General features: G+C 36.6%; 2 protein-coding genes across 2 annotated transcripts; one reads left to right on the top strand and one right to left on the bottom strand.

Annotated features, from left to right (window-relative positions):
• The first annotated feature begins 8965 nt into the window (after positions 1-8965).
• On the top strand, positions 8966-40228 carry LOC150109707 (uncharacterized). Its single transcript, XM_090409816.1, has 5 exons — positions 8966-9011; positions 29885-29936; positions 31929-31957; positions 37899-38195; positions 38320-40228. The coding sequence occupies exons 2-5, from the start codon at positions 29903-29905 to the stop codon at positions 40033-40035; spliced, it is 2076 nt and encodes a 691-aa protein (XP_090265942.1). The 5' UTR covers positions 8966-9011; positions 29885-29902; the 3' UTR covers positions 40036-40228.
• Positions 40229-88872: 48644 nt separating this feature from the next.
• On the bottom strand, positions 88873-266766 carry elgi (E3 ubiquitin-protein ligase NRDP1 elgi). The gene is made up of 6 exons (XM_090414102.1): positions 266390-266766; positions 203140-203237; positions 195178-195477; positions 174632-174742; positions 150335-150414; positions 88873-89296 (listed from the first exon to the last, which is right to left on the bottom strand). The coding sequence occupies exons 2-6, from the start codon at positions 203227-203229 to the stop codon at positions 88951-88953; spliced, it is 927 nt and encodes a 308-aa protein (XP_090270228.1). The 5' UTR covers positions 203230-203237; positions 266390-266766; the 3' UTR covers positions 88873-88950.
• Between the last annotated feature and the right edge of the window lie 21592 nt (positions 266767-288358).

Genomic DNA, 288358 nt, shown 5'->3' with positions numbered 1-288358 from the left:
TTGTACCATGTTGCGATGTGAATACAAAATAACCTATGATACTATTTCATCATCATCATCAAATTCCTGATATGTACAAAATATTATGATACTACATGAAAAGCTTACACGATTACTAACTTCCTATCTACAATTTTCCTCCAAATCAGTCTGTTACTTGTCAAGACTCCAACATTATCAGATCTTATATTTCTTTCTTCTAAGGCACTTTTTATCATATCAACCGACCTATATCTTGGTCTTCCTCTGGGTCTTTTCATGCCCATCTGGCAGAGAACACTTGTTTTGCTAATCTTTCCTCTCCCATTCTGTTTAAGTGACCATCTATCTATCTCAATGGTTTTAACATTCCTTCAAGGCTCACAACCTTACACGCATGCTTGGATTTCGTAACCGAAATACGAGGATAGAATGGTCACCCCTATGCCTCGAAGTATTTCTGGTTGTATCCCTGTGTGTTCACGGGGCCGGTTTGTCTGCTTGCGGGATGAAAAACCCCAGATAAACTGCCGAAAAAAACCCTGTTGTCCACGCTCAAGACCAACTAACTTGGCTATGGCTGAGGAAGATCCTTCAGCTCCTCATGTCGCCTACGGGAATCGAACCTAGGACACTCCTTCCCCAGGCATATGGTTTCGAAGCGCACAGCCACTAGGCCAACCGCGCGGACTTTAAGTGACCATACCACCTGAGATTAGCTCTGCTAACACATTCCTGGATAATACTATTTCTATCATTCTAATCCTAGGATACCATACGCCAGTAATGATGACCTGTGTGCTAAGTCATTGCTATGCGACCCAAACCAATCGCCTTTACTCACTCCTTACAGTAGAAGGAATTTTCTAGATATACCGCCATGCTTTTCCACCACACCCTGATACAATTTTTCTTGAAGAAACACGTCATGAACAAGCCTTCTGAATAAACGACAACTTTCATCTATATTTGGCGATGTCACCTTTTGGTGTTTTCGGGGCCTTCATAAGGCGTAAACCATTTGGAAACAGCTGCTGAACTTTCAGTGATATTACAATAGATCATTTCTCGTATGGCTTAACATTCTCTTTATGATGTCCTATAAACTTTTATATTCGCAGAGAATCTGTCATTTAGACAATGGTATACAGATCAGCGAGAAGGTATCTCAAAATCTGAAATTGGTGAATGATTGCGCCATCAAGTTTCAAAATATTCAGCTAACCAGGAGTGGAAGAAAATTATTAATTGTAACGCATAAATGGTAAAAAAATCAGTATACCACCTTTTTGAAAGCGTTCGGGTATCTCTTTGCAAGAACGAATTCCAAAGTTCGATTCGCTAAATTTATACCATAAGCATTTGAGAGAAAAATTAATTTTAGAATTGGTCTTGCCATCGTGAATTGGAAAGATTTCCAGTTTTGATGGTGACAACAACACTAACTTTTTTTGTGTAATTTCATTAAAGAATTGGCCTTTCCACACCAGACTCCTGTTAGCGAATTTCACAAAAACATCTTTGAGACGAGCTAGAATCTGAGAGTCAGGTAAAACCAATTTCAATGGCTGCAAAGTTCGAAAGAGGAGAAACATAAAAATCCAGTGCCTGCTGTCGTCGACGTGGCCACTGTTCCACACAGGCAATACCCCTGCCTTTTATAGGCTTTATATTAAAAATTAGTCTTCACCCACATTAGTGGTGTGTCCGGATACTTGCAGTCACGCGTAGAACTCAACAGGACGTTAAGAATCCTTTTGTCGCACTTGCCACTCCTACTGAACTCATAAGAACTAAGTCCAGTATGACCTGGCTGGTATTGAACATACTGGACCTGCTGACTGCATCCTGATGGTAACTAGTGTAGTTAGCAAATACTCTAAGAAACAGATAATTCGAAGTTGCCATTGTATCGAATGAAATCCTGATTTCATTTTGCTCTTGTGATTAAAAATGTGGCACATACAGAGATAATGACCCCTTTGCATTTTCGGCTACATTTGCTCGTGGTTTTCGAACAGCCTACAAGCTGCTTTCATAAACTCATACGAGTGCTTCGTAAGTTAATTGGTTACGCACATTCAGTCATTCTACTAAGTGCTTTAAAGGCTGATTACTTCAGCTCTCCACCAGATCTTAGAGAATCAGTGTTTGGAGAGAGAGTGACAAGGACATGAAATCCCACGTGTTTCCATGACAAGCTTTTTCATGACTGAGGTGCAACACCTACAAGCTTTTGTTAATAACAACGAGTACACACATTGGCATGGACTAAAGAAACAAGAACTTAGATCATGCGAAAATAGAAATGGGTCATGGAAATTTCTCTGGGAATCACTTTACATTCTCTTCCCAAAGAAATATTTTATTACCTAAGTGTCTCATCCCTACAATAAAGTTTGGAGGAATCAATTTAATACCGTGTATCGACTTCTAGTTGAGATCAGTTGCGTCTATTGGCACCAGTGCACGGAATCAAGACGTTGGTCCTACAGCAATGTTCTGTACATACACTGCGACAGTTTTATGTCACTAGCTCTTTTACATCTCAGCACGATATTGCTGGTTTAAATAGTAAAGTTAGAAAATTGCAGTGGCCAACACGAATCGTGATCCGGATCACACAAAAGATATTGGAAGAAACTGGTATTGTAGAATTCGATGTAGCAAAGTACAGGGAACCTTCAGAGGAAATGTTCAACTGGAGATAAGATAGCCAGTCTCATAAGAAAGTAGTAAGATGTCTGTCCTCTTGGAAGGTCGTGTGTTTTTCACTTCTAATACAGGAAAATTGCCGTAGAACACAACTTTCCATTGAAGCAGTCATTGCGACCAAAGACGCAATTGCACCTTATTAATTTCTGTAAATAACTACAATATTTGGTTTATAATATATAATTGTGCGCTCTCTGACTTTTGGGAACAGAGTGTATAGCTTTGGTATTGTAATGAGGTACAGTGTAATCGAAATTGCATTTCCACGCCTTGATACCTTCTCTTCACAACCTTACTTACCTCAGCCGTAATTCTAAATGACTGAACCGGTCCTCGATACCTAGTTGCACTTCACAGTAACAACGTAGTGGTTACAACACACCTCGGCCACTGAATTAGACTCTTATGCAGATGTACGTAAACCTGACTTACGTAGCATATATGCAGAATATTTGGTCACGTGCGTCACCACGTGTTGTAGGCAACTAGTTAGGAACGCTGTTGCTCAGCATCGTCAGTACGGTTTATCACAATGGAAAAAACTAGTGATATTTTGGAGTTCTATAAAGGACTTGTTGTGGATGCCCATCTGGCTGGAGCCACCATTTTGATAACAGCAGAGTTGACTGGTTTCTCAAAAGATGAAATATCCCGGGTTTAAATCAGTGGAAAAATAAACCACATTGCTTGTCTGTGAGGCGCAAGTGTGGTCCTAAGACAGTCTGTCAAGAACGAGATCGCCTTCGTCTAAAAAGTCTTGATAAACAGACGTTCCTGTGTGCAGCAATTGACCTAAGCATTTATGCGTATTGGCAGTCGCAAGCCTGTGTGTGTGTGTGTGTCTCCTAAACTAGAGTAACAGTATGGTAAAACTCCACCTACTATTAACCAACAAGTAATGGTTGTACAAAAGAATACAGACTAGCTTTATATCGTTCAGATCTGTTTGCTCTGAACTATTCATGCATTTTAGTTTCAATATTGGAAATCATGCTTAAGTTATATTTTTGTGTATACACTCGTTTGCATAAATTAAGAAGCAAAGAGAAAAATCACGATAATTCAAAAACTGACGAATTTTTATGCAATTCGATGTAAAACAGTATGATATGAGATATGAAAGGACCACACACGCACAATAATTGTAAACAGATACACACACCAGCCACTGAATTAGACACTTTTATTTGATACCGCGTTGGGCCTCTTTAAAAGGTCCAACACGGTATCAGATATTACAGCACGTATGCGGTTTAACATAGATTCCACAAGGTGCTGGATTGCATTGCATCTACGTCTACACCATGCGAGGCGTTCATCAGACAGTCTTTAACTGGCTTAGATTTAACAGAGAATAACTTTGTTTCCGGATCTCCTTTTTTAACCTGTTCCATACATTCTCAATTGGGTTCAGATCCAGGCTTTGTGGTGGTCAGGGAAGATGGTGGAAGTCGCTGTCATGATCGCTGAATCACTGCTGAACAATTCTTGCGCGATGGACAGTAGCATTGTCGTCCATGAAACAACGCCACCTGCTGGATAAAATGTCAACATTGCAGGATGGACTTGATCCGCAACAATGTTTAGAAATTCCTTGCAGGACTCACGACCTTCCAGCAATATCGGGGACCCGTTCCATACCAACAGAACATTCCCTACACCACGACATCAACTCCAGAACCTTGAGTTGTATTTACAAGGCAAGCTGGGTTCATTACTTCATGGGACGTTTGCCAAACTCTGCCTACTGTGGGTACAGAACGGGGTGTACCGTGACTCGTCCGACCACATAACGTTGTTCCGGTCATTCAGTTTTCAATCACGGTGTTCCTGACACCACTGTAGACGAACTTTCCGGTTCTTCACAGAAATCAGTGGTTTCCATATATGCAAGCGACTGTTAATACTGATCATCTTCAATTCCCTCCGCATAGTTGTGAGATATGGGTCGGGAACAACTATTAAATGTTTCGGTCACTTGCTGCACATAGGAAGTTCTGTTATTCGTAAAAGCCTTCTGAGGCTACGGCGATCTCGTTTCTGACATTCTTTCTTAGGACCACAGTTCCTCCTCTTAGACAAACAAAGTGGGTTATTTTCCCACTAATTAAACACCTTGGATAGCTCACTTTTTAAGAAACTATCAGCTCTGTTGTTTTCAAAATCGTGGCTCCGCCAGACAGGCGTACACAATAAACTCTTTCTCGAACCTCGAAAGTTCCTTTCGAGGTTCGAGAAAGAGAGCCATCACCACGCGTTCTAGGCAGCTGTTTAGCTGCCTAGAACAGGTAGTGACGGACGTGACCAAATATTTTGCATATACGCTAAGTGACATTTACGTACATTTGCATAAAGGTTTCTAATTCAGTTTCCGGTATGTGTTCAGTAAAGAATGGGGGTCAACGAATTTTGATTAAAAATCACGAATGCATTACTGTTGCGTTCAACGTAGTCTCACCGACAGTGCTGTGGATGATATGGTCATCTCAGCTATGATATCAGTTTTTTTTTCTTTTTTAATTTATATAATGTGATGATTTTATCTTAATGTGATCTAAATATCGAAGGAAGTGTTATACACATCACATAGATGGACTAATTCTGTAATAGTGTTCGGAAGCAATGTACACTATTACAGAATTAGTCCATCTATGTGATGTGTATAACACTTCCTTCAGCATGGATGAAAGGAGAATCCTTGAGAATGCTGAAGGATTCTCTCTGGCATGATTTCACAAGATGGAGACAGATTTCCATAGTTCATTAAAATAGAGCCACATCTGCAGGTTAATGGAAAGGAGATGGAAGACCGATGGGAGCGTTTCACTTCACGTGATCACATACGTGTTGAAGAGTCAGAGAGAGAGAGAGCTCTGCCCTCTCCATATGACGCGGTAATTTTCTTTTAGCTGGTAAGCCCTTAAAGGTTCCCTGCGTCGTAGACAGGATTCCAGCCCAGGTTTTTCCAGCCGAAGGACAAATGTCGCGTTGTTCTTTCTACTGAGTAGCGAAATCCTGAGAGCGAGGTCACTCTGATATTCATGGAACCGTTCCAACAGGATGTTAGCTCCAGTTGTTCGGGATATTATTTTACTGAAATAGCCATAACAAGATAAACAGAGTCAATGCAGGGTTATGTAGTAAGTCTTGAACAATGTAAAATTGGGATTTCAGTCAACCATTGGTTGAATGATGTCAGAGGACCAAATGCTTTTCCAGAGGAAACACGCTCTAGACCATTGCATTGCTGCAGGCGATCTGAAATTTGATGGATTCAGAGAAGACAAGCTACTTTTCCCATGAACCAATTCTTTCATCAGCACCGAATAACAGGAATGTAGGAGATTCTCTGTAAAAGGCGAGATTTTTTTCAATTTCTGCGTAAACATTAGCATATATTTTCAAGCCTAATTCCATGTTATGTGCGAAATATTTCATTTCGACATCATTTTCTATTGTCAAGGGGGGGGGGGTGTACAAGATACTCTGGACTCTTAAAGCAGTTCTCAGTATTAGCTTTGCACTAAAGCTAATAAACTAATTTTGTTAGTTTGTTAGTAGTGTCTTTGGTGCGGTAAAGGGTAGACAAGAAGAGATCCCTCCTCTAGAGACCATGTGGTATTTTTCAAGCCAGCTCAGGCTTCCTGCAAGCCTGGCGCTGGTCTCGCACTGAGCGACAAAAATCGTTCTCCACATAAAGACTCTCATAAACGTTCCTGTAACAGTGGGATTAAAACGCACCACCTATTGATTCAAGAGCAGAGACAATACCCTCAGCCACTCAGGCAGGTAATTATATATATATATATATATATATATACAGGGTGTTCGGGATAAATTTGACAGTTTCGTAAGGAAAAAGAAAATCTTCTTTGTATCTATTAAATTTAATGAATTGACAAAAAACCATTACAGGCAGAGTTAATTACAATACTATCAACAAGATTTACTCAAAATAACCACCATTAGCATCGATCACAGCTTCAATTCTGCTTCGGAACCTCGAACAAGCTGATGCTACAGTCTCCCTAGGAAGGGCCGCAAAAACTGTTTTAATTTTATCCATTAACTGGGCTTTTGTATTACTGGAAGTGCGATTGGTGTCTTTTTCAACTGCGCCCCATACAAAATAATCCATGGGGTTAAGGTCTGGGGAGTTTGGAGGCCAAACATTTGGACTGGTGAAGTCGTAGAAATTTTCAGACAACCATTTTTGACTTTTCCCAGAGGTGTGGCAAGGGGCCGAATCCTGTTGCCATACATACGGCCTACCATTGGCTACCCTTGTTATCCAGGGCTTGACTACAGTTAGCAACTCCACGAACAAAGCCCGAATTCCAATGCCAGGGTTCTTCAACACCTGTTCCTGCAGATTTGCGAGGAATTCTGCTGTACGAACGCAATCAGATCGTCTGCTAGGGATCTTTCTTCTTGCTACATCCTCGTAGTCACCATTGCAAGTCTCTAGTTCATGCCTGATTGTTTTTACTGTATTCAGGGAGCATTGGGCAGCAGTCGTAATATCCTTATTTTGATGGCGGGCACGAATCATCATGATACAAGTTATTCTCTTCCATGATTCAGGTGGGTTCCAACTATCCATCCTTTCTGACATCTTGTATATGAATGAAGAAGGGTCCAAACTTTTAAATGAAGAGAAGTGTGTGTTAATACATGTAACTTACGGAAAAATATAATTAATTATAAATATGTCAAATTTATCCCGAACACCCTGTATATATATGACATTCTTTTTCATCTGTTCTGAATGAAAGGCCATATGTTACCTATGATTATTTCCGCTTCCACATTCTTAAATATAAATCATGTTGGATTCGTTTTTAATGTCTCAACTTTAAGATGGCTCTATCATTAATGCCATTCTTTCACCATTCTATATTTTGTTTCTTCAGAACCCTCACAACTGTCGTTTTTTATCAACCGCTCTGTTTGTAACTCACCCTCTCAGATCAGTGTGTCAAACTCGGACATCATCATCATCTATATACACTCAGTGGCCAAACAGTAGAACATATTTATGTTAAAAGGGATCAACTGGTTTGATTTTGGTTGATATTTCGTACAATACTGCTACGGCTATGAGGTCAACGTGTTATGTTTGGTAATTCAGTGCGTCCTTCCCCAGCAGATTGCGTGTTTTTAGAGATGAAAAATCCGAATTTCTCGGAGTAAACCCCCCACCCCCATCTCTCTCTGTATAAGATTGGTAGTTCAAGAAGAATCTTTCTATGGACTTTCCAGTCCATAGAAAGATTCTTCGTGTCCTAGACGACATTTGGATTTATATCTTTGCAATCAAAGGGTATCGCCCTTTCCTACTGAGCTATAGGTAGAGGAGCAAAAAATCAACCGGTAACAAGCGATTGAGCAAATGTGGCCAATGACATGTGAGATGTGACAGTATTCGCATTCAAGTGGATGTGATAATAGACAAAAGTGACTTCGACATAGATGTTAATAATCGGGGAATGATGAGTGAAAGCCAGAAGGGACATGGAATATTTCTGACAGCCATGTTCGAACGTGGTCGAGGACAGCTGATCTATGCTGAAAACAGAGGAAGGACCGACAAATTCGTAAAGTTCACTAATACTGTAATCGATGTAGCAAACAAGCTAAGTTGTTGAACGTTCATTTAATTAAGAAAAAGTTGTTTATTAACTGGCTTATATTTCGCTGTAATTCAATATATATATATATATATATATATATATATATATATATATATATATATATATATATATATATATATATATATATATATATATATATATATAAGTTCAACAAGATTTAATTAAACTCTCGAAGATCGCTTGTTCCAGTCGACCAGGAAGCAGCGTCGTGCATTCATGCGGATATAATAATGTGGAGTGAGTGGGTGAGAAGGAAGTGTGATGAGCACATCTTCGTAAACACACTATTATATGCATTTTTCTTTGAAAATGCAGTAAATCAACTTTACATAGCACTTACTCCATCATTTGGTGATTGAAATAGCAGTACTTTCTCTTTCTCCCTCTCCTACTTGTCGGATGTCATTTCTCTCGCCTTCGTCCCTGACCTTCAGGGATACCCCAGCATTAAGTGATCTGACCTGACTCCCTGCTAACTAACAGGGATTCGTTGCGATGTGATAGTCTACAAACGGTCTCATCCACCCCCTTGACTTGTTTCGAGAACCGGTTTGGAGCGATGTCGTCTTCTAATATAAAAGATGTGCAAACGGAGGAACACGTTCACTGTGTCTCGAGTTTTCTTATCCACTGACATTGGGGTATTACCAGGAAGGACATCGGGTATGTAACTTTTTCTTTCTTTCTTTTTCTTCTATTCTGACCTCCTGTCATAACTACAGAGGAGTTACCGATAATCGGCAAACTTCGCTTATGTTTAAGCTAAAGGTATTCTTAAGTTGAACATCGGGTAAGTATGTATGTATGTATGTATATAGATTTAAAAACACTCGATTTCACGTGGCTGTTATGCTACTATTGTCATACCTCTGTAGTGCAACTACAAAGACGTCGTAATACTGTCTTTCAGTTGTAAAGATTCAATTCCTTTTAGGATGCGAGGAATTTGAAAGGGAGCTGGCTGGCCTCATATGGAGGTGAAAGATTTATCATCTCACGAAACAAGCAAATTGACCACATGAAATACACGCAATGAACAAAAATAACACCCATACTACATGGGCTTAGTTATTTCAGCCAACTCTAAACCAGATACCAATTTGAGCTTACACCCAGCCCCAAATACGCGGTCGGTGACTTCATCTGGGGAGTGTGTTATGAGAGTGACTGACCAATCAATCTATGTGGGCTCCAAAAAAATTCCTACTCTCAAATTAAGAGTAATAAAACTAACTTGTGACATTTGGGTATGCAAGTAGCAGAAACTGATTATCTATACGAACGTAAAATTGTAATTATCAATCACCAATCTCTAGTACTTCAGAAATGGCATTCACATTTCCTTGGTTTTTAGATGAATTAGAAAAATAATTTATTGTAAAGTGGAATATTTAAGCTCTCATAACAACAGCTGCGAGAACCGATAGGTCAGTTGTAATCTTATGAATTTATCAGAAGATTTTCACATTTCATTATCATGAAGGAAGTGAAGGAGAGTTAGAAGAAATGTATGAAGTTCATTTCTGATACTGAATTTCAAGAAATGAGGCACAAACAGAAAGCCTCCGAAATCCATCGAAATTCCAACTGACGTCTGCTTCATTAATACTTGCCAAACTCATATTTGAGTATTTCGCATTGCTTATACTTAGTTCTATCGCTATTTCCAAAAGTATAAACCATAAAGTATAAATTTTGGAGACGTTATTTTCAAAAAGTATATTTGGAGAAATGAGTACTGTGTCCTGGAAAATATAATCCAGCAAACCAAGCAATCCCAAATTTAGCGTAGGTCCATGAATAAGGTTTAAGGAAGGAAAAGCTAAGAGGGGGGGAGGGATAATGTGAAAAATAGAAAGTAATTCTTTGTTGCTTAGTAAAGAGATGTCAGTGCACTGCACCGATGCGATATCTCTCAAGACTACATCACTGTACACAGAAGCGGCGCTAGGGTCTTTGGCGCCCGCATGCAATTTCTATCTAAGCGCCCCCTTCGTAGCGGCGCCGCATGCACCGCATGCTCTGAATGCCCGCTTCCGCCGGCTCTGACTGTACACCTCAATGAAATCGTCAGCATTTTGAAATATACCTGGAAAGGCATGTCAGCTTCACATGTACAGATGTGCACAAACGCTACTTATTCAGCGTAATGAAAAAGACTTGGTCACGTGCGTCACCACGTGTTCTTAACCAACTATTTAAGAATGCTACTGATCAGTAATCGTCAGTGTTGATCGCAATGGGAAAAACAAAGGATCTTTCGGATTTCGATCAAGGGTTTATTGTGACTGGAACCACGATTTTGAAAACAGCAGAGCTGATTGGTTTCTGAAAAGGTAAGATATCCGGGGTGTCGGGAGCAGTGAGCGATCTGAAAGAAAACTGCCGACTCATTTGCAATGAATGGACTTAAGGTAGCCTTGCAAGAAAAACTCTATGCTGGACTCGATCGAATACCCTGGAAACGTCAACTGTAAGCATATCACTTTCTGCACATCTTTCCATTGCTTGTGCTTATAGATGAATAAGGTTAGCTTAGAAGATCTATGATGGAAAGAGACTGGTGGAATCCATACGAGGGGGTCGTAATTAATTGACAGGCCTTCATGTAGTGAAGAAGTGGTCACAAAAACTTGAAATTTTTGAGAATCATTAGCGGAACCCTCCACCAGATTTTAATGACTAAATCGTCTTGAAATAACGAATGCTCGAGTTAAGACCATCTTAGAATATAAGTTCAGAACTATCCACGCTCTGAACATGTAGGATTCCAAAGAAATAGAGAGCATTGGTGTAAAAATTGATATAATCTTAGCTGTGTTGGATTATCATCGCATTCTTACTAGAACAGTAGTTTAATTGTCCTCAGTTTAATGTCACGTACAGTAATGCCCTTGCACGTGGGCTCAAAGGAGTATAAGCTTCATCTTGATGATGGCGATTATACTGAACTGTAAAATATTGAGTGTGCGCAATCGCTGATTGCGAATGACATCATCATGTAGGAATGCGATTGGATTAAAGTTCGGTGAACCAGGCAATGGGATTTGCGTATTTCAAGGCACGAAAAGCACAGTTTAATTTTCAGTTATTATTGAGCATTATTTAGTACGTTTTGCGAATGCATAGGCAACTATCACTCTCATCCAATCTGTTTGTGTAAGTATGAAAAGGATGTTGGAATGAAATCTCACTGAAATTTGGTTTCACAGATCTTTTACTAAAATCTGTCGTTTATTATTATTATTATAATTATTATTACGTGACACCTCCAGGGAGTCCAAAGACTCATCGAGGGAGGGCACCTACTCTACATCCACCAACTACAACAAACCACAACTACACCAACGCCATCTACCGGCCACCACAGACAATCACAAACATGCATGCCCACGGCGGGATTCAAACCCGTAACCTTTCGGCTGGAGAGCGGATAGGCTGATCACTCGGCCAACAGGCCGGCAATATAAATTTTAATATTTTATTTTAATGTTTTTAAAATCTTTTTTAAAAAATTCATTTCAACGAGTAACAGCTTATTAAATGAGCCTACTTATTTATATTTCATCCGATTCTATCTTCCTTGAAGTGTTATCCTTAATCACAATAACATGAATGCTTTTAATCCATCCTTCTTAAAAGGAATTTTTATATTACGATATATTATAATTTAATTATATTTCATTTCATATTTTATAATCTAACGTTTCAAGGGGTCTCTCCCCTGTAATTCTTGTGCGAAAACATCTTTTTTTTTATGTATATATTTTAGATGCTATCATCTAAAACGATTAAAGCATAATAAAGACCGCATAATAATAATAAATCAAACAAAATGACATCGGTTTTATCTTCTGCACGGAACTTATACCTCCTACTTTTACAAATCAGACTTTTCAACAGGATTAGTGGTTTTTCCTTCTCCGTGGCCTTGTCATTGGACAAGCAGCAAGATGTTGTTTTTCCTGCTACAGCTTGTGACGTATTAGAAATTGCTTGTCGTGTCATGGGCAATAAACAAACCAGATATCTTCACTGTTGTTGAAACGATGCCAGCTTTTGAAACATTGCACAAGATTTTAAATACCAGCAGGATGTCTTTGAATACAACGTGAAGAAATGCAGACCTTAGTTTCATTTTTAAAAATGTCGAAATCCATATAAGCATCACGAAGTGAAATAGTTTGTTGTTTCCCATTTAAGTTTAATATATCGCTCCAGCATTGGCTTCTCCTGTTTTAACAACATATTATATTTTTTCCTTATATGGTTAGCATGGACCTCCGATGATAAGTCTTTGGATTGTACAGAGATGCCCGGTTAATAATATAAAATAAATGTGATCATTTGCATATCATGCATAGTCTTCATCACCAAAATAACTTGCACTTATCCCAAGTCATCTTACGTCCGATATAGTTTTCCTATTACAATGATAAACAAAAATAATACCATCACTCAATTTTATACGAGACTATGAAATTCATCTATTATCTAAAGACATTCCCCAACATCTATGCCCAAAGTGAAATTCGAACCAATGACATACAAGTTGGAGAACAGAATATCTGTGAACTCGATCGGCTATGATATAAATCCTCACACAATCATACAGTATAAACACCCTTTTAAACATATTTTAGTCTATGCTTATTAACGAACTTTTCCGAGTAAATCATGCTTTATATGTTTCCCCTCTTGACATCACGAAGAAGGACATAAGCACAGCATTGAATGAATTTAATTCCATTAAACCGGTTATTTCATATAATGGAAATTATAAAATATTACATCAATCTTGTTTAAATTTTCTCTAAATGGTACTAACATTTAGTATATCAATTTAATATTATTTTAGAAATTGTGAATTATTTATAACTCGAAATATATTTGCTGTCCTCAACAAACAAGACAAAATTTCTTACTGCGAGAAGAGGTACCCCTTTGTCGCAGCAAAAAGTTGGTACGCCCACAGATTCAAAATCCTTCGACACTTCTGCGCATCTCACAAAAAGGAGAATCCATTCCAGTAATAGGGTAATGAATCCGTCTTCTGGGATGAGTTGCTTATTATTACACGTCGGAAAATTAACTTATCTTTTACGACCATTGTAGTTTTTAAAGTGGTAACTATTTGCTAGTATAACAGTTCGGAAATTTTATGTATAAAGCACGTGATTTCGCGCGCTGGTGACCAATTCACACGTTCTTCATTTCTTTCTCCTCTTCAGCAAGAATCGACTATTCTTGGCAACTCGCCAAGCAGAGATCTACAAACTGTGGGCGAACTTATAATAGTTCAAATTTGTATGTTTTGCAATCAGAGCCGTCGCCAGATTAGATCGCGCCCTGAGGCAAACAATTAAATATAGCCCTAAGACAAAAATATAAGAAAATCTCCAATTGCTATTTTGTTTTTATTACAACAGAAACATTAATGCAAAACAATTACATAATAATATTAATTAAATGTTTGCTCTACGAGGATATCGCACAATAAAACTGTTTATAAGCTCTTCTAAATTTAAATTATAAGCAATGTCAGCCTCTATCGATATAGTTGCTAGACCAGCCAATCTTTCTTAGGTCATTGCTGTTCGCAAATAATTTTTAATCAGTTTAAGCTTGGAATAACTTCTTTCCGCACTTGCTACGCTAACGGGAATTGTTAACAATATCCTTTGAACGGTGGTTACGTTGGGATAAATTTCTACAAGATTTTGGTTATATATATATATATATATATATATATATATATATATATATATATATATATATATATATATATATATATATATATATATATATATATATATATATATATATATGTGTGTGTGTGTGTGTTAAAGTTACCAAGCTATTTTAAACCTGGTTTTTACTCCATTTCCCAAGTAAGCAAACAGACAAGTAAGTTAAGTTTGCGTCTGCAAGTTTGGATAACCCCCACATTTAGTGCAACTCATGGTAAAGGTGAAATAAGCTCTGATGATCACTATTCTTAATATTTATCCTTAATGCAAAGCACATCTCCTGGAGGAGATGTATGATGCTATGTATTAAAGGCAAGGGGACACTACCCATACCGGTTTCGACCTTTATTGAGGTCTCATCAGTGGGGGCCAGGCTTCGAAATACCAAGATTTAAGTAATACAGAGCTCATAAGTATTTTACCAAAACAAGTTACCATAAGGTGCTTTGACCTTATTAAATAAAAATCTCAGGATGAGAGATAGATGTAGAAAGTATTTTACCTTGGGTATAATATATGTTAAAGAAGAAAGGTAAAATACTTTCTATATCTATCTCTCATCCTGAGAATTTTATTTAATAAGGTCAAAACACCTTATGGTAACTTGTTTCGGTAAAATACTTGTAAGCTCTGTATTACTTAAATCTTGGTATTTCTAAGCCTGGATCCCACTGATGAGACCTCAATAAATGTCGAAACCGGTATTATTATTATTTTTTTTTTATTATTACCCAAGACCCCATGGAGTCAAAGACTCATCTAGGAGGTCCTTTTATCTAACACACAGATCATCATACTGCTTTAAACACACTCAAATTCTATGCAGACACCACATTCTTAGGCAAGGCATTCCAATCATTCACAACTCTGCATGAAAAAAAACCTGCTTCTCACTCCCCTACTCACACCCTCCTTATACAGCTTCCAGGGATGACCTCTGGTTCTCCTCTAATCTCTCACTATTTTCTGTAGAACCTCTCCAGCATTGATCCTATAACAACCCCTCAATAACTTGTAGGTCTCTATCATATCTCCCCTCCTCCTCCAGTCTACCAGACTTTGCAAGTTGCATCTTCTCAATCTTGCCTCATACTTGATATTCCAGAGGTTAGAAACTACCTTAGTCAGTCGCCTCTGGACCCTTTCCAACATTTCTACATCCTTCTGAAAACCAGGTGACCAAATCTGGGAACAATAGTCCATTTGTGGCCTAATCAAAGCCTTATACAATGTAACAAGATTCTCCCTACTTCTACAAGTTAGTGTCATTTGCATCATTCCCAGAAGCCTTTGTGTTGTCTTCACAATTTTGACTATGTGTCCCCTAAATTTCAGATCATTATCCACTATCACCTCCAGATCTCTTATTTCCTCCACGTCCGACAATATATCCTCACCAAGCATAAATTCTGCATCCCATTTTTATTTTCCACATTTTGAAACCTTACATTTTGCAACGGGGTGCTAAAGGGTCAAAGCTGTATAACTGAGAGGAGACCTCCACATAGCCTTTAAAGGAATGCGGAGAACCGACAGGGCTTCTGACCTAATATCCAATCCTCACCTTCTCGTGGTGCACCCTGTTGGGTACTGAACGAACGAGGATGGGCTGGAAATTTGGGATTTAGCCGACCAAATTGTATTCTTATTGGTTAAACCAAAATAAAAAATGATGGTACGACATGACAAAATTTCATACCGGCTATGGCGTCGCCCGGTTAAACAAGGCCCCCGTTGTTTTTGCCAGGGAACCAGGGCGAACAGCGAAAAGTCAGCTACTGGAACAAATCTGAAAACAAACCTCAACTGAACATCACCAGAGTTAAAGATCGGTACTATCAACATAAGAAGCCTGAATGGCAAAGAAATGGAGCTAGCTGAGGAATTGGATAAGTACCAGATTGACATAATAGTTGACTGAAACAAAAAAGACAAAACCTGGTGAGAACTTTCTGAGCAATAAATACAAAATTTATTGCTCAGAAATAAATTTTGTATTTATTGCTCAGAAGGAGTAGCCATAGTATTCAACACAAAATATGACGCTAATCTTCTTGAAAGGCAGTCAATCTCAAGTAGAGTAATGTGGGCAAATATGAGAATGGGGAACTGGACAATGAGACTTATTTGTGCCTATGGTCCCACAGAAGGTTCTACTAAGGTAGAAGCGGAGGAATTTTTTGATGCTTTAGAAAAGGCAACTGACACAACTGACAAAAAAGGAAAAGTTGGTCCTTGTTGGGGATCTAAATAGCAGAGTAGGAAATGATTGTGAGACATACCGAAATATTTTGGGAAAATTTGGAGAAAAGAACAAAGCTAACAATAATGGCAAATATCTGTTGGATTTCTGCTCAGGACATGGACTGGTTATCACTAACATCATGTTCCAACATAAAATTGTGCACAAATTCACATGGAGAGAAGAGGCTAGGAATAAGAAAAGTCTCATTGACTATGTTATTGTTGATAGTGATGTTTTCTCCCTGGTGCAGGGAGAAAACAATGATCACTCCAATTTCAAATCCTCTGTACACCAGAGTGTACAGAGGATTTGAAATTGGAGTGATCACTATTTAGTCTTGAGCAGGATAAAATTGAATTTCATATTGAAAAGAATAACATGTAAGAAAGTTTTAAAGCGAATAAAAGTTGAGCAGCTCTCAGATGTGAACTGTAGGCTAAAATACACAAAGATTATTGAAGAAAAAATGAAAGAGTTTGAGAATAGGAATCAAACCTTGGAGATTCAGTGGCAAACTCTGAAGAAAACATTGATTGATTCTGCCAGAGAGGCATGTGGTGAGGTTGTGTGCAAGGATAAAAAAAATCAGAACTCCCTGGTGGACACAGGAAGTTAAAGAGGCAGTGAAGTAAAAGAAGAAAGCATACCAAAAGTTCCTGTCAAATAAGTCAGCTTGTGCTCTTAGAGAATATAGAGACAAATGCAAAAATGCTAAACACTGTGTAAAACTAGCTAAACAAAAGTCATGGGAAGATTTTGGCAAGAATACAGAAAATAAATATCAAGTAGGTGGCAAAATATTCTGGAGGTTGTTGATGAAGCTTAGGAATGGAGGAAAGAGTGCTTTAAAAGGAGTTAGAGATGATAAAGGTGACATGAAAACGGGAGAAAAAGATATCCTTAAAGTATGGAGTAATTACTTTCAAAAACTGCTAAATGAAACAAGCAGTGATGACAGCATAGTGGTAAAAAACACTGACCAGGCATGTAGTCAGGAATACATATCCATATTTGAAGTAGAAAAAGCCATCAAAGGCTTGAAATGTGGCAAGGCAGCAGGGAGTATTCGACCAGAAATGCTGAAGTATGATGGTATAAGAGTCTTACAGTGGCTGCACTGCATAGTTCAGAAAGCCTGGACAGAGAGACGAATTCCCGATGATTGGAGTAGAGCTCTCATAGTACCCATATACAAAAAGGGAAATAAAACTGAATGTGAGAATTACAGAGGTATTTCCCTACTGAGTGTTCTTGGCAAGATCTATGCAAGTATACTTGAGAAACGGTTGAGAAGAATTGTGGAAGAAAAGCTTGCCATTATTGCTTGATATAATGGGGCATTATATCAAGCAATACTTAGTCTTTATTTGAGTTGTAAGTCAGCAGTTATAATTGAAGGAAGTACAGGAAGATGGTTTAATGCTAAATCTGGTGTGAGACAAGGATGTACATTATCCCCTCTGTTATTCATTATCTATATGGATCACATTATGTAGGAAAGTGGTATTAAACATGATATCAAAATTGGAGATGTTAATGTCAGCTCTTTGCTTTATGCAAATGATGTTATACTTCTAAATAAATCCGCTGCAAGTCTGCAAGATTCTCTGACTGAATTGAATCGCTGTTGTAATAGATATGCTATTAAGGTCAGCAATAAAAAGACAAAGACAATGAAAATAGGCAGAATCATTGAAAATGTCAACTGCGTTGTGAATGGAGAACCTGTGGAACAAGTGAAACATTTCAGCTACTTAGGCACGATTTTTACCGAAGATGGTAAATTAAATATAGAAATAGACAACAGAATCAGCAAAGCTGGTATGGTGGGAAGTCAATTGAATAAATTCATATGGAATAAGAGAGAAATTAGTCGGAACACTAAATTAGCTGTATACAAGACAGTGTTCAAACCAGTTTTAACTTATGGATCTGAGAGCTGGGTCAGAAGTAAAACACTTGACTAAAGACTAGAGAACGCAGATATGAGAGTCCTGAGAAAGATTATAGGTGTGAACAGATGGCATCAATGGCAATATATTAAAAACGAGGATATTAGGAAAGAACTTGACATTGTCAGCATCCAGGAATGCGTTTGCAGAGCTAATATCAGGTGGTATGGTCACTTAAACAGATTGAGCAAGGAAAGATTAGCAAAACAAGTGTTCTCTGCCAGGTTGGCAGCAAAACGACCAGAGGAAGACCAAGATATAGATGGATTGATACGGTACAAAGTGCCTTAGACGATAGAAATATAAGATCTGATAATGTTGGAGTCTTGACAAGTAACAGACTGATTTGTAGGGAAATTGTAGATAGGAAGTTAGTAATGATGTAATTTTTTCATGTAGTACTGTCATATCCTGTACACCCCTTCAGGGTACATGGCAGGAATTTGATGATATGATGACATTTTGCAACGGATAGTGGCTCCTTGCCTTTAATACATAGCATCATACATCTCCCCCAGGATATGTGCTTTGCATTAAGGGTAAATATTAAGAATAGTCATTAGAGCTTATTCCACCTTTACCACGAGTTACCTGGACTTGCACTACGTGTGAGGTCACCCAGACTTGCAGGCGCAAACTTGGGAAATGGAGTAAAAACCAGGTTTAAAATAGGTTGGTATCTTTAACATATTATACTGGGTATCTTTAAATTATACCCAAGGTAAAATACTTTCTACAAAAAAAAAAAAAAAAAAAAAAATATATATATATATGATAAAATTTTGTGAGGAGCACTTTTCTCTTGTGTTATTTTTGAGAGAATTTTCATTCTTCAAATAAATCTATTGCATCTACATCCGATGCTGTAAAATATCTTGTTGCCCTACTACGGCGCCTACCACAATGTTGCTGAAAGAGCTCCCTTAATTAAGCGTGTCGTGAGACAGGCGGCCCTCACCCTGTCGACGGTACTGTTTGTGATGCGAATTTTCAAATAAAAAAATAATAATAAAAAAAATCGACCTGAAAAATCCTAAACCGTGAAACTATTAGTACTTTCGTTTTTCTAAATTCAAATAAGAATGATTTCAACATGTTTTGTATCCTAATTTGTAAAAAGAAACCTTTCTCCGAAAATAAAACAAAACAAACTATTAGAAGCATATTCCTTAACTTTTCGTTATATTCAATAATATAAAAGACCAAAACTTCGTTTACAAAATGTCAATAAATCTGCTTTTATTAACCTTTTGAATTATTATTAATTGTGTACTGTTTTTGTGATCCCTCAAAAACACTCTAAATAATAAGCCTGGCATTGTTGATTTTAATTTTCACTTATTACTTATATTCATCATTTTTTCATCGCTATTAATAAGGCATGTAAATAATTACGATATCGGTATATTAAAACCAGACAGGAAATGAAACGAAGAGATTATTTGTTCGTTTTCTTGTGACTAAATACTCCATTGCTCCCTTGGAAACCTGCTTGAAGTTACAAAACGTCATTAGGACGTCGTGCAAAGACCTAATCACGACAACCACACTTAAAGGTTGATGACTAAAATTATACTGCTTTGTGATAACAGCCACTCATTTATCACGAAGTGCTGTGCTGGCAATTATTCATTCTGTTGTGTACAAGGCTTGGTTCACAAGAGGGAATTTTCACTTTGTTTAATTCGCTTCGTTATTTCATTTATATAATTTATTAACTAGCAAATTGGACAGCTTTCATTGCTAGACTGCTAGTTAATGTAGTCCTGAAATTATTTTAAAACTAATAATAATAAACGGGTTTTAAATCTGCGAATATTACTTTTTCCCACTTTATTTCTTGAAGTTTGTCTCCAAACATGACTTACGGTGTTTTATGTATAAAGACCGTAATTTGATGTAAAACATGAATAAAAATATAAAATCGAGAAAAAGTACGCAGTTCGATTACTGTGTCATTTAACTTCTGAACAAATGTTATTACGCGACACCTCCACGGATTCATTATAAAAGGGCATACAACTCCATCATTGTCTCCCCTGTAGATTCCTCTCGTCAAGACGAGAGGTGGAACTGAGTTTTTTCCCAATCAAAGGGCGCGATGTCCCATTCTTCTTCTCCTCCTCCGTGGGGGTATAACGTGCACATCGCATCTTTATATTGAAATATGGTGTCATCAGGTGCTTACCATTATTAGCTTTGCTTTGCTCTTTTCTTCAAAATTTCCTAAAACATTTCTTTATGTCTGATATTCGTTTTCTACTCTGCTGTTTTGATCAACAAAAACCAACTTTCTTTTATATCATCTGCCATTTCTAGTCACTTGTAAAATCGCCGCACTTTTTTCTTACTCAATACTACGCACAAATAAGTCTCGCTATCCAATTCAATTTGACATTTGTCGAAAACGTCACTCCACTCGAAACTGCCTGCCATTTTCGAAGATTATGTTTAGTGCTGAGCAGGGGCGGCTCGTGCATAGGCACTACGGATCTGCAGCACCCCAAATTATTATTATTATTATTATTATTATTCGTTACGCCTCCAAGGAGTCCGAAGACTCATCGCGGGAGGACACCCACGATTTTTGTCGATATATAAATATTTTTATTAATTTATTTATATTTGCTTGTAATATTTAATTTTATCATCAACAATCCTATAAAATTCTCTTATTTTCTAAAAAAAAAGAATAATAAAAATCCATCTTGTAGCACTTAGGAGGACGAAGAACGCTAGCCGCACTGTGTTTTCCACAATGCCACATTGCTACGCGCGGAAGCATATGCAAGTTATAGTGAGATGCGAGCTATCGGCGTAATGCGGCACTGTCCATCGCGCAGTTCCACTGTTGTTTATATGCAGTTTTCGCCTTAGTGCTTAACTTTCAACACAATAAAAAAAAGTATTGTTTATTATCGATAAAATTATACAGTTTAGTATAATTCGAAATTACTTAAACATTACAATTAAATACGTAACATTTTTATAGTAATTTTTAAGTAATTTTGAATTATACTAAACTGTATAATTTTATCGATAATAAACAATATTGTTTCATGTTTATTATCATTTTTTTTAAATTTTTATTATAATTTTGATATTTTATCCAAACACGTATATACTGTACTTAAGTGTATATGTATATTTCGAAAATTGCAGCACCCCCACGATTTCACGCCACGAGCTGCTACTGGTGCTGAGTATTATAGTTACTCATTCATTTCCTTGATTATTATGGCTTGAATATGCTATTTTTTAACTGTTATTTAAAAGACTCTCACACGAGGTGGTGTTGTTATTATTATTATTATTATAGTTTTTCACTTTACTACTTATCATATACAGACAGATTATATTTAAACAGGATCTATGCAATTTTTACGACATGTACTTTCACAATTATTGTTCCTTTAAATCTATAATTTCAGAATATGTACCTAACTCTCTTATAACACGATGACTGGTCTTTTGATAATTCTTTTTAAAAAATGCTTCATGCATCCTAAAAAATGTAAATTACATATATTATCGAAATTACGATTAATATTTGTCGTTTAACCTTCAGCCTAAATGCAAATTATGCATTAGTGTGGTATTATAGGTTCTCTTTAGGAATTGAGGTTAACTTAAAAATAAGTAAATGACGTTATGTCATTGCGTTGGAATATTCCAGGTTTAACATAAAATTTTCCATACATCTTCCATTGTAATGATATTCCCAAAAAGTCAATGTAGAGAGATGTTCAAAGCACAAATTTCCATCTGATGATAATGCGATATTTCTTAAGGTTAAGCTAACACAACGCCAATCGACAGAAATGAAATAAATAACAATAAAATTAAAACATCCCTCTGCAGCTGCGCGGTAACTTTTTTTTTTAAGTTCGCGAAAGATAGACATTATAGGTTCGAAGGTAGTCATCCGACTCTCAGAAGTTTATTTAGGTTTTTTTTTTTTAGTTAATTTTAGAGTGTATGTTTAGTACAGGCGGACTTGTTTTTCCTGTAGAAATTCGTGTTTTAAATCCCACAATTCAGCAAAATGGAAAGTAGAATATCCACACATCTACATCCGCGAATACGTGCAAATAACTTCGAATAAAAAAATACAGCCTCTTATCTAACAAGCACGCATTCAATCTCAGCGATGTTGAGGGAATGGATTCAGGATGTCCACCGATTTTCATAATTCTCATATATATGGTTATTTGCATGGATGATTTTATACAAGAATCAGCGATGCAAACAACTACCAATGATGACTAGATAATAGCCAACCACAAGGCCACCTACTGTCTGTCAAGGAAACTATCCATTATGTAATATGGTTATAAATAGACAATCACAGTAAAACAATCGCGACGAAAACCAGGAAGCATCTGTTTAACCTTTCAATAACATTTCTAGTGCTTATATATGAACACTAATGAAAAAATAAATAAATAAAATAAAAGGAAAAAATAACCAAAACGATAATTTTGACAGAAATTTGTTCTCCGTGAAAGGAAGAGTCTATTACGTAAATGAATTCCCGTGGCCTCGCTCTTTCACTATTGCCCTTCTGCAGTGTGCTATAGAAGAGGCGATATTGAGATTCGAAGTTGGATTTATTTATTTACATGTACTCGTTTTAAATGCTTGCTTTTTTTTTTTTTCACATTCTAGCACTATGCAAGTAGATGTTTAAAATACATTTGTTGTTTTAAGGATACTTGCGACATAAGACTGAATGATATAATCACGTAATCACAAGAAAGATATTTATTTAACCAAATATTTCGGTCTGGAAATAGCAGACCATCGTCGGTTGTATATTACAACAGTTATATTTTATATAACTTAATTTTATATAAGTATATTTTAACAGTTGTATATTACAACTGTTCTTGTAATACCACCGACGATGGTCTGCTATTTCCAGACCGAAATATTTGGTTAAATAAATATCTTTCTTGTGATTACGTGATTATATCATTCAGTTTAAAATACATTTCACTTTGATTTCGTCCAAAAAACCAGTAGTGGTAAATGAATGAAAAATTAAGTTGTGTGTGTGAAATTTCAAGTTAGTGATATTTCAAGAAACGTGGGCGACTCCGCAGGACAGTAAAAGTAACGAGGCGCTCTGTGGATCAGTAGAGAGTTCTGATCTGAGTTCGAATTCTATCTATAACGCAAGGGGCAGCTACAAGGGATTGTTGTTTTTATCATTTTATCAGTTTTATTATTTTATTTTTTATTTATTATTTTATCCCCGAGACCTACTCGAAACGCCAAAATGGAGACAACAGCTGGATCATAGACTACAAACAAACCAAACTAGTGCAAAAACCAAGTGACGCCACTAGTAGACACCAAGAAGACCAGTATGCAGGATTGCATAGGGAACATGCAAGACCCTTGCGGTCAAAGCCATGCAACACAGCCCCTTGCAAATCACTGCACCAACATCCATGGTCTCAACTCCAACCTTAATAGCGTTCACTATCATTTACAATCAACCAAACCCCACCTACTCTTCTTAAGAGAAACTCAAATTTCACCTTCCCACGGCACCAACCATCTCAACCATCGAAACTATTCACTATTTAACTCCTTTCGACCAAAGGGTGGTGTGTGTGCGTGTGCGCGCGCATATATATCCTCTGATATACCCTGCCAGAGAGCACCTAACCTAGAATGGCCCAACTTTGACCTTCTTTGGTTAAAAATATCCCTCCCCCACTCAGTAAAATGCATCTGCTGTCTCTATCGCTCTCCCAATACCACCAACCACTCCGAGCTCTTAAATTTCCTCTCCTCAAAAGTTGATTTTCTCCAGTCCCACTATCCTAATAGTGAAATCATCCTCCTAGGTGATTTTAATGTCCATAACACCAACTGGCTTTCCTCTTCCAGTTGTACAGATCCTGCAGGCAGAGACGATGAAATATTAGCCATCACCAACGACCTTACACAAATAGTTCGCAAGCCGAACAGAATACCATATAATCCAAATCACTCCCTAAATACCCTAGATATCTTCCTTACCAACGACCCTTCCAAATATACAGTGAATGTAGTGAGCTCCCTGGGTAATTCTGACCACAATCTAGCCCCATGCAACAACGCTTACACAGTCACACCTGCACAAGAGTAGTCTGGCACTATAATTGTGCCAAATGGGACGACCTACGATACTACTATGCTTCATTCCCATGGTTGGACTATTGTTTGCAGTCTTCCATTCCAAACTTTCATATGCACCGAACACATCACCAAAGTAATCCTCACTGGCATGATAACATACATTCCCAACACCATTCTGAACTGCCGTTTCCTGTCCAAACCCTGGTTCTCCAAAAGATGTGCCAAGGCTTATGTACTTATGAAAAACCAGGCATACCACAACTGGCTCAAATGAAGAACTCCGTCCTCCTTCAGCGCCTATGCTGAAACCCTAAACAGATGCAAAAAATCATCAATGATTCCAAAACAGAATTTGAACAGGAAAAAAGCAGAAAACTTGCAGCCTGTCCTAGCGGCAGCCATGCCTTTTGGTCTCTCGCCAAAGCAATTGGTCGCAACTTTTGCCCTACACTACTCCCACACCTATCAAACCCAGATGGCTCAATTGCAACATCACCCACAGAAAAAGCTAATCTCCTGGCTTCAGACTTTGCCTGCAATGCACGCACAACAGAAAATGCAAATGCCTCAATCATTCCAACTGCCCAACATACAATGCCCCTGTATCTTTTTGGCAGAAAGAGATCATAAACCTATTGCAAAATTAGGCACAAAAAACAGCCCCTGGCCCTGATGGCATTCCTCCAATTGTCATGAAGGTCTGTGCAGTAGAACTGACTCCTATCCTATGCCGTCTGTAAACACTATCTTACTCCACTATATATCCCAAACCCTGGAAATTGGCCTATATTCAACCCATTCCCAAAAAGGGAGACAAATCGCTGCCATCTAACAACCGCCCTATCTCACTCACCTTAATCCTATCTAAAGTGATAGAGAAAACCATCAATTCTCAACTACTACTACTCTACTTGAAGGTACCCAGCTATTAAGCGACCACCAATATGAATTCCGCCGATGCCGATCAACAAGTGACCTGTTCTCAAATGTCACCCATCTCTAGACATATACCATGGAAAAATTTGGAGAATCCAAAGTAGTTGCACTCGCTATCTCTAAAGCCTTTGACCGGGTCTTGCATAAAGGCTTACTAAGCAAATCTCCATCATTTGGACTGTCTCAGGACTTCTGCAGATGGATTGCCAGCTTCCTATCTGGACGTACACTATGTGTAATGGTAGATGGCTCCCTATCCTCTCACTATCCAACTAATGCTGGGGTCCCACAAGGTTCAGTTTTCTCACTGACCCTCTTCCTTCTATACATCAATGACCTACTTCAGTTGACTTCCAACCCAATACACAGTTGCAGTTGACAACACATTTCACTCCTCCCTTTCATTTGAAAAACTTTACCCTACAAAACTCACTCCAACTCACAGAATATCAACCACAACTTCCTTTAACGAAGACCCCCAAAATACCCTCCGATGGGGCTCAGATAACCTTGTCAACTTCAATGATAGTAAAACCCAGTTCTGTCTTATTTCCCACAAAAAAAAAAACCATTTTCCCCAGTATTATTTTTAATAACCCTCAAATCCCCAGACAAGATGAAATTTCAACTTTTGTGTGTCTCGTCATTTGAGATATAACCCATCTCCCGGAATCCCCACCTTTCTCAACACCTCACGAAAATAAGGATTTCTCTTTCTCAGTATATAAGGAATGAAGTCCTACTATCTTGGCGAGAATACTCTTCATTAATCTAACTGATATTCCGAACATTTCTGTTAATCAATTTCCTGTGATTTGCTTCTGCTCAGAGAAGGAATGTCAGAATATTTAACGTTAAGAGGTTTCTTCAAGAAACATTAAGTGGCCTGACTCAGCGTCACTTCACAAAAATGCGATATTGGAAATTGAAATTTGAATATCACTGACTCACTTTTTTGAATTGCTGGCCTGGTTAGCGCAGTTAAAGTTATTTCATTTAAACCAACAGGCTGTAAATGTGCGTGAGTGTTTGCGAATGTAGCTAAATGATGGTAGATGAAAGATGTTAGCTGAATTTTGTCATCCAGAACGCGAGATAACTACCCCGCTAACAAGGGGCAGTGAAACTCGAAATGCTTCATGTTTTGTCTCTAGAGTAGGGTTTCTGAATTATGTTATCCATAATACAAAAATCCATTGTTACAGTAGTGCATTATAAGCTTACAGGCTTATAATTCACATAAAGCTTCACATAAAAATTCATTTCTTTAATTTAATTAAGAAATATATTTACGCAATGTCTGCCCATCATGAGATGAAAAAAATTAATAATGTTACAGAAACGCAAGCCACAGATTTAGTAAAAACAAAAAATGAATACCGTCTAAATAATGTGCTTTTATAAAATTGTTCTGAAGCAATAAAATAAAGGCTGTTTTCTTGAGACATAATTCTTAATATTTTTTCTTCTATAATACATAAAATTAAAAAAAAAAACGTTTGCCGCTCAAAATTTTAATTTAAAATTTACAAGTTTGTAATTTTTTAGTGTTTATATTCATATTTATTTTTTAAAAATTTTTTTATTTTTTTTTCGTTCGGACATAACATCTCAAGTTTTCAAGAGTCCAGGTTCAGCATTCAGTTCTTTTCATGGTTAAGGAAGGCAAAATTACAATTAATGTATTGTGCTGCCATCTCTTGGACATGATGTTTCACTGAATTAAAACAAATTATTTCATTTATGTCATAAATTTTATGCTCATATGGGAAAACATATCAGAGAGAGAGAGAGAGAGGGAAGCTAACTCCAGCTGAATCTTTTCGACTGCCTCCCTTGGGATTCAGGTGACCATCTTTTGCGCAGTAGTCCAAATGCAACCTTACTTCTTTCTTCTTCTTCTTCTTCTTGTTCTCTTCAACAATGCAGAGTTTTTTCACTTGGTTATACAATAAATTAAAGATGACAAGAAATTATATCCCTGGTTTAATCCTTTATCCAAGTGTAAACAAACAAAGTTTGCTCGTAAGGTATTTTCACGACTGGACTACTTGTTATGTAGAGGCTAATGATTTCACATCACTTGCCTTAGTATCCCACAATGCAAAACTCATATCATTACGGACCTCAATAAAGGTCGAAACCTGTCTGGGTAGGGGCCCTTCCAATAATGCAGAGCATTATACATGTCTGAAGGGACATGTGCGTTGCATTATTGAATACTAAGGCAATTGATGTGAAGTCATTAGCCTCTATACACGAGATGCCCAATCATGAAGTTACTTCACGCGCAAACTTGATTTTGATAAAGGATTTAACCAAAAATATAATTTCTTGGCATCTTTAATTTACTTAAACGGTGCAGTGAACAGAAATGAAGATTTTATCACATTAACGATATGTTTTCAAAGATGAATTAAAGATGATCTCTCTTCCTGTCCAAATCATAAGCAGATTTGGCAGATGAAACAAGAAACAGCAGGTCTCTCGTTTCATCACCAATTGAAGAAAATTCCTATCCATGCAATACTTTATCTATAACGTGAGTCTGTGACTCAGTCGATATCGATGATATTCTCCGGCTGGAAAAACGTGGGTCCAAAAGTCCATCTAGGACACAAATAACCCCTTCATAAAGGTTTCTCATCTGAAGGTGACTTATCTGGCGTCATAGGATTTTCCTACAGGAAACTCGGCTTTTTCATCTGACAAAACTAGCAAACCTTCCCGAAGACCACTTGCACTTTACAGTAGCTAACGCTATGGCCTCATAGCATTAGCTATTTCGAATGTCATTCCAGACAATCACAACTACTAGCCTGCAATGTCTTTATTTCAAAACTCAACCCGACACTTGGCACAGCTTTACTGTCATTTTCTTATAGAAATCAGTTCAATCAGACTTCAGGGATTCTGTATCAAATGCTTTCCTTAACACTCTCCCCAATTTTGTATCATGTCATCCCTTCTAGACCGCCCACGATATCATTAAAATACAAGTTGAATAGCAGTGATCCAAGGTGGGCGAACAGTGGAGGCCCACAGAACCCTGTTGATCCCCACTGGTCACTTTACTTCCCTTAGACTCAGTTCCACCATGCACCACTTTCGCCACTCTCGAATCCAAATTCCAAGTTAATTTTTCATAACCATCCTTTCGAGTTTGTATAACAATCTCTCATGTAGAATCCTGTCAAATTCCTCTAATCCATCTCTGCTATCACTCTAGTATAGAAATTATGAGAATCTGTCAGAAATAATTAAGCTAGATGAGAAATTAACCCAATCATTTCAGTGAAAATTATTCAAATATATTAAAATCTTTAAACAGATAATAAAGCCACCTGTGAATCGATCGAAAATTTGCAGTTTATAAAAAAAATCGAAGGGATACGTTTCAGAAAACATTTGGTGCAGCACAAAACACCTGAATCAGATAAGATTTATTTTGACAACACGACATTTCATCCTCAAAGCAACAAAGATGGCAACCATTTAGCTATAGAAGAGACTGATGTTATTTTAATATATTTCTAATTGTACCTTGAATTGTTCAGTAGGTTGTGGGTGTTTACGCATTCGCGTGCATGTGTTTGGCTAGGATGTATTCAGAGTTGATACTTGGGTTAATATTTAGATGTTTGGGATCTAATGTTATTTCCAAAGACTCCCAGATTTGTTTCTCCGTTGTATCATAGCAACGGTGTGATATTTCAATGTCTCATTGAAATATCACACCGATTTGCGAAGCATCTTGTGGAGGTCAGCTGAAGAGAGCACGTGTGATGAGAAAGCTGAGGCTTCACCCCTATGGTACACAATATCTCGAACGTGTTCTTCAATACGTTGATCAATTTATTTTTCTGTCTCTCCATAATAAGGTAACCAGCAATCATCCCATAGCCTATAAACACCCGGAGAGTGAAGTGGGCTATGCCGGTTTTCTGGATCGGAGAAATGATCTCATCTTGATAAAGGGAGTAAATATCACTTTGATTTTGCTATTCGTTAAATATTTTTGCCAGTTTTATTGAAACAGAGTTAATATATGGAAGCGTGGTGAAGCCTCTGTTTTCTTCTTCGTCGTTAGAAATTTTTTAGGTCTCATGTCTGTCGAGTAGAGTAGTCTGGAGATGGTGTGGTTGTAATAACCAGTTTGAAGGAAAGTGTTTTTTTTTTAATAATTAAGTTGGTAACAAGTCGGCGGGCTCTTGCTCCTGGTGTGAAAATAATATCCAGTTTTTGAGATATGTTGGGATAAGCCATGTAGATACCTGTCAGTGTGAGTGTAAGCTTTCGAAATATAGAAATGGAAGTGAGATATTACATTCCAGTTCATATGTGAATTTTATGTTAGGGTGTTGACGATCCCAGATATTATTTATATTTATTAAGATATAAACGCCATTCGAAACACCTTCTGATATTAACATAAAAAATTCACTGCGACATTAAAATTTTGCAAACATCTCAAGCAATTAATTAAGAAAAGTACTCACAGTTGTTTGCGTTCTTTTCTAGCAAAAGATATAAGCAACAATGCGACACGCCATCCAGTGGATAGTCGTCCTCGGTATGTATTAAATTATTTTTTTATTTAAAATTAATTTTTTTTTCATTTTATATTTTTGTTTTCATATCACCGTTTTTCCTTTGAACAAATGATCTCTTATTAATTATTAATTATTTTAATATAATGGATTTTAATCTTAATGTATTGCTTTTAAAAATATGCGGCTTGGTTGGTCGAGTATTTAGCGTACCCGCTCACCGACAACATAGTGGGCTCCAATCCGCTGTGGACATGGTTTTTTTTTTATTTTTTGTGATTGTCTTTAAAGGGAGATAAATGTCATCTCCCGGTGTGAGACCACCTCCACGCTTTATAGCAAAATTTCACGTTAATGAATTTTAATAAACAGTAAAATAAAAAAGTCAAAGACAGAAACCCCATAAAATGTATATTTTATATATTGTATCTCCTGCTGCTGTTCGAGCTAGCAGCAACATTTTGAAGTCTATTAGTAATGAAGGAAATATCCGTGAATAACTGAACAGTGAATTTCTGGGAATTCCTTGTCTTTACTAGGAACATCTTCACTTGAGTAATCTGGGTCACACACTGTGCTGCCAAATGCTGCAGAGTTCCTGGAATTTTTTTTATCAATTGCTCTACACATGCGTAGAATTTTAAAACAACTTTTGTGTTTATCTTTTTAATAGATGGACCTTGGAATACCGTTGTGACGCTATCTTCTCTAGACAAGTGACAAGCATTTATCTTTTTAACGTCTGAATGCGCGTCTTAGAGATTAGTTTCTGTTACTCACATAATGATCAGGTCAGCATTTCAATTAGATTCAGGAGCAGGTTGTAAGTAACTGCATTGGACGTGATATTTTCGAAACGCAGTCAGTAATACACATTTGTAGTCCTTGCCTTTGTCAGCATGAGTGAATGCAGAAAAAACAGAAATTCTAAAATAAAAAACCGAACTCTTTTTATTCCTAACGGGAGTATGTGGAATTCTTTTATCTCTAAATTTTTGTAGTTAAGGTCAATTCAGGGCTATCTACAATTTCAATACAACGGGAAGAGAGTGCAGGCCACAACTGCAACCTTCTTTTATTCCTAAATTCTAAGTGGTATCTTGTTGTCCGAAACTATGTGAATTCTAAGGCCGATTTTTTTTCTCCCCTTACTGGAATAAAAACCCCAGTTTTTCCAATAATCTTTAACATTTTCCCACACCGTTCGTTTCCCATCTTTTTCGCTTCAAAAGTTTGACGCATTTTAGATGCTCAGAAATATTGTCTCATTCAACTAATTTAATTACTAGATAAATGCACGAGCCAGTTTCCTAAATAGTTTGCCCACTCCAATTTTTTTTTTTTAATTTAGTGGATCCATTTTACTTACTCATAAACGCTGACTGAAGAAAATTACAAATAAAAAACCCGAAATACTTTAACAGGCTATCTATAAAAGAACGCTTGTTGGCATTACTTGCGTATTACAATCCTTCTATAGAGGGATTATACATTAGTTGTATATTAATATGCAAATTCAAGGATGCTGATACGGAGATAATTCGCTGTTTGACAGCAAACTTGCTTTAAATTAGTAGGTTCTTTTCTGAAGTAAAGTTATGTAAGTCTGTTTAGGAGAAATGAAAAAAAAACGATTAAGTTTTCTTGGGAAGTAGGAATTCGACGCTAGAAAAGGATGAGAAAATTAGAAGAAAAAAGTTGAACACACACACACACACACACAGGGAGGGGGAAGAGACCCTCTTCCTTAATAGTTTCAGCTAAATGAATAATTGTTTCTAAACCATAAAATCTTAGAATTTCAGATAAATATTTCTGAGCACTTTACCTCCTTCTGCCCTCTGAAGAAAAATATTTCTAAGGTAATCAGTTGGCAGTTTTGATTATAATCAAATTTTTGATTATAATCAATCATTTTAAAATAAATGAATAATTATTCATTTATTTTAAAATGATTTGCAAAAATTATTATTTTTCTGTTTCTGTTATGTGATGTATTGATTTTTATTTTTCAGGCTTGCTGCAAGGTTCGTTCACTTCTAGAGTAAGTCAAAAATCAATTCCTGATTTGAGAAAATAATTTTAATAACGAAATCATTTTAAAAAAATACAAATAAAAGAATGCATTTTTATTTATCGAAGAAATTTTGTTTTCTGTTCAGAAAATGAGTTTCGACCATCAAAGAGATTGCTCATTTTTAACATCCTGTTTTCCAAATAATTCACTGAACCAATATAATTTTAGTTACACATTGTAACAAAAATTTTAAAGAACAAAGCTTTATTCAAAAACTCCAATATATTTCATCCAACGTTACGTAGACGTCGTCAGGGAGAGACACCATTAGCTGCATTCAAAACATGTATATCGTAAGAATGAGTTAGAAATCACGCGCATATTAGCTGTTGTCTCGGTCGCAGCCGAAGTATGTGATGTTACACTATTAGAGTAGAAAGGAACAATTCTGGAAAGTGGCATAGATAAAAAATGATTTAAAATAATTATAGATTAAAAAAAAATTATTAACAATTAATAGCGATCACTTCCCTTTGGGTATTGGCACACAGTCTGATCGGTTCAGGTTCTGACGACTTCGTAGCGTTTCACATGTTTCAAGGAATAGATGGTGGAATTTGAACTTGCTGAATGAAGAAGTTTCGTCTGGTTCCAACGAACTCTGTGCCGTGTAAACAAAACTACCACTCAAAAAATTATCGATGATTATCCTTCTTCTACCAGCCTATAATCAGATGTGAAAAGAATTTTATTATCCTACTTTATAGGCAGGGGTGACTCGTGCATAGGCACTGCGGAACTGTAGCACCCCCAATTTTTCTCGATATATAAATATATTTATAGGCCTGTGTAGCTCAGTGGAAATGGCGCTTGCGTCTTCTGCGCTTGGTCACTCGAAGTCAGACTTTAGTTCAAGTCTAGTCGCCGACTGAAGGAACTTTTTCTAAGCCTTTCTTCGACCGATTCCCGAGTTAGTCGATCTCTGGTACGGGGAAGCGGGTTTTTCCTCCCGAAAACTCGGGTTTTTTATCCCGTAAACTCAAGAAAATCGACCGTAGTACACACATTATTACAGACAATAACATATCTTGTGAGAGTTAGACACCAAGAGATGGTAGCACTTGTTTGCCAGCCTCTTCATCGGTGGCTGCTATAATTAGTGATAGACATGGGCTAGCTATCTCTGATTGGCTACCGGTGGAGATTGACCTGCCCACTCCGTCTCCAAAAGCTAGATAGGGTATAAAGGCCTCGCCTACTCCCAAAAAAAAAGGCGTTAGCTGATTTTTTTTATTTTATTTATATTTGCTTGTAATATTTAATTTTATCATCAGCAATCCTATACAATTCTCTTATTTTGTATAAAAGATAATAAAAATCCATCTTGTAGCATTTAGGAGGGAGAAGGACGCTAGCAGCACTGTATTTACCACAGTGTCATATATTGCTACCGTGCAAACATATGCATGCCATAGTGAGATGCGAGTTATTAGTGTAATGCGACACTGTCCGTCGCGCAGTTCCACTGTTGTTTATATGCAGTTTGCGCCAGTAGTCGAGTGTTCGTAGTGCTTATCGTGTTTACTCCGTCTCTTTAAATATTTCGACATTATAATTAAAGACAAAACATTTGTTATAGTTTTTATTTTAGAACATTATTGGGGTTATGATAATGGATTTTATTTTTAAGTAATTTTGAATTATACTACACTGTATAATTTTATCCATAATAACAATAATTTTTTCATGAAACAAAACAAGAATATATTTTATTTTGAAGTAATTTTGAATTATATCAAACTGTATAATTTTATCGCTAATAAACAATATTTTTTCATGTTTAATTTTTTTTTAATTTTTACCATAATTTTGATATTTTATCCAAACACGTATACACTGCACTTACAGTGTGTATGTATATTTCGAAAGTTGCACAATTTCAACCCCACCCCCCCCCCCCCACGATTTCAATCCACGAGTCGCCACTGCTTATAGGAACCTCGGAACGAATAGCAAGGATCCTTTAAATTCAATCTATGCACTTCCTTCACAGCAGCTCGGGAGCTGTTTTCCTTCCTACCATCTACGAAGGGTATGTTACCACCTCTTTCCTTACCAGGTATCTATCAAGTATCCTGCTCATGTCATCTTTGCTATTTTGGACAGAATGACCGTTCTGCCGTCATTAAAACTAAAGAACATCAAGAATATATATTACATGTTTGAAATCCGACTGGCCTTGTTTCTCACGCTTTTGACACTAGGCACAGAGTTCTTTTAAAATAAATTTAAAAGAAGTGGGATACACCGGACTAAAAAACCGGACCTACAACGTTTTTTTTTTTTTTTTTTTTTTTTTCGTTTTAGCATTATTAGATCAAAAACCTTACTACAGATACACAGACACAAGGCTGTCGTATCCCATTAAGTAAGATGATACCCTAGGAGAGGTAAGTATGAAGGACAACAAAAAAATGGCAAAAGTGCATATCAGCCATAAAAACACCATTTTTATTTTTAATTTTACATATTTTCTTGCATTTAGTGGTAGCAAAATACCGCTTATATAGGAGCGGCATATGAACTCTCCATAGCTCAGCTAGTATGAACAATCACTTGAAAACATCAAGGTTTGAATCCTGTCTATGAACTTTTATCGGTTTTTTCAATCAAATGGTGCGTTAGTTTCAAAGGTAGCCCCCCCCCCCGGGAAGTCGGGTTTATCATCCCTCAAAACAAGCAAACTGTTCTACCCCCCTTCTAAGGGACAAATGAGTTGAAGAAGGGGAGTGGAATATAGCGGAAAAATAGTCCTGCAGAGGTATCTTCAACAGAGCATCATTAATTCCATTCTCGTATGATGTTCGTATTTGGAATTATTGGTAATCTCAGTAAAGACAGATTTCCGCTATCGAAATATTCACTCATATAATGGTAATTTCTAACAAAACTGGCTAACTACCACTCACAAGGAAAATGAGAGAAATCTTGATTTCTTCTTGGAGGTGGTTGGTGTTTGAGCGTGGCGTTGAAAAGATAGCAGCTTGGTGTGCTGTCGTTATCTATTTTGCCAGGTTGTTTATGAAGTGTTATTCATCTCTTTAGATTTAATAGTGGGACTTGGTCTATGAACTCGAGGCGCGTGCTAGTAGCTTTCCGCAGTTGATTATTGAGAGATGGAGTATTTCCCTGTTCTAAATGAAGTTATGTATTGTTAACATGCTGACTACATTTTCACTACATTCCTCTGTGGTCGCTACGAACAGCAAGTTCCAGTTTTCTTTTGAAAGTTTCTATTCATTCGTACCATTCTCAAACGGATTAGGTTGAGTTAAGTGAACTGCAATTAAGGATACAGTAATAAGGCTATGAGACGATGTTTATTATGTTTGCTTATTGTGAGATGAAAGACGGGAATTTTCAGCAGGTAAACCACTATATCTCTATATGAGACCCATTTACCTACCTTCGGTTAAAAATCCTTTATAAAAATTCTGATCGTAGAAAGGATGCGAAGAATTTTTACAACTTTAAAACCTGACTGGCAAATGTCGCAACTCATTCTCGTGACCGCACTGCTGGGAAACACATTTCATGAGAATGTGACGGATGTCTGTACGTATGAGAACAGACCAACCGACTAAAGAACATAACATTGCCAAACAGAACATCCTGGGCTAAATTAAGTTTTTAGGACGCCAAACTTACTTGGCCTTAACACGCCAGTGGGACTCATATGTAAGTGAAGACGGGGAAAGATATACTTACATCATAGCGTTCAATGTCTCGCTTTCAATATTAAAATAAAGCTGCGGATATTGCTTTTGGCATTCTTAGGAAGAATAATCAGAACTTTTGGTAAATTACCTTAGAATTATCTGAATAGATTCGACATCAACATTCCTCACATCTTAGGTTTTCGGTGTTCTATCCTTTTAATTTTTGTTCTATCTCTCGACGGAAGATTAGAAATATAATGCATATAAGGCAGGTTAACTATTATTACGTGAAACCTCAATAGGGTCCAAGGACTCAATGCTGGAGTGCACTCGATACCACCAACAGGTTAGAACCCTGCGCCCCATTTACTGTTCACTAATACATAATCCATCTTTATATTTACTTAAAGTAAAGACATATTTCAAGCCACTCCTGATACTAAAATATCTAAATGTAACTGAAGAAAATAGTGTCTTTTTTCAAATATCAAATAGTCTCACACTGGATGATCACGTTCGTATTGAACCCTAATGACATTTTCAAACATCCATCTAGGATTCGAATCGATCACCTAGTCTTTGATTAGCGGGAAAACTATCCACTGGGCAAATCGAAGTACGACAAGAACAGTATTATTACTATTTTTTCAGTGAAGTTAATATCGATATCTTCGAACCTCGCATTTAATTTCAAGGTTGAAAGAACAAGAACAATTCTATTCTTTCCTCAATTTTTCTCCATTCTTTATATTTCTGTATATATTAATGACTTTCACTGTCTGCAAAACAATCCATAATTTTTATAATGCACATCGGTATTGCTTATTCGTCAAAAAAGCGAAAGCCAAATGAAGAAATTTTCCAGATTGAAAGTATTGAAACTATATATACCGATCGTCAAACAATTTTTCAATGAAGATCTGATAATATCAATGCTATTTATTAATACCTTTTATTCCTGAAGGGAGTAGATGAGTCCGTTTAGGCCAAAATAACTTTTAAAGGCTGGCAGGTAGCCAGGCTACACCCTTTGCCAATCGCTGGCGGTTGGCCTAAGGCTGTCAGTGATTTTAATTGGCGTTTTGGGAAAAAGAGTACAAAAGCCAGTCACCGTGTGGTCCTAACCCTAGCACTACGTATATTATTTTCTGAAATAGCATGAGTTCTACTGTCGACTGCTAGCAAATTTAATTCTGTCGTTTTTATTTCTCACAATTTTTTCCCTTCGCTCTTACCTTGGATAATATCAAAATCTAAATCTCGAAAACAGATATGATTTCAAAGCTTTGAGATATTTTTAAGCTCGGCAACTGTATTGTTATTTGCATCATCTAAAACTGTCTTCCCTTTTGCTCTAGACATTACTTTACTCCCGATCAAATAAGAAGCATTTTCAAATTGCAAACCCACGCGCCAATGAATATTCCTCACATTCGGAGTTGTGTATCTGTGAGTGTGTATAAATATTCACTAGTGAAGAAGAGAACAGTTAGATTAACGATAGATTTCACCGATCCAATCCTATATCTTTACACTGGAGTTCAGTTTGTGCTTCTTCGGGCATTTTGTACAGATATTTCCTTGGTCACGAATCATTAGAATTGCCATCAACACTTCTTACTGTTCTCCATATTTGTGAACACACGTCTCCATCTATTTTCATTCAGCTTCAGGCAGAATACATTTCCTTTCCTCTTCGTTCATCGCTGCCGCTCATGTTTAGAACAACTTCGTCATTTCAAAAATTGTACATTCCGTAGTTATTCAAATTTACGTCTTTGGCTGAAGTTATTCTGGCTACATAAGTAGCCAGTGACACTAATCAAAAAGATCACAATCCACTTTTTTCCCTTTCAGTAAACATTTAACTAAAAATTCAGTTTCTTTATCTGTTAGATGAGTATTTGTCAGTGTTATTGAAACGATCGCTAAATTATATCATTTGATTCTTTTATCATATCTTTCACCAGTGGTTTAACTGCAATTGCAGATGCAAAATGTTTGAGAATGTAATTAAATTTAAATTAGCAAGGTATGTTACAAAAAAAAAAACAAAAAAAAAACATACTGTAATATCGTACACATCGTATTTTACTATATATGGTCTATCGACTCATGAGCTCGTAACGTAAAACTTGCTGCTAGGCATACTTTTATTACTCTATTAACATTTATTACTCATTTATAATTCGCCAAAGAGTCTCCATGGCGTTGAAAGTACCTTATCTCCAAGTGTTTTCTGTTTGCAGGTTAAAAGATGGAAAGATGATGGAAGCTATCCTGGAGATAAACACGACGATGGAAGCTATCGTGTGGGGGACCATGATGATGGAAGTTATCGTGTAGGACAACATGATGATGGGAGCTATAGAGGAGGTCATTCACATGGAGATCATGGTGGCGATCATGGAGGATGGCAAGCAGGTGCAATTAGAGGAACAGCAGGCGTTGATTATCCTAACTACCACGAAATTCCGACAACAGGATTTAAATGCACTGATCAACCATACTCAGGGTTGTATGCTGATGTTGACACAAGATGTCAGGTAAATATGCCTGTCATGTAAATATGTCAATTATTTTTTGTGGTTTGAATACGAAATGTTCAGCTATGCGAAGCTAATCCGTCTTGCATAAATCGTAATGATGGTTCTTCTTTATCTTCTACAGGTGTATCATGTTTGTCATCTTGGAAGAAAAGAAAGCTTCCTCTGTGGAGAAGGCACAATTTTTAATCAGCAGATCCTGGGCTGTGATTACTGGTACAGTGCAGACTGTGAATCTGCTCCTAATTATTATTATCTCAATGCTGAAATTGGAAATACTTTGGACCAACAGCCAGTTTCAGGTGCTTTTCAGCCTGGTCGAGGAATTGTTGGTGGACTGCATCCTCAGGGACAGTATAAAGGAGCACAAGGGCCAAGGCAACCTTATGTTAGACCTCAGATTCAAGGAACAGGACCACAACAGCCATATGGTCAGCCTCAGGGGCCCAGTGGACAAGGGCCAGGATTCCAGCCAGGTGGACCTCAGGGGTCAGGTTACCAACCTGGAGGGCCTCAAGGACCAGCTTACCAACCTAGTGGGCCTCAAGGACCAGGTCACCAAACTAGTGGACGACCAGGTTCCCAACCTAGTGGACCAGGGACACATGGAGGACCTCAAGGACCAGGTTCTCAACCTAGTGGGTCAGGCACACATGGAGGACCTCAAGGACCAGGTTACCAACCTAGTGGGCCTCAAGGACCAGGTTACCAGCCTAGTGGACTTCAAGGACCAGGAACACATGGAAGACCTCAAGGACCAGGTTCTCAACCTAGTGGACCAGGGACACATGGAGGACCTCAAGGACCAAATTACCAACCTAGTGGACCTCAAGGACCAGGTTACCAACCTAGTGGACCTCAAGGACCAGGAACACATGGAAGACCTCAAGGACCAGGTTCTCAACCTAGTGGACCAGGAACACCTGGAAGACCTCAAGGACCAAGTTACCAACCTAGTGGACCAGGTACACATGGAGGACCTCAAGGACCAGGATATCAACCTAGTGGACCTCAAGGACCAAGTTACCAACCTAGTGGACCTCAAGGACCAGGAACACATGGAAGACCTCAAGGACCAGGTTTTCAACCTAGTGGACCAGGTACACATGGAGGACCTCAAGGACCAAGTTACCAACCTAGTGGACCTCAAGGACCAGGAACACATGGAAGACCTCAAGGACCAGGTTCTCAACCTAGTGGACCAGGGACACATGGAGGACCTCAAGGACCAGGATACCAACCTAGTGGACCTCGAGGACCAAGTTACCAACCTAGTGGACCTCAAGGACCAGGTTACCAACCCAGTGGGTCAGGGATACATGGAGGACCAGGTAGACAAGGTCCAGGTGCACAGAGTGGTGGACCACATGGTCCTGGAATTCAGCCTGGTAGGCCACAAGGTCCAGGGACACATGGTGGACCACAAAGTCCTGGATTTCAGGTAGGTGGGCCACAAGGACCAAGTTCCCAACCTAGTGGAGGAGGACCTGGATTTCTTCCAGGTGGACAACAATCAGGTACACATGGGGGACCACAAGGACCTGGTTACCAGCCTAGCAGACCAGGAACACAAGGATCTGGTTATCAACCTAGTGGAAGAGGGCCTGGCTTTCAGCCTGGTGGACAAGCACCAGGGCAAGGCAGTCAGCCACATGCAGGATCCCCACAAACTTTTGGCCAACCTCAGGGAACAGGTACACAACCTCATGGTCAGCCTTCAGGATCTGGTCCACAACCACCATTTGGTCAGCCACAAGGACCTGGGTCTCAATCACAGCCAGGTGGTCCCTGGACACTACCAGGAGGTATGATGATGATGGGAGGTCCTGGAGATCGTTGATCATATTTGCATGTTTGGAGACAATTTTTAAACGTTCATTAACTGTTCGTGACAGACTAGTCGCCATGGACACTGAAGTGAATGAGAAGTGATGAGTTCCTTTCTCACAGGAAGTTTTCCTCATTCTAAAGACTTCAAATAAAATTTAACGCCTTCGTTCTCGAAATTTGAATAAATTCTTTGGTTATTGTTATGCCATGTTTCTGTTTTTTATTCTAGTCATTACTGTCTTCCCACTCCGATTCGTAAAAGCTGTTATTATAAATACTCATCTAAAAAGCATAAATATATAACTTATTATTTAAATAGTCCAAAAGTGGTTGCAGATTAATACAGTAGTATTCATTTTTATATGATAATATTTAAACACATCAGAAGCTGTAGAGCAGTAGTTCTTGCTTTTCTCTCAAGTTCATCCCACAAAACATAAAACTCCTAAAAATTACTGACATGAATTTCATCATTACTCAGTCCTTACAGGGTTGATATTTGTTAATATTATTAAGGTGATTGATGAATTCTGGAACCGTGTGCCCAGAGAACACCGACTTGCAAGTGTTTGGGTGATGTAAGAAGTATATCTGGATGGGATGTTTTTAAGATGTATTTATATATCTATATTTCCATTTTGAGGTCTTTTTACAGAAGGAAAATTCTCCACACAACCCTTCAAGTGAATGCACACAGAAAAAAAAACATTTTTATGTGTATTTGACACTATAATATCTATCTATAATATCACTATATCACTATAATATAGATCCCTATAATATCTTCCCAATTATTGCGTACAGATCAATATTTAGAGAGTTTGAAACATGTTAATTCTGGTCAGTATATCTTAAATTGGTTTGGAGTAATGCAGATCATACACACAGGACCATTCATCGAGTGCGCGTTTGCATTTTGTTTTACTTGATTTCCATTGCCTGAAAAGGAAATATACACTGAACACACTTGAGCTCCTGATAGTATTATTAATGGCACGAGAAATTTCTGGGAGTATGGGGATCTTCCTATTCGCAAAGTAAACGCCAGGGAATGTCATTAATAAATAGAAGATTACTCTAAAAATGGTACGAGGTAATTATCGAAAGAAATACTTTTGTAATCTCACATGAGTAAGTACCTAAGAAATCCTGCTGAACTCAGGATGAAAAGCTTAATATTGAAGAGAAATCCTGCAGATCACCATGAAAAATAGAAGTGACAGATATGCTACGCGTAAATTTCTTGGTTTATACGGAATCATGGATTCAAATTGTAAATATTCAATCGATCCCAAATTATATTTAATATATTGTACACACGCGGCGTATAATTTTCCACATCAGATCATTTTTCATAATTTGCAAGGACTGATAATACAGACATTGGTAATGCTCCAATTTGAAAAATCTGAACACTCGTTCTCAGACAGCTCAAAAACTAAAATAAATCCTCGCTATGTTTTAATGAAATAAATATCAACAATTTATCTCGTCATAATTTTCTTCCCTTTCATGTTGGGTTCAAAGGTCTATCAGGGCCAAGTAACTTGGCTTCTCAGAAGCTTCCTTATCGCTTCTAAGTTTTAAAAGTGGTACACCGTGAGTAGACATATCGATACAAAATTAATAACGGAAAAAACTCACGTACAAAGATTATTTAATAGTATAATTTTCGCCTGTGTGTCAGAGGCATCTTCAGCACATTAAGCTCAAATTAAAATTTGAGCTTAATGTATTTAATTTAAATCAAAATTTAATTAAAATCAAATTAAAAATTTAATTTGAGCATAATGTACTGAAGATGCCTTGTGACACACAGGCGAAAATTATACTATTAAATATAATAAATTTAGTTTAATCCTTTATCAAAGTGTGAACAAACAAAGTTTGTGCCTGAAAGTATCTTCAGGACTGGGGTAAGGTGGTACAACACCAGGGCACTCCTTGCAAAGGTGGAGCAAGCTACCAACATCCTATCTCAGCATCTCCCATAATGCAAAACACATCTCCTTGCGGATATGTCTAATGTTATGCATTAAGGGAAGGGCCACAACCCAGACTAGTTTCGACCTTTATTGAGGTCTCTTCAGTGGGAACCAGGCCCAAGTGGAGATACTTGGATAAAGCTCACACTTGGATAAAGGATTAAACTAAATTATTATACCCTAACCAAGTGAAAAATAAACTTTCAACATCTTTCTCTAAATCCAGAGTAATTTATTAAAAAAGGGTGGCATACCATTTGGCAACTCCTATAGGTAGAGATGACCTGCTATTGCTTCTTCCTGGTATCTCCACTTGGGCCTGACTCCCACTGAAGTGACCTCAATAAAGGTCGAAACTAGCCTGGGTAGTGGCCCTTCCCTTAATGCATAACATTATACATATCCGCAAGGAGATGTGTTTTGCATTATGGGAGATACTGAGATAGGGGTGTTGGTAGCTTGCTCCACCTTTGCAAGGAGTTCCCTGGTGTTGTACCACCTTACCCCAGTCCTGAAGATACTTTCAGGCGCAATCTTTGTTTGCTCACACTTGGATAAAGGATTAAACTAAATTTATTATACCCTAACCAAGTGAAAAATAAACTTTCAATACTATTAAATAATCTTTGTACGTGAGTTTTTTCCATTATTAATTCTTATCGCTTTTGACAGATCTTATTTGCGTTGTCTGCCATTGTTTGCATAATGTGTGTATGTTCATCTGGCCGGTTTTTCTGTTTGTGGAATTTAGAAAAACTCCATTTTTCAAGAGGAAAAAGCTTGCCACCTTTGCATGAGACCGGCTAATTCGCCTTCAGTGGAAAAGCCTGAAAATAAAAAAAAAAAATTAAAAAACTCTTTGTATTTCCTGAACCCAACTTTTCCATCCCCAAGTTCCCTTCAAATAATGTTCATTGTCTGCCATCTCGAGAATGATTTGCATAAATCATGACTGGAACACTCGGTAGAGAATCTGGTCTGTAATTATAGCAATTTTATATCTCTTTTTATGCAGGGGCGCTATGAGATATCTGCTTCAGTCATCTGTATTTCCACTCCTAATCAGATCTTCTGATGCTGGGTAACTATCTAACATCTTAATGCTTTCATATTTGAGCAATTCTTGCTGAACATCAGTTATTGCCTGTCTTTCTGCACTTCAGATTTCTGAAATGATTACACTCTCTCCTGGATATTTTCTACCACTGTTCGGTAACTGCTTATCTTATTTCAGTTAATAATGTTTAAGCAAACTTCGATTTTTATGTCATCATTATCATTTCCAATTATTTGTTATAATCTTTTCTTCGTTTCTGAATATTTTCAACAGTCTTTCAAGACTTTTCTACCTTGATGAATAGGACAAATGCGCCCATAGCGAGTAGATTTTGTTAGCTGGCAAGTAGCTGCAGAATGGACAAAATGGAATATATATATATATATATATATATATTGGTATTTCTAGCCTAGCTCCCACTGATGAGACCTCAATAAAGGTCGAAACCGGTCTGGGTAGTGGCCCCTTGCCTTTAATACAAAACATCATACACCCCCTTCTTGGAGATGTGTTTTGGCATTAAGGGTAAATATTAAGATTAGTGATCAGAGCTTATTCCACCTTTACCACGAGTTGCCTTGGTCTTGCACTACCTGTAGGATCAGCTAGTCTTGCATTACTTGCAGGCGCAAACTTGACTTGTTTGTCTGTTTGCTTACTTGGGAAATGGAGTAAAACCAGCTTTAAAATTGCTTGGTATTTTTAACATTTATTATACCCAAGGTAAAATACTTTCTACATTTATATCTCTTCCAGAGATTTTTATTTAATAAGTTTATAACACCTTATGGTAACTTGTTCTGGTAAAATACTTAATAAGCTCTGTATTACCAAATCTTAGTATTTCTAGCCTGGCTCCCACTGATGAGACCTCAATAAAGGTCGAAACCGATCAGGGTAGTGGCCCCTTGCCTTTAATACAAAACATCACTTATTCAACCACGCTACAGCCCTGTTAACGATTTGGTAGAACTCCTATTAAACTAGCATGTATTTTCATTCAAGAACCGAGCGATTTTTTCCTCGCAAAACAATCAGGCCGAGGCCTATAATATGTGGATGGCTCGAAGCCACCTAACCGCGACCGTGTCCTATGTCTATAGATGCGTGTACTCACTGGCCGATTTGCCGGTTCTGGGGGGACACGAAACATGAGTTTCCTCGTGGAAAAAAAAAATCCGTATTAGACCGGCTAACTCACCTTTAGTCGAAAGAGACCAGTTAAAGGTTCCTCACGTCACTTACAGGAATCAAACCCAGGTCTTTCCGACCAAACGGTTTCGTCTGTACTAACTGATCTAGGGAGGCTCTAGTTATGGCACTACATAGGGATACTAACTTGCAGTTTTAAATGTTGTTATAACAGGAATCACTTGATTTATTTACAATGAAGATGATCAGTAATTTCTTGGTTAGCATATTATAAATGACTTTCTTCATGTCACTTGCCTTGGCCTATATAGATACATTCACAAATTTCGTGCAAGCAGAACGCTAATAAATGACCTTTAGAACACATTCTACATTTAACTTGTCAAACTTGTGCATAGTTCTTTCAGAATATTCTACTCAGTAATAAAATCTACAAAACGAATACAAAAATAAGCAGTCGTATCTGCTGTGACTCGAGAAAGAACGGAGTGAGACTGATGTTTTTTTTTAAAACAACGCATGCGTTAAAAATTATACAAATTATCAACGTCCTTCTAAGAGGTACGGTATCAACAGCCACGTCCTTCGTTTTTTTTTTAAACAGCCAAGCTCATATTCGCATGAAGTTGTAAAGAATTGTTAAACTTTCTAAGAAATTATGTTCTCATAGCAAAAATAAACAATAACAAAAATGCGTTGAGACATTGGACCAGATGATTTATGAGGATTTCACCTAACACTTGGCATCACTCAATCAGTCTACAGGATTCAAAATCGTACTCGTAACGTCTCATTATGATGATTATCATTGTTATTTATTCAGACAATCGAAACACGGCCAAAAACAACAGATATTAATCACAACAATTTGATTGATGATGTAATTCACTTGAATTCAGATTCTATCCGAGAATCTCAGACTCGTCTGTTAGATACTGTCATGTAAAAAAATATTAAGTGTTTCAAGTAATACCTCCCACCTTCCCCCAACAAATGTCGTTATGAGTTTGATAGTTTCGTTGAAATTGCACCTAGTGCACCAGGATTAATTGAGAAGATATTGATCTATTTAAGCCACAACCACCAAATTTCGATGACTAAATCTCAGTATCCTGTAATTATTTCAAGTTATTTGTTGTTGATGTCAGTCATCCAAACTCGTCGATGTTAAATGATCGAAATTTTTTAACCTCTGATGGTAGATTTTATGCTACCATCAGAGGTTAAAAAAAGCATTTATTTGCATAAATATCGATGAATCATTTGGACTACTTGATCATGGCGGTATTTGTAATCAGTTTGAACAATTTTGCTGCGTGATTCACTCATCGGGGATATTCTACAGTTTCAACTTACTGATTGCACAATCTGCATTTACATCTGCATAACTGATATTCTCCAAAATCAGACCACAATTTATTACTATGTTCTCACTTTTTGCTTTAATTACATTATGAAGCCTATTCTTGAGTAGCTAGAATAAAACCTTTAGTTTCTTCCTCGATGAAAGTAGCGATATGATAGTGTATGCGAAGAGTGAACCGACGGACTGTAAGATAAAGAGCGTGATAGGCAGCAAAGATGAAAGTGCAACCGACCTGGTAGAGATGGCGAAGAGCAACGATGAAGTCATTCAGGATATGAATGCGGAGTTGGTGAGGATGAGGCGATTGTGGAGTGAAATGGAGAAATTAACATATGTGTATAAAGGGACATGAAGGCTGGAATAAAAGAGGCATTATGAAAAAGGTGTCCAATGATTCGAGAGTGACCATGTATGGGGATTCGATTATTACAGTGTGGTAAATGAGAAGGCACATAAAGTTTGCTTTCAAGCAGGGGGGAACAGATTGAACAGAGCGATTGAAGCATTAGATACGATGGGGGGGGGGTGGGGGGGGGGGGGGGTGGGGGGGGGGGGGGGTGGGGGGGGGGGGGGGTGGGGGGGGGGGGGGGTGGGGGGGGGGGGGGGTGGGGGGGGGGGGGGGTGGGGGGGGGGGGGGGTGGGGGGGGGGGGGGGTGGGGGGGGGGGGGGGTGGGGGGGGGGGGGGGTGGGGGGGGGGGGGGGTGGGGGGGGGGGGGGGTGGGGGGGGGGGGGGGTGGGGGGGGGGGGGGGTGGGGGGGGGGGGGGGTGGGGGGGGGGGGGGGTGGGGGGGGGGGGGGGTGGGGGGGGGGGGGGGTGGGGGGGGGGGGGGGTGGGGGGGGGGGGGGGTGGGGGGGGGGGGGGGTGGGGGGGGGGGGGGGTGGGGGGGGGGGGGGGTGGGGGGGGGGGGGGGTGGGGGGGGGGGGGGGTGGGGGGGGGGGGGGGTGGGGGGGGGGGGGGGTGGGGGGGGGGGGGGGTGGGGGGGGGGGGGGGTGGGGGGGGGGGGGGGTGGGGGGGGGAAATTAAATACATTAAGCTCAAATTTTAATTTGAGCTTAATGTGCTGAAGATGCCTCTGACACACAGGCGAAAATTATACTATTAAATAATCTTTGTACGTGAGTTTTTTCCGTTATTAATTTTGTATCGATATGTCTACTCACGGTGTACCACTTTTAAAACTTAGAAGCGATAAGGAAGCTTCTGAGAAGCCAAGTTACTTGGCCCTGATAGACCTTTGAACCCAACATGAAAGGGAAGAAAATTATGACGAGATAAATTGTTGATATTTATTTCATTAAAACATAGCGAGGATTTATTTTGGTTTTTGAGCTGTCTGAGAACGAGTGTTCAGATTTTTCAAATCGGAGCATTACCAATGTTCTGTATTATCAGTCCTTGCAAATTATGAAAAATGATCTGATGTGGAAAATTATACGCCGCGTGTGTACAATATATTAAATATAATTTGGGATCGATTGAATATTTACACTTTATGTGACCACTAATTCATAGGTAATATAGAAATAGAAGACTCGACGCAACATAGATTTTTCGAAAATTTTCTAGTGGTTTTCCCCTTTTTCTTTTGGCTGGGATAGGGCCCCCTTTGTCCTCCCCCCCCCCTGGGTGTGCCACTGATCTCAAAGACATTCTCTAAAATGTTTCAAACGTTGTTCTGTTTGACATTCAAATTGCAAACTATAAATTACCATCTATAGTAACTATTATTAACACATTATACAAAAAACGGAAAATTTGTATGAAATTCATTGTTAAAAAAAAACAAACTAGAACAACATGTTTTGAAATTAAAAAAAAAATATACTATTATTATTATTATTATTATTATTATTATATGTATGTAATTTTTAGAATTTTGTAATTTTGCAATTTCCATAATTTTACAATGTAATCGTTATATATGTATGCAAGATATAATAAAGTGTTTAAAAAAAAACTGACACCTCCAAGGAGTCTGGAGAGGTGCTCTCTTCAGACTCCCTGGAGGTGTCAATACAACTCTGTCTACACCACTCAATTCACCAACGCCATCTACCGCCGACCACCACTACCACTACTTTTTCCACAAACAGCCATGCCCACGGTGGGATTCGAACTAGCAGCCTTTTGTGTGGAGAGCGGATACGCTAACCACTCGGCCTGCCAGGCCGCCATCGATCTTTATTAATAGTGTTGTGCATTTGCAAAGTGTAAACAAGTTGACATTCGTAGTGTTTTGTTCGTTTTGTGTAGCTATAAAATGAATACATCTCCAAGAAAGCGTTCAAAAATATGTACTCTTTCTCGGTACACTTCCATGACTCAAAGACAAATTGCAAATGAATGTAGTGTTGGTTTAGGTGCGGACGTGTTAATGCGATTTCAAGTGGTTTAGAGAGATAGATAACTTTTCTCCTGAAAGAAAAGGAAAATGTGCGAGAAAAAGGAAAAAGCTACACTTACTCAAGATCGTTTACTAATTACGAAAAGAAAATGAATCCAAGATTGTCTGCTGTGTAAACAGAGCTAGTGGGATTAATGTTTCTGGCATAACAGTCCGTTGAAGATTCTTGGAAGCAGGAGATCTACCCACAGACCAAAAATAGAAACAACTGCTGATGAAGGCTATGCAAGAAAAGAGGTTCCAGTGGGGAAAAGTATAGAAATATTGGACTATTGAGAAATGGAAGAAGGTCATATTCTCAGATGAGAACCATTTCTTTGTCCAAGGAGAGAGTACTCTATGTTCGCAAATCAACGGCTGAGAAGATTTTCTCTCACCACTTTCAACGAGCTCCTAAATTCCCAGCAAAAAAGTTGTTCTGAGGTTGTTTTACATGACCGTCCAGGATCACCTGTGCCTATTGACGGTATGATGAAAAGACCAATATATAAAGAAATTGGAGAAAAGAGTGGTCCCAGAGATCCAGAAAGGCAATGAGCTCATCTTCTAATAGGATCTTCCTCCATGCCACACTTCTAAAAAAAAGTGAGAGTTCCTCAAAAATCACAACATCCATGGAATGGATTGAAAACAACCGGGTTTATATATGTCGATATATTTGAAACTAAGTAAGAATTACCAATAAGTTTCGCCAACGTAACTGTTTGGCTTCGTCAGGGTAAAAATTAAATACGAAACAACTTAAACACTAAAATTGTTCATAAACGAAGAACCGAATATAATTGTATTTTTTATAAAAAAAAAACACAGCAGAACGCGTACATCAGATGCATAGAGCGTGTATGAAGTAAACTGTTGTAATGTAGGAACGTTCTGAAATTAGCAGCGATATTTAGCTGTGGCATGCTTGAAGATCTTATGAGGGTCTTCCAAATATCAGGCAGAATTAATCCTTGGTTTCTATTTAGGTTATGTGTAGAACGGCTAACAATTATGACTTCTTTTATGATTCTGGAGCGGAAATCTTCTTTTAAATAAGGCATGGAGCTTTTATCCCATTTTATGGTATGGTTTGTCCTAGAGAAATGAAATGCCAACCCTGAATTGTCTTCTATGTTGTTGTTTACGTCTCCTACGTGTTCTTTTTTTCTGATTTCAAAACTTCTAGATGTCTGACCAATATAGTTTAATTTTCACGAACAGGGGATGTTGTAGACGCCAGCATATTTGAAGAAAGCATGAATGTCTTTCGGAGATCTTTAGAATTGGCGGATAGTCTTTAACGGTTTAAAATTCACTCGTATTTCATGTGGCTTGAGGAATGTAGCAAACCTTTTGGAGACTGTCCCAATATAAGGAATTGGGATAGTGGATTTATAACGTTTCTTCAGATAGTTGCTGTGGGCGGTCATAGAAAATTATATTATGGGTCAGTTTTTCTTAGTTTAAAATTAACATCGTACACATGCTTAAAAATAGGGCCTCTCGCATCAACTACAGAGGATAAAGATCTCGAAGATAAACTATCCTACATATCTAAAAACCTTATAGCCAACGGTTACCCAAAAAAACTGACCCATAAGTAGGGTTGCCACCTTTTGGTAAGTCCAAAGAGGGACACACTTATCGAATATGAAAGTCTTCCTCTCCTCTAAATGTATAAAATGAAAAAGCCAAATTTGAATATGAAATTCTAACCTTGTAAAAAATTAAAAGATTGAATACATTGGTACCGGTATTGGTGATTTAATAATATTTCTTCATCGTATGAGACAAGTTCAATTCCTCTAATTACTAGTCCTGTATATCTCCTTTCCCTTATATACAGGTACCACCACACTCTGTCTCCATTTCTCAGGAATTACCTGTTGACTATAGACCTCTTTCAACAGATTCCACACAAATTCAATGCCTTCGTCTTCTAATGCTTTCCGGACCTCCACTGGTATTCCATCTGGACCAGCAGTCTTTCTACTGTTCATTTTGGCCATCGCTTTCATCACTTTCCCCTAGTGATTCCTTCATTTGCTAGTCCCTCTTCCTCACTCATCAACTTCTCAAAATATTCCTTCCACCTGATCTGAATACATTGATTTTCTTATTATAATTTCATCTGCTCCTTTAATCTTCACTTTGGAGATGTCTTTCATTGTTTTACTCCGATAACCAGACAACCTGTATTCAGACATCCTTCCATCGCTTCTAATTCATCACAAATTTTTATATGCCTTTGCTTGTGCCACTACTTTTCTTGCTTCTTTCTTTTCTCTGATAGAGTTTACGAGCTTTATCCCTCTGGGAGGCATTCCAAACTTTCTTTGCTGCTTACTTCCTTTGTATCGCTGCTAGTGCATTTTCTTCCCACCACCACCACCACCAGCTTTCCTTGTTTTCTTTTATATTGCCTGATGTTTCTCCTAGTATGTCATTGCCACATTTCCTGATTGTGTCGCCACCATTGCTGGACATCACTGAAATCTCTTTTTATCTTCTTAAGTATCATCTCTTTAAATGTTCTTCACTGCTTCCTCCTTGAGTTTAAACCACTTTTTCCTGTGCACTCCTTGTTTTCACTCTTTTTTGATGCAAGTCCGTGCAAAGTAGTCGATGTCGTGAAGTGACGTGGTCTCCAGTAATTACCCCACAGTTCCTAACTTCCTTGAGAGTGTTCTTCTGTACAAATATAGTCAATTTGAGAAGTGATGCCTCCACTCTTATACATAATCAGATGTTCTGCCCTCTTTCTGAAGAAAGTATTCATTAGAGCCATTTCAAATGCAACTGTACAATCGATTATTCTTAAACCTTCCTGATTTGCTTCCCGTATCCCATGCCTCCATGTATTCTCTCACACTGTTCATTTTTTCTACCTACATATCCATTTAGATCGCCCCCAATAATCACGTTCCTCTTCCTTCAATCCTTGCATCACCCCATTCATTTGTGTCCAGAATGCCAATCAAATCAAAACACTAAACAAATTAACTATACTGTATAATCATAATAGTTTAATTTTACAAACACATAATTCTATCATTTCTAAGAATTACTTCCACCACAGTTTTTCATTTCTTTACACGATATAATTCCCACTCCATTTCTTCTCCATCTCTGATGCTTCACTATAGAATAGGTTGTAACCATCTTTCGCTGTTACCTCGCTACCTAGTTTCTTGCACACACACATAACAAGTCCACTCTTCTTCTTTTCATCAAATTTGCCGGCTCTCGTCCTCTAACAGTCATACTCTCCACATTCGGTGAGGCAACCTTCAGTCTCTTAAACAATCCTCAAACAAAAAAGGGAAATGTTACATTTATACTAAGCAGTGCCTACTATGATGCCAAAATCTGCTCAACATATTGACAGACTCTTTCACTTACTTGGAAACAGATTGTGATCATATTTGGTCTTCATTGCATGCAGTGGCATAGCTACGGGTGTTGGTCCGCCTCGGGTGGCACTTTGAACCTTACCCTATACGTCGTTTTGACTTTTTGTAGCATTTTTGGTGTGTATTGAGAGAGGCTTCAAAAGCTCTAGCAATGCCACTGATTGCATGACTTCATTCGTAGTCGTAAAGACAGCATCCCTTTTATAAATGAATAAATTAAAAAAAAATTAAAAAAAAACATCCTGGGGTAATTAATTTCATGTGGCAAAGAGTACATCACTCAAAACAGCCTCGCCTACTCCATTTGGATAGTAAAAGATGCCAGATTGAAAAAAAAATGCATCGTCAATTGAACTAGCTAGTTGCAACTGATTGGATTAAGCATCTTATTGAAAATAAATAATGAGATTAACGTTTTGTGTAGTTGGAAATTAATGATAATTAACCTCACTTTTGACTAGCAGCAAATCAGTACCAATCATTAAAAAAAAAAAGAAGAAAAAAAAGAATCAGCTAACGCCTTTTTATTCCCGTATAGGGAGTAGACGAGGCCGTGGTTTAGCCCTATCTAACTTTTGGAGACTGAGAGGAAAGTTTAATCTCTACTGGTACCCAATCAGAGATAGCTGGCCCAAGGCTATCACTAATTAAGCGACAAGCAGCAAAGAGCTGCTGGCCTGTGGTCCCTAACACAATATACTTAATGTTTGAAATAGTGTGGGTTCTACAGTCGATTTTTTTGAGAATACGGGACGAAAAACCCGAGTTTCCGGGATAAAAAAATCCGCTTGCCCGTTCCAGAGATCGACTAACTCGGAACTGGTCGAAAAAAGGCTTAGGAAAATTTCCTCTAGTCGCCGACTAGATTTGAAACCAAGTCTTTCTTTGTATGCAAACGCTATATCCACTGAGCTACACAGGAAATAAAAAAATCACTTTAGCAGGCAAATTCAAGTGTATGCTTCCTCTAGGCAAGCATTATTATGCCACAATTTTTTTTTTTTTTTTTTTTTTTAAAGGATGCTTTCATAGTTCAGATACAATTTTGCGCCCTCCAGTCTTGCTATTCCTGGACATTGCTTTAATTGCTTAGTGGGTCAGAATGACCCTGCATCTAAGTATATAAGATAACCTTAACTTTAAAAGACCATAGAATAGCTGACATTTATTTTACAGATAAATTATATAACACGCTTACTCTAGCTCCATTCATATAATCTAACCTACATTAAACCATTTTACCTCCTTTATCATGGAAATTTTAGTGCCAGCACATGTAGCAGAATATGTGTCTAAAGCATGGTCATGCAATGGAGCCTGCTTATAGAAACCTCCAACCAATAGCTAGCTATTATCTCTCACTTTATGACTATACTTATCTATCCTCTGATTTGCTGCTTCCAATCTGTAAGTTTCCTCCACTAAATCTGACAATTCACTAAATAATTCAGCTACTGTATCTTCCACACCAGGCACATTGTGCAGTTATTAGCTTCAATGAGGACATTAACTCGTACATTCAAACTTCAGCATTTTCTTTTATTCATGAAGGGAGTAGTTGAAGCTCCTTTGGTTGCTTACAACTCTTTACCAAAGTTGATAACAAGCTAAAGCCTATGTAATGCAAGTGGAACAACAACAGGACATTGCGCCCTTCGATTGGAAAAGACCTGAGTATAATTCGCAATGCGACGAGAGGAATCCTTAAGTTTTTTTTTTTCAATTGGAGGTGAGTTGGCCCATCTGATATGGCGGTTGCAGGGTTTTTATCCCAGACACTCAGATTTTTCATCTTGCATACAGGTAAATCGGTCATGAGAACACGCAATTTACAGACAAAAATATTATTGTTATGGTGGGTGAAAGGTGTGTGTGTCATAGAGTACAGCATCCTCTTGCAATGAATCACATAATAATAATCATGAATCAGTTTTCACAGGAAAGATTACAGAAGACAAATGCTGCCATCTCGTGCTCCTAAATCTAAGAGGTGTATAAGTTTTCTACAGTCTTTTTGTTTTTAATCTGCAGTATTAAATTAAAAGATCTGAGTTTCCAGAAAAATTCCTGACTGTGCCAAAGATCAACTCAGGCACCAGCCATAGAAAAAGTTCTTCAATCTGCAAATAGTATAGAACCTCTAAGTCATTAATTCATATTTTCACTTTCCAGTAAGTTTAAAAAATCACCCCGCCCCCAACACACACACACTCATTCTCTTCTGTTGTTCTGGATAGCGATTGTACCTTTCCAAATATGCCTAATATCCACTTTATGTGCGCTATAATTGTTCCTGCTGTTAGCAACAAGGAATACCCATTATACTAAGTTAATTATTTAAAATAAAGAGCCAATAGGCTTCATTTCGGCGATGTAAACATTATTTAAATTAAGGGGATATTAAATCACACATTTGTACTATGTAAGCTAAAGCACGTAGTACAAACTAGGGCAACTAGTAGCAAAGGTGGGTAAAGTTCTGATCGCTATTCTTATGGGAAATACATTTACTTAAAACACATCTCCTCCTAGATGTTTTACATTATGGGAAATACAAAGAATAGCGATCAGATCTTTATCCACCTTTGCTACGAGTTGTCATAGTTTGTACTACGTACTTGAACTACGCGCTTTAGCTTACGCTAGTAGTCGCCGATACTTTTATAGTTACTATATTCGGCATGAAACTCTTTGATTCCGATCTTTGAGTTTCTTATTCGGTTTTAAAACAATGTGGGATTTAATAGCCCCTTAATTTAAATAATACTAAGTTAATACTTTCCACATACTTCTACAGGGCTTTCTTAAATAATACTACTACAGTATTGGAAGTTAATTCCAGTGGTTGACTATTCTTCCTCTTTATAGTACTTTTATCCAGCTTGGTGCAGGGTCTGCTATGATTCTGCAACTGTGGGAAACACCAACCAGCTTGTCGCAGTCTGGCATTGGGGGAGGAGAGGGGTTAACTATTTTTGACTGTAGAAGTGTGTTCACAGGGTCGGTTAGCCTGTTCTGGGGAATGAAAAACACAAATTTCTAGGTAAAAAAATCCCCTACCTCCATATGCGACTGAGTAACTCACCTTTAGTTGAACAAGACCAGATAAAGGTTCCTCACGTATTGGACGAGAATCGTACCCAGGTCTTTCCGACTAAAGGGCTTCGTCTATAGTGACTGAGCTATGGAAGCTCTTCTTGTGGTTGACTCTTTCGCTAAATTAATTTTTTGTATGCAATTCACTGGAAAATTAGAAATATCTATAATTATAATCACCATATCATTTCCTTTAAGAGAAAATCTTATTTGTCCTGTCTCAAAGGTTTACAATCTATAAAATTAAATTCATTAGTCATAAGTGGCTACTCACTATAGATCAATTGGTCACTATCCTCATTTTTATTCAGCATGTCAATATCCCAAGTAGTGACAGCAAACCTAAATGCAGTACTTTAAATGAGGCTGAACCTTAGTTTGTATGGGGAAATTCTACTAGCAAAGTTACTGCAAATTAATGAAATCCCAGTGTTGTCCTTTTAGCTAACTATATTACTTTATTCAGAAATCATCAGGGGTGTAGTCCTAAAAGAAATAGTGCCAGGGCTCTAGCTTGGAAACAAAAATCCAAGAGCACGAAGTGTATTATTATTATTATTGCGAAGGCCATATGATAGAGAGATTGTCTTGTTTTCTGAAACGAAAATGACAAGAGCAGCAAGCTGCTATTTTTTGACCAAAAGCTGGAAATGCATGATAAGTCTCATTATTATAATTCTTATAATTTATTATAATGAATTTTAAAATTTTGATAGTTTTAAAAAAGTACCACTACACCCTTGGAAATCATCATAATGGAGTTCCGGTATTTTGAGTTTAACCTAGCTAGTTAGGTTTTCTGTGGATTTTTGGCAACCCGAAATGAAGGAAAGAATTTTAAGCTTAAATGTTCTATTTCTCAGACCACTTATATCTTATTTATATCCTATTTCGGTCTGCCTGAAGCAAATAGAACTTTGCAATTACTGCTCAAGATTAGTATTACTAATCATTATTATGTGATTTCCCTCAATGAGGGAATCGACACCAACTATTATACTGTTATACCTTTTCTTGAATTCATCTGCACTACCGGCATTCACCACCTCCAAAAGAAAGCCATTCCAATCAAGTGCTATTCTATGAGAGAAAAATCTAGCTCTCACCCTTTTCTTGACTGTATTCATCCTCAACTTCCATGGATGCCCTCTCAATCTCTTCCACCCTTCATAAAATATTCCATCTGCTGCTATCCTGTGACCCATTCATAAGTTTGTAGGTCTTTATCACATTACCACCTTTCATCTGTTTGCCAGTGGTGTACTGCTTACACATGTAGTGCACACCATGCTACATTGGATGAAATATATATTGGAATTGCTGAATATAATTTTATTCAGCAATTCCAACATATTTCATCCAATGTAACATGGATATCACCAGGGAGAAAATCATATAACCCATGCTTACTAACTTGTGTCTTGGCTGCAGCCAACTTGACAGGATTACATTATTAGAGTTCAAAGGGACACTTGAAAAAGCTTGTGCAGATTTAAAAAAAAAAAAAAAAACAGATAATAGTAATCATTTCCCCAAACTCTTGGAGATTGGCATACAGTCAGAGCAATTAAAGTTCAGACAATTTTGTAGCGTTTCATGTTTCAAAGAAAAGATGATCAAACCTAAACCAACAGGTTCAGGTTTGATCATCTTTGTCTGGTTCCAAAGAACTCTGTGCCTAGTGTCAATTGCATGAGAAGTAAGGCTAGGCTTGTCACATTCCATAAAAACGTTTATCTTCTGAATACTAGTGTTTATAATTCAGAAATATTGACCATAGTACTCACAATTGTAGACAAACTAATTAGGATTTTGGATCAGATGATTACAGCAGTTACCTTCCATACTCCAGTCCTGAAGTCTTCAAACCCATCAGTAGGTAGCCAATGAACTCAAGTATTGTTGACAAGGGTGCCAACAATACCGATTTCAGAAAGCTAGTAAGGACTAAAAAGTTCTGCATACTCATTTCACGGAATTAAAATAATTTATCAATATCACTGATAAAAATTAACATTGAACAATGGATTCAGTGCTGAAGGATTCTCACTAGTTAGTGGAGCTAAAAATTCAATACTACTCTGCACTGTTTCTCCCTTAACTACTTCTATGTGCTTTGAATCCTCAATCTGCAAATAAGACAGCATAGTATCTACCGAACACCTTAGTGAAATCCAAATACAGGACATAGAAACTATTTTTCACAGTATCTAAACCCTTAGAGTATAATGGTAACTAACTTACTCTTATAAAAACTATGTTGCAATACACTTACAATAATAATACTCTTTTATTCAGAAAGGGAGTTGGCAGAGTTACTTGAGTCCTAATTTTTGGAAGGTCAGTGAGAAGCCAGCTCCACTCTTAGTGTCAACGAAAGCCAAGTCTATCCCTGACATCAGGCATCAAGGAGAGAGGTGTACATTTTTTTTTTCTAGTTGTGGGGTTAAAATCTGTATTTCCAGGAAAAAAAACAAAACAAAAAAACTATCTGCTTATGCTAAAGATTGATTAATTGGAACCAGTAATAAAAAGGCTTAGAAAAAGTACCTCTAGCTAGCAACTCTTTCTTTGGTTTTCATTATCCTCTACCACAGCGCTTCCCAAACTGTGGGCCGCGGCCCCCTTGGGGGCCGTAGGTTTTGTTGAGGGGGGCCGTGAAATAATGAAAACAAATTTAAAACGTTTTAAGACTAAGTATATTTTTTATTTTAAAAGAAACGTATTTAACTTTTTTTTTAAAAAAAAAATCAGCTAACGCCTTTTTATTCCCGTATACGGGAGTAGGCGAGGCCATTTAGCCCTATCTTTTGGAGACTGAGTGGGCAGTTCAATCTCCACTGGTACCAATCGGAGATAGATGGCCCAAGGCTATCACTAATTAAGCGGTACACAGTGAAGAGAGACGGCTCAAATGTGCCGCCATCTCGTGGTCCCTAACCCTAACACAATATATTTAATGTCTGAAAATAATGTGGGTTCTACGGTCGATTTTCTTGAGTTTACGGGATGAAAAACCCGAGTTTCCGGGAGGAAAAACCCGCTTGCCCGTGCCAGAGATCGACTAACTCGGGAACCGGTCGAAAAAAGGCTTAGAAAAATTTCCTCTAGTCGGCGACTAGATTTGAACCACCAAACCCTTTCTTCGTGCGGTCAAGCACTGTAGAGTGCAAACGCCACTTCTACTGAGCTACACAGGCTCTCTTTTTAATTTTTATTATTTCTTTTTTGTTATTTTTTTATATTTTAATGGAAAAATTCACACATTGGTGTTGGTTCACAAACTTTGCTTCTTGCGTATTTCGGCGCTTAACGAATATTAGTAAATATTGCTTATTCATATGTTTCATTTCAAAGCAGTGGTTAATTGTATTTACTTTGAATGCTCTCCAGGGAAGTTCCAAATCTTTCTGTCCCTTTCGTTACGCGTTCGTAATCAGGGACTGTTGATATTGACTTTATATACATATCAAAACTCGTTTTATATTATCATTGTCATCCGAGCTAGTTTTCTGTTACCAATAAAAGTTTCGCATATACTTCACACATGAAAAAAAAGCTTAAACAAGCTCATGTAGGGATATAGTAACTCCTTGCAGTGGTAAACAACATGCCCTCCCTAAGAGCCACTATACTGCAGAGGCAATAAAAATAAGTACTTTTATTATGCCAGTGAATAAGGTATGAGGAGTCTGTGTAATACATTTCTCAACAAATAGTGCAATTAGAGACAACTGGGATAAAAACACGCTAATTAATGAATCACATGTCCCCTTATAAAGAAACTATGCTGTATAGACTGAAACAAAACCATATGTTGCATGGACACAGTATCTAACTAAAAACTATTGTTATTAATTAAATGTATGTGAGTTCGATTTCCCAAAGCAGCAATAAAATTCAACCGAACGCGTTAAAATTCGTAAAAGTGTTAAAACTAAGTAATATATATATATAATGAATGTTATGGCAGTTTCACATATGGAATTCGGTTGAAGAGAGTTAGCATTTCAGCTTTTTTATCTTTATCTTCTGTGGCTTGATGGATGTCAGTCCCGTGGACTTTACTCCCTACATCGCTCTGAAATTCTCTGTTTAATGGAAAAATTTTTGAGCACTTGGCTCGCCCTTATTAGGGCTGTGTTGAAAGGTTTCAATCTGTGATCAGGGCCGCCTTTGGGCGTTTATGTTTCCATCTGTCATTTTCATCACAATTGGATGACTCACGAATGAGTAGGTTGGGATGGAGTGATGCTTGAGTAAAGTACTTGGTTGCTATCTGGAGGAGAAATGTAGGTATGTCTTGCAGGTTTCCATCTTGATGGAGAATGGTGTTTCTTACAAACCATGGGGCATCAAAGATCATTCGGAGGCATTTGGTTTGGATTAATTGCAATCGTTTGATGTTGCTAGGAGAGGTGTGACTCCACGCCGGGGAACCATAAGACAGTATAGGTCTGATGATTGTTTTGCATATTCTTAATTTGTTTTCTGGACTGACTTTGCTTCTGCGGTTGAGTAGAGGGTAGAGCTGAGCTATTCTTGAATTTGCTTTATTGCAAGCATGAGAGATGTGGGAGTTGAAACTGAGATGGTTATCTAGTATGATTCCCAGGTATTTTACTTCTGTTTGCCATGGGATAACAGTGTTGAACATCGTGATTGCTCCATGATGGTCTGCTTTCTTCCTTGTAAATAGTATGGCCGTACTTTTATCTGCATTAACATCTATTCTCCATAATCGAAACCATTTTTCAAGATTTTTAGCTGCAGTCTGTAATCTTTGGGTGGCCAGGTATGGTTTGAGCGATCTGGTGAGTATTGCCATGTCGTCCGCATAAAATGCCATGATGGTTGATGTCGTACTTGGGACATCAGAGATAAAAATGTTAAAGAGTAGTGGTGATAACAGGGAGCCTTGTGGGACACCTGCTGTGATTCTTCTTGTAGTTGATTTGAGTCCACGAAGTTTCACTTGAAATTTTCGGTCTTAGGTAAGAGTCTATGATTTGAATGAGGTTTAGTGAGTATTTTGCAGTAATTAGTTTGTGGATGAGGCCTTTGTGCCACACATTATCGAAGGCCTTTGCCACATCTAGGAAGATTGCGCCTGTATGCTGTCTCCAGTTGTATCCAATAGTGATGTATTCTATGAGTCTGTGGATTTGTTGAGTTGTACTATGTCCAGTTTTAAATCCAAATTGTTCTTTTGGGATTACACCTAGATTCTCTGTTTCAGTTTGGAGGCGTTTAAGAATTACTTTTTCTGCTATTTTCCCCAGGCTCGACAGGAGGCTGATAGGTCTGTAATTCTGGGGGAACTGGGGCGCCTTCCCTGGTTTGTGTATAAGCATTACATCTGCTTGCTTCCATCGAGTGGGAAAATAATTGAGTCTTAGCATAGCATTAATGATTGCCACAAGATGCATTACTGTTTTATGAGGAAGTACTTTAATAATTTTGTTTGAAATCTGATCAAGACCTGGTGCTTTTCTGATATTGAGGTTCTTGATAATTTGGTGTATTTCATTTGGTGTAGTGTAGTTTGAGTTGTCACGGGTTGCTGGACGACGAAGTGCATAGCGTACTTGCTTGTGGATTTTTTCAATGTAGCGCAAGTCCGCATGAGTGTAATTTGGTTGAAATTGCAGCTCCAATGAGTCTGCAAGAGCTTCAGCTTTTTCATCGTCTCGGTAGACTATACCTTTTTCTCCATGTATTGGTTTTATGTTGAGGTGATCGCTGCGAAGGGCTTTAGTCATCATCCATAGCGAGTTATCTTCAATGCTTCAGGAGCTTAGTTTTCTCTCCCATTGCTGATTTTTATGGTCTTTGATTGCATATCGGACTAGGTTTGTTGCTCTGTTAAGCTCTTTTTTATCCTGGGGTGATAGTGTTGAATGGTACCGTCGCCTAATTTTGTTTTTGCTTCGGATAAGTTTTAGGATCTCTTCAGGGAGCAGGTTAGTTTGGGTTGGAACGGTGATGGTGGAGGCTGTTGTAAGGCCAGATTGGATTGTTCTTTCTAGTTTATTGATCGCTATGTCTACTTCTTTGGGTGAGGAGATAGTTGGAATAGGGCCTGTGGTGTTACTGAGAATTAAGTTGAGCTTCTTGAGGTTTATGTAGGATTGTTCGGGGATGGTTACTGCTTCTCTGCCAAGGATAAGCAGAACTGGATCGTGGTCGGAGCTAAGATCATTAATAACTTGCAACTTGAAATGATATGGGGTGTTTCTGAAAATGGCGATATCTAGCACATCAGGCCTGCCCATTGGTCCATAGTGAGTTGGTTCGACAGGACCTGCTATGGTGATGTTTCTTGACATAGCAAATTTGTGTAGGCTCTTCCCGTTGTTGTTGGTGTTTCTACTATTCCATGCAGGGTGTTTTGCGTTTAGATCTCCTGCCACTATTGTTGCTTCGTTTGTGTCAAGGAGTTGGGAGAGGTCTGAGGCTAGAAGTGATTTGCCTGGAGGGTTGTAGACTGAATATAGTTTTAAACTGCCTGTGTTTTTTGTTTGTATTTCAATTCCTGTTTCTTCCAGGTTTATGGTTGCTGATTTCTTGATCTCATTGTATCTAATGCTATTTTTAACAAATATAGCAGTTCTGCCCCTCTGGCATTAAGTCTATCTGATCTTAGTAGTGTGTAGTACTTTATTTTGGGGTTGTCACAAGGTCTAAGGTGCGTTTCATTGACCAGAAGGCTGCTATCTTGTATCTTTCAGTAAATTCTTTTAGTTCTAGGAGGTTGTTTTTTAGCCCATTAACATTCCAATAAGCAATCTGTAGTGAATTATTTAAATTGACCATGTTATCCATTAATCATAGAGAAGATGACTTGTGTGCTTTTGAGGAATTTATTGGTGTCAGCCTGACTGGGATTTGTTTTGCTAAAGGTTGTCAACATCTCTCCTAGCATGGCAGCTAGGATTGTTGCAGTGGCTTGGTTGCAAGATGCCGGTTTATTATTAGTATAGACGACAGAAGCATATGACTTTTCAGGAGTAACAACCCGCGTTTTGCTTTCTGGTGTAATTCTCTTCTGATTGGGCATGGGTAGAACTTCTCTAGTTTTCTGCAGGTTGAGTGGATAAAGTGAGCATCCCTTGTAATTTGCCGGGTGTGGGCCGCCACAGTTTGCACACTTAGCAGGTGTGGTTCGTGGCTTGACGCAAGTGTGTGAAGGGTGGTTGTTGCCGCATTTGACACATTTGAATTCTGCTTTGCATAGCTTTTGTGCATATCCATACTTTTGGCAGCGATGGCATTGACCAGCTGAAGCCTTTTTTCTGAGAGGCTCAATCTTGATGACCAAACTGCAAACTACTTTAAGATCGTAAATTTCTTTATGCTCTTTGCTGATCTCAACCAGGACCAGAGGCATAGGGCGCTTGTCTGATCGGTACATCCGTGAAATTTTAATCGGCTCTAGGCCTTGTGATTTCAGATCGGTAGCTATTTCTTCGGCTGGAATGGTCTCAGCCAGCCCTCTAATTACTACTTTTAAGTTCTTTTCGCTTTTAAGCTGAAATGTGTGATAAGGAGCATTGAGATCATCCAGCAATCTGGTGAGTTTGCGGTAGTCCGAAATACCTTCAGGTTGAATTCGGATTCCTTCATCTGTGCTCTTTGCTGATGTAAATTTGATGTTTACGTTCTTCATCTTGGTTGTTATTGATGACCATTTTTCTTTGGTTCTCAAGATTATAGGTGGGATCTTCTCTTTAGGTTGTGCCCTGGATTCGGTCTCTATTCTTGTCAGGTTGTGCTGTTAACTCCATTGGAGTTGTTTTTTCCAGGGATTGAAGGACTATTTCAGGCTTTGTTGCTGGCGAATCTTTACGTTTTTTCCTGCTGACAACCTGATAATCTAATGAGTTATCTGAGTCCACTAGGGTCTGATCATTAATCGGTGACATAATCTCTCTAATGTTATCTTGAGAAGTGCAGGGGAGAGGGTCAGGGGATTAGCAGTCCTCTGTTTCTACCTCCTCAACCTGGTGGATTGCCACCTTACCTGGCCATTTCCTTTGTAGTAGGCCTCCATGTTTAAAGATAGCCAATAGCTGTTTGAAATCAAGCTCGTCATATGGAGACTCCATAGTTGAGAGAAACTAACAGTTTCCCAGGTAATCCTGTAGACTGAGAGTCTACTAGCAAATCCCGTAGACACACTAAGGTGGTTCTCAATAACCAGCAATAAGATGTGGCGATATAAAATACAGCAATGGCGATACTAGCGGCAGTAGGCCTAGCGTATCGCCCTTGTAAATTCAATAGACTTACCTCGATAAACCAGTATAGTAAATAAAGTGCCTGTTTATGGCAGCAAGTAATTAACTGATATTATTAATGAATATGAGCATAAATCTCTAAAAAACATATCAGTCAAATTCACAATTCACCATCAAAAATACACGACACTAACACGCGAGACGCCATCTTTAGTGGATATCTAGCATTTCAGCTCAATTGTCAGCTATGCTTTTATCTTTCGGTTGCGCGATCTTTTGTTAATACCGCACCAATCATATGCACGTTTTAATAAACAGACTGCCTTTGCAGTCTGTTTCGCATTAGGCTTAATTACCGTAAAAGGAGAAAACTCACAAAAGTGAAAAATGTTCCTGGTCCGGGGGATTCCTTTAAAATTCACTAATTTCATGTTATCAGTCTGTGTCGTGCCAGTATTGGTAAGTGGTGATATTATTTGATCTATTCTACGTTAAAAAATTTAACCCCTGAGATGGATAAGTGGTTGATAAAAAAAAAAAAAATCCCGCAAATAATCAGAAGCAGAAACAGACTAAAAAAAAAAAAAAGGCAGTATTTCATATTTTACCAGAACAGCCCACATCGTCTTCAGAACCAAACGGTAGGAGGTAAAAAATGTAATATATGCATTTGATTTTTGCAATATTCGCTGTGTATGTTTTGTATTGAATATAAATACAATAAATATTATAATATATCTCTATTACGATTTTTTTTCGAGGGGGGGGGGCGTGAAATATTTTAATTTTTGCAAAGGGGGCCCCTGACATCCAGAAGTTTGGGAAGCACTGCTCTACCACATCTGTTTCTTAAAGCTACACAATTCATTGCTTCCTAATCCTTTGCTTATTTCAACTTGTAAAAATGAACTTGTACTTGTTCACTGTTTTTATTATTATTTTCTCTTGTACAGCTTGGTTCAGCAAAGTTCGACAAACTCCTATCCAATATATTGCCTAAAACAATTTCAATTAAGCATTTGGAGTAGTGCACCAAAAATCCCTTTAATACTGCTTGATGATACACAAAAAAGGGTATCATCACAGTCAACTCTGCACCCTCACTCTGTTATCTCAGATGTTAGCTTCTTTTTTTCTACAAGTATTTTCATGGTTGCTTTTCCACTGCACTGGCCATCTTCACCACTGCTTTAAACAAAAGCAGTTTGCTCATGCTCTTTCATTCCATCTACTTCAGTTATTTGGAACAGTTGTCTTTACAAGGAAAATAACCTCCAGCTCTTGGGAAACAGACTGTTGATTCTTAACCACCTGGTCACACATGGCACTGCTATGCAAAAGGTTTAAGCAACTTCTGTGTGAGATTTTTAAATATAAAGAAAAAATTACAAACTATTCTTCATAAATATGATCTCTCCTTACACACTTAATGAATCTATTGATATCTATTTAAATTAATGATTAACTAGTTTAAACTGAAATCAAATACTGGCCCAACCAGACATACAAGTATCATAATTTCATCTCTTACAAGCAAAGTTTTTAAATTAAATCTTACTAGAGTATGTCCATTCAAACTGTATTAATCTCATATCTTCTTACCAAATTGAAAATACTTGCATTTTTCCATATTAAATTTTTAATTTCACTTCCCAGCTTTATGTAATCAACAAAAAGATGTTTAAACCTATATCATTTATGAATATATTAAACAAAAAAGGCCCTAAAGACCAAACTCTGATGCAATCCACTCTTAAATACTTGGCTCTTACAAGACACCTCTCTAAATACCACATACCATCATCTACCAACTAATTTCCTATCTATCTTAGTATAGTAATCAATGGCCTGCTGAAATTCAAATAAATTCCATTATAACCATTATTATGATTATTTTCCCCCATGACATTATTATTAACACTCCATGGAGTTCAGAGACTCATTTTGTGGAAGGTGCACACAAAATGTGTGCACCTCCTACAATGTTCATCCAACTGCATAAGCACTTGTACAATGCTTATGTGTCTTGAAACTGGCAAAAACATTGCGTTTTTCTAGAGGCACTTTACTTGAAAACATCCCCATACAGAATAAATAGGTTTGTTATAACTGATATCTTCTTTGAAAAACAGACACTTTCCTCAGCCACCTAAACAAACAACACAAACAGTTCACAACTGAGATTGAAAAGCAGAACACACTTCTGTTTCTAGATACACTTGTCACACGTCTTCCTTCTGGCAGTCTTTCCTTCACTGTTTACTGGAAACTGACATATACTGGCCAATATATACACAGAAACTCCTACCACCACCCAACACAAAATCTAGGTGTAATTAATACTCTAAAAAAAAACAGGGCTTGCAAGATTTGCTCCAATGAACAATGGAATTAAAGATGAATTTAAAATTATCAGCAATACTTTCCTAAAAAATGGTTACAGTCAAAATACTATTAACAAAATTCTCTACAAGACCTCACTTAAAAACAGACTACAATAAAACTGTAACCATTCCATACATTAAAGGGACATCAGATAAAATAACAGAATACTACAGAAATATAGCTTTAAAGCCACCTTTAAACCTCCTGCAGAATTAAAGAGTTTACTCAACTCATCTAAAGATCCACTTCCTCCGCTGGCCCACCCGGCAGTATACCGTATTTATTGCACCTGTAACCTACCCTATATAGGGGAAACAGGACACACAATTCCTATCAGTCAAAAGAAACAAACGACACATTAAATATAATAACTATGGTGAAGCTGGCCTTTCTGATTATGCCCTGAACACTTTACATAGAATTGACTGAAAAAGCACCTGTTGTTTACAACATTACCAAAACATGGTATGAACGTAAATTTAAGGAAGCCTGTCAGATTTTATCAACCACCCTAATCTTTACAATAATAATGCCTCCGTAGCACAATTGGAAGCTATTGGATTGGATACATTGCGCCCTTCAATTGGAATAGGCCTAAGTTCGATTATCGTCGCGACGGGAGGAATCTTTATCTGGACGATTTTCAATCAAAGGTGAGTTAGCCGATCTCATACGGAGGTAGCAGGGTTTTTTCTCCCGGAAACTCAGGTTTTATATCCCGCATACAGACAAATTGGCTCTTCAGAACACACACAATTTACAGACATAGAATACCAGTTGTGGTGGAGGTAGATGGCGTTGATTCGTAGTAGAGGTTCGGTGTAGTGGTCGAGACAGTTGTAGGTGTCCTCCTGCAATGAGTCTTCAGACTCCTTGGAGGTGTCAGGAATAATAATAATAATAATGACGGCCTAAAAATCCCAAGAATATGGAAGGCGCATATTCTATCCACTTAACCTTTCTAAGTTAACTATAAATAGGACCATAGGTAATCTAGAATCTTAAATCTAATATAATAATTGTCATGTTAAATTAGGACATCACTGTTACTGTAATAAAACCATCTATATGAAAGAATGTTTCTCTGATGTTATCTTAAATAGAATATAGCTTTGATGTAGGTTTTTTTTTAAATTAATTAATTTCATTTTCACTAGAGGCTATGCTAGAAGAATAACCGTTGATCAAATCATTGTCTCTTCAGCTGTGCAAAATGTAATATAGTTTGTCTTTGTATATATGTGTATACTCCAGACCTTAATATGAAGGTCGAAATGTCGGGAAATTAAAATAGTTATTTATAATATGATTGTAGAGTCCATAATTTGTCTAAAATGAATGCTGATCACTGTGTAACACTACTAAAGGAAAGGATCCTTTAAAAAACCATGTTGCATCTTGTGTAACAAGTATTTGCTAGCAAAAGATATGTCGAATTTCATAGTCTACTTATACAATGAACCATTCTTATGAATTGGAATAATAGTCCTTGCCAGCTGCAACTCAAATGCTTACCACCTCAATCAGTCCACTTATAATTCCAATCAAATTGGGATTGAGAGGTTAAGTTTAGGAACAGATTAACATACATCAACTTACAAGGAAATCTGATGTAAGAAGTACTAGTGGAAAGGCTACTTATTTTTTGGAGAAAAAAAATATCTTATATAACAGTAATAGTTCACCTGCATTATCACGAAAGACTTGTTTCAGTCATAAGTTTAGACATGCTCACTTCTAAGAAGAGGAGGAGAAAAAAAATCAACTACAAAAATGTTTCAGGTAATTAAATTTTATGAAAATAATACAGTTTTTCATTATCATGTATACTGACAATGAGCAATACTAAAATTGTATATCAAACATAATTTTAAAGTAAAAATAAATGCTTTTTCCCCCCTTTTTTTTTTGTTTAACATAGCAGTTGGAGTTCCACAATCTAATAATTTCAGATTAAGTGACAAGTTAAAACCAGTTTATATTTTATTCAGCTTCCTGAAAATTCAAAACAATGATTTATGCAAACAGACAAAATGGATTAAAAGCTTGAATTTCCCAAACTTGAAACTTGATAGTTACAAATCTTTATGGTTTTCAGGCCACATGAGTAATTCAGCTACTTAAATTCAACTGTTCATTAGTGTGATGCACAACTTACAAATGATGATAATGCTTATTACATCATGATAATAAAAATGAGTCAAATAACAATAAACACAATTTGGCAAGTCTTAGGTTTGCAATGCTCACAGGAAGTCCATTGGCAGAACATAATGACCAATTTGCATAAAACGTTATGCATGACAAATGCTCAGTTTCAAACATAATTAATAAAAAATAAAATAAAATTCAGTTATTTCCTTCAAATGATATAATGATATTTACAGTGAAAGTCAACAACTTGATATATGCTGTCAACATTGGGTAACTTTAAAAATAGCAATCCTTGTTTGCCTGTACCAACAACTCCCCTCACAATTGTTGTAATGTCACTAAACATACTTATAGCAAACATAAACATGCTAACACATTTTCTTCATGACAATTTTTGACGATAACAAATTCTGTCCTACACAGAAGGCCTAGAACAAAAAATATATTCTGCCATGTAAATTTTCTTGTAACACTGATGTAAACAAAAATATTTATAAATTTATTTTTATTCTCTTCATTTTATTATTGTGTATTATTTCAATGAAGTTAGAATCTATCTTATATTTGAAATACAATAATGACATACTTAACTATTGTGATAAAATACTGTTTTATTAAATAAAAGTACTATATAATGTAATATAATGCAATTATTATATATAATATTAAAACTTTTAATGTTACTACATAACACTAATAAAATTATTTCTTTCAAGTGAATATTTGAACAGTAAGGATAGAATCAATCCAACCATAATAAAATTAATATCCAAATTCAAGAAATATTTTGCATCTATGCTGAAAATATTGAAAACACACATTTTATAATAAAAAAGGGATGGTTCAGTGCTCTTAAATTATTAAAAATTGAAACAGCTAATTATTAAACATAACACACACACACACAGTCAACAGTGGAAATTCTCAGAATGTAACACAGCATTTTTCATAACTTGCAAAGGAAAGTACTGGGATGGAATGCAAGGAGGGTATCAAGTAAACAAAAATAATTAAGTATAAAACAGTGTAATTTTTTTTAGTCTTTATAATTCTGTTGCATTTTTTTTTAAAATACTGATTATTGAAAAGCCATTGAATACTAATGTGCACGTAATAAACAAGACATATAGTCAAAAATTTGAGTATTTTTAAATGAACATGTAAGATGATACAGCAATGTTTTAATACCAAAAAAAGTCAATATAAATAATGACAAATGAGTTCATTCAACTAACACCATGAAAGGTACAGAAACAGATTTAAAAAAAACTGACAAAGGTTTGCTAAAGATAAGCGTTTGTTTTTAGCACTTTCTTCCATTATTACCTGAGTTTAGATTTCATTAGGATCCAACTATATCTGTACTAAGAGAAACCTTCTCGAAAATGAATCCTGTCTTAATTCAACTGCAGTGACAAAAACTACTTTGTGGGCTATTGCCTAAGAGGTTAAATAGGTTTAGTTAATGAACTGAATTTTATGACTAGCTGAAGTCAAACACAGTAATGCTAACAAAAGCCTGAAGTTCTCAAGTTCTGCTAACTTATGGTACAAGCAGAACTAAAGTATAATTAATCAGTATTTCTCAGTCATCTTGCCTCAACACACTGGATGACAAGTACTGCTGCTGAAAAAAAAAATTTTTTTTGACAAGAATCTCCTGAATGACAACTATCCCTTTCTAATGGAACTGAAAACTGCAACAAACCCTAAAAATACACAAAATTTGGCATGTGATCCTAACAAATTTCCAACTGAAAAGAGAAATTTGATCACATAATATAATCATCATAACTGGTTTAAAGCATGGGCCTCTCAATATTACAAGAAACTTCAATCTGTCTTCACTGAATTTGGTATGCTCAACAAAAATACAAAAAATACTGAGGGGAAAAAAAAAGATCCATGGACATATACTTAATTATATTTTACATTCTCCCTAATCAATAATTATTTTAAGGATGATTTGGCATATAAAACTGCAAGGGCTGGATGTTAATAGTGCATGGGAGGTGTTTAAGGAGAGTTTGCAGGAGGTAATGGCTGAATATATACCGCGCGGTTAGCCTACTGGCTTTGCGCTTCGCAACCATATGCCTGGGGAAGGAGTGTCCCAGGTTCGATTCCCGTTCGAAGAATTTGAGGATCTTCCTCAGGCATAGCCAAGTTAGCTGGTCTTGGGCGCGGTCAGTAGAGTTTTTTCCGCCAGTTTATCTGGCGTTTTTCATCCCGCAAGCAGGCAAACCGGCCCCGTGAACATACGCCTCTACAGTCAAAAAAAAAATATCCCCCCCAGCGGCAGACCAGGCGACGGGTCGGTTGGGAGTAGTACTAACAAGAAGTCGCATCTAAGTAACACGCGGACCCTGCATAAGAAGCGGGAATAACGCGTAGAAAAAGAAGAAGAATGGCTGAACATATACCTAGAGTCCGAATAGTAAATCAAGTAGGGGTTAAACAGATGAATAACCCCATTAAGCTTGATTTGCAAAAAAATAAACAACTGTGGAGGGAATTTAAGGAGAAAGGTGACCTGCAGGCACAAGAACAGTATAAAGCGCAGGCCAGAAGGGTAACGAGTGTGATAAGAAAAGCAAAAGCGGATTATGAAAGGGAATTAGTCATGCAAGCTAAAGAAAATCCCAAACAGTTTTTTCAATATGTTGCAAGTAAAAGAAAAAATGTATACGGCAGAATGATTTTAGGGAATGCCGATGATAGGGAGGTAACTGAATCAGTTGATATAGCGGAATTACTGAGGGAGTGCTTTGCAAGAGTATATCATCCAGGTGGTGATATTGCAGGAATAAAGGAACCAACAGCTTATATAGGAATTGTGGTGAATAGTCTATTACAAAACCTTAATGTGAATATATCTATGGGATTGGATGGTATACCAGCTCGTGTCATACTTGAAGCGGTTAAGAATTGTCAGCGCCATTTACCATTTTGTTTAATTTGAGTCTCGGGTCTGGGTTAGTCCCGAGGGGGTGGAAAGAGGGGAAAATAGTTCCACTGCATAAAGGAGGTTCCAAGACTGCTGTTGCAAACTACTGACCGATCAGCATATCAGGAGTTGTTGTCAAGATCTTGGAGAAAGTAGTCAAGAGGAAAATACAGGAATGGATAGATGAAAATGGGATACTGTATGGGGGACAGCATGGTTTTGTGAAGGGTAGATCATGCCTCACTAACATGCTCATGTTTGACAGCTGAACTGGATAAGGGTAATGGGTTTACAGTGATTCTACTGGACCTTGCTAAGGCTTTTGACAGGATATCACATGGAATTCTAATCAGTCAACTGCAGTCTATGGGGATGGATATAGGGATTAGTGAGATGGATAAGAGGGTGGTTGATAGAGTGATATCAGAGAGTAGTTTATTCAGGAGTAGAGTTCAAAAGACAGCCTGTGACTAGTAGTGTGCAGCAGGGTTCTGTTCTTGGACCACTGCTATTTAATTTGTTCATTAACGATATAGGAAAGGATTCAGAGAAGAACTGTTCATTTTTTGCTGATGATGCAAAGTTGGGTAGAGCGATACTGAATGCACATGATGTAAAAATTTTGCAGGATGACTTGGATAGATTGCAGTTCTGGGCTAAGGAGAATGGATGTCAATTTAATGTGGCAAAATGTAAGGTTATGCATTTTGGGGTGAAAAGATTAGCAGCAGTATACCACATTGGTGGAACTGTACTCCAGGAGATTGATGAGGCCAGGGATTTGGGAGTGTTGGTGGATAGGGAGTTGAAGTTTAGGGGACACATTGCTAAAGTGGCTAAATCAGCTCATCAAATCACTTGGTTACTGAAGAATACTTTGACGAGTAGAGACAAGCAAGTTATTGTTCCTCTGTATCGAGCCTTGATAAGCCCCATCTTGACTACTGTGCCCAGATTTGGGTACCAGGGTTTCTTCTTGATGTGGAGAGGATCGAGAGGTGAGTGACCGAGATGATAGCAGGTCTATGGAATGAATCTTATGAGAACAGGTTGAGGATTTGTGGGTTGTGGAAATTGGTTGATGGGTGGAAAAGGGGTGATATGACTGAGACATCAAATTTCTGAAGGGTTTCTATAAGATTAATTCAGAGGATATTTTTGAGAACAGGACTGGTGGTGGGAGGACTAGGGGCCATCGACGGAAACTGGGCAAGAGTGTGGTTAGCAAGGGTGTTAGAGCTAGGTTTTTTACTTGGAGAGTGGTGAATGAGTGGAATAAGCTGCCAGAGTCTATTGTGGATACCATGACTGTGAATGAGTTCAAGGCGAAGTATGATAGATACTGTGTGAATGTTGAATAGTTGTTCTTGACATGATGTTAGGGCCTCTCTCAATGAGGCTAAGGACTCCTTGGAGTTGCCCGTAATAATAATAATAATCATTGGTATCACTACTCTTCTATAACTAATAACATCTACATGTGTTTGGAATAAACTTCTCTGCATTCAACTCATTAATGATAATTACTAAAATATTAGTTATCATTAAATAATGATATTTAATGACAAATTTCATTATGAGGAGCAGTAATCATAACATATTATACCACAAGTATTTCAATCTCTTTGAACTTGTTTAACTTCCATGCCAGCTATGATGTGTGTATCTGTTTGACCAAAACCTGATGCAAAAGGTACCACTGAAATACCAGATAAGATGGAAAAAATATATTTCATCCATTGTGGCCTGCTGGTCAGTTAAAGGCCTGATTCAATAAATTACTTTATTAGTGATCTCTATAGACAAGTAATATCTAAAAGAAAAAAAAAAACTATTAGTTTTAAGTTGGATTCCTTGAAAAAAAAGTTAAATAATTGTTAAAACGCAGGTACCCTTCATCATTTCTTGAAAGAGAATTTGTTGCAAAACATTAGACATTAGTAATTATCATTAAAGTATGTATATGACCTCAGAGAATCACACCATACAAGGGTACATTTCATGCTTAACTCTGATTTAAATTACCAGTTTAAACCAAACTAAATGAAACTGTCTGATAAATTTTAAAGGAGCAGAAATACCAATAATAATAATAATAATAATAATAAAATAAATAAAAATAATCCATCCAACCCAAAGTCAATCTTTGATCTACTTAAAACTGTCTGATTGAAACAAAAATAAAATACTTAGCAACCTTTTGCTAATTTAACTTAACAAAGACTAATTTGCTTCTTAATGGAAAAAAATGTGGATTTAACATAAATAGTAACATTTAATTACTTTGCTTATGTAGTTTGTAGCCAGCCAAGGTATGATTAGCAAACCCTGAATATTTCTTTCTGGTGAAAGCGGATGAAGTTCGTATGTTCTCACCTAATTTCTGCAGAAAGGAAAGTTTATCCATAATTTATAATTACACAAACATGGAAACCCAGTACTTTTTTTTTTTTTTTTAGGGGGGGGGGGGGAACAGTTTACAATGGTAAGGCATACTGGCACCTTTATTGGTTAGTGATGTATGACATTTGGCTATGATGCATTTAGAAATTTGTAATATTCAGTAATTTTTTTAAGACATTCACCTAGTATGCAAATAAGAAAAATACAACAGAATAATACTCTTTGGCGGCAAGCATGGATTTACTAAAGACTGTGCTTTAGTAATCTGCTTACTTTTTAAAATAAAGTGACAAATGCGTTGGATAAGGGTGTTGCATATACAGTGGTATATTTAGATTTTGCAAAGGCTTTTGATAAATTGCCACATGACAAGCTGGTAATTAAACTGGAACAGATGGGACTGAACAATAGATTAGTTCGCTGGATTTGAGATTGGCTATCTGATAGGTATCAGTGATTATAAATTTAGTTTAATCCTTTATCCAAGTGTGAGCAAACAAAGTTTGCGCCTGAAAGTATCTTCAGGACTGGGTTAAGGTGGTATAACACCAGGGCAACTCGTTGCAAAGGTGGAGCAAGCTACCAACACTCCTATCTCAGTATCTCCTATAATGCAAAACACTAAAGATGTTAGGGTTCCTTTGTATAACACTTTGATCAGGCCACATATGGATTACTGTGCACAGATTTGGTCACCTGGTTTTCAAAAAGATGAAGATGTGTTGGAAAAAATTCAGAGACAATTGACTAAGGTGGTTTCTGGAATGTGGAGTACGAAGACAGATTGACAAAATGCAATTTGCAGAAATTGGTTCATAGAAGGAGAGGGAATATGATCGAGACATATAAGCTGCTGAGAGATTATTACCAGATTAATGTAGAGGTTTTGCACAGAATGGGTGAAGATAGGAAGATAACAAGAGGTAATACCTGGAAGCTGTATAAGGCGGGTGTGAGCAAGAGAGTGAGGAGCAGGTTTTTTGCATGGAGAGTCGTGAGTGATTGAAATGCATTGACCGAGAGTGTGGTGAGCGCAGAGACAGTGAATATATTTAAGGCACGGTATGATAAACCTCCCACGATGAGTCTGACCCCATGGAGGGTTTTTATAATAACAATAATAATAAGCTTTATTATTTAATGAAATTTGCTATCTATAAATTTATGCTTAATAAACTGTATATTATATTCATCAGCTGGTACTCATTCTTAGCTAGCAGGAAAAATTGAAAATTAAGGGATATGAGAATAAAATTTAAAAAATTATATTTACTAATAATTTTACTTCATAGTGTGACAATGTTTATGGAACAAGAGCAGTGTCACACTATTAAGTAAAAATATTAGTAAATGTGGTTTTTTTTTTTTTTTTTTAATTTATATTTTATTTTCATATTCTTTTAATTTTCAATTTTTCCTGCTAGCAAATAATGAGAACTGGGGAAACAAACCTATGAACTCCTTGAAGAAAGTGTGGGTGAGTAATGTCTTTAGCAAAACAGAAAGAAAGAAAAAACTAACTTTTGCACTACAAAGAAAGAAGAAGAATATTTACATTTTTTAAAATGCAATTGATCTTTTATGAATTGTACATACTGGATGGTAATATGATGGGCATTTTATGATGAAACTTGTCTGGTAGTATAATTAGTTAATATCATCTTGTTTGTAGAGACACTGTTTTAATGTGTTGATATTCTTTAGCTATAAGATTACTTTTTTAAATGGCAATCCAACTACAAATAGTTTTAAAGCTAAAATATATCAGTATACCACAATGGGCTACAGGTTAGATAATCTGGAAACCATGCTCTCTATAGAACAAATGTACCTTTTTTAGCCACTTTAGCCCCCAATAAACAGGGATATATTCTCACAGCAGGTGATGAAAATCCATATTAATAATCCACTTAAAATTCCCTCAACAGTGAGATTTAAACACAGCCTGTTAACTGGAGAGTAGAAAGACTACCCACTGTGACATCTTGGCTTGTATTAGCTAAGCAGATTATATTTGCTCTATGAGCCAGGATTTTTATAATGCCACGTATATAAATAATTATATGATGGGCATCATAATGAATATATTTTCCTTAAAATTGGCTTTTTGAAACAGAAAAGCTGAGGAAGCTGAATATTAAACAATATAAATGAAAATGAATTACTGAATTCATTTTCAATAATGAACTCGACATGACGATGTATATTACATTTTAATAAGGAATTTTCAAAGCTCCATTTCAGAAGATGACCAGAGGGGGGGGGGGGAAATCAAACATAAATCAAAGACAAGACTTAGACTAGAGAACAACTGTTTTTCAAATTGTATCATATAAAAAATTGACAGATTTCATAAATTTTAATACATATTTTAAGTTAAATTAATAATTAATGCAGAGAGGTGCATTTATTCCCTATGGTGCAAATTATCCATTTACACAAACATTTTAGAACAGCTCTGCACATAACTGTATTTTCATAACATAAACAGAGTGTGTAGGATTTATATACACTACTGATCAAAAATATCTGACTACCTCTTTGTAATAGTGGATATGGCTATATACATCGCAACCACGGCTCATACATGTATAAAAAGAAGCATATGATCTTGCAATCTTCATAAAAAAAAAACATTAACAGTAAAAATGGATACCGCATTTGCAACTACTCAGTTCAGGAAATTTCTGTTCTGCTGCAGCTACCCTGATCAACTGTAAATGATGCTGTTGTGAAGTGAAATACCTAGGATCAACAATAGCACAATTATGACCTCATAGGCCACATAAAATCACAGAAAGGAATCACTAAGTCTTGAAGTACATGCTGTGAAAAAGATTGCCTGTCCTCAGTTGAAACTCATTAGTGAGTTCCAAAATGCCACTGAAAGCAATGTCAGCACCACAGCTGTTCAACAAAAACTGAAGAACATGGGTTTCTATGACCACACAGCTGTACACAAGCCCAATATCAGAAAGGACAATGCCAGGAGTCAGGTGTAAAGCTCACTGCTGCTGGACTTTGGATCAATGGAAATGCATTCTCCAGAGTGATGAATCATATTTTATTATATGGCAATCTGGATGAGTCTAGGTTTGGTGGATGCTAGCAGAATGCACCTAAATGTGTTATGCCAACTATGAACTTTAGTAAAGAAGGCATCATGGTCTGGAGCTGTTTTTACATAATTAGGGCAGGCTCCCTAGTTCCAGTGATGGAGAATCTTCATGCTGTGGATTACAATGATGTACTAGACAATTCTCTGCTTACAACTTTATAGCAACAGTTTGGTGAAGGACCTTTCCTGTATCAGCATAGCAATGTCCCCATCCACATAGCATGGTCTATGTAGGAATGGTTTGATGAGATGGATGTTGAACTTGACTGGCCCACACAGAGCCCTGATCTCATCCCCATCAAACACCTGAGGGATAAATTGGAACAGTAACTGACAGCCAGACTGAATCATCGACATTAGTGACCAACCTCACTAATATTCTTCTGAAGGATTCAAATGGAATTAATTACTGCAGCAACAAACAAAATCTAGTGGAAAGCCTTCTCAGAAGATTGATGGCTGTTATAGCAGCAAAGAATGGAACAACTTCACATTAATGACTTTTACAGTAGAGTGAACCTTGAAGACAACTGATTGATTCAGCCAGAGAAGCATGTGGTGAGGTTGTCAGCAATGACAGAAAAATCAGAATTCCATGATGGACTTAGGAAGTTAAAGAGGCAGTCAAGGAAAGCATCAAAAGTACCAGGAAAGTAAATCAGCTTGTGCTCTAAAGGTAACATGAAAACTGAAGATAAAGATATTCTAGATGTCTAGAATAATTACTTTGGAAGATTGCGAAATAAAACATGCTGCCACAGGATGTGACAGCATGGCGATCAAAAACACTCAACAGGAATACATATCAATATTTGAAATACAAAAAATTATCAAAACCCTGAAATATGAAAAGGTGACTGGGGTAGATGATCTTTGACTAGAAATGCTCAAATATGAAGGTATTTATGGCTGCACTGCATAATTCAGAAGGTCAAATTCCAGATGATTGGAGTGGAGCTCTCATAGTACCCATCTATAAAAAGGGAAATAAAACTGAATGTGAGAATTACAGGGGAATTTTTCTACTAAGCATTCCTGGTAAGATTTATGCGAGTACAACTGAGAAAAAGTTAAGAAAAATTGTGGAAGGGAAGCTTGCAGAATTTCACTTTAAGACAAATAATTGAGAAATCATGGAAATATAACAAGGATCTGTATTTAAGTTTTGTAGATTTGGAAAAGGCATATGACATGGTGCCAGCAAAAGGCTTTCAGAACACTATAGTTATACGGTGTCAATGGAACATTATATCCAGCAATACATATTCTATATTCTATGGGATGTGGATAAGTACAGTAACTCTCACTGCTTATAGTTTGCATACAGTCAGAAAATAAGTGTTAAAGACTGAGTTTTGAGTGTCTAAGATTTAAATTGATTAGGTGAATTAGCAGCTAAGCCTAATTTCTGCCAAGGTCAAGCCTAACTAATTTCAGTAGGAGCATCATAGGTGTGTGTGCGTATGGAATTCTGTCATTTGTACTATGCTGCTCAATCTAGTTAAGGAATCCTAATATAAGTATTAAAATCCTAATATATTATGGTGCTTATGGTGTATATATTATGTTGATTATGGTGATATCAGTTTAAAAGTATTATGTATCTTTTGTGAAGGTTACTTTTGAGGAAACCATTAACTGAATTTAAACTAATAACATGGAATCTCAGTAAATTTATTTGAACTAATCATCAGCTGAATGTGTTTGCAGTATTGGCACAATTATTTTCTAGTGAAACTCTAGTGGATATAACTTCAGGACTACAGTTTAATATATAGTGGAGTACCCAACGATAAACGAGCAGCATCAAAATAAATAGAAAGACAAAATTGAATCATATAACTGGATCTCTGAAAGAATAATAATGGCTAGACTTTAATAAGAAATTTATAACAATCATAGGAATACATGCACCTGAAGAAGGGAAAAAAATCTGAAACAGAAGAATTCTATAAAAACCTCCAAAATGTAATTCAGAACACAAATAAACAAGATTGCTTAATCATTTAGGCGATTTCAGTGCTAGAATTGGATCGAATACATTTAAAGATTTAATAGGTAATCAAGGAGAAAACACCATAAATAATAATGGAAGAGAACTCAGGGGATTTGTGGCCTGTAATAGTTTGAAAATTACCAACAGCTTCTTTAAACATAAAGATATACATAAATATATATGGGAAGTCAGCGGATATAAAAACATCATTGACTATATAATAGTGGGTGAAAAATTAAAGATGGTAGGAAATTGCGGAGTATACAGAGGATGCAATATTGACTCAGACCATTATTTATTAATCAGTACTATTAAGATCCTAAACCAGAGAAATAGAAACAATACAAGAACACAAAAACAAAAGCAAGAGCAATTTAAGATAGAACTGTTACATTAGGATAGTATCAGAGAACTATATCAAAGACTTACAAACCATACAAAGAAAATCAATGAAGATACAGATATAGAAAATGAATGGCAAAACATCAAACAAATAGTAAAACAAGAAGCATATGAAGTCATAGGAACAAAAGTGCGAAGAGAAAGGAAAGGACTCAGAACCGGGAACCCAGATAATGAATCTTTAATAAGAAAGAAAAAAGAAACGTACCTTAAATGGTTAAACAACAGACTGATAGGAAATGAAATAGAATATAAAAGAATCAGAGCAATAACAAGAAGAGAAACCAGAAAATCAGAAGACAAGATTGGGAAAAATTTGTATCAAGATTAGAGCATGACATAAATGGACCTCAACTAAAGAGATATAAAATCATAAAAAAATGATTCAAGAAACAAAGAATAATCAACAATTAGAAGGCCCCCTCCCCCAAAAAATGGACCAATCACTGCAACCAGCTTCTAAACAATGATAATCAAATTGAAATAACACAAGTATTATATAAGTCAAGAAACAAATGAAGACCAACAGTTTAATGATCTAAAGAAAATATGGGAAAAACTAAAAAATAGAAAAGCTACAGGAGAAAATGGCATAAATTCAGAACTATACAAATACAGCTCTAAACCAATTATGATTAATTAAATTCCTAAACAGAATATGGGAAGAAGGAAACATCACACAAGAATGGAAGACAGCAATAGTCATATACATATTCAAAAAAGGAAATGGAAAGGATTGCAGAAACTACAGAGGAATATCCTTATTAAATATGTGCTATAAAATATACCTAGATATAATTAAAAGTAAATTAACACCATGGGCGAAGGAAATTATTGGAGAAGAAAATGTGGCTTTAGGAAAGGAAGATCCAGCACATCCTACATTTACACTCAAACAAATTATAGAAAAAATAGAATTTAACTTGCCAACATATGTAGCCTTCCTGGATTATGAGAAAGCATATGATCAAATTAACAGATCAAAATTAATTAATATATTTTGTGAATTGAAAGCTCCCTCTCAAACCACCAAAGCAATAGAAAATAATAATGGACGAAAGCTAAGCTATATTAAAATTACCAAAAAAATTAGAACCAATAGAGGTCTCATTCAAGGAAGTGGATTATTACCAATACTCTTCAATATATATATATTTGTATAAAGAGAATGGAATGACTGAAACCGAGAATAATTGTAAGAAGAATAATTGTAAGGTTTTAATATATATATATATAGGTGTGTGTGGAAAAAATTTCAAGAGTGGAGGAAAAACAAAATCATAAGAATTAAAATATGAAATAAAGAATTAATCAGCCTTTTGTATGCCAATAATCAAATTATTTTTGCTGAAAATGAAGACCAATTACAGAAAAATCTACACGTGTTGAATAAAACAATAGAACAGTATGACATGAAAATCTCAATAAATAAAACAAAATTAACAGCATTTCAAGGTAAAGAAATTAAAAGATGCAAACCAGTCATCCACAACAAAGTTCAAGTGAACAAATTTAAATATCTAGGAAATTACATAAACCCCAATGGAGAAATTAACATTGCACATAAAAAGCAAAAATTCCTAGCACTCATTGGAACTTTGAATGGACACTTCAGTAAACAGATGTCTAGAACAACCCAAATAAAACTATATAATACAATAACAGATAAAAGACAAGTGGAAGCTGCAGAAATGAAGTTCCTAAAACCACTCACAGGATATAAAATAGACAAGATAAGAAATGACAAAATAAGAAAACAATTATCCATAATTAACATAACAGAAGAAATCACAAACTACAGAAAGAACTTCCTAGCAGTCATTGGAACTTTGAATGGACACTTCAGTAAACAGATGTCTAGAACAACCCAAATAAAACTATATAATACAATAACAGATAAAAGACAAGTGGAAGCTGCAGAAATGAAGTTCCAAAAACCACTCACAGGATATAAAATAGACAAGATAAGAAATGACAAAATAAGAAAACAATTATCCATAATTAACATAACAGAAGAAATCACAAACTACAGAAAGAACTGGAAAAACCACGTAGAAGAATGAATGCGGACAGGTGGCCAAATATTGCCTGGAAATATAAACCAAAGGGACACGATCAAGAGGAAGACCCAGGAGGAGACTTTTTAAGCCCTTGAAAATGTTACAGGCAAACAATTGCCTAATATGGGAAGCCAAGAAAAAGAAGAGATTGCTTTAGCTGAAGTAACTAGATTAGGATTAGGTAAGAAAGAGAATTTGATGAATGAGGGAATAATGAAGAGAATGGAAGTGATGAGAAGTCAACAGAATTAAAGCACAAGTGGTCGAAAGGAAATGAGATCTTGTGAGAGTAAAGGAGTAAGAAAAAGAGTGATGAGGGAAAGTAATGAAATTGAGAGAGTGACATAAAAAAGAGTGTAGAAAAGGAAGGTGCGAGAGATGCTTGTTTGGGCGTGAATGAAGTTATGAGTGGTATAATATATGGTGATTCAATGATTAAGGGTATGGAGAGTAGGACACCTGAGGAGTGCTTGTCTGGAACAATAGAGAGAGTGACTTTAGGGATAAAGCGAGGGCAAGATGTAGAAGAGATGATAGTGATGGTGGGCACAAATGACCTGAGCAGTAGTATTAATCGGATAACAAAAGATTTAAGAACATTGTTAGATATTGTGAAGAATAAAAGTGTCAAAGGGAAGATAGTGTGTGTGTGTGCGCGCGCTGCCTCGTTTTGATAATTATGAGTTAAGTAGAACAGCGATAATAATACATGATATGATTGCAAGAATGTGCAGAAAAAGAGGTCTGGAATTTGTTGATATCTGGAGTGTGTTTGAAGGCAAAGAGAGCTGTATGCAAGATATGGGTTGCATCTGAACATGGAAGGCCATAAGTGTTTGAAGAAGTTGGTGTCCCTAGGGAGTGGAAGGAAGGTAAAAAACTTCCTTTGCATAAAGCAGGCTCTAAGACTGTGGTAGCAAATTACAGACCATCTCAGGAGCAGTGGTAAAAGTAAAGGACAGAATTCAAGAATGGGTGGATAAGAATATGATACTCTGTGGGGGCCAACATGGTTTTGTTAAAGGTCGGTCCTGCCTTAGAACTTTATTAACTTTTTATAATAGAGTGACAGCTGAGTTTGACAGGGAGAATGGCTGCATAGTGATATTTCTGGATTTTGTTAAGAATTTTGACCATGAAATACTGTCACACAAATTAGAACAAATGGGGATGGATATTAAACTGGTGATATGGATAAGAGAATGGCTCTTGGACAGATACCAAAAAGTAGTGTATGGAGGAGCAGAGTCAAGGATGAAGCAGGCAACCAGTGGTGTGGTTCAAGGCTCTGTGCTTGGATCATTATTGTTTAATTTGTACAAAATGATACAGGAAATGACTTGAAGGGAGATATTCAGTTGTTTGCTGATGATGCAAAGTTGAGTAGCATAATAATTAACCAAGCTAATGTAGAGAGTTTGCAGGATGATTTAAATAAGCTGCCATAATGAGCAGAAGGTAATGTATGTCAGTTCAATGTGGAAAAGTGTAAAGTTATGCATTTTGGAATTAAAAGATTATCAGTTGTGTACCAGAATGATGGAATAGTACTCCACGAGACTGATGAGACTTGGGGGTTTTAGTGGATAGGGAGTTGAAGTTCAGAGGGCACATTGCTAAGGTGTCCAAGGTAGCTCATAGGATTACTTGGTTATTGAAGAACACACTAACATGGAGAGATAAAGAAGTTATTATTCCTCTTTATAAGGCATCGATATGTTGATATCTGAATTACTGTGCTCAGATCTCGTCACCTGGATTCCTTGGAGAGGAAGAAGTAGCAGAAAAGATTCTGATGAGAATGACCAAGTAAGTGAGTGGTGTAAGGAATGCTCCCTACATTGATAGATTGAGAGTTTGTGGATTACATGGGTAAGTTGATAGACAGAGAAGAGGAGATATGACAGAATCATTTAAATTACTAAAAGGTTTTAATAAGACTGATGCAGGGGAAATATTTCAGCAGTGGGATAGTGATGGAAGAACAAGAGGTCATCCCTGGAAATTAAGGAAAAGTGTGGTTAACAAGGGTGAGAGGACTAGATTTTTCACTTGGAGAGAGGTGAATGAATGGAATGCGTTGCCTGACTCAGTTATGAGTGCTTCCTCTGTTAATTAGTTCAAGAAGAGGTATGATAGATATTGTGTGGATAGTTTGTGTCTCCTGCGACAAGTCTTCTGATTCCATTGGGATAACTGTATAATAATAATATCTGAGTTATAACTCAGCAGCCAGAATTCAAGAAAATATAAGAAGATGGTATGATGTTAAATCAGGTGTGAGACAAAAGTACACATTAACTCCACTGTTGATTCATATAGATCACAATCTATATGAATCACATTATAAAGGAAAGTAGCATTAAACCCGATATCAAAATTAGAGGTGTTAATCTCAGCTGTTTACTTTAGGCAGGCAATGTTATATCCATAAATAAATCCAGCACAAGTTTGCAGGTTTCACTGACTAAATTGAATAACTGCTGTATTAAATTTGCCACCATTAGGAAAAAGAAAACCAGGATGTCCTCTTAAAAGATTCAACAATGATTTCTAAGGCCAGAACAGGCCACTCTAGGCCTAAATCCTTGATAGGTATGATGATTAAATTTGGCTTACAAATACCTCTGTAGTGCAACTGGAAGAACAATGGTACACTGGGCCTATGATTGGAAAATGCCTGAGTTCATTTCTTGTTGTAATGAGAAAAATCTATAAAGATTCTTCATGGACTTTTTCAATTGAAGGTAAGTTAGCCCATCTCATGCTGTGGTAGCAGGAGTTTTTCATCCTGCATATAAGCAAATCAGCCCTTAGAACACATGCAATTTACAGCAACCAAGAAAACCACATCCTCTTAAGAGATTCAGTGACGACTTCTAAGTCCAGAACAGGCCACTCTAGGCTTAAATCCTTGACAAGCATGATAACGATGATGAAAATACTGTTGGTGATAGGTGGTAGATGGCAGTAATGGTAGTTAAGTGTAGTAGTAGAGGGGAGAGAGAGACGTGCATAACAGAGTGCCTTCCTGCAATGAGTCTTTGGACTCTATAGAGGTGTCACATAATAATGACAACATCAGCAATAAAAAGACAAAGACAATGAAAACAGATAGAAACATCAAAAACATCAATGTCATTCTGAATGGCGAACAAGTAAAACATTTTAGCTATTTAGGCACAATCTTTAGCAAAGGGGTGGAAATTAAATGTGGAAATAGACAACAGAATTGACTTTCTACCATACCAGCTTTTTTTCAACTGAATAAGTTTATATGGAATAAGAGAGAGAGAAAGAAATCAGCACAAACAGTGAATTAGAAATAAGATACTTGATCAAAGACTGGAGGTCAGAGATTTAAGAGTTCTGAAAAAGTACAGGAGTGAACAGATGGCATCAATGGCAGTATCATATTGAAATAAAGATATTAGGAAAGAACTTGATGTTGTTAGCAAAGCTAATATCAGGTGGTATGGTCACTTAAACAGAATGGGGGCAGAAAGGTCAGCAAGGTGTTTTTTCTTTTTTCTTTTTTTTTTTTTTGCTAGAATGGGAGGAAAAGGACCCAAAGAAAGACCAAGATCTAGGTGGATTGATACACTAAGATGTGACTTATAAGACAGAAATATAAGATCTGATAGATAACAGATTAATTTGGAGAAAAACTGTTTATAAGAAGTTAGTAATGATCCCACTTTTTTATGTTGTACTATCATAATATCCTATTCACTCCCTGAGGACAGAGGAAATACTATATTAGGAATTTGATGATGATATTAGAGTGTGAGCTGGGATGAGTGCACATCTGTATACTTTGATCAGATTTTTTGTGTTGCGTGTGTAAAAGCAACAAATTAATGAAATATTAATTTTCAACAAATTGAAAATAAACTATCCATAAATTCTGAAGGAAAGAAAATCTAATTCTAAATTAATATTTTCTTCTTAATTCTCATTAATTTTATAAATCTTTACAATAATTTTTTGTCATATTATAACTGATGGAATAAATGCTGTAATAAAAAATGTTATAACTGTCAATAACAAAGTAAAATATAACCAAGTCAGTTTAATAAATAAACATTTGATGTTCTTCTAGAGTTTAAACTGAAATTTTCAAAACATAGTACATTCTCAACTAAGTCACATAAGGAAATAGCCCACAGGTAAGAGGAGAGCATGTGCTTGGGAATGAAAAGTAAGGTGCAGTTGTTTTCCTCTGTACTAACTGAGGTAATGATATATTAAAGCTTATCTAGGATGAAACCATTACTTAGATGCAATAACTAGGGTTTTCAAGTATGCTGTGCTGCCGCTTCAAAAAAGGATCTTTGAAACCTTTTTTGAAAGCATCTTAGTTTATTACAAAATACCAAATGTACTTTTCAAGCTGCTTCAGATCTCCAATAAACAGGCTGGTGGCTTCACACCAGGCGACAACAATCACTTACAACCTAAAGACATTTACAGATATCTATACCTACAGTGGGATTTGAACCTATGACCTACTGGTTGGCATGTGAATATGCTATCCAGTCTACCAAATCAGTCTGGCTAAGATGTCTGTATAAAGTTACAAAGGTTTCTACAAGAATTTATGTTGTTTATTTAAAAAAGTATTGTTCAAAGACTATGTTTTATATTTAATCTTTTACTCTCATGAAATTGCAAAACCTATAGCATGTTGTGTTGTGTGAGCAAGTTTTAAGTGAAAGTTGCGATCTAAGTTGTAACTGAAAGTTTGATATAGCATGTTGTGTTGTGTGAGCAAGTTTTAAGTGAAAGTTGCGATCTAAGTTGTAACTGAAAGTTTGATATATAGTTAAGAAATAAGAATGAAGTATTTAATAAAAATTATGATCATTGTTTCTATTAAAAAACAAATGAAATGCACCATTAGTAAGCCCCCCCCCCCAACTTGTTGAATAACTGTCAAAGCAAATTTACTTTGCAATTTGAATAAGGTAATGGTATACAGTATGTATACCATTAACCTTAAATCCTGCCTTTCTTTTTTGTGTATAATTTTTTTATCTGGTTATGTTCATATTAATTATACTTGACTAAAACAAAGAACCTATATGCTGTATATGTATATTAGGGTGACCAGACATCCCTTTTTTTTTTTTAATGGGATTGTCCCCTTTTTTTAGACTCCAGTCCTGTTGTCCTGACAAAATCTTAACAGGATACTAATTGTCCCTTTTTTGGATTCATGCCATGACTTCATTCTTGTATGTTCGAATATGGAAAGGATATCTGATGGTGACGTGATAGTTTGAGATTGAAAACATGCATGTTATGACGATTATCAACCGTTATGAATGCACTCTCTCTGAGATAGGACAAAAATGCTGCAACCAGTGGTAGCACGGCTGCATCTGGGCAGTAACAAGGTTACTTTGTCTACCATAACATTGTTTTCTGCTTCTTATGCCGGTTTGTTAGTAATTGTGAAAGCTAAAGTGAGTATATATTGTGAGTGGTGATATTTCATCCAGATTTTATCATGCTGAAAAAAAAGGGATTTAAAAGAAGAATATCCCTTCTTAAAAGATGATGAAACAACAAACAAGTTGTAATGCACTGTGTGTCGTTTGGTTTTTTCAATTGAACATGAAGGCCGTTCTGATATAAAACAGCATTTGACAAAGCAAAAACATAAATTGGCAGCTGGTGCTTGCAGTTCAAGTCAAGATGTTACATCATTTTTCATGAAAAATTCAACAGAGAAATTAACCGATGAAAGTAAATGTCTTGCAGCTAAAGGTTTGTTTGTGTTTCATGCAGCGAAACATAATCTTTCTTTGAGGTCAATGGACTGCACCTCTGCAATAGTGAGAAATTTATATGTGGGAGAACAAAGTGCCAATCAATTTTAATAAATGTATTAGCACCCTACACAATGCAAGAAATAGCAACTGAATTGAAACAAGCCAAATATGTGTCATTTATGGTAGACATATCAAACCAAAGAGATTTAAAGTTGGTGCCTGTCCTTGTTAGGTACTTCATCCTGAATAAAGGTATTCTGGTTAAAGTGATAGATTTTCAGAACATAACAGGAGAAACAGCAGAACTGCTTGCAAATCATACATTGGATATTTTGCAGAAACAGCAGCTGACTGAGAAAATTACTGAATTTTCTGCAGATAACTGCAACACCAACTTCAATGGATATAAACGAGGTGATTCCAACAATGTATTTTCAAGACTCAACAAAGGATTAAAAATGAACATTCATGCTATTGGCTGTGCTGTTCGTGTTGTTCATGACGGTGCACAGACAAGTGCTGATATTTTGTCTATTGATATCGAAACAATTGCAAATAAAATATTTCAGTATTTTCATATTAACGCCGAGAGAGTAGAGGAATTGAAGAATTTCTGCGCATTTACTGAAATTGAATACAAGCGTGTTCTAGGTAGTGTACAAACAAGATGGTTATCATTACTACCAGTTGTGAATAGGATTACTGACATGTATGATGGATTCGAATCTTACTTTTTATTACAAGATAAATGCCCTACATTGTAGAAATAATTTTTCAGTAACTAACAATCAATACTTTGGCTCCATTTCATGCAAAGTCAGCTGAAAATATTCTCAGCAACAATAATGAAAAAAGAAAGGGAAAATATTTCAGCAACTGAAGTGGTAGAAGAATCGGAATTGCTCAGATAGAAAATTACAAATTGGAAAGCTGAGAACTTTCAAAAACATTTAAAATGTCATCAATTATTTCAGAGTTCACAGATGAGGGCGTCTTTGATGAAAAAGAATTTTTAGACACTACAATTTTATTTTATGTTACTTTCCTTGAATATTTAAGCAAATGGACTTATCATTTCCAGCCTTTGAAAGCATTTCACTGGATTAAGTTGCAAACCCCACTAACTTGGGCTGAAGCTGCAAGCAGCCTAAAAGCAATCAGTGATGCTCACAGCAAAATATTCAATATTGTTGATGAAGATGAATTATTTGATGAAGTCAGCCATATAAATAATGTTGTGAACTCTAAGATGGAAGGACACAAATGCTGAAGTGGACAAAAAGTGGTGTGACGTTTTTTAAGGTGCTGCAAGAAAAAAACATCCACTACAAAAACATACTGCCAGTTGTTGCATTTGTTATGGCAATCCCAGGAACAAATGCAGCTGTAGAGAGAATTTTCTCTCTCATGAGTTCTTTGTGGTCTGATGAAAAGAACAGCTTCAACACCAAGACTGTGAAAGAAACAAATGTGATCAAGACGCATTGACATTTTATGTATTGACTTATGAGTGCATCTTGAAAGAACAAACACTTTTGGAAGAAATAATGTCTTCATATAAATATAATAATAATGCTGATACTCCATAATTATAATGCACACTTCAGTCCTGTAATTATAATTATATGTTATTCCATTTTTATGTAGAGTGTACTAGAAGTGTCCCATTTTTGTCCCTTTTTTTTTAATTGCTGAAAAATTCAAAATGTCCCTTTTTTTGTTTTGAAAATCTGGTCACCCTAAGATATATATATATATATATATATATATATATATATATATATATTGATATGTGTGTAGGGGGGGGGGAGGGCTTTTGATAAGATAATTCTTTTCTTTCTCTGAGTTTTCTCAAGTGGTGTAACCAAGTGTGTGTGTGTGTGTGGAAAAGAACATTTTCAATGGCTCTAAATAGCCAGTTTATATTGTTTGTTGCAAATATTTTTGAATTATCAGTTAGTTTAGTACATAACAAACTGCTTTTGTTCTTTCGACTCTGAAATCATATCAATTTCTGAATATAAAACATTAAAAATTAATAAAGAGATAACTCAGTTAAAGAACTTGCTTTTTGACAATGAAAACAATTTCTCAATTTCATCAAAGGAATTTGACATTTCGATCATAAAATAGAATGCAGATTTATTCTGTTGAAACATCATGATTGAAAGTCAAAGCTCTTTGCTTGTTAAAAGGTCTAACCAAAAAACATACAAATTATTATAAAATAAGAAAAAATTTATAAATTTTGGGAGTTTCTCATATGGCAACTAAGATAATTTTTTCCCCAATTGCTAAATTAACATTTTTATCTCCTATAATAAAACTAAGCTTTACGATAAATATTAAAAAATGTTCAAATTCATATTAAAAAGAACTAAAAAGGAGCTAATAAAAATATTCAATCAAAATGCATGGAACTTATAAAAAAATTTTTTAAAGAACCCAATAAAAAGAAAATGACATTAGTGACAAAACATGCTGTAATCTTCATCTGATCGATATCAAACAAATTGTATAACTTTAATTTTGTATTAATATAGCTCTTGAATCAAAATGTGTATCATTAAGAATATATGAACAAAAATTACTTATCATAGCATATACTGAAACTTTCATTTCAAGGGACTGCTATTATGAAAATAAATAAAAGGACTATAAATAACTGTATAAAGGTCTGATAATTAACAAAAAGTTGTATATCCATCCAGATAAGGAAAAATGTAAAATCAGTGCATATATACACAACAATCAGCAGTAAGTTATGTTGCAAGGTAATTTACAGAAATATTAACACTGGGTAGAAAATATACATGATTTCTTACAAGGTTAATGAAATTTCTCAATTTTAAGAGCAAATACATTAAGTCTATATACAAAATATGTAAAACTTTGTTGGCAATAATTAAAACTCTGCAGTTCTGTTTAACTCCACAATAAAGTCTAAGTGTGGGAGGAGTTGTACACTGACAAACAAGGTAATCATTGTCATTCAATACCATGAGCAAATATCATTACTAAGCCAGGTTCTAAAAGCATATCTTCATTCATATGGTGGTTATCACAAGCCATGACTACAACTGCCTGTTTTCCAGGTATTCGCTTACATATATAGTTCTCATAATAGCGGCGATTCATTTGGCGGGTTTCTAAAGTGCTAAGTCCTGGAGGCCATCTACGTTCATGAGCATTTTCCATAAGCTCAGTGATAATATGTGGAGGACAGCCACTTTCACTTAATGCTCTCCTAACCATGGCCTGAAGAACAGAGTCAGGTGTAGAAATCATTCCTCCCCACCTTGTCACTCTAGCTCTCTGAAGGGAATTAGCCCACCTGGAAACAAAAACTCTTTCAAACATGATGTATAATTATATAGCAGATAATATATTATCTAATCAAAACTATTAACTACACCTATTTCTGAATTCGGAGAAATAAAACAGGAGCATTATATATACAAAGAGATTGGATTGTAAAGCACATCTGGGCTGTGTGTGGGCAAATGTTTATAATATTCTTAGTTTCCAAGAATATACCATGGTTTAAAAATTTCTGAAATAAATTCAAATTTAGAAGCATCACAAAAAGTAAATATCACCTATCAGTATTATGAGACCTAATGAAAATTAGATAATACTTTCCAAATATTCAAGATAAATACACGTATAGCATTATAGTTTGGTAATAATTAGAGTCAAAGCTTTCCTGCTGGACAAAACAATCTCAAAGTTTCCAGCAGGGAACACCCTGCTAATCACTGGCTAACTCACCTTCAGTTGAAAAGCCCTTATTAAAGGTTCCTTACATCCTGATGAAGTTGAACCTAGGTCATTCCAACCAAGAATACAAATGTTGTGTTGTGTTCACTGTGCAAATACATTATGGAGGTGCACTTGTGCATAGAAAGATGAGGATTTTGAAGTAGATCGAATTAGCAATTTTCATCCGTTTTTTTTCTTTTCTAAAAAAAATCTTAAAATGATCATCTAAACTCCAAAATGTTTCATTCACACAAAATTTGCTATATGCCTAAAATACTCCCAGAGAGCAACTTTGAATAATATTGATAAGCACACTTGTTGCTGTAATCTTATCAAATTAGGTCCAGTTTAGGTGATAACAGTTTGTATCGAAGTTAAACTTCTATTCATACCAGAGAGAGAACTTGACTAGACTGAGATTCAGGGTCATCATACTTCTCTGTTTTGCAACCAAAAATCAGTATGGTATAAATTTTCTACTGCGTGACTAGTTAGTATATAGACAACCACCTTCACTGCCCATTTCTTCAAGTAATATAAACTTTTAATATTTACTATCTTCAGTAAATGGTAGGATGAAATCTGATTTAGAGTGAGATGAATCTGATTGGAAATACTAAAAAGTAAACAATAATACAGAGATTTTAATTGGCTGGATATAATTTTAGCTGCTTCATGAAATAATAATTTTAATTCAGTTTTAGTTGGATAAGTTCTTATGATACTAAATCATAAACTAAACCATAAGTTTCGTGAATTTAAATCTTTTTATGGCAAGTAACTACTTCTAAAGACAAAAGCTGTTATGATTGTCATAAAATTTCATTTTTTTTTATTTTAAAAAATGCATATAAATACAAAATTATTGTGATTATGATCTGCAATGTTACAGAACTGGAACAAATGACAATGGATATGAAGATGATGATAGGTATAAGAGGATGGCTGATGGATAGACAGAGAGTAGGCTTATGATCAGTAGTATGCTGCAAAGCTATATACTTAGGCAATTACTATTTAATTTGTACCTTAATGATATAGTCTGCTGATGATGATGTGAATAATAGTTAATAAAGATTAAATTAAATGGCAAGAAATCATATTTTTATTTAATCCTTTATCTAAGTGTAAGCAAACAAAGTTTGCATGCAAAGCATCTTCACAACTCGGCTATTTGTATATTGAGGCTAATGACTTCACATTAATTGCCGTGGTATCCCACAATGCAAAGCACAGATCCTTTCAGGTGTATATAATGGTATGCATTATGGAAAGGGCTACTATCACTACCCAGACCAGTTTCAACCTTTATTGAGGTCTCATTAGTGGGTGCATTCTGATTTTCCCATTTGGATGTTCCCAGGTACACAATGATCCTTTTTGTTTGTTAAAAGAAGTATGACAGTTCATTTTGCTCGCAAAATTATATTAACTTTACTCCTCTGACATTCATATCACTAAGTCCAAAGTTACCAGTTACTTGGGACACTCCTCTCCCTGTGGATCTAACTTAACAAAATAATACAAATTGATAAAAAAAATAACAACTGGATCACATTTTATCCGAAATGGTAATTAACTTGAAACTTACTATATGCCAGTCATGCATCTATGAAAATTTGTGACTATTTCTTTAGGAAGTTCTGCTTTCAGAGATATTACTTCTCAATTTTATTTATTACAAAGATATTACTCCTCTATGAGTCTAAGGGCTCCTTGGAGTTGCCCGCAATAATAATAATAATTTATCACTACTAAATAATCTCTGGCAAATATGTTAATTAATCCAATTTGCTTTTCCACCTTCTGACATCACTGGCTGTTGCTGCTTTTAATATGTCTCTCACCACTCTTTTTAATATTTGATTTAGGTGCTCTGAACTATCCAAAAGCAACTGGTAATTATTATTATTATTATTATTATTATTACGGGTATCTCCATGGAGTCAGTAGACTCATCGCGGGAGACCCAAACTAGCAAAACAATATCTGTCATATCTCTTCTTGAATTCATTTACAGATGAAGAGCTCACAACAAAGTCAGGCAATGAATTCCACTCATTCACCACCCTCCAGGCAAAAAACCTTGTTCTGACACCTTTGTTAACCACACTCTTCTTTAATTTCCAGAGATGACCTCTTGTTCTTCCATCACTATCACACAGCTGAAACATTTCCCCTGCATCAATCCTATAAAAACCTTTTAGTAATTTGAATGTTTCTATCATATCCCCTCTTCTTCGCCTATCAACCAATCTCTGCAATCCACAAGCTCTCAATCTTCCAACGTAGGGAACATTTTTTATATCACTCACCAACTTGGTCACTCTTCTCTGAACCCTCTCCACAGCCTCCTCATCTCCAAGGAATCCAGGTGACCAGACCTGAGCACAGTAATCCAAATGTGGAAGTATCAATGCTTTATAAAGGGGAATAATAACCTCTTTATCTCTGGATGTCAGTGTGTTCCTCAACAACCAAGTAATCCTATGTGCAATCTTGGACACCTTAGCAATGTGTCCTCTGAACTTCATCTCCCTATCTACCAATACCCCTAAGTCCCTAGCCTCATCAATCTCTTGGAGTACCTTTCCATCTATGTAGTACACAGCTGGTAATCTTTTAATCCCAAAATGCAAGACTTTACACTTTTCCACATTGAACTGACATCCATTTTCTTTTGCCCATTTTACCAGCTTATTTAAATCCTCCTGCAAACTTTCAACATCAGCTTGATTTTTTTATTGCACTACATAACTTTGCATCATCAGCAAACAACTGAATATCTCCCTTTAAGCCGTTTCCTATATCATTTATATACAAATTAAACAACATTGGCCCAAGCACAGAGCCCTGAGGCACACCACTGGTCACCTGCCTCATTCTGGACTCGGCTCCTCCATACACCACCTTATGGTATCTCTCCCTGAGCCATTCTCCTATCCATATCACCAATTTAATATCCATTCCCATCTGCTCCAATTTGCGTAACAGTGTTCTATGGGGTATCCTGTCAAAAGCCTTCGCAAAATCCAGAAGTACCACTGTGTAGCCAGTTCCTTTGTCCAACTCTGATGTTATTCTATTATGGATAGTTAATAGATTGCTAAGGCAGGATCTACCTTTAACAAAACCATGTTGGCCTCTATAGAGTATCATATCCTGATCCACCCATTCTTGAATTTTGTCTTTAACCAACTTTTCCAATACTTTTACCACTACTCCTGAGATGGTGATTGGTCTGTAATTCAATACTGCAGTTTTAGAGCCACCCTTATGCAAAGGAACCACTTTGCCTAACTTCCACTCCCTAGGGACCATACCAGAGTTCAAACTTAAATTAAATATCCAGGTAAGAGGGGTTGACAATTCATTTGCACATTCACGCAACACCCGAGCTGATATTCCATCTAAGCCTACCGCAGTGTTTGCATTTAAGTTTCGCAATATATTTAATACCTCTGATTCTTTAGCTTCAATTCTCACATTAGGTATTGCTATAGGTATAGAGATATCCTCACTTGGGTGATAGACTTTTGAGAAGTGATCACTCAGTAACTCGACTATTACATCTGATTTTGTCACCTCAATACCATCAGCACCCACTAAGGTTATCCTTCCGAAGTCATTCTTCCTCTTACTTGCCACATAGCGGAAGAACTCTTTGGGATTACCCTTGATCTCTTTGGCTAAGGTCTTCTCATAATCTGATTTAGCTTTTCTTACTATGCTGGTAACCTTCCTAGCTTGAGCCTTGTACTGCTCATGGGTGTCCTGATCGCCCTTCTCCTTGTAAATTCTCCATAACATTTTCTTTTTTTGTAGTTCAAGCTTGATACTACTGCTCATCCATCTAATGCCTGCCTTGTTTGACCTCCTGACCATGGGGACACAATCTGATATTGCTTTCCTCAGATACCCGCTGATTTTATCCCAAGCACTGCTAACATCTTTCCCTTGCAATATGTTCTGCCATGGGATGGCTGCAAGCTCACTCCGAAGCTTGTTATAATTGCCTAACCTGTAGTTTCGTACATACCCCTTCTTAATAGAAAAATCCACAGATTTTGCAACCTCCCAAGTCAATACCACATGATCGCTTTCACCAACTGGAGGTAACGAGGTCACCTTACTTATGCATATAACCTCTGAACCAATAACCAGGTCCAACACTCTCACACCACGTGTCCCTTCAGTTACGTGCTGTTTCAAGTAATTATCTCGTAGCAGATGTATGAACTCCATTTCCTTTTTGCTACGTGATATTTCCTCCTTCCAATTGATATCACCATAATTAAAATCCCCCATAATAATCACTAAGCCTTCACTCATTGCACTAAGTTGCTGATGCATGAATTCAATATCTCCCCCTGTACTCCCTGGCCTATAGCAGCATCCAACTGTATATTTGGTTGCGTTGGTCACTATTTCGCACCAGACTGCCTCAAATGAACTCTCATTCACATGTCTATCATCATGATATACTACTTTCTTTGGCTGCAACACATCAGCTATCATCAACAGTACTCCTCCTCCTGTTCTATCTTCTCTATCCTCCCTGAAAATACTGTACCCATCACATTCAATTCCAGTGACCACATCTTCTGCTGACAGCCAAGTTTCACTAATGCCTACAACTTTTGGTGAGATTTCACTGACTAATGCCAAAAATTCTTCTCTCTTATTTCTAATGCTTCTAGCATTGGTATACAAAAATTGCAGATTCCCTCTAGATCTTGTACCGGCTTTAGAACTGGTATATAAGTCACTAACTACCGTAGTCCTATGCCGATTTTTTTCCCCTCTCTTCTGCAATTTATTCTGCCTATAAGGATCAATAAATACACAATCAGTGCTAAAGTTTCTCTCTCTTACACTCAACCTTTTCAATATTAGTTTCCCTGCCCAATAACTTCAACCTGTTCAGAAAACAATAACTTCTTCAATCTCTTATGTCCTTCCATGTTAAGATGCAGTCCATCTCTAGCATACAACTGCCTTTTTCCTTCAAACACACTCCAAACATCAACAAACTTCAGACCTCTTTTTCTGCACATTCTTGCAATCATATCATTCATTATCATTGCTCGTCTACTTAACTCGTAATTGTCAAAACGAGGCAGCACACACACTATTCTCCCATTGACACTTTTCCTCTTCACAATATCTAATAATGTTCTTAAATCTTTTCCTACCCGATTTATACTACCTCTCAAGTCATTCGTACCCACCATAACTATCATCTTGTCTGTTTCATGCCCTCTCTTTATTGCTAAAGCCACTCTTTCTATTGTACCATCAGCCAAGCACTCCTCATGCATACCACTCTCCATACCCTTAATCATAGAATCACCATATATTTTACCACTATTAACTTCATTCAAGTTCACACTCATGGACTCATTCTCTACACTATTCAGCATGACTCTCCCAGCTTCATTACTCAACTCTCTATTACTTACCCCCCCACTCTCACTACATCTCATTTCTTCTTGGCCACTTGTGGTTTTATTATGTTGACTCCCAATCACTCCCATACTATTTATTACTGAATCATTCACCAAGGACTCACCCATATGTAATCCTGTTCTAGTTACTTCAGCTAAAGTAATCTCTATAGTCCTAATTTCTCTGTTTAACACATTAAACTCAGCTTTAACTTCCAGTATCTCCTTACCGATCACTTCCACTTCCTCATGAAGAAGATGAAGGTCATTTTTCATTTTCATAAACTCCCGCCGAAGTTCTTCCGCTACGGTCCCGATGTCAGCTTCCATTCCTAAACGCTCCAACCTATCCCGACACTTCTCACATACGTCGACATTTTCTTTCTTTTCATTTTGCCAGACCGACCACAGATCCTTCACATTTTTCGGTGCATACATGTAGCAGTTTCCGCAACGCATCCATTGCGAAAAATCTAACGCTGAGCCAGCCTTTCGTGTAGTAGTAGAAGTCCTGCGCGCCGCTGACGTACGTTTCTTGTTGGACGCCATCTTTACACGTTGATATAGTGAAACAAACGGCAGTGAAAACACAATATATACAACACAGTTCTAAACAATAATACCACTGAAGGACACTTGTTTCTAACCGATGCACAATTTTAGCACAATTTGTGACAAAAAGCCACACTATATTTAACTTTAAAAACACGTTTTCTAGACTAGCTTAACTCGACCGCCACATTTACCAAGGACACTAGCGCCACATATCAATTTGTTCACACTTGCTTTAAAATTTTTGCATAAAAATATAAATTATTTGTTATTATCATCACCATCATTACCCAAGGCTTCCATATCCTACTGGAAGGTCCTTTCGCTCTACACTCAACAATACTTGGCCATGAACTATTAAGGTTGGCACACTCCCTGACAACACATTCCACTAGCTCACCAGCCTCCCTGCAAAGAATTACTTCTCATAATACGTTTATACAGATTCTAGAGATGAACTTTTGTTCTCCCATCACCCACTGCAGTATGCAACCAGCCTTCTACATCTATCAGATAAGTTCCTCTCATCAGTTTATACAGTAGTGCTCCAAAATACATGCAACATCAGCTTGTGAATGAAAGCAATGATTTTCTTTAAAAAGTACAACTTATCCAAAAAAGAAAACTTTCGGAAACACTAACATTCATGTAACCTTCATGAAATTACAAAAACTGAAGCAATACAACAAGTGGTCAAATGGCTTACACTTCCTGTACTACATGAGCATGTACAGCAACATTTAGGTATAAGAAAATAATAATTCTGCATGACTAAAGTGTGTTTGTTGTTTCCTCATTGTTTTGTTGAAACTGCCTTTTGTCTTTCTTACTGCAGTACATCTCTGTGCATGCTGAAAATTAGATTACATACCATGTCTGTACTGAGTTCGTAATAGGACACTCATTTTAAATAATTTCCTGCATTTTTCTTTTCATTTTTGGTGCTTTCTTCCCTACTCTCGTTACTTAGTAATTCCCAAAGCTTGACGAATTAAAATCTGGAATGTAATCAGTACCCAATAACAGATAATGGCAAAAGTATTGGAAATTACTGCTTAATAGTAGAAATGCAAAAATTGCCCATAAAAAACACTGAAAATGTCAATCTAAAACAATGCTTACATTTTTAAGTTTGCTAACATGATGCAGACAACTTTGCCTGCAGTATTTGATGAGTGGATTGAATAGCTCACTGATACTGTTGCAAGCCTGGGTAAAGGAGGAGGGTTCGGCAATGGAAAAAATGTTTTGTTGAGAAGGCTAAACAATATGAAACCAGACTGACTCTACAGAAACAATGTATGCAAAGCAAAAGGTTAATGAGAAATATTATGAAATTCAGAACATGGAATGTCAAGACGTTATTACAGGCTGATAAAATACAAAATGTAGCAGAAGAATTATTGAAATATGACATGGATATCACAGCCTTATAGAAAATAAGTTGGAAAGGACAAGGAGTAATTAATAAAAAAGATTATAAGTTATACTTTAGTGGTCCTATAAAACAAGGAAAAAAACACGGAGTTGGTTTTATTATAACAAAAAAGGTCTACAAATCAATATTAGGATTTACACCAATAAATGAGAGAAATATGTAAAATATGCATTAAAGGTAAATTTTATAACATTACATTTCTAAATATTTATGCTCCAAATGAGAATGCTGATGAAAACATTATCGAGCAATTTTATGATGATTTACAAAAAAGCATGTAAAGGCATACCAAAAAAGGATGATATGATTATATTAGGAGATTTTAATGCTAAATTAGGGAAGGAAGAAATATATAACGAGGTATTTGGAAGATATAGTCTACATGAAGAAACTAGTGATGATGGAAACAGAGTTGCTCAGTTTGAAACAACTAATAAATTAAGAGTAACGAGCACAAATTTTCCACATAAAAAGATACATTTAGGAACATGGATTATTCCAGCTACTTAAATGAGTGTAGTCAAATAGATCATGTTTTGATTTCTAAAAGATGGGCAATATCAATTATTGATGTAAGAGCATTTAGAGGTGCAAACTGTGACTCTGGCCAAATAGTGGTTGATGCAAAATTGAGACAAAGAATATCAATAATAAATAGAGGGAAAGCAGAAGGAATTAAGAAACGGAATACTGAAACTTTCACAAATAAAGAGACCATTAAATTATACAAAGAAGAAATAGAAGATATTAAAGAATTTGAAAATCAAAATAATATAGAAGATAAATGAAAGATAATTAAAAAAACAATTATAGATGCAGCGGAAGAAATAATAGGGAAATATAAAAGAATCAAAACGGAATGGTTCGATGATGAATGCAGGAAAGCAATAGAAATTAAATATAAAGCAAAAAAAATATATACAAAGAAATACAAGAGCTAATAGAGAAAAATATCAAGAAAAGAGAAGGAAGCAAATAAAATATGTAATCAAAAGAAAAAAAAAAGGATGATGAAGAGGAAAATAGAGTTAATCAGTGAATATAATAAAAACAAAGAAATAAGAAAATATTATAAAGAAATTAATTCACTAGTACAAAATTTTAATCCTCAAATAATAGTATGCAGAAATAAAAAAGGGAAAATAATAGCTGTCCATGTGGTTAGCCTAGTGGCTATGCACTTTGCAACCATGCTTGGGGAAAGAGTGTCCTAGGTTCGATTCCTGTCGATGACGCGAGGAGCTTAAGGATCTTCCTCAGTCATAGCTAGCCAAATTTGCTGGTCTTGGGCATGGACAGTAGGGTTTTTTCCCCAGTTTATCTGTAGATTTTCATCCCACAAGCAGGCAAACCAGGCCCCTGAACACACAAGGATGCAGTCATGAATATCGCCCTTAAGGGATGCAGCAGAGGAGTGGCAAACCGGCTGCATTAATACACCAGTAACCCCTCCATTAGGAGGGGACTCAACCCATCGACGGATAGGATAGGAATAATAACTGAAAAAGAAGTGATGAAGAGATGGAAAGAGTATTTTGAAGAATTGTTATCAGAAGAAGAAATTAACAATAACGAAGAAAAAATAAAAGAACCAACTTATGAAGAAGTAGTTAAAATTATAAAACAGATAAAAAACTGTACAGCAATGGGTATGGATGGAATAGCAGGGGAGCTTATCAAGAATGCTGGAAAACCATTATGGGGAAAAATCTGGCAATTAATAATTGAAATATGGAATGAAGAAAAATTACCAGAGGAATGGAAAAATAGGAGTGATCTACCAATATATAAAAAAGGGAGATAAACTGAATTGTAATAATTATAGAGGAATGCTAAATGAAACATACAAAATCTTATCAAGTTTAATAAATAGTAGATTAGAAACACAAACTGAAGAAATTTTAAGAGATTACCAATCCGATTTTAGACAAAAGAGATCTACCACTGATAATATATTTATTTTAAGGAATATACTTGAAAAATGTATGGAATATAATATAGAATTATATAATTTATATATATATATATATATATATATACAGTAAAACCCCGAAGTTACGCAATAGGTGGGACCAACAAAAAGTGCGTAAGTCAAATTTGTGTAACTTGGGGTATAATTTTGCATGTAATTTATATATACAAACATACAATTGGGACCAAAAGTTTACAAAAACACCAATATTTTTTAAGAAATATAATCATAATTGTAGTTTTTCATACATAAAAAAAAGAAAGTTATTTCGATGTCGATTGGTTTCATAAAATCTAATAGATTCGTCTGATGGCATAATGTCTTTTTCTTGTCATGCAAAATTTCTTCATGGCAAGCTAATGATTTTTTTATTCCTTGCCTTGTGGCTACAATTCGTTCCTCGTTAGAATCTATGTCCTCCAAAATCTGTAAACCTTTCTTTTATGATTGTTCTTACTGTGGATTCTTGTAGATCGAACTTCTTTGCTAGCTCACAAATTTTCATTCTGCCTTCAAAATTCTTAATAATGTTGAGTTTTGTTTCCAAAGTCAATGTTTTTCTTTTCTTGCTATCTGTAGAAGAATTGGACTTGCTTCTTTTGGATGACATTATTATTTTTTATGCGATAAAATTTTTATCAAGAACATAACATTAAACAATCGCAAAGTTTGTAGACTATAAAAATCATGTATGAATGGAGACCATGCAAAACATGTCAGTGCTTGTTCACAGCATGTGCGATACTGGCGAATGCAGCCGGAGCCTGAAAGATACGACTAGCGGTGAGGTGTGAAGCGGGACGGGAATACGTAAATATAAGAAACCACGTAACTCCGGATTCATGTAAGTTGGGGTATGACTGTATATATATATATATATAATGATTTTAAACATGCTTTTGATACAATAAATAGACAAAAAATGATTAATAGTCTTAAAAGATTGGGAATCCCACAAAAATTGGTTAGAATGATTGAAATAACACTAGAAGGATCTAAGGCAAGGGTTAAAATACAAGGTGAATTAACAGACGCATTCAAAATAAGTTCCGGAGTGAGAAAGGGAGATGAGCTTTTTGCAAGTCTGTTTAATTTGACACTTGAATATATAATAATAAGACTCAATATAAGAGGCTATATTAATAATAAATCTGTACAGATGTGTGCAGCAGATGATATTGCAATAATTAGTCGTACCAAAAAAGATTTAGAAAGTAAGTTTAAAGAATGCAAAAGAAGTTGGTTTACAAATTAATGAACAAAAAACTAAATATATGCAATATGGAAGAAACAGAAATAGAATAGCCTCTAAATGTAGTATAATTTTGAATCAGTAAATCATTTTAATTTCTAGGATACCTAATAACAATAACAAATAACATAGCAGAAGAAATAAATAATAGCTGGAAATATATGCTATCACATGCATAAAGGATTATTGGGTAGTAAAGTTGTAGATAAGAATTCTAAATTAAGAATTTATAAATCGATCATTAGACCAGTAATAACATATGGATGTGAATCATGGACTCTATCCCAAAAAGAAGAGAATAGGTTAAAGATTTCCGAAAGGAAAATAATGAGAAAAACTTACGGACCAATTAAAGAGAAGAATGACAATTGGAGAATAAGAACAAATAGCAAAATTAACGAATTAATAAATGGAGAAGATACTGTTAGATTTATGAAGGCACAAAGAATAGCATGGATAGGCCACTTAGAAAGGATAGAAGAAAGTACGGAAGTTAAAAAAAGATATAAATGGAAAATAATTGGACAAAGAAGAGGAAGACTTAAAAAAAGATGGTTAGATGAGGTTGAGAAAGACCTTGGAATTCTTAAAGTTAAGAATTGGAACAGTACTGAACCGAACAGAGTAGAATGGAAAAATATTGTGAAGCAAGCCAAAACCTATAAAGTGCTGTAAAGCTAAAAGAAGAAGAACATGATGCAGAGTCATTCTGAAATATACAGTTTTTAAATTAACAAAACTGTTTAATTAGGGATGACAGTGATCTTTTCAGGATGTTAAAAGGTTTCTATTTGGTTATGAAGTAAATTATAATAAATTATCATCATCCTTTCAGGAATTTAGGCCCAATGGCCTGTTCTGATCTCATGCCTTCTTTTCCTTGGTCATCCTCGACTTCTATATCCTCCAAATGGGTGATATCGGAGTATTTTTTGGTTACTTTGTCCGGTACTGAGTCTATTTTTAGTTCAAAGGTGATGGATGCACAAAATACGAACCTCTGAAGTAGGATCACCTAGCCTCTCCTCCAAAATCCAACTCTCACCTCCATGTAGTGAACCCTGGAACCTGAGCACCCAAGTGGAAGATTAGGTACTAGCCCCAGTGGGAAGCTTGGTCAGGTACAAACAAGAGAAAGGAGACTTAGGGCAAATTTGGAGGCCTTAAGGTGGCAGCCTCACCACCAAACTAGGCTGCAAATGGCCAGTTACCAGCCCAGCTGAATCTTTTCTTACTCAAATGTCTCAAAGAAAAGAAAGGAAATGGAACTAGCAGAAGAATTGGATAGGTATCAAATCGAAATAATAGGTGTGACTGAAACAAAGACAAAAACAGGTGAAATCTTTCTAAGTGACAAACAAAAAATGTTATATTCAGGCAATGACAATCAGAGAAAAGAGGGAGTAGCTATAGTATTCAACACTAAATATGAGGATAATCTTCTTGAATGGCAGGCAACATCAAGTTGAGTGATGTGAGCTAATATTAGAATGAGGTACTGGACAATGAGACCTATTTGTGTTTATGGTCCCACAGAAGAAATAGAGGAATTTTTTGAGGCAATAAAGAGGGCAGCTGGCTCAATGAAAAAGGAAAAGGTGGTCCTTGTTGGAGATCTAAACAGCAGAGCAGAAAATGATTACTAAACATATAGAAATGCTTTAGGAAAATTTGGAGAAAAGTGCTGAGCTAATAATAATGGTAAATGCCTGCTGGATTTCTGTTCAGGACATGGATTAGTTATTACTAACACCATGTTTCAACATAAAAAAGTGCACATTCACATGGAGAGAAGATGCAAGAAATAAGAAAGTCTCAGTGACTATGTTATAGTTTATAGCGATGTTTTCCCACTGATTCAGGACACAAGAGTATACAGAGGTTTTGAAATAGGAAGTGATCACTATTTAGTTTTGAGCAGGATAAAATTGAACTCTGAAAAAACAGTGAAAAGTTTCCAGTACAAAAAAGGCATCTGACAAGGTGATAATATATCTGCCAAACTATTTACAGCTGCATTAGAAGCCTTGATTAGGAAACAAAAGGAATAAACATAAATGGAGAAAGGCTGCATCATCTGAAATTTGCAGATAATCTTGAAGATCTGGAAGAAAGGCTAAATCAGCTATATGAAGCCTCCAGAGTAATTGGATTAAAAATAAATAGAGAAAAAAAATGATGAATAAATACATAAATCAAAGAACTGTCAAAGTTGAAAACCATGACATAGAACAAGTTATCTCATATGTATATTTGGGCAAATTGTTATCCTTTGAGGATTGCCAAAGAAAAGAGATTGAACTAAGAATTCACCTTGGATGGATGGCTCATGGAAAAATGAGAGACATATTCAGAAGTGACATCCCTAAAGCTTTTGGCCAGTGCATACTTCCTGTCCTAATATAGAGGGGAAAAACATGGACTTTAACAGAAGCCCTAAACAAAAAGCTGAGAACAATATAACATCACATGGAGAGAAGTATGCTAAAAATAACATTAAGAGATAGGAAGACAAATAACTGGATAAGATCTCAAACAGGTGTCATGGATATTGTAAAATACATTAAAGAGGATAAGTGGAGATGGGCTGGCAATAGTGCCAGATGCAATGACGGGAGATGGACTAAAAAAACAACAGAGTGGAGACCAATGGATGGAACAAGCCAAAGAGGAAGACCTAGAAGATGGTGGAGGGATGAACTGGAATATGTTGTAGGAGTGAGATGGATGGAAGAGGCAGAAAACCTAGTGGTCTGGAAAACCATGGGCAGACCTTCGTCCAGCAGTGGACAGAACCAAACAGTTGAAGAAGGAGGATAAAACTGAACTTCATATTGAAAAGAAGAGTGCGTAAGAAAGTTTTAAAATGAATCAAGATTCAGCAGCTTTTAGAGGTGAACTGCAGATGCAAAAACACAAACACCATTGAAAAAAAAAAAAAAAAAAAAACTGAAATAATTTGAAAACAAGAACCAAACCTTGGAGATAAAATGCCAAATCCTGAAAAAAACATTGCTTGATTCAGCCAGAGAGGCATGTGGTGAAATTGTCTGTAAGGACAGAAAAATCAGAACTCCATGAAGGACTCAGGAAATTAAACAGGCAGTCAAAGTTCCTAGCAAGTAAGTCAGCTTGTACTTTTAGGGAGTACAGAGAAAAATGTAAGAAAGCACAGCACTGTGTAAAACTAAACAAAAGTCATGGGAAGACTTTGGTAAGAAAATTAAAATAAATATCAGGAGGGTGGCAAAATATTCTGGAGGCTATTGAAAAAGCTTAGTAATGGAGGAAAGAGTACTGTAAAAGGAATCAAAGGTGACATGAAAACTGAAGATAAAGATATTCTAGATGTCTGGATAATTACTTTGAAAGACTGCTAAATGAAACAAGCAGTGTCAGCATGATAGTAGAAACTCTCAACAAGAATGCAGTCAGGAATACATATCTACATTTGAAGTAGAAAAATGTCATCAAAAACCTGAAATATGGAAAGGCAACTAGAAAAGATAAAAGTTGACCAGAAATGCTCAAATAATAATAATAATATTATTATTATTATTAAGAGACCTCTAGGGGATCTCAAGGGAGGCCACATACTACACACACCAGCTATCATACTTGTTCTTGAATTCATTCACACTACTTGCACACACAACATCCACTGGCAATCCATTCTAATCACGCACCACCCTATGAAAGAAAAATCCAGTTTCCACTTCCTAGTAGCATTCATTCTCAGTGTCTAAGGATGCCCTCTTGTCCTTTCCACCAACCTCTATAAAATTAAAAATTCCATCAACTGAAATCCTATATGACCCTTTCAGAAGTCTGTAAGTCTCAATCATCACCCCTCTTTTTTTGTTTGCTAAAGTCCACAGTCTACAAATTCTCAATCTGTCTTCATAATCAGTATTCCACAATTCTGATATCATTTTTAACACTCTCCTTTGCACTCTCTCCAGTTTATCTAAATCACAATGGAAACCAGCACACAATAGTCCAAGTGAGGTTTTATCATGGCCTTGTGAGACAAAATGACATCCTTATCTTTACATATGAAAGTTCGTTTCTTTCAATTATCTTTTGAGTTGTATTTGCAACCTTTGCAACATGGCCTGAACTTCAACTTGATATCCACTCCAACATCCCTAGCCTGATCAGTTTCTTCTAGCATAATCCTAGAATATAATATGACATTGGATATCTAATCATACCAAAGTGCATGACTTTGCATTTACTGACATCCATTTTCCCATGCCACAATTTCAACCTATTCAAATAATTTTGCAAGTACTGCATATCAGCAGCATTCCTGATTACCCTGCATATCTTTGCATCATCAGCAAATAGTTGAATGTCGCCTGTCAAATCCTTCCCAATATCATATCATTAATATACAGATCTTCCATGTTGTATTCTGTCAAAAGCCTTGGCAAAATCCAAAAGTATCATGGTATATCCATTCCCCTTGTCTAGTTCAATGGTAATATTATAATAAAATTTGAGCAAGTTGCTACAACATGACCTTCCTTTAGTAAACCCATACTGTTCATTGCAAAGTAGAGATTCTCTGTCAACCCATTTCTGAATGTGAGCCCTAACCAAGTTTTCCAAAATCTTCACCACCAGTCCTGAGATACTGATTGATCTATAGTTGGATATATCGGTCTTTGTATCACCCTTGTGCAATGGGATTGCCATACATTCTTTTCATTCTTGCAGAATCTTCCCTGTTCTGAGACTCAAATTATATAGCCTGGTGAAAGGAACAGCCAGTTCAGCTGAACACTCTTATAGCATCCATGCCGATATCCCATCAGGCCCTATTGCCAATTTCTTATTCAGTTTGTGCAACAACTCTAATACCTGAGTTTCTTCATTCAGTGAAGAATATGGAGGAATAAAAGTTTTACAGTGGCTGCATTGCATAATTCAGAAAGCATGGTCAGAGGGTCAAATTCCAGAGGACTGGAGCAAAGCTCTCATAGTACCCATCTATAAAAAGGGAAATAAAACTGAACATGAGAATTATAGGAGGTATTTCCCCTACTGAGTGTTATTGGTTAGATTTATACAAGTATACTTCAGAAATGGCTAAGAAAAATTGTGGAAGGGAAGCTGGATTCAGGCCAAATAGAGGTTGTCAGAATCAGAATTTCACTTTGAGACAAATCGTCGAGAAATCTTGGGAGTATAACAAGGATTTGTATTTAAGTTTTGATGATATGGAAGAGGCATGTGACAAGGTGCCAAGGGGAAAGCTCTTCAAAATTGTACAGTTTTCAGCTATTCATTATTCACAATGGTGTAAATGGAACATTATATCAAATAATAGAGTCTCTATTTAAGCTGTAAGTCAACAGTTAGAATTGAAGGAGGTAAGGAAGATGGTTTGAAGTAAAATCAGGTGTGCAACAAGAGTACACATTATCTCCACTGTTATTCGTTACCTATATGAATCACATTATGAAGGAAAGTGGTATTAAATTTGATATTAAAATTGGCAATGTTAATCTTATCTCTTTACTTTATGCAGATAATGTTATACTTCTGAATAAATCATGCACAAATCTGCAAGATCCCTGACTAAATTGAATAACTTTTGTAATAAATTTGGTATGAAAATCTGCAATAAAAAGACAAAGACAATGAAAATAGGAGGAAATGAAAACATGAACTGTATCCTGAATGATGAACCTATAGAACAAGTAAAACATTTCAGCTATTCAGGCACAATATTTAATGAAGATGATAAACTAAATATGGAAATAGACAACAGAATTAGTAAAGCTGGTATGGTAAGAAGTCAGCTGAATAAATTTATATGGAATAAGAAAGAAATCAGTCAAAATACTAAATTAGCTGTATACAGGACAGTGCTCAAACCAATTTTAACTTATGGATCCAATTGCTGGGATTAAGGGATCAGAAATAAAACACATGATCAAAGACTAGAGACTGCAGATATGAGAGTCCTCAGAAAGATTAGAAGCGTGAACAGATGGCATCGATGCCAATACCATATTAAAAACGAGGATATTAGGGAAGAACTTGACATTGTCAGCATCCAGAAATGCATTAGCAGAGCTAATCTCAGGTGGTATGGTCACTTAAATAGAATGGGAGAGAGGAAAGCTTAGGAAAACAAGTGTTCTTTGCCAGGCTGGCAGGAAAAAGACCCATAGGAAGACCAAGATATAGATTGATTGATATAGTAAAAAGCACCTTAAAAGACAAATATAAGATCTGATAATATTGGAGTCTTGACGGATAACAGATTAATTTGGAGGAAAATTATTCAGCAGAAGTTAGTAGTGGTGTAACTTTTTTCATGTATTATTATCATAAGTATCCTGTACCCCCACTCCCAAATAAGGTTACATATCAGGAATTTGATGAGGGTGTCTCAAGAAAGAAGTAACTGGACTGTCAATTATAATAAATAACAAATAATAATCTTATTTTAATCCTTTATTCAAACATAAAGAATGTTTTCATGTTAAGTATCTTCATAACTGGTCTAATTGTATATAGAAATGTGCACTTCAAATCAATTGTCTGAGTATCATATAATGCACATCACATTTCCTTTTGAACATGTATATTGCTATACATTATGGGAAGGGTCACCACCCACACTTATGATGAATATTATTTATGCATGCCTATAATGAATTAAATGTACAATATATACCTATAATGCAATGCTGCAGTTCCCAACCTTTTATGACCCACTGTCATTTGAGTTTAATAAACTCATCCAAGTCCTCCCCCTCTTTCTCCACCATATAAAAAGTATGTTTCAGAACAGCAGCTTGCACAACCCACTAAGGAAGATAATAAAATTTAAAACAGTAACAAGTGCATATTTAAATCCAGTATACCAGATTTACAAAGTCTGAGATTTGTTTAAAAACAGTCTTAATTATTACATTTAGTAACTAATCCACTGTTCAGAGAATTCTTAATTCCATGAAGTCTTCGTGTCTGGTTTAAAGTTACTTAAGCGTCTTAAATTGCTACATTCAATCAACTATATTCTAAAGTTGATTTCCAACTTCTCACTTGCTGAGAAGTTGGATGACAATACTAAAACCACCCTCCACCAAATGCAATGTTGGATATTCAACAAGAAGCTTCTTAATCACTCTGATGAAAAACAGAAATTTTTTTCTATAACGAAAACTCTTGATATGATTTCTTAAACTTTCTTCCACTTAATGGTAAAATGCCCCATGAGCTCCCAACTTCCTCTGAATCTGAAAAAAATAGATTTATCACCCAATCTTGAATGTCCAAAAAAAAAAAAAAAAAAAAAAAAAAAAAAAAAAAAAAAAAAAAGTAATCTTGTATCTCTATTTCATCTTTCTCTTCTAACTGGCATTAGGAGATTGGTATAGCTTGCAATGACCTATATTATGCTTGAAAAGATTTAACCTTAAATGCATTCACCATCCCTGCTCTCACCACATTCTCAGGTAATGCATTATTAATCATCCACTCTCTCTCCATGCATAAAACCTGCATACCTTATTTATACACTTTCCAGGACTAACCTCTTGTTCTCTCCCATCCTACGAAAAACTTCTTCTGGTTTAATCTGGTAATAACCCACTCACTAACTTACATGTTGAAATCACCCCCCCCCTTTTCCTATCCATTAGACCCTGTAAATTGCAATTCCTCAATATTTCTTTATTTTCAACATTCTAGAACCTAGAAATCATTTATGGATCCTTTCCAATATTTCTTAATCCTTTTGAAAACCAGGATGACTAAATCTGTTCACGGAATCCATATTGTGTTTGATCATGGACTTATACAGTGGAAACAATCATTCTTATACTTAAGGATACTGCAATAGAACAATGGAGTTCCAATCTAGCATTTCTGAAAGTAGATAAAGAAACTCAAAGAAGTTTCACTCAGTATTCACATATTTTCCTAACAATAAAATTTCCAATCTTTTAATGGCTTCAAAGTCAAACTTTCACCTCTGGTTCTATATGGTGTTTACTAGATTCCTTGTGAATGTAATCAATATCATTTTGGATAGACAAACCATTCTGCGGAAAAAAAGGATTAGCAAACATGAATACTACACTGAATACCTTAAACCTCAAAAGCCTGGTGTCATACAACATAGTGAGGATACCAAACACTTTGGAACAAGACTTGCCTTCTCCATATAAGTCGTTTTGAATATAAATGTCTTTTCAAAGAAAGTTCTGAAAGCCCTGTCACAGTGGCCTAATTTAAATCAGAATTACTGCCACCCCATCCTCTCTCTCTCTCAAACTTTTGGAAGATTCTCATCCCATGAAAATATCAAAAATGATTTATTATATATTCGATATGATGCTTCTAGAATGCAGCACTTGCTGTTGATGGTTAACCAACTGTTGTATTTGTCTTGTAGTCTGTCTCTCTGGATTGTTTGTTTGTTTGTTCCACAATAATGATGTACTGTTAGTTTCAGCATGAAATATTTGTATTAATTTCATTAAAGTTATTTATTACATTTAATGACTTTTCTCTCCCAATTACTATGTTACAGGTTTCAGTAAAATTAATTCTCAACACAGAGTTTCAAGAACAGTAGATCAATGAAAGTGTGGGCTTTAATTTTATCAACTACAGTAATAATAATGTGTGTAATAACTTACGCAAGCAATTATCAAGGTTTTGATAACCAGATGATGGCAATGAACAACAGAGAGAAGAATAAAGACACTTGGCCTACATTTTTGAAGTAAGCAGCAACAAATCCACTATAACAACCTCACACTGATAGTGCACACCATCAGTTGAACAAGCATGTATGTTTGTAAGCAGAATTTGTTATTTGAGTTTAATAAACTCATCCAAGCCCTTTCTCCACCATATAAAAAGTATTTTTCAGAACAGCAGCTTGCACAACCCACTAAGGAAGAAGATAATAAAATTTAAAACAGTAACAAGTGCATATTTATTAAATCCAGTATACCAGATTTACAAAGTCTAAGATTTGTTTAAAAACAGTCTTAATTATTACATTTAGTAACTAATCCACTGTTCAGAGAATTCTTAATGATGTGATGGATGGACTTTATGATATAAAGTCCATGAAGTCTTCATGTCTGATTTAAAATGTTTAAAAACTGCTGAAAAATAATACTCAAAGCTTCCCTAAAATCTAGTGGGATGGGCTCTTCACTGATTGCATGTGAAGAGCCCATTGCACTTTCCACACTTAGCAATCAATAATGAAATGTATGATACATGAAAATCATCAATATTTTGCTGCAAAGCATGTTTGGTAGTTCATGTTAAGGTTTACCGGAGTGAAAACAGAACAACAAAGAAATAAACACAGGTTTAATGGTTCTACTATTTTACTGCTGTCACAGAGACACCATTTGAGAGATACAGTATGAGAATTGTAACAAATGCACACATATAAAACAACCCCACCCTTTATTAAGACATATTCGAAATCCTCCGATGTAATACAATCACATGCCACTTTAAAATCATTGATAGGCATAGGTTCACTTATCACTGATACTCAAGAGCAGAGACTGAGTATATGCATGTTTCGAAACAGTTAGTCAGGACAAAGGGAGTTCTGCCTGATTCCTTTGAGAATAAAAGGCATTAGAAGATTTAACAAAAAATAAATAAAAAAAAAAAAAAAAATTCTTTTTTTTAATATATATTTTTACCGTTATAATGGTCTAATTACATAGAGAAAAAAGAAAATATATTATCATTTGAAACTGTTTTGCCAATAAAAATGGAATTAATAATGAAGAGAATTTTCTTATAGTTTTGAAACAAGGACTAGCTTAGCAAATGAAAGCTAATGACCAGTAATATAAGCACTAGACCACACAAACATTATAATTAACACCTATTATATGTTAATAGTTTTTTTCACTTGGTTTCATCCTTTATCCAAGTATAAGCAAAATTTGCATGCCAAGTCACTTCACGACCAGATTACTTGTATATATAGACTAACGACTTCACATCAATTGCCTTAGTATCCTATAATGCAAGGCGCATCTCCTTACGGACATGTATAATGCTACATCCTTCTCTAATCTAGAGTATCTTAGTAATAAGGTGCGACACTTTTGAGTACTTGTATATGGAAATATGACCTCTGCGTTACTTCAACCTTGGTATCACTTCTGGGTCTGTCTCCCACTGATGAGACCTCAATAAAGGTCGAAACCAGTCTGGGTAGCCTTTTCCATAATGCATAGTATTATACATGTCCTTAAAGATATGTGCCTTACATTATGGAATACTAAGGCAATTGATGTGAAGTCATTAGCCGCTATGTACAAGTAGTTGGGCCATGAAGTGACCACACACAAACTTTGCTTGCTTACACTTGGATAAAGGATGAAACCAAGAATATAATTTCTTGACAACTTTAATTTGTAGCAGTTATTATAAATGTTTATACAAATTACAGTTTTAAACTGACTCTGTTCAGAGTTAAATTTTCAACTTCAAATATTTCCATTTATTTTGCAAGAATTATTGTCTGTGATAAAGACATAATATACTGATTTTTTTTTTTTTTTTAAATTAAAAGTGTGTAAAAACCTATGGTGGCACACTGTTGATACTGTTACCCATTTTCAGCCTATGTACTACAGATTATATCATTTTAAAGTACCAAATAGTGTGGAATTATTAACATTATCATCATCATCATCAAATTCCTGCCATGTACTCTCAAGGAGGTGTAAAGGATATGATAGTACTACATGAAAAATTTACATCATTACCAATTTCCTATCTACAATTTTCCTCTAAACCAGTCTGTTACCTGTCAAGACTCCAATATTATCAAATCTTATATCTTCTAAGATACTCTTTACCATATCAATCCACCTATATCTTGTTCTTCATGATGTTGGCGGCTTAATAGATTTTTTACAACACTCAAAAAGAATTAAAATAAAATTTAATACTTCCTATATTTCGTCCTAGTCACTAGGACATCTACGGGGATTACAAAAACAATTAATGTGACATATGCACAAATAACAAACAATACTAAGCCCAACCACATGGGTGACACTAAAGTCCTATCTAGGTAGAGCGCCCTCTAAGGGCAGTAGTAGGTGGCCTGGAATGTAAGGTGGGAACTCTGGTGATGAGTGTTTCCCAAATCTTCGGAAGCTTAATGCAACCATATTTATTGAGATTTGGCTGGTTTTTGAGAGCTGCTGCTGCTTCTAAGAAAAGTCTCTCTTTCTTGAATTTGCTGTGGTGGAGCATGGTGGTTTTCTTCCATGATACTCTGTGGGTGGTGTCCAACACATGCTCAGCCAAGCCTGAATGGCCATAGTTGTGTTTGAAGATGTAAGACTTGTGTTCCTCTAGACGGATGGATGCTGATCTGCCTGTCTGTCCAAAGTACGCCAGCTTACAGGAACAGGGTACTTTGTAAACTCCAGGCAGAGAGAGAGGAGGGAGCTGATCTTTCGTAGAACGGATAAGGGTAGCCAGTTTGCGGTGGGGCTTATATGCTGTGTGTAGATTGTACTGTTTTAGTATCTTGGCTATTTTTTCAGATGTGCCATGGATGTAGGGTATGGTGATGGCATTTTTAAAATCTTGTTGACGAGAAGGAAGGGGAATGGGGGAGGAGTTGATTATTTTTTTGATACTGTGATCGCTGTAGCCATTGGAGAGGAAAGTGCTGTGTATGTGGTTAAGCTCATTAGTGAGGGCGGTTCCACTGGAACAAAGATTGTGGGCTCTCTTAGTAAGAGTTTTAATAATGCCATATTGTTGAGAGGGGTGGTGGTGGGAGAGTTTGTGAATGTATCTGCCTGTGTGTGTGGGTTTTCTGTATACGGTGAAGGTAAATGTATCATTAGGCAGGCGTGTGACTAAGGTGTCTAGGAAGGGTAAACAGTTGTTCTTTTCCTTTTCCATAGTGAACTGGATTCTTGGATGTAGACTATTGAGATGACTGAGGAAGGAGTCTAACGTGTCTGGGCCATGAGGCCAAATAGAGAATACATCATCTACATATCTTAGCCAGATAGAAGGTTTGAGTGGGGCTGAGTCTATGGCTCGTTTTTCGAAATCTTCCATATAGAAATTGGCAAGGGGGGGGTGAGAGGGGGGGACCCATGGCAGTTCCCTCTATCTGCTTGTAGATTTTGTTGTTCCAAGAGAAATACCCAGAGTTAATGGCAAAAGAAAAGAGATCTAAGATGTCAGAGGGAAAAACGTTTTCTAAGAGAGATAAGGTGTCAATTAAGGGAATATTGGTAAACAAAGAGGAGATATCAAAGCTTACCAATATGTCTGTCTTCTTCAAGGTTAAATTTTCTGTGAGGGCTTTAAAGTGGGTCGAGTTTTTTATATAGGAAGGGGACCTTCCAGTGAGGGGGATCAGAGAGTTGGCAAGCTGTTTAGATAGTCTATAGCAAGGTGCATTGGTAGCATCTACTATAAGCCTGAGTGGGGAATTGGGTTTGTGGATTTTTTGGTAAATCGTATATTCGGGGGGGGGGGGGCGGAAAGGTTTAAGTTTTTTCGTGACATCAGGGGGCCAGGAAGATACTTTTTTGAGTAAAATTTTTAGTTTCTTAACTTGTGTTTTTGTGGGGTCGTGTTCTAGCGGGATGTAGGTAGCGCGATCGCGGAGGATAATGTTCATTTTACGATTACATTCACTGGTATTAAGAACGACTGTGGCATTACCCTTATCTGCTCTGGTGATGACGATACTTTTTTCTTTACGTAATTTCAGGAGAGCCGTGCGTTGGGCTTACGATAAATTACTTTTTGGCGGCGAAGAATGCGCGAGGATGTTGGCTACGTCAAGTCTGATGTTGTTAGCTATCTCCGACAGTAAGCGACCGATTCTACGTTCGATGTTCACCATTACGTCAAGCACCGGCACTTCCTTCGGAGCGACGGCAAAATTATGGCGCCGAGGCAAAGGACGTTGACGGCATCGTTGTTGAGCCTTTTGGAAGAGAGGTTTATTACTGTCTGGAGCGGTTGAATTTGTGGTTGTGGTTTGTTTTTCACAAGGTTGCTAAATTTCTTGATGTGTTTATTTTTTATTTTTTGGAATTCTCTCTGTGCAGAAGTTTCCGAAATGCCAGAAAGAATTGACCAAAGTTCAGGGTTAAGAACGGTGGAGAGCTCTGAATGTAAGGAGCCAATGGTGGCGTTCGTCACTGCGAGGGTAGCACGTGTAGCACGCATATTTCTCTTGGATCAACAAAATCTACAAGCAGATAGAGGGAACTGCCATGGGTTCCCCCCTCTCACCCCCCTTGCCAATTTCTATATGGAAGATTTCGAAAAATGAGCCATAGACTCAGCCCCACTCAAACCTTCTATCTGGCTAAGATATGTAGATGATGTGTTCTCTATTTGGCCTCATGGCCCAGACACGTTAGACTCCTTCCTCAGTCATCTCAATAGTCTACATCCAAGAATCCAGTTCACTATGGAAAAGGAAAAGAACAATTGTTTACCCTTCCTAGACACCTTAGTCACACGCCTGCCTAATGATACACTTACCTTCACCGTATACAGAAAACCCACACACACACAGGCAGATACATTCACAAACTCTCCCACCACCACCCCTCTCAACAATATGGCATTATTAAAACTCTTACCAAGAGAGCCCACAATCTTTGTTTCAGTGGAACCGCCCTCACTAATGAGCTTAACCACATACACAGCACTTTCCTCTCCAATGGCTACAGCGATCACAGTATCAAAAAAATAATCAACTCCTCCCCCATTCCCCTTCCTTCTCGTCAACAAGATTTTAAAAATGCCATCACCATACCCTACATCCGTAGCACATCTGAAAAAATAGCCAAGATACTAAAACAGTACAATCTACACACAGCATATAAGCCCCACTGCAAACTGGCTACCCTTATCCGTTCTACGAAAGATCAGCTCCCTCCTCTCTCTCTGCCTGGAGTTACAAAGTACCCTGTTCCTGTAAGCTAGCATACTTTGGACAGACAGGCAGATCAGCATCCATCCGTCTAGAGGAACACAAGTCTTACATCTTCAAACACAACTATGGCCATTCAGGCTTGGCTGAGCATGTGTTGGACACCACCCACAGAGTATCATGGAAGAAAATCACCATGCTCCACCACAGCAAATTCAAGAAAGAGAGACTTTTCTTAGAAGCAGCAGCAGCAGCTCTCAAAAACCAGCCAAATCTCAATAAATATGGTTGCATTAAGCTTCCGAAGATTTGGGAAACACTCATCACCAGAGTTCCCACCTTACATTCCAGGCCACCTACTACTGCCCTTAGAGGGCGCTCTACCTAGATAGGACTTTAGTGTCACCCACGTGGTTGGGCTTAGTATTGTTTGTTATTTGTGCATATGTTACATTAATTGTTTTTGTAATCCCCGTAGATGTCCTAGTGACTAGGACGAAATGTAGGAAGTATTAAATTCTATTTTAATTCTTTCCGAGTGTTGTAAAAAATCCATTAAGCCGCCAACATGATGTCTTCACAGCACTTAAGCCTCTACACACGCACCTATATCTTGGTCTAACTCTGGGTCTTTTTCCTACCAGGTTGGCAGGAAAAAGAGTGGTATGGTCACTTAAACAGAATGGGAGAGAGGAAAGATTAGCAGAACACTTGTTTTGCTAATCTTTCCTCTCTCCCATTTTGTTTAAGTGACCATACCACCTGAGATTGGCTCTGCTAAAAAATTCCAGGATGCTAACAATGTCAAGTTATTTCCTAATATTCTTGTTTTTAGTATGATATTGCCATTGATGCCATCTGTTCATGTCCTAATCTTTCTCAGAACACTCATATCTGTGGTCTCTAGTCTTTGGTCAAGTGTTTTATTTCTGACCCAGATCTCACAACCTATAGAAATGTTTCACTTGTTTCTATAGGTTCTCCATTCATAATGCAGTTGATATTTTCAATGATTCTGCCTATTTTCATTGTCTTGTTATTGCTGACCTTCATACCATAACAGTTATTCAATTTAGTCAGGGAATCATGCAGACTTGTACTGGATTTATTTAGAAGTATAACATCTTCCACATAAAGTAAACTGCTGAGATTAACATCTCCAATTTTGATATCAGGTTTAATACCACTTTCCTTCGTAATGTGATCCATATAGATAATGAATAACAGAGGAGATAATGTACATCCTTATCTGTCACCAGATTTAACATTAAACCACCTTCCTATACTTCCTCCAATTCTAACTGCTGACTTACAACTCAAATAAAGACTTAGTATTGCTTGATATAATGCCCCATTGACACCATATACCTGTAGCATTTTGAATAGCTTCTCTCTTGGCACGTTGTCATATGCCTTTTCTAGATCTACAAAACTAAAATACAGATGATTTTTGTTATATTCCCATGATTTCTCAACTATTTGTTGTAAAGTGAAAATCTGATCCTGACATCCTCTATTGGACCTGAATCCAGTTTGTTCTTCACCAAGCTTTTCTCTACGATCCTTCTCAAGTATACTTGCGTAAATCTTACCAGGATGACTACAATATATAATATCTTGTAGATAAGCTTATACATTGGTTACACATAGTGTTTAATCTGTTAGGAAATGTCAACATATACTTTATAATTAATATTCTAGTATAAAATATTAATTATAAATATATAATTTCACAACATTTTTTCCCTTTTTGGGTGCCCCTTGCAAATGATCTGATTGCAATAAAATTCATACAGACAGATTCTCAGAATAACTTGCAAACAAACTGATGAACAAAACAACTCTTATAGGTGCTTATGTATTTTCAAAACACACCTAAAAGCTGATTTTTAGGAGTTTCTGATGGCAGAAACCAATAAATATCCTTACATGTTTATGTTCCCATCATTTTGGTACATTTTATGAGAAAACCTTTTTTAATGGGTGTATATTATTCAATAATAACTTTCTTAAAACAGCCTTACTTGAAATATCAAAATATGTCTTAGCTCTACTTCAGAAATAGGAGGATTGAGTTACAATGTTCATCTCATTCACTTTCTTAGAATTTTTTTTATTTTTTAGATTTTAAAACTGTCTTAGCCAAAAATTTCTATCATAAAAAAGTGCTATGAAGCATGATATTCAAGAGTGCTGCATATACACAAAGCAAGGGAAAATTTATTTGGAAAGTTGTTTTTAACTTTTGCCAGAACATAAAAATCAACTTCTAAAACTTCAAAATATGTGAAAGGACACATTACGTACTGGTACAGATTTTTTTATTATAATTTCGTCCACAACAGCTTGCAAACCTATAATCACTCTCTTCTTTTCTTCAACTTTCTGAACATCCATCCTATCCACAGCTTTGCTCTGAATGAAATAGGATGAATGGAAAAGGTACTGCAAACACCATACAGAGTGATCTCTTTACCATCCTTCAATGGAACAAAGGATAATCTGATACATAATCTGCCAAATAACAGTCTTGCAAAAGGGATCTCAGTTCAACTACCCTTGTGCTCAGTAATACACAAATCACAAGACAGAATCAGAACCTTGCTTGACATAAAACACATTAGATCAATAGCATCCTCAGCCTCAAAAAAACTAGACATTCTTTTCTACTCAAGATGCTACTTTTCATTCATTTGGCTACTAGCTGTACAAATCCCAAATTCATCTATCTTTGGAACACTGTTCACAAGCTTGTGTGATGTGGTGCACCTAAAGCCACCTAAAAATTCTTGATGCTGTTTAGAAGAGTGTGATTTGGTTGATAGATAATTCCTCAGCAACTCACTTCAACAACTAACCAACAGACATATTTTATCAAACTCTGTATCATCTCTAGAGGTACTTTCATATACACTGCTCTGCTGAACTGGCATCCATCATCTCTCCACTTTCCACTATGCAAATAAAATCCATGAGCAGCATTTGTCTAACATTTCTTTTAGATGCAAGTACAGTATTCACAAGAATAAATGATTTTTTTATTTATTTATTACTGCAAATATTTTGACCAGAACTGGCTAGAACAAAGGATGTGAATCCTATTTACAGAGTTGAGCCACATGCCACAAGCCACCTTTATGGGTGGTTACAAAATAAAATAAGATCACAATTAAAATTAAATTAAAATTAAGTGATTTGAAATTAACAAAAATTAGATAATTAAATGGCATAGCATTATATTAAAAAGGAGGGAGGGAATGTACTATTGCTTGCCATTTATGAGGATGAGACTCTCTGGAATCTTGGCAATATAGAGGCACTATTCCAATTTAAGCCTGGGTGGTGTAGAAGTGCTTCAGCACTCTCTTCACAAACCTAAATCTGCACTGTTGTAAAAGGTAAGTATTGGACACTAACAACAATATCCTCTGGTCCAATACTTGCCTTTCAGAAATTTTGAGACAGTAGGTCTCCCTCCTCCACATACACAAAGCACTTCATGAACAAAATTAAGAAAGCCAAGCTCAACAACAACAAAGATTTATATGGATACTATTTCAATAGTATCCATATAAATCTGATAAACTAATGCTTTAAACTCATTCAATGTATCTGCATTCACCATAATGTCAGGCAATGCATTCCGCTCACCAACCACTTTACATGCAAAGAACCTCAGAACTTATGCTCCTGCTCACACCACCGTTCTTATACAATTTCAAAGGGTGTCTGCTTGTTCTACCCCCTTTTCCCATTCTCTGAAAAATTTCTTTCGCATTAATCCAGTAACAACTGTTTACCAACTTATATGTCTCAATCATATACCCTCTCTTTCTCTTATTCACAAAATTTTGCACATTGCATTCCCTCAATCTGTCTTCATATCCCATATTCCAAAGACTGGTTACACATAGCATTATATTAAATCCAATATATCCTCATCATGATGAAAACTAGACCAAATCTGTGCACAATAATTCATATGAGACCTGATTAAGGCCTTATACAATGGAACCAAAATCTCTTTATATCTGCACATTAAGGTCCTCCTCCACATCATTGCCATAATGCGAAGTCTTCACTACTTTTGAAATGTGACCTCTGAACTTCAGACCCTTGTCCATCGCCGCCACCAACTCCAACGTCTTTTGTCTCCATAACTACTTCCAAAATTTCCTCACCAAGCATATATTTTGCATCCCACTGATGCCTAACAAATTTCAGAACTTTACACTTTGCAACATTGAACTGAAAGTTCCATACTGTTGCCCACTCATGCAATCTATTCAAGTCTTTTGCGAAGCCACAACATCTACTTGATTCCTCATCACTTTTCCCAGTTTTGCATCATCTGCAAACAGTTGCATATCAACCAGTTAAGCCATTCCAATATCATTAATATACAAAATAAATAACAATGGTCACAGAATAGATCCCTGTGGCACACCACTAGTGACTTTCCTCTTTCAGGATACTGTGCCCCTATACAAACTTGCTGATACAGGTAGCTCTCACTTTACAAATTTTTTGGATCAGAATTTTTATTTTAAATTGTTTTAATTGAGTGGCAAAGGTGATTAGGGGTATATACAGGGTTAAAATATGAAAAAACTGTTAACTGCTTGGATAAGCGACCAAACGGGAATTACACAGTATATAATGACGTAATGATCAGTTAGAACGAGCCTCCGTCGCTCACGAGCCGAAACAACAGTCAGAGACCTGTCTAAAATCTGGAAGGATGGATCTATCTCCATGGGAACAAAGTTGAGGATTTTGAATGCAGTTGCTTTTCCAACAGCAACTTATGGATGTGAGACTTAGAACCTAAAGAAGTCAAATAAGAAATGGATATCTTCTTTTCAGATGTGGTGTTACAGAAGGCTGTTGAGGATATCATATACTGAAAGGCGTACAAATGAATGGGTGTTAGAAAAGATCAGTAGAACTTTAAGGCTCTTTAAGAATACCGACAGAAGAAAGTTAGAATATTTTGGACACATAGAAAGGATGGAAGAGGAACTTCTCAGAACAGTAATAGAAGGTAAAGTTCATGGAAAAAGAGACAGGGGTAGACCATCAGTGAGATGGATGGATGGTGTGTGTGGAGTGACTGATCTTCAGAGAGCTGAAATTTCCTCTTGCCACTTCTACAGTTTGTACCATTTTAAAGGATAAAGAAAAATGTTTGAAAGAAGTAAAAAATGTGCAATCTATGCAGTCCACATGAGTGCATAATAAAGAAACAGGCAGTATAATTCCTCATATGAAAAAACTGTTAACTGCTTGGATAAGTGACCAAACTTAACGATTAAACATGACTATTACCTACGCAATGATTTGTACTAAAGCATTAGCCATTTTTAAATGCCGAAAGACCAAAAAGGGGATGACTGCAAAGAGACTTTGCTACAAGTAGTAGGTGGTTTGGCTGCTATAATAAAAAGCAAACTGGTTGACATAACATTAAAGTATAAGATGAAGCTGCAAGCGCCGATAGTGAGGCTGCAAAATCTTATCCAGAAGAAATAATTAAAGAAGGAAATTACTTGCCATCGCAAATTTTTAATGTCAATGTGATGGGCCTTTTTTGGAAACGGATGCCTGCAAGAACTTACATCGCAAAAGAAGAATCCTCAATGCCAGGTTTTAAAGCATCAAAAGATCACATCACTCTACTATTAGGAGGAAATGCTGTTGGCAATTGCAAGTTAAAACCCTTATTTGTGCATTGATCAGAAAATCCAAGAAGCTTAAAAGGAATTAATAAAGATACTCTCCCAGTAATATGGAAGACAAATAGGAAGGCTTGGCTCACAAGTTCCCTATCCAAAGATTGGCTTATGCATCACTTTGTTCCTGAAGTGAAACCTTATTGTGAGAAAACACAAATTCCATTTAAAGTGCTTCTGATAATTCACAATGCACCTAGCCATCTCTCATCAGTAGCTTACATTTGCCCTAATGTAAAAATAGTCTTTTTAACTCCAAATACAACCTCTCTTTTACAACCAATGGATCAGGGTTGTGAAATTTAAAGCACATTACTCAAAGAGATTTTTGAAATGTTAATAAAAGCAACTGATAAAGATGGAAACTTTTCTATCAAAGAGTTTTGGAAGAGATTCAACATTTTAGATGCAATTCGAGTAACGCAGAGCACCTGACATAAACTTTGTCCTCAGTTTAATGATAATTTCGAAGGATTTGAAGCCCCAACAAAGATTGTGAATTCTGAAACTCAAGCCATCTTAGATATGGTTAACCAGTTGCAAATGGAAGTTTTGGAAGGTGATGTTAATGAGCTGCTTCAATCTCACAGTATGTAACTTTCACCAAATGATCTCCTTGAATTAGAGGAACAAGAAAGAAATGAAGAAGAAAAAGACACAGAAGATAATGAATATGAAGATCCAACTTGTTTTTTCACTTTAAAAGGCCTAAAAGAAACATTTAAACTTCTCAAAAAAGCTCAAGCAATCTTTAAATCATAAGATTCAGACTTTGAACGATTTAGTAAATTTTCCTGCGAAATGAATAATGCTTCTGCTTGCCATCGAGCTATTTTAAACAAAAAGAAGTGAAAGTCAATGAAGCAGATGACACTTGAGGCTTTCTTTGAAAAAAAAAAAGAGATGAGCTAATATAGAAAAAAAGAGATGAGTGATATAGAAATGAGCTAATTTTTTTTTCAAAGCATCTTTTTTAATTAAAATTTTTTTTGTTATTTTTTAAATATGTAAATCTTTGGCCAGTAAAGTCTTTTTTTATCATTTAATATTCATTGTATATTTTATATATTCCTTCTTATGAATGTAACGCTCACTTATAGCATTATTTCCAAGGCAAATAAACTCCTGCTTTACGAACAGTTGCCAGAAACCAATTAATTCATAAAGGAGGGAACTACCTATATCTATCTGAGAGACAGTTGCCTATCCAACTCACTAATCTATCATCCAATCCCATCTATTCCAGTTTAGTTACCAACTTGTGCTGCAATTTATCATAAGCCTTTCTAAGTATAACACTGTTTTTGTCACCTTGTGAATAGTACATAAGCAAGTTGGTAAAACACAACCTCCATTTAACAAACCCATGCTGACAAGTCAAGAGAATATTGCTGTTATCACCCCACATTTGTAACCTAGCTCTCACCAACCTCTCCAATACCTTAACTACATCTTCAGATATACAGATTGGTGTATAATTTGTAGCCTTTGCCTTATCAAAATCTTTGTGAAGTGGAACAATTTTACCTTCCTTCCACTACTTTGGGACTCATACTGTTGCAAGACTATTGTTAAACAAGTAGGCTAAGGCTCATGTTAACTTCCTGGAACAAAAACATGTGGCAATACATCATCAAGTCCTATTGCCTTATTGACATCTAGCTTACTTAACTCTTCATATACTCCTTGCTTTCTCAGCAGTACGTTGGAAGTTTTTCCACTTGGTTATACTATAAATTAAAGATACTGAGGCATGTGATGTGAAGTCATTAGCTTCTATATATGAGTTGCTCTGTTCTGATTATATTTCAGGCGCAAACTTTGCTTGCTTACACTTGGATAAAGGATTAAACCAAGTATATAATTTCTTCGTATCTTTATCTTTAATTCTCAGCAGTATGTCTTCCAGTTATTCATGTCAAAATTTCTGGAACAGAAAACTATGTAGATATGGAATGCAAATGAATAACTTACCATCTACAAATAATTATTTACAGACGATGTTTCATTAGCTGAAGCGAGCATTATCAGAGGCAATTTAACACTATACCCTCAGTGAAGACACTACAATGACCTGGATAACAAGGGCAGTCGCATGCATGTAGGGCAACAATGGCGTGCTTCTGGTGATTACCGTTGTTAATGCGGATGGATAGATAAGTCAGTGCAACAGAATCTATTTAAAATAATATTATCTATTTTATTGCAGTTAACAAGATTCTTTAGAATTTATACCACTTTCAGGAATAGTTTTTCCAATTTAAACTGGGATGTACAGGAGTCTGGCATTAACACTGTAATCCCCTTAGCATTCTTTGATGGAATGAGTAAAGCAATTCTGTCCACTTAAATGTCTTTTCATATAAGCAAGATTACATCTTGCCTCCCATTACCTTTCTCAGCACTATTGGCTATGACATTTACACAGAATAAATATGTGAATACAAAGTGCCCATTGAAATTAAAACAACAGACAGATGCCATTCAAATAACATGGATAAGAAGCATAAATTATTTGATATATACCATTCATATGACTGCTGGGTGGTTAATGCCCAGATCTCCTTCCAAGAATAGATTTTTCTCTAGCCAAGCTGTTCAAGTACAGATACATCATATCCATAGCTCTTCCTCAGCTTTCAAAGAACTGTGTCCTTTTACTAAGACACTTTTCACCTCAGTAAATACTAATCTACACAAATCCCAAATCAACATAACTTTAGACTTCTGTTCTCACAGCTGGAGTGGTAACCAACAGACTCCCTAAAAATGTCCGACTATCTGAAAAAAGTGCAACCAGTTAACGGATCACATCTCATTCACAGACTTACTCTAATATTTTCTCATAGATATCCTGTTTCTGTCTTATGCCTTTTCTATAGGTAGATTTTAAAGGTGCTATTCTACTGAACTAACTTATTATTCCTCTATTTTCCTCTATCTTTAAAAAGTGCTGCTAGTCAGCATTCATTTCTAGTAGGGCTCTAAGCCTACAGTAATAACTTCTCATCTTTCAGTTTCATTCTTTATTGAAGAAAATAAGGAGATACTTCTAGCAGTCTTTCCTCCTTATTTTCCCCTTATTTAGCTGTTCAAGACACATCTACACATCAATATAATGACACAATCAATATAATATATAAAATTTGATACCACTATATATCTATTTACATATGTTAAAGGTGCTATTGCAAATGTATTTGCAGATAAATCAGACAATTAAAATGACATTAGTCAGGGACTGCCTATAATGTTAATTTGACTTATAAAAATTTCATGTCCTGCAGATACATTACTCGCACACCTAAAGACAGACAACTTAGGCATCCAGTATATGCAATGTGACTTCCTCACTACTGAACATTGGACATGCTGTGTTTTTGCATTCATACACTTCTCATAATTTTTACTGTTTGCGTGCTAAGGTAGAGTACAATCATGACTGGAAAAAGCAAACCCATACATAAATGTACCAAAATTAATCAAGACATAAAAATTATTAAAAAAATAATTATCTGGTACTTATCTGGTAATTATCATTTAAAAAATTCTGTACCAGGTCATGATGTCCCACTGCATATTTTGAAGTTTCTGAAGTTGATTTTTGCATCATGGAAAGTGTTAAAAACATCTTTATCTAAGATTTCCTTGCTATGTGTGCCTCAATGGTGTTGAACATAATGTTTCCGTAATGCAACATTTGGTAATGTAATGCATTTTCATGACAAAATTTCTAGTTGGTTGATTAGGCATTGGCACAAGGACAGCAAAGGTTGAAATTTTCTGGATAACATCAGTAAGAGAGTTATCCAGGAATTATCATTGAGAGCTTTATGAAGAAAGAAACCACTGTTCAGTCATCTCTTGATAATTTCATGGGGAAGGATGAATGGTCAAAGTAAACTTTTTTTTTCTTTCTATTTTCTCATACTATTTATACTTTAGTGTATTATTTTGGACTAATAATTACATACTGGAATCTAATTTGTATGTGCATCCTGAATGAAACTAGCACAATCTTTAAAACATGTTAATGTACTACTGTCAAACATGTAAGCAATAGGGTGTGAATTGGATTTATGTAAAAATTTGAGTTATGTAATGTTTGAGGGAATATACTTAAATTAAGTGAAGGACTGTCATACTGTCTGTAATAGTATCTAAAAACTATCAGCACTATTTGGAAGCAAGGCTGTATAAAGAAGATGCAAAATCAGAGCACATGGATCATGTATTTTAGCATGTGCCTAAAGCATTTAACAAAACCTCAAGAGAACATTCATCATTATCAGTAATTCTAATAGGCACTAAGCACCCACAATCTTACAAGTATCCTTGGATTTGTAACCCTAAATGTAAGATAAAGTAGTTAGTCTTGTGCCTACACACTAAGCATATTTTGTATGTAAACTGCATGTTCTCCTGGTTGGTTTGCCTGATTCCTGGACAAAAAACCTGAGTTTTTTGGAGTAAAAACTCTTCCACCTCAGTATGAGACTAGCTAATGTATCTTCAACTGAAAAGCCTAATAAAAGTTTCCATTTGGATCAAGAGCATGTTATAGGTCAGATAAATAACAGATAAGAGGGTGCAGTGTAATAACTCTGATGGAGGAAACAGAATTACCTCATGCTGTCTTCAAAGCTGACCACAGTTGTGCCATGGAAGAGACAGGTTACTGCTATGATTATCAACAAGGCGAAATGGAAACATTTGTGGTTGCCTAAAAGGAACCGAGTACAGGAAAGTTAGCACAAAGAAGTCAGAACAACAGAATCTCTTCTAGGAGAAATTTGCAATATATTCAGTAGTACTCATTATGAGAGTAATTATAGGATGTGCAATTAAAAGCAGTGATCAAGAATAATCAAAATCAGATATAAGGTTAATAAATTAGTCAATGCTCAATGGATAAGTCATCTCCATTAAGTGTGAAGTAATCATTGATAGAAAGATTAAATCTATTCCTTTGACAGCAGAAAACAATTCTTTGTCACATATATGGTCTTTATGATACAAACATAGGAAGTTGAAGTTAATTTGTATTATACAACTACCCCATGAAAAGTTTCATAACCATATACAGTAAGATATAACTTAATTTTTGTATTGAACATATGGAACAGTCACTAAACCGTTATAGTATTACCCTTATTATATTAACATTGAGAAGGGGGGAAAAAAAAAAAAAGAAAGATAGCATTCCAAAAATATAAAACAAACCTCCACATTTTCTAGTTATTTTCACAGATTATCCTTGAAAGCTTGGAATACTGAAATTACAATACTGTGACTCATATATGCAAGTCCATATGAATTCTGATACAATTCCTAATCCTTATCTTCTAACAGAGCATCCCAATTAAATTTTTGGTCAGATAGCAAATGAAAGAGATGAGTGGACAATCTGAAACTTACTTATCCTCATCATGACTCATGACATAAGGCAGATATTTGCTTCTTCCAGACATCTCTGTCTTGCACCACCAATTCAGCTTCTCTCTAGCTCTTCCAGTCAGTCATTTTTCCTTTTCTGCCAAGTTAATTTAGGCCTTCTCCTTTTCTCTTTTTTGAATATTTCTGCTGTACATTTTCTCAGTACATGCCTAATTCCAATATTTCAATTTGCATTTTTAATTTCACTGGTGATACTTTTCATTGGTTATTATACATTGCAGCCAAGAGTATTTTTAATATTTTACGGAGACATTTTGTTTGAAAACTATTTAATTTAGCTTCCTGTTTTTTGGTTAGTTTCCATGCCTCTGATCCATATAATAATATGGTCTTCACATTGCTATTGATGATCTTAATTTTGGTTTAATCTTAATTATTATGTTAATGAGATGATTTCCACATATTTTTTAATTTTCAAAAAGCAGTATTTGCTTTTGTCAATCACTGCATTATATCCTGTCAGTTCCACCTTTAGTATCTACATTTGCCATCAAGTATGTAAAACTTCATGGCAAATCAAACTCCTTCGACTGTATATTGATTGATTTTAATTTCTTTGTGACATTTTGCTGGTCAATTTAAGAGCATTGTTTTAGTGATATTTTTTAAGACCAACTTTTTCTGCTTTAATTTAGTAATCATCATCAAATTCCTGCCACGTATCTTGACGAGGTGTACACGATATAATAGTAATACATGAAAATTTTACATAATTACTAACTTCCTATCTACAATTTTTCTCCAAAAAGACTCCAACATTATCAGATCTTATATTTCAATCTTCTAAGGCACTTTTTACCTTATCAATCTACCTATATCTTGGTCTTCCTCTGGATCTTTGTCCTGCCACCTAGAAGAGAACCGTTGTTTTGCTAATCTTTTCTTGCTCATTCTTTTACGTGACCATACCACCTAAGATTAGCTCTGCTAATGCATTCCTGGATGCTGACAATGTCAAGTTCTTTCCTAATATCCTTGTTTTTAATATGATATTGCCAATGATGCCATCTGTTCATGCCCCTAATCTTTCCCAGGACTCTCATATCTGCAGTCTCCAGTCTTTGGTCAAGTGTTTTACTTCTTACCCAGCTCTCAGATCCATAAGTTAAAATTGGTTTGAACACTGTCTTGTATACAGTTAATTTTGTTTTTTGACTAATTTCTCTCTTATTCTATATAAATTTATTCAGTTGACTTCCTACCATAGCAGATTTGTTGATTCTGTTGCCTATTTCCATATTTAATTTACCATCATCACTAAAAATCATGCTTAAGTAGCTGAAATGTTTCACTTGTTCTATAGGTTCTCCATTCATAATGCAGTTGATATTTTCAATGCTCTTCTGCCTATTGTTTTTGTCTTGTTATTGCTGACCTTCGTACCATATCTATTACAACACTTATTCAATTTAGTCAGGGAATCCTGAAAACTTGTAGCAGATTTATTTAAAAGAATAACCTCATCTGCATTAAGGAGCTGAGATTAACATCTAAAATTTTAATATCAAGTTTAATGCCACTTTCCTTCATAATGTGAAACATATAGATAATGTACATCCTTGTCTGACACCAGATTTAACATTAAACCATCTTCCTGTACTTCCTTCAATTCTAACTGCCAACTTACAACTCAAATAAAGACTAAGTATTGCTTGATATAATGCCCCACTGACACTATATCATGCAACGTATTGAATAGCTTCTCTCTTGGTACCTTGTTATATGCCTTTTCCAGATCTACAAAACGTAAATACAGATCTTTGTTATATTTCCATGATTTCTCAACAATTTGTTGTAAAATAAAAATCTGATCCTGACAGCCTCTATTTGGCCTGAATCCAGTTTGTTCTTCATCAAACTTTTCTTCAACAATCCCTCTCAACCATTTCTCAAGTATACTTGCATGAATATTAAAAGGAACACTCAGGAGAGAAACACTTCTGTAATTCTCACATTCAGTTTTGTTTCCCTTTTTATGTATGGGTACTATGAGAGCTGTACTCCAATCATCCAGAATTCATCCCTCTGTCCAGGCCTTTTGAACCATGCAGTGCAGCCACTGTAAGACTTTTTATATCTCTATACTTGAGCATTTCTGGTCGAATATCATCTACTCCAGCTGCGTTTCCACATTTCAAGCCTTTGATGGCTTTTTCTACTTCAAGTATAGATATATATTCCTGGTTGCATGCTTGGTCAGTGTTTTTTACCACTGTACTATCACTGCTTGTTTAATTTAGCAATTTTTTGAAGTAATTCCTCCATACTTCAAGGATATCTTTTTCTCCAGTTTTCATGTCACCTTTATCATCTCTAATTCCTTTTACAGCACTCTTTCCTCCATTTCTGAGCTTCTTCAACAACCTCCAGAATATCTTGCCATCAACTTGATATTTATTTTCTATGTTCTTACCAAAGTATTTCCATGACTTTTGTTTAGCTAGTTTTACACTGTGTTTAGCTTTCTTACAGTTGTCTCTGTATTCTCTAAGAGCACAAGCTGACTTATTTGCCAGGAACTTTTGATATGCCTTCTTCTTTTCCTTCACTGCCTGTTTAACTTCCTGTGTCCACCATGGAGTTCTCATTTTTCTATCCTTGCAGATAACTTCACTGCATGCCTCTCTGGATAAATCAACCAGTGTTTTCTTCAGGGCTTGCCACTGAATATCCAAGGTTTGGTTCCTGTTCTCAAACTCTAATTTTTTCTTCAATAATGTTTGTGTATTTTAGTCTACAGTTCATATCTGAGAGCAGCTCAACTTTTATTCGCTTTAAAATTTTCTTATATGTTCTTCTTTTCAATATGAAATTCAATTTTATCCTGCTCAAGACTAAATAGTGATCACTTCCAATTTCAAATCCTCTATACACTCTGGTGTCCTGCACAAGAAAAGAAAACACCTCTATCGACACCATAGTCAATGAGACTTTTCTTATTCCTTGCCTCTTCTCTCCGTGTGAATTTGTGCACATTTTTATGTTGGAACATTGTGTTAGTAATAACCAGTCCATGTCCTTAGCAGAAATCTAAACAGGTATTTGCCATTATTATTAGCTTTTCTCTTTTCTCAAATTTTCCCAAAATATTTTTGTATGTCTGACAATCATTTCCTACTCACTATTTAGATCCCGAACAAGGACCAACTTTTCGTTTTTCATTGTGTCAATTGCTTTCTCTAAAACCTCAAAAAATTCTTCCACTTTAGTAGAACCTTCTGTGGGACCATAAACAGAGATAAGTCTCATTGTCTAGTTCCCCATTCTGATAACTGCCCACATCACTCTACTCGAGACTGCCTGCCATTCAAGAAGATTAGCCTCGTATTTAGTGTTGAATACTATGGTCACTCCTTGATTTTCATTGCCTGAATTTCAGCTAGGTCCATTTCTTTACCATTTAGGATTCTTATGTTGATAGTACCAATAGGAATACAATTTGGTCGGCTAAATCCCAAATTGCCAGCCCATCCTCGTTCATTCAGTATCCAGGTAGATATCTAACAGAGTGCACCACAAGAAGGTGAGGATTGGACATTAGGTCAGAAGCCCTGGTTAGTTCTTGGTATTCCTTTAAAGGTTATGTGGAAGTCTCCTCTCAGTTATATAGCTTTGAACCTTAAGCACCCCTGTTTTATTTAATGCTTCTGATTTTGCATGTATATCAGTGTATTTTGATGATATCAAGACTATATCATCTGCATAATCTAGATCTTCCAACTGTGACAGGATTCCATTTAATTCCTCATCTTACACCTGTAACTTTTCTCATAATCCAATCAGTGACTATGTTAAAGAGTAAACCAGACATTACATTAATATGAGACTGCTTCTTCATCAGCCATTTTTTGTCCATTGCTGGAGGAAGATCTCCCCAAATCCTCCATTTAGTCCTTTCGTGAGCTTTTCTATTCCAGTAAGTTGTAGACATCTCTTTGGTTTCTTGTAGCTCTCTTTCCATCTCTGGTATGCCATTCTAATATCAACTGTCCATTTTTGAGTGTTACTTCTTGCAGTACACTCATTGCCATATGAATCTTTTAATGGCTGTTATAATGTCTCTCACCCTAGTCTGAGCTCTGACCCAAGTATTGCAATTTCTGTCAAGAATGGTAATACCAAGTAATGATTTTTCTAATTTCTTCTGGGTCATCCTCAACCTGGTGGTCAATTTTTAAGTTAAAGACCATGTTTCACTTCCATATGTAATGACCAGAAGTACACAACATCTGAGACTTAGCCAACCAAATTGTATTCCATATTAGATAAAATACAAAGCAAACAATGAAATGTCGTGGTGATTGGGATATTACCTGGCTAAAAAAAAAGTGCTTTCTTTCATTAGAGAACCTGAAAGAATAGTGAGAAGTCAGCTACCTGAAATAAACTCAATGATAATGTCAATAGAATAGAAGATATGTACTATCAACATAAATATCAATGGAAAATAAGTGCAACTTGAAGAATTTTTTGAGAAATACCATGTCAATGTAATTGGTGTTGCCATGACAAAGAACACTAAAACAATTGAGATACTGCTAAATAACAACTATACAATGCTATATTCAGTTGACAGTGATAGGGGAAGGAAGGAGTAGCCACAGTATTCAACACTAGTCATGAAGATAAACTACTTGAATGGTATGCAATTTCATATAGTGTTACGTGGGTAAATTGGAAAATGAGAAATTTGTGCCTGTGATCCCACAGAAGATTCAAGTAATGAAGAAGTGGAGGAATTTTTCAAGTCATCAGAGAAGGCAACTGACAAAGAAAAAGGAAAACTTGCCCTTGTTGGAGATCTAAATAACAGAATAGGAAATTATTACCAGACATATAGAAATGTTTTGGGAAAATTTACAGGAAAGAGGAAAGCTAATAATGGTATGTACCTGCGCTGGATTTCTGTTCAGGACATAGACCAGTCATTAATAACACACAATGTTCTAACATAAAGATGGTTATTTATTTCGTATCCAAACACAAGTGGTACATTAGTAAGTAAGTGGTACAACATGATTTACAACAGATTAGGATACATTACAAGTTTAAATTTGGTAAGTGAATTATACAGAGAAATAATAATTAAATATGAAAAAAAGGAAACCATACGTAACTTATATACAATCAATATGGTCAGATGTTCTTCCAGTATCTTGCAAAATCAATTGCTCTTTCTGTGCAGGATATAAGATCCTCTTTTGTGCAAAGTGATGGAAGAAAGGGGCAAGAAAGAAGAAGTTCCATGGACTGGGTTGTCATACACTCACAATTGTCTGGGCCAGTGAGATAGCCCCATTTGATGAGGTTTTGTTTGCAGCGTCCTGTCGTTCTCAGTCTGTTGAGGCTTTTCCAAGTATTCCAGTCCAAGAGGGCACCATGTGGAAGATGTTCGGCTGTTGGAATACCACTATTATTTTCAGGATATAATGCAAGCCATTGTTGAAGTCTTGTCTCTGGGAGGTTTTTAGGTGGTTCAACAGTTGCCAGGAAGCTATGTCAGGATTTTAGTCTTTGGGGCACTGCGGTCTGGCCAAATAGAGTGTGGCATTCTTCATTCATTTGTCTGCTTCTTTCATCAGCTGAGAATGCAGATCTTCGAATTGAAGGGGCTGCAATATCAGCCAAAGTATACAGGTCTTTTAGTGGTGTTGGTTTCAGGCATCCTGTAATTAAGCTGCAGCTTTCATTCAATGCTGGATCAAGTTTTTCAGCATGGCAGGATCTGGACCATACTGGGCAGGAGTATTCAGCAGAAGAATAGCAAAGGGCCAAGGCAGAAGATCTCAGTGTGTTAGGGTCTGCACTCCATTTGGAGGAGGTAAGCTTTTTTAGTATATTGTTTCTTGCATTCACTTTTGCCTTTGTTTTTTCTATGTGGGTTTTATATGAGAGGGTGCGATCGAGAGTCGCACCGAGGTAGATTGGGTTCCAAGAATGTTCTATTTTAGAGCCTTCCCAAGAAATCTGTAGCTTCCTGTTGGCTTCCTTATTGTTAAGGTGGAAAAGGCCAGTCTGGGTTTTCAAGGGGTTTGGTTTTAGTTGATTGCTGGTATAGTATGTGGTTAGACTATTTAAGGCAAGTGATTGAGTAGTTTCGATGAACTTTAAATTTTTTGATTGAGTAACTATGGCAAGATCATCAGCATAGATAGAATTTCTAGTTCCTGGAAAAATGGGGAGATCATTGACGTAGATGTTGAAAAGTAATGGTGATAACACACTTCCCTGGGGAAGGCCATTTTTTTGGATGTGCCAGTGGCTCTTCCTACCTCCCAGGTCCACATAAAAGCATCAGTTTTCCAAGAGTGATTGGATCAGGAGGACTCCAGTTATTCTATATACAGTCATACCCCGAAGTTACGCGGTAGGTGGGACCAACAAAATGTGCGTAAGTTGAATTCGTGTAACTCGGGGTATAATTTTGCATGTAATTTATATATACAAACATACAAAATATTAGTTAATAGGGACCAAAAGTATACAAAAACATCTATTTTTTTAAGAAATATAATCATAATTGTAGTTTTTAGTGCATAGAAAAAAGAAAGTTATTTCGATGTCGATGGTTTCATAAAATCTAATAGATTCGTCTAACGGCATAATGTCTTTTTCTTGTCATGCAAAAGTTCTTCATAGCAAGCTAATGATTTTTTTATTCCTTCCCTTGTGACTACAATTCATTCCTCATTAGAATCTATGTCCTCCAAAATCTGTAAACCTTTCTTTTATGATTGTTCTTACTGTGGATTCCTGTAGATCGAACTTCTTTGCTAGCTCACAAATTTTCAAAAAGTCAATGTTTTTCTTTTCTTGCTACCTGTAGAAGAATCGGACTTTCTTCTTTTGGACAACATTATTATTTTTTATGTGATAAAAGTTTTATCAAGAGAACATAACATTAAACAGTTGCAAGGTTTGTAGACTATAAAAAGTGTGTATGAATGGAGACTGCGCAAAACACGCCAATGCTTGTTCATAGCACGTGCGACACAGGCAAATGCGGCCGGTGCCGAAAAGATATGACTACTGGTGAGACGTGAAACGGGACAGGAATACGTACATATAAGAAACCGTGTAACTCCGGATTCACGCAAGTCAGGGTATGACTGTATTTTATTTCTGAGTGTGAGATGGTTTATGGTATCATATGCTGCAGTTAGGTCTACTAAGACTGCTCCTGTGGCTAGTTTTTGCTCATAACTATTTTCTATATATTGAGTGAGGTTGAGAATTTGTGATGTGCGGGATTTGGCTGGTCTAAAGCCAGCCTGCTCAGCAATAAGATGGTGTTAGATTAGGGGTTGTAGCCTATTCAAAATTAATCGTTCATAGAGTTTAAAGAGGTTGCTGAGTAGTGATATAGGTCTGTAATTTTTTGCATCTGTTGGAGTTTTCCCTGGTTTCAGAAATGCACTACTTTGACATGCCTCCAGATAGTTGGTATCCTTAGGGTTCTGAGGCAAGTGTTGTATAGGTTTAATAACCAATCTTTAGTCCTGTTTCCAAAATGTTTAATCTGTTCATTACAGACATCATCAAGGCCTGCAGATTTTCTAGGTTTATGGCAGAGTTGAGTTCAGTAATGGTGAAATCTGCGTTAATCATATTTTGTTCCTCACTTGGGGTTCTAAGTATCTTCTTTTTTGTGTGCTTTTTAGGGAATTTTCCATTCAGCAGCAGCTGGTGAGCAATTTGATTAGCTGTTACCTGCAGATGCTCATATGGCTTAGTGAAATCCTTCCTAATTCTGTTGATAAAGTTCCATGCCTTTCTGTTACTATGGGTCATATCAAGGGCTTCTATTTCTTTTTTCCATGAGAAACACCTTTCCTCAGCCATCTTGGAGCATAATTTTTCTCCTGCTTGGATAGTCTCTTCTGAGAAGGGGTTGGTCGTAAAGTTGTTGAAAGTTTATTTTTCACTTGGTTAGAGTATAATAAATTTAGTTTAATCCTTTATCCAAGTGTGAGCAAACAAAGTTTGCACCTGAAAGTATCTTCAGGACTGGGTTAAGGGTGTACAACACCAGGGCAACTCGTTGCAAAGGTGAAGCAAGTTACCCAACACTCCTATCTCAGTATCTCCTATAATGCAAAACACATCTCCTTGCAGATATGTCTAATGTTATGCATTAAGGGAAGGGCCACTACCCAGACTAGTTTCGATCTTTATTGAGGTCTCTTCAGTGGGAACCAGGCCCAAGTGGAGATATCAGGCAGAAGCATTAGCAAGTCATCTCTACCTATAGGAATTGCCAATTGGTATGCCACCCTTTTTTAATAATTTACTCTGGATTTAGAGAAAGATGTTGAAAGTTTATTTTTCACTTGGTTAGAGTATAATAAATTTAGTTTAATCCTTTATCCAAGTGTGAGCAAACAAAGTTTGGCCCTGAAAGTATCTTCAGGACTGGGTTAAGGTGGTACAACACCACAGCAACTCGTTGCAAAGGTGAAGCAAGCTACCAATACTCCTATCTCAGTATCTCCTATAATGCAAAACACATCTCCTTGCTGATATGTCTAATGTTATGCATTAAGGGAAAGGCCACTACCCAGACTAGTTTTGACCTTTATTGAGGTCTCTTCAGTGGGAATCTCATCTTTCTCTAAATCCAGAGTAAATTATTAAAAAAGGGTGGCACACCAATTGACAATTCCTATAGGTAGAGATGACCTGCTAATGCTTCTGCCTGATATCTCCACTTGGGCCTGGCTCCCACTGAAGAGACCTCAATAAAGGTCGAAACTAGTCTGGGTAGTGGCCCTTCCCTTAATGCATAACATTAGACATATCCGCAAGGAGATGTGTTTTGCATTATAGGAAATACTGAGATAGGAGTGTTGGTAGCTTGCTTCACCTTTGCAACGAGTTGCCCTGGTGTTGTACCACCTTAACCCAGTCCTGAAGATACTTTCAGGCGCAAACTTTGTTTGCTCACACTTGGATAAAGGATCAAACTAAATTTATTATGTAAAGTTGTAAGTAATCAGCATACTGGGCTTGTATGTCACAGGAAAGGCCTGGAATGTAGTGTGTGCGGCATCCTTGGGGGATGTGTTTGGTGGAGATTTTCCTCAGTATTTTTATGAATTCAGGATACTCTTGAGGGTTTGGAGGGACATGTTCTATGGAGTGGTCGAGATCTTCCATGAAACCCTTCCAATTAGCTTTTTGGAAATTAAATCGTTGTCTGTAAGGTACTGTGTTAGGCATAATTGCTGGGTTAATTGAAGCATTATAGGTTTATGTTGAGTATGTGGAATCGGATTTAAGAACTTTTTAACGCAAATGTTAGATATTTTTGAGCTAACAAATATGAGGTCAGGATTATAGCCTCGCTTCCATCTGCCACTGTTGAAAGATGCAGGGAGTTTTGGATTATGTATCAGGTTTAGAGAAAGAGTTTTCAACAAGTTCTCCATCTTCGTTGGACTTTGTGTAACCCCAGTTAACACTATGAGTGTTAAAGTCACCTAATACAATATTAGTCATGCATGCATTATTACTGAGGAGGATATCAGGGAAGGAAAAAGCTTCTTCTGGTGGTTTATAGACTGAGGTGATTGAGATATTTTTAAATGTGATTGTAATAATCTCAATGTTTCTGTTGTTTGCTGAGTCAATGGACAATGGGATCAAGCTGATTCTTGTTAGAGATCTAAATGGCAGAGTAGGAAATAAAAGAGGTATAGAAACATTTTGGGAAAATCAGAGTAAAGTGTACCTGACAGGACATAAACTAGTCATTAATAATAATATGTTCCAACATAAAAATATGCAAAGATTCACATGGAGAAAAGTTAATAATGCTTATTAACTATACTGCTGACAGTGATATCAACACACACTGGTTCAAGAGTATGCAGGTTTGAAATAGGAAGTAATCATCATTTAGTTCTGAGAAGAGAAAAAGTGAATATCATAAAAAAAAAAAAAAAAAATTATGTATGAAAAAAAAAAAAAAAATCAAAGTCAAGCAGTCTTCAGAAGTAAACTTTAAATTCAAATATAGAATAATTATTCAAAAAAAAAATGAAAGTTTGAAAACAAAAACCAAAGCTTTTGAGACTTAGAAGCAAATCTGAAGAGCGTGTTCAATGATTCAGCAAAGGAGGCACATCATATACTGTTTTCAAAGATAGAGAAACTCAGGTTTTATGGTGGATTCAAGAAGATACAGAGGCAGACTTGTCAAAGAAAATTTCATATTGAAAGATTGGCATATACATTCAGAAATACAGAAAAAAAAAAAAAAAAGCTATGTGTAAAATAGCAAATCATGGGAAGAGTCTGGCAAAAATATCACCACCATCACCATGTGTCATCTCTGTCCAGGAGGTTGACTGCCATGATGGGACTCATGGTTGACTATGGGATATTTAAAGATAATGTGGTGAGGACCATATCTCTTCCAAGTTGTAAGTATTCATGGCTGTAGATCCATGTGTGTTCACAGGGCCAGTTTACCAGTTCTGAGGGATGAAAAACCCAAGTTTCTAGGTGAAAAACCCTCTACTTCTGTATGAGAATGGCTAACTCACCTTTAATCGAAAGAGACCAGATAAAGGTTCCTCACATCATGGATGGGAATTGAACCCAGGTTTTTCAGACCAAAGGGCTTCGTTTATACCGACTGAGCTATGGATGCATTTGGTAAGAATATAGAAGATGAATATCACAAAAGTGGAAAACTGTCTGGAGGCGAATGAAAAAAAAAAAAAAGAATACAAGAAAGAATATCATTAAAGGAATCATAGATAATAAAGGTCACATACAACTTAAAGGTAAAAACATTCTGAATGTAGGAAATAACTGCTGGTCTAACTGACTGAGTGGTTAGCATGTCTGTCTCCACCCAAAAAAATGCAGGTTTGAATTCCACTGTGAACGCATGTTTGCAGTTGTCCTTAGATAGTAAATGAATTTGATCACCCAATTTTTTAGCCTACTGTCCCAATTACTGAAGTGCCATCTAAAGATCAAACATGAAACTTGAAAAAGTTTCATGTTTGATCTTTAGAGTTTCTGATTAGGTAAAAAAATTATAAAAATATCCTTAACCACCCATAGTACTAATGCACTATAGGTATACAACATTTTGTGGATGGTAGTTATATAAAAAAAAAAATTAAAAAAAAAAAACTGAAAAATAGTGACAGAAAAAGAGTGGTAGAAAATATTCAAGAGGAATGCAATATGTTAACACCTAAGAATACTCAAGGTACAAAAATCCACATGTAACTTGAAGTGTGGAAAAGCAGTTGATACATAGTGTGCCCGTTAAGTAATAAGATTGATTTACAGGACAGCCCTTCGAATAAGAGTAACAGTGTTTATATGTTTGACAGCTAGAGTATGTTGTAATCACATCATGGAGCAGAGAGAGAGATAAAATTGTAATAAAATTTTACTGTAAATTAGGAAAAAAGTGTACCAAGAACAAAAAAAAAAAGTTTATGGCGATGACTGTCTGAGCCATGCACAGGTGTTCCACTAGTTTTCAACATTTAAAGAGAGGAGGGAGTATCTACAGGATGAACCCAGGCAAACAACCACTAGGCTATTCACTATACAGCTTGGTCAGTAAGGAAATGGCAAGATTAATCTTAGAAAGAGATTTGCACAAGAGGAAAATTTGTTTGAAGTTTGCGCCACACATGCTGACACATGAGCAGAGAGAGAGCACCAGGCTGCATGTTGTTTAAATTTCATCCATGCAGTTGATCAAGATTGTGATGTTGCAAAGAATTGTCACCGGTGATGAAAGTTAGTGTTTTCAGTTGGATCCAGAAACAAAATGCTAGAGCATGAAATGGCGTGGAACATCTCCCAGGCAGAAGAAAGTCAGGTTGCAAAATTCACATGTAAGACAATGGCCATTGGTTTTTTTTGACACTGCTGGAATATCCACCACAAATTTGTTCCTGAGGACACCATAATGCAATGTCTGTACGCCCACAAATGACATGTCAGGAAAGAACTGTACCACAACAAGAATTAGTTTCTGTTGCATGACAATGCACCCAAGCATTGTGCACTGCCTAAGAAGCAGTTTCTGACTTCGAAGTCGATCTGTGATAGAACATCCTCCCTATTTGTCAGATTTGGCTCCTGCAGACTTTTTCCTCTTCTCAAAGATAAAGTGCGCCTTGAAAGTGAAGTGCAAAGATCTATATTGGATCTATATTGGATGTGCTCAATGCTTCAGTGACATTGAGCACATCCAATATAGTGTGACCCAGACTCTGAAGGACTTTCAGTGTCTGGGACTTTCAGGACTTCCACAATGCCTTCAATTACCTGTACGACAGATGTAAACATTGTGCAGAGTTGGAGGCAGATTATTTTGAATCTGTGTAATTGACAATTCCAAATATAGTTCTTTGTTTTGATATAATAATTGTTATCTCATTACTTAATGGACATGCTATGTATTCAACTAAAAATGATCAAATGTGAGGTATAAATGATTTACAGTGGTAATATATAATTCGAAAAACCTGGTAAGCAGGTTGAATTCCAGAAGATTGGAACAAAGCTCTCATTCTCCTCATCTATGAAAAAGAAAAATAAAACAACGTTAAAATTAGAAAAAAAAAATCTGAGCATTCAGTTAAGAATTATGCAAGCATACTTGAGAGGAGGCAAATTATGGAAGAAAAACCTGGGGAAGAATAAGATGGGTCGGGGCAAAATAGGAGTTGTCAGGATAAGAATATTTTTAAGAACAGTTGAGAAACCATGAGAATATGACAAGGATCTGTATTTAAGTTCTAGATCTAGAAAAGACAGAGGAAGTTTTTTAGAAAATAATTACAATACAATTATATGATGTAAATGGGACATTATATAGAGCTATACAACCTATAACTAAATTGTAATTAGCAGTTAAAATGCAAGGATGTACAGGAAAATGGGTAGATGTAAAATCAGATTTAAGACAAGGTCGCATGCTACCTCCACTCTTATATATCATCTATATCAATCACATTGTGATGAAAAATGGGATTAAACTTGATATTAAAATTCAAAATATTCATGTCAGCTCATTAAGTCGATGTCATTATTACTGAATTCCTGATACATGCACTTGATGTACAGATACTATGATCACACAACATTTTTATGTGACTTGAGAAGCTACAAGGAAAGAATGTCCATAGTGCATGGGATGTGTTAGGTACCGTTTGAGAGAAGCAGTATCAGACTGCATACCCAAAGTCAGGAGGATAAATCAGGTGGGGATTAAAGCAATATATAAAGGGAGGGGTATTCAGTTGTTTGCTGATGATGCAAAACTTTGGAGGACAATAATTGATAAAGATGATGTAGATATCCTGTAGAATGATTTAAATAAATTGGCATCGTAGGCAAAGGATAAGATTGTCAAGTTAATGCTGCAAAATCTAAGGTCTGGGTTGAAAAAATTACATACTGTGTATCGCATAGATGGTACCAGATTACGGAAATTAATGAGGTTAGGGACTTGGAGATAATGGTGGCAGAGAGCATATTGCAAAAGTTGGTAAAATAGCTCCAAGGTTTACCTTTGCATAAAATCTCCAGATTTTTACATCCACTGAAACCTCTACATCATCCCATAAAAAAACCAGGCGTTAATGAGATTCATTGTTCTTGTGGCATTTGCTATGTAGGCCAGGAAGGAAGGAAGGTGTTTTACAAGAAAACCTTGCAAATGCTTAGGATTCCCACACAATGCAACAAAAATCAAGGCTTGATTTAACAGATAAGCTTAGGTGTTAACGGTTATTCATGACTTATTTTTAAACGGTATTAACAACAACCACACAATTTTATCAAAGAGACGTTTTATTAACTGCTTATATTTCGCTGAATTTCAACTCAGCATCACCAGAGCACAACACACTTGTACACGCGACGTTTGGCAATTTTTTTTGGTCACGTGTACAAGTGTGTCATGCTGTGGTGATGCTGAGTTGAAATTTAGCGAAATATAAGCAGTTAATAAAACGTCTCTTTGATAAAATTGTGTGGTGTTGTTAATACCGTTAAAAATAAGTCATCAAGCCTTCATTTTATACCAAGTTGGGTCTGCTTTCATTAAAAATCTATCTTCCACGGATCCAGGATACATGATGTCGCAGAAAGTGATATCAATAACTAGCAGTGTTCCAACACACATAATGTTTTTATTCTGGTTATTTGTATGTACCAATGGAAAGTTATGATAACATCTAATATGTGTAATCAATTAATTTTTAGTCTTATGTTGTGTATAACTTTTTTTTACTTAGTACCCCTGACAATGTAAATCTGATAAGTTACAAAATAACCAATTATAACAAAATTTGTTATAATTGATTATTTTTATTAAACTCTTTATTTACCTTAAAATGTGGTCTTAATATTGAAAGTGTCCCACAACTCAAAGGGTTACTTGGATGTTAAAAAACACACTAACAAATAAAGACAGGAAGGTTATTATCCCTCTTTATAAGACTATGATTCAGTCGCATCTTGATTACTGTGCACAGATTTGGTTACCTGGGTTTCTTAGGGATCAGGAGGTAACGGAGAGGATTTAGAGACAAGTGATGAAGCTGGTCTGTGGAATGCAAGGAAATTATGAGGATAAGCTGAAGGTGTATAGGTTACAAAGTTTGGCTGATAAGGGGGAAAAAAAAAAAAAAATGGGACATGATCGAAGCTATTATGATATTAAAGGGGTTTTATAAAATTGATGCAAAGGAAACCTTTCAATATATGACAAATAGAGAACTAGGGGTTATCTGTGGAAGTTGTGTAAGAGCATAGTTAGTAAGGGGGTGTAGATTATTTTGTGTGGAGAGTGGCGAATAGATTGCTAGAATTAATTGTGAGTGCCCAGACAGTGAACGAGTTTAAGGAGAGGTATGATAGGTTTTGTGTGTATAAAAGTTGGTCACCCACAATTAGTCTCTGGACTCCATGGAAATACAGTATAATAATAATAAATAATAATTAACAAGACGCAACAAATTTGTATGAAAAATCTGTGAAAAGAGATCGAATCTATGAAAATAGTCAAGACTATGGAAATAATCAACTGCATTCTCAATATTTTAAAAGAATTTATTCAAGCCTAATTAGGCAATTTTTTTTTTTTTAAATGAAGGTTGAACTTAAATGTTAAAATAGATAATAGAATAAGAAAGTATGTCAGGAAGCCTACTGAATAAATTTTTATGCAATAACATTAAACCACCCAGAACACTAAACTCAAAATATATAAAACAGTACTGAAACTAATTTTAACTTGTAGAGCTGATAGATTAGGAGCAAAACAATTAATCAAAAATTAGAGACTGAATATGAAAGTTCTGAGAAAAATTAGGAGGAGGGGGAGAATGAAAAGATAGTAGCAATGGTAGAATGAAAAGATAGTAGCAATGGTAGAATCATATTTAAAATTAAGATGTTAGAAAAGAATCTGGCTTTATTTAGAGCTAATTTAAAGTGGTATAGAATGGGTGTCGTATAATGCAGTTTATAATGCTTTAGAATATGAAAATATAAAATCTAACAGTACTGGAGACCTGACAGATAACTGGAGAAAAAATTACTTACCAACAAATTAAGGTATATTTATAGGTAACTTTCTCTTACACTTGCTAACTACCTCATGGAATAATTAGAGCAAGGCATACCGATCAGTATCATTCCCATGCAGATGATATCCCTGCAGTTTGGCATGGTTCCCTTACAGATCTATTCATCAATAAGATCAAAAGTTTTCATTACCATATCTGGTTCACTCTTGGAGCAGAAGAGAACAATCAAATTGCCTGTTTAGATTTCCACTCATAACAATGCTTTTTTAGTATAAACAACACCAAGAGAAGAAAGAAAATACAATTTATTAAACGCACTAATATTTCACCAGTTTTCTAACTAGCATCATCAGAGTACAATTTTAATAGTGATAGGCATACAGCACTAAACTACATAATTGAGGAAAACAATTTAAATTTTAATTCACAATATAACTAATGTCCTTACATAGTGCCCTCAATGGGTCAGATAATCATAAAGTTAATTTAGAGAATTCAGGCTATCAGATCTTAAAATGATAGTCAGCTAGATCTTTGGTAAATTAATGATAAATTAATTGTTGAGATTGGGCGAGTGCTTCATAGCTGATGCTGATTTTCAAAATAGTCTCTCAGACCTATAACAACTTCAATATAATAAAGGTATTTTCCTCCATCTGATCCTATGTGAAGGAGTATTCAGCACATGGTCTGCCAATCATGACTTGCCATACACATGATTATGAATATAACTTTTGTGTTCTTCAAGGCAGGTGTTAACTGATCTACCTGTTTGTCCAAAGTAGGCCAAGCTACAAGCACAAGGAGCTTCTACATTCTGGGATGGTCAAGAGGATGCAGTGGATCTTTTGGAGCATGTGTAAAGGTAGCTGGCTAAATGAAAGTAATAAATGATAATATCATAATGAAGAAAACTGACTGATAGGAAACTAGTAATAATGGAAACTTAATTGTAAAGGTACTATCACAGTATTCTGCACTCCTTGCATGTACATATTAGAAAACAGATGTTATCAAATCTGCCCATAATATCTCGTTACCAGATATTACCATATCTGGTAAAGAGATATTATGGGCAGAATGAAAAGTATATTAAACATTATATCAAAGAGCATATTAAAGAAGAAAGAATTACTAGAGATTTGAGGTCAATAATTCTTTCAAAGATGCATGCTACCTTCAACAAACTGAAATGATGATGAAGTGGAAGAATTCAAGTATTCTGGAATACTTCAGAAATTCTACACTGTTGCTAAAAAATGTTGGAATTTACAGAGATTGCTGAAAGACATAAATGTTAATCTTTCTAACTGCCAAAAGGCAATAAATAATTCAATTGCTTCACAAAAGAAAGAGAGAGAGTACATGTGCACACAACAACAGGCACATACCCAGAGCTACCTGAAATGACAAGAAAGTGTAACACCATTTGTACTTATGTCCTGTTTTCTATAAAAAAATTTCTTATGTAATTTTCAACACATCCTCATCATCATCATCATCAAATTCCTGCACGTGCCCACAAGGGGTGTACAGGATATGTACACCCCTTGTGGGCACGTGCAGCCCACAAGGGGTGTACATAGGCATATTGATATGATAGTATTACATGTAGTACTATCATATCCTGTACACCCCTTGTGTACAGGATATGTAGTACTATCATATCCTGTACACAAGGGGTGTACAGGATATGATAGTACTACATGAAAAAAATTACATCATTACTAACTTCCTATCTACAATTTTCCTCCAAATCAGTCTGTTACTTGTCAAGACTCCAACATTATCAGGTCTTATATTTCTATCGTCTAAGGCACTTTGAACCGTATCAATACACCTATATCTTGGTCTTCCTCTGGGTCATTTTGCTGCCAACCTGGCAGAGAACACTTGTTTTGCTAATCTTTCCTTGCCCATTCTGTTTAAGTGACCATACCACCTGAGATTAGCTCTGCTAACACATTCCTGGATGTTGACAATGTCAAGTTCTTTCCTAAGATTCTCGTTTTTAATATGATATTGCCATTGATGCCATCTGTTCACACCTATAATCTTTCTCAGGACTCTCATATCTGTGGTCTCTAGTCTTTGGTCAAGTGTTTTACTTCTGACCCAGCTCTCAGATCCATAAGTTAAAACTGGTTTGAACACTGTCTTGAAGCAAATTTAGTGTTCCGACTAATTTCTCTCTTATTCCATATGAATTTATTCAATTGACTTCCTACCATACCAGCTTTGCTGATTCTGTTGTCTATTTCTATATTTAATTTACCATCTTCAGTAAAAATTGTGCCTAAGTAGCTGAAATGTTTCACTTGTTCCACAGGTTCTCCATTCACAACACAGTTGACATTTTCAATGATTCTGCCTATTTTCATTGTCTTTGTCTTTTTATTGCTGACCTTCATACCATAGCGGATTTATTTAGAAGTATAACATCATCCGCATAAAGCAAAGAGCTGACATTAACATCTCCAATTTTGATATCATGTTTAATACCACTTTCCTTCATAACGTGATCCATATAGATATTGAATAACAGAGGGGATAATACATCCTTGTCTCACACCAGATTTAACATTAAACCATCTTCCTGTACTTCCTTCAATTCTAACTGCTGACTTACAACTCAAATAAAGACTAAGTATTGCTTGATATAATGCCCCATTAACACCATATAACTGTAGCGTATTGAATAGCTTCTCTCTTGGCACTTTGTCATATGCCTTTTCCAAATCGACAAAACTTAAATACAGATCTCTGTTATTATTCCCATGCTTTCTCAACTATTTGTCGTAAAGTGAAGATCTGATCCTGACAGCCTCTATTTGGCCTGAATCCAGCTTGTTCTTCACCAAGCTTCTCTTCCACAATTCTTCTCAACCGTTTCTCAAGAATACTTGCATAGATCTTGCCAGGAACACTCAGTAGGGAAATACTTCTGTAATTCTCACATTCAGTTTTATTTCCTTTTTTATATATGGGTACTATGAGAGCTCTACTCCAATCATCGGGAATTCGTCCCTCTGTCCAGGCTTTCTGAACTATGCAGTGCAGCCACTGTAAGACTCTTATACCACCATACTTCAGCATTTCTGGTCGAATATCATCTACTCCTGCTGCCTTTCCACTTTCAAGCCTTTGATGGCTTTTTCTACTTCAAGTATGGATATGTATTCCTAACTGCATGCCTGGTCACTGTTTTTTACCACTGTGCTGTCATCACTGCTTGTTTCATTTAGCAGTTTTTAGAAGTAATTACTCCATACGTCAAGGACATCTTTTTCTCCCATTTTCATGTCATCTTTATCATCTCTAACTCCTTTTACAGCACTCTTTCCTCCATTCCTAAGCTTCTTCAACAACCTCCAGAATATTTTACCATCTTCTTGATATTTATTTTCTATATTGTTGCCAAAGTCCTCCCATGACTTTTGTTTAGCCAGTTTTACACAGTGTTTAGCATTCTTGCATTTGTCTCTGTATTCTCTAAGAGCACAAACTGACTTATTTGACAGGAACTTTTGATAGGCTTTCTTCTTTTCCTTCACTGCCTCTTTAACTTCCGGTGTCCACCAGGGAGTTCTCATTTTTTTATCCTTGCAGACAACCTCACCACATGCCTCTCTGGCAGAATCAATCAATGTTTTCTTCAGAGTTTGCCACTGAATCTCCAAGGTTTGATTCCTATTCTCAAACTCTTTCATTTTTTCTTCAATAATCTTTGTGTATTTTAGTCTACAGTTCATATCTGAGAGCTGCTCAACTTTTATTCGCTTTAAAACTTTCTTACATGTTATTCTTTTCAATATGAAATTCAATTTTATCCTGCTCAAGACTAAATAGTGATCACTTCCAATTTCAAATCGTCTGTACACTCTGGTGTCCTGCACCAGGGAGAAAACATCACTATCAACAATAACATAGTCAATGAGACTTTTCTTATTCCTTGCCTCTCCATGTGAATTTGTGCACATTTTTATGTTGGAACATGGTGTTAGTAATAACCAGACCATGTACTGAGCAGAAATCAAACAGATATTTGCCATTATTATTAGCTTTGCTCTTTTCTCCAAATTTTCCCAAAATATTTTTGTATGTCTCACAATCATTTCCTACTCTGCTATTTAGATCCCCAACAAGGACCAACTTTTCCTTTTTCATTGTGTCAGTTGCTTTTTCTAAAGCCTCAAAAAATTCCTCCACTTCTACCTTAGTAGAACCTTCTGTGGGGCCATAGGCACAAATAAGTCTCATTGTCCAGTTCCTCATTCTCATATTTGCCCACATTACTCTACTTGAGACTGACTGCCATTCAAGAAGATTAGCCTCGTATTTTGTGTTGAATACTATGGCTACGCCTTCTTTTCCTTGATTGTCATTGCCTGAATATAACATTTTGTATTTATTGCTCAGAAAGATCTACCAGTTTTGGTCTTTTTTGTTTCAGTCACCCGTATTATGTCGATCTGGTACTTATATAATTCCTCAGCTAGCTCCATTTCTTTGTCATTCAGGCTTCTTATGTTGATAATACCAATCTTTAACTCTGGTGATGTTGAGTTGGGGTTTGTTTTCAGATTTGTTCCAGTAGCTGACTTTTCGCTGTTCACCCTGGTTCCCTGGCGAAAACAACAGGGGCCTTGTTTAACTGGGCGACGCCCCAGCCAGCATGAAATTTTGTCATGTCATAACATCATTTTTTATTTTGGTTTAACCAATAATAATACAATTTGGTCAGCTAAATCCCAAATTGGCAGCCCATCCTCATTCGTTCAGTATCCAGGTAGTTACCCAACAGGGTGCACCACGAGAAGGTGAGGATTGGACATTAGGTTAGAAGCCCTGGTCGGTTCTCCGCATTCCTTTAAAGGCTATGTGGAGGTCTCCTCTCAGTTATACAGCTTTGACCCTTAAGCATCCCAACACATCCTCATTAAAATAAATAAATTGGTATAATAAATACATATCAGTGTATTAATTCTGTTTTCTTCCACACAAAGTTGATGTTCTACATAAAGTGTGTGTGTTCCATACAGATTATATTAAATATACATATTTTTACCTCTGATTATGATATAACATAACATCACATCATAAGGTATATGTATTTTCAGCTAAAAGTGAATACAATTTGACTAAGTCCCAAACTGTATGTTCATCTTTGTTCATTCAACTTTCAAGTAAATATTTGCTAGCAGGCTACATTAACACAGGAAAGTGAGAACTGGGCATTGCACCAGAAAGCCAGTCAGTTCTCCACTTTCCTACTTGTTACATGAAGGTTTCTTCTAGTTGCCTACCTTTGCCATTGCTCAGTCCAAGTAACTGTTAGATTAAGTCAGCAACTAGTACACCTTTTGAGGGTGTACATACAAAATAATAACAGAAATAAAGTTAATGAGAAAATAAAAAGTATGTTTGCTACAAAACAGTTTTAAAAATATGGCTGAATATCTCTTACAGAAATTAAATGATAATTAGATTATTTGAATCCACTTGGGATAGAAACATATGTAAGCAATAATAGTATAATAATGTTCCACATAGCAGTGCGTTTGAGGCTATATGGTGTGAAATGGAGGCTAACAAAATAAAAAATATATATATATATATGGTAGGTGTTGCTACAAACCTCACAGTATTAGTTGCTGTGGACAATGAAATGCAATGTCAAATTACATGGTTGGATACTAAATATGTAATCATTATGAGCAGCTGAAATTATCTGAATACTGATTGGGTAACAGAAAAAAACTCATAAGAATGAAGATGAAGGAAAATTTACTGAGCTGATGTAAGACAACTTTCTGAAATAGCAAGTGAAAGAATGAACTCAAGGTTCAAAGAGAATTTGATTTGATCATAGCATCTGTGTGTGGGGGGGGGGGATGACAGTTAAGGAAGTGACTGTTTTGCCATCATGACAGAAGTAATTAAGCACATGTATGTTCCTACGAAAGGTTAAATTATGAATTACAAAGCTGGGAATTATGCCGAACTCAAGAGAATACCATGGTCAACCCATGGTAGCACTTACTGGACAGAAAGGATATTGGCATTGCATGACAAGCTCTGAAAAGATGCTTAAATGATGCAGTATTGGAACATAGATTTTAACAAACTAATTGGCAGGAGTGAAATGGATATGAAACCTTATTAAGCAGGAGATATACATATGAAATACATAACCAAAAAAGTTATGAATATTGTATGGAGAGCTAAGTTGGAGAATGAAAAGAAATTGGTTGTGCAGGCTAAAGGCAACCCAAAAAGAATGTTATTGTTATGCTGCAAGTAAAAGAAAGAATGAATGTTGTGTATTCCATTAGCATACTTACTGTGTTTGTTTACAAGTGCCAAACATATCAGAAATAAGGGAGATGAAATGGTTTCACTGATTGAGTTTATTCACCCCAAAATCATTGGAATAAGTGAAACACGGTTGAATGAAGATGATATTCTAATGAGAATAGAAATGGAAGGATACAGTATTTTTCATGAGGATAGAAAGGACAAGAAGAGAGGGGGAATGCTGCTGCTGATGACAGCAGGGGAATTATGTCCACATAAGGTAAACATGAAAGAGGGAAATAGTGGCGATGGTTATGAGGCAGTGTGGTGTAATGCAGAGGTTACAAGGACCTGAAATTCAGAGCTACACTGCACAAGTTGTGAAATGTCATATCAGATAATGGCAATGATGCAGAGGACCCTGACATGCAGAAATAGAGAGGTCATGAAGCCATTATATAAGGCCTTGATCAGGCCTCATATGGATTATTGTGCACAGATTTGGTCACTGGGTTTTCATGTTGACGAGGATATGTTGGAAAGGGTCCAGAGAAGATTCACAAAGGTGGTCAGTGGTCTTTGGAATGTGGAGTATGAGAACAGATTGAGAGAATGTAAGTTGCAAAGCCATGAGAATAGGAGGAACAGGGAGGGGGGGTATGAATGGGACATATAAGCTAGTCAGGAGTTGTTATAGGTTGACATGGAAGAGATTTTTCATAATATGGGAGGGGCAGGTTATAATAAGAGGCTATCACTGGAAACTGTATAAGGAGGGTGCGAGCAGAGGAGTGAGGAGTAGGTTCGTTGCACAGAGAGTGGTTGGTGAGTAGAACGCATTGCCTGAGTGTCTTGTGAATGTAGGCATATTGAATCAGTTTAAGGCACAGTTGGATGAGCAGTGTGTGCAATAGTGTGTACCTCCAACAATGAGTTTCTGACTCCATGGAGGTCAGATATTAATAATAATATCAGGATGTATGCTAATGGAATGTTCAGCATACAAAAGAAATGAAGGATTGTTCCAAGTCATAAAAGTAGCAAGATTACAGTACTACCACAAAAAAAAAAGGTATAATTTGTTGTTGTTCAAACAGGGATGTTTCACATCATCATTGAACAGATTCCATGAATAGACAGGTAGGACTATATAAAAGAAAAGCAGAGCACCAGCTGATCCAAAGAACAGTTTCAAAATTGATTAGAATCATATTAGATCATAATTTAATCACCATCAAATTTCAGTTCAGACAATGTGACTGGTAAACCTTGTAATGAGTGCTTAAAAAAAACTGAAAAATTATTAACAGAGAGCCAATTTTAAAGCAAGTTATTTTTATACAAATATATTCATAAACACAAAATGGAGGATTATTTTATGACAGCATTGAAAATTATTAACTATTCATACTTTCTTACAATAGCATCTGTCTCTAACATAAGTCTAAAACATAAAATCCTGCACATCTGTTTTAATAGTTAGAGGATTTTATATATTTTTAAAATTTTTATAGTGCTTGTAAAATGGGATAAGATGGTGGAAGTAATGGAAAAGACAGAAGGCTAATTATTTCACTATACATGGGACAAGCTGCCATGGTGAGAGACATATATGGTACAACAGAACCAGGTATCATTGGACAAGAGTAAGACAAGGTTGTTCTCTGTCACCAATTTTGTTTAACGTGTATTCCGAAGCAATGTTAAAAGAAGCACTGGAGAATTCAGAAGAAGGAATAAAGACTGGAGGTGGACAAATATTTGCAATACGATATGCAGATGACAAGGCATTATTATCAAATACTGAAAAGGACTACAACATCTGTTGAACAGATTACTGGAGTCCTGTATCAATTATGGAATGAAAATTAACATAAGAAAAACAAAAGTAATGAAAGTAGCAAGGAAAGAGGCAAATATAAATATCAGAATAAATGGGAAAAAATTGAATCAAGTAAAGACATTTAAATATCTAGGAAGTGTGATTAGCAGTGATGGAAGGTAAAAGTGACATAAAAGCAAGAATAGCAATGAAAAGAGATGCCTTTAATAGAAAATGGAATTTATTCAGAAGTAAAATGGACAGAAACCTAAAGAAAATACCATTAAAATGTTGTGTGGAGTGTTGCTCTCTGGAAGAAGAAATTAAGATTTTGGAAAGCATTTGAGATGTGGATTTGAAGAAGGATAGAAAAAATCAAATGGATAGATAAAATAACTAATGAAGAGGTCTTAAAAAGAGTAGAAGAAGAAAGAAGTCTGTTAAAGAGGATAAAAATAAGAAAGGGAAACTGGATTGGACATATTCTAAGAGGAAATGGAATCATCAGAGATGCCATCGAAGAAAAAATAGATGGAAAACGACCCAGAGGAAGAGTAAGGAAAACAATGCTAGATGACATGCTGAATGGAGACAGGTACACAACCTTGAAAAAGAAGGCTCAAAACAGAAGAGAGTGGAAGGAAAATTTTTGCTATTAAGAGAAGAACCTGCTCATTTGCAGAATACTTAAGAAGTGCTTGTAATAAATGAGATATATAAAAAATTATATGCTAATGATGTAAAATAAAATAAAAAGAGATGAAGATGCAACTGAACTGCAAAAAAAATCAAAAATTTTAAATAATAGTTCAGATATGAAGTTTTTATTTGCTACTTTTTATTTAATTTTCTCTGTATTAATTTTCCTATTTAGGAAATTATATTCACTTCATTAATGCAGATGTTGTGGGTGGTATGTGTGTGTGTGTGTATTTTTTTTCATATAACATTTGTGAATGTATGTATAACACAACCAAGCAATGTTTACTCTGAATGTAAGAGTACTACATTTGCTGTGCATGAATACAAATTAAGATTTAAAATATTCTGAAAGCAACCGCATGTTTTATAAAAATCTTTATTTAAATATTACATGATAAAACCAAACCAACTACCTCACAACTTCATCTTGCTCAATTGATTCGACTATGGCTGGTACAGACGGACTGGATAATCGTATGGCACGTATACATTCCTGGAAATTAAGTATAATTAAGTTTAAAGTTAAAATTGTTTATCAAATAAAAGTTTTAAAAAAGGCTAAAAAGTTTTTTTTTTAAAAAAACTTAATGGTGTTCCATCAAATGTTTACTGAAAAACATTTTACAGTGTCTATATATGATATAAAAGGATACGTATCTATTTATAGTGTACACATGTTTTATAGTTTCTGATAAGATGAAACCTTTTAGGCTTTCCAATGCCTAAACAAAATGTTCATATTTACGAATTTAGGGACACAAAACACACGTTGAAATGACATTTCAACAAGTGTGTTTTGTCTCCCTAAATTCGTAAATATGAATGCTGATCACCATGTAACCTTAAAAGAAAGAGTAAACAAAATGTTAGAGAGCTGGTATTTCAAAGAAAATGACAATTCAATGTGCCAAAAAAAAAATTGGATAATCTGCATACCATATATCACTTAAGGCTCCTGCAGAGAAGCAATCAATTAAATAAGAAATGTGTAAGTGTGGTAACTAAAAGAGATTCATCTGTAAGGCATATGCATCTGGGGGTATCTCTAAACTGCATCAGTAACTCTGAAAGATGTATCAGAGAAAATGTCATTCACATGGAAATGGCAAGATATATAATTCCATTCATGAACTGTCTCTACAAATTATTAAGGCAGAGGTAAATAAAAAGAATTCAGGCAATCAACTGTAAGCTAAATACTGACAACACGTGAAATATAAAAAATAATTACTTGACTAGAAATATTTATGTTATATTTTTATGATACTAACTCACAACATTGCACAAGAACAAAATATGTAATTTCTTAAGTTGCTGCTATTTTGCTGGATTTCAAACCAGAAGTTTTTTTTTTTTCAGAGCACAAAAGCAATTGCTACAGAACACAGAGTACCATAAAACTAGAAATAATTCAAATATCCATCCATAATGGACACTTAAGGATTGGATTGACAATGGCCTTGATTTATTCTAATCCTGTGAAGATTCATCTAATGCTTTTATTGCAATTCCATTCCTAGTTACACAATTCTTGGATTACCCATGATAAGTGTTATAGTGAGAAGCACAGAATTCCAGTCCTATCTCCACACTGTACTTTCATGAAAGGTGGGCAACAGCAAAGGAGGATTTAATGCAACGAGCTCTAGATTCAGAAAGTCTGAAGCGAAAGTTTGGCTCAAATATGTTGATGATATATTTGCGATTTGGTCCCATGGATGCCAAGCATTAAATACATTCCTAAGCCACCTGAACAAACAACACAAACTTATCCAATTTACCAATGAGATTGAAAACAATAACTCTCTTTCTCTTCCTTTTCTAGACATGTTTCTCACACATATTCCCTCAAGTTGTTTTTCCTTCATGGTCTACTGCAGTGCTTCCCAAACTTCTGGATGTCAGGGCCCCCCTTTGCAAAAATTAAAATATTTCACGCCCCCCCCTCGAAAAATAATCGTAATATAGACATATATATTATTATAATATATACTGTATTATATTCAATACAAAACATACACAGTGAATATTGCAAAAATCAAATGCATATATTACATTTTTTGCCGCTTACCGTTTGGTTCTGAAGACGATGCGGACTGTTCTGGTAAAATATGAAACACTGTCATTTTTTTTGAGTCTGTTTCTGCTTCTTCTGATTGTTCACAAGATTTTTTTATTTTTATTTTTTTATCAGCCACTTATCCATCTCAGGGTTAAATTTTTTAACGTAGAATAGATCAAATAATATCACCACTTACCGATACTGGCACACCACAGACTGATAACATGAAAGTAGTGAATATTACCTGAATAAGGGAATCCCCAGACCAGGAACATTTTTTTCTTTTGTGACTTTTCTCCCTTTACGGTAATTAAGCCTAACGCGAAACAGACAGCAAAGGAGGTTATTAAAACGTGCATATGACTGGTGCGGTATTAACAAAAGATCATGCAACCGAAAGATAAAAGCATAGCTGAAAATTGAGTTGAAATGCTAACTCTCTTCAACCGAATTCCATATGTGAAACGGCCATAACATTCATTATATATATATATATATATATTATTTAGTTATAACACTTTTACGAATTTTAACACGTTCAGTTGAATTTTATTGCTGTCTTCTGAAATCGAACTCACACACATCTAATTAATAACAATAGTTTTTAGTTAGATACTGTGTTTGCCCATGCAACATATGGTTTTGTTTCAGTCTATACAGCATAGTTTCTATATGAGGGGACATGTGATTCATTAATTAGTGTGTTTTTATCCCAGTTGTCTCTAATTGCACTATTTGTTGAGAAACACAGACTCCTCATACCTTATTCACTGGCATAATAAAAGTACTTGTTTTTATTGCCTCTGCAGTATAGTGGCTGTTTACCACTGCAAGCGAGTTACTATTACTGTTTAAGCTTTTTTTCATGTGTGAAGTATGTGCGAAACTTTTATTGGTAACAGAAAACTAGCTCGGATGACAGTGATAATATAAAACGAGTTTTGATGTATATAAAGTCAATATCAACAGTCCCTGATTACGAACGCGTGATGAAAGGGACAGGAAGATTTGGAGCTTCCCTGGAGAGCATTCGAAGTAAATACAATTAACCACTGCTTTGAAATGAAACATGAATAAGCAATATTTACTAATATTCATTAAGCGCCGAAATATGCAGGAATCAAAGTTTGTGAACCAACACCAATGCGTGAATTTTTCCATTAAAATATAAAAAATAACAAAAAAGAAATAATAAATAATAAAAGTTAAATACGTTTCTTTTAAAATAAAAAAAATCTACTTAGTCTTAAAACATTTTAAATTTGTTTTTATTATTTCACGGCCCCCCTCAACAAAACCTACGGCCCCCAAGGGGGCCGCAGCCCACAGTTTGGGAAGCCCTGGTCTACTGCAAACCTACACACACACACACACACACAGGCCAATATAAACACAAAGATTCATACCACCATCCAAAGCAAAACTAGGGGTTATCAGCACCCTCAAACATATGACATTAACAGTTTGCTCCAATGAGCAGGTGCTAAAGAAGGAATGTGAAATTATTAGCCAAATGTTTCTAAAAAATCCTTCACAATAATGCCATAAAAGGTTTAAAAAAATGACAAAAAAGCAATAGTTATACCATACATAAGGGAAATATCAGAAAAAATAGATTGAACACTACATAAATGCAATATTAAAGCAACTTTCAAACCACCTGCAAAATTAAAACGTATACTTGGCTCATCCAAAAAGATTCCTTTCTAACCTTGCTCACATGTGGTTTACAAAATCCAGTGCACTTACAACTCACCCTACATAGGGGAAACAAGGCTCAGCATTTCAACAAGATAAAATGAACACAAATGCCACATTGAATTCCTTCACTATGGTAAAACAGGCCTGTCAGCCCATGCACTCCAAACATGTCAGAGAATTAACTGGAAAGGCACCAAGCCCCCCCCCCACCCCTGGGTTGAAAAAAAATTCAAGGAAGCTTATGAGATGTTGATTCATCATCCTAATCTCAACAAGAATGATAGATTAGTAATTCCAAGAAACTGGAAGATCCATCAGCAGTGTATAAAGGATCCAAAACATGATGGCAGAACCTCAACACTTTATGATAAGAGGACTGTAGAGATGCATTTGATTCAACAGTAATTTTTTTTTAATCATCTGTGTATTACTATATTTATTATGTAAAAAAAAAAATTATTATTATTATTAAGAAAGACCTCTGTCAAGTCAGGAACTCATCAAAATGATACTATTTGCATTACCAGCTGTCATACCTGTTCTTGAATTCATGCTACTTGCGCACGCATGCATCACACACACACACAACATCCAATGGCAATCCATTCCAATCACACACTACTCTATGAGAGAAAAATCTAGCTCTAATCCCCTTCTTTGACAGCATTCATTCTCGACTTCTATGGATGCCCTCGTATCCTTTTCCTACCCTCCATAAAATGAAAAATTCCATCTACTGCAATTCTGTAACCCTTTCAGAAGTTTATAAGTTTCAATCATATCATCCCTCTTTCTTCTGTTTGCCAGCATATGCAGCCTATAAATTCTCAATCTGTGTTCATAATCTGTATTCCACAATCCTCATATCATTTTTGACACTCCTTTGCACTCTCTCCACTGTATCAGAATCACCACGGAAACCAGGAGAATAGACTTGCACGCAATAATCCAAATGAGGTCTTATCAAGGTCTTGTAGAGAGGCAAAATGACTTACTTATCTTTACATGCCAAGGTTTGTTTCAGCATTGTCATTATTCTCCGAGTTGTATTTACAAGTTTTGCTATATGACCCTTGAATTTCAACTTCCTGTTTACTAAAACTCCAAGATCATTAGCCTCGACAGTTTGTTCAAGCATAATCCCACCGATATAATATGACATTGGATAACTAATCACACAAAAGTTCATTTATTAACATTGAAATGACAGCCATTTTCACATGCCCACAATTCCAGCCTATTCAAATCATTCAGCAAGTACCTATCAGCTGTATTCCTTATTACTGTGCCTATTTTTGCATCATCAGCAAATAGCTGCATTTCACATGTTATATCCCTCATGATGTCATTCACGTATTGATTGAATAACAATGGATCAAGCACTGTTTCTTGTGGTACAACACTGGTTACCTAAAATCTTGCAGACTCACATCCCCCATATATCACATTTTTGATGTCTGTCAGTCAACATTCCTCTTAATAACAGCAATATTTTATAATTCAACACCATATTCTCAAATTTATGCAACAATCTTCCATGCTGTTTCCTGTCAAAAGCCTTAGCAAAATCCAAAAGTATTATGATGTATACATTCCCCTAGTCTAACTCATGTTCACATTCTATAACAATGTTATAGAATGTGAACAAGTTGCTAAAACATGATCTTCCCACTGTTCATTGCAAAGTAGAAATTCACTGTCGACCCATTTCTGAATGCAAGCCTTAACCAACTTTTCCAAAAATCTTCACCACCACTCCAGAGATACTGATTGATCAATAGTTAGATACATGAGCAATAGGATTACCATACATTCTTTCCACTCCTGTGGAATCTTCACTGTTCTGAGACTCAAATTATATAGCCTGGTCAAGTCAATAATTCAGTAGTATAAATAAATACTACACTAAAGGAAGTGTTTGTAGAGAGATCCTGAACAGATAAGTGTTATTTTAAGAAATAATTGGTAAATTTGCTTGAATCTTACGTAGTATTATTTACTTTTCGTATCTTAGCGTGTCTGGGTGATTTTTGTGTATTTTTTGAGTTTCCAATTAGTAATTTGGTAGATTATTATTTGTGCACATGGCACCAATAAGGAGGAATATGAATACAATGGCTTCCAGGTCGCCATCTTTGTCTAAAACTTTTAATTTAAAGGATTTTATTCAGTGTACTGTTTGTGAAATGTATGCTTTGAGGATGGGTTAGAGTCTGGTTAGACAATGATAGTGGAGTGAATGTGTGCAGAAAGTGTAAGGAATGTGAGGATTTAAAGAGTGTTTCAAGTCGTGAGAGTGTAGAAAATAGTGATATGCGAGGTTTGAATAGTGATATTTGCAAAGTAGTACCAGACAGCTGTGAGAGTGGCGTTGAAAGTGATAATGAAGGTAAACATACAGAATGAATGAATTTACAGATAATAAAAATGATGAGACAGATGCAATGAGTGAGATCGCACGGTTACGCGGAGTGATACACAGGGCAAATCGGCAGCTGGAGCGTTGGCAAAAATTTTTACCGAACGTACCAACTTATAAACGGCAAAAGTATAATAAGAAAAATAAGAGTATGATAGTGAGTGTAAACAAAATGAAAGAGCGAGTGTTGTACAGAGATTCTTTAGTAAGAGGTGTGATAGATGAGAGTTTAACAAAATCGTACCAACCTGATGCGAACATTAAGGATGTAAGCGAGTCAATTAGAATGCAAAAATGCAAAACAGAGGGTGAAAGAATTGATAGTAGTAGCAGGAATGAATGATTTGAAAGGAGACAAAATGATGAGATGAGAGAAGCTATGAGAGAGGATTTGAAGGAATTACTTGAGGTAGCAAAAGAGAAGAGTGAGAGAGTTAGGATGGTGAGTCTGTTGCCAATGTTGCCAGGGAATTGCTAATGACTTTATGTGCGGTTCATGCAGGAGAAGTGGTGTGGAATTTGTGGATGTGTGGAGTGAGTTTGATGGTCGAAAGGATTTATATAAGATGGATGGTTTACATTTAATGGATTTGGCCAACAGAGACTTGAAAAGGTGTTGCTGAATGAAGTGGATGTGCAGAATAAGGGAAACTAGAGTTAAGGGGGGGGGGGGGAGTAGATATGCAGACCTTAGGGAGACATCTGAGTGTATGAATGTGTGTAATATGCCCGAGCGAGTACGAAGGACAACAAATCAGAATGGGATAGTTAGTATAAGGCATCAAAAATCAAAATAGTGATGGAACAAATGAGCTTCTGCAATTCATGCATACTAATGCCAGAAGTATTAGGAACAAGAAAGAAGAATTTTTGGCCTTGGTTGTCACTTCTTCCAGGCCACAGGTTATTGGCATTAGTGAAAAATGGCTGACAGAAGATAATATAGCTAGTGGGATTGAATGTGAGGGGTAAGGTGTGTTCAGGAGTGACAGTGAAAATAAAATGGGGAGAGGAGTGTTATTGATGATAACTGATGAGATACAGCCAAGGAGAATGGAAGTGGAACTGCAGGATAAAGAAAAGAGCACATCTGAGGTTATTTGGTGTGAGATTGAGGCTAACAGAACAAAATATACAGTTGAGTGCTGCTATAGACCAGGTGATGGAATAGATGGAGATAGTATGCATAAGCAAACAGAAGAAATGAATGGAAGAAGGGTAATTATTATGGGAGATTTCAACTATGGTAACATTGATTGGAAGAAGGAGAGGACACATGGAAGGAAGAAATTGGATTTTATGCGGTTATTAAGGGATACCTATCTGCGACAGCATGTAATGGAAAATACTAGGGGTCAGAGAGTGCTTGACCTAGTAATTGTATCTGAGAATTTGGCTGTAACAAATATGACCACGTTGCCACCAATCGGTGAGAGTGATCAGAGGGTCTTGACTTGGGAGGTGGCTAAAGGTGTGGAATTTACAATTAAGACAGGGTACATGTGGAATTATCGGGCTGGTAAGTATGACAAGCTTAGGAGTTTGATTGGTTCAGTGCCATGGCATGTAAAACTGCAAGGGCTGGATGTTGATAGTGCTTGTGAGGCAGTTAAGAAGGGTTTGCATGAGGCAATGGCTGACGGTATACCTAGATTCCGAATAATAAATCAACTAGGGGCTAAATGGATGAATACCACCATTAAACTTGAGCTGCAAAAAAAGAAACAACCGTGGAGGGAATTTAAGAAGAAAGGTGATCGGCAGGCACAGTATAAAGCGCATGTCAGAAGGTTAACAAGTGTGGTAAGAAAAGCAAAAGCGGATTATGAAAGAACATTAGCCGAGCAGGCTAAAGAGAATCCCAAACAGTTTTTTTCAATATGTTGCAAGTGAAAGAAAAAATGTATATGGCAGAATGATTTTAAAGAATGCTGATGGCAGGGAGGTAACCAAATCAGTTCATATAGTTGAATTACTGAGCGAGCACTTTGCAAGAGTATATCATCAAGTTGGTGACATTGCAGGAATGAATGAACCAATAGCTTATACGGGAATTGTGGTGAATGAAGTGGAGGTGAATAGTCTATTACAAAACCTCAATGTCAATAAATCAGTGGGATTAGATGGTATATCAGCTTGTGTCGTACGTGAAGCTGCTAAAGAATTGCCAGTGCCCTTGACCATTTTGTTTAATTTGAGTCTCGGGGCTGGGTTAGTCCCGAGAGTTTGGAAAGAGGGGAAAATAGTTCCACTGCATAAAGGAGGTTCCAAGACTGCTGTTGTAAATTACCGACCGATCAGCATATCAAGAATTGTTGTCAAAGTCTTGGAGAAAACAGGCAAGAGAAAAATACAGGATTGGATAAATGAAAATGGGATACTGTATGGGGGGCAACATGGTTTTGTGAAGGGTAGATCATGCCTTGGTAACTTGCTCACGTTTTATAACACAGTGACAGCTGAACTGGATAAAGGTAATGGGTTTACAGTGATTCTACTGGACCTTGCAAAGGCCTCTGACAGGATACCACATGGAATTCTAATCAGTCAACTGCAGTAGATGGGGATGGATATAGGGTTGGTGAGATGGATAGGAGGGTGGTTGATGGAGAGATATCAGAGAGTGGTTGATGGAGAGATATCAGAGAGTGGTTTATTCAGGAGTAGAGTCCAAAAGACAGCCTGTGACTGGTGGTGTGCCGCAAGGTTCTGTTCTTGGACCACTACTTTTCAATTTGTTCATCAATGATATAGGAAAGGATCTGAGAGGAAGTGTTCACTTGTTTGCTGATGATCCAAAGTTGGTCAGAGCAATTGCGAGTGCACACGATGTCAAAATTTTACAGGATGATTTGGATAGTTTGAAGGACTGGGCTAGGGAAAATGGATGTCAATTTAATGTGGCAAAGTGTAAGGTTATGCATTTTGGGGTGAAAAGAATAGCAGCAGTATATCACATTGCTGGAACTGTACTCTAGGAGATTGATGAGGCCAGGGATTTGGGAGTGTTGGTGGATAGGGAATTGAAGTTTAGGGGGCACATGGCAAAATTGGCTAAATCAGCTCATCAAATCACTTGTTTGCTGAAAAATACTTTAAAAAGCAGAGACAAACAGGTTATTGTTCCTCTGTATCGAGCCTTATTAAGACTCCATCTAGAATACTGTGCCCAGATTTGGGCGGCAGGGTTTCTTGATGGGGAGAAGGTAGAGAGGATCCAGAGATGAGTGACCAAGATGATAGCATGTCTATGGAATGAACCTTATGAGAACAGGTTGAAGATTTGTGGGTTGCAGAAATTGGTTGATAGGCGGAAAAGGGGTGATATGATTGAGACATTCAAATTACCAAAATGTTTCTATAAGATTAATTCAGAAGATATTTTTGAGAATAGGACTGGTGGTGGTGGTGGTGGGACTAGGGGCCATACATGGAAGCTGGGCAAGAGTTTTAGAACTAGGTTTTTTACTTGGAGAGTGGTGAATGAGTGGAATAAGCTGCCAGAGTCTGTTGTGGGTACCATGACTGTGAATGAGTTCAAGGCAAGGTATGATAGATACTGTGTGAATGTCAAATAGTTGTTCTTGAGATGATGTTAGGGCCTCCCTCGATGAGTAAGGACTCCTTGGAGTTGCCCGTAATAATAATAATAACAACCAGTTCAGCTGAACACTCTTTTAGCATGTGTGCTGATATCCTATCAGTTCCTACTGCAGAATTCTTATTCAGTTTATGTAACAGCTCTAGATGTTGCATCAACATGAGTTTCTTCATACAGTGAAGAGGTAGCAGTGAGTTCAATGTTGCATATACCAGGTTGATAGCTCTTAGCAAAATGGTTGTTCATTAGGAGAACAATCACTTCTGCATAAGTCAATTTATTTATTTATTTATTTATTTATGCTTATCATCATCATCAAATTCCTGATATGTACCCTCAAGGGGTGTACAGGATATGATAGTACTACATGGAAAAATTACATCATTACTAACTTCCTATCTACAATTTTCCTCCAAATCAGTCTGTTACTTGTCAAGACTCCAACATTATCAGATCTTATATTTCAATCGGCTAAGGCACTTTGTACCATATCAATCCACCTATATCTTGGTCTTCCTCTGGGTCATTTTGCTGCCAACCTGGCAGAGAACACTTGTTTTGCTAATCTTTCCTTGCCCATTCTGTTTAAGTGACCATACAACCTGAGATTAGCTCTGCTAACGCATTCCTGGATGCTGACAATGTGAAGTTCTTTCCTAATATCCTCGTTTTTCATATGATATTGCCATTGATGTCATCTGTTCACGCCCATAATCTTTCTCAGGACTCTCATATCTGCGGCCTCTAGTCTTTGGTCAAGTGTTTTACTTCTGACCCAGCTCTCAGATCCATAAGTTAAAACTGGTTTGAACACAGTCTTGTATACAGCTAATTTAGTGTTCCAACTAATTTCTCTCTTATTCCATATGAATTTATTCATTTGACTTCCCACCATACCAGCTTTGCTGATTCTGTTGTCTATTTCCATATTTAATTTACCATCTTCAGTAAAAATCATGCCTAAGTAGCAAAAATGTTTTACTTGTTCCAACGTTCTCCATTCACATCACAATTGACATTTTCAATTATTCTGCCTATTTTCATTGTCTTTGTCTTTTCATTGCTGACCTCCATACCATATCTATTACAACAGCTATTAAATTTAGTCAGAGAATCTTGCAGACTTGTAGCGGATTTATTTAGAAGTATAACATCATCTGCATAAAGCAAAGAACTGACATTAACATCTCCAATTCTGATATCATGTTTAATACCACTTTCCTTCATAATGTGACCATATAGATAATGAATAACAGAGGGGATAATGTACATCCATGTCTCACACCAGATTTAACATTAAACCATCTTCCTGTACTTCCTTCAATTCTAACTGCTGACTTACAACTCAAATAAAGACTAAGTATTGCTTGATATAATGTCCCATTGACACCATATAACTGCAGCGCATTGAATAGCTTCTCTCTTGGCACCTTGTCATATGCCTTTTCCAAATCGACAAAACTTAAATACAGATCTCTGTTATTATTCCCATGCTTTATCGACTATTTGTCGTAAAGTGAAGATCTGATCCTGACAGTCTCTATTTGGCCTGAATCCAACTTGTTTTTCAACAAGCTTCTCTTCCACAATTCTTCTCAACCGTTAATCAAGAATACTTGCAAAGATCTTGCTAGGAACACTCAGTAGGGAAATACCATTCCTAAGCTTCTTCAACAACCTCCAGAATATTTTACCACCTTCTTGATATTTATTTTCTACATTCTTGCCAAAGTCCTCCCATGATTTTTTTTAGCTAGTTTTACACAGTGTTTAGCATTCTTGCATTTGTCTCTGTATTCTCTAAGAGCACAAGCTGACATATTTGACAGGAACTTTTGATAGGCTTTCTTCTTTTCCTTCACTGCCTCTTTAACTTCCTGTGTCCACCAGGGAGTTCTCATTTTTTTTTATCCTTGCAGATAACCTCACCACATGTCTCTCTGGCAGAATCAATCAATGTTTTCTTCAGAGTTTGCCACTGAATCTCCAAGGTTTGATTCCTATTCTCAAACTCTTTCATTTTTTCTTCAATAATCTTTGTGTATTTTAGTCTACAGTTGACATCTGAGAGCTGTTCAACTTTTATTCGCCTTATAACTTTCTTACATGTTATTCTTTTCAATATGAAATTCAATTTTATCCTGCTCAAGACTAAATAGTGATCACTTCCAATTTCAAATCCTCTGTACACTCTGGTGTCCTGCACCAGGGAGAAAACATCACTATCAACAATAACACAGTCAATGAGATTTTGTTATTCCTTGTCTCTTCTTTCCATGTGAATTTGTGCACATTTTTATGTTGGAACATGGTGTTAGTAATAACCAGTCCATGTCCTGAGCAGAAATCCAACAGATATTTGCCATTATTATTAGCTTTGCTCTTTTCTCCAAATTTTCCCAAAATATTTTTGTACGTCTCACAATCATTTTCTACTCTGCTATTTAGATCCCCGACAAGGACCAACTTTTACTTTTTTCATTGTGTCAGTTGCTTTTTCTAAAGCCTCAAAAAATTCTCTAACTTCTACCTTAGCAGAACCTTCTGTGGGACCATAGGCCACAAATAAGTCTCATTGTCCAGTTCCCCATTCTCATATTTGCCCACATTACTCTACTTGAGACTGACTGCCATTCAAGAAGATTAGCCTTGTATTTTGTGTTGAATACTATGGCTACTCCTTCTTTTCCTTGATTGTCATTGCCTGAATATAACATTTTGTATTTATTGCTCAGAAAGATCTCACCAGTTTTGGTCTTTTTTGTTTCAGTCACCACTATTATGTCGATCTGGTACTTATCTAATTCCTAAGCTAGCTCCATTTCTTTGCCATTCAGGCTTCTTATGTTGATAGTACCGATCTTTAACTCTGGTGATGTTGAGTTGGGGTTTGTTTTCTGATTTGTTCCAGTAGCTGACTTTTCGCTGTTCACTCTGGTTCCCTGGCGAAAACAACGGGCGCCTTGTTTAACCGGGCGACGCTCCAGCCAGCATGAAATTTTGTCATGTTGTACCATCATTTTTTATTTTGGTTTAACCAATAAAAATACAATTTGGTCGGCTAAATCCCAAATTGCCAGCCCATCCTCGTTCGTTCAGTATCCAAGTAGATACCCAACAGGGTGCACCACGAGAAGGCGAGGATTGGACATTAGGTCAGAACAACTGGTCAGTTCTCCACATTCCTTTAAAGGCTATGTGGAGGTCTCCTCTCAGTTATACAGCTTTGACCCTTAAGCACCTCATGATGAAAATCTTAACATATAGCAGCAGGTTGTGCCTTTTATGTAATGAACTTTTATATGTCATGATGAAAATCTTAACATATAAAAGTTCATTACATAAAAGGCACAACCTGCTTTCTAAGGCTTTCCTTTTTTTTTTTAAATATAAAGCAAAAGTAACTTGTCATAATTAAGCCAGGGACATTATCATCCTGCTGCACCAAGTATGACAAGGCTGCATGGTCTCACAACATTTTGCAACATAAAAGTAGCTGCATCTGAGGTTTAAGAAGAGAGCAGTTGTGTCTTGTGTGAGAAAACTTGATCCATTAGAGGAGGCCCATTTCACACTGTATCATCATCTTCTAACATGAGGAAGAGTTCTGCTGATACTATGACGAGGACTATGAGAGTAATTACGAGAATAACATCTTCATGGTGAGACAGGAACGTGATCTTCTGTTTCCTCCATAACCACCACCACTATCATACCAACATCAGCCAATCAGTCACTTGTATATCATATGCATTCAGTAGAGTTATTCTTTCAGATTCATTCTTTCTTTTACTTGCAGAATAATGATAGAATTCTTTTCGATTGTCTTTAACACGTTCGCTGCCACGCTACATCGGCATGGTCTGTTCCCCTAAGCCGAGCAATTTCACTTCTTCAAGGTCAGTACGATAATCTCGTTACGGAGGTAAGCGTCCTACGAGTATACTCGTAGTTGGCTTGTGCAGAGCATATACGGTCTATGAGAATACACAGTTTTGAAGCTAGCCCCACAAGCCAAGCATTTTCACTTCTTCAAGGTCACTACAATAATCTCGTTCCCGGCGGTAAGCGTCATACGAGTATACTCGTAGCTGGCTTGTGAAGCAGGTTTACCCACTACGAGTATACTCGTAGTTGGCAGCGAACGTGTTAACTCACAGAGCCAGTTTCTTTTCATACTCGGATTTTGCGACTCTTCTAGCCTGCTGTTTACAATTATAGTAACTGACATCATCCATATCCATGAGATATTCCTTCCACATCATCTTTTTCTTATGAATCTCTTGCTTAATTAGATTACATATCCATTTCACTCCTACTCTATTTATTCTTCAAATTCTAATGACACATTCTGATATCAAATCATTTAAGTATTTTTTTAAACACTTTCCATGCACTGTCGATATCCTTCCCATCCAGTAACTGATACCATGGCACAGAAACGAGGATATCCCTCAGGTGGTCATAATTTACTGCTTCGTAGTTCAGCATGTAACGTTTTCTGAATGGAACATTTATAAACTTAGCACTTCCAGAGTACCACATGAGCACTGTCACCAACCAGAGGCAGAATAGTTATGTCTTTAACTGAAACCACCTCTGACACTATAATCAGATCTAACACTGGTTGACCTTGATTTTCTTCTATCACATGCTGCTTGAGGAAATTATTCTATTTAATTATTTATTTTAATTAACTAATTTTTTTTTTTCACTAGTGGTCAAACGTCCATAGAGAGTGCCCCACCTAGTTAGGACTCCAGTCTTTCATCCATATATTTCACACTTAGTAGTTTTCTGCTGCCTTTGTGTGTCTGTTATGTTTCATATTGTACTCCCTGATAATATCTCTGTAAATGAGATAAAATATTGGAGGAATATTAAATACTACTTTTAATCTTTTCCTAGTGATGTTCCACTCCATTAAACTTGATTTTTTCCCAGCACTGAAACCTTAGCAAATGGATAATTGCTCTAACACCTGTGTTTCTGTCTCCATAAATTCTACAAAATGGAAAAAAAAAAATTATTTCTCTCTGAACTATAAAAGACAAGAGTTAACCATTTTTAGCAGAATTTTGCACCTAGCAGTAGATCACTGCAAATGGCCGATGGTTTATTGGGGATTTTGATTCCTTTCCTGGATTTGGAAAGGCAATAAAATAATGGTAATATTTTGCCAGTTATCTTGAAATCCATTCTCACAAAAAATTCTGTCCCATCTATTGTTGCCATGTCCCATGGCAGCAATACATGTTTTATTATCTCATAATGAATGTTATCTGGTTCAACAGAAGTTGGGTAATATAGGCAAAGCAAGTTCCATTTCTTCTTTCATATAAATGGCCTTCTATATTCTTCAGTACTGTTTAAGAAAACAGAAATTGTTGTTTTTCTGCTTTGCATTTTTGGACAATTGCAGCTGGGTCAGCAATTGTGCATCCACCATGTTCAAGGATAGAGAACTGATGGATGGTATATATGCCGTAATTTTCCAAATTTTATCCAAATTCTTCTCTGCTGTTATCGATCTTATATTTTATTTATTCATATGGGATTCTCTTGTCTTTCTCTCCCATCCCATTGGGGGGCAAAGGTTGAGCCCCACCTAATGTGGGATTAAGTAGGTGTATAAGTGACTGTAAGTCTGTGTATGTTCACAGGGACAAAAAACCAGTTTTTGGGTGGAAAAACCCTTTACCTCCATATGAGACCAACTAACTCACGTTTAGTCGAAAGAGACCAGATAAAAGTTACTCATGTCATGGATGGGAATCAATCCCAGGTCTTTCAGACCAAAGGGATTCATCTATACTAACTGAGCTACAGATGCTCTGATCTTGTTATTATTATTATTCAGGCCTCCATGGAGTCAAAAGACTCATCGTGGGAGGTCCTTCCTAAGAACATAAAGTCTGTCGAGACTCATCGAGGGGAGGTCCCCCCTAAGAAACACAAAATCTATCATACCACTCCTTAAACTCATTGGCCGTTCTCGCTCTCACCACTCCATCAGGCAATGCATTCCACGGTTCAACCATCCTCCACGCAAAGAAACCACTCCTCACCCTCTTGCTCACAGTTTCCTTTCATAACTTCCAGGGATGGCCTCTTGTCATTACTCCTTCCCGCTGTTCAACCAAGTGAAAGAACTCCCCAGTGTCAACCCTGTAACCACCTCTCAACAGTTTAAAAGTCTCAATCATTGAGACTTATAGAAGATAAGTCTCAATGTGTGATTGTAAGATAAGAAATGAAGATAAGTCCTCAATTATAGAAGATATATATATTAGATCCAGGATTCCTTCTGGCTCTGACGATGGATGTGCTTTGCTTGGGATTGGGCACATGTAAAAGCAGTAAGATTTGTTGTTATGGGGATCTGCATGCTCTCTTCTGAGAGCATGCTCTCTTCTGAGCTTCCCTGGTTGCTGTGCAATCATCATTCTACAATGGCTTAGGGAAATGTGGAAACTGACCAGATGCTTTAGAAATTACAGTTGTTGCAGCTTGCATAAGACACTCTCTTTAAGTTGTCTTTATTTCATTAGCCTTAATATTTTTCTTTGTAGAGAATTGTGGATGACCAGTGTCCATCATTTCTTCTTCATCAAGAAAAATATTTAAGATGTTTCATACTGGATAAATTCTAGGACAATAGGTATATTAATTGTTTTAGCTTCTTCCTGTTGGGGAGCAGAAGTATTCATGCTATCTGTAAACAGTCATCTATTAAAGGATCTGGAGACTTGTCTTTGATCCTCCATGATGCACATTCCATTACTTTTTTTAATAAGATGATTTTTTATGTAATGGGACCATTTTTGGCCCAGGAGTGGGTCCATAATGAGTTTTCTCTTTGATTCACTCTAAGGAGATAGCTGATACTGTTGTGGTATACTGCCCCTTTGCCTCCTGATAGGTGATGCATTGCAATGTTTTTGCTCTTAGCTATTTATTTTCGTGACCTTTTACTGCCACATCAGGCACAGATGACAGAGCCATGGTATCAGTTTAAGAATGACTACATTTCTGCCATTTAAAACAATGCAGAGGATTTGGGATACAGAGCCTTACTAGACACCTGAGATAACCTGCTTTGATAATGTTGGTAGTTTTGGTGTGTTGAAGGTAAGGATGATGTTACTAGTGGAAACCAGGTGCCCATCCCTATGTATAAAGATTATTCTTATGGCTGATACCAAGGATAGATGTCACTCAAAATATTCTTCAGGTTATGCCACTGTTGCTGCCTCAATAAGAATATCTCCTGAATGCAGTTTCTTTACAGATTTTGGAGATCCTGCCAACCCTTCTGGATAAAGAAAAGTGACATTTTTCTAAGTGGATGTTTCCCTGTTAAATGCAGAATTAAGAAAATTGGTGGATTTGTTGCAGTCTCTGTTTTTTGTATCTTATTTCGGTTTTCTGTTGATGTTTCTATGGTTTCTGAACATGGTTAAGGCTTGTTGATGGCTCTTGATAAATAAGAGGATGAAAAATTATTCATTCTCAGGAAGCGTTTCATTCAGCACTAGAGCTCTTCACCCACAACTACACGTGGATGCCCACTCTGGCAAGCAATGACTGTGCTCAGGAATGAAATGCCACTGCTACCCCAGATTGATACCATAGTAAGCATTGGACACTGCCCCTAGACCATGGGGAAGAAAACTTACTGCAACACCATTGACCCTTGCAAGCAAGAAAATTGCTCACTGTTCCTGGCTGAGCCATCCAGGAAAGATTGTCTTGTTGAAGAAGAGATCAAAGTAGTGCAGGATTACTAGGATACCCCCCCCCCCTTTCAAGATCTCCATGGGTCGCACCACAAGGTAAACATGGCAGCAAGACATTGGATCTCACTGATGGTGGGCTGGAAGACATGATAGTAAAAAGACTCAGAAATAGAGAAAATAATAGTAGAAGAAAAGTACAGTACAAGAATAAGAACAAAAAAGGACCAGTACCATCACTGGGAGCTCCTCCACCACGAACAGGTGCCCAACACGAAGGGGAGAATGAATGCAGTCAAGAAGGGGTGAGAGCTAAATTTTTCTCTCATACAGTGATGCATACTTGGAATGGACTGTCATTGGAGGTGATGAATACAGGTAGTGTGAATGAATTTAAGAAAAGGTATACTAGCTGGTGTAGTGATGTGTGGCCTCCTTTGATGAGTCCTTGGAGATTTCTCTTAACAATAACCTATTTTTGGTTCAATCTATTTGAAATCCCATATGGTGAGTACAAAACAACTTTTGAAACCGTTATAACCACTCTGACCTCTGATTATTTAAACTTTAAAAATTCAAGTTACTAAATACTGAAACCGAAAAATGGAATAACTGTTGGTGACTTCAGTGTTCACAATTCAACAGCTAGCCTACATTAGGCTGAGTAATGTAGGCTAGCTGTTCAATCACCCTCCCTCCCTCTTTGTAATTGGAGGTGACCAATTATAAAGTTGACTGGATTCTGATTTTAATGGTACAGACTACGCATATTTAGTTCACTACAGATTTCAGGTATGACAGTAATTTAAACTATTGTAGATTTCAAAATTTAAATTAACTGTTTTCAATTTTATAATTTCACACTCTTCTAGTTCTATACTTTCTTTCACATCTCTCATTACTGATTGCATTAGTACTTTTTTTGTGTTGTCATTTTGCATGCTTTACATGGTTCTGGCAACCTGAGTTCTGCCATTAGTGTTCTAATTCTGGCCATTTCTTTTACAAATTTATTGACCTCAGCTACAGTTTTCTCCTTGAATTTAACACTCTTCAGTAAGAGATCATGTTATGGTTATTAAGTCTAAAATATTACTGGCTACGAATGCTTTCAACTCTTCAATGCATGCCAGTGGGAGAGTAAATTAAAGATCATTAAGGCACTAGGGAAGGGGATGTTGATAATCCCATTAGTCTTACTAAAGCTTTTTGTGAGATAAGTACAATAAGCTGAATATCAATACCTTCTTCAGCATTTATTTCCTGGGAATGGAGTATGTGTGTGTGTGGGGGGGGGGGGATGCCTTAAATTCGCTGAAGTAAATCATGTGCTATCATTGTCATCATCATCACACATTTTCTGTCTACTGATGGACAAAAGCTTACCTCAAAGTCATTCACTCAATTCTATCTTGACCTTTTCTATGCTACTGAATTCCAGCCATTTTTCTAATCTCATCCTCACCACCATCTATTTGGTCTTCCTATAGTTCTTTTTCCATCTCTGGGACACCATTCTGATGGTATCAACTTTGCCTATTTTTGAGAATTACTTCTTGCAATATGACCTGCTCATTGTCATCTGCATCTTTTAATGGCTGCTATAATGTCTCTCACCCTAGTATGAGCTCTGATTCAAGTATTGTGCTTTCTATCTAGAATGGTAATACCGAGCAATGATCTTTTCAATTTCCTCTGAGTAATCCTCAACTCGTTGGTCAATTATTTAGTTAAAGTCCATGTTTCACTTCCATATGTCATGACTGGAACTATACAACTGTCAAATATTTTTCTTTTAAGGCAGATTGGAATGTTTCCTTTGAATGCTTCACAATGTTTTCCAAAGGCTATCTGACCAAGTTTAATTCTAAGTATAATTTATTCTCCATAATCTCCTCTACCATGATCTTTTGTCCTAGATAAACATCTGAGGTTACTATATCAATTTCCTGGTATTCCATTTGTATTTTTTTTTTTTGATGTTATTATACATTATTTTTGTTTTGTCTTTGTTTATAGTTAATCCTATCTTTTTAATTTCTACATTCAATTCACTGATCATTTGTTGAAGTTCTTTTGCAGAGTTTCCTAAAATAACAATGTCATTAGCAAATTGTAGGTGATTTAGTTCTTACCATTTATCATAATTCCTCTATTTTTCCAGTCCAGGTTTTTAAAAATTTTCTTCTAGGGCTGCTATAAATAATTTAGTTAGACAGAGAGATAAACTCCCATTTTTATAGGAAATTTCATATTTGTTCCTGATTTTATAGCTGCAGTTGAATTTTTATATATATATATATATATATATATATATGGCTAAGTATATATAATCTAAGTCTTTTGAATTCCTTGATTTTTGCTTTTTCAAAATCAATAAATGCCAGACCTAAAGGTTTTTGGTATTCATTTGTCTTTTCAATGATTTATCTTATTACATATATATGATCAATAGTGCAGTAATTTTTTCTGAATCATGCTTGTTCTGGAGGTTGGCAAAAAATCTAGTTTATTTTGTTTTCTGTTTGTAATAATAATGAACTATTTATTTCTCTGGTCACTAGAGGTTTGCTATATCAAGCATCTGCTGTAACCTAATATCAAGAAGTCTCTCATTTGAAATGGGACCCCCAACTATTCTCAAGAATTTCCACCAGAAATTAAACCTATCATATGTCTGTACAAGCTACCATTCTTCTCTGTCATCTATTTGAGAGCATGGAAACAAATTGTTTCCATTTTTGTATTCAGCCAATCTCAAAAAGAGAGAGAGAGAGATAAAAGCCAGTCAGCAAACTATCACTCCACTGTTCTCACCTCAATATAACAATGCAGGTCATCACAACTGACTTCTATTTTGATTATTAATATTTCACTTAATTCAAAGGACTGGAGGCACACCAGTTAATTATTAATCACCAATATCAATTACCATTCTCGCTCCACTGCACATCTAGCCACCATTTATCAATCTTTGAACACAAGCTATAGAAAGGTCTGGAGAAACTCATGAGTTACTCCTGATATTTCCAGGTTATCTTTCAGGTCTAATTACCAAATTACCATCTTATGGCCAGACTTCTACCCTTTGCCACTGGGCCAGTTTTCTCAATCCAGGGTACCCAAAGATCTGTGCTTTTGTCCACACTCTTCTTTCTATATATTAATTAAAGATCTTTCTCCCATTACATTTAAATCCTCTCTAGAGTTCTGCTCATGAGAAATAATGTCCTTATATTGTAGATGGTGAATCAATAACTTCTCTAAAAGTGGCTAATGTTACCTGGAGGGGGGGAGGGATATTCAGATGATCTCTCACTGACTCACTTCAATATCATTTTCACACAATGTTATGCTTCTGCTTCATGCCTTTTTCTACAAGCATTTTCATGGGCATTTTTCCACTGAACTAATTGACATCGTTCTCACCTTGATTTTTAAAAAACACAAGCAATTGCTGATCAGCATCAAGACATAGTTCACTTTCTAACTTACAGAACTTAGTTTTTATCCTCCTGCTCTTTCATCCCATCTACCTCTTTCTTGGAACAGCCTTATTCACTGTTCCCCAAAAAACTATGACCTCTAGCTCTTCAAGAAACACATCATGTTTCTTGAAGAGCTAGAGTTAACTACTTGCATCCATATATTACTACTGTGTTACAGGCTTTGTGACTTCTTGTGTGAGTGGATGATATATAAAAAATTGAGAGCAAGTATTTGTTATTGTTAATAAACAATAACTTGAAAACTGGATTAATAATCTTCTGATACTATAGTAACCAGTTAAACTTCAAAAGTTGTTTCAATTTAGTAGGAAAATAATTTATTCCATATCCTGGATATCATGTCAAGGATTTATTTTCTCTTAAACAACATTATCTCATCTAGACTTTGAGATTTACTTGGCTAAGAATATAGAACTGTTTATCAAGTCATTACAAAATTTCCTGCTTCTAAATACTGATTTTCAAACATTCCTCAGTGCAGACAACTTTACTGAAGAATAATACAGCAAACCATGTGTTATAATAAACTATTGCTCAGGTCATTTTTAACTTCAATGTTAGAAAAAAACCCATCCGGGTCTGTTTTCTCTCACTATTACTTTTGACAACATTCCAAATCTCTATGCAAGAGATTTCCCTCCATGGGATAACTCTGACCTCCAATTTTTCTTGGCATAAACATATTGCAAACATAGCATCCAAGAAATAGGTTCTCTTCCAATCCAGGTATTACTTTACTTCTGAACAACTATTATCTCTTTAGATATTTACGTCTGTCAAACCACTGAATACACCCTCTGTCCAAAAAGAAACCAAACTTTTCAAAAATAGAAGAAACTAGTGGCGTGACTTGTTGTATCTTTTTGTTGTAGAAATTGGCAACCTTCCTTAGTTTTGTGTCAACTGTTTATGACATTTGTTTCATTAGAAGCCGAGTTATAGTGCCAAGAGTGACAGCGTGTTTTGACAAACGGTCGGAAAATGAGTTTCAAAACAGAGAGCTGCGATTAACTTTTGTGTTAAACTTGGTAAAAGTTTTACCAAAATGCATCAAATGCTTCAAAAAGCATATGGTGATGAATACTTATCCCATACTCAAGTTTACGAGTGGTTTAAGCGATTTCAAAGTGGTCGTGAGATGCTTGAGGACGACAAAAAGCCGGGCCATCCAAAAACTGGACTGAGTGAAGTCATCATCATCATCATCAAATTCCTGCCATGTACCCTCGAGGGGTGTACAGGAAATGATAGTACTACATGAAAAAATTACATCATTACCAACTTCCTGTCTACAATTTTCCTCCAAATCAGTCTGTTACTTGTCAAGATTCCAACATTATCAGATCTTATATTTCTATCGTCTAAGGCACTTTGTACCATATCAATCCACCTATATCTTGGTCTTCCTCTGGGTCGTTTTCCTGCCAACCTGGCAGAGAACACTTGTTTTGTTAATCTTTCCTCTCTCATTCTATTTAAGTGACCATACCACCTGAGATTAGCTCTGCTAATGCATTCCTGGATGCTGACAATGTCAAGTTCTTTCCTAATATCCTCGTTTTTAATATGATATTGCCATTGATGTCATCTGTTCACGCCTCTAATCTTTCTCAGGACTCTCATATCTGCGGTCTCTAGTCTTTGGTCAAGTGTTTTACTTCTGACCCAGCTCTCAGATCCATAATTAAAACTGGTTTGAACACAGTCTTGTATACAGCTAATTTAGTGTTCCAACTAATTTCTCTGAGTGAAGTTAACATCCAAAAAGTGCGTGATTTCACCAAAGAAAACCCGAAATCGTCCGTAAGATTGATTAAAGATGAATTGGGGATTCCAAAGTCAACTGTGCACATTATTTTGACCGAGTTTGGGCCTTCGTAAATTGAATTTGCGATTTGTTCCCCACAAGTTGACCAACGACCAAAAAAAGTATCAAATTGAACATTGCAAAGACCTCATTAAAACCGCTCATAAGGACTCAAACTTCCTTGAAAAGATTGTCACTGGTGACAAAACACGTGATGTTTTGAGTATGAGCCCGAAACAAAGCACCAGGGTGCTGAGTGGAGACCACCAGAAGAGGGGCATACGAAAAAAAGTCGCTTGGGGAAGTCGAAAGTAAAGACAATGCTGATTTGTTTCTATGATTCCAAGGGCATTATCCACAAAGAATTTGTTCCACCTGGCCAAACGGTCAATGGTAAGTTTTATCTTGAATTTTTGAAGCAATTGATTGCGAGAATTCATCACATATGGCATGAATATCGTGACGACTGACCATTCGTCAAAATGCAGTGTCACTCTTGGCACTATAACTCAGCTTCTAATGAAACGAATGTCATAAACATTGACACAACACTAATGAAGGTTGCCGTTTTCAACAACAAAAAGATACAACAGGTGGTGCCACTAGTTTCTTCTATTTTCGAAAAGTTCGGTTTCTTTTTTGGACAGAGGGTGTACTATTCTTCCGTTTAGGATGGTGCCCTTAAGAAGTGAAAAATTCTCAATACAATACAGAAGAAAGAAATCAGACTGCACTAATTCATCATTCACTAACTCTCTCCATTCTCTTTAACATATAATGCTATTAAATGTTCTGACTTAGAATCTGCACCCTGGTTACCAGTGCTTGTCTGGATGATTAATTAAGGTGCATGGTTCTTTACACATTTTATGTTTCACTATCTATTTCATATTAAACCTTTATATAAACTTTGCTTGAATTCAAATAATGTTCACTGATGCATGATGGTTTTACTAAATCTTTATCAACATAGATTATTTGTTTTTGATTATGCATTTTTCTACAGATACTTTCACGGGTATCATCCAGCCAAACTTGGCCAATTTTTTTCCCACTTACTCTCAACTTATAAAAACAGGCTTAGAAGGGAAAATATGAAAGCAAAAAATTTTCCTCTCCTTTCACTCCTCTACTGCATTTGTTTCAGAACATTAAACTGGTTCTTTTCTTGTTTGTTATCAACCTCCAATTCACACATGATATTAGTGTATTTTTTATGAAAATTTTTTGTTTGGAAAATATGGAATTAACGTAAAAAGTTTAAAACTGCAATTGTATGGCAATGTGTTTTATTTAATGTTTGAATCATTATATTTATTTTATTAATCTTCTTTCCCCCTTAATTTTGAGGAAGAACATTCAATTATATACATAATTTATTTTATTTCCATTCCTCTCAAACTCTGTTATGCATTTCCATAACAGTTAAAAACATCAACAGGTTCTTTTCCTGCTGGCAACCTCCAACTCATACAACAATAATAATAATGCCTTTTCTGAAACTTTATGTAGAAAATATGGAATGAAAAGTTCTATATTTGGTATCTTGTGCAGGATTTCCAGATTATGTAAAAAATAAATACATATACAAAAATATGTAAAATTAATAAAAAATAGAAAAAAATCCTTAATCCACACATTGCACAAATGTACTATAGGTTTACAACCTTTCATAGGTGGGAGTCACATTAAAAAATTCTTTTATTAACCTTCTTTTCCTACTTAACTTTGAGAAAGTGCATTCAAAGATCTCATTCTGATTTCTTTACAGAAGGCAGTTTATAGGTAGTATACAGGCTGCATAAACTATTTTTTAACTATTGCTTGGTGCAAAATGGTATAACAAACTCAAAAGCAAACATAAAATGTTCTCACCTTGAGTAAATTTATTTCTCGCCTTTGTTCGTTTAACTGAAGCTGCATTTCATTTAACTTCTGTTGTTGATTTTGAACCATTAATCGCAATTCTTTAACACAGTTGTGTTCCTACAGACAATTTAAGAAATTAAAGAACAAGCTCTTTTTTTAAATACATCTTTTGTTAACTTTTAAAATATTATAAAAGTAATTTATAGATAAAAATATATGTTAAGCATTATAGCAATTTGTTTACATAATTCGTATTAGAGGAGAAGAAGAAAATTTGATGAACTGGAATGTAAGATGGATTGAACTTACGTAAATATTTTACTGTCATAAAATTTTTTGTGCATCCGTTGTGTCACTATTCCTTAGGTTGAAGGTGTTTCTGAATGTATAGCCAAACTACTTAGATCTGTTGGCCTACAAGTGCTCTTCTGCCACATCAATAAGATATCTATTTTTCCAGGCTCAGCTAAAGATAAGCTTCTGCCTTTGGAGCATATCAAATTCCTTGCTAGTGCGGATCATCATATTTTGGCTAAACAGGTTGATCTGCAGCCATGTGTTTTGATGAACATTTAGACTATGTTAAGTTCCATGCACCAGAACAATCAGGACTTGTGAAACATGTCTTCACCACTAGACAATGAATTTTTTGGAAGAAAATTATGATTCTCCATAACAATAATAATCTCTTAGAATGCTTATACAAAGAAAGTGAAACTTTGTTGCATTGACCAAATCTAATTTAAAATGATGGGCTTAAATTCCCTTTTATGGGAAATAGTTGTTTTTCACAAGTTGCAGTATTAATTCAATTTTTATTTATTTTAACTAATAATTTATTTATTGGGGTGCGGGCCAGTAAGAACCACTGGTCTAAATACATTAAGATTCTAGTAAAAAGAACTTTAACAAGAGATTTAACGATGACTTCTAAGGCCGGAACAGGCCATACTAGGCCTAAATCCTTGATACGTATGATGATGATGATGAATTTATTTATTTTAAATCTCTTGTTAAAGTTCTTTTTACTAGAATCTTAATGTATTTAGACCAGTGGTTCTTAACCTTTTTACTGGCCCACAGTGAACTTCAATTTACATTCTCGCAGTCCCTTGAAAAATGTGTTTTTTATTTGTTAGAAAATAAAATTTATTTGTTAAAAAGAAAATTTATTGCAAAACAATTTACTGAAAAATACATATACATATATGTATCAACATAAAATCAAAATAACTTATCAATTTTTAGTGACTAATTTGTTGTTGCTTTTTTGTAATAATATTTTGAAAGCAAGGTTCCTTTTTCGAAATGGATACATGCATATCATCACTTGCATTTAAGCAATTTCAGGATTTTGTTTTTATTGCAAAAGTGATGAAAATCCCATTTCACAAAGATAGGTAGTAGCAAATGGTAGAAGTGTCTGCAATGCTGCCTTCACCAGTAATGGAAATGGTTCTAACTGAGTAGACCAGAATTGTTCTAAATCCAATTTTTCGAATTCCATTTGAATACGTGCACTGGCTCGCATTTCAATAAGATCATCATTTATTAAATTACCGTCGTTTATAGAATTAAGGTCAAAACGAAATGGATCCAGTATCCATCTCTGCCCTTTGCCAATATCCATGAAAAGAATCAATCAATTGTTGCAAATGTATTATAATTTCAGGTAAAATTGTGATTTTTTTCATTTTCCAGAACAATTTCATCAAGCAAGGGAAAGTTTGCAAAATTACTATTTTCAACTCAACGTATCCAAATTTTTAGTTTTTCAATAAAAGCAAATAATTTTTCACTAAATGTTATTATGTTCTTACCATACCCTTGCATTGATATATTTAATTCATTTAGGTGAGTGAAAATATCTGCTAAGTAGGCCAATCGAATTACTGCATCTCTTCTTTCAAAGTCTTGAACTAAATTACAATTCTGGTTAGTAAGAAACTGAATAATCTCGTTGCACATTTCAAAAACCCTGCTAAGCACACATCCCTTGGAGAGCCATGTTATGTCAGTGTGATGAAGAAGCACACTATGGTTAGCACCGATTTCTTTGTAAACGAAAGATACGATGATTAAGCACCTGTCCTCGAACATAACTTACTATTTGTAGGTTTCTATGGATTAGCAGTTCAAAGGAAAGATTCCGGTATTGCGACCACGTTTATTAAGATAAATAAAAATAAACAAACCCGACAAGTTTCGTATGTCGTTCGATTTACATCTTCAGGGGTTAAAGGTAACTAAAAGTTTAAACACAAGAAATGAGAAATTACTCAAAATAGTCCATTCTATGATGTTATGGCAATCTAACTGTTCATTAAATTAAAAAATTCGAATACAGAATCGTGCATGCTAAGTTTGAACAATGCTGGATGTTGTCACGTTCACACTGTCCAAGGTCTGACTTAGGTATATTTTTTATCAATGATGACCAAACTTGGTGTAGAATTAGGCCCTGGTTTTTGTTGCACTGCGTTGAAATGATTATTATTATTCGTGACACCTCCAAGGAGTCCGAAGATTCATCGCGGGAGGACACCCACTGTACAACTGTCCGTCTCGACTACTACACAGAACCTCTCTATCAATCACCTACATCAACTACCAATAAACTACCAATCACCTACATCAACGCCATCTACCGCCCACAACCACCACCACCACCACAGCTAGTATTTTTTGTCTGTAAATTGCATGTGTTCTGAAGGGCCAATATGCGGGATGAAAAATCCAAGTTTCCGGGAGGAAAACCCTGCTACCTCCGTATGAAATCAGCTAACTCACCTTCAATTGAAAAAGTCCATATAAAGATTCCTCCCAATCATGCCGAGAATCGAACTTAGGCCTTTTAATTTAGGCAGCTTCTTTAAATTTCCTTGTGAAACAGTTTTTTTTTTATATAGGACATGTTTGTTTTATGCCAGAGTGCATTATGGCTGGTGAAAGTTGGGTGGGATGCTAGGCCTGATTTGTGTTCTCTCCTTTTTTGCACGTCTTTTTGGTGTTCGTTCATACGAATTTCCCCTGATCTTCTCGTCTGGCCTACGTAGCAGATGCCACAGAAACAATGAACTTTATATGCACCTGGTTTTTTTAAAGGATGATGTGGAGATTTGGGGGATTGTAGAAATCTTGATATTTTTTCTAGTGGAAGAAAAGCAAATTTAATGTTATGTTTGCTTAGTAATTTGGCCAATTTGTCTGTAACATTTTTGATGAATGGTAACGTGATTGCGTTCTTGAAATCTTGCTTTTGTGAGATGCTTGTAGGAGGGTGTGTTGAGGATTTTCTTGATTATCTTAGGTTCAAAACCATTTTTTTTGAGGATCTGTGTTAAATAATGTAATTCTTCATTTCTCTTTTTTTCTGTGCTGGAAATATTGTAATCTCTATCCATCCAAACCCGACACGACACTTGTCAGGTTTGTTTATGTTTATTTATCTTAATAAACATGTGGTCGCAATACCGGAATCTTTCTTTTGAATAATTTAATGTTTACTGCTGTAGTTAAATATTTTTTTAAGTTCTCTGGCAAAGTTTTTGATGCAAGTGCATGGCAATGCAACATGCAATGTGTTATTGTAACTTGCAGTACTTCATTTTTGATATAGGCAAAAAAAACAGAATTATTGTCTAACATCGCAGGTGCACCATCAGTACATATTGAGCTAATCACATCCATTGGTATTTGATGTTTCAAGAAAAAGCTTTCAATGTGATTAAAAACATCAATTCCTTTTGCCATTAGTTTCAGTTGATCACAAAATAAAAATTCTTCCAAAATTTCCTTTTCCTTTATGTATCGCACAAATACTAATAACTCACTGCAATTATCAACGTCAGTTGACTCATCCAATTGAATACACACTTTCAGAGGACTGATTTTAATATCTTGTACTACTTGCAGTAAAATATCCTGACTGATGTCTTGAATGCATGATCGAATCACATCGTTTGATAATGGAATCTGCTGAATTTTTTATCTGCTTCAGAACCTAATACAATTTTCGCAATTTCCAATGCACATGTTTCACTAATTCTTCAGCTATTGTACGAGGTTTTTTCTTTACACACAAATATGCCACTTGATAAGAAGCTTCTAGCAAAGGCTTCTGAACTACCACAGAGTCAAATTTTGTAATGGTATCACTGCTATCGAATCATGCCTTCTTAGATTTCAAGATGTTAAGTGTATGTCTTGTAGCTTTACCACTGTGCTGATTGTAGAAATGTTCTAACAACTTTGACGGTTTAAGAATGGAGTTTGAAAATATTTTGCAACACAAAATGCATTGTGGTCTTTGAGTACCGTGTTTCTCTTACACAAGTAAATCCGAAAGCAACATAATTGTCATTCCAATGCTATCTTTTTGACATGGCAAGGATTACTACAAATAATAAATTAATACTTACATATTACGTAACTATGCATTTGGCCATGGTTCCTTAAGAAAATTATAAAATAACATGTAAGCAAAAATTAATTTTAGTTCTTAATAAACTTTTCAAAATTCAAGAGAAAAAATTTAATCAATTGTTCTTTACTTACTGATTACTGCTGGTAAAACAAAAAAATAGCATTTGTTTGTCATTTGATCCACTTTGTTGACGTTTGTACACAACAAAATGATGTTTCTCATGACAATGGTGAGTGTATGAACAGCAAGTATCCAGCGTTTGGCTTGTGCGCATATGTCAGCATTTGTGAGCGGGAAGTACATTGAGGGATATTTTTTGAATATAGTGGTTTTTAATTTCTTAAAATGTAACAAATAAAAAATATGTATAACTTATATTTAATGGTTCTTGGTGAAATGAATAATTCTGTATGGTTTGAAAGATTATAATTTAGTTTGCATAATTTTTTCCTCTCGTGGAAAAAGCAAATGTGATTTAAATAATTAGTCAATATATGCTGGAATATTTTCCAGCTCATCGCACCCCTAGGAATGCTTTCTCCTAGTTAAGAAATCCTGGTTAAGAAACACTGATTTAGACCATGACACTATATCATGCACATGTAGTTTGTGACTTCAGTGTTGAATGTACTCGTTTCTGTTGTTCTTGTTGTTTAATTTGAAAGTCATATTGAAGATGCCCTTGATACTAGTGTGAAAGTTTTATGCCAATAAAATATTTACTTAAATCTTTTTTTATGTTTAACTAATTATTATGTCTTACATACCAATTCATCAAGTTATTTCAGAGCTTTATGGAGAGCATGCTTTAAATCAATACAACGGTTATGGAAAACAAGCTAAATGTGAAAACCAGATCAGATTCCTAAAAAAGATGTAGAGCAGCCCAGGTAATACTTACCTGTTGCAGGTTAAGAGAAACCTTTAGGTCTTCCAGAGTTCATAAAATTATACATAGGCCAGTAGATCACTACTTATCCTACAGCTGTCTGAGGCTCAAAACTGCTTAGCTGTTAAATAACGAAATTAAATATGTTCATGATTGATTAGTTGCAACTCTAAGCCCAGATTTATTTGAAATAGTTCAGAGTATTTCTGCTGCTATGTGGAAAAAGCATACACAAAAATTCAACTATCTTATCAGTCATCTTTGTCATCCACTGAAGGTTTTCAAAGATAGTAATTAATATTTAATTTAAGGGCAGCTTCTTTCTACTGATAAATTAAATATGCTTTCTAAAAGGTCCAGATTTTCCATCAGCACCAAAGTTCATTGGGAGCCAGACCCAAAAGTGATACCAAGGTTTAACTAATACAGAAATCAAATTTCCATATACAAGTAGTCAAAAGGTGTCACAGGATTAGAGATAGATGTTGAAATCAGTTTGGGTAGTGGCCCTTCCACTAATGCATAGTATTATACATGTCCAGATATATGCGGTGCATTATGGGCTACTAAGGCACTTGCTTATACTATAAATTAAATTCTTGGTTTCATCCTTTATACAATGTAAACAAACACTGTTTGCATATGAAGTATTTTGCTTCAGACCAATGAGGATTAATGCAAGAACATAATTTTTTGGCATGTTTCATTTATAGTATAACCAACCGAAAAATATTTCAACATCTATCTCTAATCCTGAGTATTTTAGTAATAAGGTGTGACACCTTTTGACTACTTGTATATGGAAATCTGACTTCTGCATTATTTCAACCTTGCTATCACTTCTGGGTCTGATGAAACTTCAATAAAGTTAAAAATCAGTTTGGGTAGTGGCCCTTCCACTAATGCATAGCATTATACATGTGCGGTGCGTTATGGGATACTAAGGCAATTGATGTGAAGTCATTATCCTCTATATACAAGTAGACCAGTCTTGAAGTTACTTCACGTGCAAACTTTGTTTGCTTACACTTGGATAAAGGATGAAACCAAGAATATAATATCTTGGCATCTTTAATTTATACTAAATTGTTTTGCATTCATAGGAAAGTCCTTTTCATTGATTAAAAATAGTTTTCATTTTAAAGAAAAGATATCCAAGTTTCGTTTTTTTGTGTCTCATGATCTCCTTCTTAGCCTAGATATTGTGTCCTTATTCACAAATTCCTTTAGATGAAACACTTAACTTCCTCAAGCAAGACTTTCTGGCAGATATTGTCAGCCTATTTGACTTTGTCATTCACTCTGGCTACTACACATGCTAAAATAACCTTTACTAACAAATTGAGGGTAGATCAATGGGCAATCCTCTTTCTCCAACACTAGAAAACTATTTTATGGAATGTTTTGTACAGAACTGAATAGCATTCTTTCTAAACCACCGTTATGGTACAGATATCTTGATGATGTTTTCATGGTTTGGCATGGGTCCCCATTCAGACCTAGAAAAATTCGTCAATAAGATCAACACTTTCATCATTGCATCCAGTTCACTCTGAGTGAGAGCTCCTGTTACTTCATTAACTAGATGGTAGACTTGATTTCTCAGTTTTTGGAAAGAAAACACATACTGAACTTTACATATATCCTCTTTCATACCATCATAATTGTCAAAAATCCATTAAGACTGATACATCAAGCTCACTATTTGCTCCACTGAAATACTGCTCTCTCAAGAAATAACATCAGGTTCACAATCATTACTAATGGTGTAACCAGATCTAAAATCAACAAGATAATTGATAATTATAGAGGTTTCCTGTCATCTGCCTCTCATTGTGATGGTGATTCAGAGGTGGTCCATCGTGTCACCATTCCTTATGTTCAAGGTGTCTCGGACGGTATAGCCAAACTACTTAGATCTGTTGGCTTACGAGTGTTCCTTCTGCTCTATCAACACATATCTACTTTTTCAGGCTCAGCTAAAGATAAGCTTCTGCCTTTGGTCCACCCCTGGAGTATATATCAAATTCCTTGCTAGTGTGGCTTATGATATTCTGGTCAAACAGGTAGATCTGTAGCCATGAGTCATGATGAGCATTTAGACTACGTTAAGTTCCATGAGCCAGAACAATTGAGACTTGTAGAACATGCTATCATTACCAGACACCGAATTCTTTGGAAGAAAATTAAGGTTCTCCATAAAAGTGATAATCTCTTAGAATGTCTGAAAGTTGTGATACCTTGCTACATCAACTAGAATCTGAATAGAAATGATGGACTTAAATTATACCTCTTATGGGAAATAGTTCTTATTCACATGTTCCAGAATTAATTTACTTCTTATTTATTTTAAATCTTTAGTTAAAGTTACTTTTAAAAGAACCTTAATGTATTTAGACCACAACACTCTACATCATGTATATGCAGTTCACATATTTCATTGTTGAATGTTCTCGTTGTTTAATTTGAAAGTCATATTGAAGATGCCCTTGATACTAGAGTGAAAGTTTAAGAATTTTCTTCTTATGTTTAAGAAGAAAATTAAATCAGGTAAGATCCTTTTAATTAATAATATGATTTATTCAGGCAATAGGAATTGGGGAATTTGATAGTGCTAAATATAGAAAGTTCCCCACCTGTGCCAATGAGAGTCATGTTTTCTGGTCCCTTACAAGGGCCATCAGAGATAAGTTTTGTCCATTTGTGCTTCCACATCTTTCTCATCCAAATGGTATCATTGCAACATCACCCAAAGATAAGGCTGGCCTGCTAGCATCATTTTTCTCATCAAACTCCTGCATAGATGATGAAGGAAAATCATCCCCTTTTTACCTCAATCATTATACTGTTTGCTTCCTGTAGTCTTCTGACAAGATATCAGAAGAATCTCGAACAATCTGGATACCACAAAGGCTTCCACAGTCCCTGATGGAATCCCACGAACTGTGCCTAAGAGTTCTGTTCCTGAACTAACACCTGCTCTTTATAATCTGTATACTATATTACACTCAACTGGCATCCATCCCACAGACAATTCCTAAAAAAGGTAATAAGTGTCTACCATCCAACTATCACCCTGCTGCTCTCACCTCAGTGTTGTCCAAAGTAATTGAGAAGATCATCAGTAATCAACTTCATCGATATCTGTTAATGCAGCATCAACCACCAATATTATGTGTGATGTGAGGTGTTGATTTACCAATCAACACCTCACATCACCCATGTCTGGACACATGGCATGGAAAAGTTTGAGAAAACCTGTGTTGTTGCACTGGACATTTCTAATGAATCTGATAGGGTCTGGCATCAAAGGGTTTCTTAACAAATCATCATCATATGGTGTGCCTTCTTCACTATGTAATTAGATTGCCCTCTGGTCATACACAAGTGCAATGAGAAGGCATTCTCTCTTTGGATTTGTCTGTTAATGCAGGTGTTTCTACAGACTCTGTTATTTCACCAACTTTCTTCCTCACATATATTAATGATCTCTCACTGACTTCAAACCCTATTCACAGTTTTCGACCACAGATAAGAGAACCCTCGACACTTCTGTGGATGGCAGAAGGCGAATCCATTCCGAAAATAGGGTAATCAATCTGTTTTGAAGGATAAGCGTTTATTATTATACGTCAGAAATTAGCTTTTCTTTTATGAATATTCTAGTTTTTAAAGTGGTAACTATTTGGCTTGTATAACAGTTGGAAAATTTTACGTATAAAGCACGTGATTTTGCATGTTGGTGACGAATTCATACATCCCTTATTCTTTTCTCCCCTTCAGCACGAAGTGACTTTTCTTGGCACTCTGCTAGCTAAGGTTGTGGACAGACAAATACCTTGTATAATGGAATTACAAATTTCATAGTAGCCTAAATCTGCGTTGCACACCAGAATCACAATATCCATGATATCAGTTGTGATTCATTTGTTTTGTATATGCAGGCTGTTTAACGATATGTTGATAAATTTCAACTCACTTTGTTTTTTTAAACATGATCTATTTTTAATTTTCATCCCTATATTAAGTGTTCTAATTAAAATATATTGCCGTAAGTTTAAAGGTATGAAAACTGATGTGAAATCTTTTCTATCTTGTTTATGCTTTTGATGTTACATGTAATACTACTCTGTTTTCAGAAGAATAAACTTTTCAAAATAAAATTGCTGCTGTTCCATTTTCAAAGATACTATTCTGTGTATAAATCAAGCTATCTTGAAAAGCCTTTTAAAAACAACCAGTGAGGTGAATGTCCTCTGATATGTATCTGTCTCTTGCTAATTGTAAAAGATGTATTTATTTAGAGTGCCAAAAAATAAGTTTCAGTCAAGTATTATTATTATTATTTTATTTTTATTTTTTGAAGCTTGTTACTTGCTGTTCTCTTTTATTAATGTATTCTTATGATTTTGATATGAATTTAAACCTCTCATGACATTAAAAAAATTGAACACTTGTTTTGCTAATCTTTCCTTCCTCATTCTGTTTAAGTGACTATACCACCTGAGATTAGCTGTGCGAACAATGCTAAGTTCTTTCCTAATATTCTCGTTTTTAATATGATATTGCCACTGATGTCATCTGTTCATGCCCATCATCTTTTTCAGGACTATCATATCTGTGGTCTCTAGTCTTTGGTCAAGTGTTTTATGTCTAACCTAGTTCTCTTAATGATAATGATAATAATAATAATAATAATAATAATATTTGAACATTTTTGGCCAACTTTCATCTACTCCAGCTGCCTTCAGGTTTTGGATGACTTTTTCTTCTTCAAGTATGGATATGTATTCCTGACTACATATCCGTACTTGAGATATTTCTATTGAGAGTTTTCTACCATCGTGCTAAGCTGCTTGTTTCATTTAACAGTCTTTCAAAGTTATTCCAGACATCTAGAATATCTTTATCTTCAGTTTTCATGTCACCTTTATCATCTCTGATTCCCTTTACAGTACTCCTTACTCAATTTCTAAGCTATTTCAATAGCCTCCAGAATATTTTGCCACCTTCTTGATATTTATTTTCTATATTCTTACTGAAGTCTTCCTATTACTTTTGTTTAGCTAGTTTTAAAGAGTGCTGGGGGTGCTTAAGGGTCAAAGCTGTATAACTGAGAGGAGACCTCCACATAAGGAATGCGGAGAACCGACAAGAGCTTCTGACCTAATGTCTAATCCTCACCTTCTCGTGGTGCACCCTGTTGGGTATATACCTGGATATTGAACAAACGAAGATGGGCTGGCAATTTGGGATTTAGCTAACCAAATTGTATTGCTATTGGCTTACACCAATATAGAAAATGATGGTACAACATGACAAAATTTCATGCTGCCTGGGGCATTGGCCGGTTAAACAAAGCCCCCGTTGTTTTCGCCAGGGAACCAGGGCGAACAGCAAAAAGTCAGCTTCTGGAACAAATCTGAAAACAAACCCCAACTCAACATCACCAGCGTTAAAGACTATCAACATAAGAAGCCTGAATGACAAAGAAATGAAGCTAGCTGAAGAATTAGATAAGTACCAGATCGACATAATAGAGGTGACTGAAACAAAAAAAAAGACAAAAAATGGTGAGATCATTCTGAGCAATAAATAAAAAATGTTATATTCAGGCAATAACAATCAAGGAAAAGAAGGAGTAGCCATAGTATTCAACCTAAAGTACGAGTCTATTCTTCTTGAATGGCAGGCAGTCTCAAGTAGAGTGATGTGGGCAAATATCAGAATGTGGGATTGGACAATGAGACTTATTTGTGCCTATGGTCCCACAGAAGGTTCTACTAAGGTAGAAGTTGAGGAAGTACTTATTGAGGCTTTAGAGAAAGCAACTGACACAGTGAAAAAGGAAAAGTTGTTCCTTGTTGGGGATTTAAATAGCAGAGTTGGAAATGATTGTTGGACATACAAATGTATTTGGGGAAAATTTGGAGAAAAGAGCTAAGCTAATAATAATGGCAAATACCTGTTGGATTTCTGCTCAGGACATGGCCTGCTTATTACTAACACCATGTTCCAACATAAAAATGTGCACAAAAATTCACATGGAGACAAGAGCCAAGGAATAAGAAAAGTCTCATTGACTATGTTATTGTTAATAGTGATGTTTTCTCTCTGGTGCAGGACACCAGAGTGTACAGAGGATTTCAAATTGGAAGCGATCACTATTTAGTCTTGAGCAGTAAAGCTATAAAATTGAATTTTATATTGAAAAGAATTACATGTTAGAAAATTTTAAAGCAAATAAATTTGAGCGGTTCTCAGATGTGAACTGTAGATTAAAATACACAAAGATTATTGAAGAAAAAATGAAAGTGTTTGAGAACAGAAACCAAACCTTGGAGATTCAGTGGCAAGCCTTGAAGAAAACCCTGATTGATTCAGCCAGAGAGGTATGTGGTGAGGTTATCTGCGAGGATAGAAAAATCAGAACTCTATGGTGGATACAGGAAGTTAAAGAGGCAGTGAAGGAAAAGAAGAAAGCTTATCAAAAGTTCCTGGCAAATAAGTCAGCTTGTGCTCTTAGTGAATACAGAGACAAATGTAAGAAAGCTAAACATCTGTAAAACTAGCTAAACAAAAGTCATGAGAGGACTTTGACAAGAACATAGAAAATAAATATCAAGAAGATGGTAAGATATTCTGGAGGTTGTTGAAGAAGCTTAGAAATGGAGGAAAGGGTGCTTTAAAAGGAGTTAGAGATGATAAATGTGAAATGAAAACGGAAGAAAAAGATATCCTTGAAGTATAGAGTAATTACTTCGAGAAATTTCTAAATGAAACAAGCAGTTATAGCACAGTGGTAAAAAACACTCAACAGGCAAACAGTCAGGAATACAAATCCATACTTGAAGTAGAAAAAGCCATCAAAGGCTTGAAATGTGGAAAGGCAGCAGGAGTAGATGATATTCGACCAGAAATGCTGAAGTATGGTGGTATAAAAGTCTTACATTGGCTGCACTGAATAGTTCAGAAAGCCTGTACACAGGGACGAATTCACGATGATTGGAGTAGAGCTCTCATAGTACCCATATATAAAAAGGAAAATAAAACTGAATGTGAGAATTACAGAGGTATTTCCCAACTGAGTGTTCCTGGCAAGATCTATGCGAGTATACTTGAGAAACGGTTGAGAAGAATTGTGGAAGAAAAGCTTGGTGAAGAACAAGCTGGATTCAGGCCAAATAGAGGCTGTCAGGATCAGATCTTCACTTTACGACAAATAGTCGAGAAAGCATGGGAATATAACAAAGATCTGTATTTAAGTTTTGTCGATTGGGAAAAGGCATATGACAAGGTGCCAAGAGAGAAGCAATTCAATACGCTACAGTCATATGGTGTCAATGGGGCATTGTATCAAGCAATACTTAATCTTTATTTGAGTTGTAAGTCAGCAGTTAGAATTGAAGGAAGTACAGGAAGATGGTTTAATGTTAAATCTGGTGTGAGACAAGGATGTACATTTTCCCTTCTGTTATTCATTATCTATATGGATCACATTATGAAGGAAAGTGGTATTAAACATGATATCAAAATTGGAGATGTTAATGTCAGCTCTTTGCTTTATGCAGATGATGTTATACTGCTAAATAAATCTGCTACAAGTCTGCAAGATTCCTTGACTAAATTGAATAACTGTTGTATGGTATGAAGGTCAGCCATAAAAAGACAAAGACAATGAAAATAGGCAGAATCATTGAAAATGTCAACTGCGTTGTGAATGGAGAACCTGTAGAACAAGTAAAACAAATCTGCTACAAGTCTGCAAGATTCCTTGACTAAATTGAATAACTGTTGTAATAGATATGGTATGAAGGTCAGCAATAAAAAGACAAAGACAATGAAAATAGGTAGAATCATTGAAAATGCCAACTGCGTTGTGAACGGAGAACCTGTAGAACAAGTAAAACATTTCAGCTACTTCGGCATGATTTTTAGTGAAGATGGTAAATTAAATATGGAAATAGACAACAGAATCAACAAAGCTGTATGGTAGGAAGTCAATTGAATAAATTCATATGAAATAAGAGAGAAATTAGTCGGAACACTAAATCAGCTGTTTACAAGACAGTGTACAAACCAGTTTTAACTTATGGATCTGAGATCTGGGTCAGAAGTAAAACACTTGACCAAACACTTGACAGTGGAGTAGATGGTATTTTTGACCCTGGGGATACAAAAGTTTTGCAGTGGCTAAACTGCAGACTAGAGACTGCAGATATGAGAGTCCTGAGAAATATTAGAGACGTGAACAGATGGCATCAATGGCAATATCATATTAAGAACGAGGATATTAGGAAAGAACTGACATTGTCAGCATCCAGGAATGCGTTAGCAGAGCTAATCTCAGGTGGTATGGTCACTTAAGCAGAATGGGCAAAGAAAAATTAGCGAAACAAGTGTTCTCTGCCAGGTTGGCAGGAAAATAACCCAGAGTAATACCATGATATAGGTGGATTGATACGGTACAAAGTGCCTTAGATGATAGAAATATAAGATCTGATAATGTTGGAGTCTTGACAAGTAACAGACTGATTTGGAGGAAAATTGTAGATAGGAAGTTAGTAATGATGTAAATTTTTCATGTAGTATTATCCTGTACATCCCTTGAGGGTACATGGCAGGAATTTAATGATGATAGACAGTGCTGTGCTTTCTTACATTTTACTCATCTCTGATTCCTTTTACAGTACTCTTTCCTCCATTTCTGTACTCCCTAAAAGCACAAGCTGACTTACTTGCTAAGAACTTATATACTTTCTTCTTTTCCTTGACTGTTTAATTTCCTGAGTCCACCATGGAGTTCAGATTTTTCTATCCATTCAGGCAGTGGAAATGGAAAAAGGAAGACAGATTGAGTTGTGGAAGTCACCAATGAAAATGACTTCATTGTGTGTGTGTGTGTGTGTGTGTGTGTGTGTGTGTGTGTGTGTGTGTGTGTGTGTGTGTGTGTGTGTGTGTGTGTGTGTGTGTGTGTGTGTGTGTGTGTGTGTGTGTGTGTGTGTGTGTGTGTGTGTGTGTGTGTGTGTGTGTCAATACTTTAAGCAGAAAAAACACTACCAAAAGCCTGGAATGTGAAAGGCAGCCTGGGAGTAGATGGTATTTTTGACCATGGGGGATACCAAAGTTTTGCAGTGGCTAAACTGCATAATTCAGAGGCCTGGTCAGAAAATCCAGATGGCTGGAGTAAAATTTTCATAGTTCCCAACTATAAAAAGGGAAATAAAGCTGAATGTGAGAATTATAGACAAATTTCGTGCTAAGTTTTTTAGGTAAAATTTATGCAAGCAGCCGGTTTTTGAAGAAGCTAAGAAAAATTATGGAAGAGAAACAGAGAAGAACAAGGTAGTTTCAAAGCAAAATAGAGGTTGTCAAGATCAGATTTTCACTTTATGACATATAATTGAGAAATCATGGGATTATAACAGGGATCTGTATTTGTGTTTTTTAGATCTGCATATGGGATATGTGGAACATTATACACAGCAATACAAGAAGATGGTTTTGATATAAAATCAGATGTAAGATAAAGGTGCACACTATCTCCACTCTTATTCATCATCTATATGGATTGCATTATAAATGAATGCAGCATTAAATCTGATATTAGAATAGGAGATATCAAAGTTTGCTTTTTTGCTTTATGCAGATGATGTTGAAGTCCCAAACACATCCAGTGCAAGTCTCCAGGATTCTCTAACTAAATTGAATAACAGCTGTAACAAATTGGGCATGAATATCAGCAATAAAAAGACAACTATGAAAGTAGGCAAGAGCAGAGAAAACTTCAGCCACAAACCATGGGACAAAAGAATGAAGTGAGGTGAACAGATGGCATGTGTGAGAATGTGATTGTGTGGAAATTAGAAGTAATGAGTGATCAAAATACAGTAGTATTTTTGCTTTCATCCTAACAACAATATTGCATAATCTTTCATCTCTCTCAAATAAATACTAAAATACTCACAGCATAGCCAAGTGAAAAAACTTCCATCAACTCACAGAAATAATCAGATATTAGTAACTGATCTGGTTGGCCAAATAGATAGTGTTGCTGCTGCCTAACCAACAGGCTGCTGATAATTTTTCAATAGAATCAGGTCACCTTGTATACTGGAGGTCTGAAGTAACTTGATAAAGTACCATGTTTCACATTTAAAAGAAAATTATATTTCTATACTTGTGATCAAGAAACAAACTCACAAGCACTTATTTTTGGTATGAGACAAATTGGGATGTTATTTATTTTACTTTTATGCTTCAAACTCATGATTCAGAAAAGTCCTAGTATGGTTAATAACCTAAATGATTTATAAAAAAAAAATGATGATTAGTAGGAACCAGTGATTAAAAGCTTGCTACCAGCAGCCAACATATATTTTAAGTTACAAAGTATGACTTATAGTACAATATCTTGCTGGCAAAAATAACCGCGTAACTACTTTATATACTTACATGGGAGAATTGCAAACAGGTTGACATATCCAAGCAAATGAATTACATAGAAATTATTATTATTATTATTAAGAGAGACCTCAAGGGAGTCAGAGACTCATCATCAAGGGAGGCCACATACTACACACACCAGCTATCATACTTGTTCTTGAATTCATTCAAACTGCTTGCACTCACAATATCCAATGGCAATCCATTCCAATCATGCACCACCCTATGAGAGAAAAATCTAAAAAGTGGCATTCATTCTCAGCTTCCAAGGATGCCCTCTTTTCCTTTACTCACTCTCCATAAATTGAAAAATTCCAACTGAAATCCTGTATAACCAGTGGTGGGCTATGGAAATTTTAACAAAGGGCTCGCATCGTTGAGCAAAAAAAAAAAAAAAAGCTAACTTAGCCCGTATAATACTTATAATTCAACTTTGTAGAGCTTCTGATAGATATGATAATTCCTGTAGGATATAAATTATTAATTAACTAGATCTTTTAAAAGTTCCAAATTGAGAAGCCAGTTTAAAAAGCCCTTATATTAATTATTTGATGCAAAATGCTTGCATAAAGCTGGGTAATTTCTCCACAGAGCAAGAGCCGTTCGTAAACTGCAAGCTGCCAATTGTGGTCCAAACACACAGCCGATCTTTAAAATTTCGATACCAAGGTCTTTTGCAATCGTATTTAATTCTCGTTGATTTTTGGTGATTGATGATAAAAAGCATATAATTTATCTATAAATATTTCAAAATGATTTATTTCTTTAATGTTTTTTTTATGAAATCGTCTAATGCAAATTGTAAACGATGAGCTATGCAATTCCAAATCACAATGTTGGGAAATCTTTGTAGAAGTTTGATTGCAACACCTAATGTTTCCTAACATTACACTAGCTTCTTCAGAACAAAATGCAATGAGATGATTTTTTAAATAGTTATCAAAAAATCCATATGAATTTAAAGTAGCAATTATAGTACCATGTATACATTCTGCGGTGGCATTTTCTAGTTCTACAAGATTATTAAACAAGAAGAACAAGAGACTCGCAAATTTGAGAAAAATTTAACAAAGGGCTCGCGTGAGCCCCTTATAGCTCACTACTGTGTATAACCCTTTCAGAAGTTTGTAAGTCTCAATCATATCACTCCTTTTTCTCGTGTCTACATTCTACAAATTCTCAATCTGTCTCCATAATCAGTATTCCACAATCCTGATATCATTTTTAACACCTTTGTACTCTCTCCAATATATCAGAATCACAATGGAAACCAGGAGACCAGACCTGTGCACAATAGTCCAAGTGAGGTATTATTGGCCTTGTAAAGAGGCAAAATTACATCCTTATCTTTCACATGTAAAGATAGGTTCAGCATTGCAATTATCTTTTGAGTTGTATTTGCAATCTTTGCTACATGGCCCCCTGAACTTCGACTTGCTATCTACTAACACTCCAAGATCCCTAGCCTGATTATGCTAGAAGAAACTGATCAGTTTCTTCTAGCATAATTCTGCCAATATAATATGACACTAGATATCTAATCATGTGAAAGTGCATGCCTTTGCATTTACTGACATTGAACTGACATCCATTTTCCCATGCCCACAATTTCAGCCTATTCAAATCATTCTGCAAGTACTGAATATCAGCAGCATTCCTGATTACCTTACCTATCTTTGCATCATCAGCAAATAGGTGTATGCTGCTTGTCAAATCTTTCCCAATATCATTAATTATTGTACAGATTGAATAACAATGGACCAAGTACTGATCCTTGTGGTACACCACTTGTTACCTTAAATCTTGCAGACTCACATCCCCCATATACCACTTTTTGATATCTGTCAGTTCAGCCATCCATTTCTCCAATTTATGCAACAATCTACCATGCTGTATTCTATCAAAAGCCTTAGCAAAATCCAAAAGTATCACGGTGTATTCATTCCCCCTTGTCTAGTTCAATGGTAACATTGTTATAGAATGTGAGCAAGTTGCTAAAACATGACCTTCCCTTAGTAAACCCATGTTGTTCATTGCAAAGTAGAGATTCACTGTCAACCCATTTCTGAAAGCGAGCCCTAACCAATTTTTTCAAAATCTTCACCACCACTCCTGAGATACTAATTGGTCGATAGTTGGATACATCAGCCTTGTGCAATGGAATTATCATACATTCCTTCCATTCCTGCAGAATCTTCCCTGTTCTGAGACTCATATTAAACAGCCTGGTCAAAGGAATGACCTGTTTAGCTGAACACTCTTTTAGCACACGTACTGATATCCCATCAGTCTCTATTGTGAATTCTTATTCAATTTGTGCAACATCTCTAATACCTCATCCTCATATATTATTATTATTACGGGTATCTCCATGGAGTCAGTAGACTCATCGCGGGAGACCCAAACTAGCAAAACAATATCTGTCATATCTCTTCTTGAATTCATTTACAGACGAAGAGCTCACAACTAAGTCAGGCAATGAATTCCACTCATTCACCACCCTCCAGGCAAAAAACCTTGTTCTGACACCTTTGTTAACCACACTCTTCTTTAATTTCCAGAGATGACCTCTTGTTCTTCCATCACTGTCACACAGCTGAAACATTTCCCCTGCATCAATCCTATAAAAACCTTTTAGTAATTTGAATGTTTCTATCATATCCCCTCTTCTTCGCCTATCAACCAATCTCTGCAATCCACAAGCTCTCAATCTATCAATGTAGGGAGCATTTTTTATATCACTCACCAACTTGGTCACTCTTCTCTGAACCCTCTCCACAGCCTCCTCATCTCCAAGGAATCCAGGTGACCAGACCTGAGCACAGTAATCCAAATGTGGAAGTATCAGTGCTTTATAAAGGGGAATAATAACCTCTTTATCTCTGGATGTCAGTGTGTTCCTCAACAACCAAGTAATCCTATGTGCAATCTTGGACACCTTAGCAATGTGTCCTCTGAACTTCATCTCCCTATCTACCAATACCCCTAAGTCCCTAGCCTCATCAATCTCTTGGAGTACCTTTCCATCGATGTAGTACACAGCTGGTAATCTTTTAATCCCAAAATGCATGACTTTACACTTTTCCACATTGAACTGACATCCATTTTCTTTTGCCCATTTTACCAGCTTATTTAAATCCTCCTGCAAACTTTCAACATCAGCTTGATTTTTTATTGCACTACACAACTTTGCATCATCAGCAAACAACTGAATATCTCCCTTTAAGCCGTTTCCTATATCATTTATATACAAATTAAACAACATTGGCCCAAGCACAGAGCCCTGAGGCACACCACTGGTCACCTGCCTCATTCTGGACTCGGCTCCTCCATACACCACCTTATGGTATCTCTCCCTGAGCCATTCTCCTATCCATATCACCAATTTAATATCCATTCCCATCTGCTCCAATTTGCGTAACAGTGTTCTATGGGGTATCCTGTCAAAAGCCTTAGCAAAATCCAGAAGTACCACTGTGTAGCCAGTTCCTTTGTCCAACTCAGATGTTATTCTATTATGAATAGTTAATAGATTGCTAAGGCAGGATCTACCTTTAACAAAACCATGTTGGCCTCTATAGAGTATCATATCCTGATCCACCCATTCTTGAATTTTGTCTTTAACCAACTTTTCCAATACTTTTACCACTACTCCTGAGATGGTGATTGGTCTGTAATTCAATACCGCAGTTTTAGAGCCACCCTTATGCAAAGGAACCACTTTGCCTAACTTCCACTCCCTAGGGACCATACCAGAGTTCAAACTTAAATTAAATATCCAGGTAAGAGGGGTTGACAATTCATTTGCACATTCACACGACACCCGAGCTGATATTCCATCTAAGCCTACCGCAGTGTTTGCATTTAAGTTTTGCAATATATTTAATACCTCTGATTCTTTAGCTTCAATTCTCACATTAGTTATTGCTATAGGTATAGAGATATCCTCACTTGGGTGATAGACTTTTGAAAAGTGATCACTCAGTAACTCGACTATTACATCTGATTTTGTCACCTCAATACCATCAGCACCCACTAAGGTTATCCTTCCAAAGTCATTCTTCCTCTTACTTGCCACATAGCGGAAGAACTCTTTGGGATTACCCTTGATCTCTTTGGCTAAGGTCTTCTCATAATCTGATTTAGCTTTTCTTACTATGCTGGTAACCTTCCTAGCTTGAGCCTTGTACTGCTCATGGGTGTCCTGATTGCCTTTCTCCTTGTAAATTCTCCATAACATTTTCTTTTTTTGCAGTTCAAGCTTGATACTACTGCTCATCCATCTAATGCCTGCCTTGTTTGACCTCCTGACCATGGGGACACAATCTGATATTGCTTTCCTCAGATACCCGCTGATTTTATCCCAAGCACTGCTAACATCTTTCCCTTGCAATATGTTCTGCCATGGGATGGCTGCAAGCTCACTCCGAAGCTTGTTATAATTGCCATATATACCAGATGTCCTTGACATCTAAGCCATTTACACTTGAAATGATAAACTATTATAAAGGATTTCATTAAAGCACTTCAAAGATAAGTTCAATAAGGTTGGACAAAATTTAAAAAATAATGAGTATTAATGTGCATAACATTAAACTAGAAATTAGCATAATTTGAATTATTTGGAAATGTCAGCCGGCTAATATAGTACTTAATTATAGTTAATACTGTATATTTAGTATTCCTTTCATAAAAGGAGAGCTGCACATCAGCCATGGATTGTGCATTATTAGCATTAGTACTAAACCACCATATTTGTTTACAGAAAAAGGCTCCCACATAAATAACTACCTTTAGTTCATCCTTAGGTATTACAAGTCCACAGCCTTGCTCACATGGCACTGGTCTTTTAGGATTATGTTCACATTCTTCTCTATGAGTAGAAAGTCTATCTAATTTAACAACTGCTGTACAACCAAAATTCGAATTATCACATGAAATCTGTAATCTTGATAGCAAATTACGGAGGATGCGGGGCACAGGTTTCAAATCTGCTGAAGTAATTGACTGACGGTCTACTGGGCAGGATGGTTGACGAGATAGCCATTCCTGAATGCATTCTCTACAGAAGGCATGTTCACACTGGGGCGCCTAGAATGAAACATTTTCATATTATCATAAACAACATATACACACACACACACACATATACATAAGAGAGATATTAGTGCACCAGTTCAATAAAAGGATTATCAGTGATTTCTGTGCAACAAGAATTTAAGTGAATCTATCGGGCTCCCCCCCCCCTGCCACAATTAATAAATATATATAGTAATGATATAATCAGCTTAAAGAAACTGGTCAAGTTGAGAAGTCAGGATGACTGAGAACCTTTCAAGAAACAGCTGAATACATCTGTGATGCATTTCTATGAAGTTCAATGATAATGGGTATTCCTCAGCCCAATGTTTATAATGGGTTCAAAGACAACTGTAGATTTTGAAAGACAATTACCGTAAGTAGTACATAATGGAGGGTACTCGAGTATCAAGAGAGTAATGGATTTGATCCTCTCATCAGATGATGTTATTATAAATGAGGTATCAAATCTTCCACCAGTTGGTGAGAGTGACCACGAGGTGATCACTTGCAGGATGACCAGTCATTCGAGGACATCTGTTAGAAAGGGATATATGTGGAATTATAAGACTGGTAATTATGAAAAGCTCAGGAAACAGTTGCAATAATAAATTGGAAAGAGGAACTGGATGGAAAGGATATCAAATGCTGCTTGGGCCCTACTCAAGAACCATTTGGTGAGGCAATATCAAAATGTATTCCAAAGGTTAAGAGGATAAATAGAGCAGGTATGAAATGGATGATCAAGAGATAAGGTACTGATTCATCCATTTCACACCTGCGCTATTTACCCTCTTAACCTTTGGAAACATTCTGATATTGCCTCACCAAACAGTTCTTGAGTAGGGCCCAAACAGCATTTGATATCCTTTCCATCCAATTCCTCTTTCCAATTTATTATTGCAACCTGTAATCTGGAAGAAGAAGGTATTATGGAAGAAACACAAGATGAGTAGTTATAACAACCAGTTGCATGAGAAGTACAAAGAGCAAGTGAGGAAGGTGACTTGCTTGATAAGGGTAGCAAAAGTGTGGCATGAGCAGCAGCAGTTAGCTAAAGCAGCCAAAAAAAAAAAAAAAAAAAAGAATCCTAAGGAGTTTTTCGATACGTGGCCAGTAGAAGAAAGAATGATTATGGTAGGATGGGATTGATTGGTGCAAACGGAGGAATGATAACTGCTGCAGAGGATGTTGAGATATTTAATGAGCAATTTTTAAAGGTATTTCATTCTTATGAATTTGACATCATGCAGAACTTGAAAGCAGTGGGAAAGAAGGAGGAGGAACTGTTAGTAAGCGAACAGGAGGTATATGAGTAATTGAATAGACGATGTAAATAAGGCTGTGGGACTTGATGCTATTTCACCACGTGTTTTGAGGGAATGTTCCAGAGAGTTAACAACAGCTTTTGCATATCTTTTCAACATGAGTCTATCACTGGGTCAAGTTCCAAAAGATTGGAAAGAGAGTAAAATTGTTCCAATTCATAAGAAGGAGATAAGAGTAGGGCTTTGAATTATAGGCTAGTCTGTGTGTCTGGAGTTGTGGTTAAGATATTAGAAAAGTTCGTTAGGATTAAGATTCAGAATTGGGTTGACGAAAAATACATTTTGGCAGCCAGTATGGATTTACTAAAGGAAGATTGTGCTTTAGCATTCGACCTACTTTTTATAATAAAGTGACAAATGCATTGGATAAGGGTGTTGCATACACAGTGGTATATCTAGATTTCGCAAAGGCCTTTGATAACTTGTCACACGACAAGCTGGTAATTAAATTGGAATGGGTAGGGCTGAACATCAGGGTAGTCTCTTTGATTGGCTGTCTGATAGGGTATCAGCAAGTTGTCTATGGAGAAGCAATATCCCAGAAGAGGAAAGTTACTAGTGGTGTACTCCAAGGGTCTGTTTTGAGTCCATTGCTGTTTAATTTGTACGTAAATAATATTTGGAGAGGATCCTGACTAATTTCTCCAAGACTGCTGTTGTAAATTACCAACCGATTAGCATATCAGAAATCGTTGTCAAGGTCTCGGAGAAATTAGTCAAGAAAAGAATACAGGATTGGATAGATGAAAATGGGATATTGTATGGGGGGACAACATGGTTTTGTGAAGGGTAGATCATGCCTCAGTAACTTGCTCATGTTTTATAACACAGTGATGGCTGAACTGGATAAGGGTAATGGGTTTTTACAGTGATTCTACTGGACCTTGCCAAGGCCTTTGACAGGATACCACATGGAACTCTAATCAGTAAACTGAAGCAGATGGTGATGGATATAGAGTTGGTGAGATGGATAGGAGGGTGGTTGATGGAGAGATATCAGAGTGGTTTATTCAGGAGTTGAGTCCAAAAGACGGCTTGTGACTAGTGGTGTGCTGCAGGGTTCTGTTCTTGGACCACTACTTTTCAATTTGTTCATCAATGATATAGGAAAGGATCTGAGAGGAAGTGTTCACTTGTTTGCTGATGATGCAAAGTTGGTCAGAGCAATTGTGAGTGCACAGGATGTCAAAATTTTACAGGATGATTTGGATAGTTTGAAGGACTGGGCTAGGGAAAATGGATGTCAATTTAATGTGACAAAGTGTAAGGTTATGCATTTTGGGGTGAAAAGAATAGCAGCAGTATATCACATTGCTGGAACTGTACTCTAGGAGATTGATGAGGCCAGGGATTTGGGAGTGTTGGTGGATAGGGAATTGAAGTTTAGGGGGCACATTGCAAAAGTGGCTAAATCAGCTCATCAAATCACTTGGCTTCTGAAAAATACTTTAACAAGCAGAGACAAACAAGTTATTGTTCCTCTGTATCTAGCCATGATAAGATCCCATCTAGACTACTGTGCCCCAGGGTTTCTTCTTGATGGGGAGGAGGTGGAGAGGATCCAGAGACAAGTGACCAAGATGATAGCAGGTCTGTGGAATGAACCATATGAGAACAGGTTGAAGATTTGTGGTTTGCAAAAATTGGTCGATAGGCGGAAAAGAGCTGATATGATTGAGACATTCAAATTACTGAAGGGTTTCTATAAGATTAATTCAGAAGATATTTTTGAGAATAGGACTGGTGGTGGGAGGACTAGGGACCATACATGGAAGCTGGGCAAGAATGTAGTTAGCAGGGGTGTTAGAGGTAAGTTTTTTACTTGGAGAGTGTTGAATGAATGGAATAAGATGCCAGAGTCTGTTGTGGGTGCTACGACCGTGAATGAGTTCAAGGTGAGGTATGATAGATACTGTGTGAATGTCAAATAGTTGTTCTTGACATGATGTTAGGGCCTCCCTCGATGAATCTGTCGACTCCTTGGAGTTGCCCGGAATAATAATAATAATAAATATATATATCACTGTCATTACAGTAAGTAACACTTGACAGGGACCAAGTATTGGACACACACTTCATCCCAGATTAAATGGAAGAAAGCTACAGTAATAAACAGAAGTCATAAGTCAGAAAGACTATTTTTGGAATCAGCAGAAAAGCTTACATGAAATTCAACAAGTATGGCTAAATTAATTTACCAAAAATCTGGTGGATCTTTAAGACCACCTTCAGTCCAACAGCTGAAGACTACCTTAAATCCAAACCTGCAAAGGCACACTATGACAGAACACAGTTTTTTTGGTTTCCCATTATAATTCAGAATCGATTCCATAATTACTTGATTGTTAGTATATTTTGCATTCCGTGAGAAGTGTTTTTTTGTGTTTTAAGGATACTGAAATTATCATGTTTATTTTGTTCTTGTAGTGCTTGTGTGAGTCAATTCTGTTAAATAATTAAAACGAATGAATGTTTGATAGAATAGCATTCCCCACAAATCTAATGAATCATTAATTTACTTATAAACTGCTAAAAGGAAATTAACAAATGCAGCTGGAGAATGCAAAATTTCAATTTGTACAAAATTTTCTTTTGATTAATATTGAATACAATAAACATAAATTTCATTAACATAACTAATATTCGCCCTCACCGAGTCTCTGACTCCATGAAGGTCAAATGTTAATAATAATAACTGAATGCTGCATTTCTCACAAATCTGGATTTATGGATACGCAAATTTTTCAACAGATAAGACTGATGATCACCTTGAATCTTTAACAAGGGCAGCATGGCTTTGTTAATGACACAGGAAGTTTCTCAAATTTTATAATAGAGAGACTGCAGAGTTTTAGTTTTACTGAGGCATTTGATACATGGATATCAGAGTGGCTAACTGGGAGGTATCAGAGTAATGTATGAAAGTGTCAAGTGTAAGAGGATGACCAAATAAAGTATACTATAAGTTTCTGTGGTAAACTTTATTTGTTGAGGAGTGCCTGATTTTCAAACATGTTTGAACTTGTCACAGCATTTAAAACCATTCCAGGCTCATATTAATTTTGATAATTTTTTATGGAACACAGTTTGAGAAACCATGGTGTAGATGATGATGGAAGTGGCAGTTTCCTGTAGTTGGTAGATTAAGTGGTGGAGACGGAGAATAGTAGAACAGGAAACCCCCCCCCCCCTCGATGAGTCTTTGGACTCCTCGGAGGTGTCATGAAATAATAATAATAATATAACTAATAAATTTTGAAAAACTGCTAAATGAAACAAGCAGTGATGACAGCACAGTGATAAAAAACACTGACCAGGCATGCAGTCAGGAATACATATCCATACTTGAAGTAGAAAAAGCCATCAAAGGCTTGAAATGTGGAAAGGCAGCAGGAGTAGATGATATTCGACCAGAAATGCTGAAGTATGGTGGTATAAGAGTCTTACAGTGGCTGCACTGCATAGTTCAGAAAGCCTGGACAGAGGGACGAATTCCCGATGATTGGAGTAGAGCTCTCATAGTACCCATATATAAAAAGGGAAATAAAACTGAATGTGAGAATTACAGAGGTATTTCCCTACTGAGTGTTCCTGGCAAGATCTATGCAAGTATACTTGAGAAACGGTTGAGAAGAATTGTGGAAGAAAAGCTTGGTGAAGAACAAGCTGGATTCAGGCCAAATAGAGGCTGTCAGGATCAGATCTTCACTTTACGACAAATAGTCGAGAAAGCATGGGAATATAACAAAGATCTGTATTTAAGTTTTGTCGATTTGGAAAAGGCATATGACAAGGTGCCAAGAGAGAAGCTATTCAATATGCTGCAGTTATATGGTGTCAATGGGGCATTATATCAAGCAATACTTAGTCTTTATTTGAGTTGTGAGTCAGCAGTTAGAATTGAAGGAAATACAGGAAGATGGTTTAATGTTAAATCTGGTGTGAGACAAGGATGTACATTATCCCCTTTGTTATTCATTATCTATATGGATCACATTATGAAGGAATGTGGTATTAAACCTGATATCGAAATTGGAGATGTTAATGTCAGCTCTTTGCTTTATGCGGATGATGTTATACTTCTAAATAAATCCGCTACAAGTCTGCAAGATTCTCTGACTAAATTGAATAGCTGTTGTAATAGATATGGTATGAAGGTCAGCAATAAAAAGACAAAGACAATGAAAATAGGCAGAATCATTGAAAATGTCAACTGTGTTGTGAATGGAGAACCTGTGGAACAAGTAAAACATTTCAGCTACTTAGGCACAATTTTTACTGAAGATGGTAAACTAAATATAGAAATAGACAACAGAATCAGCAAAGCTGGTATGGTGGGAAGTCAATTGAATAAATTCATATGGAATAAGAAAGAAATTAGTCGGAACACTAAATTAGCTGTATACAAGACTGTGTTCAAACCAATTTTAACTTATGGATCTGAGAGCTGGGTCAGAAGTAAAACACTTGACCAAAGACTAGAGACCGCAGATATGAGAGTCCTGAGAAAGATTAGAGGCGTGAACAGATGGCATCAATGGCAATATCATATTAAAAATGAGGATATTAGGAAAGAACTTGACATTGTCAGCATCCAGGAATGCGTTAGCAGAGCTAATCTCAGATGGTATGGTCACTTAAATAGAATGGGAGAGGAAAGATTAGCAAAACAAGTGTTCTCTGCCAGGTTGGCAGGAAAACGACCCAGAGGAAGACCAAGATATAGGTGGATTGATACGGTACAAAGTGCCTTAGACGATAGAAATATAAGATCTGATAATGTTGGAGTCTTGACAAGTAACAGACTGATTTGGAGGAAAATTGTAGATAGGAAGTTAGTAATGATGTAATTTTTTCGTGTAGTACTGTCATATCCTGTACACCCCTTGAGGGTACATGGCAGGAATTTGATGATGATGATGATGATAAATTTTGAAAATTTTCTTTCTATATGAAAGACTTTATAAAGTTCCAACTCTCCTCATCTCATTTATTTCATAGCAGTGTATATAATGTTCTTCTCACTCTAAGCATGCTCCAGCATAATACTTTCAGTTTTCGTTTCGGTCATGAAAACAAGAAAAATGAGCTGCCATTATGTGTTATCATTACAATGCTTTACTTGAAAACAATAAATCTCACACAATTCAAGCAAAACAAATAAGTTTTTCATATTATAAATGGATTTAGATTAAATTACAGACATAATTTCCAATAAAGAAATTTTATAATTAAATCAATGCATTCATTTAGTTCAATATTAACCCTACATGTGTATACAATGTGTATTATTTAAAAAAAAAAATGACACTACTTTTCTTACAATATAATCTCATTAACAAAAGAAACCAGTAATTATAAATACAAAAATTAATATTGGCACAATTTAATTAAGTACTGTACATCGTATGCTTCCAACACCTTTAACACTTAGGTAGATGGGCAAATATAAAAGTCCTAAGCTTATTTTCACAGCTAATAACATGAATTACCTCAGACGTAATTAAATACCTGAACCTTTTGCATAATGAAAAACAACTTTTAAATAATGTTATTTAAAAATAAATACAATTATTTCGCAAAGACTCACTTTTCACAATGCACTCATTGTGAAAAGTGAGTCTGTCTCCATAGCAAGTGCTATCATGTTTTTGTGAATTTTTTGTCTTTTTTATTAAATTATTGTTTATGGATAATTTATATAAATTCACATTTCATTATGAACATTAAAAGAAAGAAAACACAAACTGAATTGTGATGAGTTGTATTGTGGAGTATGTTTTAAATTCACATTTAAAGGAAGGATATTTCAGTAGAATTATGTAATGTGTAGTGAGAATTAAAGAGTGCATTACTGTCTGTCATCATAAAATTTGTTTTTTTTTTTTAAATATTAACTATAACAATATTTATGTAGGGTAGACCAATACGTTGGGAAAGTAAAACTTTTTTGTGGATAGTACATTTAAGTAGTATTTCTGGAGCCCTGCCTATCATATTGTGCACCAACATCTAGAACATAGCTGTCATTTCCAATGACTTTTACATTTTTTTTTATTCTACACCAATAACATATATAAGATATAATGAAATATTTGTGCTTTTAATTTAGTCATTCAAAAGTAGCATGCTGTAGTAATATTTTTTCTTTTCAACAGATATCATTGTTATTTGTTTGTATGTTTTTAATTATAATAATATAGAAAATTGATTATGATATAACTAATTCTGTTAAATAGTATAAAAAGAAAGAGAATCAAATTAATTTCAATGAGAACTCAAGAAACTGACTAATAAGAATAAACTAGCAATATTTAAAAAAATAAAAAAATTGTGTGTTTCTTACTTGTAAAGGTTCTTCTAAAACCCCAGAACAAATAGGACAGATAAGCTCCTCATCCACCTCTCCCTGGAAGCGTCCAATATCATATCCCATAGTGAGATCTAAAGTTATAAAGCAGAATACACATTATAAAATTTAAAATAACATATATAATTCAATGTGCCTGTATTATTTAATGTAGTAATTTTTAATTGTTAGCAATTAAAGACTTATTTTAATGCAGTTAGTTTACTGCTTTTAACCCATTCATTCATTCATTGCTTCCACAGTTACAATCATCCATTATTATCATCTTGACTTATTCCATCTGACTGAGCATTTAAGAATCACCTCTCTACATTTACTGGCCTATAAGCAACACCCACTAAATATCTGATATTTCTTTTCACTTTTTCTTTTCAACCAAAGCTTCTGAACCCAATTTTTAATATGATTCTGCCATTGATGCCATATATGGATCTTTGCATGGAGGGTGGTTGAACCATGGAATGCATTGCCTGATGGAGTGGTGAGAGCGAGAACGGTCAATGAGTTTAAGGAGTGGTATGATAGACTTTGTGTTTCATAAGAAGGACCTCCCACAATGAGTCTTTTGACTCCATGGAGGCCTGAATAATAATAATAATATTCATTCCCTAATCTTCCATGGAACTTTCATATCTGCGGTCTCCAGATATGAAAGACAAATATTCTATTTGTCTTTCATATCTGGAAGACAAATATTTTATTTCTAATCCATTCCCAGATCCATACCTTAACATTGGTTTGAATACCGTTTGCTATGCAGCTAGTTTATGTTTTGACTAATTTCTCTCTTCCTCTGTATAACTTTATTCAGTAGACTTCCTACCATAAGAGCTTTGCTAATACTGTTGTCCTATTTAGTTTGCCACATTCAGTAAAAATTGTGTCTAAATAAATGAAATATTTTCTGAACCTGTTCTATAGGTTTTTCATTCAAGATAATGAAGTTGGTGTTTTCAACATTCTTCTTGCCTAGTGTCAACATTTGTCTTTTTATTGCTTATTTTCTTATCAAATTTATAACAGTTAGGGAATCCTGCAGACGTGTATGCATGTATTTAGAAGCATAATTTCTTCTGCATAAAGTAAAGAACTGAAATTAACATCTCCAATTCTGATATCAAGTTTAATGCTACTTTCCTTCAAAATGTGATCCATACAGATATGATGAAAAACAGTGGAGATAATGTGCATCCTTGTCTCATATTGAACCATCTTCCTGTACCTCTTTCAATTCTAATTGCTAACTTACAACTCAAATATAAACTACATACTGCTTGATATAATTTGACCTGAATCCAGCTTATTCTTCTCCAATCTTCGTCTCCACAAATTTTCTTCGCCTTTTCTCAAGTATATTTGCATAAATCTTACCTATAATACTCAAAAGGGAAACCCCTCTGTGTAATTCCCCCCCCCCCTTTTTTTTACAGGTGGGCACCATGAAGGCTCTACTTTTATTATTATTCAAAATTAAGTGGATATTGAATACCACGTTATTTCTTAATTGAATAAGAAACTCAAAGATAGGAGATCCAATCTAAGAGTTTCATGCCGAATATAGAAAACTATATATATAAAAATCGGCGAGTCCAAGCGTAAGCCAACACCTGGTAGTGCAATGCTGGGCAACTTGTATTAAAGGTGGAGTAAGCTCTGATCACTGTTCTTAGTATTTTCCCATAATGTAAAACACAGCTCCTAGGAGATGTCTTATTGTTCTAAGTTATGAGAGAAGGTCACTATCCAGACCAGTTTCGACCTTTTTTTTTTTGAGGTCTCATCAGTGAGTAGGTAGACCTAGATGTAATACTAAGGTTTCAATGGTCAGAACTAATATCTTTACTGTACGAGTTGCCAAAAAAGGTGCACGAATACAATTACCAAAATAAGAGCCAACAGGCTTCACTTCGGCGAAGTAAAATTATTCAAAATTAAGTGGATATTGAATACCACATTATTTCTTAGCTGAATAAGAAACTCAAAGATAGGAGATCCAATCTAAGAGTTTCATGCCAAATATAGAAAACTATATATAAAGATCGGCGAGTCCAAGCCTGGTAGTGCAATGCTGGGCAAAGTGAAGCCTGTTGGCTCTTATTTTAGTAATTGTATTCATGCACCTTTTTTGGAACTCATGTAGGTAGACCTAGATGTAATACATTATGGGAAAATACTAAGAACAGTGATCAGAACTTACTCCACCTTTACTACGAGTTGCCCAGCATTGCACTACCAGGCGTTGGCTTACGCTTGGACTCGCCGATCTTTATATATAGTTTTCTATATTCGGCATGAAACTCTTAGATTGGATCTCCTATCTTTGAGTTTCTTATTCAGCTAAGAAATAATGTGGTATTCAATATCCACTTAATTTTGAATAATTTTACTTTCGCCGAAGTGAAGCCCGTTAGCTCTTATTTTAGTAATTATTATTATTATTATTTATATGGGTACTCCATGAAATCAAATGATTCATCGCAAGAGACTCACTCTATCCATTATATCATACATTGCCTTAAACCTATTCACTGTTGGGGTGCTCACAACCACCTCTGGCAATCCATTCCACTCATTTACCACTCTCAAAGTAAAAAACCTAGTCTATACACCCTTACTAACCACACTCTTAAAAAACTTTCAAGTGTGACCCTTGTTTTCCCCCTACAACACAGTATTAAAAAACTTCTTCTGTGTCAATCTTATATAGGGTTGCCAGATTTTGGAAAAACCAAATACGGGACATGGGTGACCAAAAGAATGATGATGCTTTATGCCATGAAATGCCATACTTATTTCGGCAGCAGTAACTTTTCTTTCATTGCTGGTATTTGGTTTTACAAAATAAGTGTCAATACTTTTGGAACTGGAACTCGAAATGCTCAATTTGTGTTTCTGAGTGTTAATGCGTTGTGTAATATCTGATCGTTCCTCAATGTGCAATACTAAATGTTCATCTACATATTTTGCATTGAACTTTGTTTTCGTTAAGTTTTTCTTTTGCAATAAAATTCTCTACTCTCTTTCGAATAATAATCGTTAAAAACTCACTTTCATGTTGGCATTGTTAAGCGCTTAAGGAAAGAAACAAAATTTAATTTACCTTTAATTATATATTTTATATATTAACCAAATATCGCACATCCGAAAAAGGAGATATTATTTTTTAATAATTATTGAAATAACATCCACACATCGTACTGATACCACACCACACAATGTTGTCCAAATAAGAACTGTTTGAAAATAAACAAATGCAATATATCTGTACAGAATTATAAATAAAATGATTATACTACATAAAAATTGACCAATGAAAGGGACTGTTGCCACCATAAACTGTAAACACAATTAATTTCCTCGAATTGTCAGTTTTTATGGCTTAAAAATCAATTTAAGCTGAATTATTTGAAAAGGATATTGAAAATTATAATTGCTTAACATAATATTTATAATTTTATCTTTTCATTAAAAGTATGGGACAGCCTAATGTCCCATACGGGACATCTGGCAAGCCTAATCTTATAGAATCCTTTTAGTAATTTTATAAATTTCTATCATATTCCCTCTCCTCTGCCGTTAGCTAAACTCTGCAACCTACACCCTCAATCTATCCTCATAGGAACATTCCACAGACCTGTCACAAGCTTGGTAACTCGTCTCTGAATCCTCTCCACCACCTCCTGATCCCCCAAAAAATGCAGGTGATCAAATCTGTGCAGAGTAGTCAACATATTGCTGATTCATAGCTTTATAAAGAGGGATAATAACCTCCATATCTCTACTTGTCAATGTGCTCTTCAGCATCTAAGCAATTCTCTGAGCTATTTTGCCAACTCTTGCAATATTTATTATTATTACATGACACCTCCAAGGAGTCCAAAGATTCATCGAAGGAGGGCGCCCACTCCACAACTCTCTGTCTCCACTAACTACAACTACCACCATCATCTACACCAACGTCAACTACTGCCCACTACCACTAGTATTTTCACAGGCAATCACAAACATCCATGCTTACAGTGGGATTCGAACCCACAGGCTTTTGGCTGAGAGCAGATACGCTAACCACTCGGCCAACCAGGCCAGCAATATGTCTCTGAATTTCAAATCTCTATCCACCATCACCCCCAGATCCTTAGCCTCATTAATTTCCTTTAAACCAGTACCATCAATATGATACGAAGTGTGTAATCATTTCATTCTGAAGTGCATTACCTTACAACATTGAATTGACAACCACTGTTCTTTGCCCACACAGCCAATGTATTTATATCATCCTGTAAGATCTACATCACCTTTATTAACTATTGCCATCCCTAGTTTTGCATCATTGGCAAACTGAATATCCTCTTCCTAATAATAATATATCATTAATGTACAAATTAAAGAGTAGTGGTTCTAGTAGAGAGCCCTAGGCACTCCACTAGTCACCCTCATTCACTCTGATTCCTCTTCACCATACACCACCCCCTGATGTCTGTCTATCAGCCATCTCCCCCTATCCATGCCACCAGCCTCATTTCATTCCCATTTGCTCCAACTTATGTAATAGCTTTCCATGTGATATTTTGTCAAACGCCTTTGCAAAGTCCAGTAGTACCATGGTGTAGTCATTTCCTTTATCCAATTCTGCTGTCACCTTATAAAATGTGAATAAATTACTGAGACAGGACCTACCTTTCACAAAGCCATGCTGCCCCTATAGAGTATATTCCTATACCTGAATTTTACTTTTAAGCAACTTTTCCACCACTCCAGAGATACTAACTGGTCTGTAATTTTTCTACTTCTGTCATGGAACTATCTTATCCTCTTTCCACTCCCTTGGAACCTTGCCAGAGCTGAGACTTAGATTAAACAACTTTGTCAGAGGCAGTGCCAGTTCACTTGCACATCCTCATAGTACATGAGCCAATATACTGTCCATGCCCACTGCTGTATTCACATTATATTTTTCAATATGTGGAGTATCTCCAGTTCATCTACCACAGTCTCTGTAACCTCAGTAACTGCAACGTCACCACCTGGATGTATACCCTTGCAAAGTAATCACTTAGTAACTGAACTTCTGCTTCTGTCACTTTCCTACCATCAGCAAAGAGTAAAGTTATTTTTCCATAATCATTCTTTCTCTTACTTGCTACATAGCAAAAAAAAAAAAAAAAAAGTTGGATTTACTTTGCCCTGCTAAGCTAATTTTCTACATCATGGAATAGGCCTAAGTTCGATTCTCGTCGTGACGGGAGGAATCTTTATGTGGACATTTTCAATTGAAGGTGAGTTAGCCGATCTCATACGAAGGTAGCAGGGATTTTTCTCCCGGAAACTCGGTTTTTCATTCCGCATACAGACAAATCGGCCCTTCAGAACACACACGCAATTTACAGACAAAAAATATTAGTTGTGGTGGTAAATGGCATTGATGGAGATGATTGGCGGTAGAGGTTCGGTGTAGTGGTGGAGACTATTTAGAGCCTTAGTGGAGACAGTATAGTAGGTGTCCTCCTGCAATGAGTCTTCGGACTCCTTTGAGGTGTCACAAATAATAATAATAATAATAATAATAAAAATGATCATACATACTAGTTAACCTTCTTGCTTGTGCTTTATACTGCTCATGGGCATGCTGATCACCTTGTTGTTTATATCTCTTCCACAATGCATTCTTTTTTCTATACTTATCTATACTTATCTTCAGTTTTCATGTCATCATCTTTATCATCTCTGGCTTCTTTTACAGTACTCTTTCCTACGTTTCTAAGCTTTTCAATAGCCTCCAGAATATTTTGTTACTTAATAATATTCATTTTCTTTGTTCTTACTGGTCCTTTTCATAACTTTTATTTAGCTAGTATCAGAGCACAAGCTGTATTACTTGTCAGAACTTTCAATACACTACTTTTAATGACTGTTTCTTTAATATGCTGAGTCTGCCATGGAATTCTAATTTTTTCCATCTTTGGAGACAACCTCACTTCATGCCTTTCCAGCTGAATCAGTCAATAACACAGTCTGCTACTGAATCTCCTAGGTTTGGTTCTTGTTTTCTTGTATTTGTGTGTATCCTCTGTATCCTCTTGTGTCCTGAACCAGTGTAAAAATATTACAAATTCTCATGGGAAAAAAAAAAAAAAAATTAGCATAAATAGCCAACGAGATGTCTTGCATCTTTTTCTCCATGTGAATTTGTGCCCATCTTTAAGTTGTAATATGGTGTCAGTAATAACCAGTCCATATCCTGAACAGAAATCCAGGAAGTGGTGGAGAAGATCCAGAGGTGAGTGACCAAGATGGTGGGTGGTCTACGGAGTGCTTCCTATGAGGATAAATAGCCCACTATATTTGGAAGACAATAATACATTTGGATTCTCATGGGAAAATAATAAAGTAGGTTCCCTTTGCCTTCTCTAAAGCAGTCACATGGACAGCAAAGTTGATAATTTCAAAATATACCCATGTATGTCTATTCTGGAAGCCATTCTTCTCACTTATCACTCTGCCTTCCATAGGTACTGTTAGATTTGCTGCTATCTATCAGAGTATTTTTAGTACTCCTTTATTATATATGTTTAATGCTTCTACAGCTGAAACTGATGAGGATACCACTGACATCTTCTACAATGAATTAATTACAGTCCTCAGAGGAAAAGAAAACAAGGATATTATAATACCCCCCCCCCCCCCAAGGAGACCTAAATACCAAAGTTGGCTGTAGAAATTATGACAGAAGAGTGCATGGGAGGTATGGACTTGGTGTTGGAAAACAAAAAGACTCTATAATGATTAGAAACAGATGGAAAACTATATATACCCCAAAGGAGACCTAAATACCAAAGCTGGCTGTAGAAATGATGGCAGAAGAGTGCATGGGAGGTATGGACTTGGTGTTGGAAATCAAAAAGACTCTATAATGATTAGAAACAGATGGAAAACTATGGTACAAAACTTAAAGACGTGTCCTGAAGCAGACTGTGGATCTCATCCACAGTCTGCTTCAGGACATCAGCAATCTGTTGATTGCTGATGTTAGGATCCATTTAAAAGCCATAAAAAAAAAAAAGCCTGTAAATACATATGATTTTTGCCAGAATCCACAAGACATTGTCAGGTAAGTTTTCAAGTGTTCCTAGCAAAGAGTAAGTATATGTTTCCAGTTAAATTTACATGTGAAAATGATACACAGATATTAACATTTCATTTCTGAAATGAATAGAACTACACTATATCTATAGCAAAACACAACTTTGTGGCCGCCAACTCAATCCTCATGACACTTCCACTCTTTCGGCTAATCGTTTTCCCGTTCATCATTGCTCTGATCAGTAGAGGAAGCAGGCTCGACCCGGGTCCTAATGCTCCCCTGCGTGGAAGCCTGCGGCTTCTTTCATTGCTCTGATCTGTAGAAGTGGTGGTGCAATAGAAGCCCTTCTTATTAGAAGGACTCTCCAGCCAAAAGGCTGCTGGTTTGAATCCTGCAGTGGGCATGAATTTTTGTGATAGTCTGTGGAAATACTAGTGGTGGTGGTGGGCAGTAGACAGCGTTGGTGTAGCTGGTGGAATGAGTGAGTGTTGGAGATAAAGTTATAGAGTAGGTACCCTCCCTTGATGAGTCATTGGACTCCCTGGAGGTGTCACATAATAATAAAAATAATAATAATATAAGAATGGATGTCAGTTCACTGTGGAAAAATGTAAAGTTGCATTTTGGGATGAAAAGATTACCAGCTGTGAACAATACTGATGAAACTGCACTCTGGGAAGTTGATGAATTCAGGGATCTCGAGGCATTAGTGGAAAAAGAGTTCAAGTTTAAAGCACATATTGCAAAAGTGGGTAAAACAGCTCATTGGATTATTTGGTTACCGAAGAACACCCTGACAAGCAGAGATCTCATCTCATCTTCTTTATACCCTTTTTTACCTTGCGGTGATGAGGGTTTATTAATCATCGGTCCTCAAACCTTTCACAGGATAAGATGGTCAGCCCTATGCCCTGGTGTATCCTATGTCAGGGCTTCCCAAACTTATGGATGTAAATGCCCCCTTGGAAAAATTGAAATATTTCACGGCGCCCCATCGAAAAAAAATTGTAATACAGACATATATTATTATAATATTTATTGTATTTATATTCAATACAAAAGATACACAGCGAATATTGCAAAAATTGAATGCAAATATTATAATTTTAGCATTTTACATACATATTTGACATGGCACACTTAGTCTTAAAACATTTTAATTTGTTTTCATTATGTCATGGCAACTTTCAACAAAACCAAAGGCCCCCAAGGGGGCTGCAGCCCACAGTTTGGGAAGTGCTGTCCTATGTCCTGTAGTGCTGAGTTCTCAAGGCTGGTTTGCCTGCTTTGCAGGATGAAAAACCCCAGGATAAACTGGGGAAAAAACTCTACCATCCACACCCAAGACCAGCTAACTTGGCTATGGCTGAGGAAGATCCTTCAGCTCCTCACATCACTGATGGGAATCGAACCTAGGACACTACTTTCCCAGGCATATGGTTGCGAAGTGCACAGCCACTAGGCTAGCCGTGTGGACATACAAGGAGAGATAAGCAGGTTATTATATCTATTTATAGTTTATATAATCTTGGTAAGATCCCATGTTGACTACTGTGAATAGATCTGGTCACCTGAGTTTCTTGGGAATGAGGAGGTGGAGAGGATCCAGGTGATCAAGATGGTGGTAGGCCTATGGAATGCACCTAATGAGGATAGGCTGAAGATTTGTGGGTTACAGAAATTAGTTGACAGGCAGAAAAGAGGTGATATGATTGAGACAAATTACAAATACAAAACTTGTATATAGAGGCTAATGACTTCACATCCATTGCTTAATATCTCATAATACAAAGCACATGTCCTTACATTACACATCACAATGTATAATGCTATGCACTATGGGAAGGACCACTCTGGATTAGAGATAGATGTTGAAAGTTTTCCACTTGGTTAAATTATACGTTAAAGATGCCAAGAAATTATATTCTTGGTTTCATCATTTATCCAAGTGTAAACAAACAATTACTGCATTACTTCAAACTTTGGTATCATTTCTGGGTCTGGCTCCCACAGATGAGACCTCAATAATGGTCGAAAGTGATCTGGGTAGTGGCCCTTCCTATAATGCATAGCATTATACATGTTGGTAAGTATATGTGCTTTGTCATATGGGATACTAAGGCAACTGATGTGAAGTCATTAGCCTCTATATATGAGTTCCCCTGTCATACAGTTATTTCATGTGTAAACAAAGTTTGCTCATGAAATAACTGCATGGGCTCTTCTCAGGGGCTCACATTGGTGAGTACAAGCATGGCAAACCCGAGATATCCGAGCTAGATCTGATCTTACTTCCTGCAATATACACTTGGTATATATCTGTAAACTGGTCTTCTACTATTCTTTCCTCTACTCTCTTACTTCTTACTCCCCCCCCACCCCCAGTGTTATTAGAGCAATTCAAGGGGATGACTCTTTCCTCTAACTGTAGTTTCCACTATCAACTAAGAAAAGCCAAGCCCAGTCACCTTAAAGTGGCAGCCCTACCATTAGGATACCTATTGTCATGCTAGTAACCTGACATAGGGAAACACATGTTATTTCAAGTCTCAACAAAATCCAAACTGGACAGAAAACATGGGTAAAATGGAAAAGATTAAGAACCTTTGGAAAAAGAAAAATATGGTGAAATATGCTACATGGAACATTAGAAGCATAACACATAAAGAAGAAGAATTAGATAAAATTTTAAATGATGAAAATATAGAAATCGCAGTTCTTACAGAAAAAAAAAAGAAACTTAACCCGTTAATGCACTCAACTGAGTTAACTCGGGTCCAAGAAACTGAATTTTTTTCTGCGAACCCGAGTTAATGCGTGTGACCGTGAATTTTGGTCTTGATCACTATCATGGATAGTGATCAAGACTGGTTATTTAGTTCAGAAGATGAAAGCAGGAAACGCTTCGAGGCCATAAAACAATTTCTACATTTTTCAAATGATGAATTTGATCCAGCAAATCAATCTCGCCCAAAGGAAATTGGCGGAAAAACAACCGCTTTCTGATTTTTAATTGGTGCGTTAAGGAGTTAAAGGAACAAAACTGTCTCAGTACTGGGACCTATATTGTTTAACCTTTATATCAATGACATTGTCTGTGGATTGCAAGGGGATATTCTGTTGTTTGTGGATGATGTGAAGCTGGGAAGGGTTATTAGTAATAGTGCAAATGTGGTAGCCCTGCAAGAGAATTTGAATAAGCTAGACAGATGGGCAAATGAATGGGGGTCTCGGTTTAATGCAGCAAAATGTAAGGTCTTGAGGTTTGGGACACATCGATGGGACGCTGCATACTCTATGGGAGGAGTTAGACTGGAGGAAGTAGGGGAGACAAGAGATCTGGGGTTGATGATTGATAGAAACCTGAAATTTAGGGGACATATTGCAAAGGTAGTGAAGGTAACACAGAGGATTGCTGCAATAATGAGAAAGACACTGACCTACAGAGATAAAATGGTTATCATTCTGTTGTATAAGTCTCTAATCAGACCACACTTGGACTATTGTTCTCAGATTTGGTCTCCAGGATTTGAAAGGGATAAATTAACTGTGGAAAGGATACAAAGACGGATGACAAAGATGGTTTCAGGACTGTACAAGGATAGTTACGAGGATCGGCTGAGGGAATGTGGACTGCAGAGTTTGGTGGATAGAAGTAGAGATGATATGATTAAGACTTTTAAACTGTTGAGAGGTGGTTACAGGGTTGACACTGGGGAGTTCTTTCGTTTGGTTGAACAGCAGGAAGGAGTCATGAAAAGGGGCCATCCCTGGAAGTTACGAAAGGAAACTGTGAGAAAGAGGGCGAGGAGTGGTTTCTTTGCATGGAGGGTGGTTGAACCATGGAATGCATTGCCTGATGGAGTGGTGAGAGCAAGAACAGTCAATGGGTTTAAGGAGTGGTATGATATTCTTTGTGTTTCCTAGGAGGGACCTCCCTCGATGAGTCTTGATAGACTTGTGTTTTTAGAAAGGACCTCCTGCGATGTGTCTTTTGACTCCATGGAGGCCTGAATAATAATAATAATAATAATAAAAGAAACAAATAATTATCATATCATATATAGTGGAGTGGACAAACAAACAAGTGCAAAAGTGGGTGTAATGATTTGGATCCATAAATCAATTAAAGCAAAAATAACTCATTATACATACTGAAATGAAAGAATATTAGAAGTGTGATTAAAATTAAATAAAGAAAATTTAACAGTTGTTGGATTGTATGTCCCTGAAAAAGGAGAAGAAAAAGAAAATGATTAATTTTACGAATACTTACAAGGAATATATGAAAAATTAAATAAAACAGACCATATAATTATAACTGGAGATCGTAATGCCAGAATAGGAATGAAAAAAAAAATTAATAATAATATAGAAAAATTTGGAGAACCAACAGTAAACAAAAATGGAAAGCGACTCTGATTGATTACATAATAATTTAAAAATAATGAAATGAATCAATAATAGACTACTTTATAGCAAATGAAAAAGCAGAAAACCTCTTCCTAGATGTTAAAGTCAGAAGAGGGCTAGAAATCGATACAAATCACTATTTGGTGCAGGTAAAACTAAGGTTTCCACCAAACTGGTTACAAAAAATACAAAAAAAATAAATAAAAACAAACTAGAAAAACAAACTCTAATTACAAAGTAAGACTACTAAATGATTCAAGTATAAGAAATTTATACCAACAGAGGATTAATCTACTTAGAAAAAATACAAGAAAATGAAAACATCGAGAAAGAGTGGAATAATATAAAAGAAATTATTACATCAGCAGCAAATGAAAGTCTGGGAACACGCAAAAAAACATCACAAAAATAAAAAATATATATGTGGGACAATGAAATAAAACAATCATTGAAAATAAAAAGCTGGCCTTTAAAAGATGATTAAGAAAAAAAAAAACAAGATGAAATTCAATATAAAAAAAGACAGTGGTGCACCCAGAGGGGGAGGGGGGGGGGCCAAGGGGCCTGGGCACCACCCAAAGAAAAGGAAAAAAACACTAGAAAAATTTCCAAAAATCTTTTCCTAATTAAAATTCGTTTTTTTTTATTTATGTTGTCTTAGTTATAGGTCGTATGCGATGTGTAGTGTGTATTCGCAAAACGTCTACTCAACTCCCCCCCCCCAAAGGTTAAATCCTGAGTGCGCCACTGAAAAAAGACATGCAATAGCCAAAAGAGAAACTGGAAAGAGAGACAGAGAAAGCTAGGAAAAATTTGTACCATATCTATTAAATATATAAAGTAAGAGCCAATGCATATAAAATACAAAAAAACACATGAATTCAGATATAAAAGAAACTGCAAATATAAACTGTGAAATAGATGTAAAAGAATTTTTGGATTACTTCACAGATCTTTGGACAGATAATACTAACTTACACCAATAACTTACAAAATACTTTAAAGGACATAATAACAATGAAAGAATTAAAGGACAACCTAAGTAAAATAAAAAATGGCAAATCAGCAGGAGAAGATGGGATAAACTCCAAACTGTATAAATTTGCTGGGAAAAAAAATTTCATTGGAGATTATTACAACTTTCAAATAAAATATATACAAATAGACAAATCCCAATAGAATGGAATAGAAGTATAGTAATACCTATATTTAAAAAAGGAGATAAACGAAACCTGCTAATTACAGAGGTATTAGTTTATTGAATACCTGCTACAAAATATATAGTAGAATACTTAATGAAAAATTGAAAATATACAGTGAAAAAAATATTATTACAATGTCAAAATGGATTTAGAAAAACACGCTCTTCAATGGATGCAGCTTTTTGTTTAAAACTATTTATAGAAAAAGAGAATTCAATTCAGAAACTCATCTTTTGTTTATAGATTTTGTGAAAAAGCATTTCACAAAGTAAAAAGATATATGCTGTTTGATATATTACAAAGAATAAATATACCTAATATTTTACTACAGGCAATACTGAATATATACAAATATAATAAAATAAATGAAAAAATGTCTGAAAAACAATCTATAAACCAAGGGATGTTCTCTGTCTCCAACACTTTTCAATATTTATATTAATGAAATATTAGTACAGTGGAACACCTTAAATAATCCATGTATAGATTGTTTTCATGAAATTTCCTGGAATAACAAAACAAATAAGCTATAATTCGCAGATGATCAGGTAATAAAGTCAGATAAGGAAGACAATTTACAAAGAGCAATATATAATTTAAACGTTACAATAGAACAATTTGGAATGAAAATATCTATAGATAAAACTAAAACAAAGGCATTTTGTGGACAAACTCCAGTTAGAAGTAAAATAGTTATTAATAATAAAATAATAGAACAGATAAATACTTTCAGTTACCTTGGATGCAAAATATCATATGAAGGAGAAAAAGGCATAAAATTAAAAACTTCAATTTTTTTACGGATTATGGGCCTGATAAATAGAACACTCAATCCAAATATAGTACAAAAAGAAACACACTTGAAAATATACAATACTTTAACAGTGCCCACATTATTATATGGCAGTGAAATTTGGGCAATAAACAAACAAAATAAACAAAGAATAAAAACAAGTGAAATTAAATTGATGAGAACTGCAAAACACATGTTATTAGACAAAAAGAGGAACAAAGATATTTTAAAAGAACTAAAAACAAAATCAACAGAAGAAAAACTAAACAATTATAAACAAAAATGGATAGAACATGTAAACTGAATGGCTAGCAACCGATATCCTAAACATATAATAAAATATAAACTAATTGGAAAGACTAGGTAGACCTCAAAAAAGATATTAGATGGATAATTATGAGGAAGATGCATAGTTATGAGGATCGGCTAAGGGAATGTGGACTACAGAGTTTGGTGGATAGGAGGAGGAGGAGGAGTGATACGACTGAGACTTTTAAACTGTTGAGAGGTGGTTACAGGGTTGACACTGGGGAGTTCTTTTGCTTGGTTGAACAGCAGGAAGGAGTGATGACAAGAGGCCATCCCTGGAAGTTACGAAAGGAAACTGTAAGCAAGAGGGTGTGGAGTGGTTTCTTTGCATGGAGGGTGGCTGAACCATGGAATGCATTGCCTGATGGAGTGGTGAGAGCGAGAACGGTCAATGAGTTTAAGGAGTGGTATGATAGACTTTGTGTTTCTTAGGGGGGACCTCCCCTCGAAGAGTCTTGATAGACTTTGTGTTTCTTGGGAAGGACTTCCCACGATGAGTCTTTTGACTCCATGGAGGCCTGAATAATAATAATAATAAGACTGTAACAGACCAATATGGTCTATATCCATAATTGAAATTATGATGAACTCTGTTGCTTACACTTGGATAAAGGATGAAACCAAGAATATAATTTCTTGGCATCTTTAATTTATAATTTAACCAAGTGGAAAAACTCTCAACAAATAAATATAAGAATGAAAGTTAAGAAAGAATCCATGGTATTACAACATGCAGAAAATGACACATTACACAAATTATGGAACCAGGCCAAAATGATCTTGACTGAAGCAGTAAATCATTATATACTTGATGAATATGTGCCTGACAGATACGGATTACATAATTGTGGAGTTAGATGTCAGGAGAAAGTGTTGCTTAGAGAGAGTTTTGAAGTGAAAAACCAGGTTAACTAGTGATATTAGAGAGGATGCAATCAAGCATGTGTCTGGCCACTTGTGCAATAAATGAGCACGTATAGAAATCATATTCAGCAATGTATCAGGAATAAGGGAGACAAGTTTATGGTCTTGGTCAGCTTGACTTTTCCAAAAATTATAGGCATCAGTAAGACCAGTTGACAGAAAATTATATAATATCAGGGATAGAATGTAAATAGTATTATAATTTGGAGGATAAAGGGAATATGACAGGTGGTAGGGTATTGGTGATGATAGCTGAAGAATTACAGCCAACAAAATTTGAAGTTAAAGAGGATTTTAGGTCTGAGAGGAATTGGTTCATTTGAAGCTGTCTGGTGCGAGGCCAATAGGACAACATATTTGTTGGAAATTTTTCCGCTTGGTTATACTATAAATTAAAGATACCAAGAAATTATATGCTTGGTTTAATCCTTTATCCAAGTGTAAGCAAAGGAAGTTTGTACCTGAAGTATTTTCAGGACTGGGGCAACTGTATATAGAAGCTAATGACTTTCAAATCACTTGCCTTAGTATCCCATAATGCATAGTATTATGAGACCTCAATAAAGGTTGAAACCAGTCTGGGTAGTGACCCTAGTATAGAATCCTGAGGTACACAGTATAACCAAGTGGAAACTCGGTTATACTGTGTACCTTAGGGTTCTATACTAGGGCCGCTACTCTTTTAATTTGAATATCAATGATATAGGGAAAGAGATGAGAAGGATATTCAGTTGTTTGCTGATGACGTAAAACTAGGAAGAACAACAGTAGATAAAGATGATACAGATTTTTGGAGAATGATTTAAATATTACCATTGTGGACAAAGAATAATGACTGTCAATTTAATGTTGCGAAATGTAAGGTTATGCACTGTGGGTTTAAAAGGTTGCATATGGTGTATCATACTGATGCTACTAGTTTCCAGGAAATTGATAAGGCTAGGGACCTGGGGATAAATACCTTATATGGAGGGAGAATGGCACACGACAAGCTGTTAAATAAATTGAAACAGATGGGACTGAATAACAGACTTCTGAGTTAGATCAGTGACAGGCTATCAGATAGGTATCAAAAAGTTGTATATGGGAGTGCAGTATCCCGAAAGAGGAAGGTCACTAGTGGTGTACTGCAGGGTCAGTTTTGGAACCATTGTTGTCAATTTGTATGTTAATGATATTGGGATGGATTTAACTAGTGATATGCAGTGTGAAATTGGGGAGAGCTATGCAGAGTCAATCAGTTGTTATGGCATTATAGGAGGACTTGAATGGATTGTATGAATGGGCAAGCAAGTGGAACTATCAGTTCAATGTTCCAAAGTGTAAGATTTTGAGATTTGGTAAGCAATGATGGGATGCAAAGTATAATCCATATGAGACCTTGATCAGGCATCATATGGATTATCGTGCATAGATTTGGTCACCGGGTTTTCATGGTGACGAGGATATGTTGGAAAGGGTCCAGAGAAGAATCACAAAGGTGGTCAGTAGTTTTTTTTTTTTTTTTTCTTTCATGTTGGGCCCATATACAAGAGGTTGGCTGGTCAACTTATAGTAAGTTAATAACATATATGGGTGATGAGTTGGGAAAGGAGAAACTTGTTTATATTTGATTTAAAAGCCTGTATGTTGTATTCCTTGGGAAATACATCAGGGGAAAGACTGTTCCACAGTACCGCAGTGGCGTGGATGAAAGAGGAGGAAAAGAAACTTGTTCTGTGGGTTTCAAGGTGTACTGTGAGAGGATGTTGGGTGGTAGTTGTAAGTGTTCCAATGGGTTTAGTACAGAGTGGAGGAATTATTGATGCTGTTTTAGATGAACATTTCCCATGGAAATATTTATAGAATATATAAATTGCAGAGACCAAGCATCTATGTGAAAGTGAGGGGAGCAAGTTGGTGAAAAATGGGTCATTTATCAGACTAATTGCTCTCCTCTGTATTGAGTCAAGCATTTTGAGGGAGCTTTTAAGAGCCCAACTCCAAATGTGAGAGCAGTATTCAATAGCTAAGTGGATTTGTGATTTGTATAATGTTAACAGCTGTTTAGAGGTGAAGCAGAGTCAGTCTTGAGTAAAAGAGAAAACCTAGTTTTTTGGAAGTTGAGAATGCAATGGTTGTGATGTGTTTATTCTAGGAGAGGCTTGATGTCAGGGTAATTCCGAGAAGAGAAATCTCATCTTGTCTGGAAATTTGACTGTTATCAAAAACAATGCTGGGGGAAAATGGTTCTTTTTTGTGAGAAATAAGACAACTGGGTTTTACTAGCACTGAAGTTAACGAGGTTATCTGAGCTCCATTGGAGGATGGCTTGGAGGTCTGAATTAAGGGTAGTTGTGGTTGATATTCTGTGGGTCGGTGTGAGTTGTGTAGAGTAGGGTTTGTCAGACAAAAGAGAGGAGGGTAATGTGTTGTCATCTGCAAAACTGTGTATTGGGTTAGAGGTCAACTGAAATAGGTCACCGATATAAAGAACGAAGAGGGTCGGCAAGAGAACTGAACCTTGTGGAATCCCCCCCGCATTAGTTACCATCCCACATAGTGTGCGTCCAAACAGAAAGCTGGCAATCCATCTGCAGAAGTCCTGAGACAGTCTAAATGATGGGAGTTTGCTTAGTAAGCCTTTGTGCCAGACTCAGTCAAAGGCTTTAGAGATATAAAGTGCAGCTACTTGGGATTCGCCGAATTTCTCCATTGCATTTGTCCAGCAATGGGTGATGTATGAGAGTAGATTTCCTGTTGATCGGCTTCGATGGAATCCGTACTACTGGTCACTAATAGCGGTGTACCTTCAAGATAGATTAAAAGTTGTGAGTTGATGGTTTTCTCCATCACTTTAGATAGGACTGAAGTGAGTGAGATAGGGTGGTAGTTAGGAGGCAGTGATTTGTCACCCTTTTTAGGAATGGGTGTTTGTCACCCTTTTTATAGGCTTTTGTTTCCAGGCTTTTGGATATATACCAGTGGAGTAAGGGAGTGTGTACAGATGGCATAGGATAGGAGTCAGTTCTGGTGCACAAACCTTCAGGACAATTGGAGGAATGCTATCAGGGCCAAGAGACTTTTTTGTGTCTAATTTAGACAACAGGTTTATGATATCTTTTTGGCAAAAGAATACAGGGGGCATTGTATGTTAGGCAGTTAGAATGACTGGAGGACATTTGCCATTGTCAGTTATGTGTGCATTGGAGGCAAACTGTGAAGCCAGGAGATTAGCTTTTTCTATGGATGATGTTGCAATTGAGCCATCTTGGTATGATAGAGGTGGGAATAGTCTAGGGCAAAAGTTACAGCCAATTGCATTGGCAAGAGACCCAAAGGTATGGCTGCAAGCTTACTGCTTTTTGTCCGTTCAAATTCTGTTTTAGAAGCAGTGAAAATTTTCTTGCATCTGTTTCGGGCTTCAGAATAGGCATTGAAGGAGGTTGGGGGTTCTTGATTGGATCTTTTGGAGAACCAGGGTTTAGTTAGGGGATGGCATTTCTGAGTAGTGTGGGGAATGTACGTTTTCATGCCAGTGAGGATTACTTTGGTGATACGTTCGGTGCATATGTTTGGACTGGAAGACCGGAAACAATAGTCCAACCATGGGAATGAAGCATAGTAGTCTTCGAGATTGTCCCATTTGGCACTGTTATAATGCCAAACTACTCTTGAGTGGGAGTGACTGCATAAGCATTGTTGCATTGGAGAGGATATGAGCACTAGGTTGTGGTCAGAATTACCAGTGGGGGCTCATGACATGCACTGCATATTTGGAGGGGGGTCATCAGCAAGGAAGAGATCTAGGATATTTGGGGAGTCATCATCATCATCATCATCAAATTCCTGCAATGTACCCTCAAGGGGTGTACAGGATATGACAGTACTACATGAAAAAATTACATCATTACTAACTTCCTATCTACAATTTTCCTCCAAATCAGTCTGTTACTTGTCAAGACTCCAACATTATCAGATCTTATATTTCTATCGTCTAAGGCACTTTGTACCGTATCAATCCACCTATATCTTGGAATTCCTCTGGGTCGTTTTCCTGCCAACCTGGCAGAGAACACTTGTTTTGCTAATCTTTCCTCTCCCATTCTATTTAAGTGACCATACCATCTGAGATTAGCTCTGCTAACGCATTCCTGGATGCTGACAATGTCAAGTTCTTTCCTAATATCCTCATTTTTAATATGATATTGCCATTGATGCCATCTGTTCACGCTCCTAATCTTTCTCAGGACTCTCATATCTGCAGTCTCTAGTCTTTGGTCAAGTGTTTTACTTCTGACCCAGCTCTCAGATCCATAGGTTAAAATTGGTTTGAACACAGTCTTGTATACAGCTAATTTAGTGTTCCGACTAATTTCTTTCTTATTCCATATGAATTTATTCAATTGACTTCCCACGATACCAGCTTTGCTGATTCTGTTGTCTATTTCTATATTTAGTTTACCATCTTCAGTAAAAATTGTGCCTAAGTAGCTGAAATGTTTTACTTGTTCCACAGGTTCTCCATTCACAACACAGTTGACATTTTCAATGATTCTGCCTATTTTCATTGTCTTTGTCTTTTTATTGCTCACCTTCATACCATATCTATTACAACAGCTATTCAATTTAGTCAGAGAATCTTGCAGACTTGTAGCGGATTTATTTAGAAGTATAACATCATCCGCATAAAGCAAAGAGGTGACATTAACATCTCCAATTTTGATATCAGGTTTAATACCACATTCCTTCATAATGTGATCCATATAGATAATGAATAACAGAGGGGATAATGTACATCCTTGTCTCACACCAGATTTAACATTAAACCATCTTCCTGTACTTCCTTCAATTCTAACTGCTGACTCACAACTCAAATAAAGACTAAGTATTGCTTGATATAATGCCCCATTGACACCATATAACTGCAGCGTATTGAATAGCTTCTCTCTTGGCACCTTGTCATATGCCTTTTCCAAATCGACAAAACTTAAATACAGATCTTTGTTATATTCCCATGCTTTCTCGACTATTTGTCGTAAAGTGAAGATCTGATCCTGACAGCCTCTATTTGGCCTGAATCCAGCTTGTTCTTCACCAAGCTTTTCTTTCACAATTCTTCTCAACCGTTTCTCAAGTATACTCGCATAGATCTTGCCAGGAACACTCAGTAGGGAAATACCTCTGTAATTCTCACATTCAGTTTTATTTCCCTTTTTATATATGGGTACTATGAGAGCTCTACTCCAATCATCGGGAATTCGTCCCTCTGTCCAGGCTTTCTGAACTATGCAGTGCAGCCACTGTAAGACTCTTATACCACCATACTTCAGTATTTCTGGTCGAATATCATCTACTCCTGCTGCCTTTCCACATTTCAAGCCTTTGATGGCTTTTTCTACTTCAAGTATGGATATGTATTTCTGACTGCATGCCTGGTCAGTGTTTTTTATCACTGTGCTGTCATCACTGCTTGTTTCATTTAGCAGTTTTTCAAAGTAATTACTCCATACTTCAAGGATATCTTTTTCTCCTGTTTTCATTTCACCTTTATCATCTCTAATTCCTTTTACAGCACTCTTTCCTCCATTCCTAAGCTTCTTCAACAACCTCCAGAATATTTTGCCACCTTCTTGATATTTATTTTCTATATTCTTGCCAAAGTCCTCCCATGACTTTTGTTTAGCTAGTTTTACACACTGTTTAGCTTTCTTACATTTGTCTCTGTATTCTGTAAGAGTAAAAGCTGACTTATTTGCCAGGAAATTTTGATATGCTTTCTTCTTTTCCTTCACTGCCTCTTTAACTTCCTGTGTCCACCAGGGAGTTCTGATTTTTTTATCCTTGCACACAACCTCACCACATGCCTCTCTGGCAGAATCAATCAGTGTTTCCTTCAGAGTTTGCCACTGAATCTCCAAGGTTTGATTCCTGTTCTCAAACTCTTTCATTTTCTTTTCAATAATATTTCTGTATTTTAGTCTACAGTTCACATCTGAGAGCTGCTCAACTTTTATTCGCTTTAAAACTTTCTTACATGTCATTCTTTTCAATATGAAATTCAATTTTATCCTGCTCAAGACTAAATAGTGATCACTTCCAATTTCAAATCCTCTGTACACTCTGGTGTCCTGCACCAGGGAGAAAACATCACTATCAACAATAACATAGTCAATGAGACTTTTCTTATTCCTAGCCTCTTCTCTCCATGTGAATTTGTGCACATTTTTATGTTGGAACATGGTGTTAGTAATAACCAGTCCATGTCCTGAGCAGAAATCCAACAGATATTTGCCATTATTATTAGCTTTCCTCTTTTCTCCAAATTTTCCCAAAATATTTTTGTATGTCTCACAATCATTTCCTACTCTGCTATTTAGATCCCCAACAAGGACCAACTTTTCCTTTTTCATTGTGTCAGTTGCTTTTTCTAAAGCCTCAAAAAATTCCTCCACTTCTACCTTAGTAGAACCTTCTGTGGGACCATAGGCACAAATAAGTCTCATTGTCCAGTTCCCCATTCTCATATTTGCCCACATTACTCTACTTGAGACTGACTGCCATTCAAGAAGATTAGCCTCGTATTTTGTGTTGAATACTATGGCTACGCCTTCTTTTCCTTGATTGTCATTGCCTGAATATAACATTTTGTATTTATTGCTCAGAAAGATCTACCAGTTTTGGTCTTTTTTGTTTCAGTCACCCCTATTATGTCGATCTGGTACTTATATAATTCCTCAGCTAGCTCCATTTCTTTGTCATTCAGGCTTCTTATGTTGATAGTACCAATCTTTAACTCTGGTGATGTTGAGTTGGGGGTTGTTTTCAGATTTGTTCCAGTAGCTGACTTTTCGCTGTTCACCCTGGTTCCCTGGCGAAAACAACAGGGGCCTTGTTTAACTGGGCGACGCCCCAGCCAGCATGAAATTTTGTCATGTCATAACATCATTTTTTATTTTGGTTTAACCAATAATAATACAATTTGGTCAGCTAAATCCCAAATTGGCAGCCCATCCTCATTCGTTCAGTATCCAGGTAGTTACCCAACAGGGTGCACCACGAGAAGGTGAGGATTGGACATTAGGTTAGAAGCCCTGGTCGGTTCTCCGCATTCCTTTAAAGGCTATGTGGAGATCTCCTCTCAGTTATACAGCTTTGACCCTTAAGCACCCCTATTATTTGGGGAGTGGTTCGGGTTATCTGGTATTCTGGTTGTTTTTTGAACAATTTGTGTAAGGTAGTGATGGCAAATGTTTCTGCATCTCTGCCTGCAGGATCTGTATAACTGGAAGAGAATTGGTGTTATCGACATTAAAATTACCCAGGAGGATGATTTCGCTGTTAGGAGAGTGGGACTGGAGAAAATCAACTTTTAAAGAGAGGAAATGAAAGAGCTCAGAGTGATTGGTGGTATTAGGAGAACAATAGAACAGCAAATGAATTTGACCGAGTGGGGGAGGGATTTCTTCAGCTAAAGAAGGTCAAAGTTGGGTGATTCTAGGTTAAGTGCTCTCTAGCAGGGTATATCAGAACTGATATATATGCACAGACACCATCTCCTATCGACTAACTCCTATCGACCCTTGGGTCAATAGGAGTTAAATAATGTATAGTTAGGAAGGTTGAGATGAATAGTGCTGGGGGAAGTTGAGATTTGAGTTTCTGTTAAAAAGAGTAGGTGGGGTTTGGTGGATTGCAGATGGTAGTGGATGCTATTAAGGTTGGAATTGAGGCCACGGATGTCGGTGAAGTGTATATGCAAGGTTCTCTGAGACATGGATTTGACTGCAAGGGTCTTGCATGTTTCCTATGCAGTGCCTGCATACTGGTGTCCTTGGTGGCTACCAGTAGCATCACTTGGTTTTTGCACTAGTTTGGTTTGTTTGTAGTCTATCATTCAACTATTGTCTCCATTTTGGCATTTTTCTTCTAGTTGTCTTCAGAGTTGCAATCTTTGTTCTCTCTGGGCAAAGGTTAAATCAGGTAGAGCCCATATGCGTGCCTGGGGTCAAGTGTCCTTTAGCTTGTTGTTTATAGTTCACCCACAGTTTGTAGATCTCTGCTTGGCGTCTTGCCAAGAATAGTCGATTCATGTTGAAGGGGAGAAAGAAATGAAGGATGTACGAATTGGTCAGCAACACACGAAATCACATGCTTTATAGGTAAAATTTTCCAACTGTTATACAAGCAACATAGTTAATTAACTACAATGATCATAAAAGAGAAGTTAATTTTCTGACGTGTAATAATAAACAACCACAATACGGACTGATTACCCTATTATCGGAATGGATTCTCCTCCTGTTGACATGCGCAGAAGTGTCGAAGGGTCTCGAATCTGTGGGTCGGAGGTCACTTTCACGAGACGTGGAAAGTTTGTTCCGTACTTTCTTTTATTTATGGGTCCGAAACAATGGCATTTCATGATATTTCTGGGATCGAAATTGCATTCTCCTGCTAGAATGCCGACATCTTCATTTAAGGATTTTCCGTTTCCTGTTGGAAAGTTCAGGATAACGGCATTGAGTCTCTTATTTTCGGCCTCAAGCGACTCATATACCATTGATGCGATTAGTTCGTGAAGTTCGTTAGCAGGCATAGATGCAATTGTGATTGGGTGCTGGTGGTAGAGTATCTCGAGTCTTTGGAATGTGGAGTATGAGGAGAGATTGTGAGAATGTAAGTAGTTGCAAAGCCTTGTGAATAGGAGGAATGGGGGGGGGGATATGATTGTGACATATAAGCTAGTCAAGGATTGTTATCAGACATGGAAGAGATTTTTCATAGTATGGGTGTGTGTGAGGTGGGGGTAGGAAAAGAGGCCATCACTGGAAACTGTATAAAGAGGGTGTGAGCAAAGGAGTGAGGAGCAGGTTCTTTGCATGGAGAGTGATTGGTGAGTGGAATGCATTGCTTGAATGTGTTGTGAATGTAGACAGATTTAAGGCACGGTTGGATGAGCATTGTGTGCAACAGTGTACGTCCTATGATGAGTCTCCGACTCCATGGAGGTCAGATGATAATAATAATGGTGGACAAAAAAGTGAAGTTCTGAGGGCATATTGCAAAAGGTTGGTAAAATGGCTCAAATAATAATTTGGATGTTGAAAAACACGCTAACAAATAAAGATAGGGAAGTTATTATCCCTCTTTATAAGGCTGTGATTTGGCCACATCTTGACCATTGTGCACAGAGTTGGTTACCTGGATTTGTTGGGTACCAGAAGGTGGTAGAGAAGATGCAGAGAAGAGTTACTAAGCTGGTGATAGGTCTGTGGAATGCTCCCTGTGAGGATAGGTTGAAGGTTTGTGGGTTACAAAGTTTAGTTGATAGGCAGAAAAGAGGGAACATGATAAAAAAATTTAAGATATTAAAGGGGATTTAAAACTGATGCAAAGGAAAATTTTCAATATATGATAAGTAGTCACAGAATTAGGGACCATCCGTGGAAGTCGTGTAAGAGTGTGGTTAGCAGAGGTGTGCAGACCAGATTTTTTGAATGGTGAATGAGTGGAATGGATTGCCATAATTAGTTGTGAGTTCCCTGATAGTGAAAGAATTTAAGAAGTATGATAGGTTTTGTGTGTAGAATAACTTGGGTCTCCCATGAAGAATGCCCAGACTACTTGGAGATGCCATATAATAATAATACATCAAAAAGAAATGGAAATAAAATTAAGACTCTTTCATCAAGAGAAACACTTGATCGACCTCAGGAAAGAAATTAAACCCTGGGGAATGACAAATGAAAGTAATATAAATTATTACAAAGAAATTAATAAAGCAATCAGAATCATGCCAAAGATTCAACAAAACAACTCAAAAATGAAATGGAATAAGATCGAATCAATTTTGTACAGTCAAAGAATTTAGAATAAATCATACCTTCTTTAATGTTCACACAAGTAATGTAAAGGAATAAGAGAGAACAGATGTCTACCATAGATTACATAATAACAAATAGAAAAGTAAAACCAGATGAAATATTGGATATAAGAGTTCTAATATCTGACAACAGTGGAAGTGATCATGGACTACTGGTCATGTGATTATGGATGGGCAAATTTAGATTCCAACAAAATATAAATGATGTAAAAAAAGCAAAATAAAGAAATATAAGAAAATAAATTAAAGATTGAATTTCATAAATGCTATCAGTAATGAAGAAGATGTATATTCCCATTGGGAAAAATTCAAAATGAACATTAAGGGACAGAAAAAACCTGGAAATACAAAACAAGATGAACTCCCTGGTATACTGAAGAAATAAAAGCACTATCAGAAACCAAGAGAACTGCATTTAAAGAACATTATACAAGATAAAACTAATATAGCCAAATATGAAGAATATACAAGAATAAGAAATGAAAATAAATAATAAAATAAGACTCTTAAAACAAAAATATTGGGAAAGTTATTCTAAACAACTGGAATATGACTTTTACAGAGCACAACAACAAGTATGGAGAATGACCCAAAATCAAACAAAAGAAAAGAAATTTGTGAATCCATAATTATACTAATCAGAGAAAGAGACCAATGGGAAAACTATTTTAACAAATTATATGAAAGCAAAGAAGAAACAGAAATGACAATACAGCTAGAAAACATAGATGAAATTGAAATAAATAATAATTTAATAATAATTAGTAGAATCAGTCACTTAACCTCCTCCACTTAGACACGAGGTTGAAAGAGCAGTTAAACAGCTTAATAGCAATAATGCCCCAGGTGTAGATGGAATCCCAGCAGAGTTAATTAAGGTTACAGGGGATGGAGGGATAAGAGTGTTTTATAGATTGATTACAAGGATATTGGAGACAGGATTATGGCCAGACTGGAAGAAGTTGTTCAAAGTTTATTTTTCACTTGGTTAGACTATAATAAATTTAGTTTAATCCTTTATCCAAGTGTGAGCAAACAAAGTTTGCACCTGAAAGTATATCTTCAGGACTGGGGTAAGGTGGTACAACACCAGGCAACTCAATGCAAAGGTGGAGCAAGCTAACGTCACTCCTATCTCAGTATCTCCCATAATGCAAAACACATCTCCTTGCGGATATGTCAATGTTATGCATTAAGGGAAGTGTCACTACCCAGACTAGTTTCGACCTTTATTGAGGTCTCTTCAGTGGGAGCCAGGCCCAAGTGGAGATACCAGGCAGAAGCATTAGCAAGGTCATCTCTACCTATATCCGCAAGGAGATGTGTTTTGCATTATGGGAGATACTGAGATAGGAGTGATGTTATCTTGCTCCACCTTTGCAACGAGTTGCCTGGTGTTGTACCACCTTACCCCAGTCTTGAAGATACTCTCAGGCGCAAACTTTGTTTGCTCACACTTGGATAAAGGATTAAACTAAATTTATTATGGAAGAAGTTGGTTTTCACACCACTATATAAGAATGGAGATATGAAGGATTACGAAGAATATAGAACTATTAGTTTAATATCTCATGCAAGCAAGATTTTATTAAAGTTCATTATAAATAGGACTGAGGCCAAAGTTCAGGCAGAGTTGCCTGAGAAACAAGCAGATTTTATGAAGGGTAAGAATACCAAAAATCAGATCCTTTTCCTTAGACAAATCATCATAGAAAAGTATAAAGAATTTAGCCTCCCTATGGTAATGTGTTTCATAGACTACTCTAAAGCTTTTGACTGTGTTCAGCATGTGAAACTATGGGAAGTAATGAAAAGAATGGGTTTTCCTCAACACAGTATCAGACTGATCGCTAATTTGTACAGGGAGCAAGAAACCACAGTAAAAATAGGTGTTGGATTAACTGATTGGCTTCAGGTTGGAAAGGGAGTTTGGCAAGGATGCCTACTTTCTCCTCACTTGTTTAGTATCTATGTTAAGAACATCATGCGTACAGCATTCGATGAGCTCAACACAGGAATTAGGATAGATGGTAGATTGATCAGTAATCTGAGGTATGCTGATGAGTTGCTAGGATTGAGCTGAAGTCCTCTATTCTTACTGATCACATTAACTTTGTCAAGAATTTGTCCTAGTTCTTCCTTTTAATTACAGTTGAGTACTGTATCATCTGAGGTATGCTGATGATACAGTACTCAACTGTAATTAAAAGGAAGAACTAGGACAAATTCTTGACAAAGTTAATGAGATAAGTAAGAATAGAGGACTTCAGCTCAATCCTAGCAACTCAAAGATTATGAAGGAAATACAGACAGAGAAGCTCCTGAGAAAGAGTTGAGAGGTCAGCAAGTTCGAGTACCTGGGATCTGTTATTAATGTGAAGAATTGCTGTTCAGAAGATGCCAGAAGAAGATTAGGAATGGCTAAAACAACAGTCAGAGACTTGTCTAAAATCTAGAAGGATGGATCTATCTTCACAGAAAAAAAGTTGAAGATTTTGGATGCAGCTGTATGTGAGAGTTGGAACTTAAGTCTGATAGGAAGAGGATAGCTGCTTTTGAGATGTGGTATTACAGAATGCTGTTGAAGATATCATATACTGAAAGGCAGACAAATGGATGGATGCTAGAAAGCTCCTTAAGGATGTTGGCAGAAGAAATTAAAATTCTTTGTACACAATGAAAGGATGGGAGGACTTCTCAGATCAGTAATAGAAGGTAAAGTTCCTGGAAAAAGAGGAAAGGATAGACCATCAATGAGATGAATGGATGGTGTGTCTGGAGTGAGTGATCTTCAGAGAGTTAAAGACTGCAGAAAAGCATACAACAGAACCACACAGCAAGGACTGGTGTGGCACATCACTGAGCATCTGTTGATGTCCAATGAACAGATGGATGGAGTCATCTCAAATTGTTAAATAGGAAATCATCTGTAACTGAGGAAATTTATAATGAAATGCTAAAATACAGAGGTAAAGAAATCACTGAAAACATCAGAAATTTAATTATTGGTTGATTGGCAGAGCCTCTGCTACTAATGGCTCAGTTAAGTAAGTTTGAGCGTGGTTAGTAGTTGGAAGGGGTCCAATCGTTCGATGCTGTTAGCACACTCTCCCTCGATGAGTCGTTGGACTCCCTGGAGGTGTCAAATAATAATAATAATAATAATATCTTCGGGAAAAAACAGATTTCCAATGAATAGAGAATGAATGAACAATACCAATATATAAAAAAGGAACAAATCTGAATCCAAAATCTATTGAGAAATAAAATTATTGTGCACACTCTAAAAATATATACAAGAATCATCAAAGAAAAATTAGAATCAAGACTAAATAATGATGAACAACAAAGATTCCATAAGGGATGATTGTGTACCGATGCTATATTTGTTATAAAGCAAATAACAGAAAAACAATAGAATTTAAAAACAATATTTATCTGTTTCACTGACTTGGAGAAGGCTTTCGACAGAATCAGATTACAGGATGTCCTGAAAGTACTAGCATTAAGAAAGATAACAATGCAAATCACTGAAATGATCAACGATATATGCACAAAAAATAAATGAGTAATAAGACATCAGAATACAAATATATAAAAAAATCCCTATAAGAAAAGAGACTGGACAAGATAATTCTTCATGTTTATTGAAGACAATCATGGATGAAATAACAACAGAATTTAAAAAACATAAATTGAATGGAATAAAAATTAAAAAAGAAAACTTAAATTTGGTTGGATGTGCAGATGATGTAGCATTACTGTCGGAAAATGATCTCTAACTACAATTATTCAAACTCCAAACAGATATGTAGTAGTTTTAACATACAACTATCAACAGAGAAAAAAATTTTAAAAAAAATGGTAACTGCAAAAGAACCAATCAGATGTAAGCTAAATAGAAAAATACTTGTTCCAGTAATGATCTGGGTCACTAATGAGCAGGGATGCACAACATACAGCCTCTCCCTGTCATATCAACCCCAACTTCCCATGGTGTGGCCTGTTTTTTCCACAAAAGGAGCAAGCTCTGGTGCTTGCAGCAAGCATTTATGCTGGAAAAGGATATACACCCAATTCTCTATTTACACAGTAGATTAGTTCCAGAAAAAAATCGAGAAAATGAAAACCATCTAAAAAAGAATACAGTGCATACGAAAAAATAGAAGAATGGTTCCAGATGTGAAAACCCAATACAAACAATAAGTTATTTTCAAAAAAAAAAAAAAAAAAATATATATATATACACACACACACACACACATCTCTTAAAGAAAATAGCATGTCACTAAAAAAAACAGAAATTCAAAAAGGTCCAAATACACCCACATATAGTTATTAGTTAAATTTCATTCGCCGTCACTTTCTGACAGTACCTGTATTATTTTGTGAGAGACTGGAATTAAACCACTTCCCATCACTTGAAACACTTTGGCTGTTCTGTTCATACTGCAATGGTGAAACGTTTTCTTCAGTGAAAGGAAATAAATTGTCCACATGGTTAGCAGAGTAGTTATGTGCTCCGCAACCATATGCCTGGGAAAGGAGTGTCCTGCGTTCGATTCTCATTGCTGAAGTGAGAAGCTAAGGATCTTTCTCAGACATAGTCAAGTTAGCCTGCCTTGGGCATGGACTGCAGGGTTTTTCTCACCAGTTTATCTGGGGGTTTTCCTCCTGCAAAGCAGGCAAACCGGTCTTAAGAACACAATGCTTCACAGACAATTACACATGGTTGAGCGTGGGAACGACCCCACCTCGTAGTGAGTTATGAAACCCAGAAATGGGAGGCCAAGGCTCTACATGGGGCTGTAGTGCCAAAGAAGAAGAAAAGGAAATAAATTAGCACTAATTTCCAATAATTCTTGAGGTTGATTTTTTTTACTACGAATTCTAATTAATAGTTGAAATCCTGTTTTGACTATATCTTCTTTGTATAATTCTTCATGTATGGTGGGATATGTAAACTGTTCAGCTCATTCAGTACAGGCAGCCCTTGGTTTACGCCTCACTTCCATTCTTGAAAACACGGGCGTAAACTGAATCGGCGTAAAACAAACCCAATTTTAATGGGAGGTACAAAGTTATGTTCTGCGCAGTCAAAAAATATGCACATGAAGTATGTGTAACATTATTATATTTAAAGCTTTGATAATACATACATATATATTTGTTAAAATAAAATTACTAATAACAAAAACAAAACAAAATTATATACAAAAAATATGAAACTTCAAAAAGATATTACATATTTCTATGTTGAAGTTCCTGGTTTCGGATCACCTGCATTTTTTTTTTTTTGAAAAAAGTATCCAGCATTAACTGCCTAGATTTTCTTTTTCTTTCTCTAAGAAGTTCAGTGTAAGGTCGAATAGATGCGGTTAAACTCCTTTTTACATTCGCACTCCGTTCTCAATCGTGGTCCATTTCACAGAGTTCATCAGTCAATGTCTCTATGCTTGCAAGGATACGTTATAAATCAGCCATTTTTATATCTCTCAGAGGACCTTCGTTTTCTTTCTCCTCCTTTGGATGTTGACTTAATTGTTCGGCTAATTCTTTTAAGTCTTCATTGGAAACTGGTTTATCATGGCTCTCTAAGACTTCTGTCACATCCTCAGCTGTAATATCGTCCAATCCCACCTCTCACGCAAGCTTGGTAACGTCTTCAATAACATTCTCCTCTTGCTCATATTCCTTGAAGTTGTACATAAATGCTGGAAGAAGTTTTCACCATGCTCCTTTTAAACACTTTGCTGACACTTCGTTCCAAACTGTGTTGATGTTGTTAATGCCCTTCAAAATATCGTATGACTGCCAATAGTCTTTAATAGTTTTTCCTGAAGTGTCCAAGACTCTTACCATTTCCATAAATATCATATGGAGGTAATAGGCTTTCAAGATAGATATAATCGCTTGATCCATCAGTTGCAAAAGCGATGTTGTGTTTGGGGGCATGTAAACAACCTTGACATCCAATGGTGTTTTTACTTCAGCAAGGTTTTGAGGATGTCCAAGGGCATTATCCAAGAGAAGCAATGCCTTAGCTGGCAAATCATTTTCTTTACAGAAGCGAAGCAATGTAGGACAAAAAAAAAAAAAAAAAAAAAAAAAAAAAAAAAAAAAAAAAAACGTATTGTGTAACCCAAGCTTTCGTGTTCCATTTCCAATAGATTGGCAGCATGGCTTTTAGACCCTTGAAGGCACGTGGTGTCTGTGAATGGTACACCAACATTGGTTTTAGCTTCAAAGTTCCGGAGACATTTTCACCCAACAAAAGCATAAGTCTATCTTCTGCAGCTTTAAAACCTGGAGCGGAACGTTCTTCATAGGATTGCATGATGGCAATTTTTTTCAGTAGAGCTCAGTCTCATCAACATTAAAAATGAGATCAGGAGGATAACTTCCTTGTTCTACACAATCTTGAAATTCTTTAGGAAAAGCTGCCGCTGCCGCAACATCTGCACTTGCCGCCTCACCACATAATTTGACACTATGGCACTTACTTCGAGATTTAAATCTCATGAACCAACCTTTGCTTCCTAAAAATGTTTCTTCACCTCCATCTGTCTTTTTAAGATCCTCAAAAATTGTTTTTGCTTTCTCAGTTATAACAGCCTGCATCAGAGGAATGTTTTTCTGATTCAAGTCATCTACCCATAATGATAATAATTTTTCCATTTTTTCATGAAGTTTACCCCTGCTACAACTTACATTTTGCATTTAGTGCTGCCATAGATTGATGCGCAGACTGTTTTATTTTATCTGCATTTTTCATAATTGTAGTAACAGTCGATGGAGGCAAGTTCATACTTTTATAGACATTAGCACATGTCTGCCATCTTCCATTTTTCGAATCACCTCCATCTTCTCTTCAAGTGTGATTGATTTCTGTGCCTTCTTAACACCAAGTTCTGCTAACTTTTCTGCACTTCTTTTATCAGACATGGTATGTAATTACGTACTTTATCAATTTAAATATATATGTATGTAAAAAAAATTAAACAGAACAATTAGGTAGATTCAACAGTAAAACTAGGTTTGATACATATACGTCGTAGTAGCTCGGTAAACACTCAAACACTAGAGTGCTTGCTAGCATCGTTTCTCAGTCAGACATTACAGTAAAAAAAGCACACGCAGGCATCCGGCGTTATTGTGAAGTAAATTGAACTGTCGTAAACTGAGGGCTGCCTGTATTTGGATCATGTGTAAGAAAACAACTTTACATTTTTGCTAGCCATTTGAAACCCTTCTTTAATTAATCCTGCAGTGATTAGAATCTCTTCATCATCATCATCACTTTTTTCAAACAGAAATTTTAAAAATAAGTGCCATTTGAACTATGTTAATTCAAAATATACAGTGTAAAAATAGAATTGCTTTTATTTTCTAGTGTTATTTCGAAATCATGTAAAAAAAAAAAAGCCATATAAAAAGAGAATTAGCTGTATTTCTAGTTTGAGGAAATGCCAACTATACCACTAGGTAGTAGATCACCCTCATCGCCCAGTGAAACACTCCCATCCTGTTTATTGGGGATCTGAAGTGGTGAATGCTGTGTTTGACCTCCAGAGCAGGGGGTTCTTGCCTCCATCCCCACCCAACCCCCTCTCTCTCCTCCATGCAGTGTGAGTGATACTCTTCAAGAGCATGCCCAACATACTTAGAGACCCAGAACCTCCTCCATTTTGAAGGTATGGAAATTAAAATGGTGTAATACAGGCCAACTGCCAGATAGTATACAGTCCCGAACCAGGCAGTAACAAGTCAGGAGACTTCCCAGTCAACTGGGAAGTCTCCTGACTTGTTACTCTGCCAGGTTGTGCCTAGTGAGGGAGTCCGAGTAGTGGTATGTGGGAGGCACTGTCGAGGTCATAGAATGACAAGGAGAGTGGTCGATCTCTTTATGGGTGTCATGTTCATGAGTCTCTCCCTTCCCTTCACTGCATGTTCTCACTCTTTCATCTAATAATAAACCAAAAATGAAATACACAAACAATGATGGCAAAACTGCAAACAAAATACATCTCCCTCAACATCCAGTTCATCCAAACAAATCAAATCAAATCAAACCAAACACGATATTGCAAACTTACCAGGCTCCCTACCAAGAGAAGAAAAAAATCATTTCCACATCCACTTTAACATCTATGGCATAAATTTCAACTTAAACAATGTTCAACACCACTTACAGACATCCAAACCAGACCTTCTCTAACAAAATCCCAAACTGCAGCTACATTAACCACATTTCACTTTCAAAGTGAAAATTATACTGTTCATGATTCATTTCACCACAAAGGTGGTATCTGTGTCTTTGTACATTCTGACATTGCCTGCCAGAGAATACCAAATTTCAAATCCCCTGCTTTTGACCTCCTCTTGCTGAAGGTTTCCCTGCCCCACTCAGTAACATTCATCTGCTGCATTTACCATTCTAAAAACTCTGAAAACAACAAAGACCTTTTCACCTTCCTCTCCAAGAAACTTGACCATCTACAATCCAGCTATCCAAACAGAAATCATCATTCTAGGTGATCTGAATGTCTACAACTTCAACTAGCTTCCCTTCTCCAACACTACTGATCAAGCAGGATGGGATGCAGAAGCTTTTGCTATATGCAATTATGCAAATCTTGCAGCTACATACCTGAATTCCAGATAATCTCCTACCCTCATCTTTTTTTTTTTTTTTTTTTTTTTAAGTAGTTCTCCTTCCAGACACACTGTAGAGGTTACCTCTCATCTCGGCAACTCAGATCACAATCTTGTGCAAGGTTCCAGTCTCAGAACACCTCCTCCTCTGACCACACCCAACCTCATGTTCTCTGGCACTACAAAGGTACAAAGTGGGATGATCTCTGAAACTACTACTCTTCTTTCCCATGGCATAACTAATGCTTCTGCTCTTCTGACCCAGACACGTCCACTGAGTGAGTCACAGAAATCATCCACAGTGGCATGCAGGCATTCGTCCAAAATTCCAATTCACTTTCCAAGCCCTGGTTTAACAGGAGATGTATGAAACCAGTTGAAGAAAAAAATTCAGCTTACTGCAGGTGGCTTGCATCAAGAATTCAAGCTTCAAACTTGGCCTATACCGAAACACACAATAATGTAAATCAAACTATCAGCAAATCCAACTTGATAAAGGCCAATAGCAGAAAACTTGTCTCTTGTCCAAACAATATACATGCCTTCTGGTCCCTCACAAAAGCCATCGGGTGCAACTTCTGCTCACCATGGTGGTGTTACAGCACCCAAAGCCAACCTCCTAGTATCATTCTTTTGCTATAACTCCTGCATAGGACAAAATAAATCACCTTCTTCCATACCAGCAACTGACTGAGCATCATATATCTCCTGCAGCCTTTTAGAATAAAGACATAAGAATATTAGACAACCTGATCACTACAAAGTCATCTGGTCCCGATGGCATCTCTCCTATTATACTCAAGCATTGTGCTCCAGAGCTAACACCTGTCCTGTATTGTCTCTTCAATCTTCTATACTCAACTGGCAACTATCCCATGTCATGGAAACTAACATATCCAACCCATTCCAAAAAAGGAAGACAAAAGCCTACTTTCCAACTACTGACCAATTGCCATCACCTGAATCCTTTTCAAAATAATGAAGTAAGTTATCAATGGTCAGCTCCTTCATTATCTAGAAGCTCACCATTTAATCAGTGACCACCAATATGGATTTTGCCAATCCAGATCTACGGATGATCTACGGATGATATCTTAGCCTACATCACTCACCACTGGACATGTCATGGAAAGGTTTGAAGAAATGTGTGCTGTGATCCTTGACATTTCCAAGGCTTTCGATAGTGTTTGGCATCAAGGTCTGCTTTGCAAACTGCCTTTCTTCAGTCTACTTGCCACCCTCTGTAACTGGATAGCCAGCTTTCTGTCTGGTCATTCACTGCATGCAACGAGGGACAGCACACTTTCCTTTTCCACCAATGCAGGAGTTCCTCAGGGCTCCGTTCTCTCACCTACCCTCTTTCTCTTATACATAAATGACCTACTCTCAATCACTACAAATCCTATTCATAGCTTTGTCAAAGATAGCACTCTTCACTCATCTTACTCCTTTGACAAGCTGTGTAGTTTCTAGACATCCCTTACATCAAGATCATCTGCAACCATGTCTCAAACACTGGACTCCATACCATCCTTCAATAAACAAGGGTAACCTGGTCACCTTCAATGCCACCAAAATACAGTCCTACCTTTTCTCTCACAAAAGGAATCCCAGTTCACCGTCCCTCCTGCAGCCTTTTAGTCCCTCGTCCTCAGTAATACACACATTGCCAGATAGGATGAACTCTCCTTGGAATGATATTTACCTCTATTGGCACCAACACATCACATCAATAGCTTCCTCAACTTCTAAAAAACTAGGTATTCTTTTCCACTCAAGAAGCTCTTACACCAACCCAGCTACTGACCCTATATAAATCCCAAATCTGCCCATCCTTAGAATAGTGTTCACACATTTGGGGTGGTGCACCTAAAACCTCCTTAAAAATTTTCGATGCTGAATACATAAGTTTCTGTTGATTAACAGTTCTGGATTCACCTCCAACAACTCCTGTACTTACACAAGATTTTAAGAATGCAATCATGCTACCTTACATCAAGAATGTTACAGACAAAGTGGCAAAGTTGCTCTGTAAGTACAACATTAAAGTGGCTTTTTCACCATTGCATAGATCTCCAGATTATTACATTCACCAAAACCTCCACATTATCCTATGGAAAAAACCAAATGTTTATGAGATTCAATGCTCTTGTGATATTTGCTATGTAGGCCAAATGAAAAGGTTGGATATGGTTAGATATGTGGATCTCCACATATCTGAACGTAAGAGATATCAAAAAAAGAAGACAGCATAAATTGGCTTTGGCATCCCATACAACTATCACAGGCTATTCAATGATTTGGCAACAAAAAAAAAAGAGACTTATATTGATCATAAGTGTTTTATAAGAATGTTCAAACAAGTCTCTGAAATGCTGCAGATTCCCAAAAAAGCAACAAAAATCAAGGCTGGCTTAATGGTTTGCTTTCATTAAAAATCTAGCTACTGTGGACCTAGAATATAAAATATGTGATGCTACAGAACATGACAGCAGCAATTAGCATTGTTCCAGCATGTATACAGTGATTAATTTAAAGTTTTTATTCTGGTTTTTATTTATATGTACAAATTGTGAAGGTCTGATAACATAATAATAACATCTAATATGTGTAATAATTAATTTCTAGTCTCTTTTCTGTACAAATTTTGCTCATTTTCACAATGTAAGTTTGACACTTATGAAACTTGTAGGATTATATTTTGTTATTATTATTATTACGTGACGCCTCCAAGGAGTCCAAAGACTCGTCAAGAGAGAGGGCACCTACTCTACAACTCTCTATATCCACCAACTACAATGAACCGCAATTACACCAACGCCATCTACCGTCCACCACCACTAGTATTATCACAGACAATGACAAACATCCATGCCATGGCAGGATTCGCACCGAGTGGTGAGTGTTGTTAAACTTTGATGTCTAGAATACTAAGATTCTACTTATCATCGTTTAACAGGCAAAGACCCCATAAGAAATTTAAATATATGCTTGTTTCTAAGTATGTGTTGTTATGCTCTTTGTATAATATTGAATACATTAGTTTAAAGGGAAGGAATTGTGAAATAACTCAAGGAGACATTATTTACTTAATAAAAGAAAAATATATATATATATATATATATATGTGAAAAAAAAAATGCCAATGATAAGTGTAAGTTAATAATATTAATTTAGAGTTGATATTACCTTTCATGTAAAATAACTTGCAAGAGAAACGGCAAAGATAATCTGTGTGAACAAAAGCTCAAAGTTCGGGCAAGCAGACTGTTGCCTCCAGCAGTCGCGTGCTCACAGCACATGAAGAAAACAAGTGGAGAGAGAACAGACATTGTGAGGTCAGACCCATGTGATGAAAATTCTATGTGCTGGGTGAACGACCTAAGTTACGGTGATTGCCGGTAGGGAAGAGATATAAAAGGGTTAGGAACCCCCCCCCCTTAGTTCTCTCTTTTCATTTCCCCTGGTTGATGACAGGCTCTCTTGGTGCTGGACCTTCGTTGGCTGGACGGTTGCAGGAGCAACTCCATTCCTGAGCGCTTGAACGATGTTTCTGCGGGAAACCTAGACACGGACTCCTGGGAGGCAGCAGCAGCCCATGCCTCTTAGAGTTGGAAAAAATATACGTCCGGAAGGCTGTGACTGAGGTGGTCATGAAAAGATCGTTTGAGCATATCGATGATCGGAAAATTCTAGGCCCTGAGACAGATTGTCTCAGGGCCTAGAATTTTAGAAAGTTTTTAGAATTTTCTAGAATTTTAGACTTTCTAAAATTCTAGAAATTTTAGAATTTTAGAAAGGCCCTGAGGGCACCGAAGGAATGTCCAATTGAATAAAAGACAAACTGGTGATGATGCAGAAAGAGTGAGGAACTATCGTGTGTGGATAAGTAGAAAATTTGTTCTTTGTTTGTATAACTTGAACACTTAATGTTATATTATTATTATTATTATTATTATTATTATTAAACAAGACCTCATGGAGTCAAAGACTCATCTAGGAGGTCCTTTTATCTCACACACATCTCATCATACCAGGTCTTAAACACATTCAAACTCCTTGCAGACACCACACTCTCAGGCAAGGCATTCCAATCATTCACAACTCTGCACGAAAAAAACCTGCCTCTCACTCCCCTACTCACACCCTCTTTATACAGTTTCCAGGGATGACCTCTGGTTCTCCCCTGATCTCCCACTATTCGCTGTAGAACTTCTCCACCATTGATCCTATAGCAACCCCTTACCAACTTGTAGGTCTCTATCATATCTCCCCTCTTCCTTCTCTCCACTAGTCTCTGCAAATTACATCTTTTCAATCTTTCCTCATACTCGACATTCCAGAGGTCAGAAACTACCTTTGTCAGTCACCTTTGGACCCTTTCCAACATCTCTTCATCCTTCTGAAAACCAGGTGACCAAATCTGGGCACAATAGTCCATGTGTGGCCTAATCAAAGCCTTATACAATGGAACAAGAATCTCCCTACTTCTACACGTCAGTGTCCTCCTCATCATTCCCAGAAGTCTTTGTGTTGTCTTCACAATTTTGGCGATGTGACCCCTAAATTTTAGATCCTTATCCACTATCACTCCCAGATCTCTTATTTCCTCTACTTCCAACAATATATTCTCACCAAGCATAAATTCTGCATCCCATCTTTGTTTTCCAAATTTTAAAACCTTACATTTTGCAACATTGAACTCACATCCCCATTTGCTTGCCCAATCACTCAATTTATTCAAGTCTTCTTGCAAGGCCACAACATCTTCACTACTCTTTATGGTTCGTCCCAACTTTGCATCATCTGCAAACAACTGAATATCTCCATCCAAATCTTCGCCAATATCATTAATATACAAGTTAAATAGTAATGGCCCTAAAACAGATCCCTGAGGCACTCCACTAGTGACTTTCCTTTTCCTGGATATTGCACCCCCATACACAACTTGTTGATACCGATCAGATAGCCAGTCTCCAATCCAATGCACTAATCTAATATCCAACCCCATCTGCTCTAGTTTGACTGTCAACTTATCATGAGGTACTCTATCAAAAGCTTTTGCGAAATCCAAGTATATTACTGTGTATCCTTCTCCTCTGTCCAAGGAAGCAGTCACTTTATTGTAATAAGTAAGTAGATTACTAAAACACGACCTCCCTTTAGCAAATCCATGCTGTCCATCAAAGATTATACCATTGTTGTCAACCCAACTCTGGATCCTAGTTCTCACAAGCTTCTCCAACAACTTAAACAGCTTAAACATGTTATGTGAAACTTTGAAAGTGAAGGACTCAGATAGAATTATAAGACAGGACTATGGCAAAATTTTGTTACATAGGAGATCACGAAACGATAATCATTAAACAAATTTGAATTATTGTATATGATAATGGATGTTAAGAAGATTCAGCCTAAGATATGAATGTTGATATGGACTGTTAGTATTAGGATTGTAATGTAGGTTTTATAAATTGTGTGAGTTGCATAAGGTAAATTGTGTCTTGATGATCATACCTGTTGAGGGTATTCATGTTGATTGATTTAATTTGATTTTTAACTTACTTAGAATGGAAATTTCTCTTGTGTTACTAGCTGTATGAGTAATAATTGGTGAATTTGCATAGCGTTTACTTTTCGTATTTTAGCGTGTCTGGGAGATTTTTGTGTGTTTTTCTGAGTATTTTAAATAGTAAAGTGATAGATACGATTATCTGTGCACATAGCCCCCATTAAGAGAAATACAAAGATGGCATCCAGGTCGCCAGCTTTGTCTAAAAATTTAATTTAAAGGATTTGATTCAATGTACCATTTGCGAAATGTATGCATTGAGGAAAGCGGTTAGAGTCTGGTTAAACGACGATAGTGGAGTGAATGTGTGCAGAAAGTGTAAAGAATGTGAGGATTTAAAGAGTGTTTCAGGTCGTGTGAGTGATATCGTTGCTAAAATTGAGAATCTAGATAACAGTGATATGCGAGGTATGAATAGTGATGTCTGCGAGGTAGTACCTGATAGTGTGAGAGTGGCGTTGAAAGTGAGAAATAAAGGTAAACATACAGAACAAATGAATGAATTATCGGAGAATAAAAATGATGAGACTGATGCAATGATTGAGATCACTCGGTTACGCGGAGTGATAAACAGAGTAAATCGGCAGCTGGAGCTTTGGCAAAAATGTTTACCAAGCGTACCGACTAATAAACGGCAAATGCATGATAGAAAAAATAAGAGTATGATAGTGAAGTAAACAAAATGAAAGAGCGAGTGTTGCATGGAGATTCCTTAGTAAGAGGTGTGTTAGTTGAGAGTTTAACAAAATCGTACCAACCTGGTACGAACGTTAAGGATGGAAGCGAGTCAATTAGAATGCAAAAGCAGCGGGCGAAAAAATTGATAGCGGTAGCAGTAGGAATTGCTTGAGGTAGCAAAAGAGAAGAGTGAGAGAGTTAGGTTGGTGAGTCTGTTGCCACGGTATGACAGTGAAGAGTATAGAAGTAGGGCCATAATTGCTAATGACTTTATGCGTGAATTATGTAGGACGAGTGGTGTGGAATTTGTGGATGTGTGCAGTGAGTTTGATGGGCAAAAGGATTTATGGTGTACGGAGACTTGAAAAGGTGATGTCGAATGTCGTGGAAATGAATGAGCAGAATCAGGGAAACTACAGTTATTAAGGGGGAGGGGAAGTAGATATGCAGACATTAGGGAGACAGTTGAGTGTATGAATGTGTGTAATATGCCCAAGCGAGCACGAAAGAAAACGAATCAGAATGGGATAATTAATATAAGGCATCGAAATAGGGATGAGACAAATCGGCTTCTGCAATTCATGTATACTAATGGCAGAAGTATTAGGAACAAGAAGGAAGAATTTCTGGCCTTAATTGGCACTTCCAGACCACAGGTTATTGGCATTAGTGAAACATGGCTGACTGTAGATGATATAGCTAGTGGGATTGAATGTGATGGGTATGTGTTCAGGAATGACAGGGAGAATAAAATGGGGGGAGGAGTGTTATTGATGATAGCTGATGAGCTACAGCCAAGAAGAATAGAAGTGAAACTGCAGGATAGAGAAAAGAGCACATTTGAGGCTATTTGGTGTGCGATTGAAACTAGCAGAACAAAATATATAGTTGGGTGCTGCTATAGACCAGGTGATGGAATAGATGGTGGAGATAGTACGCATAAGCAAATAGAAGAAATGAGTGGAAGGAGGGTAATTATTATGGGTGATTTCAACTATGGTAACATTGACTGGAAGGAGGAAAGGACACATGGGAGGAAGGAATTGGATTTTATGCGGTTATTAACGGATAACTATCTGCAACAGCATGTAATGGAAAATACTAGTGGTCAAAGAGTGCTTGACCTAGTAATTGCATCTGAGAATTTGGCTGTAACAAATATGACCAAGTTGCCACCAACTGGTAAGAGTTATCATAGGGTCTTGACTTGGGAGGTGGCTAAAGGTGCGGAATTTACAATTAAGACAGGGTACATGTGGAATTATCGGGCTGGTAAATGTGACAAGCTTAGGAGTTTGATTGGTTCAGTGCCATGGCATATAAAACTACAAGGGCTAGATGTTGATAGTGCATGGGAGGTGGTTAGGAAGTGTTTGCATGAGGCAATGGCTGACTATATACCTAGAGTTTGAGTAATAAATCAAGTAGGGGTTAAATGGATGAATAACACCATTAAGCTTGAGCTGCAAAAAAAGAAATTACTATGGAGGGAATTTAAGGAGAAAGGTGACCGGCAGGCACATGAACGGTATAAAGTGCAGGCCAGAAGGGTAACGAGTGTGGTAAGAAAAGCAAAAACGGATTATGAAAGAACAGTAGCCATGCAGGCTAAAGAGAGTCCCAAGCAGTTTTTCCGATATGTAGTAAGTAAAAGAAAAAACGTATATGACAGAATGATTTTAAAGAATGCTGATGGTAGGGAGGTAACCGAATCAGTTGATATACTTGAATTGCTGACTGAGCACTTTGCAAGAATATATCATCTAGGTGGTGATATTGCAGAAATGAATGAACCAATAGATTATACGGGAATTGTGGTGAATGAAGTGGAGGTAAGTAGTCTATTACAAAACCTCAATGTCAATACATCTGTGGGAATTGGATGGTATATCAGCTCGTGTCATACGTGAAGTGGCTAAAGAATTGTATGTACCTTTGACCATTTTGTTTAATTTGAGTCTCGGGTCGGGGTTAGTCCTGAGGGGGTGGAAAGAGGGGGAAAATAGTTCCACTGCATAAAGGAGGTTCCAAGACTGCTGTTGTAAATTACTGACCGATTGGCATATCAGGAATCGTTGTCAAGGTCTTGGAGAAATTAGTCAAGAGAAGAATACAGGATTGGATAGATGAAAATGGGATACTGTATGTGGGGGGGACAACATGGTTTTGTGAAGGGTAGATCATGCCTCAGTAACTTGCTCACGTTTTATAACACAGTGATGGCTGAACTGGATAAGGGTAATGGGTTTACAGTGATTCTACTGGACCCTGCTAAGGCCTTTGACAGGATACCACATGGAACTCTAATCAGTAAACTGCAGCATATGGTGATGGATAAAGGGTTGGTGAGATGGATAGGAGGATGGCTGATGGAGAGATATCAGAGAGTGGTTTATTCAGGAGTAGAGTCCAAAAGATGGCTTGTGACTAGTGGTATGCTGCAGGGTTCTGTTCTTGGACCACTACTTTTCAATTTGTTCATTAACGATATAGGAAAGGATGTGAGAGGAAGTGTTCACTTGTTTGCTGATGATGCAGAGTTGGGTAGAGCAATAGTGAGTACACAGATGTCAAAATTTACCAAGATGATTTGGATAGTTTGGAGGACTGGAGTAAGGAAAATGAATGTCAATTTAATGTGGCAAAGTGTACAGTTATGCATTTTGGGGTGAAAAGATTAGCAGCAGTATATCATATTGGTTGGAACTATACTCCATGAGAATGATGAGGCCAGGGATTTGGGAGTGTTGGTGGATAGGGAGTTGAAGTTTAGGGAGCACATCGCAAAAGTGGCTAAATCAGCTCATCAAATCACTTGGTTGCTGAAAAATATTTTAACAAGCAGAGACAAACAAGTTATTGGTTCCTTTGTATCGAGCCTTGATAAGACCCCATGTAGACTACTGTGCCCAGATATAGGCGCCAGGGTTTCTTCTTGATGGGGAGGAGGTGGAGAGGATCCAGAGACGAGTGACCAAGATGATAGCAGGTCTATGGAATGAACCTTATGAGAACAGGCTGAAGATTTGTGGGTTGCAAAAATTGGTTGACAGGTGGAAAAGGGGTGATATGATTGAGACATTCAAATTACTGAATGGTTTCTATAAGATTAATCCAGAAAATATTTTTGAGAATAGAACTGGTGGTGGGAGTACTATGGGCCATAGATGGAAGCTGTGCAAGAATGTGGTTAGCAGGGGTGTTAGAGGAAGGTTTTTTACTTGGAGAGTGTTGAATGAGTGGAATAAGATGCCAGAGTCTGTTGTGGGTGCTATGATTGTGAATGGGTTCAAGGCGAGGTATGATAGCTACTGTGTGAATATCGAATAGTTGTTCTCCAGTGTCATCTTTGTTATCTGAATTTGTACCCTTTCCACAGTTAAATTATCCCCTTTAAATCCTGGGGACCAAATCTGAGAACAATAGTCACAGTGTGGTCTGATCAGGGTCTTATACAACGGCATGATAACTGTTTTATCTCTGCAGGTCAGCATCCTTCTCTTTATTGCAACAATCCTCTGTGTTACCTTCACCACCTTTGCAATATGTTCCCTAAATTTCAAGTTTCCATTCATCATCAACCCCAGATCTCTTGTCTCCCCTACTTCCTCCAATATAACTCTTCCCAGAGTATGCAATGTCCCATCGATGTTTCCCAAACCTCAAGACCTTACATTTTGCTGTATTAAACCGATATCCGCATTCATTTGCCCATCTGTCTATCTTATTCAAATCCTCTTGCAGGACTGCCGCATCGGCACTATTACTAATAATCTTTCTCAGCTTCGCATCATCTGCAAACAACTGAATATCCCCTTGCAATCCACTGACAATGTCATTGATATAAAGGTTAAACAATATAGGTCCCAGAACTGAGCTCTGTGGGATCCCACTTGTAACCCTATGCTTCCTTAAAACTGCTCCATCGTAAACAACTCTCTGATACCTATCGGACAGCCAATCCTGAATCCAGTTGACCAATCTGACATTCAGACCCATGTGCTACAACTTAAATATCAGCTTATCATGTGGCACCCTGTCAAATGCCTTCACTAAGTTTAAGAAACTGGCAATATTGCTAAAAACAAGAGCACCCCTTCACAAATTCATGTTGACTCTCACGGATAACATTACCCTCATCTGCCCAATGCAGTATACGGTCCTTCACTACTTTCTCCAAGATCTTAACAACTACTGATGACACACAAACTGGCCTATAATTAGACACTTCCAGTCTGCTACTGCCCTTATGCAATGGCACTATCTTACCTTCCTTCCATTCCATGGGCATCTTTCCCGCAGCCAGACTTTCATTGAAAAGAAAGGTCAAAGGCACCGTCAGTTCCCTAGCACATTCTCTCAAAACTTCTGGTGAAATACCATCCTGTCCCACAGCTTTATTAACATCCAGAGTACTCAGTCTTTGAAAGACACTCTCCTCCTATACCTCTAAACTTCGAACATATCCAATCCCTCCAGCATTAAAACTGACTCCTCCAGGATGAAATACTCCAATAAAGTGTTCATTGAACAATTCCACTATGTCCTCTGCATCAGTCACTTTATTACCATTTTTATCCCACAATATCATTCTTCCACAGTCATTTCTCTTCCTCCTGGCAACATATCTAAAAAATTCCCCAGGATTTTCTTTGGATCTTATGGCCAATCTCTTCTCATATTCCAGTTTCGTCTTCCTTACCATACTAGTTACTCTTCTGGCCTGCATCTTATACTCTTCATGCATCTTATCTTCACCTGAATCCTTTTATCTCTCAAAAGCTTGTTTTTCGCATGCAATTCCTGTTTAATATTGTTTGTCATCCACTTTGCTCCAAATTGTGTCCTCTTGTTCACTCGTGGTATACAACTTACCATTGCTGCTAACAAATGTTCTTTCATAATTTCCCATGCACTAATGAATCCCAGCCTTCCAATTCCTCCCTCCATGAAACTTCCCCAAGTTGACGCCTTAGACAATTATAATCACCTGCTTTATAATTCCACATATGTTCCCATCTCTTAGATACTCCTGCATGTCATTCATTTTCCAAGTCAAAACCATATGGTCACTCTCTCCAACGGAGAGATGTCATCTCAGTTATTATCAACTTTTCTGATGCTATCACCAAATCCAAAACTCTTGAACCTCTTGTTCCGTCTATTACATGTTGCCTAATACTCGAGGAAAGGCTTAGATGTTGTTTATGCATTTTTTACTAAATAATTTAAGGAAATTACAACGTAAACTAGGATATACATTAAAATAAATTTTATTATACTTCAATATTTCGGCAACGTCACGTTGCCATTTTCAAGGAACTTAAGAACAAGACATGTGCACGCAGGCACAACAAACAGTAAGTGAGGTAGAAGCAGGAAGCTATTATTTCTCCTAAAGTCCTGATGGTGCCCCCTAGCAGGCAATTTTGGTATTCTTGGGCGATTGGGCTGAAGGTCTTCTGATGTAGGTTCTCAAATTTGAGGCAGTCCCATGCAGCCAAATTTGTTGAGGTTTGGATTGTTTCTTAGGGCTGAAGCTGATTCCATGAAAAGCCTTTCATATTTGTATTTACTACAGTGTATTATCAAGGCTTTCTTCCACCGTATTCTATAGCAGGTATCCAGCGCATGGTCAGCAAGAGCAGAGTGGCAGTATTGGTGAAACCGGATATAGTCCTTCAGACCATATAAAAAATTGGCATCCCTTATCCACTCTACTAAAGACCAACCCCCCCCCCATACCTACCTGGTGTATACCAGGTCCCTTGCAGCTGTAAGCTATCCTACTTTGGCCAAACAGGCAGGACAGCAAATATCAGAATTTCAGAACACAAGGACTACATCCAGTTTCACCAATACAGTCACTCTGGTCTTGCTGCTCATGCGCTGGATACCTGCCATAGAATATGGTGGAAGAAAGCCACAATAATACGATGTATTATCATGGCATCAAACTCTAGGCCTATCTGTGTGTCAGGTGTTGTGGTTAAGTTGTTGGAGAAGCTTGTGAGAACTAGGATCCAGAATTGGGTTGACAACAATGGAATTATCTTTGACGGACAGCATGGATTTGCTAAAGGGAGATCATGTTTTAGTAATCTACTTACTTGTTACAATGAAGTGACTGTTTCCTTGGACAGAGGAGAAGGATGTACAGTAATATACTTAGATTTCGCAAAGGCTTTTAATAGAGTACCTCATGATAAATTGATAGTCAAACTAAAGCAGATGGGGTTGGATATTAGATTAGTGCATTAGATTGGAGACTGGCTATCTGATAGGTATTAACAAGTTGTGTATGGGGGAGCGATATCCAGGCAAAGGAAAGTTGCTAGTGGAGTGTCTCAGGGAGTCTGTTTTAGGACCATTACTGTTTAATTTGTATATTAATGATATTGGTGAAGATTTGGATGGAGATATTCAGTTGTTTTCAGATGATGCAAAGTTGGAACGAACCGTGAAGAGTAGTGAGATGTTGTGTCCTTACAAGAAGACTTGAATAAATTGAGTGATTGGGCACCAAAATGGGGATGCGAGTTCAATGTTGCAAAATGTAAGGTTTTAAATTTTGGAAAACAAAGATGGGATGCAGAATTTATGCTTGGTGAGGATATATTGTTGGAAGTGGAAGAAATAAGAGATCTGGGGGTGATAGTGGATGAGGATCTGAAATTTAGGGGGACACATAGCCAAAATTGTGAAGACAACACAAAGGCTTCTGGGAATGATGGGGAGGACACTGACGTGTAGAAGTAGGGAGATTCTTGTTCCATTGTATAAGGCTTTGATTAGGCCACACATGGACTATTACGCCCAGATTTGATCACCTGGTTTTCAGAAGGATGAAGAGATGTTGGAAAGGGTCCAAAGGTGACTGACTAAGGTAGTTTCTGACCTCTGGAATGTAGAGTATGAGGAAAGATTGAGAAGATGTAATTTGCAGAGTCTGGTGGACAGGAGAAAGGGAGGAGATATGATAGCATTGGTAAGGGGTTGTTATTGGATCAATACTGAAGAAGTTCTACAGAAAATAGTGGGAGATCGGGAAATACTGGAAACTGTATAAAGAGGGTATGAGAAGCAGGTTTTATTCGTGCAGAGTTGTAAATGATTGGAATGCCTTGCCTGAGAGTGTGGTGTCCTCAAGGAGTTTGAATGTGTTCAAGGAATGGTATGATGAGCTTCATTATTCTAGTAGCAAGGCTTAATACGTTGGTCATACATAACTGGTAATTAGTTTAAGGAATTGACAACGCATATAAAATAATTAATTAAAGATAACTTGAATAAATAACTTCTATATTTCGGCAACGTCACGCTGCCATCTTCAGGAACATAAAGATATGGTATGTCCACGCAGGCACTAACAAAAGCAAATGAGGAAGAATTGTCCTACTTTGGCCAAACAGGCAGAACAACAAATATCAGGATTTCAGAACACAAAGACTACACCATAGAATTCGTTGGAAGAAAACAAAAATAATACACCGCAGCAAGTTTAAATACAAAAGATTATTCAAAGAATCTTCAGCAGCTCTAAAAAACGTTCCAAACCTCAACAAATTTGGGTGCATGAAACTACCCCAAATTTGGGAAACCTACATTTTGAGAACTTCAGCCCAACTGCCAAGATAACCAAATTAGCACGCCAGAGGGCACCATTAGAACTTTAGGAACAATATTAGTTTCTTGCTTTCTTCCTCATTTGCTTTTGTTAGTGCCTACGTGCACTTACCATATCTTTATGTTCCTGAAGATGGCAGAGTGACGTTGCCGAAATATAGAAGTTATTTATTAAAGTTATCTTTAATTAATTACTTTATATGCATCGTTAATTCCGTAAACTAATTACCAGTTAGGTATGATGAGCTGTGTGTGAGATAAAAGGACCTCCCAGATGAGTCTGACTCCATGTCTTGAAGTAATAATAATATTAATAGGATGTACCAAAAAAAAAAAGTTAAGCTAGCAAGAGACTGGAAACCAAATACACAAAGACCAGTTAATAGACCAAGAAAGCAAGGCACAGACTGCCTGTATCAAAGTATAGGAGACACAACAAGCTGAAGCTTAAAGCAAGAAGGAGTTCAATAAAGCGACAAAGAAATCTTGTAGAAAATGTAAAGAAACATCAACAAAATATGAGGAGATATTCCCAGGACAATAAAGAAAGTTTCTCTTTTCAAAAATCAAAGCACTCTCTAATAGCTTCATGGCAAAAAACTATAACATAAAAGATTAAGATGAGCACATAAAAAAAAAAAAATTAGGAAGATTGTAAGAATACTGTGATAAACTGTACAAAAATCCAGATATATTAGATAATGAATGTTTGACATAAACATGGGAAAATGAAGCACCCAGAGAGGAGGTGGAACTAGCTATCAAAAATATGAAAAGCAGATAAACAGCAGATAGTGATGGAATAAATTATGAAAGCAGCTCATCAGATAACTTAGTTATTTAAGAATACTTTGATGAGCAGAGACAAGCATTATTCCTCTTTATTGAGCCTTGATAAGACCCCTATTTTGACTACTGCGTGCAGATTTCAATTTACAATTTCACTAACCAAAATGACCACGTTACTGCCAATTGGTGAGAGTGATCATATGGTCTTGCCCTGGGAGGAGGCTAAATGCGTGGAATTTTCAGTTAAAGTGGGGGGGGGGGTATATGTGGCTGATAAGTATTGTCAAGCTTACGAGATTGCTTGGTGCCATGGCATACGAAACTGCAAGGGCTGGATGTTGATAGTGCATGGAAAGTGGTAAAGGAGTGTTTAAGGAAAGTAATGGCAGAGTGCATACCTAGAGTCAGGAGAATAAATAATGTGGGAGTTAAACAGATGAATATCATCATTAAGCTAAAGCTATAAAAAAAATTTTTTTTTTAAATTGTGGAGGGAATTCAAGGAGAACGATGACCAGTAGACACACGACAAAGCACAGACCAGAAAGGTAACCAGTGCGGTAAGAAAGGAAAAAGCAGAGTATGAAAGAACATTAGCAGTGCAGGCCAGAGATAATCCCAAAAAGTTCTTTCGATATGTTGCAAGTGAAAGAAAGAATGTTTATCGCAGAATGATTATAGTGAATGAAGATGGCAGGGAGGTAACTGAATCAGTTGAAATAGTAGAATTACTAAGTGAACACTTTGCAAGAATATATAATTCAGGTGGAGATATTGCAGTAATGAGAGAGAGAGAGAGAGAGAGAGGCAAAGACATGGAAACTGAGGTAAATGACTACTCTCCATAGTTCATCCCAAGTATAATCTGCAAACACCTGAATATCTCCATCTAAATCTTCTCCAATATCATTAACATAAAGGTTAAACAGCAATGGCCCTAAAACAGACCCCTGAAGCACACCACTAATGACTATCCGATTCCAGGATATTACTAAAACATGACCTCCCTTTAGAAAATCCATGCTGTCCATCAAAGATTATACCACTGTTGTCAATCCAATTCTGAATCCTGGTTCTCATCAGCCTCTCCAACATAGCAACTGACACACAGATAGGCATAAAGGTTAGTTGACTGGTAGAGCCTCTGCTACTAATGGCTCATGCAAAAAGTTAAGCAAGTTTGAGCACGGTTAGTAGTTGGAAGGAGTTCAATCATTCGATGCTGTTGGCACACTCTCCCTCGATGAGTCTTTGGACTCCCTGGAGGTGTCACATAATCAGGGTGACCACATCTAGTACTTTCGTACTAGATCTAGTACTTTTTATAAATTTTTAGTGTTCTAGTACTAGATCTGTTGACCAACAGATCTAGTACTTTCTTCCTTCCGAATAATAATAACAACAACATGAGAGTTAGACATATGAGTTTAATATTCTTCTCTTCTCCCACATCCCCAAATGTCCCATTCAGTGACACAAGCATGATTTCTCTCTTTTTTCTCCCCTTCTCACTGTTCGCTAACCTTCTCTTCCCCACCCCGAACCCATATTCACGCAATTCGACTGGTATTAGCTAATGAAAATATATTCTTTGCTATTCAAACACCTCTCGTGCATTATAAGATCACTACAGCAAAGAAAACAAGTGGAAATATTAAATATTTTAATATGAGTAACCACCTTTTATTTATGCACAGCGTAAATTCGACCCCATTGAAAAGATAAATCCAACCGACGATGGGCAGTTTTTAGAAATGTATATCTTAGGGGCATTACGAAGAGCTTGATAGAGAATGGCAACTATTGAAGACTTTTTTCAAATGTAGAAGCATTTGAAAAAAAGGTTTTTTTGGAATAAAGTTTTTGGAATAAACTGAATAAAGTTTTTGAAATGAAAAACGTTTTTTTTTTGGAATAAAGTTTTTGAAATGAAAAATGCTGCAGGAGAACAAATATTCCCTAATTTAACAACATTAGTTAAAGCTGTACTGTGCCTCCCTCATTCATCAGCAGCAACTGAAAGAATATTTTCAGCAGTGAAAATAAATAAGAAAAAAATAAGAAATCAACTACAAACTCACTTGATGAATGGACTCCTTTTGACAAAAGAAAAATTGAAACTTTCATCAGCTGCAGATTTTACTATTTCTGAAGAGTTAATTAATTTAGCAAAATCTGCTAAAAATAATTAATTTAGAAGTCCCAGTTGTGACTCTAGCACTTAATATCTTGTGAATGGGCACCCCTGTATATGTATATATGTAAATAGCATATTAAATAACTGAAAATTTAATGTTACATTATTTTAAACACTAAAATTATTAAACACTAAAAGTTATATATTAAATTAATACACATATTAAGTGCTAGAGTTACAAGTGGGACTACTGTTATGATGAATGACAAATGCAGCTCTTTGACTCATAGATGACTACAGTGAGATGAGTTTTGACTTTTTTCTTTTCATTTTTGTTGTACATGTGTTCATTTAGAGATTTTACATTGAGTTCATCTATGATAATAAGGTAGTGATATCGTAAAATGTCCCAAACAGAGTGAAATGAAAGCAAATAAAAATCTAGTACTTTTTTTTTCAGACTTAGCACCTTTTTCTTGCATAAGTTGGTACGAAATATTTTTGCTGAGTGGTCACCCTGCACATAATAATAATTATCACAATTGGATGCTTCAGTTCTGTCACCTCCCTTATGAAGCAGCACAATTTTGCGTTCTTTCCACTCCTTTGGAACTTGACCCATGCACAACTCATATTAAACAAATATGTCAAGGCGAATGCCAACTCCCTGGCATACATTCCTTCAAAATACATGGTGATGTATCAGGGAGGATTAGCTGCATTCTCCTACCAGGTTCTTCGCTGACTAGCCCTCAGTCATGCATCTAGCATGTTGAACAAAGTTAAGCCTGGGATGGATTTCCGTGGTGGGCTGGCAATCTACAACATGGTCAAAAATCCTAATGGAACTGATATAGATGGCACTGTGAATATTTTGGTGAAGTCCGGAGGGCCATACCCAGGAAGTCATAGTATCATGCCTCCACGTGGTGCTCCCCCAGGAAACATGGTGTCGTGATGAGACATGGCAAAGTTGATACCGAGCAAAGAGCTGGATGAAAGCTATAAAAGCATCTCCCAAGATATTAAGTGGCTAGCATGGGAGATTACGCCACAATCCCTTCACTACAATGCCAAGAAGAAGAAAGGAAGGCCATAAAGGCCACGGATAGAAGGCAAACACTGGATGTAACTAAATTTCCCCAACTATATGACTACTCTGATCGAAACCATTTATGGCGACCAGAGCATGATGCAGCGGGAAAGATTTCCCAAATAATAAGCAATACTGGAATAGCCCAAAGAATTCATAAATATAACAGTAATCAATACAATCCCCTTTTCCCCTATATAGGAACATTTAATTGTGAAACACTTAAAGAAGAGGAAGACATTGATATCTTACAGTAAGAACTAAAACATTACATGGGACATCATAGGTTTAAATGAAGTCTGCAGGCAAGATGAACATTTAATCAAACTAAAAAATGGAGACAAGGGCTTAAGACTAGGACTTTGACTTAAGGGTCAAAGCCGGATAACTGAGAAAAGACCTCCACATAGCCTTTAAAGGAATGCGGACGGAAGCCTTAACCAGGACTTCTGACCTAATGTTCAATCCTCACCTTCCCGTTGTGCACCCTGTTGGGTATCTACCTGGATACTGAACGAATGAGGATGGGCTGGCAATTTGGGATTTAGCCGACCAAATTGTATTCTTATTGGCTTAAACCAATATAGAAAATGATGGTACAACATAACAAAATTTCATGCCAGCAGGGGCATTGCCCGGTTAAACAAGGCCACCATTGTTTTCGCCAGGGAGAACAGCGAAACATCAGCTACTGGAACAAATCTGAAAACACACACCCCAACTCAACATCATCAGAGTTAAAGATTGATACTATCAACGTAAGAAGCCTGAATGGCAAAGAAATGGAGCTAGCTCAGGAATTAGATAAGTACCAGATCGACATAATAGAGGTGACTGAAACAAAAAAGACAAAAACTGGTGAGATCTTTCTGAGCAATAAATACAAAATGTTATATTCAGGAAATGACAATCAAGGAAAAGAAGGAGTAGCCACAGTATTCAACACAAAATACGAGGCTAATCTTCTTGAATGGCAGGCAGTCTCAAGTAGAGTGATGTGGGCAAATATCAGAATGGGGAACTGGACAACGAGACTTATTTGTGTCTATGGTCCCACAAAAGGTAGAAGTGGAGGAATCTATATAGCAGAGTAGGGAATGAGTGTCAGACATACAAAAATATATTGGGAAAATTTGGAGAAAAGAGCAAAGATAATAATAATGGCAAATATTTGTTGGATATCTGCTAAGGATATGGACTGGTTATTAGTAACACCATGTTCCAACATAAAAATGTGCACAAATTCACGTGGAGAGAAGAGGCAAGAAATAAGAAAAGTCTCATTGACTATCTTCTTGTTGATAGTGGTGTTTTCTCCCTTCTGCAGGACACCAGAGTGTACAGAGGATTTAAAATTGAAAGTGATCGCTATTTAGTGTTGAGCAGGACAAAATTGAATTACATATTGAAAAGAACATGTAAGAAAGTTTTAAAGCGAATTAAAGTTGAGCAGCTCTCAGATATGAACTGTAGACTAAAATATACAAAGATTATTGAAGAATAAATGAAAGAGTTTGATAACAGGAACCAAACTTGAGAGATTCAGTGGCAAGCCTTTAAAAAAACCTTAATTGATTTTGACAGAGAGGCATGTGGTGAGGTTGTCTGCAAGGATAGAAAAATCAAAACTCCATGGTAGACACAGGAAGTTAAACAGGCAGTGAAGGAAAAGAAGAAAGCATATCAAAAGTTCCTGGCAAATAAGTCAGCTTGTGCTCTTACAGAATACAGAGACAAATGTAAGAAAGCTAAACACTGTATAAAACTATCTAAACAAAAGTCATGGGAGGACTTTGGCAAGAACATAGAAAATAAATATCAAGAAGGTGGCAAAATATTTTGGAGGTTGTTGAAGAAGCTTAGAAATGGAGGAAAGAGTGCTGTAAAAGGAGTTAGAGATGATAAAGGTGACATGAAAATGGTAGAAAAAGATATCCTTGAAGTATGAAGTAATTACTTCGAGAAATTGCTATATGAAACAAACAGTGATAGCACAGTGGTAAAAAACACTCAAAAGGCATACAGTCAGGAATATATATCCATACTCGAAGTAGAAAAAGCCGTCAAAGGCTTAAGATGTGGAAAGGCAGCAGGAATAGATGATATTCAACCAGAAATGCTGAAGTATTATTATTATTATTATTCAGGCCTTCAAGGAGTCAAAAGACTCTTTGAGGGAGGTCCTTCCTAAGACATAAAGTCTGTCAAGACTCATCGAGGGGAGGTCCCCCCCCCTGAGAAACACAAAGTCTATCATACCACTCTTTAGTGGCTGCACTGCATAGTTCGGAAGGCCTGGACAGAGGGACGAATTCCCGATGATTGGAGTAGAGCTCTCATAGTACCCATATATAAAAAGGGAAATAAAACTGAATGTGAGAATTACAGAGGTATTTCCCTACTGAGTGTTCCTGGCAAGATATATGCAAGTATACTTGAGAAACGGTTAAGAATAATTGTGGAAGAAAAGCTTGGTGAAGAACAAGCTGGATTTAGGCCAAATAGAGGGTATTAGGATCAGATCTTCACTTTACGACAAATAGTGGAGAAATCATGGGAATATAACAAAGATCTCTATTTGAGGATCTGAAAAGGCATATGACAAGGTGCCAAGAGAGGAGCTATTCAATACGCAACAGTTATATGGAGTCAATGGGGCATTATATCAAGCAATACTTAGTCTGTATTTGAGATGTAATCAGCAGTTAGAATTGAAGGAAGTACAAGAAGATGGTTTAATGTTAAATCTGATGTGAGATAAGGATGTACATTATCCCCTCTGTTATTCATTATCTATATGGATCACATTATGAAGGAAAGTGGTATTAAACATGATATCAGAATTGGAATGTTAATGTCAGCTCTTTGCTTTATGCGAACGATGTTATACTTCTAAATAAATCCGCTACAAGTTTGCAAGAGTCCCTGACTAAATTGAATAACTGTTGTAATAGATATGGCATGAAGGTCAGCATTGAAAATACAAAGACAATGAAAATAGGTAGAATTGTTGAAAATATCAATTGTGTTGTGAACGGAGAACCTGTGGAACAAGTAAAACATTCCAGCTACTTAGGCACGATTTTTAGTAAACATGGTAAATTAAATATGGAAATAGACAACAGAATCAACAAAGCTGGTATGGTAGGAAGTCAATTATAAATTCATATGGAATAAGAGAGAAATTAGTCGGAACACTAAATTAGCTGTATACAAGAGAGTGTTCAAACCAGTTTTAACTTATAGATCTGAGAGCTGGGTCAGAAGTAAAACACTTGACCAAAGACTAGAGACCGCAGCTATGAGAGTCCTGAGAAAGATTAGAGGCGTGAACAGATGGCATCAATGGCAATATCATATTAAAAACAAGGATATTAAGAAAGAACTTGACATTGTCGGCATCTAGGAATTCATTAGCAGAGCTAATCTCAAATGGTATGGTCACTTAAACAGAATGGGCAAGGAAAGATTAGCAAAACAAGTGTTCTCTGCCAGGTTGGCAGGAAAACGACCCAGAGAAAGACCATGATATAGGTGGATTGATACGGTACAATGTGCTTTAGATGATAGAAATATAAGATCTGATAATGATAATATTGGAGTCTTGAGAAGTAACAGATTGATTTGGAGGAAAATTGTAGATAGGAAGTTAGTAATGATGTAAATTTTTCATGTAGTACTATCATATCCTGTACACCCCTTGAGGTACATGCCAGGAATTTCATGATGATGGTAAAACTAAAAGCCAATACGGAGTTGGATTACTAATTAAGAAAACAATTGCACACTTCATAGAAGAATTTAATTATACAGATGAAAGAATAATAGAAATCACAATTAAAATAAACTCCAAACTTAAAATCAGGATCATCCAGATATATGTTCCTACCTCATCCCACACTGATGAAGAGATAGAAGCATTTTATGACTCACTGCAGCACACTCTAGACAAAAAAAGAAGTAGCAATCAAAACTTTACTATAGTGATGGGCGATTTTAACACCCATTACTAGAGAAAGTAGGTCATCCCATTCACCATATAGACACAATAGGACCATACGTATATGGTACAAGCAGCAACACGGGAATGGCTCTTACAGAATTCTCTATCAGTAACAAGCTTTACATTATGAAAACATTTTTTCAAAAAGGTCTCAAAAGAAAATAGACATGGAGAATTCCAAATGGAGAAATAAAAAATGACATAGATTATATTCTGTGTAATAATAAAGAAACAGTTCAAGATACCTCAGTACTAAATCATGTAAAAACAGGATGTGACCACCAACTGGTGAGAGCCAAAATTAAAATAATCCCCAAATTGGAAAGAATAAAATGGCTACCAGGATCTTGGCTGACTACCCATCAGTCATGCTTTTAGAATGTTGAGCACAGTTAAGCATGGGATGGATTTCCATGAAAGGGTGGATGAGATTATTGTGATGGTAGGATCAAATGACTTTAGAGGTAATGTAAATTGGGCAGAGAGATATGAGATTCTTGCTTGAGGTAGTACGAAAGAAGACACAGAGAGGAAAGATAGTGTGCATGTTGCCTAGGTATGATAGTGATGTGCTGAGCAGAAATATTGAATAACATAATAGCTAGAATGTGTCAGAAGAGAGGATTGGAATATGTGGATGCTTGGAAGGCATTTGAGGATAGAGAGGAATTGTATGCGAGAGATCGCTTGCATTTGAATGAGGAAGGATGTACGTATCTGGAGAGATTGCTGTTCTAAACGAGTCAGTGTGTCAATGCAGGGAAACTAGAATGCCCAAGGTGGATGGTAGCAGGGGTGGCCACTTGTGGGAAAGGATATTTGGGAGAAGGGGGGGGGGGGGGGGAAGACAGCAGGTAATGCTGAGCCCAGTGGAATCCAGAAGGGAAAATGCTGGGTACAGAAATAGTGGCATTTTTATGCTTTATACTAATGCCAGGAGTATCCGTAATAAAGGGGAGGAATAGGTGTTGCTGATAGCATCAGTCTGGCCAAAGATTATTGGGATCACTGAGACGTGTTTGACAGAAGAGGATATAATAACAGGAATAGAAGTCGCAGGGTACAGCATTTTTCGGCAGGATACGAAGGGGAAGCGTGGTGGTGGAGTACTGCTTATGATGAGTGACGAATAAGTCGTCCACTCATAGAGGAGGCTTTTAAAAGTGACACTAATGATTTTGAAAGCATATGGTGTGAGGTACAGATAGACAAGACAGGATATTTAGTGGGGTGTTGCTACAAACCAAGATACACAGAGGGTGGGACCAGACGTTCAGATAGTTGGGCTTGGCAAGTGTAAGAAGAATGATTGTTATGGGAGATTTTAACTACAGCAATGTAAATTGGGGAGAGGAAGATGCATGTAGCAATAAGAGAATGGAATTTCTAGAATTCTTGAGGGACAAATGTCTTAGGCAATATGTAATAGAGAGAACAATAGGTTCAAGAGTTTTGGATATGGTCACAGTATCAAAAGAGTTTATAATAACTGAGATGACATCTCTCCCACCAGTTGGAGAGAGTGACCATGTGGTTTTGACTTGGAAGATGAATAGACATGCAGGAGTATCAAAGAGACAGGAACATATGTGGAATTATAAGGCAGGTGATTATAATTGTCTTATACATCAACTTGCAGAAGTTTTATGGAGGGAAGAATTGGAAGGCCAGGATATCATTAGTGCTTGAGAAATTGTGAAGGAATATTTGCTAGCAGCAATAGTAAGCTGTATTCCCCAAGTGAAGAAGGACACAATTTGGTGTAAAGTGGATGACAAACAACATTAAACAGAAACTGCATGTGAAAAAGAGGCTATGGAAGAGATATAAGGAGACAGGTGAAGAGCAGATGCATGAAGAATACAAGACACAGGCCAGGAGAGTGACCTAGTATGGTAAGGAAGGCAAAACTGGAATATGAGAAGAGATTGGTACTAAGATCCAAAGAAAATCCTAGGGATTTTTTAGCTATGTGGCCAGTAAGAGGAGAAATGATTCTGAAAGAATGATATTGGGATAAAGGGAATAGAGTGACTGATGCAGAGGACATAGTAGAATTGATTAACGAACACTTTATTAGTGTATTTCATCCTGGAGGAGTAAATTTTATTACTAAAGGGATAGGGCAGGTTTGAGGTTTAGAGGTGCAGGAGAAGAGCGTGCTTCAAATACCGAGTCCTCTGGATGTCAGTAAAGCTGTGGGACTGGATGGCATTTCACCATGAGTTTGAGAGAATATGCTAAAAAACTGACAGCTCCTTTGACCTGGCTTTTCAATGAAAGTCTGGCTGCAGAAAAGGTGCCCATGGAATGGAAGGAAGGTAAGATAGTGCCATTGCATAAGGGCAGTAGCAGACTGGAAGTGTCTAATTATAGGCCAGTTTGTGTGTCATCAGTAGTTGTTAAGATCTTGGAGAAATTAGTTAGGGACCGTATACAACATTGGGCAGATGAGGATAATGTTATCTGTGAGCGTCAACAGGGATTTGTGAAAGGGCACTGTTGTTTTAATAATATGCTAGTCTTTTATAATAAAATTACAAGAGCAGTAGATGAGGGAAAGGCATATACTGCAATTTTCTTAGATTTAGCGAAGGCATTTGACAGGGTTCCACATGATAAGCTGATATTTAAGTTGCAGCACATGGGTCTGGATGGCAGGTTGGTCAACTGGATTCAGGATTGGCTGTCCGATAGGTATCAGAGAGTTGTGTATGGTAGGGGGCACTTGCAGGGAGGCAGAGGGTTACAAGCGGGGTCCCACAGGGCCCAGTACTAGGACCTATACTGTTTAACATTTATATCAATGACATTGTGAGTGGACTACAGGGGGATATTCAGTTGTTTGCGGATGATGTGCAGCTGGGAAGGGTTATAAAGAATAGTGCAGATATGGTAGTCCTGCAGGAGTATTTTGAATAAGCTAGACAGATGGGCAAATGAATGGAGTTCTCGGTTTAATGCAGCAAAATGTAAGGTCTTGAGGTTTGGGACACATCAACTGCATACGCTATTGGAGCAGATATACTGGAGGAAGTAGGAGAGACAAGAGAACTGGGGTTGATGATTGACAGAAACCTGAAATTCAGAGGACATATTGCAAAGGTGGTGAAGGTAACACAGAGGATTGCTGCAATAATGAGAAGGACACTGACCTGCAGAGACAAAATGGTTATCATTCCATTATATAAGACTCTGATCAGACTACACAGACTATTGTTTTCAGATCTGGTCCTCAGGATTTGAAGGGGATAAATTAACTGTGGATAGGGTTCAAAGACGGATAACAAAGATGTTGTCAGGGCTGTACAATGTGAGTTATGAGGATCGGCTGAGGGAGTGTGGACTGCAAAGTTTGGTGGATAGAAGGAGAGGTGATATGATTGAGACTTTTAAACTGTTGATAGGTGGTTACAGGGTTGACACTGGAGAGTTCTTTCGCTTGGTTGAACAGCAGGAAGGAGTCATGACAAGCGGCCATCCCTGGAAGTTACGAAAGGAAACTGTGAAAAAGAGGGTGAGGAGTGGTTTCTTTGCATGGAGGGTGGTTGAACCATGGAATGCATTGCCTGATGGAGTGGTGAGAGCAAGAACGGTCAATGCATTTAAGGAGTGGTATGATAGACTTTGTGTTTCCTAGGAGGGACCTCCCTCGATGAGTCTTGATAGAATTGTGTTTCTTAGAAAGGACCTCCTGCCAAGAGTCTTTTGACTCCATGGAATATGAAAATACTAAGAAAACATTTATCAGTTGGCAAAAGCCAAATAACTGCAATAAAAAATAAGGATAGAACTACAGTATAATAAAGAACCAAGAACAAATCCTAAGCAGGCTAGAAGAATTTTATAAAGAACTCTATAGTGATCCTTCAATAGATAAATCAAATATAAATAACTCTTCTCCATCGCATATAGAATTCATCAACCCATTCACTTCAGATGAAATAAAACAAGCATTAAAACAAATGAAAAATGGAAAATGTCCTGGTGAAGACCTAATTCACATATAATTAATTAAATGGGGAGGAAACAATATAATTTGCCATGTCACAAACTTACTAAATCTATGCCTAGAAGAGGGGAAATACCAGAAAACTGGTAAAATGCTACTCTGATACTATTATTTAAAAAAGGAGACAAAGAAGAAGCAAAGAACTACAGACTAATTAGTATTCTCTCTAATCTGTACAAAATTCTCACAAAAGTAATAACAGCTTAACCTCTCTTCTAGACTCAAATCAAACAAGCAGGATTCCATAAAGGCTTTAACACAATTCATCATATTCATGCAGTAAAACAAATAATAGAAAAAGCAGAAGAAACCCAACTGCCTCTCTGTTTAGCCTTTATTAATTATGAAAAGCATTTGATTCCATCAAAACTAATGCAATAATCAAAGCACTCCAGAATCAGGGAGTTCCTGGAGAATATATGGACCTCCTCCAGGAAATATACCATACTGCAACAGCAACAATCCAATTTCACACAAGTAGCAATAAAATATCAATTGAAAAAGGTGTCCGACAAGGAGACTTTCTATCACGAGTCCTTCAATATTTATTAATATAAACTGGACAAACCTTGGTATAAAAATTAATAACAGAAACTTAACACACCTAGGATATGCAGATAATATCATAATTTTTGCAAACACTCCAGAAGACCTTAATACAATGATAGAAGACCTATATCATGAAAGCAGAAAAGTCAGTCTAAAAATAAACAGAAAAAAAACTAAAATCATGTTTAATTATTTTGTAACACCAAAAAACATAATAATAGAAAACAATTTTTTGGAAAGAATCTCTTCATATACAAGCTTAGGTCATCTCATTGATCTAAACTGTGGACTCCAAAAGGAAATAAATAGGAGAGTTCGACTTGCCTGGGGTGCATTCAGAAAATTGAAAAGCATTTTCAAAACAATGATGTCCCACTCTGTTTAAAACAGAAGCCATTTAACCAATGTATACTTCCAGTCATCACTTGTGATGACTGGAAGTATACACTACACAGTAGTGTATACACAGTCATGGTTGTGAAACTTGGTTGCTAACAAAAGCACTGGCAAATAAACTAACAACAACTCAAAGAAAAATAGAGAGGTTGATGCTAAGCATCACATTAAAAGATAAGAAGCCTCACTGACATCATTCTTCACCATAAGCGACTAAAATGGAAATGGGCCAGACATCTATCCAGAAGAGAAGATGAGCTATGGACAACGAACTGGATTCCAAAAGAAGGGAAATGAGGCTGAGGACATCCTAAAAGAAGAAGGTGTAGTGATGAACTGTCAAATTTTGTTGGGAAAAATTGGTCAACCATTGCCAAGGACAGAGAAAGGTGGAAAGAACTGGAGGAAGCCTTTGTCCAGCAGTGGACAGAAAATGGCTGAAAAGAAGAAGATATCAAGTCCCACAGCCTTATTAACATCAAGTTGACTCAATTCTCCATATACCTCTTCACTTACAGTCAGTCTCTCCTCATCATCAGCTGCTCTCAAACTCTCCATGATGTCACATTCACAAGAATGAAAGACCTTTATGAACAGCTCATTAAATATCTGAACTATATCCTCTGCAGCAGTTCTTATACCATTTTCTCCAATCAATGTCATTCTTTCATAATTATTCTTTTTTTCGAAATATCAAAAATCGAAAGAACTCCCTGGAATTCTTTTTTGCTTCATTAGCTAACTGCTGCTCATTCTTCACTTCTACAACCCTTACCAACCAACTCAACCTCCTTGCTTGTTCTTTGTAATCTTCATGAAATTGATTATTACCACTCCTCTTATGCTGTCTCCATGATGCCTTTTTCCTCTGTATTGCATGATTAATCTCTTCATTCATCCAATTCACCTACCTTATTTAACCTTCTGAACCATATTACACTACATTTCTTACATATATTTCTTTCTCATTCCATATAAATTTATTCAGCTGACTTCCTACCATACCAGCTTTACTAATTCTGTTGTCAATTTCCACATTAAATTTACCACCTTCACTAAATATTGTGCCTAAATCACTGAAATATTTTACTTCAGTAAAATATTTCAGTGATTGTTCTATAGGGTCACCATTTAGGATATGATGTTTCAATGTTTCAGCCTATTTTCATTGTCTTTGTCTTTTTATTGCTGATTTTCATACCAAATTTATTACAACAGTTTTTCAATTTAGTCAGGGAATCTTGAAGACTTGTGCTGGATTTATTCAGAAGTATAACATCAAAGAGCATATTCATTTATTAAAAATAATATTCATTAATTAGCCATAATCAATTATCTAATTGTTTTACAGAGCACTTATGTAGATGAGAAGTATGTCAGTAGACTTTCTTAACATTTTAAGATGACAGATTTTAAACAAAAAAATTGTTTTATTTAAATAGATAATGAAAAAAAATAACTGTTTTTGATACTAAAAAAAATGCAGCCATGAAGTATTTTTGCAAATTTTAGTAAAGATCCCAAATTATGTATACAGATTGACAGTTCAGTCACAAAAATTAACATAACAAGTACTCACACATTCATGGAAAAAGTCATGACATATCCAATTATGAAAGGATGATCAAAAGAATAAAACTAATTTTTGTTTTCAATACTTTCTTTGATTTGTTTGCTTTTAATCCCATGGAGTTAACTGCAATTTTCACATGTATGCTGCCAACCTCAAACACTAGAACAGACAGATAAGAGTCACTCCTTTTCTCATTAGATCTGCGAGATCTCCAAGAGCAACTTTCACATTAGCATGTACAGCATTTCTTTCAGCAATATGGTTTTCATTTCAAAATGAAACCGAGCTCATGAAGTAACATCTAATAATGATTATGTTATATGTAACCATTGTCAACAAATAATCTACAGTAGTACATCATTTCTTTCATTTTTTTAGTGGCATCATGTTTGTTTCAGATCTTTGAACACACTCAAAACAAAATACAACATCCACATAATAGTAATAAAATGTCGATCGCACTTAGAAAATTAATCAAAATAAACTATACTTAATTTTTATGAGCTTTCTTATAAATGAGTTCACTTGAAATTAGCATTTCAGTTACTTAGTCAAAATAAGTATCTACCTATTTCAGAATCCATTCTTTTTCAGCTATCATTCAATAAATATTGCAGCTGACTGTCACCCCAATACTTATCACTATTTCTATTGCAGTGTTTAAATGTTAATGTTTTTATATCACACTGGTGACATCATAAAAATGTGATAAGGGCATTTTTAACATTTTTCAATCATTACAAATGATTATTATACTATTCTGATATAAAACTGATAGTATGACATGTGAATCAGTTGTTTTCCCCACTCATATTAAATAATAATAATGTTGCTTTTTCCAAACATGTGTATGAATAGACTGGGCAAGGAAACGTTTTATGAGAAATGTAAGTGAATCAGAATAGACTCTTGTTTGTTGCAAAGCACAAAAAGTCTGCTTACCGAATTTATTTTTAGTAATTCATTGTAAGCCAATATCAATAATAATTAAGGACATTTTGCTCAATGATTCTGTTTGTATTTTGACTCAATAGTATATAAACTTTGCTTCCTTGGATCACATTTTAAACAATACTCTGAAATGTTTTAAAGAAAAGTCAATAGTTAAAACTATATCTGTCACAAAAAATAAGTACAATAATGAATATGTTATACCAAAGTTTCTCCTTTGTTTATATAATAAGTTTTTTTTTTTTTAGGAGTAAAAGAACCAAGTTTATAAAATTACTTGGTAACCCAAATATATATATATATATATATATATATATATATATATATATAAGATGCCGTTTCTAAATTTGAAAAGCGACAGCAAAATTCTAATGATCAATCAACATGAACATTAAAATTTTGAGTGGATTGATCGAAAAGCTAGTGAAATTGTAAGTTGTTGTTACTCTTTTTTTTTTTTTCAATAACATGCTCGTTAAAATTACATTTATTCCTGCTAAGATATGCATCACCGTTATATCTTTCTATTCTATTTTGTTAGTTGGATATGCATAAGTTCTTCACAGCACGAATAACAAACGTAAGGAATAATTAAAATTCCTCACCTTGAATTGATCACAGAAAGTTATATGCACCTTCATCACTAACTTTTTCGCAGTTGTATCATAAACATCACTAGAAACCTTTATATTAACTGTTTTGTCTCATCCATTGTGAATACAATGTGATATGATTTCGGATGATGATATACTCTTCCATTTCTCTGTTCCACAGTCTGGAAAGGAAGCACGCAGCCTTTAAGATTACAAACAAAATAAACAATACGCTACTAAAAGAATCGACACGCGTAAGTTTATATAATTTTACAGAGCAGTTTTAGGAGCAAGTGATAAGCCAGTTGTTTCCGACCGTTCGGGTTTGAAGGTTACACCAGTACATATGCCTTTAATTTAAAATCATCTATTACGTCCATTCACTATCAGTCACCATAACGACAAAAAATAAAGAGATATGAAGCTGTGATTTGGAAAGAAATTTGTGATTCCATCCTTTTGAAGCGCCCTCTCTCTCTTTATCTCACACACGCACACACATTTTTTTTTCTTAAACGAAAGACTTTCTGAACTCAGTCGACCAGGATCTTTATTTTATTTTTAATTGAAGCAGCACACTAGGCTCTGTTTCCAATAACTAAGTATCATAAGAGAGAGTAAGTGAGTAAGTAAATATTTTTTAGCACTAAGCAATTTTGGAAATCTGGAGGGAACTGTCTCCGTCTATATCCATTACCGAAAATTCCCATGCTATTGTTTAGAAGCATCGGGACAGGAAAATGGAATACAATTTTGTCCATCTCGTGCTCCCAAACCCTAACACTCGCACTGTTATCTGAAACCATGTGAATTCTACAGTCAATTTTCTAAAGTGCACAGTTCACATCCTAAGTGTCGTTAACATAGTTTAGTTTCGCCCTTCAGGCGAAACTAAACTATGTTAACAAAAGTATTTCGACACTTCACATGCAATGCAAATTTCCGATCCTACTACACGCTAATATTCAGGGAGTGTCTGCGTAAATCTGGTAATAAAAGGTGAGATGTGCTGCATGTTTGGCACTGTACTCGATGTCAAGACGGCAGGTTCAGTTGCACTGAAATACTTTTAACGTGGAGTAGTATATGGGTGTCACATCAGTGGTCTTTCTGTCTGTGACATTGCTAACCATCTCAGTATACCGAAATCCACCATTCATTCTTATATGGAAAGTTGATGGTGCTATCACAACCAGTAGCGCACTCAGGATTTAATCTTGGGGAGGGGGCGAGTTGAGTAGAGGATTTGAGAATGCATACGACCTATGAGCATCTGCAGTGATTGCCAATACATGATACCCGTGGTATCCTCCGGTCCGGCTCGTGCAAACGAAGTAGCGCTCGGTCCGCAAGAGCATTACTTCGTTCTCCTTTCTTTCACAGCGGTCGGGATTCCAGAGAGCTATTGGGTATTCCGACCTTATATGGCCGCTAATCCATAAGTAGTGTAGAAATAGAAGACATGACACAACATAAATTTTAAAAAATGAATTTTAATTAGGAAAAGATTTTTTTAAATTTTTTAGTGTTTTTTCCTTTTTCTTTTTTTTTGGGGGGGGGGGGGCAGGGCCCTTTCCCCCTCCCTCCCTGGGTGCGCCACTGATCACAACAGTAAAGCGTTCTGGGAGGCGACTGACATTCATTGACCGAGATCGACGAGCTCTTCTCGGAATGTTCGAGCATCCAGACGTCATTAACGACTAGCAGGAAACCTGGGAAAATGCTGCAGGGACATCTGTAAGCATTAGAACTGTTGGCAGAGAGTTGCATGTCTTAGGTTATCACTGCAGAATTGCGAACAAGCCAAACATTATCCTCCTCCCAATGCCAAAAGATTTTGGACTGGTGTATTTCATACCATTCCTGGACCTCAGAAGATTGGGAAATGATTCTGTTGAGCGCCGAATCAGGCTTCCAAATGTTGCACTCTAATGGTCATGTTTGGATCTAGAGATTATCCGGAGAACAGATCCAGCAGGACTACATCATTCAAACTGTTAAGATAGTGGAGGCTCACTAATGATATGGGGATGTTTCAGTTGGATGGGGATTGGTCCATTGGTGAACTTTTCCCAAATCATGACGTCTGATGGCTACCTAGACAACTTCATGCTTCCTACGCTGTGGAAGTGCTTCAGGAAGGACGCTTATATGTTTCAACAGAACAGTGTTCCATAACATACTGCACTGTGTGACCGAGACTGGAATTTTTGGGATGAATTAGAAGTATGAATTCGCTCCTGACCACAGCGGACATCATCAGAATCAGCAATGGGGGTACTTTGTGCGAGGATTGAAAGAATATTCCTGTTTCGACCTATTAGAAATTGATGGAAAGTATACCCGAAGGGTAGTTGCTGCCATTCAGGCCAAAGTGGTCCCACTGGGTATTAGAAATGTAATTAAAACGCATTTTTTAACACGACTAGGTGGCCAAATACTTTTTTCAACGTAGTGTATTTGCTTGTGTCAAATATCGACTAACTCATGAACAACTAAAGATAAAAAAGCCTAGAAAAAAGTGTTTCGAGTCTACGATCTTCTGGCAGTCCTGCTTAACGAAGCAATAAAGTCGCCAAGAGGCTAAACAAGGAACTGACGGCTTCAGTTAGTCTCATAATACTATTTAAATACAATCCAAAAAAGAAAAAATCAAATAATGCATTCTATTCACCAAAGAAAATAGGCAGAGTCGTTTTAAATCTATTTAACTCTTTAAAACCAAGGGATAGTCAATCAGGGATAGCTTGTCCAGAGTATAGGCTAAAATGACCATCCCAAGTCCCTTCGTTCAGCCTTTTGACACTGCTCTAGTCAGGAGCACGCCAAGGGTATTTGCCGCCCAGGTACAAACTTCAATCGGCCGCCTGACATCTAAAAGTAGGGGTAATTAATATTATATTAGTTAATGTCGTGTTGAAGTCAATGTTGCTGCCCGGGTGCGGTGCACCCTCGGGTTGGCGCGGCCCTGGTTCTAGTACCATAATACTTGACCGCCATAGGTTAGACTATTACGGGCTCAATTTGTAGACAAGAAAACTTTTTCCTTTTTTCAGCCTTTTTTCCCAGCTAGTTCCCGAGTTACTCGCAGACAAATAGTTCTATCCTCCTGAAAACTGACAAACCTGAAGTTATGAACTCTGCATTTCAGAAAAAACAGGCAGAGAATTCACATGTTTTTCAGGTAACAGTGAGAATACTAAGGAGTTCAAGGTCACGAGATCGCGACAATTAACTTCCATATTTCTATCGTGATGATTCTATAGCCTGGGAACTTTCGGAAATAGTTTAAGATCGGAGAGAGTTACCTCCAGATTTCAAAATTTCTTAGCACCAAAAAAGCTTCTGTTCTCTTTAATATGTAGATACTGAACACATGGCCTAGAGCAGGGTTTCCCAAACCTTTTTTTTTTCATGGCCCGGTTACTTTAATATTCCATCTTCGTGACCCACTAAAATTTTTATGGCCAATAGGTAAAATAAAACAGATTTAAATGTTCATAGAATTGTCATTTACTATTACATATTTTTCTTTTATGTAAGTGTATATAATAGACAACACATCGTGCGGCCGTTTGTTAGTGCTGTTCTCAGAACTCGTGCCCGGCTGCACGACACTCGACTGTTCATTGGTACTAATCGAAGAGTTTGTAACCAGCACATGGTTTGTTTTTTTGTTTTATTACCCATTTTTCCATCGTTAAATGGGTAATGGCAAAGCGAGATGAAGAAAGAATAAAATTAATTATTTAGAAACAATTATAATAATTACGGATGTTCAGTCGAACCCTTCCCACTGGGTTTGGCTGAACATTCGTAATTATTGTATGATCAGTTTTTTTATCAGTTTTTTCATCAGCTGATCATACCATATTGATCAGTATGATCAATATGGTATGATCAGCTGATGAAAAAACAGTAATAACCCTAACTGCTACCCCTCCTGACGATATTATCAAATATAATACTCTTTGACTTCGAGGCCTGACTTTCGCATACTACTTGAAAAAGTTTCATCAATAGCTGAATAAATTTCTTCTTCATTCTTGTCTTGAGATTTTTCTTGTACACGTACCTCTTCAGTATTTAGTTAATCACCCAGTACCGCATATGTTCGTCTGTTATTAGTGCACCATTAAAATTCTCTATTTAATTAGTAGATGATGAAGTTGGTGTTTTATAAGCTCTAATAAATTCGAATTTCTTATATGTCAGCTTTTGCGTTACGAGATACATGAGGATTTTTATAGTCTTATGTGACCAAGTGGAAACAACGTTTGCATCCATAGCGTTAGATGTTGCACAAAGATTGTTCTAATTTTGATTCTACACACTGGCATTAGGAACTTTTTTCTAAGCTATCATTAACTTGCTTTCGAATTAGTCGATCTCTGGCATATGCAAATGGTTTTTTTCACATTCCAGAAACTCGAATTTTTCAACCCTTCAATGTCAACGCAAGAAACTCGACAGTAGCATCCACACTATTTCATGTTATATATTGCGTTAGAGTTAATGATCTATAAATGGTCAGAGCATGGAATTCTGGGTGATTGTTAGAGTATGGAATGGAATGATAGAATTTCCTTAGGGGACCATCTGTCATTGACGTCACGTTGTGTATTTGATTCATGTGTGGTAATCTGGGTAATGGATTTAGTATGGAAATCTTCATTGGATGTCATTTAATATCATTCACAGTAAAAATGAATTCATTCATCACAATATTTATTTGTTATTTCTTTATGTTAGTCCACTTGGCCAGCAGTTCCAAAATGGTGGGTCACGACCCAGCACCGGATCACGAAAGCTAAATGCCCGATAGTCTAAAAAAACTCTCGAAAACCTAAGTGTTTCGTTTGTGGTTTTTTCCATGAAACTCTAAAATACAAGTAAATAGCGTTTAATCGGGACTAATGAATAAATAATTTAATTAATAGAGACGAAAAATGTGCTCCGTCAGGGCCGATATTTCACGGTCTCTTTGTTCGCGGTAAAGTAGCTCAACTCCTTGGTTTACTCGCCCACCACGTACTCACTCTGTTTGTTCAGTTTGAGTTAGCACCGAGAGAGAGCGCATTTTTTTGTATTTACCGAATATATTTCGATTTCAACCATATGAATATCAATCACGGCATATTTTCAAATATGCAGGCCTGGATGGAGGCCAAAAATAAAATATTCAACGCGGTTATTTTTAACTTCCCGACGGAAAACAGAAAACCACTAAAACAAGAGATCATCAAATTAGCAGAAGAATGTAACAACGATTCTAAAAATTCGTCAGGTGCCATTGCTTGGGACCCAAAACCAAAGAAAGTATGGAACAAACTTTCCAAGCCTCGTAAAAGTGACTTGTGACACGCTGACAAGCACATCTAAATTAATAACAGCGATCAACAACAACAAGTCGAATGAGACTTGTTTCCAATCGCGCGTACGTGATCGACAAGACCTAATATTTGCCCAGAGGGAACAGAGTTGTCAACTTCGAAAACAACTAGAAGAAAAAGGCCAAAATGAAGAAATAAATTGGATCATAGACTACAAAGAAGCTAAATTAGTGCAAAAATCACGTAATGCCACTAGTAGTCAACATGGAGACCAGTAAGCAGGCACTGCATAGGAAATGTAGAAGACCCTTGGGGCCAAATATATGACTCAAAGAACCTTACATATCCATTTCACCAACATCTGTGGCCTAAACTCCAACCTTAATAGTGTCCACTACCAATTTCACTCTACCAAACCGCACTTATTCTTTTTGGCAGAATCTCACATCTCACTTCCCCCATCACTATTCATCGCAATCTTTCAAACTACGAACTCTTTAACTAATTTCGACCCAATGGTATGTCTTTGCATACATCTTTTCTGACATACCTTGCTAGAGAGCACCCAACCTGGAATCGACCTTCTTTAGTTGAAAATATCACTTCCCAACTCAATCAAATTCATTTGGGGTGCCTATAGTTCCCATAATGCAACCAACCACTGTGAGCTCTTTAATTTACTCTCCTTAAAAATTTATTTTCTCCAGTCCCACTTTCTTCTTCTTTACTTCACTGGGCAACTACAGATGCCGTATGGTCACTCCGATGCTCGGTGATGTTCCGCGACAGGCCTCGCCATGTAGTCCTGTTGTTTGCTTTTCTGGCAGCCTCAACTCTCTGAAGATCAGTCACTCTAAACACGCCATCCACCCATCTCAATGATAGTCTACCCCCTACCTCTTTTCGAAGGAACTTTACCTTCTATAATTGTTCTGAGAAGTTCCCCTTTCATCCTTTCTATGTGTCCAAAATATTTTAACTTTTTTCTGTCAATATCCTTAAGAAGCCTTAAAGTTCTGATGATCTTTTCTAACACCCATTCATTTGTACACCTCTCATTATATGATATCCTCAACAACCTTCTGTAACAACTCATCTCAAAAGCAGATATACGTTTCTTATCTGACTTCTTTAGGTTCCAAGTCTCACATCCATAAGTCGCTGTTAGAAGACAATTGCATCCAAAATCCTCAGCTTTGTTTCCATAGAGATAAATCCATCCTTCCAGATATTAGACAGGTCTGCGACTGATGTTTTAGCCATTCCTAACCTTTTTCTGATGTCTTCTGAACAGCAATTCTTCACTTTAATAATGGATCCCAGGTGCTCAACCTTGCTAACTTCCTCAATTCTTTCTCCATTAAGGTACACTTGTTCCTCAAGAGCTTCTCTGTTTGTATTTCCTCTGACAACCATGATCTTTGTATTGCTAGAATTGAGTTGGAGTCCTCTGTTATTACTGATCTTGTTAACTTTGTCAAGAATTAGTCCTAGTTCTTCCATGTCATTACAAAGGAGTACTGTATCATCAGCATACCTCAGATTACTGATCAATCTACCTCCTATCCTAATTCCTGTCCTGAGCTTATCCAATGATCCATGAATGATTTCCTCCGCATATATACTAAACAAGTGAGGAGAAAATAAACATCCTTGCCTAACTCCTTTTCCAACTTGAAGACAGTCAGTCAATCCAACACCTGTTCTTATTGTGGCTTCTTGCTCCTTATACAAGTTGGCTATCAACCTGACAGTGTGTTGAGGAAAACCCATTCTTTTCATTACTTCTCAGTTTCACATGCTCAACAGTCAAAAGCTTTAGAGTAGTCTAAAAAACACATTACCAGAAGCAATCTGAATTCTTTATATTTTTCTATGATCTGTCTATGGCAAAGGATCTGATCTATGGTGCTCTTACCTTTCCTAAAACCAGCTTGTTCCTTCGGCATCTCTGCCTCAACTTTGGCCCCAATCCTAATTAGCACGATCTTCAATTAAATTTTGCTTGCATGAGATATCAAACTAATAGTTCTATAATTCTTGAATACGGTTATATCACCTTTCTTATGCAGTGGTATGAAAACTGACTTCTTTCTGTCTCTAGGCCATGATCCTGTCTCCCATATCTTTGTAATCAATCTATGAAACATTCTTATTCCTCCGTCCCATGTGGCCTTAATTAATTCTACTGGGATTTCATCTATACCTGGGGCCGTATTGCTGTTCAGCTGCTTAACTGCTCTTTCAACTTCCTGCCTAAGTGGAAAAGGTTCCAATTAAAAATTTTCCTGGTGAGAGAGCTCCACACTTTCTTTATTCACTCTGCTGTACAGTTCCTCACAGTATTCGTTCTATCTTTTTTTGATTTCCAACTCTTCTGCTAATAATGATCCATTCCTCTCGGGCGACCTACACTTCTGCCTTGAGCGTCGCTGCAGGGTATTGGAAGGGCAGCTTTTGCTGACTCATGGTTCTTTGGGTGTGCAATGCACCCCTTGTAGTTGGCAGGGTGAGATCCCCCACAGTTGACGCATTTAGCTGGCGTGGATCTTGGTTTGGTGCATATGATGGTCTGAAAACTAGAACTTCTCTTCCACTTAAAATGTTACTTTACCCCTGAACAGCTCTTAACTTTATACAAATCCCAAGTCCGCGCAGCCATTGAATACTGCTCTCACATATGCGATGGGTCCCTAAAATTTCCCCTAAATAGCTTGATTCAATACAGAGGAGAGTAATTAGACTTTTTAATGACCCTTCTCTTACCAACTCTTTCCTCCACTTCTGCAAAGACGTTTGGTTACTACACTATGTATATGCTACAACTACTGTATTTCCATGGGAAATGTTCATTTGACTTATCATCAATAATTCCCCCACTTAGAACTAAGCTCGATGAAACACGTGCTGCTGCTCAACATCACTTCACAGTGCACCTTGAAACCCACAGAACAGGTTTATTTTCTTCCTCCATCATCCCTGCAACTGCTGTATTGGGGAACAGTCTTCCAATTTTTGTGTTTCTCAAGGTATTCAATATACAGTCTTTTAAATCAAATGTTCCTCCTTTCCAAATGCACTACCCATATACAGTACTAGTGTACTATAGGTTGATCAACCAACCTCTCGTGTATTGCCTCGACATAAAAAAAAAATGAAACTGAAATATATAAAGAGCAAGCAAGCAAGGATAGTTATGAGTATTGTACGGAAAGCTAAATTGGAGTATGAAAGGGAATTGTATATGTGCACGCCAAAAGGCATACTGAAATAGTTCTATCACTGTTCAGCATGTAAAATCAAAAAACGAATGGCAGAATATCTTTACTGAATGCAGACTCCACATTTCTGTCAGAAGCAGATAATATTCTTCAAATGATGAGAGGAACTTGAAAATGAGGTTTAAGAGCGGTTTCATAATCTGGATATGAAGTCCTATGACAAAGGAATGTTCAGGCGATTGGTGTAGCCCTTGACATGTTTCTGTAACTTCTATCTTTGTTCAGGAATGATCCTACATGAATGGGAAGAGTGCATGATAGTTCTGTTGAACATGTGTGATATAAAATCATTTGTATCTAACTACTGACCTATCAGTATCTCTGGAGCGGAGATGAAAATTCAAGAGAAGTAAGAAGTAAGAACTTGCTTGCTTACTGGAAATGGACAGACAATCTGTACTTCACACAGGACCGGTTTTATCATTAGTCGAACCTAGGCAACCGCCTAGGGGCGCTAGATTTTGCTAGATAGTTTGGGAAAAAAGTACAACTTTCAAAAAAAATTAAGTAAAACCTTGATTAATAATAACCTTCTTCTTTCGCTATGTCTTATCCCGTGTTAAACGGGGTCGGCGTTCCCATCTTTAATCTTGTTCCTCCAGATTCTCCAGTCCAGGGCATCTTCCCGACTACATCCTTTCTCCCTAAGATCCTCTGCCACCTTATCCCTCCATCTGAGTTTGGGCCTGCCTCTTTTCCTCCACCTCCATACGCTCCACACGTTTATCAACATACTCCTCACTTCTTGTCTCTACATCACCAAACCACCTCAGCCTGTTTTCTTGTACCTTCTTACTGACCGGTCCTACCTTGATCATCACTCTGATGTAGTCATTCCTTATCTTGTCCTTCTTTGTCACACCACTCATTTATCTCAACATCCGAATATCCGCCACCTCCATCTTTCTCTCCTGTGCCTTTGTTATAGGCCACGTCTCCGCGCCATAAAGCATCAACGGCCTCCCCACCATCTTATACAGCTTTGCTTTCATCTTACTACTCACTCTCTTGTCGCACAGAACCCCCGCTCATCTTCCTCCAGTTCACCTAACCCCATGTCATTCGGTGCTATATTTCCTCACCCAGGTCACCATTCCTCTCGACGACCGACCCGAGGTACTTGAATTTCTTCCCTGAAGTTAACCTTTCACCCTGGAGTCGTATGATCATATCCACGTCACTCCCCGTTGATATATATTCGGTCTTTACCCAATTAATTTTCATGCCTCTCTCCTCCAATACCTTTCTCCACTCTTCCAGGGTCTTTTCAAGCTTCTCTACATTATTTTTGCCTTTTTATATTTCTTCCACTCCGCTGCTCTTTGTATACTTAACCTCAAGTGCAGAGATTTTTCCTCCTTCTGGCATCTGTCCCAAGATGAGTGGGTTCCGGGGTATCCCTCAAACTAACAATCAATGGTATCGACTAACCGACTGTTCTCAATTCTTATCTTCATTCCCTATAGACTTAATTCTGTTAATTTTTAGATTAAGCCCTGTTTTTGCAAGCTCTCTGAGGTCTGAGAAGTTGGGGATTACGTCATTCAATTTCTCACAGAATCGTCTTGTTAATTCAGTTCAGCTTAGTTTATTCTAAATCAGTATAAGAATGCCGTGGGAATTTTCATAGAATTGCAGTGGCAGGGATTCTTATTGGTAGCATTCGTGAAAGAAGACATCTGATTGGTCTTTCTCTTAGCTCCCTTTACTTATCATCATCCCCAATCCAGTATTCTTCTACTGATTTCAGATTACTTCGGTAAAGCTTTTTTGTAGGTGACAGTTAAGTCTGATGGCTAATAATTTTGGGACTTGTGTACCTAACATTCTTACAGCGGCTGAAGTGTACGTCCGACATTGGTCACACTGAACAAATCAGCATAGTACTTCGTTTCGTAAACATTAGTAATAGCACGGCTTCTATAAAAGAACACTTTTTGGAATTTATGGAAGGATTATTATCAAATGAAATACTAGGAACTCTAGGCAAATTTTCATTACCAATAAAAGATTGATTTACGAGGTCAAGGATACGATAACGCCAGTAATATGAAACGTGATGTAAAAGGTGTGCAGCGATTAATTTCCAATTCGTCGAGAGCATGAATAGATATCTATAGAGCATGAAATTGCATCTACAATCAATATAGATGAATTAATTCAAAATTTTGCCAAATCAAAAGCCTAAAAGATTAATTTTTCATAATTTTTGTATTTAAGATGTAATAATTTTCTTGCTGTACAGCTATTAGGAGTAATCATATATGTATACAAATGTATTGGTTTTGATCAATAAATTTTTTTAATGTTCGTAATGATATTATTTTTATAAATATTTACATGTATATGTGTGCTTCTGTGAGTATGACAAAATATATATAGAGAGACAATGTATAGGAGGCAGCTAAATTTTCTTTGCCTAGGGTAGTGTTTCTCAAACTTCAGACATCCGCGTACCCCTTCTTAAATTTTCATTATTATCAAGTACCCCCTTATCAAAATAATAATAAATAAATAAAATATATTTCGTTGTAATGTCTATTTTATTTGAATTTAGATATACATGTAAACAAAAAGATTTATTTTTAATAAAACAAACTTTATAAAGATACTATAATTTTTTACTTACTTGAAATACTTATCCGATATACGTAAAACAATGTTTGTTTCATATTTTCAGCCATTTCAGTGATTCATCGATGAACAGTACCATTTGAAAGGCAAATCCGATCAAAAGATCTTTTTGCATTATCTCCGATCATAATTTCTGCTATAATTTTTGCTACAGGCTTGACCAAAGTTTCACCAATTGTTTCCGCTGCACCACTTTTTGCTACACACGATATGAAGCTTGGCCTGGGATGGGTGGAAAGAGTTTAGGTGTGAAGAAAGTTGTAGAATTGGTGGTAATATAGAGGAAGTGACAGGAGAAGGTATTGAAGAGTTACATCGCAGGAGTGATGTTCTTAGGACTTGTAGAAGCAGTAATGATTTATTATGTTTATTCACTAATGCTAGAAGTATTCGAAATAAGGGGAACGAAATTGTTGCTTTGCTCGAGTCTGTTCGCCCCAAAATTGTTGGTATAAGTGAGACATGGTTAGATCACGATGACATCCTGACAGGAATAGAGATGAACGGATATGATATTTTTCGTGAAGATAGACAGGGAAGAAAGGGAGGAGGAGTACTGTTAATGGTAGCAGATGAGTTGTGCCCATCTAAGGTGGAATTGCAAGGTGCAAATTGTGGTCACGGTTTTGAGGCCGTATGGTGTGAGGTAGAAGTTAACAGGAGGAAATATTTAGTTGGGTGTTGCTATAGACCTGGTAATATGGAAGGTAATGAGAAGGAAATGTATAGGCAAATTAGCCTAGCTAGCAAGAAATGAGTTATCATTATGGGGATATAGATTGGAAGCAAGAGACTACATCTGGGGGTAAAGAAAATGAATTTTTGGAGTTTTTGAAAGATAATTACCTTAGGCAGTACGTAACGGAGGGTACACGAGGATCAAGAGTATTGGATTTGATCATCTCATCAGATGATGTTATTATAAACGAGGTGTCAAATCTTCCACCAGTTGGTGAGAGTGACCACGAGGTGATCACGTGCAGGGTGACCAGTCATTCGAGGACGTCTGTTAGAAAGGGATATATGTGGAATTATAAGACTGGTAATTATGAAAAGCTCAGGAAACAGCTTTCGATAATAAATTGGAAAGAAGAACTGGATGGAAAGGATATCAATGCTGCTTGGGCCATACTCAAGAACTATTTGGTGGAGGCAATATCAGAGTGTATTCCGAGGGTCAAGAGGGTAAACAGAGTGGGTGTAAAATGGATGAATCAAGAGATAAGGTATGCAATATGGAAGAAGAAGGTATTATGGAAGAAACACAAAATGAGTATATATAACAACCAGTTGCATGAGAAGTACAAAGAGCAGGCGAGGAAGGTGACTAGCTTGATAAGGGTAGCAAAAATGCAGTATGAGCAGCAGTTAGCTAAAGCGGCCAAAAAAAATCCTAAGGAGTTTTTTCGATATGTCGCCAGTAGAAGAAAGAATGATTATGGTAGGATGGGATTGATTGGTGAAAACGGAGGAATAATAACCGCTGCGGAGGATATAGTTGAGATATTTAATGAGCAATTCCTAAAGGTATTTCACTCTTGCGAATGTGACATCATGCAGAACTTGAAAGTTGTGGGAGGAGGAACTGTTAGTAAGTGAACAGGACGTATATGAGGAATTGAATAGACTTGATGTAAATAAGGCTGTGGGACTTGATGCTATTTCACCACGTGTCTTGAGGGAATGTGCCAGAGAGTTAACAACAGCTTTTGTATATCTTTTCAACATGAGTCTCTCACTGGGTCAAGTTCCAAATGAGTGGAAAGAAGGTAAAATTGTTCCAATTCATAAGGGAGGTGATAAGAGTAAGGCTTTGAATTATAGATCAGTCTGTGTGTCTGGAGTTGTGGTCAAGGTATTAGAGAAGTTAGTGAGGAATAAAGTTCAGAATTGGGTTGACAACAGAAAAATACTCTTTGGTGGCCAGCATGGATTTACTGAAGGAAAATCATGCTTTAGCAACCTGCTTACTTTTTATAATAAAGTGACAAATGCGTTGGATAAGGGTATTGCATATACAGTGGTATATTTAGATTTTGCAAAGGCGTTTGATAAATTGCCACATGACAAGCTGGTAATTAAATTGGAACGGATGGGGCTGAACAGTAGATTGGTTCACTGGATTGGAGATTGGTTGTCTGATAGGTATCAGCGAGTTGTCTATGGAGGAGCGATATCGCAGAAGAGGAAAGTTACTAGTGGTGTACCTCAAGGGTCTGTTTTGGGTCCATTGCTGTTTAATTTGTATGTAAATGATATCTGAAGAGGTCTGAATGGTGATGTGCAGTTGTTTGCAGATGATGCAAAGTTGGGCAGAGCTATCAGGAGTAGTGTGGATGCTGTAGCTTTGCAAGAGGACTTGAATACACTGTCTGAATGGGTAAATAAGTGGGGATGTCAATTCAATGTCTCAAAGTGTAAGGTTTTGAAATTTGGGAAGCAGAGATGGGATGTAAAGTACAAAATCGGTGCGAATATCTTGGAAGAGGTAGAGGAAATGAGAGATCTGGGAGTGATTGTAGACAATGACCTAAAATTTCGGGGACATGTTGCTAAAATAGTGAAGACAACACAGCGGATAATGGGAATGATGCGGAGGACATTGACTTGTAGAAGTAAGGATGTTATGGTTCCTTTGTATATGGCTTTGATCAGGCCACATATGGATTACTGTGCACAGATCTGGTCACCTGGTTTTCAAAAAGATGAAATTGCGTTGGAAAAAGTTCAGAGGCGATTGACTAAGGTGGTTTCTGGTCTCTGGAATGTAGAGTATGAAGACAGATTGACAAAATGCAATTTGCAGAAATTGGTGGATAGAAGGAGGAGGGGGGGATATGATTGAGACATATAAGCTGTTGAGTGGTTATTACCAGATTAACATCGGGGAGGTTTTGCACAGAATGGGTGAGGATAGCAGGAGAACAAGAGGTCATTCCTGGAAGCTGTATAAGGAGGGTGTGAGCAAGGGAGTGAGGAGCAGGTTTTTTGCATGGAGAGTGGTGAGTGATTGGAATGCTTTGCCCGAGAGTGTGGTGTGTGCAGAGAAAGTGAATATATTTAAGGCACAGTATGATAAACTGTGTGTATAACAGTGGACCTCCCACGATGAGTCTTTGACTCCATGGAGGTTTTTGTAATAATAATAATAATAATAATATTTTCACCTCCCGACAGGATCGACATCATTTTTTGAGATTCTTTTAAATTTTTAACTTTATTTTGAAAAAAATTCGACAGGTTTGTCCTTGTATTCATTATGTTTCGATTCAAAATGGCGATTTAAATTAGATGGTTTCATGCTTTCATTTTTTAAAGTTTCACCGCAAATTACACATAATGGAATAGGTTCCTCTTCATTTCCCATAAATGAAAATCCATATTTCAAGTAATTTATATCGTACTTACAAAGTTTTCTCATCTTCTTCCTAGTTGGTTCTTTAGAGATGTCAGACGACACACCCTTATCAATTTCACTTGATCCAGATACAATACTCAACATTTTCTTGTTGCTGACAGCTACTTGTATCTACTATGTTCCTCTCTTTTGTGCATTTTAAAAATCCAGTCTTTAACTTAAGAATTTGAAAGCTAAAAAATTACTGTATTTAACGAACAGTCTTCAACAAATGGATAGTGAAAGCAGAGCTCGAAACAGACAGCAATGGTAGGCAAGTAGAGATAAAGCAGCTATGAATACATTCATATGATTGGTGCAGTATTAACAAAAGATTGTGCTACTAAATGACAAAGGCAAGCCGACAGTTGAGTTGAAATGCTAATTCTCTTCAATCGAATTCCTTATTTAATATCTGAATAGATATTAAATAAGGAATTCGTTAAATTTTAAATAAGGAATTCACTATATATTTCTTAGTTTTAACTCGTTCACTCGAACAAAATGATATGTTGCCCGTGCAACATATGGTTTTTGCTTGAGTCTAATACAGCATTTTATGTGGGTGGGGACATGCGATTCACTAGTTAGTGCCGTTTTTATCCCAGTTTTCTCTAATTGCACTGTTTGTTGAGAAACATATTACACAGCCTGCAGATGTGGTTAGTAGAGGGTATGAAAACTAGATTTTTTGCTTGGAGAGTTGTGAATGAGTGGAATTGATTGCCAGAGTCAGCTCTGTGTGCTTTGTCTGTTAATGAGTTCAAAGACTGATATGATGAGGTATGATAAATTGTGTCGATACATTGGGTTTCTCGTGATGAGTGTTTGGACTCCAAGGAGGTGCCCATATAATAATAATAATAATAATTTTTTCCTCCCGGAAACTCGGGTACCCACATTATTTCAGACAGTGACTTATCTTGTTAGGGTTAGGTACCTAGAGATGGCAGCACTTATTTGTCAGCCTCTTCATCGGCGGCTGCTATAATTAGTGATAGCCATGGGCCAGTTATTTCTGATTGGCTACTGGTGGAGACTGAACTGCCCACCCAATCTCCAGAAGCTAGATAGGGTATAAAGGCCTCACCTACTCCCTATAAGGACATAAAAGGCATTAGCTGATTTATTATATTTATATAATAATGATGATGATGAATCCGTTGGTAGCTCAGTTGGCAGACCGGTGGACTGTAGAAGCACATGTGTCAGATATCCATAGGTTGCTGGTTCAAATCCGGACCGACTGAACGTTTTGCAGGTCTGGTTGACCGAGTGATTATCGTATCCGCTCTCCAGCCAAAAGGCTGTGGGTTCGAATCTCACCCTGGGCATGGATGTTTATAATTGTCTGTGAAAGTACAAGTGGTGGTGGTAGGCAGTAGATGGCGCTGGTGTAGATGATGATGGAGAGATGTAGAGTAGGTGCCCTCCCTCGATGAATCTTAGGACTCTCTGGAGGAAACGATCCCTCCCAGCCAGAGGCCTGATTCGTCAGACATGCTGGTCCCCATCCCCTAATAAAATACAGGGGATTGAGATGGTGCCATACTTCCTTGTAAAACGGCTCATGACTACTGTGTGTATTTCAATAATAATAGCTATTATATTATTAATTATTATTATATTATTTATTATTATTATTACTTGACACATCCAGGAAGTCCAAGGAATCATCGTGGGAGGGCACACTACTCTACTTCGCCTCTCCCCACCACTTAATTCTCTAACTACGACACTACTACCATTAACCTTTATCTATCGGATAATTAAAAAAAATAAAAATCAGCTAACGCCTTTTTACTGCCGTATACGGGAGTAGGCGAGGCCATTTAGCCCTATCTAACTTATTCAATTCAATTCAATCTCCACTGGGCAGTTCAATCTCCACTGGTACCCAATCAGAGATAGATGGCCCAAGGCTATCACTAATTCAGCGGTACACAGTGAAGAGAGACAGCTCAAATGTGCCGCCATCTCCTGGTCCCTAACCCTAACACAATATATTTAATGTCTGAAAATAATCTGGGTTCTACCCAAGTTTAAACAAGAATATTTATATAATATAGTATATAATATTTATATATAGTATTATAATATATATTATAATACTATTTATAATAATAATAAATATATATTATAGTATTATAATATAGTATATAATATTTATATAACAAGAATATAATAAACAAGAATGTTTATAAATGCATGCATTTATTAACAAATAAATATTACTTCTTTCTCAATTAATGAGCTTGCGCAGCAATCATAGCAAGCATGGAGAATTCGCCCCAGTATACATGGAAACTATTTTTAATTAAAGGTATTCATTGGAGTTTACAGGACGAAAAACCCACTTGCCCGTGCCAGAGATCGACTAACTCGGGAACCGGTCGAAAAAAGGCTTAGAAAAATTTCCTCTAGTCGCCGACTAGACTCGAAACCAAGTCTGGCGTTTGCACACCGCTGCCAAGCGCCGTGGTGTGCAAACGCCACATCCACTGAGCTACATAGACTCATGTATCGGATAATAATAATAATAATTATAATTATTATTATGATTATGATTATGATTATGATTATGATTTTTATTTTTATTTTTATTTTTATTTTTATTTTTATTATTATTATGATTTTTATTTTTATTTTTATTTTTATTATTATTATTATTATGATTTTTATATTTATTTTTATTTTTATTTTTATTTTTATTTTTATTTTTATTTTTATTATTATTATGATTTTTATTTTTATTTTTATTTTTATTATTATTATGATTTTTATTTTTATTATTATGATTATTATTATGATTATTATGATTATGATTATGATTATTATGATTTTTATTTTTATTATTATGATTATTATGATTATTATTATGATTATTATTATAATTATTATGATTATTATGATTATTATTATGATTATTATTATAATTATTATGATTATTATTATTATTATTATTATTATGATTATTATTATTATTTTTTATTTATTTATTTATTTTTTTTAAAGTCTCCTTGTGTAAGTCTTGTCCTCTAGATTTCTTGGAAACTTCTATCAAGGGGTAATGACAGCCAAGTTACAAAAATTTAACACACATCTCATTTCATTTCTTCTTCTTGATCTGAAGACAGGGGAAAAAAATCCTTTCACTTGCATCCATTTTATTTTTATTCTCTTTCATTCTCAGAAAGCAGAATTCTTAAACAGTTATTTAACTATTTGAGGATTCCTCTTTCCCATCTCAAGAATGCTCATGCAGTTATATCGTAACGAATGGTTTGCATTTTGTAATTAAAAAGAAAGTATTACTGAGTGTCAATAAATACTTAGTCGACCTTCATTCTTCAATAGGTCTATTAGCAAAGATGCACTTTCTCTTGAAAGATATCTTCGAATTCATGTGCAATACAAATACAGTCAGGGGCGAATGCTAGTCTTGAAATTCACGCTTGTTCTTGTTATCATTCAGGAAGTGAGAGGTGTGATTGAAGTCTGATTAGCGGAATAATGAATTACTAACCATTTAAAACTATATATTTAGAAATTTATGTACATTTACTCATTCAAATACAACATTTACTTTACAAATGATATTCTATCTTTTTCAATTTAGCTACTTGTATACAAATCTTTATGAACTGGTCAATAACTTCATCATAAAAAGTTGGTTGTAACTTAATTTTCCCAAGCAACATGCACACTTGTAAAGGCTGGCTGAAGCTCACGGCTGGAGCTACTATGACTGCGTATGGCCTGTGTTGTTTTAGACACAGCCCATACGCATACGTGAAGGGATCGGAAATGGCTATGCGCACGCATGAAATCACAGTGCTGCAGTGAGGACCTGGAAGCTCCTACAACCGAGCGAGCCAAAGTAGCTTTGACTAGACGAGCAAACATCGGCCTTCGATACACAACGCAAACCTCAATTATTGCCGCGCAAGCTTAAGATGTCTTCTGTCTAAAAAAATAAAAGCCTAAATGGAATGTTTATAAATGCATGCATTTATTAACAAATAAATATTACTTCTTTCTCAATTAATGAGCTTGCGCAGCAATCATAGCAAGCATGGAGAATTCGCCCCAGTATACATGGAAACTATTTTTAATTAAAGGTATTCATTGGTGGAGTTCAGTGTACTGGATGTATTATTCTTATAGACTATGTTGTTGTTTTTTTTTAACATGTTACATGATTCTACAGAACTACCTCAAGGCTCATTTTAGTGAGTACGGGCATGGCAAACCCGAGGTACCAGATGCTTTCTCCTCTCCTCTCCTTTCTCCTTCCCCCTGATGCTATTAGAGTATTCGAGGGCTAGGGGTAAATCTTTCCTATCTTGCTAAGTCATTTCGTCTAGCCTCAATAGGTGCCGGTCCCAAGCCCGGATAAATGGCGAGGGTTGATGTCAGGAAGGGCATCCGATCGTATACTTCACTGCCAGCTCTAGCTATGATATGAGTCAAAGAGAAAATGACATAAGGGCTAGGGCGTACCCCTTAAGTGACGCGCAGCCACATCACCCTGCAGCTACGAGAAGTGGACGAGGGCTACCGCATCAAGGGCGGGTGCGGTTAAAGAAGCGAGCCCAGCAGGTGGAGAGGATGTTGCGAGTGGAACACTGAATGTTGGAAGCATGACAGGAAGGGGAAGAGAGGGGGAAGACATGATGAGGAGGAGGAAGTTGGACATTTTGTGTATGCAGGAGACAAGGTGGAAGGGGGAAATGCAAGGGAACTTGGAGATGGATATAAATTGTTCTACTCTGGAGCGAATAACGAGGGAACAAATGGTGTAAGAATTGTGGTGTGTGGCAGAATGAAGGGTGAAGTACTGGAAGTGGGTAAAAGGAACGACAGGATCATACGAATGAAATTGGGTCTTGGAGAAGAGCGGGTGGTAGTATTATGTATATATGCCCCACAAGTTGGCTATACAGCAGAGGAGAAAGATGAGTTCTGGAACATGTTAGATGAAGAAATGAGGGAACTGGAAGAACACGAGATGGTGATTGTCGGAGGAGACTTGAACGGACACATAGGGAGACAGAATAGAGACTGTGAAAGGTTGCATGGTGGCCATGGAGTTGGAATGATGAACCAGGAAGGAGAGAGGGTTGTGGACTTTGCAGTAGCGTTTGATCTGGCAAATTGTGAACTCATTTTTCTACAAGAGGGAAGAACATTTGATAACATTTAGGAGTGGTAACAACAGTTCACAAATTGACTACATTTTGACTAGAAAGAAAACATCTTAAGGTTGTGACAAGTTGTAAAATAATTCCAACAGATCAAGTGGCTCAGCAACACCGACTGCTGTGCGCAGACTAAAAAATAAGATCGAAGATAAGAACCTCTGGAAGCCATGAGATGAAGACAATTAAGTGGCTTCGTTTAAAAGAAGAGAGTGTGAGGAATCGTTTTAGGGAGAGGGTGTTAGAGAGGATTTCAGATGGACTATAAAGTGTACAAGATTGGTGGAAACATAATTCAAAAGTAATCCTGAGCTGTGCAATCGAGGTGCTTGGTGAGACATCTGGAAAGATTAGAGAGCAGAAGGAGGGTTGGTGGTGGAATAGTAATGTACAAGTGGCAGTGACAGCTAAGAGGAAGGCAAAGCAGAAGTGGGATGAGTCAAGAGTGGATGAGGACAGATACGTGAACAGAGAGAGAAAGCAAGAAGCCAAGAGAGTTGTGGCATAGGCAAAGGCCATGGCATATCAAGATCTGTATGATCAATTAGAAACAAAGAAAGGACAGAGAAACATTTACCAACTAGCGAAATGTAGAAATAAAGCAGCAAAGGACATCTCACATGTGAGGCAGATCAAAGACACTGAAGGAAGAGTATTATGAAGAATGTGGACATAAGAAACAGATGAAGGGTATACTTTGAGGGACTTTTGAATGAGGAAAATGCAAGGACTCACAGAGAAGATGGGCAGCCTTCTGAGGGAATGGTGCAGAACATCAGTAGAGTGGAAGGGATGGAGGCCATGAAGAGGATGAGGAATGGAAAATCCGTGGGCCCCGACAGGATTTCAGTGGAGGCATGGAAGGCACTGGGGGAAGAGGGAATTGACCTGCTGTGGGACCTGTTTGTGAAAGTTTGCCAACAGGAAAATATACTCGAGGAATGGAGGGAGAGTACTCTTGTCCCCATCTACAAGGGTAAAGGGGATGCACAAGACTGTAAAAATTACAGAGGAATAAAGTTGATGTCCCACAGAATGAAAATCCTAGAAAGGGTTCTTGATGGAAGATTGAGGGAGGAGGTGGAGATTGCAAATTAACAATTTGGCTTCATGCCTGGTAGATCAACAACAAATGCTATCTTTGGGTTACGGCAGATGATGGAAAAGTTTCGAGAGAAACAATGGGAGCTACATCTGGCATTTATTGATCTGGAGAAAGCATACGATAGAGTGCCAAGGAAAGAAGTCTGGAGGTGTCTGAGGGAGAAGAAGGTTCCAGAGAAATATGTCAGGTTGGTGCGGAAGATATACAGAAATGTGAAGACAAGTGTTCGGACCTGTCTGGGATAGACAGAAAGTTCCCAAGTAACAGTTGGCTTGCATCAAGGGTCAGCATTAAGTCCGTTTCTGTTTAACATTGTGATGGAGGAGGTCAGAGAAGATGCACCTTGGACAATGTTGTATGCGAATGACATCTTGCTATGTGCAGATTCAAGAGAAGAAGTGACAGCTAAACTGGAATGATGGAAAGTAATGGAAGAGAGAGGTATGAGACTGAGCAGAAGTAAGACAGAGTATATGTGTTGCACAGTGGGCGGCAGACAGGAGACAGATCTGGAGCTGGAAGGAAATGTCATCAGGAAGGTGAGGGGCTTTAGATACTTAGGTTCAACAGTGGAAGAAGATGGGGGAGCTGATCAGGAAGTGGGATGCAGGATACAAGCAGGTTGGAGGAACTGGAGGGAGATGGCTGGAGTGTTATGCGATAAGAGGGTGCCGATCAATCTGAAAGGCAAAATCTATAGGACAGTAGGCCAGCTATGACGTATGCTATAGAAACTGTGGCCCTGAGAAAAAATAACATCAGCAGGATGGAAGTAGCAGAGATGAGAATGCTTAGGTGGATGTGCGGTGTGACCAGAAAGGATTGTCTGAGAAATGACGATTTGAGAGGAACAGTGAAAGTTACGAACTTAGGAGCGAAGATACAGGAGGCAAGGTTGAGATGGTTTGGTCATGTGATGAGGAGGGAGGACGAATATGTGGGAAGAAGGGTCATGCAGATGGATGTGCAAGGAAGGAAGAAGCGTGTGCCGCCAAAGAAGAGATGGAGGGAGCTGGTAGAAGAGGACTTG

Source organism: Typopeltis vanoorti, chromosome 2, assembly GCF_054136105.1.
Source record: "Typopeltis vanoorti isolate ZY-2024b chromosome 2, IOZ_Tvanoo_1.0, whole genome shotgun sequence".
NCBI classification, from domain to species: Eukaryota; Metazoa; Arthropoda; class Arachnida; order Uropygi; family Thelyphonidae; genus Typopeltis; species Typopeltis vanoorti.
The sequence above is the reverse complement of the archived record's forward strand: the minus strand, read 5'-3'. Positions and strand labels throughout refer to the sequence as shown.

Excerpts from the sequence above, each read along its gene's own strand:
- LOC150109707 (XM_090409816.1), top strand. The coding sequence starts at position 29,903 with ATGCGACACGCCATCCAGTGGATAGTCGTCCTCG. Across the intron at positions 29,937-31,928 it reads CCAGTGGATAGTCGTCCTCG|GCTTGCTGCAAGGTTCGTTC; the intron begins GTATGTATTAAA and ends TTTATTTTTCAG. Across the intron at positions 38,196-38,319 it reads ATGTTGACACAAGATGTCAG|GTGTATCATGTTTGTCATCT; the intron begins GTAAATATGCCT and ends TATCTTCTACAG.
- elgi (XM_090414102.1), bottom strand. The coding sequence starts at position 203,229 with ATGGGATATGATATTGGACGCTTCCAGGGAGAGGTGGATGAGGAGCTT. Across the intron at positions 174,743-195,177 it reads TACCTAAGGATGAACTAAAG|GAACACAACTGTGTTAAAGA; the intron begins GTAGTTATTTAT and ends AATTGTCTGTAG. Across the intron at positions 150,415-174,631 it reads GAGAAATAAATTTACTCAAG|GAATGTATACGTGCCATACG; the intron begins GTGAGAACATTT and ends CTTAATTTCCAG.